This window comes from Tamandua tetradactyla, chromosome 11 (assembly GCF_023851605.1).
Source record: "Tamandua tetradactyla isolate mTamTet1 chromosome 11, mTamTet1.pri, whole genome shotgun sequence".
Taxonomy (NCBI): domain Eukaryota; kingdom Metazoa; phylum Chordata; class Mammalia; order Pilosa; family Myrmecophagidae; genus Tamandua; species Tamandua tetradactyla.
In genome coordinates, this window is record NC_135337.1 from 40436082 (window position 1) to 40678870 (window position 242789).

Here is a 242789-nt window from a genome sequence, read left to right on the forward strand (position 1 = left end):
AGCTGGTTGAATCCCCATGTTGAAAAGAAGAATTCCTTGAGAATTACTTTAAATTCTAAGGTGTGAAAGGACCAGTAAAATAGCCAGATTCATTGCTATTTTGATGTCTGTTCTAGTTTGCTAGCTGCCGGAATGCAACGCCCAAGAAACGGAATGACTTTTTAAAAAGGGGAAATTAATAAGTTGCTAGTTTACAGTTCTAAGGCCAAAAGAAAAAATGTCCCAAATAAAGCATGTCTATAAAAACGTCCAAATTAAGGCACCAACAAGAGATTGCCTTCACTCAAGAAAGACCAATGAAGTGTGGGGTTTCTCTCTCAGCTGGAAAGGCACATGGTGAACATGGCGATGTCTGCTAGCTTTCTCTCCAGACTTTTTATTTCACAAAGCTCTCCTGGGGACGTATTCCTTCTTCATTTCCAGAGGTCTCTGGTTGTGTGGGCTCTGTGATTCTCTTGATTCTCGAGGCTCTCAAGTGGCTCTAAAAAGGGACTTTCTCCAAAACAGTAAACTAATCAAGACTCATCTGGGATGGGTGGAGTCACAACTCCATGATGGAAGCTATCTAAAAAGTTACTGGTAGCAAGGGTGGCTCAGTGGCTGAATTCTTGCCAGCCATGCCCGAGACCTGGGTTTGATTCCCAGCCTGCCCATGCCAAAAAAAAAAAAAAAAAAAAAGTAAAAGTAAAGGACATGACTTTTCTGAGGTCCACCACAGATTCAAACTGGTACAATGTCCTCATAAATCTGCTAGCTGCCTACTTTCCGAACTGTGTCACTTTTGTTTTGCTATACATTCCAACTCAAAAATGAACCCTAGTTATCCCTAATATTCCCATAATGTAATGGTTTCCATGATTTAAAAAAAAAAAAAAAAATTCCCTTTCTAGGTGTTTGCAACCTGGCAGTATGACTGTGCTGCAGACTGATTAGATCATAGTTCTATCGTGTGCATCAGCTTGTTGAAAGACCTGATAATCTTAATTGTTGTAATCAGTATGTAAATCTGAAATATTTTGTTTTTATATGACATATCCATTTTTAATTTTCAAAGCTTAAAAATGACAAAACTTGAGATAAAAATTTTTCTGCTCTTTTATTTGTGCAATTTATGATGATGTGAAACTTCATAGAAGAATCAGTGATACCAGAAAATGATTATTAAAATTTAACATAACAAATGAGTTTTCCTATAGAAACAGTATGTTAAATGATTAGATTCACAGGACAGTCTACAGCAAATTATTTACCTCATGGTATAATCGAAATACTATTATTATTCAGAAAGTTCTATATTATTCCTTTTTCCTATGGAAGCTACTATATAATATTTTGTTTTGCTAAGGTTGTTTTAGTTTTGTCTTTGTTCAAAAATCAAAATATTGTCCTGCAAAGCAGTATAGTGTTTTCTCCCCACAGGAGTGTTTATTATTACCTAAATAGAAAAAGCACTTACAAAGACTGGTGCCATGTAAGTACAGTGAAATAGGTTATTTTTAGTCTTTTTTATTTTAAGTGTTTCTTACAAACCTAACCTTCCCTTAATTTAAGTTTCAAAATGTTCAAATGGTCGCTTTACATACTAAAATATCTTATAATTACAGCATAGGGAACATGTTTTCTCTTGATTCTTTAAATAACCCTTGAAAATATTCACCTTCCTTGTTTTAAAGCCTTAACTGTTAAGTGAGGAGGTTCAATTCTTAGCCCATTAGCTGCACCCTATAATCTTACTCACCAAAAGTTTTGATCCTTTAGTCTATGTTCAAGGCTCACCTTTGTTTTTATGAACGGTTGCCATGGCATTCCTATTTGGGTTGGACCTCTACCTTTTCAAGAGTAGGACATTAAGAACAAATGATACTTTACAGACCCTCTGTCCTATTCCCACCTAGACAACCTGCTTTTTCTCTGTGCCTGTACTGCTCTACCCTTTGGTTCGCTCCTGGCAACAGTGTGTGAGCCATCCCTATGACTATAGTCACTGGACTATAAGATTAATTAAGATTATCAGGTCTTTCAACAACATTTGAACATTTTGAAAACAGAAGCTCTGTTTTCCGAAGATCCAGTCACATTTTTGCAAATACTTCGTTATGAAAATTTTAAAGTAACATGTACGTGTATTTTTAAAACCATTAGAACAAAGGAGATAAACTACAGGTTTTTTGTTTCCCTGCTGCATCTGCATTCAGATATCTAATATTCTTGTTTCCTGTCTGTCCAGACAGTTTCATTCTTGATTACAGGGTTCTGTTAAAGCAAACCATGCCCCAGCCCAGCGGACCAATTAGATAAAAGTAAACTCTTGTGTATTCCCTAAAATGCTTAGATTGATGTTCTAGAAGCTGCCCTCCCATCCTTAGGATCCAGTTTCTCTTAAACCTAAAGTGAGGTGGCTGCTTGTTCATCACAGCTAGGTATGGGTCAGACTGCTGGTTCTTAGCCCTGACAACTGCTCTGCAAATAGTCCCCTGTTGGTTAACCTAAGAATAGTGAATTATGTTGGAATTAAAATATTTACCTTGAAATTTTTTCTTCTCCAATTCTCAGCCTAGAACTGCCTCTTCAGAATAACCGTTTGTAGTTCTAATGTTTGATTAGTAAAGAGATTCAATTAGATGCAGTTCTCAAATAGTCCCAGGAGTGTAATACATATGTGGAAGAATATCTAATTTTTAACCAATATAGTAACCTCTTTTAGCCTCTTCTTCAACAATTCCTTTTATCTTGAAAAGTAATTAATTGTTAAATTTGTGTGTGCATGATCTTATTCCTTCTGAGCAAAGAAACATTAAATAATATTGAAAATCTCTGTGAACTATTTCATCTCAGTGAAATCCAATTTTTTTCAGTTTTTCCGATTCTAGGTTTAATGCTCCCAAAGAAAAGTAGAAATCCAGCAACAACCAGCCACACAAAACCTTGACACATAACTTACTTCTAAAATAAATTTTTGATCTTAAAGAAACCGTGGAAATTTTTAACTGGAATTTAAAAGTTCAGCTTGGATCCTTATGTTGAGACAGGACTGTTCATCAGGAAACTACTAATAGTAGTTAAAGAAACAAAATGACTATGGTTAATCTCAGAGGAAAAGCCTGGTCTCTGCAGTGAGGGCCAAAAAGGGATGTGTATCCCAAGTCATGACTTCAATTGCAAGGAATGTGGAAGTATGCATTCCTGTTTCTCTGGACTTTGCAAAGTTTTGTTTTGCAGACCCCCAAACACTCCATCACTGAGATTCGGTAATTGCAGCGTGGATGACTGTTGTCCAAATTTGGAAGCTTGCAAAAGTGAAAAGAGGGTCTATACATTATTAGGCCAGTACCCACAGGTGTAAACTGACAAATGGTTATCCTATGTATGGCCACAGGCCTTCTCCAAGTAAGCAGAACTCTGACTTGAATTTTGATTTGTTTAATTCAAAATCACTCCAAAATTTGATTCCCGGTGCCTGCCCATGCAAAAAAAAAAATCACTTCAAACTACTTCCTTCAGTATATGCCTCAGATACAGTTTCTGAAAGATGGAATCAAATTGTGGTCAATCTGAACAGTTCTGCTATAATGCTTGTTTTAAAAACAATGTAAAAATAAATCCACAAATTTGGTCTGATGCAGTTATACATTACGAAACAATTCGAGCACAGTGCAAACCGCCTCCTACCACTTCACATGAACTCACAAACCAAGTCTTCCATGCCCATTCCTACGGTGGAACTTCAGGTTTTCAAGGTGAAGTGCCATATTTTTTTAAATGTTAATGCCTTACCAACTTGTATAAAACTATGCTACCATTTTTATTAGGTTCCCATCATTTTTTTATATATGAGTGATTGCTGACAAAGTTGTTGAATGTTGTGCCCCTAACTCCATTTTCCCCATAAACGCTTCCATTTTATTGTGAAATTTTACATAATGTAATTTTTAGAAATGCATACATCACATAGCAAAACATGAAAAAGAGCAGCCTTTTATTTCCTTATAATATTCTGACTGCTGGGTGGTCTCTTGAAATTGTATGCCAACTTTCTTCAATATTCATATCACAAACTGTTAAGAGGGGCAGAAACTTCAAATAGCTATCTAAAATGCATTGAGTCTTTGCTTTGTCTAGGCACTATTCTAAGTTTAAGAAGCTTTTTTTTTTTTTAATTTCTCCCAACTTCACCATTGGAAGTAGCTATTGTTAAGCTCACTCTACAAATGAAGAAACTGAAGCAAAGAAAGGTAAAGTAGCTTAAAGTCACACAGCAGCATGTGGTAGAGCTGGCATTTGAGCCCAGGCATTCTGACTCTAGAGCCTCTTCAAAAAACCTTCCCTGCTAAACATACTGCTATCTGATAGGACAACTCATTGGGGTGAGGGGTGACTTTTGACACTTTCCATAGGAGAGCCATTGAAATGCAATTTTGGGCAAAAAAAACAGTGATCCAAGGAATTGTTAAAAATTATTTTACATAGTACATTCTCCTCTTTAACATGATGAGCTTCTATTTTCCTCTAATATCAATTTTAATGTTCTTAAGGCTGTTACTGGACAAAGGCAGTGTATTTTTTTTCCCGATGCGCTCCAATGACTAATTAATTCCTGAGCTACTGGCGTTTCAAAAAGGGAAAGAGTTTATTGAAACTATGCACGAAATAGAAGAATAGATGACCTATAGTCCAAAATCTGGCTCCAAATTGCCATAATTCTGATAGTTTTATAGTATCGAAAGACGGACAGGTCTTAAGGTAATGAGCCCAAATAGCTCCAGATGAAGTGATCTAATTATTGAGTATGTACAGACTGAAAATGTGCTTAGTCACAGAATGTATGAAAGAAAATGAGAGTCTTAACATAATGTGTGTTATTTTTAGTATTATAATGAGGTATAGATGACTTACTGCATACATCAGGTAGACTCATTTTGGTTAGATCCATCTTTGGTTATCAAGAGAACTTTGGACTTGGGGTAGTTTACTCGTGGGGTGATCCAAGACTCTTCAGCGATTACAAGACTAATTCGAAAAATTGGATAAATGGGTAAAAGTGAAGGTTGGTCACAAGGTTTTACAATCACATGGGCACAAGATAAAGGCTATACAATTATCAGAGATGAAGGCAGCTGGAATACAGTTAAGAGATTTCAGGTATTTGCCTCTGCTAATATACCAGAAAGTAAAAAGGAATATCTAATGATTCAGTAATTATAATCATCTCTTAAATCTTAGCTTCTCAATTACAACTCCCTCCTATTTGATAAGTTTTTCTCAATCTCGAGAGATATCTGGGAAATGACTCATCTAACTTCATGCTGAAAAAGGGGCATCGACATTATGGGGCAATGGGATGAAATGGTGGTGATTCTTGAAGAAATCAGTATGTCTGGGTTTCAGAGTTTATCTGGCATTGGAATAATCTGGAGGGTTTAAATCTGAAAAACTGCGTAAGTAAAACTTTTATAGAGCCCAGAGTATCCTTTAGGATTTCCAGGAACTCTGTTGGTTGGGACTTGCCATACTGTGGCCGTTTGCAATATCTGGCTGAAACTGGCGTAAGAGTAACCTCTGGAATGACCTCTCAAATCAATTTGAGTTCTCTTAGCCAATGAAACTCTTATTTCTTTTCTTTCTCCATTTTTGGACGAAACCAATGTCATGATGCCAGGGCCAGGCTTATCCCTGAGAGTCATGTCCTTTGTTTCCAGGGAGACTTAGATTCCTGGAAGCCTAGGGGCCACAGGACGGAGGTTAGAGTTTGGCATAGAGACCACATCTGAATGACTAAGGAGGTTCTCTGGGGATGACTCTTAGACATTAATGATAAGTAGGCTCAGATTTGCCATTACAGAAATGAGTTGCATAAGGGCAAACCTTAAAGTGGCGGGCTTGGCTTCTTAGATTGGGAGTCCTTATTGCTTGAGAGTATCAGGAATTCTCTAGGTGGAGTTGTTTACTAGTTACACTTTATCTCCAGTCCCTCAAGGGACTTTGCAAATATTTTCATTTTTTGCCTAAAATATTTTGAAATGTATCGGATAGAGCATTAGCTTGTACGGAAGATCAAGATTTTATTCCTCACTCTAGGTTGCATGTCAAATAAATTAGGCTGAATTAGATTGTTTAAATAAAGTGGTTAGGTTAAATTAGCATGCTACAGAGAATTTAACTTTGGACTAAATGTCTCTTCTTTTGGTCTCACACAAAAGATAAAGCTCTAAAACACAGACAATATTATCTTTTACCCTATGTTCTGATTTACCTTAGTCTTAACCAGATCAGCTTCAGTCATATCTTTGATCTGAGTCTGGTCTCTTTCAGTTTCTTTAACAATTGCTGTTTGGAGTAATGCTGACTTTCAAAGATAGAGAACTAACTCTGAGTCTCAGGCGTCACACCAATAAAATTTCCAGGGAACTACCAGGTTATTCAAAGAGCAGAGAATTTCTAAGAATTTAGAAATAACAGTTAAATCTCTACTAAATATGAATGCTGAAAGAACTTACAATCTAAGGCCTAATTTTCTTTTAAGCATTTTTAAATGAAGCTACTTTCAGAAATAAAACCTTTGACAGTTGGTTTATACTGAAAACCACAGCAGAGGTTTTGTCTTATTTCACCTTACATATTTACTAGAGTTGTACTAATTAACCAATGAAATATTTATATATTTGTCTGGCCTGTCTTTGAAAGTCTGTCCTTGTAGATGAAGCTCTGACTTATAGTTGACCACATTTATTTTTAGAGAAGCATTAGAGCAAAACAGTGCATCAAGTAAATTTGACTGTTTTCATCACCATTCTTATTTTGCTAAGAATAACTAAAACCGTGACTAACAGCATCATACCGCTGTCTAACATCATCCAGCTACAGTGAGAACACTGTCAAGTCTTTAGGAATTTTTATACAATCTCCAAATATATGAGTAACACTTTACCCATACAAATTTAGGTGACATAGGGATAGAAAATCCCTTTCAATTATTGTAATACTTCCCAGACACCTCCAATATGATATATTAAACTACTTTAGCACCTCACTTTCACAAGGTGAAAAGAACAAATCCTTGGAACAGTTTCTTTTAAGAGTGAGATTTGTCTTCTGAAATAAAGGATAAGGACAACATAAACCTGAACAATGATATTCTGATGTAAAATTTTTGTCTTCTAGACAGAGTATTTGGCTAAGAAAAATAATCACTTCTCACTAAGAGCAGACTAAATTTACATTATTTTAACAGAGAGCAAATGAAACTGGTTTTGCATGAATGTGGGGTTTGACACAAAAGCTCTTTTTTTTTTTAAAAAAGATTACAAACAGGCTTATCACTTTCTGGTCAGCATTAACTGGCAGACAATTCTTATTTTTGTTTAGTAAGGTTTTTTTCTTTTATCATTGAGATTTTATTGGCTGTTCCAAGATCAACACACAGATAGAATGAATAATTTGTACACAATTCTTAATATATGACCTGAAAATCCAAAAAGCTGTGTAGTAATTTTTTTTCTAAAGTTATTCCAGTGACTTTCCAGCTTAAAATTTGGAGGCAAGTTTTCCCTACAAGGATCTCAAATATCACCATCTTCAAATGTTGATAAATCCCACTAATTCACAATTTAATATCATGCAGACTATTTACTCACACTGCCAACATAACATAGCATATAACAAAGTTACTAGGGAAACTGGGCGACCCCAACCAGGGATGTCGCAGAGCACACACAGTTCTTACGGGGAAAGCTGGGATCAGAGAGCAGTTTTAAGAAACAATTCTACTAAAAAACATGGGAATCGAAGTAATTTAAAAGTTTAACATATTAAATGCATGACTGGGACTCCAAATCATCTATTATGATTGTATTATAGGGTATAAAAACTGCCACTCCTCATCCTATGGAATGTTAAGTTGACATCCAAATCCTGAAAGCTTCCCATAAGTCAATATCCCACTATTTTCTGGTTGTACCAAAAAATAGCCAGCAAATTATTTCCCCTCTTAAAAAAAAGATACTTACGTTTAAAAAATGGGACGAGGTGGGATTTCAATCTCCTTAAAAATATTTCTTCTAGAGCTACTAAAGAATTTGCATTTACAAAATAGTTGATAAAACTATGCCTCTGGATCGCACAAGAACGGAGAAACAGGGACTGCTGATAGGACATGGTATATACCATATTAATCAGACTTGCTATGAAACATAGCCACATAGAAACACAAACATTCTTACCATGTGATCATTCCATTCTTGTTATATAATCAGTAGCTCACAATATCATCACATAGTTGTATATTCATCATCATGATCACTTCTTACATTTGCATCAATTCAGAAAAAGAAAAAAAATAAAAAATAAAAAACCAGAAAAAAAATCATACATACCATACCCCTTACCCCTCCCTTTCATTGATCACTAGCATTTCGAGCTACTAAATTTATTTTAACATTTGTTCCCCCTATTATTTATTTATTTTTAATCCATATGTTCTACTCATCTCTTGATAAGGTAGATAAAAGGAGCATCAGACACAAGGTTTTCACAATCACAGTTACATTGTGAAAGCTATATCAGTATACATTCATCTTCAAGAAACATGGTTACTGGAGCATAGCTGTGCATTTTCAGGCAGTTCCCTCCAGCCTCTCCATTACACTTTAACTAAACAGGTGATATTTATATAATGTGTAACAATAACCTCCAGGATAATCTCTCAGCCATTGACACTTTAGTTTGTCTCATTTTGTTCTTCCCCTCTTTTGGTGGAGAAAGTTTTCTCAATCCCTTAGAGCTGGCTGAGTCCCAGCTCATTCTAGGATTTCTGTCCCACGTTGCCAGGAAGGTCCACCCCATGTCCCACATAGACAGGGGGAGGGCAGTGAGTTTGCTTTTTGTGTTGGCTGGAGAGAGAGGCCACATCTGAGCAACAGAAGAGGTTCTCTTCGGGGTGACTCTTAAGCTGAATTTTAAGTAGGCTTAGCCTGTCCTTTGCAGGGTTAAGTTTATTATGAACAAGCTGCAAGATTGGGGGCTCTGCCTATTGCTTTGGTTGTCCCCACTGCTTGTGAGAATATCAAGAATTCTCCACTTGGGGAAGTTGAATTTTTCCCCTTTCTCACCATTCCCCCAAGGCGACTTTGCAGATACTTTTTTATTCACTGTTTAAATCACTCTGGGATTTATCGGGGCATCCCTCTGGACAAATCTACAAAATCTCACGCCCTACTCAAGGTTCCAAGTATTATGGTGTTCAATTAAGCTGTTCACATAAGTTACATTAGGAAATGCACTAGTGAAAATATAAATTTTGTACCAAATATACTTTTTTGCTTTAGTCTCACACATAAGTTAAAGTTTTAAAATATAAATTACCGCCTATTTTCAACACTCTGTAGTATTGACATTCTTTGTTATTCCTCATGCAAAAACATTTTTTAATTTGTACATTTAGTCACTATCATTTTTTTTTTCTTTTTTTTTTTTTTGCATGGGCAGGCACGGGGAAACGAATCCTGGTCTCCAGCATGGCAGGCAAGAACTCTGCCACTGAGCCACCATGGCCCGCCTGCTGTTTCATTTTCAATTTCTCCATTTTCTGCAGGTGAATCTTTAGTCTCTTGGTGAACCACTTCAGCTTGTTTTCCCTTTGCTCCCCTTTTCCCTTAGGTTGCACTTTTTTGTCTAATGACTTATCCTTTCCTGCTGCTTTTTTCCCACTTTTATGGGAACAGGTTTATCTGACAGCCTCGCCAACCTCCTCTTGAGCTTCTCCTTCCAGCTCCTTCGGTGGAGCTGACCTTGCTCCTGGGCATCTTTGCGGCACAGTGGGCCGCGTGCCGGGTGCGCGTGCGGGGCTCCCAGAGCCACCGAGAAGCTGGGGTGCTGGCCACTGCCCTCCTCCCGCCACCCGAGCTGCTGGGAGTTCCATGAGGCTTGACGGTTGTTTTGGCCACGGCCCAAAGCACCATACAATTCCACACCCTCCCCCCTCCCCGAAAATTCCCACTTACCCCTTTCCAGTAGGTTCCCCTATTTCCACTCTGCAGGCACCTTGCTTTCTGATTCCCCATCAAGGTTTAATTTTGCCTGCACTTGGATTTCACTTAAGTGGAGCCGACATTTCCATGCAGTTTTGTTTTGTTTTGTAAAATAAGGCAACTTTGTGACTGACTAAGACAACTTGTTTCTTTTGCCTTAACAACAGGTCTTGGCCACCTGTGTCTGTACACACGAATTTTCTGCATTATTTTCATGTTGAGATGAGCCTTCACTTGTTCTCCAACCCTCCCCCCCCCAGGGAGGGACATACATTCTGATGCTGGTACAGCTCATAGTCCTGTAATACCTTTCCTTGTCCATAAAACATTGCCGTTTCATGAGAGGAAGTCTTCAGAGAAATGGCTAGGAATGGAATTGGTGGGTTGACAAGAACTTAATGTTTTTAAAGCTAAAGAAATTAAAGGTTTAAATCCCCAGTGTGATGGACAGCGAGTGACGGGCACTCAGCAATCCTGCTAGTGCAGTGTTTTGGGCGGGCACATTGGCAGTTCCTAGAATATTTGACCCAACCATACCACTTCTAAATTCGTGCTAGGAATTTAACATACAGATATGCTTTTAGAAATAGGCAAATATGCACAATTAACAGTACAATGTATAAATGCTGATATTGAAAGATATTTCAAATATAGATCTCCTAATTTAAAAGGGTAAGTTGCAGAAAGATATGGAAAGTAGTTTCCCATTTTATTGTTGTGTTTTTGACAGTGTGTACAGATGCCTGATAATGAATAACAAAAGAAGAACGTGCAAGAAATGGAAACAGTGGCTGTGGCTAAGTTCGTGGAATGAGTGATGAGTGAAAGAGGATTTTCTTATCATTCATTCCATCCTTTATTCTTTTGAATTTTTAAAAAAGCCATGCACATGCATTACTTTCCTATCATTTAAAAAATTAGTCTAAATATAAAAAAGTAATAGGTTAAGCTCTACAGAATACCAAATTTATGTACTATAAGGGAAAGAAGAAAAGGATATATGTTTAGAAATGTTCACAGATAGGGCCAAGTCACACAAATAATTAACAGTACAATCTGTAAATGCTGATGTTGAAAGATTTCCCAAATATAGACCCCCAATTTAAAGGGTAAGTTGCAGAAAGATATAGAAAATATTTTCCTGTTTCTTCAAAGCAGCTACACTGATAAACTCCTACTAATGATGTATAAGCATTTTGAATAGATTTAAAATGTCTATCTTTAGAAATTTGGGGTATGTTTACTTCTAAACAGCACAGAAATGTCATTCAAAGATTGTAATAGTTAGCATTTGGCTGCCAGTAAAAGAAAACCTGATTGACAGTATGTCTTAAAATATGAGTTTATTTTTATCACCGGCCAGGAAATTTACAGGTAGATGGTTGCTGTCATTGGTTCAGCCACTCAACATTGTTATCAAGGAACCAAGCTCTTACTGTCCTAAGCTGCTTCTGTCTGTTGCCTTATGATTGCCAAATGTCTGCCATGGCTCCAGGCGTCACATTCCCATTCCAGGCAGGAAGAGAGGGGAAGGGCCAGCATCAGCAACTTCTCCTCTCTCGTTTGTCTTTGATTTTTTTATTGTGAAAAATAACATATATACAAAAAAGCAATAAATTTCAAAGCGCACTGCAACAATTAGTTATAGAACAGATTTCAGAGTTTGGTATGGGTTACAGTTCTACAATTTCAGGTTTTTCCTTATAGCTTCTCTAAGACACCGGAGACTAAAATTATCAATATAATGATTCAGCAGTCATACTCATTTGCTGAACCCTATCTTTGTTATAACTCCACCTTCTCTTCTGATCTTTCTCCCAATCTTTAGGGGTATTTGGGCTATGCCCATTCTAACTTTTTCATTTCAGAAAGGGCTGTCGATAATATGGTGTAAGGAGATGGAACTAGTTAATATTCTGGAGAGTCTAGCTCCTCTGGATTTCAGCACTTACTTGGCTTAGGAAACCATCTGGAGGTTGTAGATTTCTGGGAAGAAATCATAGTGCATGGAACCTTTGCAGAATCTCAGATAGAGCCCTAGGTGTTCTTTAGAGTTGGCAGAAATGGTTTGGTTGGGATTTAGCAAACTATGATAGGTAGCAATATCTAACAGAAGCTTGCATTAGAGCCTCTCGAGTCTATTTGAATTCTCTCACCACTGATACCCTGTTTTGTCACAATTCTTTCCCCGTTTTTGGTCAGGAAAGCATTGTCAATCCCATGGTGCCAGGGCCAGCTAGGCTCATCCCTGGGAGTCATGTTCCATGTTGCCAGGGAGACTTTCACCCCTGGATGTCATGTCCCACGTAGTGGGGGGAAGGGGGGTATGATTTTACTTGCAGAGTTGGGCTTAGAGAGAGAGGCCACATCTGAGCAACAAAAGAGGTCCTCCAGGGGTGACTCTTAGGCATAACTAAAAGTAAGCTTAGCTTCTCTGCTATATAAATAAGCTTCACAATAGCAAGCCTCAAGATCAAGAGCTTCGCCTATTGACTTAGGAGTTCTTAACGTTTGAAAGAGTATCTGGGGTTTTCCTTGTGGTCAAGTTTGATAATTCCATATGTTTTTTCCTAAACCTCAAGGGATTTTGCCAATACTGTTTTTTTGTCAATACTTTTTGGTTATCTACTCAACATACTCTGGGATGTATCTGGACATTACATTAAGCTATACAGAATTCCAAGCCCTCATTCCCATTCTGAATTCCATGTGTGTGGGTTCCTTAAATGATCTATCCAGACACATTGAATTAGATTATGTACTACAGAAAATTTAGGTTTGGGACAAGATAAACCTTTCTTCCTTTAGTCTCATAAAGTAGTTAAACTTCGAAAATACAGATAATGTCCTCCTTACCCTTGTATTCTGATGCACCTTAGTCCCAACTTGATCGGCTCTGTTCTTACCTCTAACTGAAACCTGATCTCTTTTTCAATTTCTGTAACATTTGCGTGTGGCAATGCTGACTTTCAGAACTGCAAAACTCCTACTCTAAGTCAAAGGTGTCACACAGGTACCCAAAGTTCAGGGAAATACCAGATTATACATATATAGCACAGCCTCTCAAAATCTAGAAATAACAATTACTAGCTCTAGACTAAATGTGACTGCTATAAGAGCTTACGATCTAGTCCCCGATTCTCATTTAAGTATTTTTTTTAATGCGATCATACAATATTTGCTCTTTTCTTTCTGGATTATTTCACATCACATAATGTCCCCCAGGTTCATTCCCATTGTTGCATGCCTCACAACTTTGCTGCTTTCTGCAACAGCACAATATTCGATCATATATATACACCAGTTTGCTATTCTACTTCTCAATGTATGCTTCAGCCACCTCCATCCACTGAGCATCACATATAATGTCCAAAGTCAACAATCCACGTCTCGTATTAGCCCTCACTTAGTGGTATAATCCTCAACACTCTCAATTTTACAGAGTTTTCATTGCTCCCAAGAGAAAAATTACCGATAAACACACCCTCACCAAACAAAAAATCCATACGTCCGCTTAACTCTAGTCCTCTCCCCCTCCCATTATTTAACCCTGGCATTGCTGTGGTGCTGTTGCTGTCTTCTTGCTAAACATAAACCATAGCATGCAATAGTGGTTTTTCCCCTGTATCCCAATATTATTTATCCTTTGTAATGGATTCATACCTTTGACGTAGTTCATGTAAAAACTTGTTTATATTTGTAGTGTTAATCGGAGGGACACATGAGTCTATACAACCCCTTCCAATCATGTTCACTTTCAATATGGCAATATTACTTATAAACCCACTAATGAACTGCCTTCACTTCTATTCATTTCCTTACATTTAAATCCAACCTCATTAGCTAACTGTTCAGCCATCTCTAGCTTTTGTGTGTCTCTAGGTCATATATTCTATATTGTAAGCATCTGAGTTTACCTTTACCAAGGTCATAAAAACTTGATCATACAGGAGCTATCCTTTTGTGTCTGGCTTATTTCATTCAGCATAATGTCCTCAAGGTTCATCTATGTTGTCATATGCTTTAGGACATCATTTCATCTTACTGCTGCCTACTATTCCATAGTATGTAAATATTACATTTTGTTTATCCACTCATCTGTTGATAGACACTTAGGTTGCTTCTAATATACTTTTGGCAACTGTGAATAGTGCTCCTATGAACATTGGTGTGTAAATGTCTGTTTGTGTCACTGCTTTTGGCTCTGCTGGATATATACCAAGTAGTGGTATTGCCAGGTCATGGGGCAACTTGATATTTAGTTTTCTAAGAAACTGCCAAACTGTCTTCCATAGAGACCGTACCATTGTGCATTCCAACCAGCAGTGCATAAGTGTCCCAGTTTCTCCACATCCTTTCCAAATTTGTATTTCCTGTTTGTTTAATAGCAGCCATTCTTATGGGTGTGAGGTGGTATTTCATTGTAGTCTTGGTCTGCATTTCCCTTATAGCTAATGAAAATGAGCATCTCTTCATGTGCTTTTGAGCCATCTGTATTTGCTCTTCAGAAAAAAGCCTATTCGTATCTTAAGCCCATTTTATAATTGGGTTGTTTGTTCTTTTGTTATTGAGTTGTATGATTTCTTTATATTACAGCATATCAAACCTTTATACAATATGTGATTTCCAAATATTTTCTCCAATTCACTTGGCTGCCTTTTCACCTTTCTGACAAAATCTTTTGAGGTGCAGAAGCATTTGATTTTGAGCAATTCCCATTTATTTTTTCTTATGTAGCTTGTGCTTTGAGTGTAAAGTTTAGGAAGCTACCTCCTATTACTGGGTCTTGAAGATGTTTCCCTATATTTTCTTCTAGGAGTTTTATGGTACTGATTCTTAGATTTAGGTCTTTGATCCACTTTGAGTTAATTTTTGTATAGGGTTTAAAGTAAGGGTCCTCTTTCATTCTTTTGGCTATTGATATCCAGTTCTCCCATGCCCATTTATTGAAGACTCCTTTATCCCAGTTCAGTGGATTTGAGGGCCTTGTCGAAGATCAGTTGACCATAGATTTGGTGGTCTATTGCAGCACTCTCAATATGATTTCATTGGTCAATCCTTCTGTCTTTGTGCCAGTACCATGCTGTTTTTGACCACTGTGGCTTTTTAATAAGCTTTAAAATCAGGAAGTGTCAATCCCCCTATTTCATTTTTCTTTTTTAGGATATTTTAGCCATTCAAGGTCTCTTTCTCATCCAAATAAATTTGCTAACTAGTTTTTCTGCCTTCAAAGTAGGTGGTTGGAATTTTGATTGGTATTGTGTTGAATCTATAGATCAATTTGGGTATAATTGACATCTTAACTACATTTAACCTTCTTATCTATGAGCAGGGAATGTCTTTCCACCTATTTAGACTTCTTTGATTTCTTTTAGCAATGTTATATACTTTTCTGTTTCCTGGTATTTTACATCCCTGGTTAAGTTTATTCCTAGTTTTTGATTATTTTTGTTGCTGTTTTGAGTGTAATTTTTTTCCTTAATTGTCTCTTCAGTTTGGTCATTGCTTGTGTATCGAAACATTACTGATTTTTGCACATTAATCTTATATCCTGCCACTTAATTGAATTTATTAGCTCAAAAAGCTTTGTCATAAATTTCTCAGGATTTTCCAAGTATAGTATCATGTCATCTGCAAATAATGAAAGTTTTACTTCTTCCTTTCTGATTTGGATCCTTTTATATCTTTCTCCTGCTGGATCGCTCCTAGATAGAACTTCTAGTACAATGTTGAATAATAGTGGTGACAGAGGGCATCCTTGTTTCATTCCAATCTTAGGGGGATGGTTTCAGCCTCTCACCTTTGAGTATGATGCTGGCTATAGGTTTTTCATATATGCTCTTTATCATATTGAGGAAATTTCCATTGAATCCTACTTTTCGAAGTGTTTTTATCAGAAAAAGATGTTGAATTTTGTCAAATATATTTTCAGCATCAATTGAGATCATCATATGATTTTTCTCTCTCGATTTGTTAATGTACTAAATTTAATTGATTGATTTCCTTATGTTGAACCACCCTTGCATTCCTGGTATAAACCCCATTTGGTCATGGTTTATTATTCTTTTAACGTGTCCTTGGATTTGATTTGCTAGTATTTTGTTAAAAATTTTTGCATCTACATTCGTTAGAGAGATCAGCCTATAGTTTTCCTTTCTTATAGCATCTTTACCTGGTTTTTGTATTAGTGTGATGATAGCTTCATAAAATGAGTTAGGTACTGTTCTTTTGTACTCAATTTTTTGGAAGAGTTTGAATAGGATTGGTGTTGTTTTTGGAATGTTTTACAAAATTCCTCTGTGAAGCCATCTGGCCCTGGGCTTTTCTTTATAGGAAGATTTTTTTTTGTGACTGATTGAATCTCTTTATTTGTGATTGGTTTGTTGAGATCTTCCACTTCTTCTTGAGTCAGTGTTGCTGGTTCATGTACTCTATAAATTTGTTCATTTCATCTAAGTTGTCTAGTCTGTTGGCATATAGTTCTTCATAGTATTCTTTCATTTTTTTTTTTTAAACTTCTTCAGGGTTTCTAGTGACTATTCCCTATCTTTTCTTATTTTGTTTGTTTGCATCCTCTGTCCTTTTCTCTTTGTCAGGTTAGCTAGGGGTCCATTAATTTAATTGATTTTCTCAAAGAGTCATCTTTTGGTTTTATTGATTTTTTTCTATTATTCTCCCATTCATTTAACTCTGATCTAATCTTTGTTATTTCTCTTCTTCTATGTGCTTTGGGGTTTGTTTGCCATTCTTTCTCTAGTTCCTCCAGGTGAGCAGTTAAGTCCTCAATTTTGCTATTTCTTGTTATTTTTTTGGCATGGGCAGGCATTGGGAATTGAACCCAGGTCTCTGGCATAGCAGGTGAGAACTCTGCCTGCTGAGCCACTGTGGCCTGCCCTCTTTTTTAATATAGGCATTTAGGGCAATAAATTTCCCTCTCAGCACTGTCTTTGCCACATTCTGTAAGTTATGATATGTCATATTCTCATTTTCATTTGTCTCCAGATATTTGCCAATTTCTTTAGCAATTTCTACTTTGACCCACAAGTTATTTAAGAGTGTGTTATTTGATCTCCATGTATTTGTGAAAGTTCTGGTTCTTTGGTGGTTATTGATTTCCAACTTCATTCCACTGTGATCAGGGAAAGTGCTTTGAATAATTTCAATCTTTTTCAATTTATAAAGACCTATTTTGTGCCCCAACATATGATCTATCTTGGAGAACATTCCATGAGCACTAGAGAAGAATATATATGTATTTTAGGGTATAACAATCTGTATATGTCTGTTAGGTCTAATTCATTTATCAAATTGTTTAAGTTTTCTATTTCCTTGTTGATCTGTCTGGTTGCTCTATCTATAGAGGAAGTGGTGTATTGAATTCTTCGCTATTATTATTGAAATGTCTACTGTTCCCTTCAGTTTTGCCAATGTCTGTCTCATGTACTTTGGAACTCCTTGATGGGGAGCTCATAAACATTTCTGATTGTTATTTCTTCTTGGTGAATTGTCCCTTTCATTAATATGCAGTGTTCTTTTTTGTCTCTTATGATTTCTTTATATTTAAAGTCTATTTTGTCTGATATTATATAGCTACTCCTGCTTTCTTTTGATTACAGCTTGCATGGAACATCCTTTTCTATCCTTTCACTTTCAATCTATTTGTATCCTTGTGTCTGAGATGAGTCTCTTGTAAGCAGCATATAGCTGGGTTATATTTCTTAATCCATTCTGTCAATCTGTATCTTTTAATTGGTGAGTTTAATCCATTAATATTCAAAGTTATTACTGTAAAGCCATTTCTTGAATCACCATCTTATCTTTTGGATTTTATTTGTCATATATTCTATATATTCTTTTTCCTCTTTCTCTTCTTATTCTTTAAATTATCCTTACTGGTACTCTTCAAAACTGTGCCTCCTCCAGACATCCCTCTCCAGTCTTTTTTTTTCCAGCAGACAGAACTCCCTTTCGTATTTCTTGTAGGGCCAGTCTCTTGTTGACAAATTCTCTCAGCCTTTTTCTGTCTGTGAACATTTTACTCTCTCCCTCACTTTTTAAAAAACTGCATTTTTATTGAGATATCTTCACACACATACAGTCCATACATATTACAATCAGTGACTCATAATATCATCATATAGTTGTGTATTCATCACCATAATCATTTTTAGAACATTTGTATCATTCCAGAAAACAAATAAAAAGATAAAAGAAAAAACTCAAACATCCCATGCCCCTTACCTTTTCCTCTCATTGATCATTAGTGTTTCAATCTACCCACATTTTTACCCTTTATCCCTTTTTATTATTTATTTGTTTTTATCCTTATTGTTTTACCCATCTGTCTACACACTAGACAAAAGGAGCATCAGACATATGGTTTCCACCCTCACATGGTCACACTGCAAAAGACTTATAGTTACACAATCATCTCCAAGAATCAAGGCTGCTAGAATACAGCTCAACAGTTTCAGGTACTTCCCCCCCCAGCCACTCCAATACACCATAAACCAAAAAAGGGATATCTACTTAATGCATTAGAATCACTTCCAGGATAACCTTTCAAGTCTGTTTGAAATCTCTCAGTCAATGAGTCTTTATTCTGTCTCATTTCTCTCTTCCCCCTTTTAGTCAAGAAGGCTTCCCCAATCTTATGATGCGAGCTTCTGACCCATCCCCGGAGTCTTGTCCCACATTGGCAAGGAGATTCACAGCCCTGGAAGTCATGTGTCATGCAGTGGGGAGGGCGGTGAGTTCACCTGCTGAACTGGCCCAGAAAGAGAGGCCACATCTGAGAGACAAAAGAGGCTCTCTGGGGGTGACTCTTAGGCACAACCACAAACAGGCTTAGCTTCTCCCTCACAAGAATAAGTTTCGCGGGGGCAAAACCCAAGACTGAGAGTTAGTCTATTGAATAGGTTGTCTCCACTGCTTGCAAGAATATCAGGAACTCTCCAGATGGGAAAGCTGAATATTTCCTCCTTTCTCCCTAGTCCTCCAAGGGGACTCTGCAAACACTTTTCTATTCTTTGCCCAAATCAGTCTGGGATACATTGCAGCATCACACCAACCTGTGCAAACCAATAAGATCTCATGCCCCATTCAAAATTCCATGTAATTATGGTGTTCAAATAAACCAATCATACAAGTCAAATTAGACAATGCATTACCCAAAATATAAATTTTGCACCGAATAAACGTCCCTTCCCTTGGTCTCATACAGAAGTCAAAGCACCAAAATATGGACCATATCATCTTTTTCCCTGTATTCTGACTTATGCCAGACTTATCCAAATCAGCTTCATTCATCTCTCTGGTTATAGTCCAATCATTTTTTCAACTTTTTTTTAACAGCTGCTGTATGTCTTCCTCACTTTTGAAGGACAATTTGCCTGGGTACAGAATTCTTGGCTGGAAGTCTTTCTCTTTCAGTATCTTAAATGTATCATACCACTGCCTTCTCATCTCCATGGTGCCTATTAAGTATCTGAACTCAGTCTTATGTGGTTTCCTTTGTATGCATATCACTTTTCTCTTGCCACTTTCAAGATTTTCTGCTTCTTTTCAAGATTTGATGGATTGATTAGTGTGTGTATCTTGGAGTGGGCCTATTTGGATGATTTCTATTTGGGTTCATAGGGCTTCTTTTATTTGCATATTTATGTCTTTTATAAGGGTTGGGAAGTTGTACCCCATTGTCTCCTCAACTAATCTTGCTAGCCCTTTACTCTTCTATTCTCCTGAGACATTGATGAGTCTTATATTTGTGCACCTTGTGTCCATTATTTCCCTGAGATCCAATTCGCATTTTTTCCCATTTGTTCTCTTGTGTTCAAAGTCAATTTTCCTGTCCTCTAGTTCACTTATTGTTCCTTCTGTCTCTTCAAATCTGCTGTTGTGTGTCTCTAGTATATTTTTTCTTTGATCTGTAGTATCTTTCATCTATGTGTGATAGCTGCTGTTTTCCTATTTATTCTTTCAAATTCTTCATGCTTTTCTAGTGTCTCCTTGATCTCCTTTATGTCATTAGCCAGCCCACTGGATTTATTTAGTAGTGTTGTATGAGTATCTTTGATTAGTTGTTCCAAAATCTGGGCCTCTTCCAGTGTTTTAACTTGGTATTTAGTCTGGGCTATATCTGTCTGATCTTCATATACTTTGTGATTTTCTGTTGCCTTCAATGCCTTTATCTTGGTAGGGTTACTTTGGAAGTTGATTTCCCTGAGTAGTCTAAGATTTTGTATTTGTGGGATGGGTGTGCGGTGGGGCGCAGTAAGTGGGGCAGGCCACAGGGTTATGTGTGGAGCAGGGTGCTGTGCTTGTGCCTGGCAGCATGGGGTGTGGGGTTGTGGGGGTCAGCACAGGGGCCATGGGTGCAGTGTGCAGCTCGGGTAGGCCTTGAAGCACAGGGACAGGACATAGCATGGGACAGGGAGGCAGGGTGCAGCAGGAGGTGGATTGCAGGGGCTGTCTGGGTGTGCAGGACACAGGTGGGTGGGGTATGGGGAGTGAAAAGGCTGGGCATGAATGCATGGGTATGGGGTGCATGGGCAGGGCACAGGTGCATGCTAGGAGTGTACAGGTTGTGGGGATCATGGTTTGGGGTTTGGGGTTCAGGGGAACAGAGCACAGCAGAATGTGTGCCTGGGGGTCGGGGGTCAGGGTGCACTGGTCAGGATGTCAAGGAGCAGGTGTCTGGGTCAGGAGAGGGGACTTAGGGTGGGGTGGGGTCATGGGGGCAGGCAGGATGCAGGTGTGTGCACGTGCGTGAGGGGTGGTGGGGTGTGGATGCTTGGGGTGCTGGGGGCTGGGGCTCAGGTGTGTGGGGTGGCACGCGGGGGTGTGACACATTCAAGGAGTGTGGCTTGGCTTACTTCCTTGTCCCCATCTCCCTGTCCGTGCACTCCTGAGGGCTCGAGGTTCTGTTTGGAAAGGAGCACGTTAGGCTGTTTGCACTAGCTGGACGGTCTCCAGTTCTCTGTATCTCAGTTCCTCAGCTTTTGCAATCAGACCCTCCCTATGTAGCATAGCAGACTCCCAGGTCACTTACACCCTGGAATCAATGTCCCTGTCATTTTCCTATCACTTCTCTAGCTGTGCCTTAGAGTAGGGGTGAACTCGACCTACCCTATTCTGTCTTCTTCCCGGAAGTCCTCCCAGGCTTCCCCTTAAAGGGAAGAATCCACTCATCCCCTGGCTGCTGTAGTGACTGGTAATCTTTAGAGTCCCTTGATTTAGGGCAGATTTCCTAACTTTTTATTCGCATACACACATATACACACACATATTTATGTGTGTACGGATGTGTGTGTATTTGAACATTTGAAAGTTTCTTGAACTGGAATATGTTTTACTTTCAATGTGTACATTAAATGAAATCAGTTTGTTTCCCTAAAAAGCTGTAATTAAATTCATTATGCATCTGAAATTGATTATATCTTAAAATTAAGAAAATATGGAAAGTCAACCTTAGTTTCAATGACAGTGTTTAGGTCACAATTGTAGACCTCCTAAAAGATTGTTACAATAAGCTTATTATTTGCTTAAATTTCTCAATGAAGCATTCCAGCAAATTTATTCTTAATGTGTAGTTTCACTTATTACTTATTCCAGAACAAAGCCGATTCAATAAGTATTTATGGAGTGTCATAATAGACACATATAGTAATGTTAGGTACTATTCTAGGCACTTAGATTTTAGACTAGGGCTGGGTTGGCAAACTTCTTCTGTAAAGGGCCAGATTGTAAATATTTTAGGTTTTGCAGGCCAGGAGGTAAAATTGAAGATATTACATAGGTGCTTCTATGTGTAATAAGAGTAAAAATATATTTCCACAATTTTTATTGATGAAATCCATGATAAAGTAGTGATAATCAAGTACAATTTTTTTTTGACAGGACTACTAGCAAGAAAATTGGAATTTTTTGCTTAATTGGATTTTAAAATTAGTTCTCTCTATCATCAAAATTAATTGCAAATATCCACCAGTTAATGCCGATCTTACGAGATTTTATGTATTTTTTCTTTCAAAATGTCCTTCCACACAGATAGGTACTGCCAAATACCAACATCAATCCATGAAAATATGATTTTATTTAAGTATATTCATAGCTTGGAAGGCATTTATGGAACTATATTTTTGTCTTGATTTTTGCCTTTTAGCATGTCATTACATTGTAGATGAATCACTTTCAATTGAAAATTAAGTGGAAACCTTCAATTGTACAGTTAATGGACTTTGAAATATGGAAATTTCCATTCCGCTTGCAAAAGGGTCTGCAAAGTACTGCTGGAAATATAATTGAAACTCAGAAAAAAATATCTGCTACAACTTTGTTTTAAATTTTGACAGCATGAGAAATGCATAAAGCAGCTTGACAATTTGCGATTCATTTAGTTGTCGAAATGACTTTACAACAGAATAATTTTCACCTGTAAACGCTGTCTTGCTTTGTAATTTTAGGTTGAATTCATTAAGAAACATCATTAGGTCTGTAGCAAAAACTAATTTCCAAAGCCAGTCAGTGTTTGATAATAATGGATGAGGGTGATTCTTCCTGCTCAGAAAAATGTCAGTCTTGGCCCTGAGCTCAAAATATTGCAATAAAACTTTATCACTGCTAAGATATCAGTTGGTTTTTCTTGCTTGACTAACAAATGAAACCACTTGGAAATTTAATTTGGTAGCAACCTCAATTTCATTTTTTATTTTGTGAAGAGTTTGCCATGATCAGATATTCCATTTTAAATTTGCAATTTATCTTACTATTGCTTTCCTGTGAGACAGCAATTCTGTGATGAGTGCTTTGTCTGATAATGTCTATGTAGATTGCATTCTTTCAGCACAATTACAGTGCCATTGCATAATGACACAATGCTTTGATAACAAAATAATCCACATTCCACTGTGCCTTAAAATTGCAACATTCAAAGGCTATTTTTCTCTTCTGTTTTTGCTTTGTCATGATGGGTATTTTAGTTCATAAAAGCTACCAGAATGCAATATACCAGAAATGGAATGGCTTTTAAAAGAAGAACTAATTAAGTTGCAAGTTTACAGTTCTAAGGCCATGAAAATGTCCAAACTAAGGCATCCACGGAAAGATATCTTGATTCAAGAAAGGCTAATGGGTCCAGAACACCTCTGTCACCTGGAAGGACACATGGCCACGTGTGCTAGCTTTCTCTCCTGGCTTCTCGTTTCATAAGACCCCCCGGGGGTGTTCTCCTTCTGCACCTCTAAAGATCTCTGGCTATGTGGTCTCTTGGCTCTGGTGGCTCTTGAGCTTTTTCCAAAATGGTACCCTCTTACAGGGCTCCAGTGAACAACCCCACCTTGAATGGATGGAGACACATCTCCATGGAAACCACCTAATCAAAAGTTACCACCCACAATTGGGTGGGTCACATCTCCAAGGAAACAATAAAAAAGATTCCACTCAGCAATATTGAATGCGGATTAAAGGACATGGCTTTTCTAGGGGCATATAACAGCCTAAGCAGCACAATGGGTATGTTCAGGTTATATAATATCATTGTATGGTGAAGGGCATGACACTTGAAAATGCCCTGTTATAACTGCAATTTGTAGAGCACAGTTATAATTGAGTAGCAGCACAAAGCAATGTGAGTGCCACATATATTCCCTGTTCCAGCTACCCAACTTCGCTGTCTTAGCACAAGAGCGGTCATAGTATGAAAATGAAGGAGAATGTTATCATCACTGAAATTGAATTTCATGTAATTTTCATATTTCACAAACCATTCTTTTGAGGGAGATGGTAGTGTTTGAACCTGCATGGAATCACCATCCAGCTGCCAGGTTGGTCCTCAAGGGTCATGACTAGCTGTCCCACTCCCACCATAGCAAATTCAGGTTTGATCCCATGTATAAGTGGTGGAAACTCAATTAGGAAAAGGAGAATTTGTCAACTTTTGTGATCAAACCATAGAAAAAGCATTAGTAATGTGCCCCAGTGGAATGGGACATCAAACTGTAGCTGAAGATACAAGACAAAGGTCCATCTGGCTAGAAGAGGTAGTTGATCAGGACCCCAGGCCTGTGGGCAGATTCCAGTTCCCACAGCATCTTAACCAAAACCCACTCCTATGGACCAGGCCAGTGTTTTCACCCACTATGTGGCAAGACAAGGGTTATAATAAACGCTCAACATTTGTTGAATGAATTCCATTCTAAATGTAGTTTAGCACAAATGCAAGCTTATCCCTAGTGTCATTGCACACGTTCATTTCATTAGCTTTCTTAAGAGAAAGACATGTATCCTTTGTGCTAGTGTGCAGGGCAGATGCTGCAGATATGAATGTCACCAGGTGATACCTGGTGGAAAAAGCACTAGACTGGGAAACGAGGTTGCCATCAAGAGAAAGCCCAGTGTGTATTCCTGTAGGATCCCAGAGCTTGCCATCCCAGAGCTTGTGGTGAGAGCAGTGGTCTATGGCTACCACGAGGCTGCTGTGTTGGTCAGGTTGTCTCTAGAACTGTCTGGCTCTCAATTTATAGATTGAAGTTTATGGCTTCTGCCTCAAAGTCACAAAATATTCTTTCGATTGAGCTTTGGAAAGAGTTGCCTAAAGCTCTTTCTTGGCCTGCATTCTCCCCTGGAGTTCCTGCACAAAATGGTCTGCCTGACCCATCGCTACCTGAACCCAAAAAGGAAAAGATGGTCCAAAGTGAGAGCCCCAAAGCCAAGATACTGGAGTTGCATTGAACTTTCTAGAAGTCGCCTGGGCATATTGCCCTCCTGGGCAGAATCTTTCCTAACATACTAAGGAATAAAGTGAGAAGGATGCAGGCAGAATGGCTGATGGCAGCAAGCACAGGAGGATCCCTGGCAATTAATGCCTTTAAACCCTACTCCTAACTACATGTCAAAGGGAGAGGAGGGCTCACTCCTCAAACAATTACCTGGGTAGAAATCATATCTCCAGCTTCCTGAGGCTGAATTTTCAGATGACGAGATATTGAATTACATAATTGGTTCAATTTAATATCTGGGGAGCTAGAGGGAGCTAACACTGATTTCATTTGGTGGGATTTGACCTGGTAGCCTCATATTTTTTCACGTCTTTCCCCAGGGGCATGGTAATTCTACATAAGGTCTTTGTGCCCTACAGTGTTCTCTTCCCCAACTGTCACCAGCAGTGGCTGGGGAGGAAGCTTGGAAGAGGAGGTTCTCTGAGAAGCCTGCACCTGAAAGGCTACCCCAGGGCTCCTGTGGGTGACTTCAGCTCCATTCCTGGTGGCTGAATATCCGAACTGGTCCTTGACATGAGCACAGCTTCGAGGACTCATTTCTGAACACAATGGAGCACTTAGCAGGGGGGAGCGTGGAAGCTGTTTACCACTCTTTGCACCTGGGTACTTATTTATATTTTCTCTCTCAAAGAGGAACAGCAACCCTAACGCGAAAAAATTCCCACATTAGGTGAGATTGATATACATAAGCCAAATATAAACCCTGGCAGGACTCCAAAAGAAGACATATCTAAAGTCTATTTTTACTCCCAGGGCATTGCATGTTCACCATGTCCTTTTCCCCAAAGGCCATGTCTAAATGTTTCTGGTTCTTGTTTTCAAGTTTGGCAGTCCTATTGCCCCCTGCCCACATGCACCCCACAAGAAACTTGGGCATGGGGGGGCCAGAGGTCAGGTGCCCTGGCAGTCTAGTTAATAGAAAGGGGACTGGGGGGAGCAAGTGCCTTTTCAGGCTAATTAAGTCAAATTATACTAACAAGTAGGATGCACAGTTTTTATGTTTGAGTGTCCACAATAGGAACAGCCAACATGCCAACATGTGCTCAAAGAAGCATGTTACAAGACAAACTATGTTATCATGGGAAAATGTCTACTGGTTGCTCAGCCAGCTCAGAGCTACGTGACCATCTTCTGTGGGTTCAAGTGTAAATATCCAATTCTTACAGACCCTGTCTGTGTCCTATCCCGGCTCAGGGCTTACTTAGTCTCTGAAACGGATAAGGAAAGCTGAAAGGTCTGTAGACCAGAAAGCGCTGAGCGTCACACTGGTTAATAAATAATGGCAAAGGCTCAGGTCAGAGTGTCTCTACTAACTGTCCTGGAGAGAGAAGATTATCCCACCAGTTCTGAGAAATACAGAGAGAATTTTAATTTCAAGTAACTCATTTAATAGAGGAGCAATCTGTTAAGCTGTCTATTTTGAAATTCCAGCCTATAAAAATTTCAAAAGGCTTCTAAATTCATGTTCAACTCTGTTATGGCATGTGAGAAGCATTACTAAAAAGAAAAGTATTCTAAATGCATAATGAATAATGGGCTCATCCTCCCACAACTGAACATTTAGAACACAGTCTGAGATCCTCCCACGCCTTTCAGGGATGGTCCTTATTAGAATTCCCTGGGACCCTCAAACCCGGCCCCTCCATGATGTAGCTAGCTCTTAACATATGTCTCCACACAGCAGTTACAAACCGCATTCCTGCAATAACCCTTTGACCCAGCATCCACCCTCTGGCAACTGCATTCCTGTGATAATTCCCTTGCTCAATACCCGCCAAAACTACAGCAGCATTTGAAGTTTAAACCCCACCAGTGAAGAGTTGCTAATTCCCCAGCTTCCTGTGCCCACCAAAACCAAGCATCACACCGGAATTCCTTTACCCTCCCGTCCAGCCCCACACCTTATACTTCCAATACTCAGGTCCCTCATCATATATCTATGTACACACACACATATATAAAAGAGTCAGGAATGTTAGAGGTTCCCTTCACAAAGTTGGCAATGATTAACAAGCTCTGACTTATCTCCCCATGAAAATAACCCCCATTCATGACCTACGCGACTGGTTGAGCAAACCACAGCCTACGTACCTGAATGCAACCCACCAACTCCTCCCGAGGTTGAACAATGAAACCTAGGTTCCCTATTAGCCCTTAAACCTCCAACCATAACCAAGTCCCACTACCTAAAATGCCACTTTCTCCTTACTCTAATTCCCCACCGATCATAATAGAACCCATCAGCTATACTAGCCCCTTCCTGCCCCATGTAATGTGGTATATATAATGCTGTACAACCCCCCTGGAGATGGGCTGAAGTCTATTCTTCAGACCCCCTCTGCTGAGAGAACTTCTCAGTAAACTTCCTGCCCTCAATGATCAGTCTCCACGTCCCGGTGTGCGCCACTTATCCTAACGGTGATGTGCTGAGAAGATCCCAAGGAAAACACTCCTTTCCCATCTCTATTGGAGATGTTGGAAGGACAGTGTGGCTAAAAGCCTAATCGGCTGGGTTCTAATCCTGACTCTGTCATGGTCAACCTGTGTGCCTTTGAGCAAGTTGTTTCAACTTCTCTGGGTCTTATTTTTTTTAATGTAATGAAGACAAATCCAGCTCAAGGTCTTTGGTTGATGTATGTGAGACACTGCCACCACGTGATGGAGAAATCCTCTCGCTCAATCCTGAGTCATGGCCCTTCCTTTAAGCTGCCCACACCGTCAGAGTCTTCAGTGTTAAAGCAGGAGAATCAAACCTAACAAGCGTGCAGTGCTTTCAAGGTTTGCAAGCACTTGCACAAACATTCTCATCGGAGTCCCACAACAATCACGGAAGCATACCTGCAGGTAATGTTATTATTCCCGTATAGTGATGAACACATTGAGTTAGGAGAGGTCAGGTAATTTACACATAAGCACGTAACCAATAAGTAGCATCAGGAGAACCTGGGCCTTTTAACTCGGAGTACTGCAGACTTCTTGCCTCCTCTGCTGACTCTACCAAAAAGGCAAACAGTATAATGGAGAAATCAGGATTTAAGGGATGATTTTGATAGCTGAATCATTATATAGATAGTCTTTTCTGCTTTCTGGTATAACGGGGTAGACAGGGAAATACCTGAAGTCTCTAAATTGTAATCCAGCTGCCTTGATCTGATAATGATTGGATAGCCTTATCTTCTACAAGACTGTAAAAACTTTGTGACTAACCTTCATCTGTACCCAGTTATTCAGCTTTTCAACCTTAGAGTCTTGTAATCACGAATGACAGCCCTTAATGAAGGGTCTTCGGTCAGCCCAGAACTACCCACCCAAAGTCCCAAGTAATCTTGATAACCGAGACTGGATCTAACCAAAGTGGGCCCACCTGACATGCGCAGTAGCTTAGACTATAACCTACAGGTCACCTAGCCCTCATTCCGTCATTTTCTTACACACGGTTCTGTGACTAAGCGTGCAATCAATCTGTGCACGTTCAAAAATTAGATCACCTCTAATGACATCATCTGGAGCCACTGTGCTCATTATCCTAAATTCTGCCCTTATTCTCACCAAAGCAGAACTTTGAAAAGGAATTCAGCCCTCCCTCATGTCTCTACAGAGGAAAACTACTCTAGTAGGCATGGCTGAACACTGTAGCTCTTGCTAGAGATATCATCTCATGGAAGAGATGAAAGCGCCAGTACTCCGTCCTCCCATTCATTCCCAACATCTTCACCGCAGTGGCTGGGTCTTCTGCAGTCTCCTGTCTGCAGGGCTGTGGGGACCAGAGAAGAGAGGGAGGGAGGGAGGAAAGCCCAGGATGCTACCTGTTAATTAGAAAGTAGATACTCCACTCCCAAACCTATGACTGTACCCCAGAATCTAACCACACCCAGATACGGGCAACCTCAGAATCTCCATACTGGAGGGTCTTGCTTGGGGTCCTCAATCTAGTTGGAAGGAGAGGGAAAGCATTGTCCGGAAGCTGCATTCGCAAAGCAAGTGCACTGTTTTCATCCAGCATCTGCACTTATCTGGGGTGAAAAAGGCAAACTAGCAGCGATTATATGAAAAAGCGTTTGTGTGGAGGAAGACGACAGAAAGTGTAACCAGAGACTTGAGCATCCTGCTGGGTGCAAAGGAAAGGTGCAAAAGGCTCCGAAGCATATTCCTGCTGTACAGAGCTCACCTAGAGAGGGAAGCAAGAGCCCCACAAGGATGAGACAAACAGCAGTGGGGGAAGGGGGGTGGGGGAGGGGGAGTGGAGGGGGCCAGGTGCCGGGGGAGGGGCTGGTGCCACACCACGAGGCAAAATACTCTCAGAACCTTCTAGTTGTTGCAAGTTAACATTGAGAGGACTAGCCTTTGCTCCCCTGCCATACTTATCCCTGACACCTACTTGTCCCCAGCAAAGGGAAAACGGCAGTTTATGTGACCTCCCCACCCCTCACTGAGGAGAAATCCAGAACAACTAGTTTATCCGGCCAAGTGGCAGCCAAGCCCCCATTTGAGCCAAGCTGGAGAAAGGCCTAGAGCCCGCTGGATACGAGGTGTGCAGGACCGGAAGGCCTTGCACTCTGCAATGTGGATTTTCCTTGTTTGCTTCAATGGGGTTGGCTCAGCACCAGGCCTGGCTCCTCAGAGAGCACTGCCTGCTTTGTTTAAATACACTTACCCTTACATAGGACAATGTTTATATAGAGAACAAAGGAAAACACCAGGAGAGAAGAAAGACTTCAAACATGTGCTTATCTCCGGATAATGGGGTGATAAAGTGTTTTATTTATTTTCTTCTTTATAGTTTTCTGTTTTCAGAGTTTTGTTGTTTGTTTTACAATAATGCATTACTTTCGATAACAGAAAAAACATAAAGGTGTCGCTAAAATACAGTCACACACACACGCACCCACAAAATAACCACCAAGAGGGGAAGAAATACGGATGGAGAGCAGGGAGGAGAGAAACGGAAACCAAAAACAAAACAGCTAATCTTAGAAAACCAGATGATTTGAACAATGTCGTTCCTTGTTTCTGACGGCGTGGTGAATCCGCTAGGGTCCCGGCAGGGGGCGCGCTGGGGCCGGCCGAGGTGGGCGCTGGGCGCTGGGCGCTGGGCGCTGGGCGCTGGGCGCTGGGCGCTGGGCGCTGGGCGCTGGGCGCTGGGCGCTGGGCGCTGGGCGCTGGGCGCTGGCGGCCCGCGCCGCGCGTTCTGGCTCCGGGGACGCCGTGCCGGGGGCGGCGCTCCTAGGAAGAGGGATGGAGGAGCACGTCCCGTGGCCGCGGGGGAAGCAAGGCCAAAGCCCAGTGAGCGCAGGGGAGTCAGGAGCGAAGCTGTTTCCGCAGTCGTCAGGAGCAGAAGCGCGCCCACGCCTCGCCCCGGGCTGTAGGGAGTACGTGTGGTCACGCCCGCAGAGGGTCGGCCTCGCCGGGACAGGGTGGGACCCGGGCCGAGGGCGACGGATTCTCCGTCCCTGGCGCTCCACCCTCGGCCCCGGGTCCCTCACCCAGTTCCCGCAAGGGTGGTTCTGTTATTTGGTAATTTTAAAAATAGAGAAGTAGTACAACAATAGTAATACATAGTTGTGGGAAATGCAAATAATGTGTCAATGAGTGTGTGTGTGTGTGTGTGTGTGTGTGTGTGTGTGTAACACCCTCACCAGCGCTTTAGGCTACCAAAATGCAATATACCAGAAATGGGCTGGCTTTTAACAACGGGATCTATTAGTTTACAAGCTTACAGTCCTGAGGCCTGAAAATGTGCAAATCAAGGCATCATCAGGTGCTGCTTTTCCCCACAGAGCAGCTGCCAGCCATCCTGGACTCCTCTGTCACAGGGCAAGGCACGTGGTAGTGTCTGCGGGTCTCTTCCTTCTCTTCCCTTTTCTTGCTTTCAGTCTCTGGCTTCTGTGGCTTTCTGTGTCTGTGGCTTTCTCTCTTTTTCTCTGAATTTGATCCTCTTATAAAGGACTCCAGTTAAAGGATTAAGACTGACCTGGGACATGCCTCAACCCAAATAACCTAATCACAACGTCCCACCCACAGTATGTCTACACCCACAGAAATGGGTTAACTTTAAGAACATAATCTTCTGCGGTCCATAAAACCCCCAAATTATCACAACCACCATCTCACCAACTCTCCTCTCCATAATAATAAGTTCTGAGATGCATTTGTAAATATACACTTACAAGTAGTCGACTATTTATGGGTATTTGTGTAATTCCCATCCATTCCTCTGTCCATCCGGCTACCCATCCATGTCTGGAAGAATAAGCAGTGGTGATTTCTAGGTGGTAGAATTATCATTGATTCTTAATTTCCTCAATATTCTACATAGATATGCATGTGGGGGAAGATAGCTGTTACTGTTTTTAAATCCCAGATACTATAAAAGTGGTCCTATTCCATCTAGACTAAAACTCTGGGAGGTAGCGCTGATTTCTGGCTTGCATGGAGAGTCTTTTATTATCTGGCTTTGCAGAGAAGCATTTTGGCTTCCCTGGTAACAGAATTGGTGGTTTGTAACTCCATGATTAATGACAACCATGAATTTGGCCACTGCCTGTATCTTTACCCGTTTCCTGGTTTAAAAAAAAAAAAAATCTGTTCCCTGCTGTTTTCTGAGAAACAGCAATAAAATCCGGATGATGTGTGACTGGGACTGTGTGGCTTGATTAAGAAGCTGTATCAAGTGGTATTTTTCTTTTGGATTTTTGAAAAAGAATTTTGAAATTTTCCTTTGGTTTTGGAGGCCAGACAACTCCAAATTCCTATTCAAAAGCTTTTTCCGACCAACCTCGAACCTGTATTTTCTTTGGGAGTTATGTAGAGATAACAAGTTTCTGAAAAGCAGAAAAGGGTTTGGTGCTCAGTACTGAGCTCACAGAACCAAAACTGAGGTCTCTGGGGTATATTTGTGAGGGTCTCCCTGGCAATACTGTCATGCTGGGGTAGCCTGGTTGACTTTTGTATATGTAACCGATTATTAAAATGCATGTTTAAACCTCAACAGATTTTGATGGCTTATTCTTTGGCATAAAGTCTTTTCCAAATATAATCATTGATTTCAAGAAAGCAATGCTTTGAGGTGAGTTATGTTAACCAGCAGCTTAAAATTACAAGGAGGAGAAAGGGACAGAGAAGGGAAGAAGGGAGGAGGAAAAGGGACAGAGAAGAAAGATAAGGGATAAGGAGAATAAAAATCAGTTGAAAGGGTTACTATATTAAAAAAAGTGTATTTTTTGTTTTTGTTTTTACCTTTTCTGGAATTGAAACAGATACTAAGACCAACAATCAACTTCCCATTTCTTGAAAGCAAACATAAGGACATTGAATCACCCAGAAATTGAAAACAGTTTGTGGAACTAGCCTCCCTGATCTGTCAGGGCCTGCAATGCACAACTCAGCCTGCTGAGATTGTGCAACCTGCCGGACAGGCAGAAAAATTACAAGACCATTCCCTGGGCAATGAGAGCGGCAGGAGTTTTTCTGGGCGTGGGCTCAACTGTATTACTGAGCAAAAATGGAAGCCTCAAACTCAAATACTACTTTTTTTTTCCCCAAAATTAGTTGGCATTAACACACATCCAGGGGGTAGGGAAAGGACTTTTAGCAGCTTCATCTGGTCGAGAGATTTGATCTGGGTGTTGGATGTCTGGGAAAGGCATGTGTTTTTTGGCATTGGATCTGTTCCCCATAAAAGGCGTGTTCAGGGCCCAACCTCTGGTCCTGTGGGTTTGAACCTATGTGAAAATAAGACCTTTGAAGATGCTATTAGTTAAGGTGTGCCCAAACTGAATGAAAGAGGGTGGGCTTGACCCAGTATGGGTTACATCCTTATAAGCAAAAGAACAAAGGGAGGGAAGCCACAGGGAGCATCCAGAAGGTGGAAGTCAACAGAGCCTGGAGGAGAAGAGAAGATGCCGCCATATACATTGCCATTTAATGAAAAAGCCGAGGACCAGGGTTCACTGACAGTCAGCCACAGAACATCAAAGTCCTCTGGGAGAATCACTTTGCTTACCCCTTCATGTGGGGCTTCTCTTAGCCTCAAAACTATGAGCCGATAAATTCCCATTGTTTAAGCAACCAGTTACATGGTATATCTCTGCGAAACTAATGCACATTTGCAGTTTCAAACTTTTTAAGCAGCAATTCCCAAAGACCCTTCTATCAGAATGGACTGTGCAGCAGACAGACACAGAATTGGTGCTTACCCAGGCTTCACCCCCTGACTGTTCCCTCATTCTTTTCTGATTAAGACATCCTAAACTTGTGGCTGTGGATATACCATGTCTACTCACACAACTGCTAAATTGGTACTTCCAGCCCTGACTTCTCTCCAGAGCTCTAGGCATATATATATATTTTTTTTTTTTTGCATGGGCAGGCACCGAGAATTGAACCTGGGTTTTCGGCGTGGCAGGCAAGAACTCTGCCTGCTGAGCCTCCATGGCCCACCCTCCAGACATATATTTTTATCTGCTTGTGAGTATCTCCAACCCAACCGGTGCCTTAAACCCAACATACCCCAAATCAAACGAATGACACTCTCCCCATCGTTAGTAGCTTCGTTTTCTCTGTATTCCGTTCTTTATTTTGGTTAGTGGCGGTGTCCTTCACCAAATTGCTCAAGCCAAAAATTATGGTATTATCTTAAACTCCACCCTCCTCTTTCACCCCAGTTCCTGATAAGTCCCTAACACCTGAGCTGTCTACACTCACATGCCTCATTCTTTCTGTCTCTTTTCTCCATCCCACTGCCTAGTTCAGGCCCTCCTTGACTCTTAGGTGGACAGGGGCCACTGCCTTCTAACTGATCTCTGGGTCAGGGTATCTTCCTACTGGAACCCATCCCCACAGCTGTCAAGGAGATGGCTATAGAACATAGTTCAGTTGATATCTCTCTCATGTTAATCCTATCTTATGGTTACTCTTTGCCAATAAAGTCCAAACTTCTTGAAGTACCACAGCAAGTCCTTTATCACCTGGCTCCCCTCCATCCCCAGTTTCGTCCTTTGATACTCTCCACAATACGTCCTCTGGGCAAGACGACAGATTGCTCCCAATTCATCCTCTCCTTCTTCTTGACTCAGATAATAACAATTGTTAATTAATTATCCACTCTTTCCTGCAGTTAGATGTGGCCAGGAGATGAAGTTCTGGATGGTAGAATGTCGTGGAAGTATTATATAAGAGTTTTCAAGGTCTTCTTAAAGAGAGAGCCAGCCCTTTTCTTTTGCTCCCTCCTTCCATCCAACTTTGGAATGCAGAGGTGACAGTTACCATCCTGGACCATGAAGATGTGGGCACCACCCAAGGAAAGGAAGAGCAGTAAGCTGCTGGTGTCACCGAGTGGAGCTTCCACAGCCCTGGACTATAGTCATCTCTGGAGTTTTCTGCAAGAAATATGCTTCTAACTTCCTTAAGCCACTATTATTTTGGTTCGCTGTCCAAACATTTGTACTCGATATGGGTCCGTTTGTACTCATATGGGATGCTGTAGATAATCCTGAGCTTCTTTTTTTCTTTCTTTAAGCTCCATTGGAATTCAAGAAGCCAGCCAACCCAACCATCTTTGAATTCTTCACTTTTGCCATAAAGGATTACCACCATAGCTTCTTAGCCTTCCAAAGTTTCAATTTCCATGGAAATTTCTTTTCCAGGTGATAATGTAAATACCTGTTCTGCCACTGCATACTACAGACTGGTAGCGCATCCTGCAAGGTCTTGCGAAGTGCATCTGATTGGCAGAATCGCATCCAGAATCATAACATTGAAGCATTTGGGAAATGTGGCTTTTAGCTTGCCAGCTCTGCAGGACAGGAGTACACACTTGGAGGCATTTGGAACTGATGTGGAATAAGTCGATTGAGAGTGTCTGACATGTATTCCTTGCTCCATTCTCCCAGGACAGCTCTTCCTTCTGCAGACCTGCCAAGATGTACCTGCCTCTTTCATATTATCCTGCATTTCCTTCTGTCCTGAATCTTGTCTCCCCCCCAACCCATATCTCTGTATGTGAGTTTATGCTCACCTTTCAAAATCCAAATTGTTATTAGTTAGAGTTCTCCAAAGAAACAGAACTGACAGGATATATATTAAAATATTTATTATAGAAATTGGCTTACACAGCTGTGGGGATTTTTTAAATCCAAATTTTATAGGGTAGGCCACAAGTTGGAAACTCCATGAAGGTGAAGTTAGATTTTCCAGGAGAAGCTAGCTGGCTGAAGTAGACATAGAAATTCTTTGACTTCTGAAATCCTCGGTTCTGGATTTTAAGACTTCCACCTGATTGGATGAGGAGACTTCCCACATTGTTGAAGGCAACCTCCTTTGTTAATTGTAGATGTAGTCAGGCAAAGATGCTATCAACAGCTGTAGATGCAAATCCAGCTACAAAACAACTGGACATCATGCTTGCTTGACCAAACATCTGGACACCATAACTTAGCCAAGTTGACACATACAATTAAGTGACACACAAATCAAATATCACCCCTGGCAGAATAAATCCATCCTGCCTGAGGCTGGATATAAGTAGCACTTTGTAAATCCCTCCAATACTGGCCTTACATGAACCATATTTATTGGTCTACAGATCACTCTTCACTGCTGAAATGTGAACCCCTCAAGGGCAAGATTATAAGGGAATAACCTTGAATTTGTGTCTTCCTCTGCATTCCTCCTTGTATTTTTAGTCTGGCACAGAGCAGGTACTGAAGTAATGTTTGTTTAACTAGTGAATATTGATAACTCCATACAAAGCTACCTCTTCGCTGAGACCATGGCGGCTGAGACAACAGGCGCTGGGATATAATTTCCTGTGAAGAAATCTCAGCTCTACCATGCTTCAGCTGTGGGGCATCTCGGGCACAATATGTAACTTCTCCATGCCTTGCTTTCCATCTCCGCTATATGAGATTAATAACACTTTTGGGGTCATTGTGAAGATTAAATGACACAGTTCCTGTGAAGCAATTAGCGCAGTATCCAGACCATAGATTGAACTCAATACTTATCACCTATTATAATGGTGGCTGCCATTGATCTTGTCTTGCAGGCTCTTCCCTTCTCCTCTTTTTCTCTCTTCTCTCTTTTCTCTGTTTTTCAATAACATTTCAATTCAACAAACATTTTCTGAGCCCAGCACTGCCAGGATAAACACCACCTCTCCCTGGGGGAGCTCAGTGCCTTTTGGTGAAGCAGGCACGTAAACCATGGGCTACAATGAAGTACAGCACATGGAAGAGAGAAGTTAGCATCAGTTGCTATGGAAGCACAGGGCAGAGAGGCAGTCAACTTGGACAAGAGGGAGAAGGATGGTCTGGAACTGCTTCCCAGAAGGGAGATCTTTGAGCTGATTCTGAAAAGAGGAGTGGGAGGGAGAAGGGATTTCTAGGCAGAGAGAATAGCATGTGCGAAGGCATGGCAGTGTCCAACACAGTGTGTCCTGGGGAACTGTCAGTGATTCTAAAAGATTAGACCAAATATTCTCAAACTTGTATGAGCATCAGAATTCCCTGGAGGGCTTATTAAAATGCAGATTTCTGGGCTCCACCTCCAGAGTTTATGATTCACTATATCTGGGCTGGGGCCTCAGCTTTTGCATTTCAAACAAGTTCCCAGGTAATACTTGTGTTGCTGGTCCAAGGACTAACCTCTGAGATTAGTGGGTCAGGGCATAGAGGGTGGGAGTAGGAACCAGACACTTGTGGGCAATAGACCCGGGCTTCATAAGTTAGTTTAGGAGTTTAGATCTTGTCCTGAGGATAATAAAAGAAAAATGTTGAAGGGTTCTAAGGAGAAGCATATGTGAGCAAATATATGTGGCATGAGTGGATTTAAGGGGTATTGACTGCAAAAGGAAATACCCGTGAGGAGGAGATTTTGGGTGGCCTGTGTTTCATCAGACACGAAGCCCTGACTTGTGCCACGTCCTCAGCCTCCAAGATCAAGCCTTCTCCTCAGGCCACTCCTTTCTCCTGAACCCAAAGGAAGAGGTGCAGCTCTCATTCTCAGAGTTAAAGCCTCCACCTGTGAACTCCATCCCATCACCCCATCTCCTCTCGTCCTGTCTTCTTCCAAACATCTTCAGCCTTTCTTTCCCCCCTCATGCTTCCTGCTGGGCATAGTTTAAGTTAAACCTTCAAGCACAGACAGAGTCACTCACTGAATCACGCCACCAGCTGCCCCATTTTGGCTGCTATTATTGCTAAATTTTAACCCACAACTTCACAAATGAATGGTTATCACCTGCCCCATTTCCTCACACCCGGTTTTAACCCCTGTCTCCATTCTGTGCCTGCCTCTTTAGTGAAAAAAGCAGCTTGCTTTTCTCATTTGGTTGGATTGCATCATCTTTATTGCCACTAAGTGTCCTAAGCGGACCCCACCTGAGGAGCTCCAGTAAGGTAGTTAATAAATGTTGAAGAGTCCATGACAAAATTGAATTTCTAAATCTCCAAACCCTTATTATTTATTATTTCCAAACAGCTTACGGGAAACCCATATATGATTGAAATATATTATCATTCCTAACTTAGCCAACATAATCCAATTTGTCTAAACTGGTTGAAATTAAACGAAATTTAGACTGGAGTAAATTCAATAGAGATATATGCCTCATATGCTCTTGGTCTGTGGCTCTGCTCCTTGGCAACAGGATTTATCCAGCTTTGTACTAATTACTGCACTGATGTCTCCATGAATTGTCCATTGCATGTCTATACATTTTACAATTTTTAGAGGCTTGTGATAAAAATAGTGCTTGCTGGGCATTGGAAGCATAATCAAAGCTTGCTATTAAAGTTTGTTCATTCAAATGTTGTGAACGAACATAGGACATCTTTTGAGATTCAGTTCAGGTCAGGCTCTTGAACACACAACAAGGATAGGCTTATCTCCTGAATAGGGAATTTTCTGAGTCTTGACTCTTGCCAGAAATCCCACATTTGTGTTTTGTGCTATTTCCTTTCTTCTGGACCATTTATCCTGCTGCTATAAATCCCTGATGCCAGACAGTCTTTTCACAAGCACCTTCCAAACTGAAGGTGCTGAAACATCTCCAAAATAAACATCCAACCTAGGTAAGGTGCTTTTTATAATGTCTATGAGTCAGAACAGCTAAGAAGTTACAGAAACCAGACAGAAGGAAAAAGTCTTATCAATAAGATTGCTCCTTTTAAATATTTCCTCCCCTTTCTTCCTGCTGAGACTGCAAAAATCCATAGTTTTCTTGACTATTCATATTCTGCCCTGGAAGCAAAAGTAATGATCTTATTTTTCTAACCAATGAGAATACCAGAAATTCTTCCATCATTAACAGCCTTCTGGAGTTAAAGGCTCCTCTCTCTGTTTAAGCTAAGCAAATTCCTTTCCTAAATATAGTTGTGAGCACATTTACTTTTTTTGGTTATGGGGTGCAGAGCAGAAGGACTATGTGTTAGTCTCTGTCAGTTGTCTTGTAATTCAAATATTTTCAATCTTAGGTTGACTTTGTTGAATATTTCTTCAAAATTGTGCAAATTTTCCTATTAAAACTTCTTTCAAGTTCGCCTCCTAAACTGGCTAGCATCATCATATATAGCTTACCTGCATTGACTTGATTTCATAGAAAGAGGGAATATTTTATTTCCTGCTACAGGCTTCCATTTCTTGGCACATTTTTTTCTCAGTAAAAATTTTTGTTGATAGCTTTAATTTCTTTTGTGTTACCTGTTTCCAGCTTTCACTAGATTATGCTGCATTACAAATGACCCCTGCTTTAGTTTCCCAGGCTGCTTAAAGCAAATACCATGGAATGGTTCAGCTTCAGCAATAAGAATTTGTTTGCTTACAACTAGAATCCAGGAAAATGTCCAAATCAAGCATCATCAGGGTGATGCTTTCTTCCTGAAGACTGGCTGCCATGAGCCTTGGCTCCTCTGCCAAGTAAATGGTAGCATCTACTTACAGTAGTTTACACCCACAAGATTATATTTAAGAACATGTTTTTCTGGAGTACATACAGCTTCAAACCACTGCAACCCCTAATCTCAGTGATTTACAATGGGAAATATCTGAGATATTTCACTCTCAAATCTGGTAACTGTAAGTTTGAACTGGTTGATTTATGGCATGCTCATTCTCATGGCAAAGGAGAAGAGCGAGATAACAGGTGACAGGTGAAATCTGCTGATGTTTCTCTTGTGCTTCTGCCTTTGCCATGAGAAAAGTATGTCCCAAATAGGGGCTGCTTCTTTAGCCTGATCCCAGAATGAGGCCACACATGGAGTAGACCCACTGGCAACCCACACCCCGAAGCAGAGATGCAGAGATGCAAACCCCATGTAATGTGAGATTGAAATAAATGCTTGTGGTTATAAGCCATTGAAATATGGGGTTTGTTTGCTATTCAAGAAAATAGCACATAGCATTCCTCTCGAAAATCCCTTTAGATGGGCTTTTCCTCCCAAATCTGTCTTAATAGCTTTGCAGTCACTGGGTCTCCTTTTCTTTTTGACTTTTAAAAAGGGAATTTATTAAGTCACAAGGTTTCAGTTCTAAGGGCATGAAAATGTCCAAATTAAGGCACCAACAAGAGGTTACAGTCACTCAAGAAGGGCTGATGCCATCAGGAACACCTCTGTCAGTTGGGAAGACGTGACTGGTGTCTGCTGGTCCTTGTTCCCTGTTTCATTTATTCCAGCTTCTGATGCCAGTAGTTTCCTCTGTAATGGTCTGTGGGTCTTCACCTAGCTCCTCCAGGACAACAACTCTGGGTTTTGGTTTGCTTAGCATCTCGTAGGAAGGCACATGGTGATGTCTGCTGGGCACTGACCACGTCTAGGCATCTACTCTCTCTGTCAGGACGCTAAACATCTCCATACATCTTTGTCTCTGTCAATTCTAAAGCAGCTGTTCTCCAAGTGTCTGCATGTGCTCTGAGCTTTCTCCAAAATATTTCCTCTTTTAAAGGACTCCAGTAAACCAAAGAAGACCCACCTTGAATGGGCAGAGTCAAGTCTCCATCTAACCAAAAGGCCATACCCACAATTGGGCATGCCATGTCCTCCTGGAGATAATCTCATCAAAAGGTCACTCCACAATTTGGGAGTGTCACATCTCCATGGAAATAATCTAACCAAAATGTTTCTACCTTACAATAGTGAATCAGGATTAAAGGACATGGCTCTTCCTGGGTACACACACTTTCAAACCAGCACAGATATGAACAGATATTTTTCCGAAGAGCAAATTCAAATGGCTTTTGTGTTAGTTTGCATGCTGCTGAAATGTGATATACCAGAACTGGAACAGCTTTTTAAAAGGGGAATTTAATAAATTACAAGTTTACAGTTCTAAGGAAGTAAAAGTGTCTAAATTAAGGCACAATCAAGAGGTTACCTCACTCAAGAAAGGCTGATGGGTCTGGAACAGCTCTGTCAGCTTAGAAGTCACGTGACTGGCAACTGCTGATCCCTGGCTCCTGGGCTCTTTGCTTTCAGCCTCTGTTCCTGTGGGGGCTCCTCACTTTGCTTCTCTGGGGCTGGCTTTCATCTCTTGGCTCCCTTTGGTTGTCTCCAGATTCTGGCTTGCTTAACATATCATGGAGACATTTGCTGGACTCCAAGCACCTTCAAACATCTGTGTCTCTATTTTCCAAGTGGCAGCATCTCTGTCAGCTCTGTTCTGACGTTTCTGTCCGCTCTGTTTCTGAGGCTTCTGTTGTTTCTGTCATTTACAACTCTCTCCAGAATGTTTCCTCTTTTAAAAGATTCCAGTAAACTAATGAAGACCCACCTGGAATGGGTAGAGTCACATCTCCATCTAGTCAAAATGGTTAGAAAGTAACCATTGTTAACAACTCCATCTAGTCAAAAGGTCACACCCACAATTGGGTGTGTCACATCTCTGTGGAGATAATCTAAAATTTCCAATATATATTATTGAATCAGGATTAAAAGAAATGGCTGCCTCTACAGGATTGAATCAAGATTAAAACATGGCTTTTCTGGGGTACATAATAGAGTCAAACCAGCACAGCTTTAAGAGGCACATGGAGAGATGTGCATCCTCAGTAGCTTCTCTGAAGACAGGCTGCTTGCATCCGGACACCACTGCCACATGGGAAAACACATGGCTGGCATCTGCTGGGTCTTTTCTCTCAGGTTTCCTTGCCTTCAGGTTCTGGCTTCAATGGCTCTTTCTTTCAGCTCCCGTGGGTCCTTCTTGGTTCTCTTGGCATTTCTCTTTCTGTCTCATTTTTTTATCATGCCTCAAGCAGACTCCAAATCTCCAAAACCTCTGTCTTTATCTCTGGGTCTCCTTTCCCATGCCACCTTTCAACTTCTCCTCATTATTTATGCAGAACCACTTAGCTCTTCCTAGTATTCCAAAGATCCACACCCAATCCTGATCTTGATAAGCAAAAATGCAACACAGCACAAAACAAAAAACAACCCAATCTAGTAACAAGGATCAACCCTTCCAGAAGGTGGGGGTAGGAAGTAGAATGGTGTATGAGAAATAACAAATACTTCTTCCTTATTTTGTTAACCATCATTATTCTCACATCCATGTCCTCCTGATTATCCCTGCCTCAACATCCCTGCAAACTTTCTCTGCTCTCTTTGGCCCTCCACAGGGAGCAAACTGCCCTGCCAGTGAACTCAGATGCCAACCAACAGTATCTTCAGAGCCATCAAACTAAAGATTTTCAAATTCATGTCTGGGCTACTTTAACTTTTTTGACTACTTGGTTGCCCCAGAATGATTAAATTCCTCTTGTCTTGAGAAATAAAGGTGGGTGGGGGTGAGGAAGCTATTTGTAAAAAGTTAACAATCAGCAGCAAGCTGATTAAAGCCTAGTTAGCATTCAGAGCATTAAAACAGCTTCCATTTATTATCATGATCATAACTTAGGGTTGATAAAGTGTCTCTTGCGCTGTCTTCATGACAGTGGTGAGAGTTGGGTGGGGCAAAAGTTTTATCCCCATTTTACAGATGAGGAAAATTAGGCCTAAGGTCATTTGGTAAGCTAGTGCAGAGCTGAGACTCAAGTCAGACTTCTGATTTCATAACTAGCCCTCTTTCCACTGTGCCACATGGACTTAGTAAGGCCATTTCTAAACAAAAGAAAAAACAAAAAAGGCTTCCAGGCATTATGCATTTCAAAATATTTTTTTCCTAAATTTAAAAGCAATACAAAGACATGGTAAAAAAATTCAAACTATACAGGAAAACAGATAAAAATATCAATAAAAGTCTCCCATTGTCTCTCTAATACCGGTACATATTCTTTCAAACCTTTTTTATACACATACAATTCCTCTCTATTTATTATTGCAATAATCAATATTTTACAAAATGAGATCAAACTCTATCATTTTATAGTATACTTTTTCACTTTATTGCTATTATAGATTTAGTCTGATCTTTGTCTTTTAAAAACATTTTTATTGGACAGTTGCTTAGGAAAATTTGGAATAAACTTCAAACATCCAAATCCACCACTACATTTTTTTTTAAATTTACCTAATTTTTAAATTTAAATTAATTCATTTTATTCACAGGTTTTTTTCACCACTACATTTTATATATGAGATATGTGTATGAAATTAGAAGTAGAAGCTTCCCCTTCTCTTCTTATTTACTCCCAGACCTGACTTAGAAAGTAACCATTGTTAACAACTTTGTGTTCATTCCCAATTTTTTCCCTTAAATTTATCCCCCACTCCCACACACAGCTCTATACAAACACATATACTTTTTCAAAAACTGGAATTTTGATCTGTAAGTTTTTCAATTCTATCCAGTTGTATTTTAAGTTGGATTATTTTGTTATTTCCCGTGCCCGTTTTTGGGAGCATTCTTTCCCCTTTGAATGGTCTCTTATGAAAGGTATCCCCTGAATGATTCCCACAGTGCCCTGGGGCGCAGGCAGGGGCTGTTAGGAGGGACCGCAAGGAGATGACATTAATTCCCTTAGGAGCTCGTCAGAGAGTCAGAGAGCATATTCTATCACCGTTCATCTATTTATTCTTTCAACAAATGTTTACTGAACACCCTCTCTGCCAGATTCGTATAAGCAGTGAGGGTGTCATGGGGAATGAAACACTCCTCCACTGTGGGAGGGAGGCAGCACCCACAGAAATCACACTCTCCCGACTGGTAGGGGCCATGAAGAAATACGGTGCAGGGTGAGGGGAGAGCAAACGATGGGGCTCCTCCTTTGGATAAGGTTGTTAGAGAATGTCTCTTTGAGGATTTACATTTGAGAACAGGCTTGTGTGAAGTAATTTAGAACCCCTATTATTTTGGGGGACCATTTTTAGAAAGTCCTTATCTGATATGTGTTCCAGGTCGGGCCCTCGTTGATGAGTTTTTAACACTTTATCCCACTCATTTGCATAGGTCATCATTTTCTGTTTCTACGTATGTTTTATCTTTGTTGAAACAAGGTGTTCTAGCTTGCTAGCTCCTGGAATGTAATACACCAGAAATGCAATGGCTTTTAAAAGGGAAACTTAATAAGTTGCAAGTTTACAGCTCTAAGGTTGAGATAATGTCCCAATTACAAGTCTATAGAAATGTCCAATCAAAGGTATCCAGGTAAAGATACCTTGGTTCAAGTAGGGCGATGAAGTTCAGGGTTTCTCTCTCATCCGAGAAGGCACATGGCGAACATAGTCACAGTTTCTCTCTTGGCTGGAAGGGCACATGGCGAGCATGGCATCATCTGCTAGCTTTTTCTCCTGGAGAAAGCTGCTCCTGAAACTCCCTGGGAGGCATTTTCCTTCTTCATCTCCAAAGGTCACTGGCTTGTGGGCTCTTGTGGCTATATCATTCTTCTCTGGCTCTCTCTGAATCGCTCTCATTCTCCAAAATGTTTCCTCTTTTATAGGAATTCAGAAACTTTTCAAGACCACACAAATGGGTGGAGACATATAGTCATCCAATCCAGTTTAACAACCACTCTTGATTAAATCACATCTCTAGGGAGACAATCTGATTACAGTTTCAAATATGCAGTATTGAGTAGGGATTATTCTACCTTTATGAAATGGCATTTTGATTAAAACATGGCTTTTCTAAGGTTCATACATCCTTTCAAACCAGCACACAAGGCATTTTGATATTTTACTATGTTATCTCTGGTATTTAGATGCTGGCTGGGAAAGGGGTGTCTCTTCCTTAAGCATGTATCCAGCTAGTGTTATCACAGATTTTCTTGAACATCAGGAGCTTACCAAAAAAGAGAGAGAAAAGAAAACACCCTTTCCTGTCTTTGCAGATTGGACTGTGCAAGTGCCCTCCTTCAGAGCTTATTTACACAGAGTTTAGAGAACATCTTGAGGCAAAAGTGTAGGAACTCAGTTTTTTCTGTGTACGTGTCCTGTCCCTGGCAACTGCATGTGAGGCATGTGGCCCTATGCATTCCCCTGTTTATACGCATCCGCATGTCCCCTTTTCCTCAGGAAACAGAGCTTTCTCATGGATACAAGTACCACATTGTACACCCCACAGCCAGCACTGTTTTGGTGAGGCATGTGGCCCTATGCATTCCCCTGTTTATACGCATCCGCATGTCCCCTTTTCCTCAGGAAACAGAGCTTTCTCATGGATACAAGTACCACATTGTACGCCCCACAGCCAGCACTGTTTTGCCCAGGTAGCTGTGATTTGACTGCTCTCCCCCAGTGTTCTGTAGGGAAGCTCTGTGAACCGCCTTCTACACACAAGGCAAGTTCTGGGACAGCAAGTCCATGATGAGTGACCCCCAGGCTGCCACCAGAGAGAAAAGAACAGAAATACATGCTCCCAATACATGCATGAGAGTTAACTCTGCTCCTTCAGGAACCAGGACCAGGGACCTGCATTTGTGGCTGGCTCTGCACCAAGCTGGTGAGGGGATGGGGAGGAGGCAGCAAAAGCATGTAAGGGTGTTTTCCTATTGTTTTTATACTGCCTTTTCCTTGATTCTGTGCTTTCCCTGTTACTGCAACCCTTCATCTGTTTTCCAGAGTTTTGAGAATGATGTTTCTGCCCACTGCAGAACGAACACTGCTATTAAGCATGCGATCAATTACCTGATCTCCTGCTTTGCGCCTAGCAATAAATTCTTTCTTTTTGAAACCCCAGTGTCTCCAGAGTTGGTCATTTGAATCTGGCAAAGAATCCACCACCTTTGTCTGGTATAATCCTGACTATTATAAGCAGGCATGTTACACAAACTGTCGCCTGATATCTATGTACATAACTTCCCTGGATATCTATGTCTCCCGATATCTATGTACATAACTTCCCTGGATCTTTATAGCTTTCCAGGGCACTTTTGTTGCCAGGTGGAGCTTGCAGGAGAGACTGGAGTTTGTCTGTTCAGCAAAGAGTTTGGGGCAGAATAGTGATGTTGGGTTTTACAAACGATATTTGAGGTAATCCTCATAAAAGACCCTATGAGATAGAAAGGTCAGTTCTCATCTCAATTTTAGAAGTTGAGAAAACGGGTTCATAGAGTTAAATAATTATTACAGCCATGTGGGGAAGAGGTGAGGCTCTGATTCTAGAACCAGTGCCTGTTCTGAGGCATCAGTGGCTGCAGGCTGCTCTATGCAATGGCATTGGCACCCATCTCCCATTTCTCTGACAGACTCCTTAGGGAGAGCAATTTCCCATCTCACTGTTGGAGAAGCCTTCTGCAATTAATCAAGATGGCCTCGGTTTTATTATTTTTTTTTCAAGTTGTTGTCCATGATGTTCACTTTTTCTGGAAAGCTCCCAGAAAGGGACACCTAAAGAGAAAATCGATCTAAGAATGATTTTCTTCCAGCAGCCTCCGAAAAGGGGCAGGGGGTTCCCTGTCCCAACTCAGGCAGCCCCAGCTACAGACTTTTCACTGCAGGCTTCCTTAAAACCTGCAGCAGGGATCTTGACCTTGCTACTGACCCCAGCTACCGCCATCACTGCCCCTGGGACTGGGACAGTGGCCAGGCCCAGACCCTGTTACCGGACCAATGCTGTGGATTCTTCTGCCTGACGTGCCCAATAACCAGTTCCTGAGACACCGGGGTTTCAAAGACAGAAAGAGTTTATTACAAGGTGCGTAGTAGGAAAGCAGAGGGCCCAACAACCCAAAATCTGTCCCATGAACTGCAATAATTTGAGTATTTTATTAAAGAAAAGATGGGCAGGGTTTAGGATAATGTTCACCTTGGCCCCAGATGATGTAATTATTGGTGATTTGATTATTGAGCATGCGCAGACTGATTACATGCTTAGTCACCAAATGTATGAATGAAATGGCAGAACGGGGTATAGGTGACTTGTAGATTACAGTCTAACCTACAACACATGTCAGGTGGGCCCTTAGGTTAAATCTGTTTTGTTCATCAAGATAACTTGGGACTTGGAGTTAGTTCTGGGCAGACCCAAGATCCTTAATGAACAGCAATTAAGGGCTATCTTTAGTGATTATAAGACTCTAAAGTTGAAAAACTGGAGAACTAGATACAGATGAAGGTAAGTCATAAGGCTTTTACAATCACAGGAACACAAGATAAGGGATATACAGCCATTATCAGAGATCAAGGCAGTTGGAGGACAATTCAGAGATTTCAGGAATTTCCCTCTGTCTACTTCAATATGCTAGAAAACAAAAAGGAATACTTATATAATGATTCAGGAATCAAAATCATCCCTTAAATTCTGATTACTCAGTTACAACCCTGGGACGAGGGGTAGGGGAGTGCGGCAGCCGCTGGCCTGGCCGTGGGGAGGGCACCTGAGCGTCCCATGCCTTTGTGGTCTCCGTGGTCAGCCACCATCCCCTGCCTGAGGTTCTGAAGCCGGTTTCTCCTCTACAGAAAGAGCGCTGAGGGGTCGTCAGGGGCGCAGCGAGCAGGTCCTGCACCCCAGCCCCTGGCCCAGTGACCTTGTTCGAGTGACAACTGCAAGCCTCCAAGTTCTGTCATTCAAAATTTAAATGGAAGTCAAAGCATCAATTTCCTGGTAGCAGTATAGGAGGTTGGTGGTGCCAAGGCCTCCAGTTAGCTCTCACATGCCATTGTTATTATTTCCATCATTTCCTCTATTATCTCCTCTCTCCCTCCTACACATCCCCTGGCAAAACTGGTAAAGAAAATAAAAAGCTGGGGATGGCAGTGGATCTGAATGAGGAAGAAGCACAAATAAAGGCTAAAATGTTGAACTGAATTTTTTGCTATGTACTATTTTTATTTTTTTATTTTTGATTATCAATAGCTATAACTTTCTACAGTAAGGATTTAAAGTGTTTGTGAAGATGAAAAAAGAGCAAAATCATTTAAAAAATAGTATAAGTCTGGCTTCCCCTACAGATAGACTCTTCAGATTAAATTTTAGTCCTGGATTGGTGATGAAAGCAATGTTTTTTTACTTCTAGATCTCCAAGTTGGATTGTAGTTGACCCCTTTGGGGTGACTATGCCATGTGGTGATCTGACCCTTGGTCATTTCCCTCATTCATTGCCATGTCCACCCCAACTGGGACACAGGAGAAGTCAGAAGAAATATCAAGGTTGAGTCTGTTTGGTTCGTCCTATGTGATGTTTTGAAAGGATGTATGTCCCCTCGAAAAGCCAAGCTTTAATCAAAATCCCATTTTGTAAAATGGCAGAATGATACCTATTCAATACTGTATGTTTGAATCTGTAATTAGATCATCTCCCTAGAGATGTATTTACCCAATCAAGAGTGGTTGTTAAGCTGGATTAGGTGACAACATGCCTCCACCCATTTGGGTGGGTCTTGATAAGTTTCTGGAGTCCTATAAAAGAGGAAACATTTTGGAGAATGAAGCGATTCAGAGAGAGCAGAGCAGAACGACATAGCCATGAGAAGCAGAGTCCACCAGCCAGCAACCTTTGGAGATGAAGAAGAAAAATGCCTCCCGGGGAGCTTCATGAAACAGAAAGCCAGGAGAAGAAGCTAGCAGATGATGCCATGCTCGCCATGTGCCCTTCCAGATGAGAGAGGAACCCTGACTGTGTTCACCATGTGCCTTTCCAGATGAGAGAGGAACCCTGACTGTGTTTGCCATGTGCCCACTTGAGAGAGAAACCCCGAACTTCATCAGCCTTCTTGAACCAAGGTATCTTTCCCTGGATGCCTTAGATTGGACATTTCTATAGACTTGTTTAATTGGTACATTTTCTTGGCCTTAGAACTGTAAACTAGCAACTTATTAAATTCTCCTTTTAAAAGCCGTTCCGTTTCTGGTATATTGCATTCTGGCAGCTAGCAAACTAGAACAGCCTACATGTCAGGAAGGCTGATATAAAACTGGTGAGGAGGGATATGGAAAATAGCACAGGTGCTGTGAGTGTTCCAATAATTAGTCATGGTCATCATTATTAAAAAACAGAATGATGACAGCTGCTGATCTGGCTCCCCTCCAGTTCTCAGACGACAGTTCAACAGTCAAGCCCTGAGAACCCCTCACCATGGTAAAGGAAGGTGGAAGAGAGAAGAAGCAGGTGAGGGGAGACCTGTGTACCAAGAGCTGAAGATGCTTCCTGATCTACAGACCTATAGGCAGAGACCAGTGTTGGGAGTCCTGAGGGCTGATGAGGGCAGTTGAAAGACTTGAAATAGCTTTGGGCACCAACTGATTTTCTCCCAGGGACTAAAAGCCCATCCTTTTATCAGTGGCCAGTAAGTATCTGAAATCCTGCTTCCAGGAGGTCCTATGCTGGAAGAGAGATGATATGGTTGCTCTCTAAGGTTCTTCCATCTCTTAGCTTTGTTTTTAGTTTTGCTTTTTTTTTTTGAGGATCTAGTTTTATGAATATAGATAATCATTTTTATATTAGGAGAAAATTACATGGGTCCGTATCACGAAATTAAACATCTTTCCATTAAAAATCACACAATTTCCATCATCATTATGCCCAAATACATCTTAACAAATAATGTGGTGTTTCTATCGATAATGAACAATAACAAAGTCCAGAAATTGTGACTAGGAGATAGCTGAAGAACTGAATGTTGGGTAGTAATCTGTGGGTATAACAAGAGCTTGGGCTTGGGATTCCTCCTCCATGGCCCAGACTTCCCCACATACAGTCAGATGGGTCAGGCTCCTGCAGACCTTCAAATCTCTATTCACGTCCCCCTTGCAAGAGGTGAATTTCCAAGAAGTGAGGGAAGCAGCAGCCACTCGGCATCAAATACTTGACTCCTACTTCAATATGATATAATAGCGATCACTGGCTTCCACTTTCATTGTGTCCAGAATAAAACAAACTTCTTCCTAAAAGTTTTGTATCATCTTATCACTGATGAGCACATGGATTCCTGTTGGCCCCTGTTTGTAGATCTGGCTGATCTGCCAAGGGAAAATGCTGAAACGCTGAGTAAGTTCAACAGTCAGTTCAACAGCCGTTGATTCTTCCAGATAAAGGGAATGATACACGAAGAAAGTACCATTTGAGTCTCCATCTTCACGCTTTTGCTGCTGCTGCTGCTATTGCTTGCTGCTCTCTCAACTGCAAGGATTCCTGACAAACATAAATGGTCAAACTTGACGCACCATCCGGCCTTTTAATGCATTAAAAAGTCTGATTCCATCTGCAGGGCCACAGATTGGCCACAGATCACATCATCTCTAGTTAGTTTCAGTAAGTTTGCTTCTGAGAAGTTTGTGAAAAGCCTTGTGAATGTAGAAAACTAGTTTCGATGCAACCATTGCTGAGCTTCCTGAGGTGTAGTTGTTGGTAAGAGGTTATCTGTGACTGGAGGAGGCGGTTCTGGTCAGTGGTTTGGTGAACCATTCCCTTCTCCAAGAGAAAAACTGCTATGGGAACTGTTGAAGCCAGGTGATAGGGAATTATTGACATAATGTGATCTCAGGCCATGGAGAACACTCTGTGAGTATTGTTGTCTCATAGGAAGGCTGATATTTCTCCTTTTCATGAGGTGTTCATTTTTCCATTTTTTCCCTATCTGTTTTTTGCTTTCTATCTGCACCTCTGGGCTTGAAGAATTTGATCTGGCAGCTGGCTGAGCGTAAGTGCTCAGCATATTCCCCATTCTCATTCTCCTTGAAGGTATCCATTTGAACTCAGAATGGCACACCCTTTTCTCCACCACGTTTCCTCATAGTAAACTCTGTGCTAATACAGCTAATACACAATAAACACAGATATTCTCTTCGCAGGATCCCATAGGAACTCTGCTGTATTTAATTGAGTTGGATTAGCCCTAGGATCGATTATACCCACAGACATTGGGATATTTATGTCAAGAATTCTATCTCCAGGTTGGTTCCACCTCCAGCCCTCCAGCTGCTGCTGTTCAGTGTATTGTAGCCCTCTGTCATGGACTACTACACGGAATATACTCTTCACCAACTTGCCATTAAATTTCTGAAATTTCTCCTAGTTTCTTACTGTCTAGCATTTGGATTTCATAATACTGTCCTTGATTGGGATATGTCAACATTTCATCATGGAGTTTCACTGCTGGGAGGTAGCAGCACAAAGCACATATTGAAAAGGCAGGATTTTAGTCTCATTATCAGGAGGAAAATTTGACTCTTCCTGCTTGAAAATCGGCAATGCAAGGACATCACTCATGTTATAGGCACCAGCACCCAGTTCCTGGGACATCCTGGACAGATGAGTTCAAAGTCCTCCACCAGCCTGGATTCAATCACTTCATGGGCCAGAGGCAGCTTCAGAGCCCAGGCCATCCTTTCCCCCAGGAGACAGCGTTTCTTGTACAAATGCGCGGGAAGTGAATCTACCCAACAGCGAGAAGACTGAAGAAAACTCCAAACCAAGATCTTCCACGCAGTGCCCACCAGCTTCCCCCACATCAGACCAGCACTGTCCACACACTAACCTCCAGCGCCTTCAGCTCCCTGCCTTTAAGCTACCCTGGCTTCCTGCCCTGCTCTCCGGAGTGCGAGGTCCTCTTTGCTCAGCTATTCCAGACTTCCCAGAGGTAGCAGCCCTGGTGTCCCACTCTCCCACCCTTTGAGGCTCTCTTGAGCTCGTGGTGGTCACTAGCTGCTTTCCACAGACAGACCAGCAGCAGTGTCTTGCAACCTGGCAGATGATCCCTCGCCACTTTCGCACCTTATCCTCCGCACCCTTCTGCTGGCGGCCCCCTCCCTCCCAGGACTTGCTCTCCCTTTCCCTTCCAGGCCTTGCTTCTGGTTAGTCCCAAGATCACTTCCTGTCACACTTTTTCAACCCTACGGCCCTTAGAACCATATCCAGGTTTCCGCAGAGCCAGCTCCCCTCACCCTGCAGCCCCCCTCGACCTCGAAATGTAGAAAGGGAAAGTCCAGCACTGGCTTGACACCAAGACCTGCTAGGGCCCTCCACCACCCGCCGACCCAGCGCCAACCAATCATGACCATCTCTTAGTTTTGTGGTTCTGCAGGTCAGAGTTAATATATAACTCTTTGATCCTCTTTTCTTGCCAAGTAATCACTGGATCTGATGGAAATAAACAATGGGCTGATCACATCTGAATTCAAAATGCAAAAATGTGGAGGTATACCTTCTAAAGGACTTGGACAGGTGCCCACGCAACTAATAAAAATGAAAACCATTGACATACAGGTATGGACTACATAAGTTAGTAAATATTTGGCTGATTACATTATAATGGAAATCAATATGTGATGCCACAAATTTTGAATTGCTTTTCTCTCTCTCTTTCTCTCTTTTTTTGGCACGGGCAGGCTCCGGGAACCAAACCCAGGTCTCCTGCATGGCAGGTGAGAATTCTGCCACTAAACCACCATTGCACTGCCCTCTTTTTTTTTTTAATAGATGGTGGAAAGCTTACGTTTAGTCTAGAATAACCAGCATGAAATCCACTATCACGTGGTGTAAAAATACCTTTAAGTTGTCCTTCTCACTTTCAGATCCACCATTGAGGACAGAGATAATATTTGGAAGCAGTTTGAAGATAAGACTCCATATAGATTAAGATCATACTACTTGCTCAGGGATTCTTATAATGGACCATGATAAGTTAAATAAATAGAATTTAACACTTATGTGCAAGTGAATACTATGCTTATGGTAGAAATCTGGAACATACAAAGTTCTGAAAGTTAAGTTTCTGTGGTGATGAGCTGAGCTACATCTTGTAACTCTTGTTTCAAATTTGTACTACTTGTTTCAAATTTGTTCTTCTTCATCACCTACATTTTGTGAAGGCCAATGATCAACTTCTACAAATTTTCACAATGAGTTTGCGGGTGCCCCATTAGGCACCTCTTCTTTTTATTTTTTTCATTAGAGGGTGCCAGGGCAACCACCATTTCTTTCAGTTTTAAAATGAGAGTTCAAGTTCAAGTAGATAAATACTTTCTGACTAACACTTTAAAATCATACCCTATACCAAAGGACAGCACATTTTTTAACCAGATAAGTTATACTATGCTTTGCATTTTGGAGGTCTTGAGGTTACAGTGTTGGGGGAAGGTTATTATTTGAAAATTCTTTGAGATGAAGTAGAGAAGAAGTACAGCTATAGAGCTGTGTTGCCCAAACATTTGCTTTCTCATTGACAAGTTCTACACACATCTTTCCTAATTGTCCCTGTGAATAAAAGACTCTCGTCAGGTGCCTTTGAGAGTTAGATATATTATGTCCATTTTATCATCCTGCTCTAGCAACCCTATCAGAAATGGAAATGAGGAAGATGGTGAAATAGGATAGGTCGAGTTCACCCTTGCTCCAAGGAACAGCCAGAGAAGGGATGGGAAGGCAACTAAGATGGGAATTCCAGGGTGTGAGTGACCCAGGAGGGTCTTCTACACCACATAGGGAGGCCCTGGTTAGAAAAGCTGGAGAACTGAGAAGCAGAGAACCAGAGACTATCCAGCTGGTGCAAACAGCCTAAAAGTCCACTTTCCAAATGGAAGCCTGGAGCCCTCAGGAGTACACAAATGGGGAGACTGGAACTAGGGATGTTCTACCTCTGTGTCCCCAATGCCACACCCTGCTCTTATACTCCAAGGTCTGCATGAGCTGCACCCCATATCCACACCTCTACTATCCCATGACCCACACCCCATGTCCAAAGACACCGGCATAGCACCCCCAACCTGTGCCTATACCTGTGCTGCAATGCATCACTGTGCTGTTGTGCCCCACCCCACACCCCACACCCCACATCCTGCTCCATATCCATCCCACAAATGCAAAGCTTTAGACTACTGAAGGAAATCAACTTACAAAGTAGATCAATGAAGATATTTACATACATGAAGACAACAGAAGATCTCAAGCATATCAAGATGCAGACAGATATACCCCAGTCTAATGACCAAATTAGAACACCAGTGGAGACTCAGACTTTGGAACAACTAATCAAAGATATTCATACAACTCTACCAAATAAAATAAATGGGGTGGCTAATGACATAAAGGGGATCAAGAAGACACTGGAAGAATATAAAGAGGAATTTGAAAGAATAAATAGAAAAATAGCAGATATCACAGAGATTAAAGATTCTGTTGATCAAATAAAAAGTATACTAGAGACACACAACAGCAGATGGGAAGAGGCAGAAGAAAGAATAAATGAACTAGAGGATAAGACAACTGACTTTGAACACTCAAAACGGCAAATGGCAAAATAGATGGAAAATTTTGAATTAGCTCTCAGGGAAATGGTGGACAAAACAAAATGCACAAATATAAGAATCATTGGTGTCCCAAAAGAAGAAGAGAAGAGTAAAGGGCTAAGAAGATTAGTTGAAGATATAATGGGTGAGAACTTCCCAACCCTTATAAAGGATATAAATTTGCAAATCAAAGAAAGCCAATGAACACCAAATAGAATAAATCCAAATAGGCTTTCCCCAAGACACATGCTAATCAGTTAGTCAAATGTTGAAGAGAAACAGAAAATCCTGAAAGCAGCAAGAGAAAAACAATCTACTACATACAAAAGTAACCACATAAGACTGAGTTCAGAGTACTCAACTGGCACTATGGAGGTGAGAAAGCAGTGGTATGATATATTTAAGACCCTGAAAGAGAAAGACTTCCAGCCAAGAATTCTGTACCCAGCCAAATTGCCCCTCAAAATTGAGGAAGATATTAAGATTTTCACTGACTAACAAACCATGAAATAATTTGTCAACAAGAGACTGGCCCTACAAGAAATACTAAAGGGAATTCTTTCAGTTGAAAAAAAAAAGAAGGAGGAGATCTGGAGGAGGGCACAGAATTGAAAAGTACCAGTAAGGGTAATTTAAAGGCTCAAAAGAGAGAGAGGGAAAAGAATATACAGATCTGACAAACAAAATCCGAAAGCTAAGATGGTAGATTCAAGAAACACCTTTTCAGTATTAACTTTGAATGTCAACTGACTAAACTTACCAATTAAAAGATACAGATTGGCAGAGTGGATTAAAATATATAATCCAGATATATGCTGCTTACAAGAGACTCATCTTAGATATATCTAAGGATATAAATAAATGGAAAGTGAAAGAATGGAAAAAGATGTTCCAAGCAAGTTGCAACCAAAAGAAAGCAGGAGTAGCTATACTAATATCAGACAAAATAGACTTTAAATATAAAGACATCATAAGAAACAAAGAAGTCCTTTTTTCTATATATATTAATACATTATTTCTGTATATATGAATATATTAATATATTATTTCTGTATATATTAATAAAAGGGACAGTTCACCAAGAAGAAATAATGATCATATATGTATATGTTCCCAATCAAGCAGCTCCAAATTACATGAGACAGATATTGACAAAACTGAAGGGAGCAATAGATGTTTCAACAATAATTGTAGGAGACTTCAATATACCACTCCCCTCTATAGATAGAACAACCAAACAGAGGATCAACAAGGAAATGGAGAAGTTAAACAATTTGATAAATGAATTCGATCTAGCAGACATATAGGTCATTATTCCACAAAACACCAGGATATACATTCTTCTCTAGTGCTCATCAAACATTCTCCAGTATAGATCATATGCTGGGGCAAAAAAACATGTCTTTATAAATGTAAAGACATCGAAATTATTCAAAGTACCTTCTCTGATCACAACAGAATGACTGGAATAACCACCAAAGAATGAGAATTTTCACAAATATATGGAGATTAAATAACACACTCTTAAACAACCAGTGGATCAAAGAAGAAATTGCTAGAGAAATCAGTAGCTATCTGGAGATGAATGAAAATGAGAATACAACATATCAGAACTTAAGGGATGCAGCAAATGCTGTGCTGAGAGGGAAATTTATTGCCCTAAATGCCTATATTAAAAAAGAAGATGGGTGCATGGATGGTTCAGTGGTAGAATGCTCACCTTGCATGCGGGAAACCTGGGTTTGATTCCTGGACAACTCACCCCCCCCCCCCCGCCAATAAGAAAGAGCAAAAATTGAGGACTTAATTGCTCACCTCATGGAACTAGAGAAAGAACAGAAATCTAACCCCAAAGCAAATAGGAGAAGAGAAATAACAAAGATTAAAGCAGAGTTAAATGAATGGGAGAACAAAGGAACAATAGAAAGAAAGAATAAAACCGAAAGTTGGTTCTTGGAAAAAATCAATAAAATCAATTGGCCACTAGCAAGGATGACAAAGAAAAAAGAGGGAAGATGCAAATAAACAAAATCAGAATGAGAGGGAGGTCATTACTACAGACCCTGAAGAAATATAGCAAATCATAAGACAAGACTATGAACAATTATATGCCAACAAACTAGACAGCTTAGATGAAATGGACCAATTCCTGGCAACTTACAAACAAGCTACACTGACTCAGGGAGAAATAGAAGATCTCAACAAGATCAAAAATCTTCCTACAAAGAAAAGCCCAGGGCAAGATGATTTCACAGGGGAATTTTATCAAACATTCCAAAAAGAACTGACATCAATCCTGCTCAGACCTTTCCAAAAAATTGAAGACAAAGGAACACTACCTAACTCACTTTATGAAGCTAACATCACTTTAATATCAAAACTGGGTAAAGATACTACAAGAAAGGAAAAGTACAGGCCAATCTCCCTAATGAACATACATGCCAAAATTCTCAACAAAATGCTAGCAAATTGAATCCAACAATACATGAAACGAATTATACAACATGACCAAGGGGGAGGTTTATACCAGGAATGCAAGGATGGTTCAACGCAAGAAAATCAATTACTGTAACATAGCATGTTAACGAATGAAAGGGAAAAAATCACATGATCATCTCGATTGATGCTGAAAAAGTATTTAACAAAATTCAACATCCTTTTCTGATAAAAACACTTCAAAAGATAAGAATCAAAGGTAACTTCCTCAATATGATAAGGGGCATATGTGAAAAACCCATAGCCAGCATTGTACTCAATGTAGAGAGGCTGAAAGCTTTCCCCCTAAGATCAGGACTGAAACAAGGATGCCCTCTGTCACCATTATTATTCAGCATTGTACTGGAAGTTCTAGCTAGAGCAATTAGGCAAGACAAAGAAATAAAAGGCATACAAATTGGAAAGGAAGAATTAAACTTTCATTATTTGCAGGTGACATGATACTATATTTGGAAAAGCCTGAGAAATCTACAACAATGTTACTTGAGCTAATAAAAAAATTCAGCAAGGAGGAGGGATATAAAATTAATGTGCAAAAATTAATAACATTTCTATACACAAGCAATGACCTAACTGAGTACTCAGTTAAGGAAAAAATTCCATTCAAAATAACAATTAAAAGAATCAAGTACTTATGAATGAATTTAATAGGTTCACAAAGGACCAGTACACAGAAAACTACATAACATTGCTAAAAGAAAGAAAAGAAGATCTAAATAGGTGAAAAGGCATTCCTTACTCATGGATAGGTAAGTTACATATAGTTAAGATGTCAATTCTACCCAAATTTATCTACAGATTCAAAGCAGTACAATCAAAATCCCAACAACCTGTTTTGAAGACTTGGAAAAGCTAGTTACCAAATTCATCTGGAAGGAAAAGAGATCCTGAATAGCTTAAAGCATCCTAAAAAAGAAGAGTGAAGTGGGAGGATTAATACTTCCTGATTTTAAAACTTATTATAAAGTCACAGTGGTCAAAACAGCATGGTAATGGCACAAAGATAGAAGTATTGACCAATGTAATCAAATTGAGAGTGCAGAAATAGACCACCAAATCTTTGGTCAAGTGATTTTTGACAAGGCCCCCAAATCCACTTAACTGGGTCAAAATAGTCTTTTTAGTAAATGGCCATGGGAGAACTGGGTATCAATAGCCAGAAGAATGAAAGAGGATCCTTACCTCACTCCCTATACAAAAATTAACTCAAAGTGGATCAAACATCTAAATAAAAGAACTAGTGCTATAAAGCTTCTATAAGAAAATGTAGAGAAACATCTTCAAGACCTAACAATTGGCAGTAACTTCTTACAACAAAAGAAAGAATAGATAAATGGGAACTCCTCAAAATTGAATTCGTCCACACCACGAAAGACTTTGTCAAAAAGGTGAAGAGGCAGCCAACTTAATGGGAGAAAATATTTGGAAATTACACATTGAACAAAGGTTTGATATCCTGTATACACAAAGAAATATACCACTTAACAACAAACAACTCAATTATAAAATGGGCTAGAGATATGAATAGGCATTTTTCTGAAGAGCAAATACAGATGGCTCAAAAGCACATGAAAAAATGCTCATTTCCATGAGTTATAAGGGAAATGAAGATCAAGACTACAATGAGATACCACTTCACACCTATAAGAATGGCTGCCATTAAACAAACAGGAAACTATAAATGCTGGAGAGGATATGGAGAAATTGGGACACTTACGCACTGCTGATGGGAATGTATAATGGTATATCCACTATGGAAGACTGTTTGGCGGTTCCTTAGGAAACTAAAAATCAAGTTGCCCTATGACCTGGCAATAGCACTCCTCAGTATATACCCAGAAGAACTGAAAGCAGTGATACAAACAGACATTTGTACACCAATGTTCATAGCATTATTATTCACAATCACCAAAAGATGGAAACAATCCAAGTGCCCATCAACAGATGAGTGGATTAACAAAATGTGGTATATACATAAGATGAAATACTATGCAGCAGTAAGACAAAATGACATCCTAAAGCATGTAACAAGATGGGTGAGTCTTGAGGACACGATGCTGAGTGAGATAAGCCAGACACAAAATGATAGATACTGTATGACTCTACTTTTATGACCATGGTAAAGGGATTAACCCAAAGCACATCCAACATCCAGTTCCAACTCTAGGATCTCTGGGAAGAATGCATTTCACTTGATTTGAAGGTGGCTGCTCATGATATTGAAATTTATGAACTAAAAATGAATTTAACAACTCCTTAATACATCGAAGACATAATGTTGAGAAAGAAAAAAAAAAAAAGAAATAGAAATGAGCGACCTCTTGAGAATTGTAGCCAGTGAATCCTTGCTGGTTTTGAGTTATCATCTTTTCTGAAGTGCTCTGAAACCATCAGTTTCAAATTCTATTTCACAATTTTGTTTATGGGTGGGTGTTCTGCAAACTCTTCCAGACTTTCTTTACCTTTTATAATTTTTTAATGTGACATCATTTGCTATATCTGGCATATCTTCTGCTCCCCATGATTAATAATAATAGCGTGGTGTGTATTGAGTTCCTAGGATGAGTCAAGCACCATTCCAAAGCTTAATACACTAACGTATAACCTTCAGAGCACAGTACTAGTATTGTCCTCATTTCCTAGGTGAAGAAACTGAGTGTGTTGGTTTGACAGGATGTATGTCCCCTAGAAAAGCCATGTTTTAATCTAAATCCCATTTCATAGAGGCAGAATAATCCTACTCAATACTGTATGTTTGAATCTGTAATTAGATCATCTCCCTGGAGATGTAACCCAATCAAGAGTGGTTGTTAAACTTGATTGGGGGAAATGTGTCTCCACCCATTTGGGTGGATCTTGATTAGTTTACTGGAATCCTATAAAAGAGAACAACAAGAGAGAAAGCTAGGAGATTCTCAGAGAGCAGAATGATATAGCCTTGCGAAGCAGAGCGCCCACTAGCCAGCAACCTTTGGAAATGAAGAAGGAAAACACCTCCCAGGGAGCCTCATGAAACAGAAAGCCAGGAGAGAAAAATAGCAGATGATGCCATGTTTGCCATGTTCCCTTCCAGCCGAGAGAGAAACCCTGACTGTGTTCGTCGTGTGCCTTCTCACTTGAGAGAGAAACCCTGAACTTCATCGACCTTCTTGAACCAAGGTATCTTTCCCTGGATGCCTTGAGTGGACATTTCTACAGACTTGCTTTAATTGGGACATTTTCTTGGCCTTAGAACTGTAAACTAGCAACTCATTAAATTCCCCTTTTTGAAAGCCATTCCCTTTCTGGTATATTGCATTCCGGCAGCTAGCAAACTAGAACACTGAGGCAAGGATGTACGAAGTTTACCCAAGGGCACACAGCTAATAAATAGAGCAAGGGTTTGAACTCAGGCCATCTGATGCCAGATCCTAAAAATTTAGCTTTTATACTACACTGCCTCTGCTAAATATATAAAGCTGGTCAGTAATCTGGGGTAATTGTTGGGCCCTTGACTTTCTCTCACACCCACCTTCTCCACAGCCTCTGCTTGTACTGTTTTATTTCCCTCCACCTCAGATTCAGTAAACTAATCAAGATCCACCCAAATGGGTGGAGACACATTTCCCCCAATCTAGTTTAACAACCACTCTTGATTGAGTTACATCTCCAGGGAGATGATCTAATTACAGATTCAAACATACAGTATTGAGTAGGATTATTCTGCCTCTATGAAATGGGATTTAGATTAAAACACGGCTTTTCTAGGGGACATACATCCTTTCAAACCAGCACACTCAGTTTCTTCACCTATGAAATGAGGACAATACTAGTACTGTGCTCTGAAGGTTATACATTAGTGTATTAACTAACGTCATGCTCTCCTGAGTGATGTGTCAGTGTGTTTCCTAAGAAACATGTTCATCCGAATAGCATCTTCTTCTGGCCTCTGAAACCACAAGCCAATAAATTCCGATTGCTAAGCCAAAAATCAAAAATAAAAAGAATAAACAAGCAAAACAAAACAAAACAAACACAACACAAATATCATCTCCTATCCTCTTCCTTGCACCTGTAATCCGTGGTATCGTTCATCAACTGAGTCATCTTCAATCCATTGAGCCTTTCTGGTTCTGATTAAATGATGTTAACAACCACCAGAAACTCAACAAAATATCAATTCATAGGCATCATTGTAAATATTGCCCAGAAAAGTTAGTGTTTATGTTAAATTATCTGCATTAACATGGTCTTCTTTTAAATTCTTCTGCTTCTTCTTTGCCAATAAGTGGTGACCACACCAGGAATTCAGACAGACTGCACATTTTACATGCTGGTTATTCTGGGATATGCATCCTTTGTCTGAAGTATTGTAAGGTGTCTTTTTCCCATGCCGATAGTGTTCTCCAGGCTAGTGTTTACCTGCTTTATGTATCTTAAAGCAGTATAAGTCTTTGGAAAAGGAATAATCCAGTGTGGAGTCCAAACTTGCTTCATCTCCACAGGTTTTGCTCAGCCTTTGCCAAGAATGTTCTCTCTGGCCTCAGTGTAGTCAAGTCTGAGTGCCACACTTTTGACTATTCTGGAATCCTACTTTAGCTCTCCATGCCAAGAAGATCAAAGAAAGCATGGGTTAGACCAAGATACACGTATTCAAAGACTCTCTTGTCTAAAAAAAATACAAATTTCTGGGAAAATCAAACAAAAAGGCAAGGGATTTGAAGGTTTTTTCTTTAATTTACATTGCTATTGAGATATCTTAATGTACCATGCAGCCCATGAAAGTATACATGCAATCAGTGGTTCATACTGTCATCACATAGTAGTGTATTCATCGTTACGATCATTTTTAGAACATTTGTATTACTTCAGGATTTGAAGTTTTAAGGTCCCTAACTGAATCTAATTGCTTACCTGTACTTCTCTGGGCCAACAATTTGTCCCATGGCTGTTCTAAATGTTTTGCAATGTTCCAAATTACATTTTTTTTCTTGTGTGCTGCCCAGAGACTTGGAGTTGGTCCCAGGATAAGGCACCCCTTGGCATCTGCCTCACACCTTGTTATTTTCCAGATACTCTTTTTATTCTTTTCCTCTCCAAGAATCCAATCAAGCTCCATCAGAGACCAACCAAGCTCCATCAGAGACCTAAAGACACCTGCTGGCAGATGCTAATACCACCTAAATACTACCCAAGACCAAATGGCCCTTTGGACACTCCCAGTTAAGCCACTGAAGAGCTCTGGAATGGGGGCTTGCGTTTGGCATATGTTCTACTTAGATTATGGCTGGGGAGCCAAAATAAAACACTGTGATATGAGAGGGATTCCCAAAGCTAACCATTCTATCAATTTAGTACCAAGACACTGGCTTGGTCTTCTCCCACTGGAATTAACCTTCTACTAGTTGTGTTATCAGCAAAGTCAAAGCCATGTTAATGGAATGGTGATTGGTTCTAGCAGGAAACATATGGTGCTGATTTTGAATAAACTCCGCCTTAAATATTATCTATGAGTATTTTTTGTATCTTTTTAGAGTGTTCAAATAGGGGATAGTATTAGCATCTACCTCAAATGACTTTTTACTGTTGCTGTGTATATTTTTGGGTTTGGTGATTAAATGAATAGTGCCTGGCACAAAGCTGCTATTATTTTATATTATATTTGCATACTTGATCATGACAATGGGGCTTTGTTCTAGTTTGCTAGCTGCCGGAATCCAATATACTAGAAACAGAATGGCTTCTAAAAGGGGGAATTTAATGAGTTGCTAGTTTACAGTTCTAAGGCCAAGAAAATGTCCCAATTAAAACAAGTCTGTAGAAATGTCCAATCTAAGGCATCCATCCAGGGAAAGATACCTTGGTTCAAGAAGGCCGATGAAGTTCAGAGTTTTTCTCTCAAATGAGAAGACGTAGCAGACAGTCAGGGCTTCTCTCTCAACTGGAAAGGCACGTGGCAAACACAGCGTCATCTGCTAGCTTTACTCCTGGCTTCCGGTTTCATGAAGCAACGCAGGAGGCGTTTTCCTTCTTCATCTCCAAAGGTCCCTGGCTGGTGAACTCTGTGCTTCGTGGTGCTGCAGCATTCTCTGCTCTCTCTGAATCTCCTATTCTCCAAAACGTTTTCTCTTTTCTAGGACTCCAATAAACCAATCGAGACCCACCCAAATAGGTGGAGACATGTCCCCCCAATCCAGTTTAACAACCACTCTTGACTAAATCACATCATCCAGGGAGATGATCTGATTACAGTTTCAAACATACAGTATTGAGTAGGGATTATTCTACCTTTATGACACCAGATTTCCCAAGCACTGTTCACATGGCCTTCCATTAGCTGTATCTTATTTTTCTACTCTTGTTTTCCTTTCTATTCATTTTCCTGTTTTTATTTTTGTACTGTTTTCTGAATGTTTAAAGTTTTCCATAAACCATTTAAAACCTTTTTTTTGCAATGACTGAATAAATACATGAACACGTAAGTAATCTAGTCCATATCTCCTTACAGACACTAATGGAACCAATGGAAAAGTAAACAATGGTAATAGGAGGGATCTCTCTTCTGTCTAAGGACCGCTCTTTGTTCTGGACACAGGCATTATTTTTTTAATTTGTTTTATTTTTTTCAGCTTTTAAAAAGGGGAATTTATTAATTTGCTAGTTTACAGTTCCAAAGCCGTGAAAATGTCCAAATTAAAGCAAGGCTATAAAAATGGTCAACTTAAAGTATCCAGGGAATGATACCTTAGTTCAAGAAGGCCAATGATGTTTAGGGATTCTCTCTTAGCTGGAAAGGCACATGGCGAGATCTGCTAGCTTTCTCTTCAATGGCTTCCCCAGGGCTCTGTCTGTTCTGTTGGCTCTGTTGGTTCTGGTGGTTCTCGTGGCTCTCAAGCTTTTGCCAAAATGGTTCCCTTAAAGGGCTCCAGCAAGCAACCCTACCTTGAATGGGTAGAGACACATCTTCATGGAAACCATCTAATCAAAAGTTACCACTCACAACTGGATGGGCCACATCTCCATGGAAACAATAAAAAAGTTCCCAGGCAGCAATATTGAATGAGGATTAAAGGGCATGGCTTTTGTGGAGTACACATAGATTGAACATAGGAATTCTTTCTTTTAATTTTAACATTTGTCCCCCTATTATTTATTTATTTTTAATCCATATTTTTTACTCATCTGTCAATATCATAGATAAAAGGAGCATCAGACACAAAGTTCTCATAGTCACATATTCACAGTGAGAAAGCTATATCGTTATACATTCATTTTCAATAACCATGGCTACTGGAACACAGCTCTACAGTTTCAGGCACTTCCCTCGAGCCTCTCTAATACACCTTAAACTGAAAAGGGGATATCTATAAAATGCATGAGAATAACCTCCTCAACTTCTCAACTCTGTTTGAAATCTCTCAGCCACTGACAGTTTATTTTGTCTCATTTCTTTCTTCCCCCTTTCAGTCGAGAAGGTTTTCTCAATCCCTTGATGCTGGGTCCCAGCTCATTCTCAGATTTCTGTTCCACATTGCCAGGGAGGTTTATACCCCTGGGAGTCATGCCCCACATAGGAAGGGGGAGGGTGGTGAGTTAACTTGTTGCGTTGGCTGAGAGAGAGATAGGCCACATCTGATCAACAAAAGAGGTTCTCTGGGGGTGACTCTGAGGCCTAATTTTAAGTAGGCTTAGCCTATCCACAGGCATTCTTAATGCTATAAAAGGACCATAATATTCCTACCAGCTTATAATTTTCCATGCATCAAAGCCTGCACTCTTCCGTTGTATTCCAGGTCCTAGCAAAGGGTGAGTGCTCATACATGAGAAACACAGCATTTCTTTGCTACTGAGTAACTTTGTTACCACTTTTAGACAGTTCCTGCCCCCTCCTATTTCCTCAGTTGAATGTAAAACATCACCCTCGGTGAGTGGAAAGTTCTGGCCCTCAGACCTGCTTGATTCTCCTATGGAAATGCATTTTAATATTACTTCGAGGTGAGGAGATCTCTTTGTCCTGAATGATTTCCCAAGAGGTTTAAGAGTATTGTGTTTTATTCATAGACTCTATATCTAATATGGATATACAGCTTGCTATTCTTTATGATTATGACAAGAGTGGCTTTACAACTCAAGAGGACTAAATTACTAAAATGGAGGAAGTTATGAATATTTGCAGATTCAATGTAGGGATCCAGCTGTTCAGTTTAAATTGGGTAAAAGTTCCTGCGAAACTTTCAATTATTTTCATGTGATGTTTTAATATGCCATTTTTTTCTCCTCAAATTTACATTGGCACCCCATTTAAACCTTGTCTAGCAACAGGCTTTTCTTCCCAAATGGCTTTAAACGCATTTAACAAAAAACAAACAAACAAAAGTGCAAGCAACTTTGCCAATGGATTTTGAAGATAGACATGCAAACAAAGAAATTCAAGGTGGACATGTTCCCAGTTTAAGATATGAGGTGTTTTGTAGTCATGCTCCTGCCTTGTTTGGTCTCCATGAGATGAGAATCAAATCAGTAGGAAACAACCACAGAGAATATTGTCCCTCAGCTCTGTTGAGGCCTCCAACAGAATGGTTGCAATGATCAAGTTCACGTGTCAGCTTGGCTAGGTCATAGTGTCCAGTGTCTGGTCAAGCAAGCACTAGCCTAATTGTTATTATGAAGGTATTTCATAAACTTAAATCATCAGTCAGTTAGTTGATTGCGTCTATGGCTGATTACATCTGCAATTAATAAGGAGATTGCCTTCAGCAATGAGAGAAGTCTCATGAATCAATCAAAGGCCTTACAGGGAGAATTGATGAGTTCATCAGCCAGAAAGAACTTCTATCTCTCCTTCAGCCAGCCAGCTTCTCCTGGGGAATTCATTGAAATCCTCATTGGACTTCTTAATTTGTGGCCTGCCCTACAGAATCTGGCCTTGCCAATTCCTATAATAAATGTTATAATATTTACACACACACACACACACACACACATGTCCTACCAGACCTATTTCCCTGGAGAACCTCAACTAGTACAATGGTTAATAACTTTCATATTCTTTATCAACATATTATTTTTTCAAGATCAGAAACATGCTGGTAAACTGGCTCTCAAAAAAGAAAAAAAAAAAACACTTTTATTGGTTTGTACCATTTATCAACTTCCACAATGTAAACACTACTGTGGCTAATTTTGATCTACCAACAGTTACTAGCTTGCAAAATTCCTGAATATTTCACAACCAGCCCATGTGAGCTGGCATGGCTGCCTCAAGTGCACTGCTGTGTCAATTTCCTCCTCTTTTCCATGCTCTCTCTTACTGCTGGGTCTCTGTATGTGCTGTCGCTTCTGCCTGGGAAGCTCCAGTGACATTTCTTCTCACTTTGCAAACTGGTTCTTCAGTTAGCACTTCTGGAACCTCTAAACGAGTTAATATATATAAAGCACTTAGAATAGTGTCTGATACATAGTGGATGCTGTCTAAGGGATGTTTATGAATATTCTTTTTCTTCATCGGCTACTGAAGACTGAACTAAGTATTCCTCTGTGTGTGCTGAAAGCCTGCTGTACTTGTCCTATTGTAGCACTAATCAGCCTGCATTGTAATGGATCACTGCATTGTCTTAGGCCCTCATAGGATAAATTCCATAATGGAAGGACTTGCCCTGTTCACTATTACATCCCTGCCTAGATTAGTGCCTGGCAATTAGAAGACACTCAATATGATTTCTTAAATAATTGAATCTGTTTTTCACCACTAACTTTAATTATAAATGAAGAGGTTTTAGTGGGTTAGTGTGGACTGATGTCAAGAAATGGTTATGAGAAATAGGTGGAGAGGAAGGTATGGTGATAGTTAAAGTATATTTTCAGAGGGGTGAACACAAAATGAGTTCTTTGGTTAGTCTAATCAGGGTGGAAAAAGACTCAGTTTGGGATCTTCTGATGTTACCATAAACAATTCAGTTTTCACATGGGTGTGGAGACCCCCAATCTGAGCCTAATGCTGGTGGATTTCCTAGCATTAGAAGAACTTCTGCGATCTCAGGAGCGTTCTGTTTTTGTTTTGTTTTGTTTTTCCAAGATGTTTATATTAAACGTGGTCTCCATAGTAGCTATAATGAAACCTTGCAAGCTGTCCAGCCAAGGCTTTAGAGGACTCATTACCGCATTGCTAAGATATTTCCATTCATGATTTGTTCTAGTGAGTCGTAGGATACATGCGATATGAATGGACAAGGCTTTTATTTTTCTCTGATCACCTAGATGTGTTGTTTATGCTGTCATGAGGAAAATAGAAAAATTGGAATTAGAGAAGAAAATTCCTATTGTTCATGACAGCATTCAAAATATTGTTGTGGATGATCATTTTAAATCTGCAGAATTAATTTCTATGGAAAGAGGTTTGACGGTATTGTTCTCATGGACGACATTGCTGCTGTTTATTTAAAAATCACACTTGCTGTCTCTCAAGATTCTTATAAAGTTATCATCTCCAAAGTATTTTTAATTCAGCAATGTATTTCTGCCATAATGATGCCTAAGAAATATTCTGATGCTGGCAAAGAGGTTCTTCATCATTCTGCCCTTAGGAAGTCATTTATATGGGTCTTTTGTTTCAGAATATTTTATTTTTGCTTGTGAAGTCTGCATCATCATCATATATAATCTTAGTATTTCATTTCTTAAACATCTACTTTTCTACAACATTATTGAAACTCATTCTCCCACTGTCTGTGCTGGTTTGAAATGATGTATGTACTCTAGAAAAGCCATTTGTTCTAATCCCTATTCAGCATTGTATGTTTGAAACTGTAATAGATCATCTCCCTGGAGATGTGAATTAATCAAGAGTGGTTCTTAAGCTAGATAAGGTGGAGGCATGTCTCTACCCATTTGGGTGGGTCTTGATTAGTTTACTGGAATCCTATAGAAGAGAATGACAAGTGGGAAAAGCCAGGAGATTTGGAGGGAGCAGGAAAAACGACAGCCACGAGAAGCAGAGAGTCCATTGACCAGTGACTTTTGGAGATGAAAAAGGAAAATGCCTTCCAGGGAGCTTCATGAAACAGGAAGCCAGGAGAGAAAGCTAGCAGATGACGCTGTGCTCGCCATGTGCCCTTCCTGCTGAGAGAGAGAGAGAAGCCCTGACTATGTTCGTCATGTACCTTCTCACTTGAGAGAGAAACCTGAACTTCATCAGTCTCCTTGAACCAAGGTATCTTTCCCTGGATGCCTTAGATTGGACATTTCTATAGACTTGCTTTAATTGGGACATTATCTAGGCCTTAGAACTATAAACTACCAACTTCTTAAATTCCCCTTTTTAAAAGCCATTCTGTTTCTGGTATATTGTATTCCGGCAGCCTAGGACACTGTCCTTGTGAAACAAAGTAAGAGATTGAGAATAGAAGTTTTTCAGCTTAATTATATGCCTATAAATAGTTGATTATCTGAAGAACATTTTTCATCCTGGTTGACCTCTTTCTGCCTTCACAAATGGTTTGAAGATAGAATCAGGCAACAAAGGGATGTTATAGCAGGAAGAGATATTCGAAAACCTGTACCCAACCCCTCAGTCTAGAAATAAGATCACTTGCTTACCACTTCTTGGTTGTTTCTGGGGAGTAGAAATCTATTAAACTACTCACATGGGGAACAAAAAATTAGAAAAGAAAATCAGCTTTTAAAATGGCCTATAAAGTTACAGTTCTTTTGTTACCCTCCTCTGCACTGCTCCATTCTCTATGCAGAAACCTGACAAAATTTAGAGAGACTAATGATTTGCTAAAGCTTACATCTGGTGTGCTTACAGATTATAAAGTCGAAAAGATTAAATTCCATATAAAATTGGGGCCTCGGGCTGCTTCAAGACTTATTCATTCATCTACTTGAAATAGTGAGACCAATGAACACAAGAGTGACAATGAGGATTCCCCAAGTAGGATGAGCCAAATGAAACTACAAAAGATTCCAAGACTCGAGGAAGCGTTTCGAGTACTGCCTCATAAAAATGGCAGATTCCCTTAAAATTGTACCTCTGTCTCTAACAGTGGTCTGTCTGCCTGTCTGGGAAGCTTTTTCCTGCTACTAATTACGTAATCCTGGGCAAATGAACTCTCCTCTCTATTCTCCTGCCCTTACCAACTTCACAGAAATACCATTTTAGAGAAGATGATCAGGATATGACTGAAACAAGTGATGGAAAAGTCATGAGAAGCTTGAGGAAGACTGTTCCAAGCAGAGAGAACAGCAATGTCAAAGGCCCTCAGGCAAGGGCAAGGTTGCTGGTGCTAAAGCATGGCCAGAACGCCATGTGGTTTAGAAAGCAGAGAGGGAGGGGTCAGTGTTTTGGAGGAAGAGGTGGGAGTGATGGGCAGGAGCCAGGCATCACAGGCCATGGTGAGGACTCTGGAGTTAATCTGGAATGTGCTGGAAAATGGTACGATTTGATTAATGGTTTTGATCGATAATTTTGTCTGCTTTAGGTGGTATAAGAGAAAAAGGAAGTAGGAGTTCATTTAGGGGGCTATTAGGGTGGACCTGGAGAGAGATGGTAGTGATTTGGATTAAGGATGAACATTCTTGGAAGAAAAAGCAAGAATAAAGTCCCAACAAAGAAATGGTTTTGGGGAAAATGAGCAGTCAGCGTCAGGAGCAGCAGTATCAGCCAAGAGGGCAAAAGTAAGCTCACGGGCAGTTTGGGAAGCAAAATGAGCAAAAGCAGCCTTACCAGTGCCAACAGCAGTGGCAGCAGCAGTGAGAACAAGGAAGAAAAAGACAATTCATTGGCATCTTTGCAAAGACAAGGGACTACTGTGGCTGATTATCATGCTGCCAGATTCAAGGATTCGTCTTCAAGAATCTATTTGGAATATCCTAAACAGATACTAAGATCTGAGTCCATGATCAATTGCAGGATATATTTTAATGAGATAATATACATTAAAGCACTTCGTAAATAGCAACAAGGTAATTAAAAACAATATGTAGATTCTTGCCATTAATGATATGATAATGATCATAAATAACATTATATTAGCAGTGAAAAATGCATTTTTTATTCATATCCAAAGAGGCCTTTGGTCACTTGGCTATTATTAGATTTAAATGGATTCTATTTCAGGTCTTTTTAATTCTATGAATAATTGCCACCATTGTAAGGTACTTACCTTGCAAGGATCAGTAAATTGGACTTTATAAAATACATCTGGGTTATATGAGGCTACTTATTCTCTATATTCCATTACTTATTTTGTCCAGTTCCTGTGCATTCCAAAATGAGTCTGTTGCCTTCAGAGTTCTCCAAATGTTTCCAATTGCTGCCCATTTTAGTTTATTAGATGGCATTTACAGAGGTTTCATTATTTGAGCATTGAGTGGACACTTTTTTTTTTTATTTACTTTATCTATAATGTCTTGGGCCCTGTTTCTCCAGTTGAAGTTACAATGTATGGTATTTTTTCATCAAAAGGTGTTCTACTTCTTATTTATTTCTTTTTGTTCAAAGGTCCTTCTAAGATCTACCAATCATAATACAAATCAGCCTTCAGATATGAAGTAGGTCTCATTTCTCAGGTGAATTCTAGTTCTGCACAAGGAACACATCTTTCATTGATGAAGAAAGAAAGCTTTAGCCAGGATCACTTAGGCAACAGAGATATGATTTAAAGAGTGTACATTTAGAATAATTTTTGTTTCGTTCATATTCACACCAAAAGGACCAGTGGTGCTTTTTTCTTTCACTGGGAAAGAATATGAGAAAAAAACAGGTATGAGTCAGAATTGGATAGTTTGTTATTTTATTCAGAATTTCCAATACAAAAAATAAGAACTTCCTGATTGACTTTGAGACAAAAACAGCATGACATAACACTGTAAAATATTTTTATTGCACAGTAAATGCAGACCATAAATCATAAATAAACTGCTTACTGAAGGTTTAATCTCATATCAGGTAAAGGCCAAATTATTTTAGTGGAGTATGCCTTCATTTAAAATGAGAGATTAGACTCTCTATGCTTTAAAAACAGACACCCTATCCATATATGCTCACACTATGCCAAGAAGTATTTACAGACCTTTGAACACACTTTCGTATATTCTGTGAAAAGATTTTATGTCATATAATCTTCTTTTTTCTTTTTTGTATGCTGTGCAGTGGGGGTCACATTTCATTCCTTTTCCATGTGAATATCCTTTTCATATAATCTTGAAAATTATTTTGGTTGTTGTATTAGTCAGGGTTCCCTAGAGAAACAGAAATGACAGGACAGGTATGATGGATGATATGATAAAGACAGATAGAGAGACAGATAGTTAGATAGATAGATAGAAATTTATTATAGAAATTGACTCATGCAGTGGTTTGGCTGCTAACTACAAATTCTGTTGGACTGACTGCAAAAGTGAAGTTTGAATTCCCCAGGGGAAGAAGTTGCCTTGCTAAAGTAGAGAAATTCTTCTCTCTGACTTCTGATATCCTTATTGGGATAGGCTGAAAATTACTAAATCATCAGTTGCTTGTCTCTTTTTTACTTAATGGTTTAGACTTCAGTTTATCCCTTTCCACTCACATTTTGCTATAAAACAGCAAGGAGAAACCAAGTCACACTATCCATCCTTAGCTTGTCAATCTCTTTAGGTAAATGCCAAGTTCATTACTGTTCTAGTTTGGCAGCTGCCAGAATGCAATATACCAGAAACGGAATGGCTTTTAAAAAGCGGGAATTTAACAAATTGCAAGTTAACAGTTTTTAGGCCGTGGAAATGTCCCAATTAAAGCAAGTCTATAGAAATGCCCAATCTAAGGCGTGCAAGGAAAGATACCTTGATTCAAGAAGGCCGATGATGTTCAGAATTTCTTACTCATCTGGAAGGGCACATGGCGAACACGGTGTCATCTGCTAGCTTTCTCTCCAGCTCCCTGGGAGGCATTTTCCTTCTTCATCTCCAAAAGTCGCTGGCTGGTGGACTCTCTGCTTTATGGTGCTGTGGTGTTCTCTGCTCTCTCAGGATCTCGTGGCTTTCTCTCTTGTAGCTCTCTAGCTTTTTCCAAAGTGCTTCTTCTTTTAAATGATTCCAGTATAACCAATCAAGACTTACCTGGAATAGGTGCAGACATGTTTCCACCTAACCCAATTTAACACCCACTCTTGAGTGAGTCACATCTCCATGGAGATAATCTAATCAAGTTTCCAACATACAGGGCTAAATAGGGGTTAAGAGAAACAGCTGCCTTTACAAAATGGGATTAGGATTAAAACATGGCTTTTCTAGGTGACATACATTCTTTCAAACAGGCACAATTACTTACAAGCTTTGCCTTCCATCCAACATCAGAACACAATTTTACCAAGTTCTCTGCCACTTTATAACAGGGATTGCCTTTCCTTCAGTTTCCAATAACACATTCATCATTTCTTTCTTAGGCCTCACAGGAAGAAGTTTAACATCCACATTTCTGCCAGTATCCTATTCAGATAAATCTGTATGTATATTCTAAGATGGTAGAAACCTTCGCTACAGCTCTTACTTATTTCTGAGCCATCACCAGAAACACCTTTAATATTCATATCTCTACAGACAATCTCTTCAAAGTAATTAAGGCTTTTTCTATCAAGTGCCTCAAAGTTCTCCCAGCCTCGACCCATTACATAATTCCAAAGGCACTTCCACATCTTCTGATATTTGTCATAGCAACTCCCCAATCTCCAGTAACAAAAACTGCCTTAAGTTTTCCAGCCTGCTGTGACAAATAGCACATATCGATTAGCTTAAACAACATTTTATTGTTTCATGGTTTCAGAGGCTTAAGTCCAAATCAGGATTCAGGAAGGCCATACTGTCTCCCCAAAGTCTGTAGCATCCTGGTGTTGGTTTGTCACAACCTTTAGGGCTTCTTGGCTTGCAACTCTGCCTCCAGTCACATGGCAATCTCTCTCTCTTATCTGCTCTTCCAGTTTCCATTCCTTTTGCTGAGTCTGAATTTCTTGTTTTAAAAAAGCCTCTAGTTATATGGATTATGGTCCACCTTCACTGGTTTGGCCACACCTAAATAGGATCTTAGAAGATCCTATCCATTTGTGCGTCCACACTTTAAATACTACATCTTCAAAGGGTCCTACTTACAAATGAGTTCACACCCACAGGGATGTGGATTAAGATTAAGACGTGCCTTTCTTGGGGTATGTAATTCAATCTACCATAGTTGTTTTAGGTTTCAAAAATGAAAGGTATGTAAAGTAAGGAGTGTGACACTATCAGTAGCTAGCTGCAGCAAAAGCAGCCGCATCTTGAGCTCTGGTTCTGGCTGCAGCCACCACACCCCATCAGCAGCCACCACTGCCTTGGGCATAAGCACCACTGCAGTGGCAGCCATGGATCATACCCTTGTCCAACAAATAAATGCTGGCAGGTAGAAGTGGAGCAAAAGACCACTTAACAAAGCCAAGAGATAAAAGATGGTTTGTCGTGATTGAGAGGGTGTCCAATTGCCCGGTGATCCTCAAAGTTTCTTTTTTAAACAGTGAAAGCACTTTTCAAATGACATCTGACAAGGAACTCCAGTCCATAAAGCTGACCAGCATTGTGTTGTTTTTTTTTTTGGAGGGGGGTCATGATGCATGGTCTGGGAATCAAACCCGGGTCTCCTGCATGGAAGGTGAGCATTTTACCATTGAAACACCCGTGCATCCCCAGCATTTTGTTTTATCAGTATAAATCTACTTTATAGCTTTGCACTTACCATATTATTATAAGAGCAACTGAGAACAATAAAAAAAAATTAAGATTATAATACAGGGTTGAGACCAGGAGTTACACATGTCAGTTATACTTTTATCTCAGCCTCGGTGTTCTACTTGTCTTATTTTTGGTTTAACATTTCTCAAGAGGATCTGAAATCATCAGGCGAGTACTTGCAAAATGAGATTGCAACCTCAAAATTCTCTTCAATGTAAACTTACCGAGAAATTTGAAAAACGAATACAGAGCAAAACAAAACGGAGCAGCCTGAAGCTGGAAGTCAATGGAGCCTGGAAGAGAAAGGAGAAGATACTGCCATGTGCATTTCCATTTGACATAAAATCCAAGGAACCCTAAAGATTGCCGGCCAGCCAGAAAATACCAACCCTGGGAGGATGCAAGCCTTCCAGCCCCTGAAACTGTGAGCCAATAAACTCCTGTCATTAAGCTCCTGTCATTAACCCAATGCATAGTATTTGTTTTAGCAGCCAGTAAACTAAAACAACTATATAGTTTTATTATTATACTATCATGAAAGTAAGCCCCTAAGAGAAGGCCTGAGCCTTTCCTGAACTTTGATAGGGTATTATATTTGCTTATTCAGTTTTACATGAGTAGCTGCCCACAGACCTCAACTAAAAAAGAGATTATAACACACTTTATAGAATTTCAAATATTTGCCCAGAGATGGGGGGTAAAAACCTCCATAGGGGTAATTGCAGGTTTAGTTCAAACAGTCCACAAGTGCAGGTAAGATTTTTTCGTCTGTTCCATTCACTGCTATGTTTCCCAAGCCTAGAGCAGTACCTGCCCCATAGTAAGTGTTCCATAAATATTTGTTGTTATTGCCATTTCCAAGTCTGCACCAAAATGAGTTAGCCTGAAAACCCAGATTGATGCTCTGGGGCATCTCACAAATTTGAGTGTGTGTAGTTTTAAAAATTACTAGGAGGGTGGACCACGGTGGCTCAGCAGGCAGAGTTCTCACCTGTCATGCAGTAGACCTGGGTTTGATTCCTGGTGCCTGCCCATGCAAAAAAATAAAATTAAATTAAAATTAAAAAATCACTAAGAGATATATGGAAATGAAATTCAGATCCAACATTTGCAGATCCCTTTTCTCCAAACCCAGTACTTTTATATCAGGCTCATGGTTATGAGAAACACAGGTCCCCAGGGGTTGGGAGACTGGATTTTCTATGCCATCTCTAAAACCTGGTTTCATAAGTTTTCAAATCTAGATTCCAAACTGCTTCCTTGTGGTCTATCTAGGGATCTGAATGCAGTGCCTGATACACAGTTATGTGCTGGTTTAATTGCACTAAACAGCAATAGCCAATACATTATGCACTGTGGTAGTTTGGAGGCTGTATGAATGTCAGAAAGGATCATATTTAAAAAATCTGTTCCTGTGGGTATAAACCTGTTGCAGTTGCGATTTTTCATAAGGTTATTTCAATCGAGATGTGATCCACCTCCTTCAAATTGGGTCTTACTCCTCTTACTGGGGTCCTTTTTAAGAGAATAGAAGACAGAAAAAGCACAAAAAGGTTTAGAGGGAAAAGTCCCCAAAGGAGCTGAGAGAGAACACACAGGAAACAGACAGGAAGCCAGTGAAGCCAAAGACTGAAAGCAACAAAAACTGGGAGAGAAAGACCAGAGACATTGCCATGTGCCTGGCCATGTGACAGAAGAGTCCCAGATCTCTAGCAGCCATTCTTCAGAGAAGCCATCATCCTGTTGAGGCCTTAATTTGGACACTTTCACTACCTTAGAATTGTAAACTTGTAAACTAATAAATCTCCATTGTTAAAAGCCAGCCCATTTCTCCTATATTGCATTTCAACAAGTACTTACTAAGTGCCAGGCTTATGCTAAATGCTTTCCATGTATTATCGCCTTTACCCCCCCAATGACCCTATTGTTATCTCCATCTTAGTGTTGGGAAACTAAAGCCCAGAGGAGTTAAGGATTAAACCCACGGAATGGTTGCTCACACTTTTGCTCTTTACCACCAAACTGCCTCTTCCCAAGGAATAAGGGAGACTTTAAACTTTGTTTTTATGCTTGTTTTAATCAAATTTTAATTACAACTATACGTTTTATAAAATATTTTCTGATTACTACTTTGCACTTTCTGGAACAGCCTTTCCTACATTTTAAAATCACCTATTTTTTTTTAAGTGTGCTATTTCTAAGCACATGAGGAATATGAAAATAATCTGAACAGATAGATTAGTATTTGTAATATAACAATGTTTTTGCATTTTTCGACATCCCCCAACTCTTCCAACTTCATCAGCAATTATGCACATTCCTGCACGCAGTCTCTTGGCTTTGTGCCTTCTTTGTCTATGCCCATTATAAAACCTTGCTTCCCCTCTGATCAGCACTGAGCTCTGAATCAACTCTTCTTCAGAGCAGCTTGACTTTGAGTTGACTTCTTATGCTTCTCTAAGTAAATCCCTATGATAAGGGATCATGTCTTAGTCCATGCCTGGTCTTTTCTTTGATCTCTCAGCTGGACAAGCCCCTTTGGGCTGGAACAGTATTGAGGCAAGCTAGAACAGGGAGAGAGGGGAGAGGTGATACTGTGAAAAAGTCCTTGAGCAAAGACTGTTAATCAAGGGGCAGAGGGCCTGTCCCCATAGACACCCTGCCAGGGGGCTACTCACTTATGGGAAGGGAAACACCCGGTGGCAGCTGACCCTAGAGTCGAAGGACCCTCACCTGAGTGAGTCATTTATGGAGAAGAGTGGAGCCACCCAACCCACCCAAATGCAGGACCTCCAGGCACCACCCTAGAGAGAGGGAGGCTAGGAGGAAGAACTCTTAACAAGGAAGGGGGAGGGAGTGTAAGTAAAGTGATGCAATAAAAGCAGATGATTTCAATGTTGGGGACTGTTTGCATCTATATCTTGGGAGAGTGCCCCCATGCTCCCTGCATGTGTACTCAATAAATTTTCTACCTGCTCACTCTATGTGTGCTGTGTCCTTGAATTCTTTCTCACAGCACTATCAAGAACCTGGAAGCCAAAAACACTATCTTTAAGAATACCACTTTTTTTCATTTAAAAAATATTTAAATGTATCCCATCAATTACCACTACAAATATAAGTAAGTCTTTGCATGAACTACTTCAAAAGTATGAATCGTGTACAAATAGTCAATAATTTGGGGGTATAGGGGGAAAATTACTACTTGCATGCTGTGGTCTATATTTAATAGGAAGACATCAACAGTACCACAGCAATGCTAGGGTAAACAATTGGGATGGGGGAGCACAAGAGTTAAGGGGAGCTTTGGGCTGTCTGTTTAGTGAGGTTATGCTTCTTGGTTATTTTTCTCTTCAGAACAATGAAAATTGTCTAAAAACGAGAGCATTGATGATTGTACAACTAAGTGAGGATAATGTGAGACACAGATTATTGACTTTGGACATTATATGTGATGCCTAATAGATGGAGGTGGCTGAAGAATACATTGACTGAGAAGTAGAATGGGAAACTGTGGTGCACACATATGATGGAATATTGTGTGGCTACAGAAAGGAATAAAATCATGTGACATGCAATAAGGTGAATGAACCTTGGAGACATTATGTGGTACAAAATAAATCAAAAGCAAAGAAAAAAAATATTTCATGGTCACTTTTAGAAAAAACCTACTAGAAAATTGGGGCCTATATTATAAACTCTTATAGCAGTCACATTTAGTCCAGAGCTGTTAATGTTATTTCTAGATTTTGAGATGTGGTGTTTTATATAAATATGTATATTGGAATTTCCCTAGAACTTGGACTACCAGTGTAACACCTGAGACTCAGAGTTGGAGTTCTGCAGGTCTGAAAGTTAGCATTGCCACACACAACAATCATTAAAGAAACCAAAAAACACATCAGGCTTCAATTAGAGATAAGAACAAAACCAATTGGATTAGACTAAGGTGAATCAGAATACAGGATGACATTGTCTGAATTTTAGAACTTCACCTACTGTATAAGACCAAAACCTAAATTTTCTGTAGCACATATTCTAACTCAATCTGTCTAGATAGCTCTTTTAAACAACCCAAACACATGGATCCAAGAATGGGAATGAGGGCTTGTAATTCTGTATAGCTTATGGTAGTACATGGATACATCACAGACTATGTTGGGCAATTAATTAAAAAGTATTGGCAAAGTCCCTTGAGAGATGGGAGAAAAAATATGGAACTATTAAGCTTTACCATCAGGGAAACCCCTGATACTGTCTCGAATATTAAGCCAACTCCCTGATCTTGAGGCTTGTTTTTGTGAAATTTATTCTATTGTGGAGAAGCTAAGCCTACCTATAGTTATGCCTAACAGTTACTTCCAGAGGAACTCTTTTGTTGCTCAGATGTGGCCTCTCTCTCTCTAAGTCCAACTTTGCAAGTAAAATCATTACCCTCCCCACTACATACATGATGTTCAGGGGTGAAAGTCTCCCTGGCAGTGTGAGACATGACTCCTGGGGATGAGCCTGACCCTGGTACCATGAGATTGACAACACCTTTTGACCAAAAAAGACCAAAAAAAAAAGTAACAAAATAAGGTATCAGTGGTCAAGAGAGTCCAAATAGAGTCGAGAGACTATTCTGGAGGCTACTTTGACACAAATTTTAGCTAGATATTGCTGATTACCATGGCTTGCCAAACCCAACCAAAATCATTCCTGTTAACCTTAAAGGGCACCTAGGCTTTATCTGAGATTCTACAAAAGTTTCACATACAAATATTACTTTCCAGAAACCTACAACCTCCAGATGGGTTCACAGGTCAGTTAAGTCCTGAAACACAGAGGGGCCAGCCTCTCCAGGAACATCCACCAGTCCCATTCCCCTAGCCCATATTATTGATAGCCCTTTCCAACATGAAAAAGTTAGAAAGGGCAGAGCCCAAATATCCCTAAAGAATGGAAGAAGAATCAAAGGAAAAGGAGGAGTTATGACAGAGGAGATAGGATTTAGTAAATGAGTATGACTGCTGAATCATTATATTGATAATCTTTTAGACTTGTGTTTTGGAGCAACTAGAAGGAGAAAACTAAAATTGTGTAACAGCAACCCATAACAAACTCTGATATATGTTCTGTAACTACTTGTTAACAACGTATTTTGAAACTTATTGCATTGTGTTTAAATGTTATATTTCATATTAAAATGCTTTAAAAAATTTAAGCTTCAACTTAAGGAATCTGATCTGATGGTTATTTTGTAAACTCCCTCTGTATTGGTTTTGTGCACATCCAAGCTTGGAAGATTTTTCTATCATTTAGTTTTATTTTTTAATTTTCCCATCATTTTACATATGTATATAGGTATATATGCTTGAGGAAATATTTGCTTACCAATTTCTGTGAAAATACACTTAGTCCTGTTCTTGAGGTTGCTGCTTAACTTTCATGTGTATTATCTTGTGTCATAAGTTTCTGGGATACAGTATGTTCTAGTTGCTAACTGCCCCAATGTAATTGTGGTAGTTAGATTCAGTTGTCAACTTGACCAGGTGAAGGCACCTAATTTTGTTGCTGTGGACATGAGCCAATAGTACGTGAACCTCATCTGTTGCTCATTACATCTGCAGTCAGCTAGGAGGTGTGCCTGCTGCAATGAATGGTGTTTGACTTAATTGGCTGGTGCTTAAATGAGAGACTCAATGTAGCACAGCCCAAGCAGCTCAGCATACCTCATCTCAGCACTAGCAGCTCAGCCCAGGCCTTTTGAGATGCAGAAAGGAATCACCCCAGGGAAAGTTGTTGGAGCCCAGAGGCCTGGAGAGGCGGCCAGCAGAGATCATCCTGTGCCTTCCCACATAAGAAAGAACCTCAGTGGAAAATTAGCTGCCTTTCCTCTGAAGAACTAACAAAATAATCCCTTTTTATTAAAAGCCAATCCATCTCTGGTGTGTTGCATTCTGGTAGCTCCAAACTAGAACAGCGATATACCAGAAACAGAATGGTTTTAAAAAGGGGGACTTTAGTAAGCTGCTAGTTTACAGTTCTAAGGCTGAGAAGATGTCCCAATTAAAGCAAGTCTATAAAAATGTCCAAGTTAAGGCACCAACAAGAGGTTACCTTCACTCAAGAAAGGCCATTGAAGTTCAGGGTTTCTCTCTCAACTGGAAAGGCACATGGGGCTTCCTCTCCAGGGTTCTGGCTTCATGAAGCTCCCCCAGGGGCGTTCTCCTTCATCAAGGGTCTCTGGCTGGTGGATTCTGTAGTTCCTCTGTCTCTGCTGCTCTCGTCATTCTCCAGCTTTCTCCAAGATGCTTCCTCTTTTAAAGGATTCCAGTAAACTAATCAAGACCCATCTGGAATGGGGGGAGTCACATCTCCCTCTATTCAAAAGTTAATAAGCACAACTCCATGGAGATAACGCAATCAAGTTTCCAACCTATAGTACTGATTAGGGATTAGAAGAAACGATTGCTCCCCAAGACTGATTAGGATCAAAACATGGCTTTTCTAGGGTACATAAATTCTTTCAAACTGGCATAGGGTATATCTATGATTTTGGTTGCCTTTTTTTTCAAGCTGTACCAAGTGACAAATGGCAGGCTGACTACAAAGTTGAAATGGCCACTGATTCACATGGGCCATGAATTGGGTGACCAAATCAGCAATGCAAATATTTGTCAACTCCATATCAGACTCCAGCAGATGGAAAATGTGCTTTGAGGCAGAACCCGAGAGTAATAGCAAAACAAAGGTAAGGTCAGACTCCAATAAGCCACTTGAGGAGATGGTGAATGTTTCTGATGACTTCACTAATGATCCTACTACTTTTCTTTTCCCAGACTTCTCTGAAGTGGGGTGGGAACAGCAATGACTAAGATGGTCATGAAGTCAAGTGATTGGTCCTTTGGGGATCGCCCTGCTGTGTAGATGAAGTTCAAGTGTTTTAAAGTCGTCTCAAGTTAAGTCAATGAGCTTCCACTGGTGCCCTGAGAATCAAAGGCCCATGAATGCTAGAGAGACCCCTCGGTTTACAGAGGTAGAAACTGACATTCAGAGAGATTAAATAATTCACCCAGCACAGACCATTTGGACCCAGAATCAGAAGGGAGGGCTGCCTTAAAGTGCCCATACTTTATTCTAGAAAAATAATTTCCAGGCCCCTCACTTATGGCAGTGAGTTTTGTCCATGTTTCCCCTCTCTTTTTGGTCTCCTGTATTCACCCCCATTCTCACTGCTTCACCTCTCTTCCTACCTAATTTACCCAAGTCATAGCAATGTTGAATTACCAGCTTCCCAAACACACCATGCGTTCACTTATCTCCCTGACTTAGACTGTGCTGTTTCTACTCTTTAAAATGCTCTCCCTGCCCACCCACCCCCTACTCTTGCCTTTCGGATTCTGCTATAGTTCCTCCTTCTTAGCAAAACCTTCCTAGACCCCAAGTCAGAGCCAGTGGTTCTTCTTTGGTGCACCCACCATACCTCATCCATCTCTCTCCAGCTGTACTTACTGCTCTGGATTATAATGAAATGTTTTTTAATTGTAAGATACTTGAAGACAGGGACTGTGTTTTGTATTTTTTGCAACCCCACTGCCCAGGGCAGTGTCAGAATCATCATAAATAGGGGAGGTTTCAAATGGGTGAGTGATTGATTGAATTATTTTGGATCTATTCAAATGATTTCCATCTCAAAATATTTCTTAATGTGCAATATGGAATGAAAAGCCATTGCAGAAAGCTTATATTTTATTATATATTAAAAGAATTTAAATTAGCATCTTCTCCAGAAGACCAATAAAGCACTGTATTCTTTACTTAAGGATTTATAAGGAATATGATGCAGTTCTTGAAAAGGAAGTGGACAAAAACCCTCAAGAGGTCTTTCTTGTAGTGGGTGTACATTCTCCAGGAACCATCCATGTGGTAGCTGAAAGAGAGAAGCTGGAGTGCAAAGGTGCACCCCAGTGGGCATACACCCTCCAGGCCCAGGCCTCCATCGAGTGTGCAGATTGAGGTAGACCCAGGACATGTTGGAGAAAAGGAAGCAGAGCCAGGGAAGGGTCTATCTTTGCTGTGCTGTAGGAACGCATGGCACCCCAGAGCAAGGAGACAAGTGGGTAACTGTTAGAAATGTGGTTGACTGCGAAAAAAGACATCAGCTGTAAAACACTACAGAACTTCATCTGTTTCTGTGACTGTATATGTATTGCTCAACTTTGATCTGGCTGAAAATCAGAAGTAAGAATAAACTCCGAAAGCTTTCTTGGTGTGTGTCCCCCACTTCTCCCTCTCCTGTTCCCAAGGTGGTTTTTTTAATTTTTATTTTGTTTTGGTTTTTTGTTTTTTGTTTAATGTCATCTCCATGTTGATAAAGATAGAAGAGACCGGCACGGGTATGCCTTTTGCAGCCTCCATTAGAGCTCTGATCAGATGCCATGCGGGAAGAGAATGCTTCCTGCCGTCAGCACACTGGGGCCATGCAGTTGGAGTTCATTCTGGGTCTTCACAGTTCATGTACATGTTGCAGTGTCTGCTACGAATGGGGAAATAAAGAGAAAAACTAACCAAGTTATTTTGGCCATTGTTCCACTTGTCTTCTGTGGGCACTTTTACCATAGTTTCTGACAAGGAATATGGTTGACACCTTTTGGTGTCCTCTGCTTTCACCCTCTTGCTCACCCAATCTGAAGTCTAGGAAGTCGGGGACATCAAAACAGGTGTCCTGACTACCTCTCCGCCTGTGATAGTGTTAGGCATGTAACAGCAACCGATCAACTCATTCATTAGTCATCAAGGAAATGAGCAAGAACTAGCTCACCTAAGGACGTAGTGATCCTTAAACTAGGTAAGGAGCTCCTAAGTAATAACACCTTATTACAGAACCCAAACGTATACCTCGACTGCATTCTCTGTTATGATTTCACTTGGCTCTTTTAACTATTTTAAGCAATGCACCTGTCTTTGTTTTCTCTTGCTGGGTGGCCAAAAATGACAGCTTCTGCTGTCTAAACAAACACCTGGACTTCGTTTTTTGAAACTTCTATTCCTTTCTTTGACAAGCTCAAAAATAAGATAATTAGCCACGCATTTAATCAGTCCTCTGGAATTGAATCCAAATGCTTAATCTGTTCTTGGAAACCTGCAATTAAACTGTGTCCTTCACAGGTGTGCTTGTCAGTACCCACCCATTTAAACAAGTTGCTGCCTAAAATTCACATTTGAAGGGCTAATAAGACACCAAAGGACTTAAAAGATAACCTACCCTAAAAATATTAAATCCCATCTCTGATTTCGGATTTGTGGTCTTTGAGTAAATACTAATTATAGTGGAGTTGTTTATGCTCTATTAATTGGAATCAATTTCTAGTAATAAGATGTTCTTTTTTTTTTTAAAGATGCTCTCTTACTAAACGAAAGTTTAATATTTTTGGATAGCAGTTGACTCACTTCATGGCTCATCAAAGCCTCTATGGGGACTTGAAAGATCTCTTACTCTCCAAGCACATTCAAAACTTCTTATTTTTGCTTTACCCTGCTGAAGGTGACATTGTCACAATATTTAATGGGATTAAATATAAATATCAGATGTTTGCTAACTGCTACCATGTCTTAGGCCAGATGACAGCCAAAACCTGAGGTTGCTGTTGATTTTTAAGAAAGCCAGAGTCAGTTGACTAAAAAGCAATTAATGTGAAACTTGGCAATAAGACTGAAAATTTGTGGTTAATTGGTTTTCTCTAATGACTTTGAGGTCAGAGAAACAAATGACGTGAGAAATCACAAGCACATAAAACTACTTTCATTTTATTTTTATTTTTTAACCTTTAAGGTGTCAATCTAAATTCAGTTCAGGTCAATGGTTGAATAAGAAAGCCAGATAACTGTGATGGAGTGTTTCCGCTTTGCAAAATTCATAACACCTGTAAATGTGGCATTTCCTTGCAATTAGACAGGGATGAGATTGAGCAGTCAGCAAGTGAAAGGAAGTGATGGGATGGGCAGCTAGGATTGTGTCAAAGTGTAGCAACTTCTTTATTGAAGCTTTTCAAAGTCTTTGTTCTCAGATTTGCAGTTTAGAATTGGGATTTCAGAGTCTTCTCTGGTTTGGGCGGGATCTACCCACATTAACCAGACTCAAGAAATTGTCAAATAAGGCAGAATGCAATTAATATTAAGAAGTAAATAGCCCGAGAAACAAAACTGCCAAAAGCGTGTTTGCCTCTGTTGTTCAGCAGATTCTCTCTATATAGAAAATTTTACCCCGAAAGCAAATATATAATCAAAAGACTCTTTAAGAATTCAGGATCACAATAAAGGGAATTGGTTGGATGACATTTAATGCCTGACAGCATCGCGATTTGGTACTTGCAAAGGATGCGGACTCTCCCTTTTAGGAGTGCCAAGGACACTGGGGCCAAGTTTTGCTTTCCGATCCTGATTGTTTCTCTGCTTCTTGCTCCCAAGCACAGATTCACAGTCATGGAATTGCCAGCTGGAGGCACACAATTTCAGACATGTTTACCAAACACTATGTTGAGGCTACTTTCACAATTGCAGTATTTCTGAAACTCTTCAGCCATCCATTTACAGATTAATGCTCATTACATATTGAATGGATCCTCCCCATTACATATTGGTTTCATTCACAGAGGGTAAAATTATTGTCAAGTATTGGTGGTGCCTGGCTAACTCCTCCCTTATATTTAAATTTGATGCAAGTTATGTATGGATTCAGAAGTAGTTATTGAATAGTTTATGCTTTCCAAAAATTTGCTTCACCTTGACTTTGTTCTAGAATAGATGTAAGTGGTTCTTGAGAGAATAGATTTTAGACCATTCCATTTTATATACTCATTCATTCCTCTTTTCTGTCTTATAGGCTCTCATGATATATATACTAAAGGAAATTGTCTTAGATGAAGATGAATGGTTTGGAGAATCACTGGAAACACTTTCTTAAGTACTTGGAAATCTAGATATGCTAAGTGTTGGGACTCAGACGGCATTCTCTCACTTAAGTAACCGCTCCTTGGTGGGTAATTGAACTGCCAGCCACAGCACTGCCTGAGCCTGGACATTGGATCACATGGGAAATTATCAAGAGCTTTTTACCCTCAGACTAACACTGGGCTCTGAGCACCATCAGTTTATGTCACAGTGAGCAGGCTTAATTTTGCTCCTTGGATACTTTTAAAAAAGGAGAATATTCCAAGCAACAGGTTTATTATAAAGCAGTTTTACATTTTAAAATTTATTTAAGCACTGGAACAACGGTAATTTTATTAACATGAAAACTTGAAGGGAAAAGGCACTGTAGAGTATATTTAAGGAGATAAGCCAAACGATGGTCTCTATCACACTGGGGTCTTGAACTGTGTGTCTAAAAATAGAGAATGACTCCATAAGCAACATACCCAAGAAAGTGTATATGGGGGTAAGTACACCTAGTTTTAGTAAGTTCTTACATAAATCTATTATCTGTTTAAATAGGAAGCATATGAAGCTAAATCCATAATTTTTAAAATTTAAATAGATGATAAAAAGTAAGGATCAGTCCTGCATGACTGATCCTTACTTTTTATCATCTATTTAAATTGGTTCAGAACCTACTAATCATTTGACTTCAGTGAATCACTTATTCTCTCTGTCCAGCTTTTAATTTTTTTTCGTTTGTAAAATGAGAATGTTAGCATCTGACCCACTTGCCTCTCCTAGATATCTCAGGGATCAACTGAAATCCAGAAGTACTTGGAAATTATAATGTGTCATAAAACATATTTTTTTCTGCATAAAATTATGTCTAAGATTTATTTTTAGCATAACACGACTTAATAGAGAATATTAGAACCCAAGTTTTCTACTTGAACTTTTTTCTTCATTATAAAGTCCACTGTGCAGGTTGAGCATGAGAAAAATGGCCTTGTACTAACAGCCACTGCAACAGCACTGATGAACTTTTTAATGATGGAAAATGTGTGAGGCATTCCACTTTTAACCTCTCTGTTTCCAGGCTGATACCTGCATTAAGATGCTTATTTCAACCACCCCTCCAAAGGATTTTCATACATGGAAATGCCACCTAAATTCAAGCCTGAGATATCATTCCTTAAAGTTGTAATCAACCCTTGAAAAAGAAAGTGGAGTTCGGATGGAAAACCACATGCATTACGCAGGTCCAATGGAAAATACGTGCAGAAGCAAGCACCATACAAGGCTCTGTAGCTGTGGTTCCCGGAAACAAAAACGTGGTCCCTGAACAGTGTCAGTATCACTGGGAACCTTTTAAACATGACCCCACCCTGGACCAACTAAAGGGGATCTAAGGGTGGGTGCAGGAGTCTGTGTTTTAACAAGTCCTCCAGGTGATTCTGATGCGTGATTAAGAGAGTTCCTAATTTGGGGTGAAGCCTGAGGATGCGCATTTAAACAAGTTTCCAGGCGATGCTGATACTGCAGGTTGGGGAACACTCTTTGAGAACCACCGTTCCATAGACCGTCAGCCTCTTCTGGGAGAGCTAAGACAGACACCCATGAAACAGCTGGTCACCTGAGTCTGCTAAATCGTGCATTGCCTGAGCGCAGCAGGGGAAAAGAGAAATCCGAGATGACAGGAGTGGGAGCAGGAGCTTAAAGGAAAGGGAGCCTCATTAAGCAGAAAGAGGCACAAAGGCAGGATAGACGGCGGCCACCTGGCTGCAAGGAAAGGCAAACAGTTTGGGAGGAAAAGATTGAGTAGTCTGGATTTGTTCAGACTAGGGGGAAATTTGAAAGTTAGAGGAACTTGAGTTTCTGTTGGCTCTGGAGCAGGAAAACGTGGTTGCAGGATTAGTGTGGGTGGGTTTAAGGGAACGAGACTGGAATTGAAAGTCAGGAGGCAGCCTGGTGCGGCTGCAAGAGCATTCGCAGTGGAGCGTGGAGGCTCCACTTCACCACCTACGATAACGTGCATCTTAGGCAAGTCAACCTTCCAGCTTCAGCTTTGTAATGTGTAAAAGAGGGATGAGACTCATTCTGGCCTTATATGGCCATTTCTATGACCTCAGAGCAGAGATCTGAATTAGCATGGCAGCAGGTGATAGAGAAGAAAAAGATAGAAAACAACAATAACAAAACCGCTGCCAACAAACACAAACCTCTCAAAGTTTTGAGCTGGGAGAATGAAAGAATAATCCTGGTACAGAAAACTACTAAGGGGACCTCAAGATGAGGAGGGGGAAACCTGGTTTCCTCTCTGAAACAATATTTCAATTTAAGCTTTCCAAAGCTATTATAAGTAGTTTGTTTCTAGTTAGCTGAAGTATTGTCTTCTCTAGAGAGAAGTGCAGTAAGATGTTTGAGTTCATAATATTTTGGTCTGGGAGGGCAATTTACCCAGTTTAAAATTTTATTGGAGTTTAGAGGGTTTAAAATGAATTTAAACTCGTGCTATAATTAATATTTTAATCGTTAGTATTTTATGAGGTCTGTGATCAATTTCCTTTATAACCCCTGCAGAGAATATTTATTGCTACTGATGTTTAAACACAAGAATCCCTAAAGACACAAGACAACTTTCAAAAGGTTCTTTGCTTCCTTCCAGGCCCCCTGTGACAATGAGCAGAGTAATTTAGATCAGGGGTGTGTACTGAGACGGCTGCTGCTCCTGCGATGTAGCTACCAGCCCCAAGGCCGGATCATTGGATCGCTGTCTTTAAATTGAGCTTCATTTTGTTAATGGGAAATCATAAAACAGATTTAACTGGATATTTGGTAAGATGAAAATAACATCGTCCCTTCAAATTTATGGTTTTCTAGCATCCTTTCTGAAACTTGGAAAACAGTGTCAAACTCTATTAAAAATTTGAACTGTAAAGAAAACGTGGGTCTTTTGAATTTTACAAACAGTTAAGGACTTATTAAGCTTAATAAGCACCTATTATAGGCCAAACACTGAACTGGGCTTGGCCAATACAAAGCAAGTGGTTATAAATCACTGTCAGGTCTCCTGGGATAAGAAGTTAATTGATAAGGTAGTTCTCCTCACTCCCTGACCCTGAACCCAGGCAGCTTCCTTCACTCTCTTTTTTCTTTTCTTTTGTTCAGTTCTGTCCCAGAACCAGTCCTCACCCAAAGCAGGAGGCATGAGAAGATCTGGATGTCATTAGCCTTTAGGCACAGAGTTCAGCCTGGGCTGCTACTTTATTACCCAGGATCCAGTATCAGCTTCAATAGTTTTATCACTTTGACCTGCTTTCCTTGTGTTCTTTCCCGCTCCTTGGGCCATTCTTCCTAAAATTAATTTTCTGACTTGTTCCTCAGGAGTCGGACTGCCTGACCCTGTACCGGACTCTCCCAGGGCTGAATCTCTCACCCCTGTTGGTTGAGGGCCTAGCCCTTTTCATCCTTAAGCAATCCTCAGTAAAAGGCTACTTTCTGCCCCCTCCTACCCAGATGATCATAAGGGATTAATTGTCATTTGTCTTTTCTTATCTTACAGTGCTCCCCTTGGACCTTGCCGACTCCCCTCTGGACCCATGTCCTCATGTATCGATTCCATCCAGCAGAAATGTTGTGCTCCTCTTCATTGCAGGGCGAATGGGAGGTGCTGGGGATAAGACCGCTCCAGAGTCTTAAAGACTCTGAAAGAGAGCGTGGACCAGTGGAGAAGACAGCTTACACAGGTGTTGGTCATCCTTGCCTCTTCTTCTTTCCTTCCACTCCCACATCTACTTCATCAGCAAGCGTTTCCAGTTGTAACTGCAAAATATATCCTCTATCAGCCTATGTCTCCACATTCTCACAGCAGCCCCCCTACTTTGAGCCACCATGATGAGCTCTCACTAGGATAGCAGGAAATAATCAAAATATTTAACAACTGATAGCGCATTATGGGCATCAACCAATTAGGAACTGCATCCGATCAACACATGCTGGCCATAAAGCACCCAGACAGCAGGACCTGCACATGCCAACTATCAGTCTTGTACCTGGATTTCAGTGACACATCTGGTCTCTCTTGCAAGCCCCTTTACAAACCATTTTCCATATACCAGTCAAGCTAATCTTTTAAAAACATAAATCATTTCAAGCTACTTGGCTGCTAAAAACATTTCAAAGGTGTGGTATATTGAATCATGTACCCCAAAAAGTCATGGTCTTAATTTTAATCTTAATCGGATTACTGTAAGTAGGACCCTTTGAATGGCCCTGCATGAACTGACCCTACTCTCCTCTTCTAAACTTTATCTCTTGCTCAATTTGCTTCAGTCACATGCTTTTGGTATAAGCCAATGTACTTGTGCAATTCCTATTTCAGAGCCTTTGTGTTCCCTGTTCTCATGCCTCTTTGCATGACTAGCTTCTCATTATTTAGGTTTCAGTTTAAATGCTAATCATCTTTTCTAAAACAGCCACCTCTCCTTCAAAACCCATGACTTTAATAATCACTATCGTTAATAATCACTATACCGTATTTCTGTATTTGCTTATAGACTGTAAATTCCAAGCGGACAGACTCCTCGGCTGACTAGTTTATTCCCAGTACTTAGGAAAATATTTGTTACTATTAACAAATTAAGCTTGTCCTTAAAAATTCTTGACTAATTAATCAATCACAACATAGTATCGTAAGTACTATAATAAGGTTAAGTACAAAGGGATGAGAGGAAAAGATAAATCTATCTAATTCTATCTAATTCATGAGAACTGGCCATGTCTCAGAGCAAGGAATCAGAGTTAAGTGATGAATAATCATCATCATCATCATCACCACCAATAATTAAGTGCTTGTTGATATGCCAGTATTGCTATTAAGCACTATTTTTTTAAATGATCATCATAATACCTCCATAAGGAAATATCATTTGGGCAGAGAGAATTTTCTGTAAACCTGAGTGTTGGTGAAGGGGTAGGGAATCCTTTCTAGCATAGTAGTAGAGCTTTCCGCTGTGCTTTATCCTACTATCAGAATACGTTATTCCAATTTTGAAGTAATCTGAGATCTGAAAGTATTAGTGTTGTCAGTAATTCCAGAGCCCACACACCAAATGGACTAAGAGTAGGTAAAGCAAAGGAAGTGGGGAAAGGCATGGCAGGTAGAGGATATAACATATGAAGGCTCATAGGCATGAAAGAGCCATGCACGTTTGGGAATTGCAAATAATTCCAGAAGAAGCTGTTTGTCATTGCACCCTGTGATGAAGCCTGATCTTTGGTTTGATTCTTTGGGACTTGTGAGATTCTCAATCTTTCTGTTCCCAAATCTGGCCCTCTGCTTATGAGAGAATTTTAAAATTTATATTCATGCAGTATAATAAGATTGTTTGAAACTACTTATTAGAAACAACAATTCCCCATCCCCTCTTGTCTTCCTGTGCTCACTGGAATGACATGGACTCTGATAAATAGGAGAAAGCACAGTGGAAAACTCTACACATGCCAGAGAGGCTTCCCTACCCCTACACCAGCACTTGGTTTACAGAAAATTCTCTCTGTCCAAGAAAATTACAAAGGATTTTGGGAGCCCTGTCTGTCTTCTCCAGCTGGGGGAGAAAACAGCCACATCTCTCTTTTTCGTATTCAAAATATATGAACTTTTTAATACATGTAGAAGAAAATATGTGGATAAGTTATGAAGGACAAAGTAGGGCAAATGCCATACATGAAACACTCAACTTAATAAAAAAAAATGAATATTACCAACAACTTTAAGTTCTCTTATGTGCTTTCTCTTCTGCCTGATGCTATCACTCCACCTCGAGAAACCACTAACATGAATTTTGTGTCTAGTATCCCTTGCTTTTCTATATGGTGCTACCCATATCTATGCATCTCTTAATTAAACATAGTTTTGGAAATTTTAACTTTATGTAATTGGTATCATACTATTTGCAGTCTTCCAAAACTTTTTTCAGTTAATATTAAGGTTCTGATATTGATTCATACCAATGCCTATGACTGTGGTTTATTTCTTTTTTGTTGTTGTTGCTCTACAGGATTCCATTGTGTGAATATATCACAGTTTATTTATGTTATGAATATTTGGGTGGCTTATTTTTTTTTTATTTTTTGGTATTACAAACAATGGTGCTGCATGCAAAATGATGCACACCTCTGTGGAGTGATATGGTACGTCAAGGAACACAGGCTGGGGCACAACAGAAACGTTCAACACATAGTGATTTTATTACTTACACCACACAAAGGGTACAAAAGAGCAAGAGACAAGATCCCATCGTGGTCAGTCTCCCTGAGAGGACAGCTGCTCAGGTTGGGTCAATGAACGACAGCTCTGCACACCCCACTTCACGAGGGAGAGAAAAGATCCTGTGACATTTAAGTGTTGAGCATTTATACACCCCCAGGTGGAGGGAGGCCATGGCTGCTGGCTTGGGGTATCTAAGTTTAAGGTATGGCCAGGCCTTTTCATTAGACCTAACGTCTCTCCCAGGCTGTGGAATGGAAACTTATTGAAACTTCTGCACACCGTGGAAAAGGAGGTTGAATAGGCAAGGGCTGGGAGATGGCTGCTAGGTGTGCCTGTGACTTCCTCAGCAACCCTAGTACAAATTGTGCAGGTATAAAACAGGATTTACTAGGGAAGAAGTTGCAATTAGAGATTTAGTGGTGCACACACATTCCCCTAAACTCTCATTAAATGACACTTAGGGTAGAACATAGATGTCTGCATGAACTATGGCCAATGCTCTAGTATAGAAGAAACTCCCACCCCTCATGCTGTATATATTTAGGAACAGAGAGCCAGAGTATTATGCAGCTGTGTAAATATGGAAGCTCCCTGGTCCCAAAAGGGTTTTGTTAGAAAGGGGAACCTCTGAAGCTCAGCATCTGGTATCAGTTAGGTCAGACCTCATGAATCAGTTCTCTGCCAAGCTAATCAAAGGGGAGGAAATGAACCTGCTGGGCCATCCAGATCTCTCCTCAATAAAAATGAGTAAATTGCACATGCCTTCCAAGATAACCATGCAAGAGGTTCTCCAGTCTAGAAGTGACATGCTGAGTCCAGAGTGTATGAATTTTCAAATTTACAAGATAATGTCAACTTGTTTTCCAAAGTGGTTGTTTCAATTTACAGCAATGTTTGAATTCTGATTGTTGTGCATCCTTGCCCAAATCTGGTATCACCAACCTTTTTTAATGTTGGCCCTTCTGGGGGTTTTATTTCATATGTTCCATGTAAACTTAGAAAATGTTAAGTTCATTGAAAAGACCTGTTGGGATTTTGATTTGAATTACTTTAGATCTATAGATCAATTTCGAAAAACTGACATCTTTAGGAGCTTTAGGAACACGACATATTTTTCCAAGAATGTAGGTCTTCTTTGATGTCTTTTAATAATTTTTAGGATTTTCTCCATATAGTTCTTGCATAGATAGAACTATATTTTTGCCATTTGTTCCTAAATTCCATATTTATTTAGTTGCTATTGTAAAAAATCTTTTCAAAATTAATTTCATTTGTTTGTAGTGTAACTGATTACTTTAAATTAACTTTATGTCCAGCAACATTGCTAAACTAATATTATTTCTAATAATTTATTAGAGATCCTTCTAGGGTTTTCTGTGTAGATATTCTTATTATTTGCAAATAATGACTGTTTTGTTTCCTTTTTTTCAATTTTTATACCTTTTTCTTCTTTCACCTGTATTAGTTTCGGGGACAGGGCCACCAGTGCACTACTGAATAGAAGCAGTGACAATGAGAACCCTTTCCTGTCTTTGATATTAAAGGGAATGCTTAGTAACATATTCTCATTGAGTATGTTTGATTTAGGACTTATTTTTCTCTTAGACATCTGTATTAGTTAGGGTTCTCTAGAGAAACAGAATCAACAGGGAACAGTCTCAAATATAAAATTTATAAAAGTGTCTCACGTGACCATGGGAATGCAGAGTCCAAAATCTGCAGACTAGGCTGTGAAGCCGACGATTCTGATGGAGGGTCTGGACGAACTCCACAGGAGTGGCTCACCAGCCAAAACAGGAAGAGCCTGTCTCTTTCGAATCCTCCTTATAAGGCTTTCAGTGATTAGATTAAGCATCACTAATTGCAGAAGACACACCCCTTTGTCTGATTACAAACGGAATCAGCTGTGGATGCAGCTGACATGCTCATGATTTAATTCTATGAAATGTCCTCATTGCAAAAGACAAGCCAGCACTTGCCCAAACACCACTTGGCCAGGTTGACACATGAACCTGACCATGACAACATCCTTTATCAGGTTAATAAAATTCCCTTCTATTTCTAATTTGCTAAGAGTTTTTATGATTTCTGAATAATAAATTTTATCTGATGCTTTTCTGCATCTACGGAATCGTGTGTTTCTATGTGTGGCATACACATTCATTTATTTCTGTTGGGAGTAGGCTGTAGGGGATGTGTATTTTGAACTTTAGTAGATAATGCCAAACTGCTTTTCAAAGTAATCATGCCATTTTATAAAAGAGTAAATCTAAGTAATTGAGAAACATGAAAAATGTTCAATGTACTTGGTAATTAGGGAAATGTGAACTGACACCACAATAAAGCACTACATTTTCACTAAAATGACTAGAATTTAAAATACTGATACCAAGTATTGCAAGGATGCAATGCAATAGAAAATTGCAATACCAGGTGTTGCAAGGATGCAAAGAAATAGAAAATGCCTATACTGGTTTGAATCGTTACATACCCCAGAAAAGCTGCGTTCTTTAATCCTAATCCAATTTTGTGGGGGTAGACCTATTGTTTAGGGTATTTTGCTTGGGTTGTTTCCGTGGAGATATGACATACCCAATTGTGGGTATGACCTTTTGATTAGATGGAGATGTGACTCCACCCATTCATGTGACTCCACTCCAATCAAGGTGGAGTCCTTGACTGATAGTTTACTGGAGTCCTTAAAAGAGCCAAAACATTTTGGAGACAGCTCAGATGCAGACACTTGGAGATACTTGGAGTGCCACTAGAAACCAGAGGCCAGCAGACGTTGCCATGTGCCTTCCCATGAGGTGCTAAGCAAGCCAGAACCCAGAGTTTTGCCCCAGAGAAGATAAATGAGGGACCACAGATGCTTAGAGAGTAAGCCACTAGAATTAGAAGCTGGAAGCAAAGGAATGCCATGTGCCTTTCCATGTGACAGACATGGGCCTTTCTTCAGAGTCAAGTTATTGTTTCCCGGATGCCTTAGTTTGGACATTTTTTTTTATGTACCTCAATAAATCCCCTTTATAAAAGCCATTTCATTTCTGGTAGCATTAGCAAACTAAACAGTGCCTATTCTGGCTTCCTGTCAATTTTTCTTTATGTTGTGTACCTTTTTCTTTGAATTTTTAAGTATTCATAGTATATTCTTCATACCAGTCTTTTGTTGATTATATGCTTTACAAATATCTTTTCCTACATTGTGGCTTACTTTTTTACTCTCTTAATAGTGTTTTTGGATAAACAAATTCTTAAATAATAAGTAGTGTTGATTTTTTTTCCTTTATGAATAATGCTTTTTGTGCTCTGCTTAAGGAACCATTTTCTCTCCAGTGGTCACGAAAATATTCTCCTATATCATCTGTTAACAATTTTGTTTTGCCTCTCACATTTAGGTCTATAAACTGCCTGGAGTTGATGCCTCTATATGGTGTGAGATAGAGGCCAAGTTTCATTTTTTTCCATATGTACATCAAATTGTCACAGCATTATGTCCTTTCTCTGTCACCCTACAGTGCTTTCTTTGTCATAGATCAAGTGTCTATAGATGCATAGATCTGTTTCTGGTTCTCTATTCTGTTCCATTGTTCTATTAGTCTATCCTTGCACTACCAATAGGCAAAACTAATTACTTACTCTTTACAAATCTTTTCCACCTGTTTCCAACTGCTCTTTCCCAACTGTTCCTGAGAAGTGCTTTTGCTACTCCTGCATTTCCCTACAAATTTTAGAACCTGCTTATAATGCTCCATAAAAACAAAGCAACAAAAAGGGAAAAGAAAACAAAGAACTCTTACAATTTTTATTTACTCAGATCCTTTAAATTTGCCTTATTGTTTTATATTTTTCCATGTAGATGTCTTGTAGTCTTGCACATTTCATTAAATGATTCATTCCTAAATATTTGATATTTATGTTGCCACTGTAAAAATGTTTTTTTTTCTTTATGGCATTTTACTATGGATCAATGGATCAACTAGATGGGCATGCAATGCTAGAATTGCGAGCGGTTTTATTTTAATAAAAACATTTAGGTTTATGTGATTGTTAAATTTATGTGTCAAGTTGGCCAGGTTTTAGTGTTCAGTTTGGTCAAGCAAAGCACTGGCCTGAGTGTTACCATGAGTACATTCTGGACTTAAATCATCAGTAAGTTGATTGCATCTATGGCTGATTATAGGTACATTCAACTGAGGAGACTGCATTCAACACTGACAGAAATCGTATCAAATCAGTGGAAGTCTTTAAATGGCAGAAGTGATGATTTCAGCGGTCAGGAGAGACTTCCCATCTTTACTTCAGCCAGCCAGCTTCCAGGGGGAAGTTTTTTTTAAAACTCTGATAGACTTTAAATATTTTGTATCCGTATTAAAATTTTAATATCAAATGTTGACTATTTTAGAATAAAAATAACTTTTGGAAAAAGTTACTTTTTATTTGACAATTAAGTGACATTTTTGATAAAATATATTCAGGTTGTGTGTTGTGAATACAACTACATTTATTTTTTCTTCTTAAAATGTGCATTTTCAGAATATTAATGCTTACATTTTTAAACAGTTTTAAAACAATGATTTTATAGTCTAACAATATATTACACAATAATGTGAAAAGTGATTTTCATAATATAACCATAAAAACAGAAATAATACGTGCAGTTTTAGAGTCATCAACCTGCTACCTTTACCAGTCACAGAATCCCAGCAAATCCTGTTAATGATGCTTTCACAAGTCTGATGTGTATGAAGGCTACGTTTAGAGAAAGGAGCATCTTCACGAGAAGTAAAATTTTTAAAATTATGTAGGATTTATTTTAGGAACTCACAACCCCAGGTAAAACATTTAAATCAGCATACCTTGTTCCCTTAAAAAAGCAGTATTGTTTTGCATTTTATATACACACCTGGAGTGTTCCTTTAATTTTACTTTATATTCCATCTTAGTTTAAACACTAGAGAAAAGTGGAAGAGAAGCCTGTATTCATTTTCTCTACCAACTCTTTATAGGATAAGGATGTGTAGCCTTGTGACTAAGATGCTAAAATAGGAACCTGACCCACTTGGACTCTGCTGACCCGGGAGCTGCAGGTAGAAGTCCTTTTCAGGTTAAATACAACAATTCCCACATTAGAAGTAGAAGAGTCATCATTTTTCCAATCATAGGAAATTCATGAAATACCTACATACATTCGTGAAATTCACAAAGATTATAACTTGTTTTCTTCTTGAACTGCCAGTGGCTCTGCCACCGTTCCCAACAAGACCTCGCTTTTCCCCACATCCCAGAACAGCGCCCCTGAACCAGAACTGTGCGCAATGCCTGAGAGAAGTCCTTCCGATAACTCCTTGAACACAACTGGGATTATTTGCAAAAATGTCCACACGCTTCTAAGAAGGCAGGAAAGCAGCTCTTCCTAAGAAATGCCTTCAGGAGTGGCCCGAGAGGACGGGGCTCACGTGTTGAAACTAGCAGTGGCCAGGGGCCAACACGATCGCGTGCAGGACACACGCCAGGGAGGTGGTGACAGGGACGCGCAGGCTGCTGTGCGCCTCGGTGGCCCCTGCGCTTCGCCCTCCCCCACAACTATCCCATCGCGCAGTACCACGCAAGCCCCCTGCAGCCCCAGCTGCACGTGGAGCCGCTTGCTCACAGCCTGTTGGCTGGCATTCCCCAGAGGATCCAGTTCACCGTCTCTACTGGCCATTGCACACATGAAAAATGGGGACAGCCTCCAGCTCAGCCGTGCGGAAGCCGTGCTCGCCCCGTCTCACGCCGAGAACAGGGCCGTGGAGAGGGCAATTCTCTTCTCTACCCTGAGAGAAAAGTCTTCCTCCGCGTCCCTGCAGATCCAGTCCTCTGAGAAGGTCACGGGTACCAGCCCCCCGTAGCGCCTGCGTACCACGCGGCGGCGCCTGAGCTGGAGGTTCTGTCCCCGCCGTCCGTGCTGGCAGCCAGAGTGGAGAGGGACAAGCTGGGGGCCAACGAGTCTCATGGGAAATAGAAGGGGAAGCAGCAGGCTGCCGACAACACGGTCACCCCACCACCCAGACTTTCCATTGACTGCCCGTGGCCCATCTCGTCCACCGTCATCGCCCTGATGTTCAGTGTCCGGTTGAAGGCTACACACGCCTTGCTGTGGTCTGGGACGCAGATATATATCCAACTCTGTGTCCAGAATTTGTCACAACTTGACTTTCAGCTCTCAGACAGTCATCTCGTCGACACAGGTGGCGTGCAGCTTATGCCGTTGAACACGCAGAGCGGGCAGTCGGTGTTCTTCACCTGGGGATTGAAGTGCACTCAAGAGCCTCCCACTCCCCTGCACTCTAGTTCTGTCTTGGACTTTCCCCAGTTTCTGAAGAGCAGCAGTCTATTTCCTAAAAGCCATTTACTTAGGAATTTCAAGTCAATTTTTTTTTTTTACATTATGCATTGTGAAAGCTGAAAATATCCCTCCTTGGGGCATGGACTACTGCGAGACTGGAGCGCTCTGCTCCTTGGAGGTGTCCACCCCGCGGCTCGCTGGCCTCCTGGAGGTGGACAAGGATGAAGCCCTAACGCAATGGGAGGACTATTTCACAACAGTGGTGACGCTTGGAGTCGTGGACAACAGTAGGAGGTGGGCCATGTGCGGGAAAACCCCGGCGTCATCTCGGCGCAGGTGGCCGCCTGGCCACGCACAGGGTCCACGTGGAGGAGATGCCTCTGCTTGCGGGCTACCTCCCTGACGTCAGGCTGTTCAAATACCTCCCCCATCGCTCTGCGCGCTCCCACAGCTGGACGGGAGAGGACAGCCTGTCGGTGGGGAAGCACGTGGACGACCAGGTGGACGAGCCGCTGGGCGACGGCGGCGGGAGAGCAGAGGCAGCTCGCGTCCCTCCAGCGGCGCTGCGTCCAAAGACCTGCCCATGCCTCGGCTGCAGGCTTTCCCCTCCGGCCAGGTCTTCAACTCAAGCACTAGCCTGCAGATCTTCGTCATTCCCAGCAAAAGACATCTTGTGCTAAAAGTCAGCTTCACGTGAAAGCGCCTCGGGCTCACCGGCAGCCCTGGCAGCCTGGAAGCAAATGAGTGCACTTTTAAGGGTCCTCCCTTGACTCTTCTCCATAGTGCCTCTCTCCATAATGCCTGGCTACGGAATCATCACAGAAATTCAGTGGACAGTGCAGCAAGTGCCAGATGGGTTATATTCTTACTTTCAAGTTACATAGTAGAATTGTCATTTCGTCATCCCTTGTCCCTGAGATACTGGCCTACAGTGTCTCCCTAGAACCCCAACTTAAATTAGTCACTTGCTGCCCATAAAAGATACCTCAAACTGTCTCTCAATTGAGTGACCTAACTGCTTGCTGCCTCTATCACGGAAATTGTTTGTTCTTCAGATGGACACACTGCAGCCCTGTGGTCCAGGAATGATGGGCAGGGGCCTTTTGACCCAAAGTCTCCTAAGGGGTAAAACACAAACCTCTGCCCCATGCCATCTGGTTGTGTTTTTCCAGAATAACCTCGTTAGGGCTGGTGGGTGGGAATGGGGTTGAGGGTGGGAGGGGACAAAACCCCTTCTGTGTCTTGGGATAGCAGAGTTGGGAGAGCCTTGGGGTCCAGTTGCTGTCCCAAGAGGGCTTGGGAGCCATGTTCCAGGTACTTTAAAGACCCGGCCAGGGCATAAGGAGCCACTTGGCTATGAAATAGTTTAGGAATAGGTGTTTCTGAAGCCCTCTTTTCCCTCATAATGTCGATTGCCTGTCATATGCACTTGGAACTGAATATATATTTAATTATCATTATATACGTGGGGGTTAATGTGTTGTTTTCCTTTCACGTTTAAACTTAAAGCCTTTACATGTAGTTGTAACTATATAACTGTTATTTTTCCATTGCACCTTAAATTTGAGAAATTAAGATGTTTCTTTTAATGTGAAAATTGAAGGAGGTCCTCTCAGTGTTTCTAGTCTGGTTATAGGCAAAGCCTAAAGTCCTGGAATCTTAACCTCTGTTGGTCCGGTAAATTGCAGTCATTCCATACCAACCGATTCATTTGCTTTTGATTGTAAATTTAATTGTACATATGGTTGATTTTTTATTTTTAAAAATACAAACTAACTGATATAGTGTTTATGTATAAGTTGTACCAAAAATCAAGGACAAAATAAATGTGTTTGTTTTTAATGGTGGTGAAAGTCATAGCTTGTAAATAGTATTGTGTGTTTTAAACCTTTTCCAGCTCTCCAAAGTGATGCATTTTTATACATATGAAATAGAGTACTCTTAAATTCACTGGCAAAGTTTGGTTTAAAGCAGATAGCCATAGCCAGACCCTGCAGAGGGTAGGCCCAGCCTTTCTAAGAGCAGAGCAGCTCTCCATGGCTGCAGCAGTGAGGGTGCACCGTTGAGAATAAGTATCTACAGATAACCCTCTTTCAGTATTCCGTATGTTGTCTGGTAACTCCTTCAACAAATTAAAGTGGTGTGATTTTTTTCCTCAAGACTTCTTCATCTGTATAGATTGGAAGAGTATGTAAAGAAGAGAAATATTTGTCTTTCATTGAACTTTTCAGAAATTTACCTTGCTTATGTGCAGTTAAAAAGTAACAAATGTGATCAACTTGTTAGGCAAATTAGACTTTCAGAATCATATAATAGTTTGGAATTTCTAAAATAATGTTTTTTATCATAAAAGTGGCAATGGCCCTACAACTCTGCTGAGAGCTGCTGAGACATTGTTATGGGAGAAGAGTCTGAGCCAGGAGACCACCTGCCCCCTTGCTCAGCCCCATAGGGCCTCCCTCCACCTCTCCATCTGAGGAAGGGCTGCTTTTACATGGAAAGGAGTAAAATCTAGGAATTTTTAGAAAAACAAGATGCTTTAGTTTCCTTAGCTGCTCATGAAAATACCATGCAATGGGTTGCCTTAAACAACGAGGATTTATTAGCTCATGGTTTTAAGGCTAGGAAAAAGCTCAAATCAAGGTGTCATCAGGGTGATGCTTTCTTCCCGAAAACTGGCATTCTAGGGCTGGCTGCTGGTGTCCTTGGTCCTTGGCTCCTCTATCACATAGTGTTGCACATTGCAGTCTCTCTGGCCTCTCCTCTTCTGGGTTCCACTGACATTCACCTTACTCTCTCTGTCTGAAATTCACTCTGCTTTCAAAGCACTCCAGTAACAGGATTAAGACCCATCCTGGTTGAGTTGGGCTCTTAACTGCAGTAACCTTACCAAAAGTTCCTAATTATAATGGGTTCATAACCACAGGAATAGATTAAAATTTTTTTCATACTTTTTTTTTCGTATGGGCTGGCACAGGGAATCAAACCCGGGTCTCCAGCATGGCAGGCAAGAACTCTGCCTGCTGAGCCACCATGGCCCATCCTTTAACACATTTTTAATTGTGAATATATTATATATACAAAAAAGCAATAAATTTCAAAGTACATTGTAACAAGTGGTTCTAGAATACATTTCAGAGTTTGGTACGGGTTACAGTTCCACAATTTCAGGTTTTTCCTTCTAGCTGCTCCAAGACAATGGAGACCAAAATAAATATCAATATAATGACTCAGCAATCATTCTCATTTGTCATATCCCATCTTCTTTTACAGCTCCTCCTTCTCCTTTGATCCTTCTCCCAAACTTTAGGGGTACTTGGGCTATGCCCATTCTTACGTTTTCATGTTGGAAAGGGGTGTTGACAATATGGGATAGGGGGATGGAACCAGTTGATGTTCTTGGAGAGGCTGGCCCCTCTGGGTTTCAGTATTTATCTAATAAGCCTAGGAACTATCTGGAGGTTGTAGGTTTCTGGAAAGTAATCATAGTATGTAAAACTTTTATAGAATCTCAGATAGAGCCCTAGGTGTTCATTAGGGTTAGCAGGAATGGTTTTGGTTGGGGGTTGGCAAACCATGGTAATTAGCAATATCTAGCTAAAGCCTGTGTAAGAGTAGCCTCCAGAATAAAGAATGGATTAAATTTAAGAACATATTTTTCTGGGATACATAGCTCCAAACTAGCACACCAGCCATAAGTGAAACTTCGGCAGAAAAGAAATATTTATGAATGCCACTTGAAGGATGTGCATATAAATAATCATTTCTTAGTCTTATAACTAAGATCAAGTACCCTAGCAGTCCATAGATAGATTTCAGAACTATTCACAAAATTTTGTAATATGTATATGCATGTCTCAGAAAGAGAGTCCATAGCTCTTAGTGTATCTTCAAAAAGAGACTGAGCTCCAAAATGTTTAAGAAAGCATTAATAAATGGGGAAAAGTTTTTGGAAAGATGGTGAGATGATAAAAACTGTACTTTAGAAAGATTATGAATGTATAAATTATGGTAGTGTTTCTAAAATTATAAACCACAACTCATATGTATCAGTCATGTTGGACTCAAATTCATATCCTGGGCACCATTTGGAGCCAGAGAATCAGAATCTCTGGGGGTTGGGCCTATGACTAGTTTGGAGAAGCATTCTGAGTGATTCTCATGAAGCCTAAAGTTTGGAAATTATAGAATTATTGGATGGATTGTGTTACCAAACAAAGGCAGTGGATTTTTTGCCCGATGTGCTCAATGACCAATTCCTGAGACACTGGGGTCTTTAAGAGAGAAAGAGTTTATTGCTAGGTGTGAAGCAGAGGATCAGATAATTGATTGACTACATGCCTAGTCACAGAATGTATGTAAGAAAATGGCAGCCTTAATATGATGGATGGTGTGATTTTTAATATCATATGAAGCTTAGGTCACTTATAGCTAAAAGTCTAAGGTTCTGCACATGTCAGGCAGGCCCATTTTGGTTAGATCCAGCCTCAGTTATCAAGAAAACTTTGGATTTGGGGTGGGTTAGCTCTTCATTAATAAATATTAGGGGCTGTCTTTAGTAATCACAATACTCCAAAGTTGAAAAACCAGATAAAATGGGTACGAGTGAAGAAGGTTAGTCACAAGTGTTTTAGAATCACAAGGCCACAAGATAACGACTATACAATCATTATCAAAGATCAAGCTAGCTGGATTACAGTTCAGAGATTTCAGGTATTTTCCTTTGTTTAATACACCAGAAAGCAAAAAGGAGTATCTACATGATTCAGCAATCATAATCATCCCTTAAATCCTAATTTCTCAGTTACAATTGGAGGAGGGAAAGATTGGGTTTAGGAAACCAGAAGTGACTGTAAAAGACCAGATTAAAAATTTGAGTGAATTAGTGACATTCTCATGATCTGAATGAAATTCTTATGTGACTCTTTTAGGGGGGGTGAGGGTGGGGGTGGGGGATGGGGGGTGTATTGGCCCAACTGGAACCCAGGGTCTCCTGCATGTGGGGCAAGCATTCTACCACTGAACCACAATTTTAATGTAATTCTTGATAATCAGAAAGCTATTTTCAGGTTTCAAGGTGATTTCATTGGAAGTATTCAAGTGTTTTTTATCATTATATAATTAAAAAATCATTGAAAATGCTGCTTGGGGCTTCGCACTTCTCTAGCTTCAAGTTCCAGACAGAACTGTATATATGCCTTGAGAGGAGTTTTAAGGCAAGTTCAGGGTAAGAAACAGTTCAGGGCAAATCAGAATATTTTGTTCTGCTCTTATCTAGAGGAGAGGCAACAAAAGTCTTAGTAGCTAAGGGACATGGAGCTAGACAAAGATCTAGAGATACCCTTCAAGCAGCTTTCACCTAATCCCCCTTATTTTTGATGCCCCCTTCCCCATCCTCTCCTTTAATTCTTATGAATTTTATAGTTTAAATCGGATTGTTTCTCAGATTCCTCACTACCGGCGGCTTGGGGAAGTTACCTCACTGTTTTTCAGCTTTAAAAATGTTTTTGCTGTCGTCTTCTTATCCTTGTAGACTTACATTTTTACTGGAGTTTAAGCATGGGAGGAAGCAACATTAGTTACTTGTATTTAAACTGCCATCTTTTCAGACACCCGCAATCTTAAAAATGATTTGGCCGTTTCAACCATGTTATTCAGCTATCTCTTCCAGACAACCAAACTCCCCGTTTTGGAGGCTTCCTCTACCTTCAGGCTCCACAAGGAATACCCAAACCGCCAGAAAGGGACAAAGTGTATTGGCGAGCTGTGGCGGGGGGATTACAGGTTAGGTAGAGATGACTTGCATTTGATTTCATTCAGCCACCGGGTCCGCCCCGCCCGGAAGCGCAGATTTGCCACCCGCAGACGTTCAGGGAGGGCCTTTCTCCCTCGCCCTGCATCCCCGCCCCCAACCGCGGCGTCCGTCCAGCCCCTCCCACGCCCGCCGGCCGCGCCCCGCAGAGCGCCGCCGCCCCACCCCACGGTACCGCGAGCCCAGCCTCTGCCCGCGGAGTCACTCGTCCCGGCCGCCGGGTGCCCAGCGGCATGTCCTGGCCGCAGCTCCGACACCGGCGCCTCCTCGCCCGCCCGCCGCCCTGCGCCCCCGGCCTAGCTCTGCTGCTGGTCCTGGCGCTGTCCCTCGGGGTGGGCTCCGGCTGCCCGTGTCAGGACCAAGCTCTGTGCCGCCCGATCAGCCACCGCCCCGACTTCGAGGTCAGCTCCTCTGCCCTGCTCCTCCGGGTTTGGTTCCCGAGGCCCAAAGAAAATTTAGAGTACAACCGAGTCCTGAAAAGAGTTGGTATGGGCACCCAAACCAACTTTGACCCTACGCTGAGGGGTCGTCCAGTTTACTGGTTGCCCCCGTTTTACAGATGGGTAACTGGCTTGGAGATTGACTAATTCTTCCCAGGTCTCTCAGTCCATAAGTTCCGGAAAAACGCAGACACGTGTTCAAACCCAGATCTGACCCCAAATGTAAGCTCCTTTCATTAGCTTGGCCTGCCTCTTCGGGGAGGGGGCTTGGGGGTGAGAGTTCTGGGTGTAAAAGCAAGGAAGATTTGGTGATTGTTTCCTAACTAGCAAGACCCACTTCCTGGTTTATTATCAGCAGCCTAACAATCCTTTAGAAGGCAGAATGATTTGCTTACCTTTACTATACCTACCAGCCCTTTCCTGTACAGCACCTCAAAACCGACCAACAGGGGTGCTAAAAATAGATCTTTCAGACCGGCCCTTACACTTCCCAGGCAAACGAAGAAACCAACCAACCAACCAACCATCCAACAAAAAATTAAACAAATGGTGCTGCAATAACGGGATACTCACATGGGAAAAGACTCAAATGTGACCCTGCTATACAGCATACAAAAAAAAAAAAAAAAAAAGATCTTTCAATAATTTTCCCTTCTACTCACCTAACAATTTATAAGGCCTTTGGTAACTTCATCAAACATTTTGAAGGCAGTATTAAAAGGATCTGACTGCCTGGAGTTTGATGACTATAGCAGGAATTGGACGTTAGGGAGGTCAGAAGGCATAGTCCAAAGAACAGTTCTTTTGTAGCAATAGGAATAATTCCTAGTTCTTAATCTAGCAGAAGCTGGGGAATTTAAATGCCGATTAAAAAATATATATATATATTGCTTGGAAGAAAGAGTAAGTGGTGAAAGTCTGCTTATGAGAGTCTGCCTAGTGTGGAAACTTCACTGGTTATCTGAAAGGCATGTTGAGGCATCCAGTGTACTTCTTAGTGCTAAAGTTTGGCAGTATTTGTGGGCATTTTGAAAACCAACTATACAAAGGGGCAACATTATGCACATCTGTTTGTTCATGGTAAATTGATCTTTTTCTCTCTCAGTCTTTTCTGTATTTTTCCAACACAAAGATTTAACTACATTGTTTTTCCCCTTATGCTTTTAATCGGTTCATTCAACTGTTTTTTTAGAATTTCTTGTATATCACAGGCGCTCAGTATCTTTTTTTTTTTTTTTTTTTACAAATTCAACCTTAATTATCAAAATTAAAATAAGAGATAAGGTTTGTGATGGAAATAAGTCTAAAAACTGGCTGTTCATTTCACACTCTATAGCCTTTATTTCATTGGGCAACTGCTTGGCAGAAAAATGAGTTAACATCATTTATAGTTAATTCTGAAAAGAAAAAACATGGAGTTTGAAAAAGTTAAAAAATATCTGTTTTACACTTTTATACCTAACATACCCTCCCACCCCCCAGTCCACTCTCCTCTCAATGGCCCAGTGATCCTTTTTTAAAAAATGTAAATCTTACCATGCTTACTATTGTTTAAAACCCTTTTCATGGTTTCCCATTGATCTCATAATATGGCACAAAATCCTCAGTGGTCTGCAAAACCCCAGTTGATCTTGCTACTACCTGTCTTTATCAGTTTTATCTGATTCCACATAATTTCAGGATTTCTATGCTGTAGCCACACTGGCCTTCTTTCAGTTACAGAAACAATTCTCCTGAGATATCAGAAGTGTGCACTTTCTATTCAACTCTGCTGAGACCATTCTCCTTTGTCCAAAAGTAGCTTCCACTTTCCCCCTTATGTGTGTAGGTCCCTTTTATATGCTGTCAGGACCTCTGCATTCCTTTGCAGCCCTAACACTATTGTAATGAAATAATTAACTCCTTAATCAACTTGGTCTCTCCTGTTCTATGTCCCTGTTACCCTCCCTATACATATTTGGAATTCAACAAATATTTGCTGAATCAGTGAATTGTACTTCACTTAGAATAAATTAAAAATCATCAGTGAGGCTTCTATGCTTCTAGACTTACCTGCGAATAAAAAGTACTGGCTAAACATAACATCAGGTGCCTTAGAATGTGAAATTCTAAGCCTACATGCAATATCCAGAAACTTGAGTATCATCAAACTCCTCCCCTCTCTCTTACTTAACTCAGTCAGTCACAAAGTCATGTTAATTCTGCATCCTTAGGATCTCCTAGATATGTTCACTTATCTTCATCTCCACTGCTTCTTCTTCACTTGAGACCACCTCATCTCTTGCCTGGATTCCTCCAACAGCTTCCCTTAATATTCTGCCTCCAGTTTTGGCCCCTCTTCAATTCATTTCCCACTTCAGCTGGAGGGATTTTTCTAAAATGTACACATTTTCTAAAATGTAAAATGTACACCTAAACATGTGATTCATCTTCTTAAAAACTTTCTATTCTCCCCATACCCTCAGGATGAAGTACTGACTTCCCAACATGGCTTACAAGGCCCTTCATGATTCCACACCTGTCTGCTACTTTCTCTGGTTCTTCACCATTGTCTTCCATCCAAATTCTAGGCTTCAGCTATACTGAACATTCACTTTATACAACTATTAACTCTCTCTGCCTCCAGGCCTTGGTGGTTGCCACTATTACTTCCTAGTCTCCCTTCTTCACTTTCTAGGTCTGGCTATTTCCTCCTGCTACCAGTGATATTGGGACCTCTGTGTCTTATACAGTATTGTACCACAGTGTCACCATAGTGTCTGGCCTGTTGTGGGCTGTGTTTATTTACTTCATGTTATTTTGGATGGGCGCCATGATAAATAATGATGTTATCCTTGTTGTTCGGCAGGTCTTTGTGTTTGATGTTGGACAAAAATCGTGGAAATCTTATGATTGGTCACAGATTACAACTGTGGCAACTTTTGGAAAATATGATTCAGAACTTATGTGCTATGCTCATTTAAAAGGAGCCAGAGTCGTACTAAAAGGTAAGTTACAGTTTTTACCAGATGTGTATGTCCAGCCAACTGGTAAATTGCCATAGTCCTGACTTTCCAAAAAACTCCCTCTTTATGTTTATCTGGTATTTTTTTTTAGCACCCTAAAAATCTTAGATACTGTTTAATTAATTTCACAATACAAATATTTTTAAAGAGTTAAATAAACTACTGTATCATTTTTAGCAAAATGAATGATTAATTATCATGATAATCTGTAGTCATTGTCCACAGTTTCTGCTTCTAATTTGAGAATGATTTGAATAATTAATAACTAATGGTTACTTTGGAGATTAATGGGTAATGCCTTTCTGTTATTTTGGAATATTATTTCTCCATTTGGAAAACTTAAATTGGGGACTTAGTATTTCAAAACAATGAGATGTTTTAAAAAGACATTTTCGTCTCTTGGGAATGAGTTAGTGAAGTAAATGTCATTAAACTATGGAAAGCATATTTGCACAAAAGATATGTATTTCTTCCATAGGAGATGTCTCCTTAAAGGATATCATTGATCCTACTTTCAGAGCTTCCTGGATAGGTCAAAAAATTAATTTGGCCAAAGCACAATTCATGGATGGAATTAATATAGACATAGAACAGGAAGTCAGTTGTTCATCGCCTGAATATGATGCATTAACTGCTTTAGTTAAAGAAACCACAGACACTTTTCATCGTGAAATTGAGGGATCTCAGGTAAAAATTTTCATATTTTTGAAACTCTATTTTCCTATCAAAATGTATTTATGAAGGTGTGGCTAATAGAATCTCAGTTTTATAGTAATGGAGTAGAAAAGAATTTCAGCACATAATACCCCCCCAAAATTTCTGGAACTTTTGAAGTTCTTATTAGAGGTACTTTAAGGAATTTTCAGGTTCTTTACTCCCATCAAAGTACAACATTGAAATTGACCAATCTACTTGACTTGCAGCAGGGTTAGTGATATAAAAAAGGCAGTTGGGGCAATAAAAATTAGGGAAGGCCTACGTGTCTAGGCCCTGGCTTTCTCCAGTGTAGTACAGAAATAGCTCTTGCCTAAGAGTAGTTCTGGGGAGTGTCTTCCTTGCTCTGTCGACTTAACTACCTGCAGAGCACCCCAGGCCAAAAAGAGTTCAAAGAACCAACTGGTCATATCTATGACAAAAGGCATTCTACTACCCATTGCAATAAAGAGTATGATTAATGCTGAAGATCATAGCAGGAAGCATCTTGCTAGGAAATGTGTGGGTAACAAAGGCTCCAGATCAGTTATTCTCAAACCTGCTTACCTATTAACATAACTATGTGTTTTAAAAAATAATTAATGTGCGCACACACATTCATATACACTGGGGACACACTCCCAGTGATTATTATTTGAAAGGTTTTGGGTGAGCCCAATTCTGGTTAAGAACTACTAGACTAGACAGTGAAGACAGGGAACAGCTCCTTGAGGTCTAACACAATGTTCAAAAAGTGTTTATTGAGTGAATGAATGATCTCTGCTTTTTTAAAAAATTAAATCTTAAGTAGGACATATATATTAAAAGATTATAATATAAGATGCAGCATTATGAGTGTTATAAACCAGTAATTCCTAAACCTGTCTCAGAATCACCTGGGAGTGGTTATTAAAAATATTCCCAGAAACTAATTAAGTAGATCCAAGATGGAGCCTAAAGTAATTCTGCTATGGGTAGTCATCATGAATTTATAAAATATTAAGAAGGCTGATATCATTATGACTTTATGCAAGTTAGGGAAGGTTTATCAGTATGGAATTATGAGTGAAAGAATGAGACCAGCTTTTAAAAACTTTTATAGATGAGGACAGTTTTAATCAACAATAGCAAATACCTGGTATGCAGGCCACCACACACCTTTTCTCACAAATTTTGGTCTCAGAATCTTTTCCTTCATTCTATAATTAGTTGTCACTAAGATTGGAGTTGGCATGTGGGAAAGTACCCACAACCAACTTGCCAGTCCTGATTAAGCTATAGCAAAAAGGCAAAGAGAATGAGAGTGAGCAAAGATCTTCTGGTTGGAATATCTATTTCCAAGTTTGTAGGGTGGATAGAACAATTTGGGGTACTGTGTCACGTTCATATTAGGTGAATTAGTGGGAGGTACAGTTACAGAGGTAGGTCAGATTGTAGAAGATCCAGGATGTCAGATTGAGGAATATGCGTTCTATTCTGTATTTTATGGTTTACGTGTATAGAATAGTGTTTTGGAAAGATTTTTCTACAGTAGTGTGTAAAATAGTCTATAGGAGAAAGAGACACCAGTAAGGACTAATCCAATAATCTGATAGCTAGGAATTTATGGGTTGGATTGGGATGAGGTATAACCTTAACACTCAACAGTATTCAATAAATATTTCTTGAATGAATTAATGGAAAGGAAAGGGAAGAACAACTGTAAGAGACCACCCAAAGGAAAATGTGAAGCCTGATTTAGGTTCTTAAACAAGTGACCAAAAAAAAAAAAAAGATGAAATAGAGGGTCTGGAGGGGAAATGAGTTTTGGGGAAAAAAGATGATGATTTATAACATTCACAGAATTATGGTTATAGAATTAAAGAGCAAAAAATGCCCTTAAAGAACTTTCTACACCCTCATTTTTATAGATGGGAAAATACATTTACATACTTTACCTGACTTGATCAGGGGCAGAGACCTACTATTATACGAGAACCTAGATTGGAACCCGAGTTTTTTAATTTCTTGTGTATATATGAATATTAGTTTTTGAAAGTGAGATTAATCATGACATGAAACCCAGGTGAAATGTTTAGGAAAGAGAGAAGGACTTACAAATGATTCACCTGCTTAAAGTTAATAATTGATTTCCTCTGGCTATTAATATAATTTATCTTTTTGTAATTGGAGGCAGTAATAAAAAAGGGTGTAGTATGTAAAAATTTCACTTCGTGACCAGTTGTGCTGGAAAGCTATTGAGGAAAGCTTGTACTTGGAAAGCAGAGCTTTCTTTATTGCCTTTTGATACTCAGAATTATTGGAGAGAATTTTGAGTAAGTCCTAAAAAGAGTTATGTAGAATAAATTGGCCATAGAATGAAAATTTTACCTAAACTAGCTCAATTTTTTGGTAATAATTGGTCAGTAGGTGTTTACTGAGTACAAGAAAACATATAATCAACAAAACATCTGACATAACAGGCATATTTGATCATGTTATATGAATTAGTATATATTTTTCCACAGGTAACCTTTGATGTAGCTTGGTCTCCAAAGGGCATAGACAGAAGGTGCTATAATTATACTGGAATTGCAGATGCTTGTGACTTTCTTTTTGTGATGTCTTACGATGAACAGAGTCAGGTCTGGTCAGAATGTATTGCAGCAGCCAATGCTCCCTATAATCAGACATTAATTGGTAAGAATATTAAAAAATGATCATTTATTAGTAATGTTAATTCTAGAACCTCAAACACTAAGATATCATTAAGTTTTTCTAAGTTATCTGTATACATTTCCATTTTTAAGCCTTCTTGAAACGTTATGTAAAAACCACTTAATTTGGAGTGCTTTAAAGTTTATAGGATGTACTACAGAGAACAAAAAGGAAATTTCTTGACCCCAGCTGTAATTCATACTTGTATTTATAAAACATGAAATACTACTGTTTTTTATAAGAATTCTGAGACTATCACTGCCAGAAAGTTTTCAGACTTACAGAACTTTCTTGAAATTTTTGAATCTAGAATATCACATATATAACGTAACAGTTAATAGACAGAATTAGCAGGCTTTCCTGAAATGTCATTCATTCTAGAATTAAATTTTATGAATTGCTTCAATTTGATCACAACTGTTTTGAATATTTTCTGTTATCCAAAAAGGAACAATTTAGAAAACAAGATACAGAATTTATAGTTCTTAAGGGATGACTTCTATAATATATTAGAGAAACACTATTTAGTATTTTGCAAGCTTAGATTATGAGTTGTTGCATAGTATATATGTATAACTTATCATGCACAAGAAGAGGAAAATTATGATTTTTCTGTCTCTATTGAATTAGGATATGATGACTACATTAAGATGGGCATTAACCCTAAGAAACTGGTAATGGGTATCCCCTGGTATGGTTATGATTATACTTGTCTGAATCTATCTGAGGTAAGAACACATCCATTGTTAAATAGTTTTTTCTATTTGATTTTTTATAGCCAGTTTTGTTTCATTAGAAATATGTGAACTCTATTTCGAATTTTGAAATATAGCTTGAGACTAAAAGTAAAGAGTTAATTTTTTTTATGCTGTATGGTGGGGTTCACATTTCATTCTTTTTCCATGTGAGTATCCTATTATTGCAGCACCATCTGTTGAATTTTTTTTGCGGGGGGAAGGGCTGGAAATTGAACCCGGATCTCCCACATGGCAGGTGAGAATTCTAGCACTGAACTACACTTGCATCCCATTAATTTTAATTATTTAATCCCATGAAGTCTTCTAAATATTATGCATTTTTATTTAATGATAAAATTTAATTTTTTATTCTGTGTAGTCAGGTTATCTATTTATAGCATATATTTTATTTCTAACAAATAGTTTTTTATTATACTTTATGATTGGGCTCTTAAGACATGCTTAACTGATAATCTATAAAAATGAACATTTTTGTATTTTTAGGATCATGTTTGTACCATTGCAAAAGTCCCTTTCCGAGGGGCTCCTTGTAGTGATGCTGCAGGACGTCAGGTACCCTATAAAGTGATCATGAAGCAAGTAAATAGTTCTATTTCTGGAAGCCAGTGGAATAAAGATCAGCAGTCTCCTTATTTTAACTACAAAGTAAGAGTTTTCATGAGTTATGGACATTTATTCTATTAGCTTTCATAATTGATATTTTCATAATTAAGTATTTGATATTAAGAATTTCTATCAGTTTTCTTTTTTCTTTTTTTTAACATGGGAAGGCACCGGGAATCAAACCTAGGTCCCAGGCATGGCAGGTGAGAATTCTACCACTGAGCCACCATCGCACTACCCTCTGTCAGTTTTCTTTTGAGGCACCAAATACAGATTGCTCTTCATATGAGTAAATTTACTGAGTTTCTGTAAACAGGCACTTTAGATCCCTGGGGAGCAATTCAGGGTATCCTAATGGTGGAACTGCTCAGTTAGGGCTGCTTGTCATTTAAAAACATATATCACAAACAGGATTTCCTTAATACTAGACAATTATGTTATGATGACTGTTGCCTTCTGAAAGGGCTTTGGGCCAAAATCAGTTACCAGCTCTGAATGTCTCCGTTTTAAAGTAGCCTAAAAATTCTGATAAGGCTTTTACATGGGGAGGAATTAGGCAGAAAACAGGAGATACCTCATCATAGATACTGCAGTGGAAAACTGGCATCATTTCACATTTTATTTCATCATCCAGTTAAACTATGTGATAATAAAAAGACAAGCCATAAATAATGGTAAAATTAGAGATAGAAAAATATTACAAAAAGGAAACCTGAAAAAAATCCAGTGAATGAATAGCAATCCTGTCAGGTGGTATTTGATTAATAGGAATTGCTATACCAGTGAGGCCAAGAAAAGTTAGATTTTCATAATTTAACTTTAGCATAATAAAAATTTTCTCACACCTCAAAAATCTAAATATAATCCTTGAATTTATTTAAGATGATGCTACTTTAAAAGGAGCCCTAAAAAGATATGATAAAAGTTAATTCTAGCAAGAGTTCATATTCCTGACTAAGTGTCTGATACCTATTTATAAAAAAATGACTGCGCTCAGCAGGCAGACTTCTCACTGCCATGCCCAAGACCTGGGTTCGATTCCTGGTGTCTGTCCATGCGAAAAAAAAAAAAAAAAAAGACAGCAAAATGATTTAAATCATATTTAATAAATTATAAGTGATATATTTAAGTCTGTGTATCAGTTATTTAGAAAGCTTTAGCATAGAGTTTTCTAAATTTTAGACTGTAACCTATGAGTTAAACTAGAATATACTGTAATCTTGTTTTTGCCAAACAGTATGTCACAGAAGTCTATTCTGGGGACTGTTAATATTACACACATAAATGTATTCCACGGCTGAATATATTTGGAAAATACACTGTATGTCTCTCTTGAGATTTATAATGTACAATAGTACATTAAAGATGTTAGATGCTGCAGTACATAAAACTGTTTAATATAGAACCTTACTTCACAGCACTCTAGAATCCTGCTTCACAGTACTCTTAGAAACACATATGGGGAACAGTGTTTTATGGATATTAGTTTGGTAAAAGCTATGGTAACCAATTACATGTAATTTTTAAGTATATAATATAGAATTGTAGTATACTCTGTGCTGGTTTTGTAATCGTTGACTTATTTTTTCCTTAATGAGTGAGAAGATACAGTAACATATTCTTTAATGGCTCAGAATTCAGGAAATATTTTGATGAGTCTGAAGGTCATTTAATAGCACTTTAGAAAAACAATCTAGTTATAATGATCTTGCTTCCCTTTTGATTTATTATAAAATTCTGTAGCAACTAAAATCAAGTTTCTTCTTGTGTTTTAAGAGAATATTTCTATCTTATGCTGTTTCTGCAACAGCATCTTCATCTGTCATCACTATTCTGAAAGGCATATTTATACTATAACCACCCATAAATCAATCTTACATATACTCAGTTTTTCATCCTTTGGTCCTTCACTATTTTGAGGCATTTGAAATGTCTTAGTGTCAAAAAAGGCTCAAAGTACTAGCTAGAGTGATGGCAAATTCAAAGATGTATGTCTTTGGGTTTGTCCCTGAAACTTCAAAATTAAATCTTTTCTATTCAGGTCCAGAGTCTCCAAGTTGCCTTTAATAGTGAATTGCAGCTGTTACTAGAGCATTTGTGGCTTTGTCTAATTCTGAAGATTTTGATTGTATGTAATGAGTCTACTATATTTAAATCTGCCACATCTTATTCATTTACCAAGTGACCGTTTTCCTTCAAAGTAGGCACCTTAAAAGACTATTCTAATTCCAGTGGGGCTACCATAAATAAAAATATTACTGGTATTCATTCAGCATGACCTTTAACAACGATTTTCCAGATGTATATAAAAATCAGTAAATTATTTTTAGTCACAGATCAGTCTGTTTTTACCGCCTATCTTTTCTCTCTTCCTTTACCCTTTTGCTTAGTCTGCTCCTTCCTCTTTCCTTTATCCTTTATACCTTATCCAATAGCTCATGTGTCTCCTGAGAGACACTGTGCTGGTGCTAGGTAAAGGCAGATGATGCTAGAGAGAATAATTTGACAGAGGAGAAAGTGAGCATAACACCAGAGTCTAATTTATGGTTCTTAAACAGTCACCCATGGAGTCCAGACCGGTAGGCTCTTAGAACCAACTCTGTAAGACCTAAAGAAGGAGGTGCTTTCCTTTCCCACTTGAGTTACCTTTATGATTTGGCTGATTCATCATCAGTTCATCTGTTGAGCTTCTAACTAGGTACACTTCCAGGAACTGTAGGGAATACAAAAGAATATATAAGCTGGTTTTAGAGGGCCATGGCAGTGATCCTTAACCTTGGCTGCATGTCAGAATTACCTAATGGAACAGCAGCAAGAAACAAATATATGTCCTCGCACCAGCCCAGAAAAACTTTGATTCATTAGGTGTCGTGTGGTATAGGGCCTGTGAATCTTTATTTCTAAAAGCTCCATAAGTGATTCAGATGCGCATCTTGGTGGACAATCACTGGATCAGACCAAGCAAAGAGTTCCAGGGAGAGATCTAAAGTGCAGTATATTAGGAGGCTCATTTGTGTAATCTCTGGTGTGAAGTACCATAAACAACAATGCCTAGAAGGTATTATAAATAAAACCATAGAATAATAGAGCTGGAAAGTACTGTGCCCGAAGACTTTTGTTTCATTAAATAAAAAATTTTAGAGCAGTTGTAGGTTTACAGAAAAATTAATTATAGTCCCTGGTTTACATTAGGGTTCACTTTTTGGGCTGTACAGTTCAATTGTTTTTAAAAAATTTTTATTCTGGTAACATACACACAACTTAAAATTTCCCATTTTATCCATTTTCAAGTATACAATTTGATGTGTTTACATTCACAGTGTTGTGCTATCATCACCATACATTAGCAGAATTCCATTGTATCCTTTTTGAATCATTGGATTTCAGAAAAAATTTTCCCTCTTATTGTACTGAATATTTCAAATTTCCAATTTAATTTATTTGTATAGGATCCTGCTGGCCATTTCCATCAAGTGTGGTATGACAACCCTAAGAGCATTTCTTTAAAGGCAGCATATATACAAAACCATGGCTTACATGGCATTGGCATGTGGAATGGAAACTGTCTTGACTACTCTGGAGATGCTGTAGCCAAACAGCAAACTGAAGAAATGTGGGAAGTTTTAAAACCAAGGTTCTGACAGAGATGAACATCTTTGTCAAACTATTAAGATTTAGAAAAATGATCTTTGTAAATTTATCTAGTTTCTTGAGAAGATACATATTAACATATGTTTACATTTTTATCATATTGCTATACGCTTTAGTTAAGATTCTCAAAAAACAAAAATAAATGTTTTCTTTCAATTTGAAAAATACATATGTAGTAATATATTCAGTGGTCTATAAATACAAAGGTAAGAAATAAGTCAATTTACTATTTTAAATATTCCTTTGCAAGATGTTTTAACACTGCAATTTAATTAGAAACAACTGCTTTCAGAATTTCAAGATGCTAAAATGTTCCTTTGATGTTAAAATATATGCTTATAAATCAGTGCTAATTTTTAAAATATGTATATTTTGAAGTGGAAATTGTTTGCTTAGAATAAATTTTTTTAAAAACCTTGTCTTTGAGAAGTAGTTTCCTCTGTCCATTCTTTCCAAAGCATTTTAAATTTAAAAACCTACAATTTAGTGTGTCCTCTTTAAGGTCGTAGAACTGATAATTTTTCTGCTTCCTTACTCCACATAGCACATCATTTTCTTTATGGCACTTGAACTAAACTACTTAAAACTTCCAGATAGGCCGGTGCAATGGTGGCACAGTGGCAGAATTAATATTTTTCAACTAAATTATATTTTTATGAGGTTATATCTGAAATTTTAAAATAGGAATAACATGTTGAATCTGATTTTATCCACTGTCATTTACACTTCCAGTTATTCATATTCCTTCATTTTTGGATATTTCTAATTTATTTCTTGATTAGTTGTCCTTTCACTATCAAATTTTTCTTTTTCTACAGCTACATTTTACTTTTAATTAAAGACACGAATTGTTTTCTTAATAAATGTTCCTCTTTCTAAAAAAGAAATTTTGGGCAAAGAACTTTTCTAAACATATAGAAATCTCTGTTCTGTTTCTCAAGGAAATTAAGAACAACATTTTGTTGTACTTATATTACTTTCTGTAAATACTGAGATTAAAAATTTGCATCCTTTTACTCTGGATTTACATAAATCCTGTCTGCTCTGTACATTTCCTCCCCTTTAAGTTGGAATATAAGAGAATATCTTATTTCCTATTCCCAAGAAATTGGGAAAGGAACATAACAGCCGAAAAGACCGAATGTATGCACGAAGTTATTAAGGTAGCTGTGGTTATAGAATAGGGTGCGTGGTGCGCAGCAGAGGGAGAAAGATAAGCAGTAACCAGTTAGTGAGGGCCTTGACGGTTACATGATGATGAAGCAATAATGCCTACTTCTCACCAAGAAGGGATGGTTACTGGTATTACACAGGAAGCATCATGGCAACGAGGCATCCGTGCAATGGAGGATTTATTTTCAGAGCCCAAAGAGGAAGTAATCCTTCACATCAAAAGACATTTAATCCATTTTTCCTATATCCTCCCCCATTACAGCTTCAAAAAAAGTAAAATCAACCATTTTCCATAGTATATTCTGCATCACTACTATCTTTATATTTCTAAAATAAATTAATTAAAAATTAAGTTCTTAGATACTAATCTCTATCATATCTCTGGATGCTTTAAATAGCAGGTTCAATATCCTTATTCATTTAGATTTCCAGATTGCTTTAAATTAAAATATAATGAAAAAGTCTATTTACATGCAAATATATTCTTATTTATGAAAATATGATATAAATTGTCATAATTAAATTTAAATCATTAACTATTAAATTTTTTATTATTTTTTAATTTTAAGATCATTTAAAAATGAAAATTATAAAATATAGTACTGTAAAATTTAAAAGACTTGAAATCTTCTAAAACAATCACCATTTTGCTTTGTTACATATTTTCAGAAACACTTTACACATATGAAAAGTGAAGAAACATAAACCTTAAGATTTATATAAAAGTATTGCCAAGGAGAACAGTAGTTAAATAAATCTGTTCAAATAAATATTAATTTTTTGACAAATAAAAGTTAACATACCTAATTGAGATTGCAAAGATGTATTAATTTTCTTCTGTGCCAGTTCAGCTTTCAATATTCGTAAATCTGAAACTGCTTGTTTTCTCATCTATAGAAAGAATTGACTTTCAAAATGAACTTCATCTTACTCTACTAATCATCACATCATACATCATAATTATCATATAAATAAGTTTTGGTAACTGCTTTAACTGCCTTCTCTCTTTTGCCCTCGGTGTCCTTTTTTCTTTGCTTTGTTTGTTTGCTATATGGTGGTGTCACATTTCATTATTTTTCTATGTGAGTATCCTGTTACTGCAGTACCATTTGTTGAATTTTTGTTTGTTTGTTTATTTGTTTTGCTTGTTTGTTTTTTGGGAAGTGCATGGACTAGAAATCGAACCCAGGTCTCCCTCATGGCAAGCGAGAATTCTACCACTGAACCACCCGTGCCCTCAGTGTCTTTATACCACTGACACACTACAGAGAATGTATACTTCATATATCTTGTTTAATAAGTAAGCTTATTTATTGCTAGTTATGCTAGATTGTTTCTTTTATTAACCTGTGGGTATGATAAAATTAAACTGTACTAAGAACTATAGTGAGAACAAATTTTATTTTTGTACAAGCTTAAAAATCTGTTCTTAATGTGTAAAGAAAATAGAAAAAAAAAGGAAAGAAAGAAAGGGAGAGAAAGAAAGGGGAGATGGAAAAGAGGGAAAGAGACAGAAGAGAGAGAAAACCAAAGGAGGAAAGTTTTAATTTGTAGTCTTTAGAAACTGAAAAAGTACTCTCCTAAGTGTATTAACCCCTTTGATTCTCTCAAAAACTTTATTGAGGCAGATAGTGGTATTATCTCCAGTTTACTGTTAAGGAAACAGAGACCTATAGAGGTTAAGTTACTTCTTGCCCAAGCTATTAAAACTATTAAGTGGCAAGCTAGGATTGAAATTCAACAGATCTGATACCAGAGCCCTTTCTAGTCCATGGATTTCTGTGGACAAACAGTATTGGTATCTCCTGGGAGCTTGTTAGGAATGAATCTTAGACTTCATCCCAGACCTACTGAGTAAGAGCATGCATTTTAATAAGATTTCTCAGGTGATACTACATTAACAGTTGTGAAGCACAGCTTATGCTACACCATCTTGAATAAAAATGGTGACAAACTCAAGCTAGGTGTTCTGCCTTAGTTCTGAATCTTACTGGTAGAGCTGTTTGGGGTAGATCATGCAGAATCAGTAAATACTTACTTTAATGTCTACTATGTGCCGAACACTATACTTAAATGCCATATTTTTCGCCAGTATAACCTAAGAATGTAGTTCTCTTTTTCTTCTTATTTTATCTTTACTATTTTGTACTAATAATTCTGATTTGGGTTCAGATTATAAGTGATATTTATAAAATTAAAATATACAAAAATGGTAAGATCTAATGTGTATGCTTTCTAAAGGAAAAGTGCATGAGAGAGGCATAACTGAAAACACTGGGGGCATTTTTATTACTGGTCTTTCCACCCACCCTACTATCTTTAAGTGTACCCAATATTCCTTTTCTACGCTGACTTTGTCTCCATTTCTTAAATACACTGAGTTTTCATTCATTAAACAAATTATTTTTTGAGTGCTGTGGCAGATTGAGTTATGTACCCCAGAAAAAAAACATGTTCTTAATCTTATTCCAAGTCCTATACGTATGAACCCATTGTAAATAGGACCATTTGAAGATATTTTTTGTTAAGGTAAAGCCAATTGAATCAGGATGGGTCTTTTTTAAAAATGTATTTTTATTGCGAAATCTTCACACACATACAGTCCATACCTTCCCGTCATGGCCTGTGACGGGAAAGCCAAGGAACCTAAGGACTGTGGGCCAGTCAGAATGTTTCTGACCTCAGAAAGAATCAAGTCTTCTAACCTCTGAAACCTTGGGCCAATAAATTCCTGTTGTTAAGTCAACCCATGTGTGATATTTGTCTTAGCAGCCCAGAAACTAAGACAAGTGCATACTGAGTAAAAATGTTAAATCACTCATATATTTATTTTCTAAAAACTATGCCATTTTCCTCTTCTGTAGTTTAAGTTTTAAGCATCTCTGTGCTGAGCCAGGGCTTAGCTTGGAGAATGCAGCCTGTCAAAATAATCTATAACTGCATTGTCCAGTATGGTAGCTACTTGTCCATCATCGCTGAAAATCCTATATAGTGCTTATTCTAGCAAGATAAGGAAAAATTATCTCTTCCTCTAAAAGAAGCAGTTATTATACTATCATAAAGTTAGTTCTGTTAAAGAGGTGAACTAAGAGTATTCATCAAAGTATTCTCTGTGGCTACTTGTGTGAAAATGTACAGTTCTACAGTTCTTTTCTTTTTTCTGTTGAACAAAGAGAACCCTTTAAGAGATCTACACTTCAGAGGTTATTCCTATGAAGTAATAATTATAATAATTCTTATCAAACAAGTAAAATATGCCTAGTACTCTCTACTAAACATCTACTATACAAAAGGTCCTATGGAAGAAACAGTTAACTAAGTCACAGTCTCTGCCCAGAGGGAAGCTTAACATCTAGTAGAAGACCTATCACTCATATTAATATATATTATATATATAAGAATATATATATTATAAATAACTAGAGGGAAGGAATGTGATAATGATCCAAGAGAAGGGAAAAAATTAAATGGGAGTACAGAGGAGAGAGCATTGGTTTGTTAGCCTTGTTTATGAATGACTGACAGGAAAACAGTATTTTGTTGAGACTCTATACTGATTCACAGGGTCCTTTTCCTTTAATTCTTCTTAGTAAAATTTCACTAAGTTCTACTTTGGTTTTGTTACACTGTAGATCTTTACAGGGCTTAGCTAGTCCTGCTTTTTTTTTTTTTTTTTTTTGCTCATGTTCTTTGCTGTTAAATTTTACCACAGTCAATCCTCAATACCTTTAAATTATATACACCCAAAGTTAAAATACAAAATGTTATTTTAAGATAAATTTATAATCTGATTAAAATAAATAGAAATTACCTTAATTTCTATTATGAGTTTCATTTTGTCAGTATCCAATTTTCTCTTAAGTTGGTCAATTGCATGCTGTACTTCAGTGATCTGAATTATAAGGTAATTCTGCATGAGATAGATAAAGATGTCTTTATTTAGTATATCTATACATTTTTACTTTTAACTGCCTTGCAGATATACACTGGAGTGATAAAAAATATTGAAAGAGAAAAATCATGAAAATAACCTATTGCATAAATTAATTGCTTTGGAGTAAATTATTTACCTATTGAATTCTTGGCATGTAGGTTTACATTTTAGGAACTACTTTTTCTTCTGTTCTGCTACCATCCCTCATTATTATGAAAAAAAATAGATATTTATAGAAGTCCATTAAGTGAGTACCATAAAAATCAACTATTACTATGAACGGAATATGCTAGGTTTAAGATATTAGCAAGATTTCAGAAACTAGCAAAATGCTTTATTAGTTAAATCAGATTAGAATTATTTTATTTAATGATACTATATTTTACATAAGAAAACTATTTAATATAACACCATATTTTTGGTTACTTTTGTCCAGAGAAATTTTTGAGGTTTATTGGTCCTACCAAGGAAGTTATTGGAGAATAAAATAAAAAGTATCAGCAAATATGGACAAATCATTATTTGACCTATTTGGATTTTATATTAAAGTCTATACAAACTGGTAATATTTTAATGTTTTATCACATCTATAACTGAATCTTTACTTCTAATCATAATTAAATTTTAAAATCTCTTTTAGATAAATTCAACAAAAATCAAACTGTTAAATGGCCTCTGGAATTTTTTTTGGCTGTTGTTTGTTATATGGTAGAAGTATTCAATAATAGAACAAACTTTATGTCCCTGATCTGTCAGAATTCAAGACTATCTCAAGAGAATACGAACTGATGAAAATGTAATATAATTTCATTATTTCTTTAGAATATCAATATCTTTAGATTTTACCTTTAGTATGTATTAGTTAGGGTTCTCTAGAGAAACAGAATCAACAGGGAACACTTGCAAATATAAAATTTATGAAAGTGTCTCACGTGACCGTAGGAATGCAGAGTCCAAAATCCACAGGGCAGGCTGCGAAGCCGATGACTCCAATGGATGGCCTGGATGAACTCCACAGGAGAGGCTCACCAGCCAAAGCAGGAATGCAACCTGTCTCCTCTGAGTCCTCCTTAAAAGGCTTCCCATGATTGGATTTAGCATCACTAATTGCAGAAGACACTCCCCTTTGGCTGATTACAAATGGAATCAGCTGTGGATGTAGCTGACGTGATCATGACCTAATCCTATGAAATGTCCTCATTGCCACAGACAGGCCAGCACTTGCCCAATCAGATGAACAGGTACCACAATTTGGCCAAGTTGACACCTGTCCCTAACCATGACAGTCCACCCCTTGTCAACTTGGCATATATCTATCTATCTATCTATCTATCTATCTATATATATATCACCTTAGACCATACTTAATTTCCAAATGAAAACAAATAAGCACACATTTTTTCTTTTACCTGACAATACTCAACTGTCCTGCATATAACTGGAAACACATTAAATCTCTCCAGAATAGCATGCAAATCCTTGGGCAACATTCATTCTTAAACTTGATATCTTACAACTTAAATAGTATAACACAAACAAAGCAGCATTACAGTCCTCGTTTCTGTAACTGATCACGTGGTCGAAGTTCATATTTATCACTACCTTCTTCCACTACCCATTCCATGTTCCCTTTCCCCTCAGCAAGCACTTCAGCTGGCCGTGGTTCTTTGCCTGGTGGGGTGACCCAAACCTTCATTCCTGAAGTCTCAGAGCCATTAGTGGTCCTGCCTGGATTGTGTTGTTGCAGTTTTCCATTGATTTTAATCACAGGGCATGGTAGTACTAATAGACGCCCCAGGGGATCTCCTATATTCCAAGAAAACTCTTCTTTACCTCCATTATGTAGTTGCAGTCCTACTTCCTTCTGATAGTCAGGGTCAGTTACCCCAGACAATAATGTAATTCCCTTCTTGGTGTGTTGATCCAGAGGCATAAGTAGCCCAAAGTGGCCAGGTGGCAATCTTAACTTCCAGTTCAGTGGTATCACTGTTGTTTCTCCTGGAGAAAGCACACCCCGTTTTGGAACTAAAACCTGTAGACCAGCAGAACTCAGGGTAGCAGGGACAGGAAGCAAAAATTTTCCTAGTGGATCACTAGGAGTAATAGTGAGTGGCACCACACCCATTTCCACCCCTTGGTTCCTGGACCCATGGATCCTGGCTATGGGAGAAACGGCACCATACAGTGGACGCTGATTCAGAGCATACACAGCTTCCTGGAGAACATTACCCCAGCCTTTCAAGTTTTTGCCACCTAATTGGCACCGTAATTGAGTTTTCAAAAGGCCATTCCACCGTTCTATCAATCCAGCAGCTTCTGGATGATGGGGAACATGGTAAGACCAGAGAATTACATGAGCATGTGCCCATTCTCGCACTTCATTTGCTGTGAAGTGTGTTCCTTGATCTGAAGCAATGCTATGTGGAATACCATGACGATGGATAAGGCATTCTGTAAGCCCACGGATAGTAGTTTTGGCAGAAGCATTGCGTGCAGGGAAAGCAAACCCATATCCAGAGTATGTGTCTATTCCAGTTAGAACAAATCGCTGCCCCTTCCATGAAGGGAGTGGTCCAATGTAATCAACCTGCCACCATGTAGCTGGCTGGTCACCTCGGGGAATGGTGCCATATCGGGGGCTGAGTGTGGGTCTCTGCTGCTGGCAGATTGGGCACTCAGCAGTGGCTGTAGCCAGGTCAGCCTTGGTGAGTGGAAGTCCATGTTGCTGAGCCCATGCATAACCTCCATCCCTACCACCATGACCACTTTGTTCATGAGCCCATTGGGCAATCACAGGAGTTGCTGGGGAAAGAGGCTGACTGGTATCCATAGAACGGGTCATCTTATCCACTTGATTATTAAAATCTTCCTCTGCTGAAGTCACCCTCTGGTGTGCATTCACATGGGACACAAATATCTTCATGTTTTTAGCCCACTCAGAAAGGTCTATCCACATACTTCTTCCCCAGACCTCTTTGTCACCAATTTTCCAATTATGGTCTTTCCAAGTCCCTGACCATCCAGCCAAACCATTAGCAACAGCCCATGAGTCAGTATACAAACGCACCTCTGGCCAGTTTTCCTTCCAAGCAAAATGAACAACCAGGTGCACTGCTCGAAGTTCTGCCCACTGGGAGGATTTCCCCTCAACACTGTCCTTCAAGGACACCCCAGAAAGGGGTTGTAATGCTGCAGCTGTCCACTTTCGGGTGGTACCTGCATATCGTGCTGAACCATCTGTAAACCAGGCCCGAGTTTTCTCTTCCTCAGTCAATTCACTGTAAGGAACTCCCCAAGAGGCCATAGCTCTGGTCTGGGAAAGAGAAGGTAATGTGGCAGCAGGAGTGGAAACCATGGGCATTTGTGCCACTTCTTCATGTAACTTACTTGTGCTTCAGGACCTGCTCTGGCTCTATCTCGTATATACCATTTCCACTTTACAATAGAGTGCTGCTGTGCATGCCCAACTTTATGGCTTGGTGGGTCAGACAATACCCAACTCATGATAGGCAACTCAGGTCTCATGGTAACTTGGTGGCCCATGGTTAAGCGTTCAGTCTCTACTAAGGCCCAGTAGCAGGCCAAAAGCTGTTTCTCAAAAGGAGAGTAGTTATCTGCAGCAGATGGTAAGGCTTTGCTCCAAAATCCTAAGGGTCTGCGTTGTGATTCTCCTATAGGGGCCTGCCAAAGGCTCCAGACAGTATCTCTATTTGCCACTGACACTTCCAGCACCATTGGATCTGCTGGATCATATGGCCCAAGTGGCAGAGCAGCTTGCACAGCAGCCTGGACCTGTCGCAGAGCCTCCTCTTGTTCAGGTCCCCACTCAAAATTAGCAGCTTTTCTGGTCACTCGATAAATGGGCCGGAGTAGCACACCCAAATGAGGAATATGTTGTCGCCAAAATCCAAAAAGACCCACTAGGCGTTGTGCCTCTGTTTTGGTTGTGGGAGGGGCCAGATGCAGCAATTTATCCTTCACCTTAGAAGGGATATCTCGACATGCCCCACACCACTGGACACCTAGAAATTTTACTGAGGTGGAAGGCCCCTGTATTTTTGTTGGATTTATCTCCCATCCTCTGACACGCAAATGCCTTACCAGTAAATCTAGAGTAGTTGCTACTTCTTGCTCACTAGGTCCAATCAACATGATATCATCAATATAATGGACCAGTGTGATGTCTTGTGGGAGGGAGAAACGATCAAGGTCTCTGCGAACAAGATTATGACATAGGGCTGGAGAGTTGATATACCCCTGAGGTAGGACAGTGAAAGTATATTGCTGACCTTGCCAGCTGAAAGCAAACTGTTTCTGGTGGTCCTTACTAATAGCTATTGAGAAAAAAGCATTTGCCAGATCAATAGCTGCATACCAGGCACCAGGGGATGTATTGATTTGCTCAAGCAATGATACTACATCTGGAACAGCAGCTGCAATTGGAGTTACCACCTGGTTGAGTTTACGATAATCCACTGTCATTCTCCAAGACCCATCTGTTTTCTGCACAGGCCAAATAGGAGAGTTGAATGGGGATGTGGTGGGAATCACCACCCCTGCATCTTTCAAGTCCTTAAGAGTGGCAGTAATCTCTGCAATCCCTCCAGGAATACGGTATTGCTTCTGATTTACTATTTTGCTTGGTAGGGGCAGTTCTAGTGGCTTCCACTTGGCCTTTCCCACCATAATAGCCCTCACTGCACGAGTTAGAGAACCAACGTGGGGATTCTGCCAGTTACTCAGTATGTCTATGCCAATTATACATTCCGGAACTGGGGAAATAACTACAGGATGGGTCCGGGGGCCCACTGGACCCACTGTGAGACGGACCTGAGCTAAAACTCCATTGATCACCTGGCCTCCATAAGCCCCCACTCTGACTGGTGGTCCAGAGTGACGTTTTGGGTCCCCTGGAATTAATGTCACTTCTGAACCAGTGTCTAATAATCCCCGAAATATCTGATCATTTCCTTTTCCCCAATGCACAGTTACCCTGGTAAAAGGCCGTCGGTCTCCTTGGGGAAGACTTAGAGGAAGGTTAACAGTATAAATTTGTGGCAGTGTAACAGGTTTCTCCCCCATAGGGACCTGGCCTCCCCTTCATTCAAGGGGCTCAGGGTCTGTAAACTGTTTCAAGTCTGGAAATTGGTTAAGGGGCCGTGACTCTGTGTTTTTGTAATTCAGGTTAGACTTCTGTTCCCTTGACCTAGAACTCTTTTGTTTATACAGCTCCAACAAGAATTTAGTAGACTGCCCTTCTATTGTACTTCTAGGCACCCCATGATTTACTAGCCAATGCCACAAATCTCTGCGTGTCATATAATTTTGATGCCTCCTTTGAGTTTGTTTTCTATTATAATACCCACGTCTACCCTGTCTTTGGTGATTAAGTGCTGCCACCTGGCTTCTGCCAATTCGGGATCCTGTCATCCCCATTGTGTTTAAGGATTCCAGCTCAGTGACAGCAGTTCCTACAGTAATATCTGACCTACAGAGAAGTGCAACCAACAAGAGCTCTTGAGGGATGATGGTGCTAGTCTCACAAATTTATTTCTCACTGTTCTGGTAAAAGGTGCATCCTCTGGGCATTCCTGGGGTGTAAGAGCAGGCTTTGCATGATAAATCCACTCTAACATCCCAATCTCTCTAAGCCTCTGGATCCCCTCATCTACATTATACCAGGGCAGTTCTGGCATTTCAACCTCAGGTAATGTTGGCCACCTTTTGATCCATGTTTCAACCAACCACCCAAACAAGCTGTTAACACCTTTTCTAACTGCTCTAGCTATAACATTGAATGCAGAATCTCTGCTTAGTGGGCCCATATGAATAAATTCAGCCTGATCCAGCCTTATATTCCTCCCACCATTATCCCACACTCTTAAGATCCATTGCCACACATATTCCCCTGATTTCTGTCTATATAAATTGGAAAACTCACACAGTTCTTTTGGAGTATAACGTACCTCCTCATGTGTGATACTTTGTACCTCACCTTTAGGGGCCTGTTGGGACTTTAGTCTAGTTATAGGTCTAGAAGAAATGAGGGGTGGTGGGGGTGGGTCATGAAAAAAATTAGAAATATCTTCCAAACCATTTGCTTCAGGGCTTTCATTTGCAGTTTCATCTGGTGAAACAGGATTAATAACTCTAGGGCTAATCCCTTCAGGAGGAGGTTGGGTGGCCAATTCCTCAAGGCAGGCTGGAGGTGGGGCAGCTATGTCCTCAGGGCAGACTATTACAGGGTTATCTAAAGAAGGCTCAGCATGGTCTAGGGTTTCAACCTCACCCCCAACATCATTATCAATCCATATGTCACCATCCCATTTTTCAGGGTCCCACTCCTTTCCAATCAATGCCCTCACTTTAACGGCAGACACCATGCAAGACTGAGATTTCAGTTTACGTTGTAAAGTTGCTACTCTAACAATAAGATTCTGAGTCTGATTTTCAGAGATCTCAAGTCTACGGCTACAGGAAATAAAATTTTCCTTCAGGATACTCATAGAAACCTCTACATCTTTCAGACGGCACTTAAGCTTCTTGTATGAAGCCTTAAGCCCATCCCTTTCACTCTTTAATGTAGACAGTGTATCTAACAACAACCAACCAACATCTCTATAACTCTTATTTCTACAAAACTCTGTAAAGGTGTCAAAAACATTATCCCCCAGAGTCTGGCTTCGTACAAGCGAAGCATTAGGAGAATCAAATGATGATATTTTGACTATCTTCGTTGCCAACTCAGTCCATGGATTGGGAGTGTCATTCTGATTACGGGAATCAGAGTCCTTAGTGTCTCTGAGCCCAGTCAGAGTAGAAAACCATTCATAAAAACCCATTATTAAGATTCTGTTTCTTAAGAACCACTCCTGGTACCAAGATGTATTAGTTAGGGTTCTCTAGAGAAACAGAATCAACAGGGAACACTTGCAAATATAAAATTTATGAAAGTGTCTCATGTGACCGTAGGAATGCAGAGTCCAAAACCCACAGGGCAGGCTGCGAAGCCGATGACTCCAATGGATGGCCTGGATGAACTCCACAGGAGAGGCTCACCAGCCAAAGCAGGAATGGAACCTGTCTCCTCTGAGTCCTCCTTAAAAGGCTTCCCATGATTGGATTTAGCATCACTAATTGCAGAAGACACTCCCCTTTGGCTGATTACAAATGGAATCAACTGTGGATGTAGCTGACGTGATCATGACCTAATCCTATGAAATGTCCTCATTGCCACAGACAGGCCAGCACTTGCCCAATCAGATGAACAGGTACCACAATTTGGCCAAGTTGACACCTGTCCCTAACCATGACAAGTAATAAACATTTAAAAAAAACTCCACAAGCACCACAGTGGCCATTGTTCGTCCCTTGCCCCACTCCATTACGTATTCATCTCTTTCCCTTATGACTGGGGAAGGAAATGCCAAACCCAGGGGTACAGAGGGAGATCCGAGTCTATGCCAGTCAGCACATTATGTTCCCTGGTAACTGTTAATGACATGGGGGTGGGCCTGGTTGATCCTCCACAAGGCTAAAGGGAAAGATTTATATATTCCGTGCTTTAGGGAGAAGTTTCTACTTTTGGGGGGCATTTAGCTCTAATTGCCTTTGGTAACTCTCTTGATAACATGAGGAAATCAGCATTAGAATGAAGCTAACATCAAAAATAGCAGGGAAGAGTACTCCATACAGGAACTGTTTAAAAAGTGATCAGGCGTCGAGTAGAGTTATGAATAAAGCTGATCTGGTTAGAGTTAAGGTTAATCAGAAGACTGGCTAAAGGATGATAGGGTCCACATTTTTATTTTATTCTTTTTAATTTTTTTTTATCATCCACATTTTAAAACTTCAACTTCTGTGTGAGACTAAAGGCAGAAATGTTTATTTGATGCAAAATTTATATTTTGGGTAGTGCATTTCCTAATTTAATTTACATGATCAGTTTAGTTGAATAGCATAAGTACATAAAATCTTGAATAGGGTGTGAGATTTTGTCAGTTTGTCCAGGTTAGTGTGATGCTCCAATAAATTCCAGAGTGATCTGGGCAGTGAATAAAGAAGTATTTGCAAAGCCCCCTTGGGAGAATGGGGAGAAAGGAGGAAATATTCAACTTCCCTATTTGGGGAATTTCTGAAATTTTCGCAAGCATTGGGGACAACCAAATCAATAGGCTGAGCCCTCGATCTTGGGGTTCATCCCTATGAAACTTATTCCTGGCAAAGAAGCTAAGCCTACTTAAAATTAGGCCTAAGAGTCACCCCCAGAGAACCTCTTTTTTGTTGCTCAGATGTGGCCTAAGTCAACTCAGCAGGTGAACTCACTGCCCTCCCTCCTCTGTGGGATATTTACACCACAGGTGTAAATCTCCATGGCACTGTGGGGTAGAAATCCTGGTATAAGCTTGGGCCCAGCATCAAGAGATTGAGAAAGACTTCTTGACCAAAAGTGGGAGAGAAATGAGACAAAATAAAGTTTCAGTGGCTGAGTGATTTCAGACAGAGTCAACAGGTTATCCTGGAGGTATTCTTATGCATTATTTAGATATCTCTTTTTAGTTTATGGTATATTGGAGTGGCTAGAGGGAAATACCTGAAACTGTTGAGCTGTGGCCCAGTAGCCTAGTCTTGAAGACGACTGTATAAAGATATAATGTTCGTGATGTGACTGTGTGATTGTGAAAACCTCATGTCTGATGCTCCTTATGTCCAGAGTATGGAAAGATGAGTAAAAAATATGGATAAAAAATAAATAAATAATAAGGGGGACAAAAGGTAAAATAAATTGGGTAGATGGAAGCAGTGGTCAATGAAAGGGAGGGGTAAGGTGTATGGTATGTATGAGTTTTTTCTTTTTATTTCTTTTTCTGGAGTGATGCAAATGTTCTAAAAAAATGATCATGGCAAGGAATAACAACTATGTGATGATATTGTGAGCCATCAATTGTACAACATGTATAGAATGTATGTGTGGGAAGATTTCTCAATTAAAAAAATAATAATAAGGAAGAAATATTAAAAGCACCAAGGGCTTTGAAGACATATTAAACCGTTGAATGTATCTCCCTAGCAACCTTCCCATGAATTTTCTTATTTTTTGAAGTTATGAATTTTCTCATTTTTAAAAGCCAGTTTAAGGTTTTGTTATTTGTAGCCCAAAGCATCCTAAATATGATAATATTAACAATTATAAATATTGTATTTTGAATAGAACTTTTCTAATATAAAGGGAAGCACATTTAGCAGTACCTTAGAATCTGTTATATTTGCCAGATTCTTTGGCCTCATCCTGATCTCCCTGGCTTCAAGTTGCATGAGCAATTTTTTATAGTAAAGTTCCAAATCTTCTCGAAGTTTTGTTAAAACCTCCTCCAATGATGCTGTAACTTTCTTTGTTTCAAAGTATTTTTTCTTCCAACCATCACAGGCTACAAAAAAAGCAAAGGCTGTGTTAGAGCCTGATTAAAGGATTAAACTTTTCCACCTGGCAAGGAACCCTAACGTTAACATTAATTTACACCCTTTCCCTCCTCCTTTCCTCTCCTCATTTGCTGAGAAATTTTTGTTGGATAACAAACTTTTGTTTGTTGCCTAGATATTTAGTAAAATAATGATAAATCCAAGAACCACAGCCAAGTTCTCCTTTTAAGCATGTAATTGTTATTACTTCTGAACATCTTCATTAAGAACATACAACAGACAGCAAAATGTGTTTTTATTTATTTCATTTTTAATTTTTTTTATTGTATAGTATAACATATATATAAAGCAAAGAAATAAAAAAGCAATAGTTTTCAAAGCACTCTTCAACAAGTGGTTACAGGACAGATCCCAGAGTTTGTCATGGGCTACCACACGATCCTCTCATATTTTTCCTTCTAGCTGCTCCAGAATATAGGAGGCTAGAGAGCTTAAATACTTTTTTTATCATCACAATCGACTTTTTTTCCTTCTTTTTTTGTGAAAAATAACATATATACAAAAAAAGCTATAAATTTCAAAGCACAACACCACAATTAGTTGTAGAACCTATTTCAGACTTTGACATGGGTTACAATGCCATAATTTTAGGTTTTCACTTATCTCTAAGATACTGGAGACTAAAAGAGATATCAATTTAATGATTCAGCATTCATATTCATTTGTGGACTCCTATCTTCTCTGTATAATTCCACCATCACCTTTGATCTTTCCATCCTTCTCATTAGGGGTGGTTGGGCTACGGCAATTTGAAATTTTTCATATTGGAAGGGTCTGTCACTAATATGTGGTAGGGAGATGGCACTATCTGCTGTTCTGGAGAGTTTCAGGATTTATCTGGACCAGAAACCCATTTGGAGGTTGTAGGTTTCTGGAAAGTTACTCTAGCGCATGGAAGCCTTGTAGATCTTACATATTGCCCTAGGTGTTCTTTCCAATTGGCTGGAATGGTCCTGGTTAGGGGTTGGCAGGTTATGATAGGTAGCAATGTCTAACTGAAGCTTGGGTAAGAGCAACCTCCAGAGTAGCCTGTCGACTATTTGAACTCTCTCTGCCACTGATACTGTATTAATTACACTTCTTTCCCCCTTTTGGTCAGGATGGAATTGTTGATCCCACGGTGCCAGGTCTGGATTCACCCCTGGGAGTCATCTCCCATGTCGGCAGGGAGACATTCACTGCTGGATGTCATATCCCACTTAGGGGAAAGGGCAATGATTTCACTCGCAGAGTTGGGCTTAGAGAGAGGCCACATCTGAGCAACAAAAGAGGTCCTCCAAAAGTAAATCTTGAGCATGCCTATAGGTAGTCTAAGCTTCTCTGCTACCTACATAAGCTTCACAAGAGTAAGCCTCATGATCAAGGCCTATTGATTTGGGTGTCCCTAAAGTTGACACAGTATTAGGGGATTCCCTGATGGTAAGGTCTAATAGTTCCATATTCTTTCTCCTATTCCTCAGGGGACTTTGCCAATACGTTTTGATTACCTGTTTAATATACTCTAGGATGTTTCCAGGCATTAAAATAATCTATACAGGATTAAAGGACCTCTTTCTTAAATGAGCTATACACATAGGTTGAATTAGATTATGTACTTCAGAAAATTTCAGTTCCAGATCAAATAAATCTTTCTTCCATTGGTCTCCAAGAGTCTGTGTGGTTCTAAAATATAGACACTATCTTCCTTATTCCTGTGTTCTGAATTACTTTAGAACAAACCTGTTTGGCTTCGTTCTTATCTCTTAATATAAAACAGCCTCTCAAAATTCTGAAATAATCATCACCACTCCAGACTTAACGCGTCTGCTCTAAAAGCTTACAATCTAGGCCCCCGTTTTCTTATAAGCATTTTCTAATGCTTATAGACCATACCATTGTTGTGTTTTTATTTCTGGCTTATTTTGTCTCAACAAATGTCCCCCATGTTCATTCACATTGTTGCATGTTCCTTTTTGTAGCAGCACAACCTTCATTCATAAGTATACACCATTGTTTGCCAATCTACTTCTCCATCAGTGCATCCTTCAGCCACCTGCATCCGTCAGGCATCATGTAGAGAGGGCCCAAAGTCCACAGTCCACCAACATCTCAATTTTAGATAATTTTCCCAACAGATAGAAAACCGATAAACACACCCTTGCCAAATAGGAAATCTAAACCTCCTCTTAACTCTTGTCCTTCACCCCATTATTTACCTCTGCTGTTGCTGTGGTAATGCTGATGGTTTCCTTTTGAACTTAGGTCATAGCATGCAATAGCAGTTTTCCCCCATACCCTGGACTTAAACACTCTTCATACAAGAATAATATCTTTGAAGTAATTCTTATGAGAACTTATTCATATTTCTAGTGTGAATCAGTGAAACATGTAGGTCTAGACAACCCCTTTCAATCTTGTTCATCTTCAATATGGTAATATTACCTCTAGACCCACTAGAGAGTCACCTTTGCTCCTATCTATTCCCTTACATTGGAGTTCAACCTCATTAGCTAATGGTTCACCCATCTTTAGATTCTATGTATCTCTAAGTCCCCTATCTTTGGTATTGTAAGCCTCTGATTATATCTTTATGCTGGTCATAAGAGTGGACTCATACAGTATCTATACTTTTCTGTCTGGCTAACTTCACTCAGTATTATGTCCTCAAGGTTCATCCATCTTGTCATGTGCTTCAGGACATCATTTTTGTCTTACTGCTGCATATATTCCATCATATTTATATGCCACAGGTGTTGATCCACTTGTCTATTGATGGGCATTTGGTTTGTTTCTGCCTTTTGGTGATTGTGAATAATGCTGCTATGAACATTGGTGTGCAAATGTCTGTTTGTGTCATTGCTTTCAGCTCTTCTGGGTATATACCAAGTAGTGCTATTGCTGGGTCATAAGGTAACTCAATATTTAGTTTCCTAAGGAACTGCTAGTCTTCCATAGTGGCTGCACCATTATACATTCCCACCAGCAGTGCATAAGTGTCCCAGTTTCTCCACATCCTTTCCAACATTTATAGTTTCCTGTTTGTTTAATGGTAGCCATTCCCATAGGTATGAGGTGGTATCTCATTGTAGTCTTAACCTGTATTTCCCTTATAGCAAGTTAAAATGAGCATCTCTTCATGTGCTTTTGAGTCATCTGTATTTGCTCTTCCAAAAAATGCCTATTCATATCTTTAGCCCACTTTATAATTGGATTGTTTGTTCTTCTGTTGTTGAGTTGTATGATATCTTTGTATATACAGGAAATCAAACCTTTGTCTGATATGTGATTTCCAAATATTTTCTCTCATTGAGTTGGCTTTTTGAAGTCTCAAAGTCTCAAAGTCTTTTGAGGTGCAGAAGCATTTGATTTTGAGGAGTTCCCATTCATCTATTTTTTTTCTTTTGTTGTTTGTGCTTTGGGTGTAAAGTTTAGGAAGCTACCACCTATTACTAGGTCTTGAAGATGTTTCCCTACATTTTCTTCTAGAAGCTTTATGGTGCCAATTCTTATATTCAGGTGTTTGATCCACTTTGAGTTAATTTTTGTGTATGGTGTAAGATAGGTGTCCTCTTTCATTTTCTTGGCTATTGATATCCAGTTCTTCCAAGCCCAATTACTATAAAAGACTATTTTGTCCCAGTTCAGGGGTTTTGGGGATGTTGCCAAAAATCAGTTGACCATAGATTTGGTGGTCTATTTCTGTACTCTTGATTCAATTCCATTGGTCAATGCTTCTGTCTTTGTGCCAGTACCACGCTGTTTTGACTACTGTGGCTTTATAATAAGTTTCAAAATCAGGGAGTGTTAATTCTCCCACTTTATTCTTCTTTTTTAGGATGCTTTCAACTATTCGGGGTCTCTTTCTCTCCCAGATGAATTTGGTAGTTAGCTTTTCCAAATCTTCAAAGTAGGTTACTGGAATTTTGATTGGTACCGTGTTGAATCTGTAGATCAATCTGGGGAGAATTGACATTGCCTTCTTATCCATGAGCAGGGAATGTCTTTCCATTTATTTAGATCTCCTTTGATTTCTTTTAGCAATGTGATGTAGTTTTCTGTGCACAAATCCTTTATGTCCCTAGTTAAGTTCATTCCTTATTCTTTTAGTTGATATTTTGAATGGAATTTTTTCCTTAACTGACTCCTCAGCTAGGTCATTGCTTGTGTATAGAAATGTTACTGACTTTTGCAAGTTAATTTTATATCCTGCCCCCTTGCTGAATTTGTTTATTAGCTCAAGTAACTTTTTTTTTTTTTAAACATGGGCAGGCACCGGGCATTGAACCCGGGTCTCTGGCATGGCAGGTGAGAACTCTGCCACTGAGCCACCCTTACCCTCCCTAGCTCAAGTAACTGCTGTAGATTTCTCAGGATCTTCCAAGTATAGTACCACATCATCTGCATTCCAGCAGCTAGCAAACTAGAACAGTAGAGTTCTTTTTCCCTTAATTTTCTGGAAATGTTTGAGCAGGATTGGAGTTAGCTCTTTCTAGAATGTTTGATAAAATTCCCCTGTGAAGGCATCTGGCCCTGGGCTTTTCTTTGTAGGAAGATTTTTGATGACTGACTGAATCTCTTTACTTGTGATTGGTTTGTTGAGATTTTCTAATTCTTCCTGAGTCAGTGTACCTTGTTTGTATGTCTCCAGGAATTGGTCCATTTCATCTAAGTTGTCTAGTTTATTGGTGTATAGTTGTTCATAGTATCCTCTTATGATTTCTTCTATTTTTTTAGGGTCTGAGGTAATGCACCCCTTCTCATTTCTGATTTTGTTTATTTGCATCCTCTCTCTTTTTTTCTTTGTCAGTCTTGCTAGTGACCCATCAATTTTATTGATTTTCTCAAAGAACCAACTTTTGTTTTTCTTGATTCTTTCTATTGTTCTTTTGTTCTCCCATTCATTTATCTCTGCTTTAATCTTTGTTATTTCTCTTCTCCTATTTGCTTTGGGGTTAGTTTATGGTTCTTTCTCAAGTTCCTCCAGGTTTGGTGCTAAGTCCTCAATTTTTGCTCTTTCTTGTTTTTTAATATAGGCATTTAGGGCAATAAATTTCCCTCTCAGCACAGCCTTTCCCACATCCCATAAGTTCTGATAAGTTGTATTCTCATTTTCATTAATCTCCAAATAGCTACTGATTTTGCTAGCAATTTCTTCTTTGACCCACTGGTTGTTTAAGAGTGAATTATTTAATCTCAGTACATTTGTGAATGTTCTCATTCTTTGGTGGATATTGAGATCCAGCTTCATCCCATTGTGATCAGAAAAAGGGATTTGAATAATTTCAATATTTTTAAATTTATAAAGACCTGTTTTGTGCTCCAGCATATGATCTATCCTGGAGAATGTTCCATGAGCACTAGAGAAGAATGTATAACCTTGTGCTTTGGGGTGCAATAACCTATATATGCCTGTTAGGTATAATTCATTTATAAAGTTATTTAACTTCTCTATTTCCTTGTTGATCTTCTGTCTGGTTGTTCTATCTATAGAGGAGAGTGGAGTGTTGAAGTTTCCTACTATTATTGTTGAAACATCTATCACTCCCTTCAGTTTTGCCAATGTCGTCTCATGTACGTTGGAGCTCCTTGATTGGGAGCATAAACATTTATGATTGTTATATCTTCTCGGTGAACTGACCCTTTAATTAGTATATAGTGTCCTTCTTTGTCTCTTATGATGTCTTTACATTTAAAGTCTATTTTGTCTGATATTAGTATAGTTACTCCTGCTTTCTTTTGGTTACAACTTGTGTAGAAAATCTTTTTCCATCCTTTCACTTTTAGTTTATTTGTATCCTTGTGTCTAAGATGAGTCTCTTGTAAGCAGCATATAGCTGGATTATGTTTCTTAATCCATTCTGCCAATCTGTATCTTTTAATTGGTAAATTTATTCCATTAACATTCAAAGTTATTACTGAAAAGGTGTTTCTGATTCCACCATCTTATCTTTTTTATTTTATTTGTCAGACCTATATATTCTTTTCCCTCTTTCTCTTTGTATTCTTTAATTTTCCCTTGGTGGTACTCTTCAATTCTGTGCCCTCTTCCAGCCCTCCCTCTCTTGTCTCTTTATTTCAGCCCGCAGAACTCCTTTTAGTATTTCTTGTAGGGCCAGTCTCTTGTTGACAGATTCTTCCAGGACTTCTTTGTCTGTAAAAACTTTAATCTCTCCCTCAATTTTGAAGGACAGTTCAGCTGGGTACAGAATTCTTGACTGGAAGTCTTTCTCTTTCAAGATCTTGAATATATCATACCACTGCCTTCTCACCTCCAGGGTGCTAGTTGAGTAGTCTGAACTCAGTCTTCTTTGATTTCCCTTGTATGTAGTAGATAGTTTTTCTCTTGCTGCTTTCAGGATTTTCTGTTTCTTTTCAACATTTGACAGACTCATTAGTATGTGCCTTGGGGAAGGCCTATTTGGATTTAATCTGGTTGGAGTTCTTTGGGCTTCTTTGACTTGTATATTTATGTCCTTTATGAGGGTTGGGAAGCTTTCCCCCATTATATCCTCAGCTACTCTTCCTAGCCCTTTACTCTTCTCTTCTCCTTCTCAGACACCAGTGATTCTTATATTTGTTCACTTTGTTTTGTCTGTCATTTCTCCAAGTTCCCATTCAAGTTTTTCCATCTTTTTTGCCATTTGCTGTTTTGAGTCTTCAAAGTCAATTATCCTGTCCTTTGTATCACTTATTCTTTCTTCTGTTCTTTCAGATCTGGTGTTGTATGCCTCTAGTATGCTTTTTATTTGGTCAACAGAGTCTTTAATCTCTGTTTTTTTCTATTTATTCTTTCAAATTCCTCTTTGTGCTCTTCTACTGTCTTCTTTATCTCTTTTACAGCATTTTCTATCCCACTTGTTTTATTAAATAGAGTTGTATGTACATCTTTGATTAGTTGTTCCAATGTCTGTGTCTCCTCTGGTAGTTTAATTTGGTCATTAGGCAGGGCTGTATTGTGATATGTTTAGTGATCTTCTGCTGTCTTCACAGCATGTAAATATCTTGATTGATTTACTTTGGGTGTTGATTTCTTTCAGTAGTTTAAGGCCTCGTGTTTGTGGGATGGTTGTACAGCAAGGAGCAGGGCACAGAGTGGAGTACTCAGTACAGTGATTTGTTTCAGGGCAGATATGGGCAGATGTTGGGGACGTTATGCTGATGCTTGTGAATGTGAGTGCCCAGTGGCCAGGAAGGATGTAGCTGTGTGGGTGCACTGGTCTGGTGGGGCACAACCCTGGTGTGCACTGGTCTAAGGCATGAGGCCCTTTGTGTGCATGTGTAGAGCTGTGGCAGGAGGTCGGCATTATGCCTTCATGAATTGGGGGCAGATGTGACCCAGCTGCGCAGGTCAGCACTTTCTCAGAGCTGGGAAGTGAGGCTGAGAGCTGTGTGCATGCGCGGTTCTAGGACTGCTAAAGTGCAGTTCCCAGAGCTGAATGATGTTACTGGGGGCCCGTGTCTGGGCTTGGGAGTGCCATAAACAGATGTGCTGAGCTTGGGTCGGGAGGGCACAGGCTGTGCGACACTATGGTCGGGGGACAGGGGTAGCCTGGGTATGGAGGTTAGTGCCCGCAGCCTTTATGCACTGGCAACAGCCTACAGTTAACAGAGAGGGCGAGGCAGTGCTCCGGAGGGGTGCAGGAGAGGTGGGTTGGGCTGCACTTGGGGTGGGGGTGTGGGACAGGTACATGCACTGGGGGCTGGTAGGGTGGGGGTGCCTGGAGTGCGGGGAATGGGAGTGGGTGACAGGGTTTGGGTGCATGGGGTGTGGGGTGAGTTGCCAGTCATGGGGCTGCCCTAGTGAGGGCAGCGCGCCCCAGGAACATGGCCTGGCTTACTTCCCCATCCCATGCTCCTGTCCGTGCACTTCTGCGAGCTCCGAGGCTCAGTACCTCCACGCCAGGCTCCAGCTTTCTGCCTCTCAGTTCCTCGGCCTCTGCAACCAGGGCTGCCACATGTGTGGTGCAGAAGGCTCTCCCAGGTCAGCCGCACTCCTAAATTGCCTCATCAGTCGCCCTCCTGTCCCTTCTCTAACTTTTTTGTGGAGCAGGGCTAATCTCGAGCTGCCCTAGTTGACCATCTTCCTGGAAGCTCTCATATGTTTTTATTTTGATTACTTTTTTTTCATAATCTGGTTTGAATTCATTGTTTACATAATTAAAACTATGAAAGAAAAAGGCATTTTTTTTTCAGATTTTTCCATATTGTTTCCATCCCCCAGAATGACATGTTTTGTGTTGTGATTCATCATTTATTAAAATTATATCAAATTCTGTGAGGTAAAATGTCTCAAACTTGGACCTCTGAGAAAATTAGTAATTAAACATTTCCAGTCTAGGTAATCACTTTCACAGTAATGCGATTCTAAAAACAAATATTTCTCAACAGGAATAAAAGTTGCATGTTAGGAGACCAAAATATGCTTATGCTATTTTTCTTTGAGATAATCATAGAAATGAAAATTCCAAATATAAATATCTGTTAACAAACTTATGGATTTCAGAGTGGAACTGTGAACTCCAGTTTGAGAAAAACTGTTTACATTTTTTCATTCTGTTTTTCATTGACACAACCACGGCAAAAAAAGGATGCGGATGTTTTCAATATGGCATATATGGGCATACCTCAGAAATATTGCAAGTTCAGTTCCAAAACACCATAATAAAGTATATACTGCAATAAAGTGAGTCACATGAATTTTTTGGTTACCCACTACATATAAAAGTTATGTTTATATTATAGTGTGGTCCTTTAATTGTGCAATAGCATTATGTCTAAATAACAATTCACATGCCTTAATTAAAAATACATTATTGCTAAAAAATGCTAACTATCATTTGAGCTTTTAGCAAGTTGTAATTTCGTTGCTAGTGAGTGTCTTGCCTCCATGTTGATGGCTGCTGAATGATCAGAGTGCTGGTTGCTGAAGGTTGAGGTGGCAGTGGAAATTTCCTAAAATAGGAACAATGATGTTTGCCACAATGATTATTCCTTTCATGAACAATTTCTCTGTAGCATCTGATGCTGTTTGATAGCATTTTACTCACAGAACTTCATTCAAAATTGGTATCAGTCCTCTCAAACCCTGTACTGTTTTATCAACTAAGTTTATGTAATATTCTAAATTCTTTGTTATTTCCACAGTGTTCTTAGCATTTTCGCCAAGAGTAAATTCCATCTCAAGAAACCACTTTTTTTGTTTATCCATAGGAAGCAACTCCTCATCTGTTAAAGATTTATCATGAGATTACAGTAATTCAGTCACATCTTCAGGCTCCCTTCTAATTCTAATTCTCTTGCTATATCTACCACATCAGCATTTACTTCTTCCACTGAAGTCTTAAACCCCTCAAAGTCATCCATGAGGATTGAGATTAACTTCTCCCAAATTCCTGTTAATGTTGATATTTCAACCTTCTCCCACTAATCACCAATGTGCTTAATGGCTCTTGAATGGTGAATCCTTTCTGAAGGTTTTCAAATGACTTTGCTCAGATCCATCAGAAGTTCATTACAACCATGTAAACAGATATACTGTCATCCAGTCTTTGTTGTTCCATTTATAGAGCACAAGCAGAATAGACTGAGCATAAATCTCAAGGATTCTAGGATTTTTGGAAAGGCAAATAAATAAGCACTGGCTTCAACCTAAAGTCACCAGGTGTATTAGCCTATAATAAGAGTCAGCCTGCTCTTTGAAGCTTTGAAGCCAGGCACTGACTTCTCTGTAGTCATGAAAGTCCTGAATGACATCTTCTTCCAATAGAAGGCTGTTTAATCTATATTGAAAATCTGTTGTTTAGTGTAGCCACCTTCCTCAATGATCTTAAATAAACCTTCTGGAGAACTTGCTGTAGCTTTGATATCAACATTTGCTGCTTCATCTTGTAGTCTTATGTTATAAAGATAGCTTCTTTCCTTAAACCTCTTGAACCAAGCTCTTATATCTTCAAATTTTTCTTCTGCAACTTCTTACTTCTCTTAGTCTTTATAGAATTTAAGAGAATTAGGGCCTAGCTTTGATTAGGCTTTGGATTAATGGAATGTTATGACTGGTTTGATCTTCTGTCCAGACCACTAAAACTTTCTCCATTTCAGCAATAAGGCTGTTTCACTTTCTTATCATTCATGTGTTCACTGGAGTAGCTCTTTTTTTTTTAGCATGGGCAGGCTCTGGGAAATGAACCCGGGTCTCTGGCATGGCAGACAAGAACTCTGCCCAGGTCTCTGGCATGGCAGACAAGAACTCTGCCACTGAGCTACTGTTGCCCGCCCTGCAGTAGCATTTTTAATTTCCTTTAGGATCTTTTCCTTTGCAGTTGCAACTTGGTTAACTGTTTGGTATAAGAGGCCTAGCTTTTGGCCTATCTTGACTTTCAACATGACTTCCTTACCAGGCTTAATCATTTCTAGGTTTTGATTTAAAGTAAGAGATGTATACTCATTTTTTTTTTTTTACTTTAATACTTAGAATCCATTGTATGATTATTAATTGGTCTAATTTCAATATTGCTGCGTCTCATGGAATAGGGAGACTTGGAGAAGGAGAGAGAGACAGGGAACAGCTGGTGGGTGGAGCAGTCAGAACACATACAATATTTATCAATTAAGTTCATTGTCTTATACTGGCATGGTTCATGACACCCCAAAACAATTATAATTGTTACATCAAAGATCACTGATCACAGATCACCATAGAAGATATAATATTAATAAAGAAGTCTGAAATATTGTGAGAACTACAAAATGTGACAGACACCTGGAGGGCACAAACTGTTGGAAAGATGGCATTAATAAACTTGACACACGGGTGGACCACAGCGGTTCAGCAGGTAAGAATGCTTGTCTGCCATGCCTGAGGACCCGGGTTCAATCCCCGGTGCCTGCCCATGTTAAAAAAAAACAAAAAAAAAAAAAACAACAACAAAAAACGACACAACTTGGTCACAAACCTTCAATTTGTAAAAAAAATGCAAATCTGTGAAGTGCAAGAATGCTCAACAAAATAAAATGAGGTATACCTATGTTGCTTTCTTAATTTTTCTCTCTAAAACATTAGCATTTAGGTTATAGTCCATATTCTAATACATTTTTGAAAAATCATTCTGATTCAGTTTTTGGAAGAATTATGTAGTCGCTTAATTGTTGTGCAATAAAAATGGTGCATGGGAGTGTACGGGTGAGTCAGTGGTAGAATGCTCGCCTTCCATGCAGGAGACTGGGATTTGATTCCCGGATCATGCATCTCCCCTCAAAATATGGGATATGTACACAAGTATATTGGGGATCCCCAAAACAACCCCCAGGTTCAGTGATTTATGAGGAAGACTCGCAGGACTCAGTATACAGTTAAACTCGTGGGTAAGATTTATTATAGTGAAAGGCTAGAAAGCAAAGTCAGCAAAGGGAAAATGCACATGGGGAGAAGTCTGGAGGAAACCATGGACAAACTTCCAAGACTGTTCTTCCCATACAGTCTACAAGATGTGCTGAATTCCTTCAGCATGGAATTGTGACAACACATGCTAGTGCTGTCTAGCATAAAAGCTCATGGAGATTCAGTGTCCAAAGTTTTTACTGGGATCTGGTCACATATGCACCCTCTGCCTAGTGTTTACCAATATTCCAGACTCCCAGAAGGAAAGGTGTTCAGTATAAATTATATTGTTAGCACAGTTTAATCATAACAAATCACCCTTATTAGTTAGGAATTGTGAGAACAATCTCCAAATCGACGTATCCTGATGCCAGCCAAGGGCTAATTTGCAAGTAGGCCTTTCTAATGATAGCAGTCTCAGGCCTCCTATTAACTCCTTTTCTGTTCAAAAGCATAATCAAATAATAACACTTAGACTTTTAAAGTAATGAATTTAATACCTTTTCTCTAAAGGTTGACATCTTAAATTTATAATTTCAATGATCATTTTAGCTATCACTAACGTAGAGAAAGTTAGCTTATAAAGTCATTTGATCAAAGTTATATAACTAACTTATATAACTAACTTTATATAACTAAACTTGAAGTTTAGCTCAAGAGTTTACTTATTTTATCCCTTCATGCCCTATATCTAATCCCTCAGCAAGTTTTACTGGTACTACTGCCAAAATTCTTGAAGCATCTGGCATATTACACCTTTCTTCATTGCTACATCCTTAGTCAATCCACTGTCATCTTTTATCTAGAAAGCAGGATTGATTAGTTTTCTATCTGGTATCTTGGCTATCATTCTTGCCCCTTTACAAGCTATTCTTTTTATTAAAATATTTTTATTGAGAAATATCTACACACATACAGTCCAACCATATTATATGATATCATCCATATTATATAACTCATAGTATCATTGCATTGTTGTGTATTCTTCACCATGATCATTTTTAGAACCTATACATCATTCCAGAAAAAAGAAATAAAAAGAAAAAAAGGAACTCATATATCCCATACCCCTAACCGTCCCCCCCTCCATTGACCCACAGTATTTCAATCTACCCAACTTTTACAGTTTATTTTCCTCTATTATTTATTTGTTTATCTTCCATAGCCAGGCACCGGGAATCGAACCCGGGTCTCTGGCACAGCAGGCGAGAACTCTGCCACTGCGCCACCATCGCCCACCCCTATTTATTTTTTGTCCCTATTATTATTATTTATTACTCATCTGTCCATACCCTGGATAAAAGGCACATCATCCACAAGGTTTTCACACAGTCACATCGAAAAGCTACAAAGTCATACAGTTTTCTGCAAGAATCAAGGCTACTGGAACACAGTTGAACAGCTTCAGGTACTTCCCTCTTGCCACTCCAATACACTATAAACTAAAAAGGGATATTAATATAATGTGTAAGAATAACTTCCAGGATAACCCCTTGACTCTGTTTGAAGTCTATCAACCACTGGGACTTTATTTTGTCTCATTTTTTTCTGCCCTTTTGATCAAGAAAGCTTTCTCATTCCCATGATGCCAGGTCCCAGCTCATCCCTTAGAGTCAGGTCCTACATTGTCAGGGAGATTTATACCCCTCGGGGTCATGTCCTATGCATGGGGGAGGGCAATGAATTCACCTGCCAAATTGGCTTCGAGAGAGAGGCCACATCTGAGCAACAAAAGAGGTTTTCTGGGGATGACTATTAGGCATAATTATTAGTAGGCTTAGTGTCTTCTTTGCAGGAATAAGCTTCACAGGGGTGAGCCCCAATACTGAGGGTGCAGTCTATTTAATAGGTTGTCCCCACTGCTTGAGAGAATATCACGAATTCCCCAGATAGGGAAATTGAATATTTCCTCCTTTCTCCAAGTCCCCCAAGGGGACTTTGCAAATAATTTTTTTATTCTCTGCCCAAATTACTCTGGGATATATCAGAGCATCACACTAACCTTTACTAACTGACAAGAACCCCTACCTTAATCAAGATTTCATGTAATTATGGTGTTCAAGTAAACTGACCACACAAGTTAAATTAGATAATGTGCTATCCAAAATATGAATTTTGCACCAAATAAACATTTCTTCCTTTGGTCTTGCACAGAGGCTGAAGTGTGAAAACATGGGCCATATGCATCATCCTTTACCCAGTATTCTGGTTTACTTTAGTCCTATCCAGGTCAGCTTCATTCATATCTTTAGACAAAGTCTAATCACTTTTCCAGCTCTTTTTAACAGTTGCTGAATGGGGTAATGCTGACTTTCATAGCTTCAAAACTCTAACTCTCAGTCTCAGGTGTCACACAAATACCTGAAGTTTCAGAGAATGACCAGGTTATATACAAATAGCTCAGTACCTCAGAATTTAGAAATGTATTCCTTGAACACCCTAGCTAAAGCATCTCTCCCATGCCCCCATTACTCTTTACTACATTCTTCTAAATTGACTTCTCAGCTCTAATCAATACCTGATGTTGTCTTACGTATTTACTGTCTGTCTCCTTCCATTAGAAAGCAAATTCCTTAAGCAGGGCTATGTTTATCTTGTTCACTGCTATATCCTTAGCATTTAAAACAATCCCTGGCACTAAATAGACTCTATAAATATTTGATGACTGATATATACCTTTTATCTGGAAACATTTCTATTGAAAAAGACAGGTACAGATTATTCCCATTTTATAAACAAAGAGTAAAGCACAAAGAGGAGAAATAACTTGCCAAAATAAAAGATTAGCCTGGTGTTAGAATCCCGGTCCTGTGATTTTTAATCCATTGTTCAAATTTGTATGGTAAAATCACTCTTTTAACACTGCCATGGGGCAAAGTCCTTGCAACTATTTCCAGGATAATGCTTTAATGTTATGAGGTGTAACCTTCAGAAATATCGCCTGACATTGTCTATGACTTTCAGACAACTCTAGCACCGAAAGAACAATTTTGCTGTAAAATGAGATTCCTAAAACTAGTTAATTCCACATAAACTTTTTATCCTTATAAGTATTAAACACAACTAAAAATTCAGGTCTCTCAAATCATTTAACATCTCTCAAAACTATTATCCTCTACTTTCTCTACCCTGACTCATCTTTTCATTTCCAAACAACACAATTTCTAATTATATTGCAAGAAAATTACTCACATTTCCTATTAACTTCCCTCATTCATTCATTTGTTCATTCATTCAATTTAACAAGGCAGACAGAAAAACATCCCCCCAAAATTAAACACCTAAGGGAATCCAAGAAGTCTTCTGGTGTACGTGATATCTTAGCTGTGCTTGAATGATGAATCAGAATAGCCAGGTGAAAAGGAAAGATGGAGATAGGAAAAAAGGGAAAGTACATGGCAGGGGGAAAAGCAAGCCTGAAGACCTGGAGCCAAGAGGAAGCATAATTTAGATCAGAGCATATCTAGTGGTTTTTTCCTGGAAGTCTTTCTTGATCTCTTCCATCTAACAGAGATGTTCTTCCCATGTACTCCTATCAACAGAATTCTATAATTCCTTTATCATAACATTCATCAGGATGTATCATTACTGCTTAACTTAACTGTTATTTCCTCACTGGAGTAAGCTCTATGAAGGCAGGGGTAAGACTGTGCCTACCAATCAGTGTCTCCTCAGCCCCTAGAGGAGACTGGATTTAGTAGGATACTTAATAAATACCAATTTAATAAGTAAATGGAAGAAGGAATGAACAAATAAATGAATTTCAGATGTGGAAAATATTTGAATTTTAATTAAAAAACACCTGTTTAAAGATTAAGTTTATTGAACAATGACTTCATGTTTTTTGTTGAACTTATCTCACTTGTGTATTGCTTACAACAAAATAGTAAACATTAATTATATCTTCATTATTTATTCCAAAAGCATTACTTCTGTGAAGCTTAATTTTCTTCATTGTAACTACAATAGTTTGGAGCTGTGTATTCCAGAGAAACATGTTCTTCAATTTAATCTAATCTAGTTCCTGTGGGGGTGTGAACCCTTGTAAATAGGACCTTTTGATGATAAGTTGTGGCCCAGGATAAGTCTTAATCCTATTACTGAAGCCCTCACAGGGAAGGTCACAGAGAAAGGAAAAACTACAGGGTAAACACCAGAAGCTGAAAGTCAGTGGTCCCCAGAAAAGAAGGGAGAGCTCATCCTGTACACTGACATGTGACAGAGGAGCCAAGGACCAAGGATCACTGGCAGCCAGTCCTAGAATGCCAATTTTCAGGAAGAAAGCACTATCTTGATGACATCTTGATGTAGACTTTCTCTGGCCTCAAAACCATGAGCCAAAAATTCCCACTGTTTAAGCCAACCCACTGCAAGGTATTTGCTTGAGCAATGAAGGAAATTAAAACAGTGATAAAGAAAATATATGATAGACTTTACCATGATATCGCTTCAATTTGTTTTGCTCAAATAGCCTTTCAACTTTTTTTATTAGTTCTTCTCTAATTTTCTCCAGGTATCTTCTTTCTTCCTTAACTTGTTTCATTTGTTCAATAATCTTCTCTCCTAAAGAGATTATAGCCCATACTCATCAATGTCTGGAAGTTAAAAGATGGTTAATTGCTCAAAAAGTGGACTGTAAAACCTAAAAGTGCTTAAAGCAGCAAGAATAGATTAAAAGCTATTTTTCATGCAGCAATATAGAATATACCATTATGGGAAATGCTAAGGAGTCATTTCAGTTTCCAAGAGTGGTATATAAGGTGATTTATAAAATACGTAAGTTAAGGAAACATTCTCGTGTGTACCTTCTACATTTACATATATATTTATATGTATAAATATATATATATACACACACACACACACATATGACTAGAAACTAGGTAAGGCTCAAGTAGTTATGCCTATATATTTTTGTTTAACTATTTTGATAAATTTATATTGGGCCCAAAATTATTGTCCTTAAATCTGAAATGGGAATTTTATATTTTAGAATATAGCATTTAAACAAAATAAATTACTGACTAAACACACATAGTGATCAATATAAAATTTTTACAATTTAACATTATATAGTTTCACTCCACAGAATAACGTGTATGTATTACAGTGCCAACACACTTACTCTCAATCTGTAATAAAGAGACATCAGTTATTCTTGGAGAAAGAACAGGTGGACAAGGAAGTGAAGGAAAATCAATAAGATCGGGTAAGGTGGCACACTCTTTTTCATCTGTCTGTAAATAAATAAATAAAATTCAATAAGTTCTGATAGAATGACACATTCTTTTTCACCTGTCTGTAAGTATTTGATAATGCACACCAGCAGTACATTTTTTACCTACATGGCGATATAACTCCCAAATATGTATCTATACGTAAAGACACTTTCTTGTGCTTCAGTGTCACCACTCTACTGTTATTGGATGTTATACACAGGTACTTCAAACTTGAATTTTTCAAAAAACAATCCATTATTTTACTTTTCAAACATGAATTCCAATCTCAATTATTTATGACAACTTTTTAACTTTGTAAGATGGCTATTGAACTAGTTATTTATATATATATATATATACATACATATATATATATATATATAAGTCCATTTTGACAATTTATATTTACTTAGAAAATTGTAATTCCACCTCATTTTCAAAATTTTAATGCAGAGTTATGAATTTTATTCTCATAGGTCTCTTTCTCTGGATGCCTTAGGATGTCTTAGAACTGTAAATTTGTGGCTTATTAAATTCCTTTTTAAAAGCCGTTCCATTTCTGGTATATTGCATTCTGGGAGCTTAACAAACTAATACATCATGTGTCTGATAAGGGTTTGATATCCAGTATATATAAAGAAATCCTCCAACTCGATAATAAAAGAACAAGCAACTCAATTTAAAAATGGGTTAAAGATATGAATAGGCATTTTTCCGAAGAGGAAATACAAATGGCTACAAAGCACATGAAAAGATGTTCGTCTTCATTAGGGAAATGCAAATCAAAACCACAATAAGCTATCATCTCACATCTATAAGAATGTCTGTATTAAACAAACAGGAAACTACAAAAGTTGGAGAGGATGTAGCGAAATTGGAACACCTGTCCATTGCTGGTGGGAATGTATATGGTATGGCCATTGTGGAAAGACAGTCTGGAGGTTCCTCAGAAAATGAAATATCGAGTTACCCCATGACTCTGCAATTCCACTACTTGGTATATACCCAGAAGATCTGAAAGCAGAAACACAAACAGACATTTGCACACTGCCCCCCATGTTCATAGCAGCATTATTCAAAATTGTTAGGTGGAAACACAGACAAATAGCCAACACCAGGGATTAAATGAGTTAATATGTGTAAGATACTTGGAACAGTGACTGATAGTTGGTCAACTATTCAGCAAGTATTGAAACTAGTATCATCTCAAGAATGTTTTAAATTCATCCTGCAAATATCTGCAAAATTCTACCAGTCTCTTCAATATTACTTGAGAATAAACTGATGTTAAGAATAGTATTCATTAATTTTTTAAAACAATTACTATGTAAATTAGTTAACACATCTAACTTTACACAGTGTTTTACTTTGCTAAGGCTTCTGCAATGCAACACACCAGAGATGGATGCGCTTTTAACAAGGGGATTTATTTAGTTACAAATTTACCATTCCTCAGAGGAAAGGCAGCTAGCTTTCCTTTGAGTTTCTCTGTCACATGGGAAAGTACACGGCCACAACTCCTGGCCTTTTTTCCTGGCTTCTGGGTTCCAATGACTTGTCCTTTTTCATCTCCAAATATCTATGTTTGAGCTCCTGGGCTCGCTTCTGGCCGCTCTCTTTTAAGCCTCCAGCTAATTAAATTAAATGTCATTCATTGAGGAAAGCACTCCCCTTGGCCTACCATATATGTAATAAGCCATACAGGAATTTCACATGCTGATGATTTAAATCCACAGCAAGAGAACAATTGGGTAACATCACCTGGTCAAGTTGACACCTGAAACCAACTACGAAAGACAGCTCAACTAATAACTCATAATAAACAATTAATCATTACGATAATCACTACTAAGCAGCTTCTCATTACACAATAGAAATCTGTTCTAAAGAGTCTGAGTTAATGAAGTACAGGCATCATAATGTTAAATTATAAACTAGTCATTAAAGCTAAAGTACAAGTTAGTGTCCCTTAAAACTGGCAACACAATTTGAAAAGATAATTCAAAAAGATATCAGTGGAAAACTTTTTTTTCTTTATATGGCAATTGGTTTGCTCACTCACAAAAGCAGAAACAAAAACTGAACTACTATTGACAATACTGATATTAGAGATCCATTACCAGAAAACACAGACATTTTAACCTGCAAATTCATTTCAATTTCAGTATAAATATTATGTTGCAATATCACACTTAAAGAAAATCTTAAAATCATACCTGATTTTCCTCTCTTTTACTGATATTAGATATATCATCTTCATTTTTCCAAAGACTTAAAAGGAATAACAGATTTTTCATGATTCATGAATTATTAGCTTTTCATATATATTTTACATAAAATTTATATATTTTATTTGATATTATATAAACAGATATATAACAATAATTGTTTTAAAAGTTGGCCTGAAACCAAAGTATTATCTTTTTTTATTGGCAAGGGCAGCTCCGGGAATCAAACCCGGGTCTCTGGCATAGCTGGCAAGAATTCTGCCACTGAGCCACCATCCTACCACCCCAAAGTATTACCTTTAAAAGTCATTAATGAAAAACATAAACTACATTTAGTATGAGTAATGAAATCATATTTCATCATATCATGACTAAATTTAAGTCAGTCCAACATCTATAGCAAGGTAAAATATTGAGAAATGTATAAATGTGGTTTGTTTATAGTTCTTTTGTGAAACATAATTATTTGTAAAATGTCCCTGTCTTAATTTCAAAAGACTACATGCAAAGCAGTTGTCTAAGTACTATAAATTTTGAAACTAAGTATACTGATAAATTCTACCCATAACCAAGAATCTGGAAGGCAGAAAATTAGTTCAAACAAAGGTAAACAAAGATAAACTTTCCTGTCATCAAATTGCCCCTGAAGATTAAAGGATTAAAACAAAAATAAATTTAAAAACTAAATTATCACTCATAATATTCAATAGTGTTAATAAATATCTATAAAGACCAGAATCAAGGTAATTAAGATACAACTAGTTTCACTCGTATCTTTGTTCTAATTAGAAGACCTTATAGCAGTATCCTGGATATCTCATGCTTTCTTTTATAATAAGTGTAATCAATGTCTATGCTAATTACCTTTTTTTGTTGATAAAATAATCAGTACTTGAATCTTCTAATGATCCTTGCAATTCAGAATTTCTGATTTTATCTTTTCCATTCTGGCTTTCTTTTGGAGTGGATTTTCCCCCGTCCGATGCTGATGTTCATTCATGGCAAATAAAGTTCAGAATATTAGGAAATGTGAAGATAAAATTTTGTTTACAAACACTCACACATACACACACACACACACTATAATCTTGTCACACATTTCAGAATTTCCATGAATTTTATTGTATGTGGTATAAGGCAACAATTTCCAAACTGAGTTTTAGAAACATTAGTTGTTTTTTTTAACTGAAGCAGTAGTATTTATTTCCTAAGATTAACAAACAGGTCCCTTCCCTGTTTCTCCATTGATTGGATCCTCCAGAGGTTACAGCCTAGTTGGATAGTCTAACTAATTCAAATTTCCCTCCTGAGTTTACTGCTTTTGATCACACTTTACATTTCAGTGACCCTGGCAGTTACTTATTTAAACTTGTTTCTACCTATCTGGCACCAATTCAAGGCTTGTGTCAGAGGCTCTCTCCTTTCCCTATCTGCAAGATTGGTTTGAGCTGTCCTGCAGCCATTAGAAACATTAGTTTAAGTGAAAAGAGGATTCCTTGGTCAATTTAGTTTGGAAAACATCGGATTAAGCAACACTAAACACAAAGTGACCCTCTAAAGTCCCTCTCCCACCCTCTTTCACACACTACACTCCTATTGCAGTATTTCTTTGTCTTTATGTATATTGTGAATCTGCAAAAGGGGGTAAGTTAGGTTTTACTCAAACTTAATTTCTTAAGAATCTTTTGCCAAAGCATCTATTGAAATAATATTCTGAGGGAACTTCTCTGGAAAATGCTCATGCAAACACAGAGAATTTAATGATTTCTCCATATACAAAACTGCACAATCTGTCTTTAAAACATTAACACTAGTGTTCTATATGATTAACCAAAGCAAAAGATCCATTAACATGGCAGCATTAATGCATTTTTTTTCTTTGAGGAAATTGGTATTTTTTTAATTTAGAAAAAAATAAATGACCCCAATTAATTTTTTTGTTCCGTTTAATATTTGAAATGTCAAATATTACAAGGGTTGCCACATTATTTTACTACTAGAGCTCAAATATTAGCCTGAAGCCAACATTGGTTCAATTTTAATTTGACAGCTCCCATTTATTTCTTAGCTGGCATTGGAATAGTCATTTAAGGACAACAAACATTGATTTTCTAAAAGATATAATCAATGTAAAGCAAAGAAGAAACGGACATAATAGCTGTTTAAAAGCTAACAATAACTCCACAATAAAAGACAATCCAATTTAAAAATTGGTAAAGGACTTGAATAGATACTCCTTCAGAGAAGATATACAAATGGCCAATAAGCACATGAAAAGACGCACAATGTCATTAGCCATTAGGTAAATACAAATCAAAACCACAATGAGATATCACTTCACACCCAGTTGGATGGCTATTATTTTAAAAACTGAAAACAATCATTGCTGTAGATGATGTGAAAAAGTTGGAACTCTAGTGCATTGCTGGTAGAAATCTAAAATGTGCTGCCACTGTGGAAAACAGTTTGTTATTTCCTCAAAAAAGTTAAACATGATCTGACGATTCTACTTGTAGGTATATAAACCAAAGAACTGAAAGCAGGGAATCAAGACACATGGGTATACAAATACTTAGAACATTATTCAAAATAGCCAAATTGTAGAAACAACTCAAGTATCCATCAGCAGATGAATGGATAAACAAGATGTATATATCCATACAATGGAATACTATTCAGTCATAAAAAGAATGAAGTTCTGATGCATGCTACAATATGGATGCACTTTTAAGTATTAAGCTAACGAAATAAGTCTGAGAGAAAAGGACACATATATGATTGCACTAACATGAAATATCTATAATAAACAAATTCAAAGAGACAAAGTAGATTAGAGGTTACCAAGGGCTAGGGGAAATAGGACTGGGGAGTTAATATTTTAAGGGTAAAAAGCTTCTGCTTTGGGTGATGAAAAAAATTTTACTAATGGAAGGTGGTGATAGTAGCACAACACTACAGAAGTAATTATTGCCACCAAATCGTGCACTTAAAAGTGGTTGAAACAGAAAATTCATTATATACATATTACCATAATTTTGTTAAAAAGCTAGTTAACATACTATTCCAACCTATCCAAAAAAGAAAACAACAATGTAAATCTCACTAAATTCTGATAAGGATATAGGGCATGAGTGTTATTCCTAGTAACAGCTTACAGCATGACATACTGCACCATTTAATACTTATAGGATTTAATAACAAAAAGAAAACAGGAATATTTATTTCTGAAAAACCATTATACAATATATTGAGAGCTATAGTAGGTATGTATGTAAAATGTTATAAATTCACAGAAAAGGGAATAATAACTATGAAACTGAGTTTTGAACTGAAATGTTTGCTAAGCAAAAAAGAGAGTAAGGTGAATTTAAGCAAAGAAAATGACATGCAAGGCACAGAGTACTAGTAAGTGTAGCATTATGGCAAATAAAGTACAGCATGAGTCTAGCACAGTGTTATAAAGCATGGGTTTCGGTCAAGCATGGGAGAGTTCAAGTGCTAGCATTGTCACAGTAGTTACAACCCTAGGTAAGCTATTTCTCAATTTCCTTAGTTATAACCCAAGGTAAGTTATTTCTCAATTTCCTTCTCTAAAATGGCATGGTACATGTAAAGTATCTAGCATAGTGCCCTCTTTCAGAAATTTCTTGACTTCCACTTGTGATTTTTATCCCACCCTCGCTTTCCTAATTCAGATCCTTTATTGACTCAGTTCATTCTCCCATACCACCACTTTCCATCAGTGGCCCTTGGGTATGAATCCCAACCACCTCTTGGCACAGTTCTCTCATACAAAACAAAAACCTTTAAGCCAATTCCTTTAAGCCAGGAAACCCTGCCACCACAGGACCCCTTTCCCAGAAATGAGTCTTACACTGTGTAACAAACAAATCCTACCACTAGCAAATGGATAAGAAATACTCTATGCCAGTTTGAATGGATTATGTACCCTAGAAAAACCTTGTTTAATCCTGATCGATTTTGTGGAGGCAGCCATATCTTTTAATCCTTATTCAATTCTGCAGGTTGGAAACTTGATTTGATTATCTCCACAGAGATGTGACATACCTAATTGTGGGTATTAAGCTTTGATTAGAGGGAGATGTGACTCCACCCATTCCACACGGGTCTTGATTAGTTTATTGGTATCCTTTAAAAGAGGAAGCATTTTGGAAAAAGTTTTAGAGCCAGAACCACGATAGCCCACATAGCCAGAGACCCTTGGAAATGAAGGAAAACACCCCTGGGGGAGCCTCATGAAATAAGAAGGCTGGAGGAAAAGCTAGCAGGTGTTGCCATGTTCACCATGTGCCTTTCCAGTTGAGAGAGAAACCCTGAATGTCATCAGCCTTCTTGAACCAAGGTATCTTCCTCTGGATGCCTGAGATTAGACATTTCTATAGCCTTGCTTTAATTTGGACATTTTCATAGTCTTAGAACAGTAAACTAGCAACTTAATAAATTCCCCTTTTTAAAAGCTATTCCATTTCTGGTATATTGCATTTTGACAGCTTGTAAAGTAGAACACCCTCCCTCCACCAATCTTAGGCAAAGGCTGAGCAAAGAGGAGGAAAAAAGCTGTCTGCCCTGGGGACAGTAGAGGAGATCCTCTTAGGTCCAGGATAATGCACTGATACAAATCACAGGTCTACTACCACTCAGTGAGGAGAAAGGGACTATATCCTACTTTGCTATTCCAGGGCAAGGAGCAAGAATGCTAAGAAAGCTCTATCCCCAAAGCCCCAGAACAGAAAGCCTATCAAAAAGGAGGCTGGGCCAGAAAAATCAAGAACTCCCCCTATCTTGACTATGAGCTTTAATACAAAAAAATGTAACAACAATCTACTCTTGAGGGAAGGGCTTGAGTTTGCAAAGATCCTCCTCTTCAGTACAAGTGATAACTGAGGGTGAAGCAGGAACAGTGAGAAAAGTCCTCTGACAAGTCAGGGCCCCAGACTAAACACAGGTGGAAGCAGCCCACTACTGGAGAAATTTGAAGTCTGTGCTGCAATGAAGATAACTATAGCAATCACAAAACCCAAACCCAGCTCAAATACTTACTAAATTGACTCAGTCCAGTCCCTCTTCCTCCACACGCTAACAGCCTGATAAAAGAAGAGGAATGCCTATTTCCAGGCACAAATACTATTTACCTTAGTTTCTGTTTCACACAGGATACATGTAATTCAGTAAAAAATTACAAGGCACACCAGGCAAAACTACAACTCACTGTCAAGTGATAAAGCAGTTAAGAAAATCTGATCCGGAAATGGCCCAATAATCACACATGGATTTGAAAGTAACTACATATTATGTTAAAGATCTAGTGTAAATGAGACTATACCTGCAAGAATAAGAGCTCAGCAGAGCGGTAGAAAGTTAAAGAAGAATCAAATGGAAATGCCATGGATTAAAAAAAAACATGATATCAGAAATGACAATTAATTTGATAGGCTTATCAGCAGACTATATATAACAGAAATCAATGAACTTCAAGATAGGTCAACAGCAATGAACCAAACTGAAATACAAAAAGAAAAATAAATGTGGGGGTGGGAAATAAGAGTGTCCAAGAGCTTGGGACAATAAAAAATGGTTTAACACATAATTGGAGTTCTAGAATAAAAAAGAGAGGAGGCAAAGGAAGTATTTTAAAATATAATAGTCAACATACTTTGAAATTTGTTCTATAACTACTTGTTAAAATGTGCTTTGAAATTTATCACTTTTTTGCATATCTTATATTTCACAATAAAAAATGTTAAAAAAAAATATATATATATGGGGCAATGGTGGCTCAGTGGCAGAGTTCTCGCCTGCTGTGTTTGAGACCTGGATTCATTTCCCAGTGCCTGCCCATGTAAAAAAAAAGAATAATAATGGTCAAGAACTTTCCAAAATTCATGAGACAACAAAACAGAGAGCCAAGAGCTCAGAGAACTTCAAAGAGAAATTAAATAAATTTTTAAATATAATATTTTTTTAGTATAATCATACTCATTCTTTTGAAAACTGAAGGTAAAATCTTAAACAAAGCAGAGAAAAAAGAAACAAAATTAAGAAATATAACAGACTTCTCCACAGACATTATGCAATCCAGAAGACAATAGATGTATTTAAACACCAAAGAAATAGAAATAGCAAACAAAACCTGTCAATCCAAGAATACAAACCACAAATCAAATCTAGACTATATATATATATATATATATATATATATATACATACATACATATATATATGTATGTATGAGTGTATATGTATACACTTATGAATCATTATTTTTTAAAGAAATAGCAGAAAATGGGTAAAAGACATAAATAGGTATTCCATGGAGACAAAGCGAAATCCAACTGACCATTAAACACACTTTAAAATGCACATATATATATTCGAAAGTGGTTAAAAGGAGAAATTTTAGGTTGTATATGTGTTACTAGAAAAAAAATTTTAAAAAAACCAAAGCCACAGGATATACCTGTACAACATAAACAGAAAACCCTTAAGTAAACTATGGACTATATTAATAGTACAATAAAATATTCTTTCATCAACTGGAACAAATGTATCACACTAATGCAAGGTGTTAATAACGAAGAAGTGTAAAAGGAAACTGTATTTTCCACATAACTTTTCTGTAAACCTCCAACTTCTATAATGAAAAAAAAAAGTTAAAATATGTTCAACAAAAGAGAACTTTTAGGAAAGAAAAATATTTGTAATTAATAATTTAGTGTAAGGATGTAATAGCAGATTAGACACAACTAATAGAGACCTTGAACTAAGAGATAGTTCAAGAAGACAGATCGAGGAAATTATTCAGACTGTAGAGCAGAGAAATAAGGAGAAAAGAAACGTCCAATACAATGGCAAGGATATGGTTCAATAAGAACTTTCATACATATCTTCTGAGTATGACCACTTTGTAAACTAAATGGACATTTTTAGCAGAGTTGAACATGTGCATATATTGCCACTCTTGGTTATACTATCTAGAAATACTCTTGCACATGTACATTTAAGAGGCAAGCAAAAAATGCCCATAACAACATTATCTGTAATAACCCCAAAATGGAAGCAAATCAAATGTGCACCAACAGTAGAACATGCAAATAAAGTATATTCATACAATGGAAGAGTATACAACAATTAAATTAATTTCATAATAACAGTATTGAGTACAAGACGTTAGTCAAAGGAAAATACTTTGGTAGGATTCTACCTAAATAAAATTCCAAAGAGGCAAAGCTGAACTGTATTGCTTAGGGATACATATGAGTTATAAAACTATAAAGAAAAGCTAGAAAATAAATTATCACGAAAATCATAGTAGTAGCTATTGGGGGTAGGAAGAGAATGTGACAAAAGAGAGGTATACAAGGTCAGAAAGTCTTCTAAGAAGAAGAAGATACGAACAAAACTATATTATCTTGGAACCAACAAGTAAACTCCTAAGATAAAAAAAAGGGGGGGGGGGGGCGGTAATCTGGTGTCTGCCCATGCAAATGGAAAAAGGACAAATATATGAAAATGTGCTTAGAAAAAAATTCAGTATGGCACTACTCATGACAGCAAAAACTTTAATGCTGGGTTGGATAAACTATGAGACAGGGAATTTTATAATGATGTAGAGCTATATTTATTGATATGAAATATCTATGTCATATTCTAAAAGAGGCTTTAAAGTCGTTCATGTGTTCTCATTTTTGAAATATAAAACACTTATATACCAAAACTAGGGGAAAAAACCCCTGGAAGGATATATACCAAAGTACTAACAGAAGCTATCCCTGGGGGTGGGATTATGGTTAATCTTTATTTTCTCCTTTATATTTATCAATGTTTCTAGGACTGCTTAAAACAAGCACACTCTGACTTCTCATTTAAAGTAGAATTTTTTTTTGGAGTAAAACACTCAAAAATTATTAACACTTAAAAACTGCACTTGGACAAGTTAATAGAATTAAACCCCCCCACCAAAGGTTTTTAGAGTTTTGTGCAGGTAGTACAGTTCTGATATTTGGCTAGTAGCCCAGGGTAGGAAGGACAACACCACTTAATAGCTCAATGGAGGGCAATTACCCACTCTATTGGCCACTTGAACTGTACTATTCAGGAATACTGGAATCCCTCTCTGTGAAATTGTGTTTTTTCCTTTAAGTGATATCATGACTGAAAAAGCAATATTTAATATTGCAGAGACACTCCTAAATAAAGAAGGAGGTAAAGATTCTCTCTGATGGGCATCAGTAATGAAATAGAGTAATCTCATCCATATGTCTTGCTTTGGTGAAAGCACATTAGAACAGTTAAGTATTAAATATAACTAAGATTAAAGAAAGTGCAAAGTTGGAACATTATTGGGTATAACATAGACTTAGAATACAAGGATTGCTATCACTGAAGAAGGAGAAAAATGAAACTGGTAAAGAATTAGTGTATTGTGCAGCTATAACAGATGTCATTAGTTTGAGGGGAGTTTATTTATGTTTAGTAGGTCCACTTTTCTCTTGCAACAGGTTATTTCCTATGTGCAATATGGTAAAAAAAGGTTTTAATCTATCTCAGAATTTAGTACCAGTTTTATTTATATATTTACAAATTTAATTTTGATTTATACATTTTTAAATTTCCTTCTACTTTTCAGGAATCTAATCATCTACTGATAGACTTTTACTATTATTTTACTATTGACTTTAATATTTAATAGTAAATATTAAAATAGTAAAATATTACTATTTTAATATTTACTACTGACGGGTATACACAGATAAAAATAAATATTCTTTGAAATGCAAATACACCCTAGGGAGGTAACAATAAGGTTATTTTTGCCTTTCTCTGACATTGTTTTCTGGATAAAATCCTTCTGGATTCTGAATAATACCAAAATCTTGCGTATTAATTGCTTCCTTTCTCTTCCCCTTTAGCCTCAGTTTTTTCCTAAGTATCTGAAACTATTTTATTTCAAAAGAAGTAGAGGTGGTAATTTATGTAAATGCTATAACTATTTTATTATATTTTTTAAAATTTTAGCATCGTACTTAAATTAGTGTTTTTCCCACCTGGTGAAAACCTAGACAAAATCCCTAAATTGAATTGTGGCTTTCTTTTTATACTAACCATATTGGTAAGGCTGGGTTTGCCCAGAATTTGCTCACAGACCTGACTGGTGAAATGAACCACAGACTTCTTTGTTTTTCCCATTCCAGTTAAAATCACCTTCTTCCTGATTCTTGTTAAGAAGCTCTTTCAAAGTGTTTTCTAACAAACTGGGATCTATTCCAGGTTCTTCCTTTGACATGCTTATACTAACTGGTCTGTGAATTGTTCCATCAGTCTCTTCAATACCATTATTAGTACGCTGTCCAAATAAAGTAACTGTTGATGATGCCGAATAAATATTTCCTAAATGGTCCATTATGGGAAGCAAATATAATTCTGGTTGAAGAGCCTAAAACATTTAAGAAATTTTAAAAAATTTGATTGTAATTAAAAAACAGTATGTTTAAAAATTAACATCAGTTAAAAATGTCACATTACACACATATGGAGGAGCAAATGATTTGAGTTTCAGTTCTGATTCTTGCTTTGCCTTCACCTAAGAAAAATAAATAAAAATATTAAAGGTTTTGTAAACTTTTTCAATTATTTTTACCTCCATTTTTTTGCAGAAAACATATCCCTATTATAAATGAAATTTAAAAGCTAATAACTAAGACTAGATTCTAGAAAATGTATAATATAATCTTATTTCTAAACACTATATCAAATATAATAGAAAGCTGATGTCCGTTAATAATAATGACCATTATTTGCATAGATGCCAGACACTATTCTAAGTGCTCCATATATATTATTTCATTTAATCTTTACCACTTCATGCAATAGGCACTATTATCATCCCTAATTTGCAGGCAAGGAGATTGTGGCACAGAGAAGTTAAATAAGTTGCCCAAGATTTTAAAACTAGTAAGTTTCCAAGTTAGGATTCAATATAAGGTATTCTGGGCTCCAGAGTCCAACCTGTAAACTTTATCTCCTATACATTCAACATAGAGATCATTTGTTATTTATTTATGCATTCAACAAATATTGAGAGCATATATGCCAGGCAGTGTACATTATGATGAGGATACAGTGAGTGTAAAACAGACAAAGTTTCTGCTCTCCTGGAGCTTACGTTCTACTTTGGAGAGAACATGTGTTATACAATAAAAAACATGTTTTAGGATTATAAGTGTTTTATGAAAATAAAACATACTGATACAACAGAGAGTGATTTGGAAAAAGAATATCTAGCAATGAGACGGTCAGGGAAGTGCTTTATAAAAAGATAATACTTGAGCTGAGGCCTGAATTATAAAACAGAAGACAGCAGAGAGCCTAGAATAAGAATGAGGGCTTTAATCCTGTATAGCTTAATGTAATGCTTGGATACATCCACGAATATATTAAGCACATAATCAAAAAGTATTGGCAATGCCCCTTCAGGGATGGGAGAAAAAATAGGGAACTATTAAACTTTACCATCAGGGAATCCCCTGATACTGTGTCAAATATTAGGGACACCAAAATCAATAGGCCAAGTCCCTGATCTTGAGGCTTACTGTTGTGAAGTTTATGTAGGTAGTGGAGAACCTTAGCCTCCCTATAGGTATGCCTAAGAGTTACTTCTGGAGGACTTCTTTTGTTGCTCAGATGCGGCCTCACTCTGTCTAAGCCCAAATTTGAAAGTGAAATCATTGCCTTCCCCCCTACACGGGACATGACATCCAGAGGTGAAAGTCTCCCTGGCAGCATGAGAGATGACTCCCAGGGATGAGTTCAGCCCTGTCACTGTGGGATCAACAATTCCATCCTGACCTAAACGGGGAAAAGAAGTGTAACTAATAAAGTATCAGTGGCTGAGAGAGTTCAAATAGAGTCGAGTGGCTACTCTGGAGGTCACTCTTATACAAGCTTCAGTTAGACATTGCTATCTATCATAACTTGCCAACCCCCAACCAAAACCATTCCAGCCAATCCTAAAGAACACCTAGGGTAATATATAAGATTCTGCAAAAGTTCCATGCACTAGGGTAGCTTTCCAGAAAACTACAATTCCAGATGGGTCCCTGGACCAGATAAGTTCTGAGACCTAGAGGGGCCAGCCTCTCCATAACATCAGGTAGTTCCATCTCCCTACCCCATATTATTGACAGCCCCTTCCAACATGAAAAAGTTAGAATGGCCATAGTCCAAATACCTCTAAAGAGTGGGATAGAAAGATCAAAGGTGATGGTGAAGTTACACAGAGAAGGTAGGGTTTAACAAATGAGTATGATGGCTGAATCATTTTACTGATATTTCTTTCAGTCGTCAGTATCTTAGAGCAGCTAGAAGTAAAACCCTAAAATTGTGGAATTGTAATCCATACCAAACTGTGAAATCTTTTCTACAACTAATTATGTTGTGCTTTGAAATTTATTGCTTTTTTGTATATATGTAATTTTTCACAAAAAAAGGGGAAAAAAAGTTGATTGTGATGATAAAACAATATTCCTTCTAGCCTCCTATATTCTGGAGCAGCTAGAAGGAAAAATCTGAGATGATGGTATGATAGCCTATGACAAATTCTGGGATCTGTCCTGTAACTACCTGTTGAATAGTGCTTTGAAAACTTGCTTTTTTTCTTTCTTTGCTTTGTATATAGGTTATATCATACAATAATAAAAAAAGAAGCCAGCCATCTGAAAAGCTAAGGAAAGTGATTTCCAGGTAAATGCAAAGACCATAAATCAGAAATGAGTTTGCCAGAGTCTTTTCCCACTGACATCTGATGGTTTGTTGGATTGGGAAATTCAGCTAAGAATAACCTCTATTTAGAAAATCCTGTTACTAAATCACAGAGCTACAAATAGGAGAGTTCAATACATAATAGCCGGCAACAAAAAATATGTTGGAGCCATATCATTTTCACACCAAAGAAGGCTAATTTCGGCCCAAGCAATGAGAACCCATCCTACCCCAGAACATAAGACACAAGTACTTCTTTAAAAAGTTTTAAAACACTATCATTTAAATAAAAAAAAATTATTATAAGATCTGATTTTAAATTTATCTTCCTTTTCTTTCCAAAGAAATTCACATATACACGTAAAAAAAAATCCACATCATTTTAGCATCTCATAATATTCCAATCAGGCCCACTTTTTCTTGATATCTATGTGCCTACTGATCTTTCCATGTCATTAACCATGACTGAGATTACCCATCCCATAGTATGTTAAGGAGCTGTGTTGACAAACATTTTAGAAACATTATTTGTTAAGGCATGCTTTTTATATTCAGAAGGAAAAATATTAAGAAAACTTACCACAGCTAGATTATTTCCTATGCATTTCAGAAATAAAAATTTTTCTGCAACAGCATCTTCACCAAGGAACTCACCAAGACGTTCCCTCAGGGCTTGTAAAGTAAGTTGAGGAGATACTCTGGAAATATCATGACATTCACTTATAATATAAAAAGATTTTGGCTATCCTAATAATCCAATAACTTCAGTCATATCACAAATACTGATTTAATATATCAAGTGGATAGTATATCATGTTTCTATAATGCCCAGCATTTTGTGGGTACTCACTAAATGCTTTTTAAATGAATGAATGAACACTGCCTTTCATTATGCAAATGAAAATTGTTTATAAAAGTGTTTTTGTATTGGAAAGGAAAATGCTTGTCTACTTTACTCATCCACTTCGAAGTTTTACTGTTAAAATAAAACTTTGTTATGGGATTTACACATTTTTATATGTATATTAAGGAATGATTTGGCCACAAACATTTAATTTGCAAGTTTAGCTGAATAAGCTAGTTCTTAAAAATTTCTTCAATCAAATGTTGTAGACTCCATATTTTTACTCACCAAAGATGCTTCATTCCTCAATGTCTAAAATTTAAAGCTACCACTTATGCTATTTTCTGTTCTTGTTTGTCTAAGGTCTTATGAGAAATGTAATATAATTAATTCATTCAATCAAAAAATATTTATTAAGTACCTACAATGTGCTGGGCATTGTTTCAATGATAGGAATACGACAACGAACAAAAGACGCAAAAATCTCTGTTCTCCTGGACCTTACAGTGCAGTGGTGGGAGAAAAAAAGTAACAAAATAAGTAAGAAAAATTATAATTCATAAGACTGTGCTCAGTAATATAGAGGTAAAGCAGGGAAGGGAGAAAAGCATTGCAATTTAAAATACAGTGGTCAAAGGAGGACTAAATAAAAAAGCAATATTTAAAAACAAAGGCCTGAAAGAGGTGAGAAAACATGGGAAGGGAAGAAACAGCATTCTAGAAAAAAGCAACACGTATAAGAGCCCTCATGTGGACAAGAACAGAAAAGAGACTAATGTGGTTAAAGCCCATGATGGGGAAGATTAAGAAGAGCTCCAAAGAGATAACAAAAGGCAATCAGATTACATAGTGTCATGTGTTTTATGGTATGTTAATGTGTAAATACACACATATATACATATAAATATGCATATTTATACAAAAATATTCTATGTTTATATTTTTTAAACAGTTCAGCAAAAAGTGCACTGGGAATATACTGCTTTAACCAATATTCATAGATCTTCACAACTTTCTAAATTCAAATAAGTTCTCTCTTAATTCTCTTAATTAGTTAATTACTGTAATTCTTTCTGTGTATAGCTATAGTAATATACAGGTTATATACTGTTTTCTGCATGGTAGTACAATGGCTAAGTGATATTTGCTCCTTTAGCACTGCTTATTTTAGTCTTCATTAAGTTAGGAATTGGATTCATGACATGGACAAGATATTTTTTCACTTATAATCTCATTTATAGGTTCATTTTTCAGGCAGATTGTCAAAATACTTACCTTATAAATCCAGCTGAAATGAATTTGTTAACAACTTCTATTGAAATGGTATTTAACTTATAGTTCCATGATCCTTCAGGGACATAAAAAACATGAAGTTCCACCAACTGAATAAATTGAGAATATTAGTTAAAATATTTTTAAGTGAATAAAAAAACTGGTGTCTTCTAGAATTTTACATTTAATAAACATAACTGAAATAAACACAGAATGCATTCATCCATCTGAATAAAAAAAAAAAAAAATGAAGGTCTAAAAATTTGTTTTTAAGTTGACTACTTGGCACTTGGAGCACATTTTCTCCAGGAAACAAAGTCATAGATGAGACTCCTATATTACGCTCACAACACCAAAACTTTGACCTATAGTACTCTTTCAGTGGCCTGTAATAAGAATATTGGAGCACCAAGATCAGTTTTCTTACCACCAACTCTCACTACCACCCCCCATCTACTTGTCCCATTGGAGTGAACTTATAGTATCCTTATCCTTTATATTTTGTCTTCCTACCACATTGTGATGATAGCTAGCTTTTAGCACCTGAAAAAAGCATGAATACTATGGTTTGAGGGAATACATTCAAGTCACAGAATTCCAGGAAGAAACTATTTCTGGCCAGGGGTAGAGAAAGAAATAGTTGTTTTCACATAAGTTTATGTCTGTAAGTTTGTCTGTGCTTACTTGTACTATATTTCTTTTCTATTAATGTTTTGTTGTATACCTCAATTAGAATCCTCCTAGAGGAACATTTAGATTACTGTAACAGAAACAGAACGATTACAACAAATATATGTCATCTTTTAAATGAATGATATTTGCTGCATATTAAAAGTTAAAGCATTTAAATAATCATACTCTAATTACAGTATTAAATATCTGAAAAACCTTTAAAAGTTTGAAGTAAAGATGAACTACTCTTTATACATTCTTGATATGATAGAAGATAAAAATGTTTCTTGAACTAATATTTTGCTCAAGTTGTTTTTATAAACTAAGCAAATTATTTCTATAGTTTTAATGATGGAATATTAACTAAATATTTAAAATGTCTGTATAGATCTGAGAGTGGTTTGTTATATGCTGCATTTTCAGCACCAGAGAAATTAAAAGATTATTCTCTGGCTATACTATTAAATACCTGTATGACCTTATTTTTATATAAATATATTATTACTTTACTGGATAAAAATTATTTCTTAAACTAAACCTTTTCTTCTGTTTTTAAAAACCAAGTAAATTACTTCAATATTTTTGATAACACATCATGAACCACAATTCAAGAAGCATTTTACAGACTTAATCCCATAACTGAATGATTAGGCACAACCGAGAAAATGTAGTTCATAAAATATTTCTTGGTTTTTGAAACATTTTGTGATATAAATTAATTATAGTCAATTTGTATTTATACATTCAGTCAAAATATATTTACAGTGCCTACTGTGTACCAGCACTGTTCAAGCCAGTAGGGATATACCACTGAATAAAAGAGATGAAGATCCTAGTCTGCAGGTAGCTAACATTTAAATGGGATATCAGGGCTGAAGCAAGCGCGCAGCATGTGAGGCATCTACCTCTGGTGCAAAATTTAAGGGGGAAACCAAAAACTCAGTAATAAATAGTATTTTTAAAACTCAACACACACAAAAAAAATCCATGATGAACAGAACACCAACATTTTAAATAAAGATACCATAAGGGAATGCCACTGAAAAGCAAAGGAAAAATATGCATCCATGTACATGCCAGTTGTTTTTATATGAGTATGTCTTTAAGTTTGAAAATGGGGATAAGGTATTAGCAGTTTGAGAAGATATGAAATATTTGTCTAGAAGAGTGTTCTAGTTTGCCACCTGCAGGAATGTAATATACCAGAAACAGAACGGCTTTTAAAAAGGGGAATTTAATAAGTTGCTAGTTTACAGTTCTAAGGTGGAGAAAATGTTCCAACTAAAACGACTCTATAGAAATGTCCAATCAAAGGCATCCAGGGAAAGATATCTTGGTTCAAGAAGGCTGATGAAGTTCAGGGTTTCTCTCTCAAATGAGAAGGCACATAGCGAACACAGTCATGGTTTCTCCCTCAGCTGGAAGGGCACATGGTGAACACAGCGTCATCTACTGGCTTTCTCTCTTGGCTTCCTGTTTCATGAAGCTCCCCGGGAGGCATTTTCCTTCTTCATCTCCAAAGTGCTGGCTAGGGGACTCTCTGCTTCATGGTGCTGCAGCATTCTCTGCTCTCTCTCAATCTCCTTATTTTCCAAAATGTTTCCTCTTTTATAGGACTCCAGAAACTTATCAAGACCCACCCAAATGGGTGGAGACATGTTGTCACCTAATCCAGTTTAACAACCACTCTTGATTAAATCACATCTCCAGGGAGATGATCTGATTACAGTTTCAAACATACGGTATTGAATAGAGATTATTCTGCCTTTATGAAATGGGATTTAGATTAAAACATGGCTTTTTTAGGGGGCATACATCTTTTTAAACCAGCACAAAGAGTGTGAGAGTAAATGAATGAGTGATATATGATTGTCTAGCAGCAAAAAATTCCACTTGAGATTTATGGTCATGAATTTAAAGTAAGACAAATTCTTAGGTTGGTATATTTCTCTCCAGCCATTACTAACTACTCAGGTGTAGGTGCAGAGTAGTTTGAGAGTTGGATTAACGAGGGTTGCAGTTTTTCCAAGGAGTACAATGAAGCAAGAGACAGCAAGGAGTCAAAAGTATGTGCAAGGGAATGATCAAGACTGCCATATGAAATTTAAGCCAGGTACAGAGAACATCATAAGGTGAGGAATAGTAAAAAAGGTGATAGAATCAATGTTACTGGAGATGCCAAGACAAGTGGGGTAGAGGAAGTGAGCTGGAGAAGAGGGGACTATAATCAGATAATGGGATACATGGCATTGAGATCATGGGGGAGTCAATATCTAACACTACGTAAGTCATATTTTTATTTTACAAAAATATCAAAAACAATAAGCATGATTTTCTTATATTCTATTATAAAAAAATTATCTTACCTCTGATGAGGAAGGTCGACTTGAACTGAGTGGCATACTCACCAATGACTGAATGGGGTAATTATCTGTTGTAGTTTGGGGTTTTCTTTTATCTTTTTTCATTTAAGCAGTATTTGATGATAAAGGTTATAACATATTTTTTGGCTTAAGGTAACATTTAACTAATTTCTGGTTTCTGAAAAACACAAAGTGGGAAGAAAAACAGAAAAGCTTTAAAATAGATTCAAAATGAAAATTTATAAATGTATATGATCTCACAATTATTCTAATTCAAAAAGACATAGTACTAATATCACTAGCAAGTATCACTAGCAAGTGATTACCTTTTTAGGACTGGTAATTATTATGAAATGAACAGACATCCTATACAACTCTTACTAAATAAACTGTTACTTATATTATAATAGACATGTAACCAAGACATGTTTTACTATTCTAAACAATAACCTTCTCGTGGTTAAAAATTAAGTTTAAATATATAATATTTTACATAAAAGTAGAAATTTTTTTCTACTTGCAAGTATCACTAGCAAGTTGTTGTCTGTACTAGAAAGTATTTTGTGGCGGCTTCAGTTGATCGTGGGTTTGTTTTTGTTAGTAAGATGGGAATTATAGCGAATATATTCAGTTCCAGGCCTATTCAGATCAGAAGTCAGTGGGAACTAAGTATTGTAATTATAGTGCCCGATAGCAGGGTTGCGATAATTATTGTTAGGACCAAGGGGTTAATTTAGTATGGGAAGGGTATAAACCAACATTTTTGGGGTATGGGCCCGATAGCTTAATTAGCTGACCTTACTGGTAGAATGTGGTGTAAGAATGGAAGCACGGAGAAGTTTGATTTCTCAGGAATAGGTTCGACCCCTATATTTCTAGAAATAAGAGGGTTGTAGCCTCTATGTTTTACTCTATCAAAGTAACTCTTTTGTCAGACATATTTCTTATGTTTGTGGGGGGATACTTGCTAGTGATATGGGTGATTAGTACTAGACATAGTACTAATATGTCTTTTTAGGACTGGTAATTATTATGAAATGAACAGACATCCTATACAACTCTTACTAAATAAACTGTTACTTATATTATAATAGACATGTAACCAAGACATGTTTTACTATTCTAAACAATAACCTTCTCGTGGTTAAAAATTAAGTTTAAATATATAATATTTTACATAAAAGTAGAAATAAATTTTTGGAAGTGGTAAACTGAATTTATATAAATGGCTATAGAATGATAAAATCTATTTTACTATTTGCACTTCTTCTGAGGCTTAGATACCTCAATAATAACAAAAGTGAATGATCATTCCAGAGGAAAATCTCAGTCTTTAATATCAGGCTCTTTTTGAGTATTATTTCCTGTGTTTTTCCTCAGAGGATTTATGGCAGTTTACAAACATAGACATGATAAAATAAAAAAGAAAATGTATAATTAAACAGAAATTCAGGTAACTGAATTATTACTCTAAAATGGAGTCATCAAAGTAGGACAATCCTTAATCATCTGAGAATCAGAACAGAAGCTTTTTCTTAATTTTAAAGTTTTCCTCAACCTGGACTTATATTGAAATAGTGATTTAAACTCAACAAAGCTTATTATTCCTCTAACCTGGTACTGGCTAGAGTTCTATGAAATCTTTCTAGAGAACACTGTTTTGATGGTACCAAAAAAAAAAAAAAGATTCTTCCTGGGATAGAAATCTTCTAAATCTTCACGTATTACTACCCATATAAAGTTCTTACTAAAACTTTAAAAAAAAAGTGACATCATATACTGTCTAAAACAATATTTAAATACATTTAGTTTAATTTCTGTATCTATCCAAAGGCTCTTACTGCCATTGAACTAATATTAGTTCTATTACGAAGCTAAACAAAGCATGATTCAAATACATATGATTACTCCCATATTTGCTAAGAATGAGTGGTAATAATCTGTTATAATTTCAGTCTATAGGCATTCATTAATTGACTGGTATGCAAATTAGGAGACCAGAATTTTTTATTTTTGTGAATGCATTAAAAACCTGATAATCTAATTTCAAACAAATTTTTAATTAAGTGAACTCAAGACAGGTCAATCAAGACCTGGTTTAGCACTGTCCTAAGGAAAACTACCTTACTATACTGTCCCTTCTAAAGGAATAGCAAGAAGCATGCTTTGGACTAGAGGAAAATACCTGAAATGTTGAACTGTTATCCAGTAGCCTTGATTCTTGAAGAGGATTGAATAACTATAGAGCTTTTAAGATGTGTTTGTGTTCCTGTGAAAACCTTGCGACTGACACTCCCTTCATCCAGTGTATGAACAGATGAATAAGAAAAAAAAGACAAAAAATAAACAATGGGGGTATAGGAGTATGGGATGTTTTAAGTGTACTTTTTTACTTTTATTTTTAGAGTAATGAAAATGTTCAAATTCTATTGTGATGATGAATGCACAGCTTTTTGATACTGTGAACCACTGACTGTACACTTTGGATGATTATATGGTACGTGACTCGATATCTCAAAAAAAAGAAATAAAACAAAACAAAAAACCTCCCTTTTTAATTTTGATTGGCTCAATGATGGAGCTCAAATCCTGGGCTAGACAGAGACAAATAAAATAGACTGACGTTAAAAGATGAGTTAGGAATTAGAAATGGGGAAAAATTAAAAACTCAAGTATGTAGATAGTAGACACCGAAGTTAAAAGATGTAGAAAGGCATGAAATAATATCACAGCTACCAGCAAACCAATGTTAAGAGAAAACGTTGACTATTTATGAACTGAGAGACAGATAGCAGGAATGTCTAAGTGAACTGGTAGTGAGAGACAAACTGTGCACCAGAATATAGCTGATTCATGTAGAGAGCCAAGCACTAGAGAGAAGAGTCAAGAGTTTTTGCAGCTGTGGTCCTAAACCTTGGCTGTACTTTCAGTTTAGCCTTCCAGTACAAGAGTTTCTGATTTTGAATTTCCATGGGATATCTGTCTCCACTACTGCTCCATGTAGATTTTTTACAGTAATCTCCCCATTACATGAGGCAACTTGAGTGAATCTTTGCTACTGCAACTGCAAGAGGAGTATTAAAACATCAGGCATGCTTAGAATTTGTAGTGATCTTAACCAAATCACGTTTAACATACTAAATCTCAACATATTTAGGATTTTCAAATTCTTGACCTATTACCAAATACCTAATGAACAAAATAATGTGAAAATTCAAACAAAAAGGAGATTGATAGATCAATAACCAAACTGACTACACAGTTCTAGTCTAACCTCTCATTTACTGCATAATTTTGTTGTGTAACTTACCAGGAATGGAAAATTCACATTAACTAATTGGCTGTCTGAAAGTGAGTTATTGAGAAAGATCCCAAGTCCACATCTGGCCTCAGTAAGATTTCAGAAATGGATTATTATAGTCAACTATGTGTTTGGGAAGGGAAATTATTGATAGAAATATCACTTGTTTGCCATGTCTGACCTAGTTTCCACATTAAAAATACTAGTTATCATACCTTCTCTGCACTTCTCCAAAATGATTTTGGATACTCTATCATTGCGTACAAAGAAAACTTCTGATTATTTTTATTTGTCAGGTTTGATAACACAGCAAACAAAGAGATGCTTAGAGAACTGTAGAAAATCCTAAATAAATACTAAAATTGGAGATCTGAAGTGTGCTTTATTGAAACAAAATATAGTAGAATCTTACTCAAAATAATCACATGAACCATTATATGTATATAATGTTAACATACATGTAAACCTGTGTAATATATAAAACCATTAATTTATACTAAGTCTCAGTTTCTTAATCAGATTGATAGAGGATTGAAATTTGTTTTCCGTACATGTGCTGGGATTTGCTTGCTGGTTTATTTGTCTTAAGTTTGACATCTTTTCAGGTTTTGTAGGAGCGCTGGGCAGTGAGGTGGTGGTGACAGGGATAGAGGTGATAGAGGGGGCTCCCAGAGAATAACAGAATGATACAGAATTAGAATGTGCTAGAAAAGGAATTACAAAACATGATTTCTTTTCATATAACTGTTGTGAAGACTTTTGAGCAAGAGTATTTTCATAATCATAAAACATCAGCAGGACATTTTAAACAAATTTCCATTCACCCCATTAATTATTTCTTGTCAAGTTTTTAAATGGATACAGATATCTTCTTGCCCAGCTTAAAGTTTGATTTAAAATATACAATTCTCTTGAAATGGTATTTCAATACCTGGTTTCACAGAATCTCAAAATTTATACTCCAAAACTGAAAAAGTTCAAGATTGAAATGATTTACTTCAAATATATTTAACAGTTGAACATAGAAAACTAAATATCTTATTCTTCCAGATTAAGTACAAGTCAATATTGGCATTATTAACACACATGGATTTATAGAGGTAAAAAGAATACTTTTTTTCCCCATAGCTCCTTATCTCTATAAAGGAATGTGATTTGTGAACCACGCATATGTTCACTCATGAAAGAAAGACTGTTCTTCCACTTTTCCATGTGTCTTTTGGGGAACTGTTCAAAAGGGAACAATGCACAGAGATAAAACAGTCTCTATCATTTTTGTGGACCAGAATTATTACTACTAAGATATAGGGTAATACAAGGCAATAAAGAAAAATGTTAAGTTTAAAAAGTACTTAAAGGTAACTTAGACACTGAAAATAGGTCATAATGTCTATAGATGTTAAACTGAAAAAAAAACAATCTTACGACCATAATACTGGGTATCTTAATAAGGTCTTTTTGCTATTATAATCAAATTTCCTTGGGCATGGTTTCATATCCAATTATTATTTCTCTAATACGAGTAGTTATATGGAAAGAAATGTATTACTTACCTGTAATGGGATAAAAAATAGAAGTTCTAGTCTTTTTCTCTGTCTCAAACTAGCTTTTTACCAAGGGCAAGTCACCCGCCTTCTTCAAAGCTCAATTTCCTTAGCCATGTAAAATAGGATAAAATAAGCTCATTCAGAATTACAAGTTTCTTCTTAAAGAAACTTGGCTTTAAGTTAAATTACAAAGCAAGATACATGAATCTAAAGTATTTTATTTATTCAAATACTAAATTTAGACCTAGTGAATTAAAGATCTTAGGGTACTAATCAAATAAGGTGAAGATCCCAGGTAAAATTAAAATTGACTATGTTCTGCTGGCAAACAAAACAACTGATTTCTTTTGCTGTGTTTTTTACATCATTCATTGCTACGGTTCTCTTGGTGTCAAACTGTCTTTATTGCTGCTTACATCTATATGGTTGGTAGGGTCTGTGAAATGTTTTAGTTGATTGTGGAAGGCCAAAGCACATGATTTGTTTAGGAGATATCGATAGTTTATAAACTGTGTTACTGCTTATTATGTCAGGTGCAATGAAACTTAAAATGAACTCAGTTTTCATTCTCTTTTCATACCCTAAACAAAATCTTTTATTAGACACACACTACAAAAAAAAGAAAATATCTGATTTTTGAGACAGCAGTCCTCTCTGTTGACTCACTTTGCAGTGGTTAAAACCATTTTTTGCTTCTGAGGATGTTTAAACCTAAAACACCATAGGAATTTTGCTTATTCCTCAACACTGTTCCTCACAGAAGAGGGGATTGGGCCATATATTAACTAAAATCCCTTTCAGCACTAACATTTTACAGTTCTTACCTTAAGAGTTTAGAGCTATATTTTTCATCTACTATAAAGTGGAACATTCTCTGAGTAAAGATATTTATGTTTAATCTTACAAATCTGTAAAGTATGAATGAGATATTAGCTCTACATTGTCACCAAAGCAGCGACGCTGAAACAGTTTAAAATGCTACTGTGTAAGAGGGAGAAAGGGAGACTTATTGGTTGGGATATAGGTGTCATACTCTTTACATATATAATTTCATTTCATTCTCAAAAACAACTATGGGGAGTAAGCTCAATTACTTCATTTTGAAATGAGGAAACAGAGGCTCAAAGAAGTTACTTTGGGATACCAAGTGGTAGAGCCAGAATTCAAACCTGGTCTATGACCCCAGTCATTATATTTATTACATGAATTAAGTAGAATACTCAATTTACACTACATTCTTGTTAACTGACCGAAATTGTTTAGTAAATAAATTAAGTTTTGTTGGCCCAGAGAAATCAAATTATAACTGGATTTTCTCTGCAAAAAATTTGAAATGCATTAATGATGAAATTATTCATGTATGGGTAACCGACGCGTATTCGAATATGAACTATTTCAAGAGGATATGAGACATCTGTCCTTAGTGCTGTCACGTAGCAGACCCGTTGCCACGGGTGGAAGCACTGGTTATTTTGTTTGGTTAGATCCTAATGTCTTTGTCTTCGGGTAATTCCTTTAAGGGTCCATTTGAAGCAGGAGGTAATAAAGCACAACTAAAATACAAAAGAGCAGACATTTCCGAAACACAAGGTGTTTTATTTTAAAAGGTACAGTAAGGGTTAAACCCCCCAAATGAAATGGATAACACAAGAGCCGGGAGTAATCTTCAGCCAGCACGTTGGCTTCCGGGCAATTTCTTCTAGGAAACCGATTTAAGAGGTAAAGGGAGACAGACAGAAGCCAAACTTTAAGATCTTTTCTCCAGTGGGTCAGCGCCGCCGGTCGGCCCGGCCGGCTCCCCGCGTCGGTTGCCGCGCCCCGCCCCCGCCCCCGCCGCCTCGGGTGTTCTGACCGCCGGGAACCCGGCTGTGGAGAAACCCCGGGAACAAAACGCTTCTGCAAGGGAGTGATGCGGCGACTCGGGCCGGGGGCTTCTACCTCCTAATCTCCGGTGGGCTCGATCCTTCCCTTACCTCAACTCCTGCCGCAAACTGTCAGGAAGGGACCTCTCCTCACCCTGCCACCAGGCCTTTTATAAACTCCCAAATCACCTGCTTTCTTTCACTGGTCCTCTTCAGAGCTCCCCTCGGATCTCAGCAGCTAATAACAACCCTTTAGCCTACCTCTCCCAGATCAACCTCTCGGGAGACGGAAGGTAGGTGAAACTGGGCGACCGGCAGCGTTCTGGTCCTGCACCCGCCGGGCCCACCGTCCGCCCCGCCCCTTCCCGCCACCGCGCTCGCCTCTCCTTCCCCTCCCCTAGTCTAGCTCTCGCGCTCTCAGGGGTTGAGCAGCTGGAACGGCGAGCTCGCTGGGTGCGCATGCGCACCGAGGGTGGAGCCGCTATGCAAAGAACCGGAAACTTAGAGACGAAGTTCGCAGCCCCTCCCCCTGCCGCGCGCTCCTGGCTGTCTGGCCTCACGGACTAACCGACCGACGGTCCGTTTCGTTTCTCTGTTCTTTTGCGCGCCATGTCTGGTTCCTCCAGCGTTGCCGCTATGAAGAAAGTGGTTCAGCAGCTCCGGCTGGAGGCCGGGCTCAACCGCGTGAAGGTGAGTGGGGGCGGGCGAGCGGCGGCGGCGGGTGGGATCCGGCGGCGAAGCTCGCTGGGGCGGGCAGGACACGCATCCGGCTCTCGCTTCCCCCTTGGGGAGGACGCGCGCTCGGCGGCGATGATCCGGGAGCGGCCAGCTTTGGACCAGTCGGCGCTATGGTTCAGGGGGCCGATTAGCCCGCCCTTCCGCCCCAGGACTTTCCGAGTTGAGCTGCCCCCTGGGCAGAATAGAGGCTTCCCGCATTCCGGTCCTCCTCGCTCCCTCTCGGCAGTGTCATCTCGACTGTGACTCCTCGGCTGGCCAGGCCAACAGCTGCTCCTCTGCGCGGCCGGACGCACCATTCCCTTCTCTTCCCTAGACAGCTTCCACCGTTTCTCGCCATCTGACGGGGTGTTTTCCGACTTTTGATTCAGAACAGGCTTATTTTTTTCTTTTCATGTCAGATCTTTTGCAAACCTATTCCCTTAAGTAGTATATTTTTATATCTACACTCTTCTCAACCAGTAAACATATACCCTTGAAAACGAAATCTTGCATAACAAACTATGGATTAAAAAAGCATATTTGCTTTCGAAACGTTCCTAATGTCTAGGGTACCACTGGCGCCCTGTACAACCTCGAACAGAGCCTGCATTCCGTACTCGTTCGGCGGTTTGTACAACTCGGACCTTGAGGCTTTCTACTGGTCCGCCTGGTCGACAAAATGTTCAGTATGGGCCAATGCTGACTTTATTTTGCTGTGTGGTTAGTACTGGTCTTGGGTGGGGGTCTTCCTTGAGGGGCAGGGAGAGCTATTCTGTTTGTGTTGATAGGACAGCCTGACATTCAAGTGCTATGCCGTCTATGTCCTTATTTTTAAAATCCCAAGATTGGCCTCTTTCTGGTGCAGGAGGTCACCTTACGTATTTTAAACATTTCTTGTTATTAAATAATCAACATAGTAAATAATATTATTAATCATGTACCCTGTTAAAAGAAGCAGCCAGTTTCCAAGATAATTTGATTTTATACTCATCAGGCTAGTCATTTACTTCTCTGAAATGTTTTGTGTAGTAAGATGGTCTCCTATTTATTCTACTCACTGTGGTAGAAATGTCAGGGACCTCGCTTACTCAGTTACAGTCACTTCAGGAGGGAAGTTCTTGTGGGATTCCCCTTCTCCCTCTTGTCCCTTAAGTAGCTCCATTGCTGTTTGGAATCCATTTCTATAATCCCCACGTTATCACCTCACCCTAGTGTTGTTTTATGGTCAGCCTTGGATTTAACTTTGAAATTATGTATGTCTTAAAACCAACCATTATCGTAAGGCCATCAAAAATGAGGGGTGTGTGCGTGTGTGTGAAGTGTCAAAACACATTGAAAGTGACGGTAAATAGGGGTACTTAAAGCAGTGTCTACAGAAAACGAGAGGAAGTGTTCAGATTAAAGTACTCAGAGGGCTTTACCTTTTACTTTGTAAACCCTAGCATCCAGGAACTTTACAGCCTGGTGCTTGTCCTTTATACCTAATTCTTTTAGGTATGGTCCTGGTCATTAAAGCCACAAATGATTTGGTTTTAGAGAGCTCAATTTTTGCTTGGTGCTAGGGCTGCAGCAAGGAGGGGAGGGCAGCCCGTGTTATAACTTAAAATGAGCTTTTCTTTTCTTTAAACATTTTGCTAAATGTGGTTACGTTTGATTTCATAATTAATTGTACACTTGTTTTATCCACATTCTGCTTGATGCTTTTTTTAGTGTGCCAGTGTACTTCTAAACTAGTACAAGATTACAATGTTTAAATCTTCATGCTTGGGTACAGCTGAGGAAATTTTATCACAAGTGCTCGACAAACTCTAGTAAGTAAGGTGACCATACACTTACTATCCAAACCAGGAAACTTTTGAGAAGGACAGGGAACACTAATAATTAGGATAGGGTAACAGAGCTTCAGCTTCCAGTGGTCATACTACTTTTTAAGGAATTATTGCAGTTCCTTGGGGACTAACTTGTTGCAGCTTTAGACCCTTTGACTCTGCTCTCCCCACTGCTTGGAATACTGTTTCTCACACATGACTACTTGGCTGGATCTTGTCATTGGGGCCTTAGCTTAAATGTCACCTCCTCACAGAGGCCTGCCTTTAGATGACCATCCATCCAGTCACCATCTTAAATCACTTTTCTCTACAGAGGCCTTGTACCTCTCCCTTGGACTCTCCCCTAACAGCAGGACCTGGCTTATATATAATTTATGTATTCTCAGTGCCTAGAAATGTAGCTGTGCTTGAAAAGTTTTTGAAAGGAATATAGTTATGTTGGCGCCTACCTAACTTTAGACAGAAATTAAATTTATTTTGCCCTCTATACTTACTGCTGCTTAGTGTGAGCACAGTCAGATTTTATCGCACATTCCTTAGCTAGCTATTCCTTTTTAAAAATAGAATTCATTACCCTGGAACGCTGTATAGGCCAAACACATTGATTCAAGAAGAGTTTGTATGTTTTAACATGTAGTTACAGAACAGATTTCAAAGTTTGGTATGGGTTACCATTCCACCTTTTCAGGTTTTTCCCTCTAGCTGCTCCAAAACACTAGAAGCTAAAAGAAACATTACAGACCATTCAGTAGTTACACCCATTTGTTAAATTCTATCTTCTCTGTTAGAACTCCTCTTCCTCCTTTGAAACTACTCCCAATCTACAGGGGTCTTAGGGCTATGATTCTTCACTAACTTTTTCATGTTGAAAAAGAGTGTCAATAGTGTAGTACAGGGGGACAGAATTAGTTTATATTCTTGGACAGGCTGGCTCCTCTGGGTTTTATGTCTGGGGTACAGCTGTAGTCTGCAGAGGATCTTGCTATATATAAAGGGTATTTGTGATGCTGTTAACTCTCTTTCAAAGGCCAGATACTCAGCTGGACTGGACTCCTGTTCTCACCATCTTTGATGATAGTTAAGATTTTGAGAATAAAATAAATGGCTATTTTACTTTTTCCCATCTTCTTAAACCTCAATTCAAGACTTAGGATATTGACTGTCTTTGGGACATCCTTTAGTCACTCATACCCTATATCTGAACCATTCCTTTTTTTGATCTGGTAGTAGTGTACCATCAACTGTTTAATGTTAAGAAGACAGTGACCACTTTCCATTTGCTGTCATGTAACTAAAGGCTGACAGCAAACACCAACAACTTTACTCAGCAGCATTTCTTTAAAGAGCCATATTTTAGCTTTAAATGTGATTTAACAATTTTGATACATGTATGGGTTGCCATCCCAAAAGGACTTAAGGAACTAATATGGTATCTCCATCACCTTAATAAGATATACAAATAATTATTAGGTATTTGAATGAATAAATGCACGCCTCTTTTAATTTAGTCTAAATGCAGGGATTGATTATATGACTGTATGTATAAATGTGAAGAATAAATGTATTGTCTCATGTTTTGTTTTCTAAACTATATACTAGTTACCCCATAATGTTCATTCACAATAACACTGTAATGCTTTTTTTTTTTTTTTTTTTAAAGGAAAGACAGAGAGAAGGAAGGAAGGAAGGAAGAAAGGGAAACATCTTTAAACATTTTCTTGTTTTATTGTATTCTGTTTCTCCGTTTTTGTTACATGGGCTGGGGCCGGGAATCGAACCGAGGTCCTCCGGCATAGCAGGCAAGCACTTTGCCCGCTGAGCCACCGCGGCCCGCCCCTGTAATGCTTTTTTAAAGCCTCTAATTTAACCTCTATTATGATGTACTACTTTTAATAAAAAAAGTTCAGTACCTTCAAGCTTGCAATTGAACATCCTACTCAGCAAACAAGATATGCTATGCTTTACAGATAAATCGAATTTTGTACTTATAATTTGATACCTCTAATAAGCAAAAGGAAATGTACTAAAGCTAGTCTTATTTACAAGCAGTGTTTTAAGTATAAGATCTCAGTATATGCCTATTAGCCTTTAGTTAGTATGTAGTATCTTCCTTGAGGTAAGAGAAGTTATTTATTTCAAGTGTTTGAGAAACACTTCAAGATATAAGAAAACCTTTAAAAAATTCTTACCACCTCCTACATTTCCTCTCCTCTTCCTTATGTGTAGGTTTCCCAGGCAGCTGCAGACTTGAAACAATTCTGTCTGCAGAATGCTCAACATGATCCCCTGCTGACTGGAGTATCTTCAAGTACAAATCCTTTCAGACCCCAGAAAGTCTGTTCCTTTTTGTAGTAAATTGAATCTTTCAAAGGTAAGTTTCCTTAGATTAAAAAACAGTAGAAATCCACATAGGAGGATTTCTTGTAGCTCTTAAAAGCTAAGATCATTCCATTAATTTTTATTTGTTTCAGTCTTTTTTTGTACAGAAAGTGAAGATTGATAAAACTTGATCATTTTTGTAAGGCGTGAAGACCTAATTGTTTCTATTTAACTACAAAAAGGGATAAATAACCATAAAGAGTTACTTGAAAATTTCACTGCTATGAAAAGACTTATTTTTTTATAACACTAGCCTAGTGGTGTATTTTGGACTCCCCCACATATTAGTTTAGCTTTATTTCTACATATAAGCAAGTATTTAGACAGTTAAATTCTACAATGTGTATGAGGATGATATTTAAAGAACTAATAATGATTTGGATCAATTCTGATGTTACTGTTCTAATAGGGCAGTAAAAGAAAGAATTGGGAGTGGTAAATCCAAGAAAAAATTAGGAGGTACTTGAATAAAATGACATGGTATAGGCATTTGGGGCAGGGGTTAATCATAGGTTTTACCTTTTATTCTTATTTATTAGGCAGAGTATAACAGAGAAATGAGGCCTATGAGTTCATGTTGGCAGACATTTCAATGGATTGAAATTAAGAGGATTAAGAAACTAAAGGGACATGCTGGTTTAAAGTGTGATTCTGTATGTTAATCTGTACCTTCCAGATCAAATGTAATGTGTGCAAAAGCTTATAATATTAGTCCAAAGTAGATATGGCCAGAAAAGTGCTTTGGATAATTTAAAATATAATCCCTTCTTATAGTACTTAGACAAGGCATGTACTGACAAGTTTCACTAGTATGAGAAGCAATCTTAAATTAATGCTTAAAAAAAAAAAAAGACTCAGTATTTGGCACACATCCTTTACTAACATTCTAACTTCTCAAAGTCCAGGAAGCTGCTTCTTAAAATACCATGCTACATAGTTGTGCCCTCCCTAATTAAACTTTGTATAGACTTGGGAGTGTGCAGGAAATCTGTGTATAAGTATAGCATGTTTCCAGTAGACACAATGATTGGTTAAGATTTTTGAAACGCCATAAAAAAACACCTTTGAGTAATAGCTTCTCCAGAAGGAAGTAATTCGTTTTAATAGTTTAGTATCTTCATATTTAACACTTTAATATTTCCTTGCTTCGGGCAGTAGTCATCTAATTTTTCCTGGCAGTTTTGGGAAATTTTGTATTTTTAAGGTTTATTAAAGAATCTTTTTTTCACCTCTTCCTATTGTAGTCACTTTAAAAACGTGATTTATTTCCATTTCACATAAAATACTGTTAAGAAGCCTGCGCAGCTGTTCACTTCACTGGAGTCTGGTGCTAAGTGTTTTAAATGACTTGCTCAAGTTATAAATATGGCTGAGATAGGAACCTAGATTTCATGTAAAATAATGGGAACTAATTTGACAGTATAATAAAACAGCTAAGCCTTATGGATAGATATATTATGATTTGAAACTATTCGGGCTAGGGAAAAAATATTTGGATGTAAAAACAATGCTTTTCAAACCTGAATACCTGAAAATGCAAATTTTAATTCAGTAGGTTCTAGGGTGAGGCCCTTGAATCTGCATTTCTTACAGAAGTAAAATTAGTCAATAAGGAATGTATTTTAAAATTTTAATAACATAACTGTTGCTAAGACTATACTGTGCTCTTCCATCTGTTATCATAAGTGCCCTTTGTTAAGCCCTTGTCAGATAACCTTAGAGTATTTGCTAAATCTTGTAAAATTGTACTGGTTAAAATATGCTAAATGAGGTAAACATTTTTCACGTCGTTTCACCAAAGTATTCATTCTCTTCATGCCTCATGAACATTTTTGTTATGAAATATCTTAGATTAAGCATGAAGATAAACCATATATCCACCATCCTAAATTAAATGTTTTCCTTGTTACTTTTTAAAAGAAATGTGCTACCCTTTCTACTTTTCCATATAGACAACTTAACCTGAAGCTGGCTTGCCCAAGGTTTTACTTTCTACCCCATAAGTTTATTGTATTTTTATGGTTATAACCCATAACTACTGCTTTTTTAAGGCCTATTATTATGAATTATTTTCAAGATTTGTTGATGCATGTAAATCATTTAGTTATTTTAACTGCTGTGTAACATGCCATCAAATGTATAAACCTTAGTTTATTTATCCATCCCCCCACTGAGTTATATTTAAGCTGTTTACAATTCTTTGCTGTTAAAACACCACTGTGGGGTGGCTATGGTGGTTCGGCAGGCAGAATTCTTGCCTGCCATGCCGAGGACCCGGGTTTGATTCCAGTGCCTGCCCAAGCAAAAAACAAAAACAAAACAAACGAACCACTGTGATCAATATCCTTATACATGGTTTCTCTTTGAGTACAGGTTTATATATTTTAATGAAAGTGTAATTGCATCTTCTCCTTTCTTAGATATTGCTGAACTGCTCTCCTAAATATTCTTGCTCATTTTTCTAGGTATGTTCAGATTTTTCTTAAGAGATATTTAGAGTGTATTTCAACATTAATCCTGCAAAGTTAATCTCTAAATCTTTTTTTCATATATAAAACAGGGATGATACATAAGTGATTGTAAAAATTAAGAGAAAGTTATATTTGACTGCCTACTATGTGTTAGGCATTTTCCATGCTATTTCTCATTTTTCCTGTGATACATGTTTTTAGGTTTGTTTTTTCCTTAAAACTGACCTTCAATATGAATTCCCTTATAGTAGGCAAAGGACATGAGCAATTTATAAGGTAGAGATCAAAAACAAGGATTAACTGATTAATCATGAGAAATTTAAAAAACGGTTGTTCTTTGATACTTTGGCCTAATTACTTTTTTTTTTTTCCATTTCAGGTTTTCTAAACCACTTTTCATGAACCAGTGAATATTCAAAGGAGGGCTAAATTTGAAGCCTGTACAAAAGCTTGTAACAGTAGCCTGTAACACATGTGCCATACTATACAAATTTCTACTTTTGTCAGTCTTTAACATCTACCTCTCTGAATTTTCATGAGTTTCTATTTCACATGGGTAATTATTTTGTATACACTGGCAACAGCATACAATAAAATACTTAGTATAAGAATTGTTTTTTGCTTATTTATTGGTATTAAATACTTGTGCATATACCTTTTTGAACAGCTATGATAAATGGCAGTTTTCCCACTGTCATTAAGGCGGTAAGTTTTTAGTGTGGATGCTCCTAAAACTCTTTGTCATATAACTTTATGTCATAGATATGCAAGAGTGCTAGGGAACTGAGGTCACAAACCTACAGTATTTTTATTCAAGGTCAGAAGGCTGCTAAGTTCTAGTTTCTATCCATGAGTTATTTACTGGATTAGCTCTGTTTTATAACTTTTTATATAAACTCTTGTTACGATTATTATCATAATATTATAATATCTTAAAGTTTGTTATTTCATTATAGCTGACTCTTGACAAAGATAGCATTAGAGAGAAAAGACTGGATATAAGAATTCCTCTAGAAGGTGTAAACAAACCTTCAGAACTTGAGACAATGCCTGAATAGAGTAGTGCGTAGAGTGGTACAAGGTGACAAGAAAAAGTCTAGCTTCAAAAATTGCAAGTTCAAGAACTTGGTAAAACATGTAGCTTTCAAGTTTTTGCCCATCTGAAAAGCTTAAGATATTTAAAAACCTTCAAAAGCTTAGCCTCCAATATTCATTTATTCAAGAAACACTGAGTAGAAACTATGTGCCCATTAGGCTCCAAGATCAGTCTGGTATAGCACTGGTGGGTCACACAGTTATCTATACCAAGTGTTTTAATACTCTGCAGTCCACATGCTCCATGAAAATGTGCAACGGAAGTTGGTTTGACTTTTAATTCCAACTTATTCACTCTTAGCCCAAAATAGAGAATTAAGTATTAAGAAACCTAAATTGCAACTTAAAAAATCTTGCCAAAATGACTTTAATTGTATTTGCTATCAATAAACAGTGGCAATTCATGGCACTTTATAATTTGTCCAGACAGGGTTTATGAAAGCAGTATATACTATTTTAAAAAGGGTCTTCTATCAGAAATAATTTACCAAATTCAAGATAGTCCTTTTAGCAAAATCCAATACTACTTCCTCAGTACTTTTATAAATGGAATTTTCTTCTACTTGTATCCATTTCCCGGGGCTGGAAAACAAAAATGCATAGAAAACAACAATTAGGGCAAAAAAATATAGTAAAAATGAACTTCTTTAGATTTTAAATCTACAGCTAACACTAAATATTAAAAAACTGGGTTTGTCTCTATGGTTCTGTATTAGTATATTTATCAGTCTTAGGTTTATTTAAAAAGGTTTTGGAAGTTACTGTCCCATGTATCTGTATAACTTTAAAAATGCCACTTAAGTAATAGACTATTCGCTACATAGAAAAAGTGTTTTGAGATATTTATGATTTAAGATGATCTTCAAACTTCTGTGTAACCTCTGTAACAAGTGGCTTTCTAACTAGTGTGCAGCAAAATCACATAACACAGACTTATGATTAGTGAGATTAGGGAGACTTACCCCAGAGATGCAGATCATTGTCGGCCCAAGAATTCACATAGCTAAATAGGTTCCCACAATATACTAGTAGTTCCACTTTGAAAACCACTGATTTTTAGGACACTTCAAAGGCTTAAAACACGTTTACCTTTTCATTCAATATTTTTAAGAGGACCTAAATGACTTTTCAAACCATATGCACTACATACCTTATGAACCCATTCATATTCTCCATATTTAGAATCAAAGGTTCCTTTCTGAAGAGATCTTAATTTTAAGGTAAAACGAGGTCCAAGCTCCTGAATTCCTACTTTCTTTTCACTCTTGAATATGTACCTTCAAAGATAAAGAATATGTAAGAGTTAAGGAAATTAATCTGAATGAGCCCCAACTCTTATTCCTTTATGATATTGTTTAAAAGAATCATTTTCTCTTCTACAATACTTGTCATAATACATGAGAAAACAGGTCTGTGTTTAAACTGTATTTCACAAGTCAAAGTCTAAGGAATTAAGACTCCTTTCTCACCTATGAAATCTGAAGAAAATATAATCCCGCTGATTGTGGAATGTGGCAACCTGCCTTCCAATAAACTGAGGATTATGTGGAAATAGAGAGGCAAACATACGTCCAACAGAATGACCCAGTCGTGTTGTAAAATTATTCAGAATTATTTCAGGAACATGTTCTGTGGGATCCTTGCCTCTTCTCTAGAACAATGAAGTACAAAAGTGAATTAAGGGAATCTGGAAAAGAAAAATCTCATTCCTATTTCAAATACCAGTTTATAGAAAACATTTTTAAAAATTTAAAGTTTTATTCTTAACTACCAAGCTGGCTTATCAAACCTATGAAATAAGATGTACATATGATAAATGTTTTACTATGCAGTGTATGCACCAAAAAGAAACCTGCTACTAGGAATTATCAGCATGTTTCAAACTAATAAGGGATACTGCCTGTTCACTATAACTTAGTCATGATCTCACCAAAAAAAACCAGGAAAAATGAGTAGATAACAGCACTTTCATCAGGAGAGGGCAAATGCCATTATTCAAAAAACTAGACAGGGCATATGTGTAAGATACAGCACTAAGGGTGTGATTTTTCCATTGAACAATAAAGTAAAAAACCTTTCTCCCTTTCAAAAATAGTTTTTACTCAAGTGAGGGAGTAAGAGAACAATCAAATACTGTGAGGAGATCAATGCCACAAAGAATATAAAAAATTTACCTTAATTTCTTTACGCAGACGAACACTACTCATTTTAAAATGAGCTGTTGGACCATGTGGCAAGTGACTCAAAATAAGTCCATCTGTTCATAAAGTTAAGAACATATTGAACCCTGTAATCTACATCTTAAATTACCAATAACAAGCCATCTATATGCCCTAAAATCTATAGCTAGGTGAATGGATAGGTCCATGTATTCCTCTAAGTTAAATAAAATTTTCCTGCCACATCAAAAACTCAAAGGTACATGAGTCAACCCAAATCTTTGAGAAAAAAAGATTAATGCTACTAGCCCTATTGTTTCTCTTTTAACAAAATGGCTCATTGCTTGTTACTGCCTTCCCAGAGGGTATTATAGGAAATTCAATTAAAATAGGAGAAAAGAACTATAAATGTTGCCCACTACTCCAGCATTAAGTGATAAGACAGGACGGAGTTCTAGAATATTTCTAACACTGCAGTAAAATATAAGTTTACTTCCAGGTTCAGAAGAGTTATCACCCTAAAGATGTACACTTTTTTATATTATATATGGTCAGGATATGCTGTCAGCTTTGAGTATTACCCCATAAGACAAGAGTTACAATCTAGGCTCTCTCTTGAAATCAAGGTTACTAGTGTTTCTCAAGGGAATTCTGCACCACAAGCTAAAATCGACTAAACAATTAGTAACTCTTTATTCATTGTCTACCTTGAATAGAGAATAATGCTAGGCATTCTTAAATTACAGAAGAAATATAAGACACCTATCTAAAATCAGCAGCATTTGCAGACCATGGGCTCTAAAAGATGGCTGCAACACATTAAAACTACCACCTGTACAACATTTCTCAAGTCTCTGAAGCACAAGCTGATGTTAACCTCCAATACCTTTATTTTTCAATGAATAAATTTTGGTTATTGTTTAATACCACTACAATCAGGCAGAAATGACAATGAACAAGATTTTCCATTTATATAATGATTTTTTGCGTTTACAAAATATCTTCAAATGCACATTATTTCATCTGGTCCTTTTAAGAACTGAACCTTAAAAGCGGGTCAAAATCAGACTGTTTCAGGACAGGTAATGTTGGTGCAGTGGCAGAGTTCTCATCTGCCACACCAGTGACCAGGGTCCAATATCTGGTACCTGCCCATGCAAAAAAAAAAAAAAAAAAAAATCAGACTGTTTCAAGTCTATCTGCATATAATCTGAGTTTTTCAGAACTGATGTTGCCATCTTTTTATAAAAACATCAATACTCTCCCATTCTTCCATGGTAGAAGCTAGAGTTAACATTAATTTCCCCCTCTACCACCAAATCCTGTTGATTTTACATTCATAAGCCTCCTCACTTCTACAGCCTTTCCTGACCCCTCATTGTTACTGTCTTAGTGGAGGTCCTTGAGATTTTTCACCTAGACTATTAAAAACAGTATCCTGGCTGGACGGACCTCCTCTCTCTCACCACTTCAAGTCCATGTTCTAATAGAGACTGTAAATCAAGTTTATATATAGGACTTGGCAGTGCCATTTTATCTGTATAATGGTTTCTCATATGCTAAATGACAAACTAGATACCTTCAGAGTTCTGACAGCAGTAGCAAATTTCATATGACACTCATCACAGACTCATCTACAGAATAAAGATGTCTGTTATGGCACTCATAATATGACTCCAAAATATCTTTCTAGTTTTACTTCCCTTAAGCCTCCTGAACAGTTTCCTAAGCACTGGGAGATACACACACAATCCCTTTCACATCATATACTTAACCATATCATGTATATTTTGATCACGCGATTTCAAACACCTGCAGTATTGTACTCATCCATCAAGCCTTACTTTAAATGCCATCTCTTTACAAGGTCAGAACTAAACTCTCAGCTATTATTTACCATAACCCTTGCCACTTAAGGGAGTTATAGACATGTAAATGCCTTTCTCTCAAACTAATCTGTTAACTCTTAGAATATCTGTTTCTCTCAAACATTGGTGTTATGACATAATGACTTATCAGCAAACATTTGAATTTTTTTCTTCTTTTTAAAGATTAACAGCAGATTCAATTTCATGAAGCACACTCAAGAATAATTCTATTAACATCTAAACACTGAGGATGTCATAGAACCTTAGGGGGGAAGGATATCTTAAAGTCATTTCTTCCAAGCCAAACTAAAGCTTTAATCCTTTCTAGAACATGTTCACTAAGTAGTGACTTGTGTCAAGAGCAAATTACAAAATCCAAACTCATGAGTTCCTAAATAATTTCCTTTTCTGAGTACTTGTATTATACAAGAAGCTTTACTTTATTATTGCTAATCCTTAACACAAATACCTCAGTTAAAACAAGAATAGAATGTTTATTGAACCAATGAATGCCTGATTTAGCAAAGAATTACTAGCAGCCTTGAATGATGACTGTATTAACTGCTGAAAAGTTAGGAAAACAAAAACAAAAAAGGCTTGCTACTTATTCTGAGTGCAGCTAAAAAAAGGCATAAACAACCTTAAAAACAGATCTTTTCTGGAATAATTAATTATCCAAAAGATTTTAGTTGCTTTGGTGCCATTAACCCACAATCCAAACCAAATTATAATATGGCCTACAAAACATCGTATCACAAAGCTGGTTTTAGTCTATTTTAGTTTCTGGAAAGCAACTAGCACTTGTGGTTAAGTAATGTCTTGAAGTTACACTGATAATAATCAAGGTAAGCCATAAAAGTTATTTAATCTTTTAAAAAATAGCTTTTTAACCCATTAACTTAAAAAGAGCAGTGTTCACTGATTTAAAAGAGAAAAAATCTATTCTGGTAGCAGGAAGAAAGTCCTGTTCTTATTTTTGTAAATCCTTAGTAATTTTATTTTAATAATCTTGACCAAATCAACTGACCTTCTTTAAAGTTACTGAATTCATAGAAACTTCACTATTTAATTAATAAATAAAACAACAACAAAAATAAATCTAGACATGTTCTTCATTATCTCTTAACTCAAAATAGGGAGAAATCCCTTGGGATCAGGTGACCCATTCACTTCAGATCTGAGACTCACAGAAAAAGTTTTAGGTTGTCCTTGACATTCCAAAACATTAACAAAATATGTAATATGGTTTTGACTACCTACTTCAAAAGCTTAACTCTGTGATAAAACCTCTGGTAAAATAAAATCTAGCCATACCCCTAAATGTGTCAACTCTTTCACACCTCTATCTATCCAAATGATCTTTCTGTACTGAACAGTTTTCCTCTGCTTTGTTCACCCCATTCACTCTATCCACCAAGACCCAGCTAAAGCATCTCTTTTTCAGTCAAGTCCTTCCTCCCAATAATCCCCAGGGCAGACTTTCCAAGTCACTGGGCTTCCAATGTACCCTGTATTTCTCTTTAATTGTATTACTCACACTGCATTTTTTTTGGGGGGGGGTGCATAGTCTGGGAATCGAATTCAGGTCTCCCACATGAAAGGCGAGCATTCTACCACTGAACCACCTGTGCACCCTCACACTACATTTTAGTTGTTAGTTTATATGTCTATTTTCTCCTACTTTCTGAAGGTTAGACTACCTCTTGTTTATCTCTGCACCTTTTACTGGGGATTAAAACAATGCCTTGACCACAGCATAATCCCTATAAATGTTTGCTACATGACAGAAATATAACTTCATGCAATCTTAGAGAGACATAATTTTCTAGTTAAAAAAAATTACCTTCTGAAAGTTATGGAGAACAATCCCTTCCTTTCAAATATATTTTAAAAAGGGGATGAGAGAGGGGACAGGAAAACTTTTCTATAAAACAAAGGATACTTGGTGTTTTACGATCTTCATTAATAACAATCAGATCTGTGAAGTCTCTAGAGATGCACTGTGGAATAATTTTTTTCAGGGCCAGTCCTCTTCTGTAATAAACATGTGAGTTTGGTATAACTGTAGAGAGCTGTTCACAGAGTCGTACTGTTCTCTGTGAAAGAAAATAACAAAAATCTTCAAAAGTGAAAAAAGAATAAAAATCTTATGTGGTATATATTAATAAGTAAAGGCATAATGATTATTTTATCTAACAGTGTTATTGGCAGAAAGCAAGGCTGGGGTAAAAATGAAGTGTAAGTAGCATTCCATCTTTATAAATGCTGATCACCCTAAAGCAGTGGCTCTCAACTGGGGGTGATTTTGCCCCCCAGGGGACATTTGGCAATGTCAAGACATTTTTGGTTTCCTGACTGGTGGTGAGCAAGTGAAAGGGATGGGATGGGAGTGGGGCAGGTTGCTACTGGCTGGAGGACATCTACCTGGCAGAGACCAGGGATACTGCCAAGTATCATATAATGCACAGGACAACTTCCCATAACAAAGAATTATCCAGTCCAAATGTCAATAGCGTCTTGGTTGAGAAAGTCTATAATTAAGAATCATGTTTAGTAAAACTATGTCACATTACCAGTACTACATTTTATTTAGATTATTCATGGGTATTATCTAAGGAAAACTAATAATTTAACTCTACTGAACAGACTTCTCTTAAGAATTCAAGAACTATACTAATTGATGGATTTACCCCATGAGGTCTGTCTGATGTTGTGATGAGAATCTTGGGAGAAGTTTTTCTGTTGAAGTAAGAAGCAAATTCATCTGTGGCTTCATCATAAGCAACCTGAGAAAAAAGACAAGACATAATTTTACACAAATAAATAAATGCTTTACTGGGTCAGTGCAGTGGGTTGAATTGTGTTCTCCAAAAAGAAATGTTCATATTTTAAACTGTGGTGCCTGTGACTGTGACTATCGGAAACAGGGTCTTTGCAGATGGAATCAAGATAAGATTAGGTCATATTGGATTAAAATGGGCCCTAAATCCAATGACTTATGTCTTTATAAGAGAAAAGAAAGGGGAATTTGAATACAGAGACTCAGGAGACATACAAGGAAGAAGTCATGTGATGACAGAGACAGAGCATGGATTGATGTGGCTATAAACCAAGGAATGTCAAAGATTGTCAACAAACTACCAGAAGCTAGGAGAGAGACATGGAACAAATTCTTCCTCAGAATTGTTTTTAAAGCTTTTATATGTGTTGCAATCCCAAAAGTGTTGGTGAGAAAAAAATAAAGAGTTTTTCATTCATTTACTCATTGAGTGATTTCTTCATTCCATGAACTTTTGAGTTCTGGTGAGTAATTCTACTTACTGAAAAAAATGACTACTAGAAATAACTCCATCCAAAAGCATCTGTTACATGCATAGCACTAAAAAATACAAGAGAAAGTCTGAGGAGGAAGAAGATGTAATTAATCTCTTATTCACTGATTGCACTGATGGGGATTTATTAAGCATTATGTATCTAATACTATACTGATACAAGAAGTACAACTGCTGTAATGTTAATAAGAGGAGGGAGAAGAGGAATGCTCCTTGTATCTCTGGAGTTGACACAGTTGATGAGTCACTCCTTAGCCTCCAGAAGACACCAACCCTGCTGACTTTCTGAGTTGGAACTTTTAGCCTCCGGAACTGTGCAAGAGTAATTTATATTGCTTGAAGCCACCCAGTTTGTGGTAATCTGTTATAGCAGCCCTAGAAAACTAACATAGCGAGGGCTTTAAAAGTGGTTCCAGGAAAACTATCTCTCTAGCAGAGGATTTACAGAAGGCCAAGAGGGACTTACTTCCATTAATGGCAATAAGAAAAGACTGTGTGATTTTCCTCCTGCAGAAAACAAGTGTACATGTGGACAAAAATTGTCAAGAACTATTTCAGGGCACAAACTGAAACATGTTTATTCTTGAAAAATAAGAACAGCTGTGGGGAAGAATGTTAGGAATCTTGCCAAGAGCCTCTCCCATTTCCCCATATCCTAACCTCCCAAACTGAGAAGGGAAAGTAGAGTTTTGAATGCTTACATTCAAAAGAAAATTCTAAAATCAATAATCTATTGATTGCTGTGCTTTCCATCTTAAGAAGCCAGAAAAAAAAGCATAGGAAACCCAAAGTATATAGAAGAAAGGAAGTAATAAGGATCAGGGAAGAAATGAATGAAATGAAAAAATCCATCAAGCAAAACACTGATGAAATTATTATACGAAATCTTCCATTCAAGGGGATACTTACTGAACAATAATGAAATTAATATTTAAAAATGTGTGGGAAAAACGTGTGGAATGTACCAAAAGTGATTCTTAGAGAGCATTTCATGGCCTCAAACGCAAATATTAGAAAGGAAGATAAAAAATGAGCTAATCAATCAATGAATAAAAGCAAAAATGAAGGAAATAAAAAAGAGAAGATTTAAATGGTTTAGGAAGCAAAAATTCAATGGAAATGATTAAAGAAAATCTTTAAATGGCATTTACCACATTAATGCAACAAAGGAGGACAACCACATAATCTTGTTATTTGTAGAAAAAGGATCTGATAATATCCTACACCCATTTCAAAGACAGCAAAAAACAAAAACAAACAAAAAAATCAAACAGCAAAATGTGAATAAAATTAATTTCCTTAACACATTTTGCAGGGAAACTACCACTAATGATGCAACTATTAATGACAAAGAAAACAGAAAATTACTTTTTCAATTTACTCAACATATACTAGAGCACAAAAGTTGGAGAAAAAGAAACTGCTAATGATTAAAAGCAAGAAACTAAACTGTCATTTATAGAAATACTAAACTGAAAGTGAAAATAATATTCAAATTATTAGAAATAAGAGTTTACTTTACTGGTTATAATATCATTATCTTATAACCAAGTGCAATTTTATAAATCAGCAAACAAAACAATTTACACTAAAAAGAGAAGAAATTTACACTAATAAGAAAAAACATTAGATACCTAGGAATATATCTAAGGTTTATGAATAAAACTTCTAAGAAAGAAATTATAAAATTCGTTTTGCATTAAAGACCTAAGTAAAGTAATATAGACAAGTCCCTAACTTGAACTGATTTAGTGTAATTCCAATAAAAATTCCGGCAAAGTTTGTTGAAGAATCTGATGAGATGATTTTATAACCTTATATGAAAAAAAGCAAAGGCTCAGGAAAAACCAAACTACTTCTGAAAAGAGGAATTCTTGTGGGGAGGTCTTTCCCTAAATATCAAGACTTATGAAGCTAAGCATTAAAGAAAGAAAAGAATTGGCGTAGCCACCAAACAAACTGACCAAGCAAATAGAGAACCCAGAAAAAGACCAAGTATATAATGGATACTTTGTTATATATATCATACATCACTTCAGTTCACTGTGAAAAGAAAGGCTGCACTACTTCAAAAATGGTACTGGGGAAACTGGTTTTATATGCAGGGGCAGTGGGGGTGAGGTGGGGGGTGGGCAGGGAGGTGGGAGGAGAAAGAAATCTATTCCTTTTCTTATACTTACAAAAAAATCCATTCCTGACAATTAAGTACATAAATGTGAAAAAGTAAAAGAAAAAAAATTCCATATAAATAAAGTTAGGAATGAAAAGAAGACACTACTACGGTTTCACTCATGAACATGTATATATACTGGACGAAATATTAACAAACTTAATGTATAAAAAAGATAAAACATCATAACCAAGAATGCAAAAAAGGCTTTTCCTCTCATACGCAATTTACTGGGGAAATCTTTTGGTTCTAATTTCAAAATATACCCAGGGGAAAAAAATACTATTAAGAAAAAATTTCCACACTTCATTGCAACCATTCTGGTCCAGGTCGTTGCCATCATCATCATCATCCTCTCCTTCCCGGGGTTACTTCAGTAGCTTTCTAAATAGTCTGCTTACCTCTGACCTCTTGCCCCACTACTTAAAATCTCAGAACAGCAGTAAATTACTCTTAAAAGTCTGATTCACATCATTCTTCTGTTCAAAACCATTTAATGGCTCCTCCATTCACCAAGCTTAAAAGTCCAAGTCCTCAACAAATGGTCAACATGTTCACTATTTGGCCTCTTCCCACCCTTCACCTTCCTGGCACCTCTAATAATCCCAACTTGCTAATTTGATTCCAGCCACACTGACCTCCTTGTTGTTCCTCGAAAATATAGGAATACTCTGCCTTAGAACTTGTGCACTGGCTGTTCCCTCATCCTGGATCACCCAAAGATGGCTGATTTCCTTAATAAAAAATCTTTGCTGAAAAGTCATCTTCTCAATGAAGTTTAACCTGACCACCCTACATAAAATCACAACTTCAGGATGGGCAATGGTGGCGCAGTGGCAGAGTTCTTGCCTGCCATGCCGGAGACCCAGGTTCTATTCCTGATGCTTGCCCATGTAAAAAAAATAAATAAAATAAAATAAAATCACAACTTCACACAACAAAAAAAGAAGTAAAAAGACACGAATAATTGATAAAAGAAAATAAACAGATAAAATTTATCAATTATCAGAATGGCAAAAATTATATTATTATACACTTCCAACTGGCAAGACTCTGGAGAAAAAGAACATACACTGGTGGTGGGAAGCACACTGATAGAACACGGAGGTGGGGGGGGAATTTGGCAATTACTTCACAGAACTACACATGCATTGTCTTTTGGCCATCAATTTTACCTCCTGATCCAATAATCCTTCTGGGAATTTTTCCTGAAGACATAGCTCCAATAATACCAAAATACTCTGCATAAGATTACTCACCACAGCATGGTAAACACAAAATACTGAGTAAAAGTTTGAGAAGTAACAGGACATTATACAGTCTCAAAGTGATTCTCCAAAGGATACTTATTAATTACAAAGGGAAAAATAATAACTTTACACTGAAGAAACCAGGTTTGATAGCTAATTTTATGTGTCAACTCAGCCAGGTTATGATGTCTAGTTGTTTGGAAAAGTACTGGCCTGCTTGTGACTATGCAGGTATTTCAATGATGGGAGCTGCACCTACAATTACTTGATGGCAGCTACAAGTTTCTTTTTTAATCAACAAAGGAATATACCCTCAGCAATGTGGGTAGTCTCCTTATCTAATGAGTTAGAGGTCTTAAAAGCCAGAACTGAGAATTTCAGAGGCCAGAAAAGGAGTTCAGACTCAACTTCAGCACTGGTTCTGAATTTCCAGTCAGTCAGCATCTCCAGGGCAATTTGGACTGAGGAGTTTGGGTCCCACTTCTATGGGAATTTTTAGCATGTGGCCCATTTTATAGGATTCAGACTTGGCAGACTTCAGGGTCAGGTGAGACAATTCCCCATAAAAAATTTATATATATATTTTGTATGTATGTATACAAGGTTTAATCCTGATCCATTTTGTACAGGCAGCCATTTCTTTCAATCCCTATATAGCACCGTAGGTTGGAAATTTGATTAGGTTAGCTTCACAGAGATACGGTGTGCCCATTTGTAGGTATTAACATTTGATCGGAGGGAGATGTGACTCCACTCATTCCAGGTGGGTCTTGATTAATTTACTGGAATCCTTTAAAAGGGGAAACATTTTAGAAAGAGCCATGAGAACCAGGAGAGTCTACACAGCCAGACACCTTTGGAGATTAAGAAGGAAGACACCCTCAGGGGAGCGTCATGAAACAAGAAGCCTGGACAGAAGGCTAGTAGATGTCTCCTTCTTTGCCACATGCCTTTCCAGTTGAGAGAAACCCTAACATTGTTGGCCTTCTTGAAGCAAGGTATCTTTCCCTGGATGACTTAGATTGGACATTTCTATAGCCTTGCTTAATGTGGATATTAAGCACTGCAACCCACATCCCACCCCAGATATTCCTCAATCTTCTTTACTTTGTGTACTTTCTTCCTCTAATAACTTATGACCTGCTAACATAACTTATTATAATATGCTTATTGCATGTTTCCCTTCCTAGAATGTAAGCTCCATGTAGGTAGGATATTTATGTGTGTCTGTGTCAATTTTGTTCCGCAAGTCCCTCAAACACTCCATAAGCACTTGCTGGAAAACTGACTAAGTAAATGAATAAATGAATGATATGTGGAGAACGTTGAAAGGAGCACTGCTAAAAGAAAAAAAAAAGAGTGAGAGAGAGAAAGAAATAAGAAACCCCAAACTAGAAGCCATCCAATTCTTCAATTAGAGAATGGATAAATAAATTGTGATATATTTATTATAAAACAATACTAGAGACTTCCTGGAAGATGGCGGCTTAGTAAGACGCGCGGATCTTAGTTTCTTCTCCAGGACACCTACTAGGGGAGTAGAAACGATACAGAAAGCGCCCAAAGCCACAACAGAGATAAAAAAGACAGCGTACCCCATCCTGGAACGGCTGGCTGGCTGAGAGAAGCAGCTCGGGTGAGATCGCCGAGGCGCGCGGGCCTTACCGGGCGGGGTGGCAAGCGGCCGGAGTTACTCCCTTCCCCCTTCCCGGGCCGGCTGGGAGAATTGGAGAGGTGGTCCCCTGAAACCAAGGCGACTGGCGCCCACACCACGCGCAGCCCCCGGACCAACTGAGAGAATTGGATCGGAAACCCCCAGGCCGCGGAGAACGGTGACCCCGTGACTCCCGGGGAACGTGCACTCTCTCGGGTGGGCCGCTGCCGCTGGCGCCCTCCCGCCACGCTTGTTGCCCAGGGCCGACTAGGAAATTCGGACGGGCTCTTTCCCTGGCTGCGGCGACCAGCAACCCTCCCTGCGTTCGGACCCCGGGCCGGCTCAAGCCGCTTCGGCTAGCGAACCCCCAGGACGGCGAGAGTTTTCCAAAGTTTAAGGTCCCACAGCACCTTTTACTGGTGGGACCCGCAGACAAACGTGTGCCACGAGCGCCACCTACTGGGCAGGATAAGAAAAACAGAACCCAGAGATTTCACAGAAAAATATTACAACCTTGCTGGGTCCAACACCAAGAGAAATCTGAATAAATGCCCAGACGCCAGCAGCAGAAGATAACTGTCCACGCTCAAAAGATTGAGAATATGGCTCAGTCAAAGGAACAAACCAACAGCTCAAATGAGACACAAGAGCTGAGACAACTAATGCTGAATATACGAACAGAAATGGAAAACCTCTTCAAAAATGAAATCGATAAATTGAGGGAGGACATGAAGAGGACATGGGCTGAACATAAAGAAGAAATAGAAAAACTGAAAAAACAAATCGCAGAACTTATGGAAGTGAAGGATAAAGTAGCAAACATAGAAAAAATAATGGATAGCTACAATGATAGATTTAAAGAGACAGAAGATAGAATTAGTGATTTGGAGGATGGAACATCTGAATTCCAAAAAGAAACAGAAACTATAGGGAAAAGAATGGAAAAATTTGAACAGGGTATCAGGGAACTCAAGGACAATATGAACCGCACAAATATACGTGTTGTGGGTGTCCCAGAAGGAGAAGAGAAGGGAAAAGGAGGAGAAAAACTAATGGAAGAAATTATCACTGAAAATTTCCCAACTCTTATGAAAGACCTAAAATTACAGATCCAAGAAGTGCAGCGCACCCCAAAGAGATTAGACCCAAATAGGCGATCTCCAAGACACTTACTAGTTAGAATGTCAGAGGTCAAAGAGAAAGAGAATATCTTGAAAGCAGCAAGAGAAAAACAATCCATTACATACAAGGGAAACCCAATAAGACTTTGTGTAGATTTCTCAGCAGAAACCATGGAAGCTAGAAGACAGTGGGATGATATATTTAAAATACTAAAAGAGAAAAACTGCCAACCAAGACTCCTATATCCAGCAAAATTATCCTTCAAAAATGAGGGAGAACTTAAAACATTCTCAGACAAAAAGTCACTGAAAGAATTTGTGACCAAGAGACCAGCTCTGCAAGAAATACTAAAGGGAGCACTAGAGTCAGATACAAAAAGACAGAAGAGAGAGATATGGAAAAGAGTGTAGAAAGAAGGAAAATCAGATATGATATATATAATACAAAAGGCAAAATGTTAGAGGAAAATATTATCCAAACAGTAATAACACTAAATGTTAATGGACTGAATTCCCCAATCAAAAGACATAGATTGGCAGAATGGATTAAAAAACAGGATCCTTCTATATGCTGTCTACAGGAAACACATCTTAGACCCAAAGATAAACATAGGTTGAAAGTGAAAGGTTGGGAAAAGATATTTCATGCAAATAACAACCAGAAAAGAGCAGGAGTGGCTATACTAATATCCAACAAATTAGACTTCAAATGTAAAACAGTTAAAAGAGACAAAGAAGGACACTATATACTAATAAAAGGAACAATTAAACAAGAAGACATAACAATCATAAATATTTACGCACCGAATCAGAATGCCCCAAAATACGTGAAGAATATACTGCAAACACTGAAAAGGGAAATAGACTCATATACCATAATAGTTGGAGACTTCAACTCACCACTCTCATCAAGGGACAGAACATCTAGACAGAGGATCAACAAAGAAATAGAGAATCTGAATATTACTATAAATGAACTAGACTTAATAGACATTTATAGGACATTACATCCCACAACAGCAGGATACACCTTTTTCTCAAGTGCTCATGGATCATTCTCAAAGATAGACCATATGCTGGGTCACAAAGCAAGTCTTAACAAATTTAAAAAGATTGAAATCTTACACAACACTTTCTCGGACCATAAAGGAATGATGTTGGAAATCAATAATAGGCAGAGTGCCAGAAAATTCACAAATACGTGGAGGCTCAACAACACACTCCTAAACAACGACTGGGTCAAAAAAGAAATTGCAAGAGAAATTAGCAAATACCTCGAGGCGAATGAAAATGAAAACACAACATATCAAAACTTATGGGACGCAGCAAAGGCAGTGCTAAGAGGGAAATTTATTGCTCTAAATGCCTATATCAGAAAAGAAGAAAAGGCAAAAATTCAGGAATTAACTATCCATTTGGAAGAACTGGAGAAAGAACAGCAAGCTAACCCCAAAGCAAGCAAAAGGAAAGAAATAACAAAGATTAGAGCACAAATAAATGAAATTGAAAACATGAAAACAATAGAGAAAATCAATAAGGCCAGAAGTTGGTTCTATGAGAAAATCAATAAGATTGATGGGCCCTTAGCAAGATTGACAAAAAGAAGAAGAGAGAGGATGCAAATAAATAAGATCAGAAATGGAAGAGGAGACATAACTACTGACCTCACAGAAATAAAGGAGGTAATAACAGGATACTATGAACAACTTTACGCTAATAAATACAACAATTTAGAGGAAATGGACGGGTTCCTGGAAAGACATGAACAACCAACTTTGACTCAAGAAGACATAGATGACCTCAACAAACCAATCACAAGTAAAGAAATTGAATTAGTCATTCAAAAGCTTCCTAAAAAGAAAAGTCCAGGACCAGATGGCTTCACATGTGAATTCTACCAAACGTTCCAGAAAGAATTAGTACCAATTCTCTTCAAACTCTTCAAAAAAATCGAAGTGGAGGGAAAACTACCTAATTCATTCTATGAAGCCAACATCACCCTCATACCAAAACCAGGCAAGGATATTACAAAAAAAGAAAACTACAGACCAATCTCTCTAATGAATACAGATGCAAAAATCCTCAATAAAATTCTAGCAAATCGTATCCAACAACACATTAAAAGAATTATACATCATGACCAAGTAGGATTCATCCCAGGTATGCAAGGATGGTTCAACATAAGAAAATCAATTCATGTAATACACCATATCAACAAATCAAGGCAGAAAAATCACATGATCATCTCAATTGATGCAGAGAAGGCATTCGACAAGATTCAACATCCTTTCCTGTTGAAAACACTTCAAAAGATAGGAATACAAGGGAACTTCCTTAAAATGATAGAGGGAATATATGAAAAACCCACAGCTAATATCATCCTCAATGGGGAAAAATTGAAAACTTTCCCCCTAAGATCAGGAACAAGACAAGGATGTTCACTATCACCACTATTATTCAACATTGTGTTGGAGGTTCTAGCCAGAGCAATTAGACAAGAAAAAGAAATACAAGGCATCAAAATTGGAAAGGAAGAAGTAAAACTATCACTGTTTGCAGACGATATGATACTATATGTCGAAAACCCGGAAAAATCCACAACAAAACTACTAGAGCTAATAAATGAGTACAGCAAAGTAGCAGGTTACAAGATCAACATTCAAAAATCTGTAGCATTTCTATACACTAGCAATGAACAAGCGGAGGGGGAAATCAAGAAACGAATCCCATTTACAATTGCAACTAAAAGAATAAAATACCTAGGAATAAATTTAACTAAAGAGACAAAAAACCTACATAAAGAAAACTACAAAAAACTGCTAAAAGAAATCACAGAAGACCTAAATAGATGGAAGGGCATACCGTGTTCATGGATTGGAAGACTAAATATAGTTAAGATGTCAATCCTACCTAAATTGATTTACAGATTCAATGCAATACCAATCAAAATCCCAACAACTTATTTTTCAGAAATAGAAAAACCAATAAGCAAATTTATCTGGAAGGGCAGGGTGCCCCGAATTGCTAAAAACATCTTGAGGAAAAAAAACGAAGCTGGAGGTCTCGCGCTGCCTGACTTTAAGGCATATTATGAAGCCACAGTGGTCAAAACAGCATGGTATTGGCATAAAGATAGATATATCGACCAATGGAATCGAATAGAGTGCTCAGATATAGACCCTCTCATCTATGGACATTTGATCTTTGATAAGGCAGTCAAGCCAACTCACCTGGGACAGAGCAGTCTCTTCAATAAATGGTGCCTAGAGAACTGGATATCCATATGCAAAAGAATGAAAGAAGACCCATCTCTCACACCCTATACAAAAGTTAACTCAAAATGGATCAAAGATCTAAACATTAGGTCTAAGACCATAAAACAGTTAGAGGAAAATGTTGGGAGATATCTTATGGATCTTACAACTGGAGGCAGTTTTATGGACCTTAAACCTAAAGCAAGAGCACTGAAGAAGGAAATAAATAAATGGGAACTCCTCAAAATTAAACACTTTTGTGCATCAAAGAACTTCATCAAGAAAGTAGAAAGACAGCCTTCACAATGGGAGACAATATTTGGAAATGATATATCAGATAAAGGTCTAGTATCCAGAATTTATAAAGAGATTGTTCATCTCAACAACAAAAAGACAGCCAATCCAATTACAAAATGGGAAAAAGACTTGAACAGACACCTCTCAGAAGAGGAAATAACGGATGGCCAAGCGGCACATGAAGAGATGCTCAATGTCCCTGGCCATTAGAGAAATGCAAATCAAAACCACAATGAGATATCATCTCACACCCACCAGAATGGCCATTATCAACAAAACAGAAAATGACAAGTGCTGGAGAGGATGCGGAGAAAGAGGCACACTTATCCACTGTTGGTGGGAATGTCAAAGGGTGCAACCACTGTGGAAGGCAGTTTGGCGGCTCCTCAAAAAGCTGAATATAGAATTGCCATACGACCCAGCAATACCATTGCTAGGTATCTACTCAAAGGACTTAAGGGCAAAGACACAAACAGACATTTGCACACCAATGTTTATAGCAGCATTATTTACAATTGCAAAGAGATGGAAACAGCCAAAATCTCCATCAACAGAAGAGTGGCTAAACAAACTGTGGTATATACATACGATGGAATATTATGCAGCTTTAAGACAAGATAAACTTATGAACCATGTAATAACATGGATGGACCTAGAGAATATTATGCTGAGTGAATCCAGCCAAAAACTAAAGGACAAATACTGTATGGTCCCACTGATGTGAATGGACATTCGAGAATAAACTTGAAATATGTCATTGGTAACAGAGTTCAGCAGGAGTTAGAAACAGGGTAAGACAATGGGTAATTGAAGCTGAAGGGATACAGACTGTGCAACAGGACTAGATACAAAAACTCAAAAATGGACAGCACAATAATACCTAATTGTAAAGTAATCATGTTAAAACACTGAATGAAGCTGCATCTGAGCTATAGGTTTTTGTTTTGTTTTGTTTTGTTTTGTTTTGATTTTACTATTATTACTTTTATTTTTTTCTCTATATTAACATTCTATATCTTTTTCGGTTATGTTGCTAGTTCTTCTAAACCAATGCAAATGTACTAAGAAATGATGATCATGCATCTATGTGATGATGTTAAGAATTAATGATTGCATGTGTAGAATGGTATGATCTCTAAATGTTGGGTTAATTTCTTTTTTTTCCGTTAATTAAAAAAAAAAAAAAAAAAGAGAAGGGATAATTGGAGATGAAGGGATACAGACTGTACAACGGGACTGGATATAAAAACTCAGAAATGGACAGCACAATACTACTCAATTGTAATGCAATTATGTTAAAACACTGAATGAAGCTGCATGTGAGGTATAGGTTTTTGTTTTTGTTTTTTTTGTTTTTTTTTCTTTCTATTATTGTTTTAATTCTTATTCTGTTGTCTTTTTATTTCTTTTTCTAAATCGATGCAAATGTACTAAGAAATGATGAATATGCAACTATGTGATGTTATTAAGAATTACTGATTGTACATGTAGATTGGAATGATTTCTAATTGTTTTGTTAATTCTTTTTTTAATTAATAAAAAAAAATAATCAAAAGAAAAAAAAAATACTATAAAACCAAGTTACCTCTATAAAAATCTTAAAAATACATGAAGTTTTAAAACCTTGATTCTTTCTCTCACTGACATATACTATTTAAAGGAAAGCTGTGCAAAGAGAAAAATTATCTTGAAACCAAGAATTTTATGGCAACACACAAAAAATACAATCAATTTTGTTATCCTTAAGAATCAAAATGTCTAACAAATACTATAAAAATCTATAGTATGAAAAAAGTTTTTCAAATGACATGTAAAACATTAAAGTACTATTTGAAGATGAACTAAATATAAAAGTGAACCTATGCATAAAACACAATAAATTTCGAGAAAACAAATACTTACTGCAATTTTCTATAGCATTACTTTAGAAATTCAATTATGAAATACTGAGATATAATATGCCAACATTATAGCCGAATCAGTCCACTATGTAACTCTACCACCAAGTTAAATAACACATGAATAGACAGTTTATCAAGGTGGTGACCCAAATTTATTTAAGGCTTCTAACATTACCTCTTCATCATTAGGGTCTACTATGGTTTCATCATGTACTCTCTGGTTGTCAATGGTCTTGGGTATAGGCTTTGGTGGAGCCTAAATAAAAGAAAAAGGATTAAATTTTAGGAACATTTTACATTAATACTTTTATATTACTGTTGGAGAAGAATAACAGAAACTTACAAAAATCCAAAAACTTACTGTTTCTTATTTCACCCTACTGTTACATCGATCTTAATATCAATATTGAATAAGAGGCTTTATAAATCTCTGAGCTCAGACAAACCTGGCTAGGACTATTTTTAACATTTAATGAAATGGGGGCTTAAAACCAGGCAGATGTAGTGAAGAAAAGAGATGAGAATCAAAATAATTTTACATGAAGGAGAAAAATATCAAAGCATAAAAAATTAGGAGAGGAAAAAAGTACAAATGTATGTGATTTTGTTTCCATAATGTCAAAAACCTACTTGTAAATGTCTAACAAAAGTTAGAAATCTGTTTCAATCTTTTGATCTAGTAATTCTCCTTCGAGAGAGTTAATGTAAGGAATGAAAAGGAGGAGGGGAGTAACATATAAAGAAATACGGAGTATCACTATTCATAATGGAAATAAACAGCAAATAGCACAAACGTCCATCAACTGGGTAATGAGTTAGCATATTATGACACCTTAACATGGTAAAAATACTATTAGAATTAGTAACTGTGTATACTCAGCGTATATCAAGAAATAACGTGTGGTAGTTTGATTCAGTTGTCAACTTGGCCAGGTGAACGTACCTAGTTTTGTTGCTGCAGACATGAGCCAATGGTACGTGAACCTCATCTGTTGCTAATTACATCTGCAGTCAGCTAGGAGGTGTGCCTGCTGCAATGAATGACATTTGACTTAATTGGCTGGTGCTTAAATGAAAGAGCACGTAGCACAGCCTAAGCAGCTTGGCATTCCTCATCTCAGCACTGGCAGCTCAGCCCAGGCCTTTGGAGATGCAGAAAGGGGGCAGTTGTTGGAATCCAAAGGCCTGGAGAGAAGGCCAGCAGAGATCATCCTGTGCCTTCCACGTAAGAAAGAACCTCAGTGGAAAGTTAGCTGCCTTTCCTCTGAAGAACTAACAAAATAAATCCCCTTTTATTAAAAGCCAATTCGTCTCTGGCGTGTTGCATTCCGGCAGCTAGCAAACTAGAACATAGTGCAAATGAAATGTTAAGTTAAAGAGTAGGACCACAGAATGATGGGCATACACTAAGTAAATATAAATATACAAACACAGATATGAAGAAAATGTGAACTGTTGAACTATTTAAGATTTTATTTTTTATCATTCTATGACATAGAAACTAATTTTTAAATCATTATATAAAGAAGGCAGTTCTAGTAAGTCATCTTTCAGCCTCTCAAAATGAGGCTGTTTTCAAATAGTGATTAGCATATAAACTTGCTGTAAGTGATGCTGTAAGTGACTGATAATTGAGAGTTAAAGAGACTAATACTATTTGTTGTATTAGGAACTTGAAGATCAAAACAGTCTAACACTGTCAACTTCATATGGTTTAATGTAAATACTATTAAGAGAATGCATTAGAAAGTAGAGTGTTTAGTTTGTATACAGTCTTTATATTTTTCCTGAATTAAATATGTACATCCTTACACGGTACCTCTTAAGAGATGGAAGGGGGAGGATTATTGTAGGTTTTTAAAAACTTTCAGATATAAATCATAACCTAGGAGTATCTGTAAATAAAATGAAACTAAATGAAAAAAATAAACTAAATAAAAATTAACTCAGCTGTGCAATAATGTGGGAGTATTAAAAATTTTCCATAGAAGGATTTCACTTCTTACCAATACCATGATAATAGCCAAATTCCTTCTTGCTACATATCTTTCCTCTCTTCCTTGCCAAAGTAAATCCAGGTACTTCACCCTCTTCCCACTCCCAAGTCTCACTCTGTACAGGTTCAGGGTCATTGTATCAGCTGCATCATTCTTTTCCACACCCACACCACTCTATACGGGGCTCTGTCCTGCCTTCCTGACAAAAAGACTTTGCCCCAAGTCATAAAAGCTCTAGTCACAGGCCTAAAAAAAGGGGACTTGCCCATTCCCCAAATCAGAAAATCTATAACTCTCAAACACATAAAGGTAAGCAAAATAATCAAGTTACAGAAGTATATACACCCTTCAGCTGAAAATTTCCAAATGTGAAACAAACACCATTGTGTTTATTACTTAGGGATATAAACATAAAAAGTAAAGGTGTGAAGAAATGCATGGGAACAAGAAAAGCCAAATTCATCAGAGTGGTTCTGTTAGAGGGAATGCAATGAGGAACAAGCACAAAGGAGACCAATGCATTATTATTTGTTAAGAAAGAAAGAGTTTATGTGTGTGTATACATAACTGACATATTTCATAATAAATTTGAAAAGAAAGTGACTCAACATGAATATCAGGGAATATTCCTGAATTATAAGACAAAAAGCAGATAGCTAAAAATTTTACCTACCTTATCACCAAGAGCCTCTCTCTCCTTTTTAAGTTTTTTCTTAGCTGCCAACTTCTCCTAAAGAGTTGGAAAAAAAATATCGAGAAACCACTGGTTATGTCACAAATATACACTGATACTAAAAATTACTGATGCTCTGAATATTTAAACTGGGCGATCTTTGTAATTTATGAAAATAAACATCCTGAAAGATTTTTTATGCCTAAGTCATTATAAACCAAAAGATCTGGCCAATCAATAAGAATTCTTTAACAAAGATCTTGCTCCTCATAAAAGTTCAAATTGGCAAGTCTGAATATTTAAAATTTCACTAGTCTACCTTTTCCTACAAAGCTCACATCAAATTAAGTAAAACATAAACTTCTATATCTAAACATTAACTGCTTTTTGTTTGCTTTTTTGCATTTCTAACTGCATTTTAAAGTAGACCTCTGCTCTACTGGATGCCTCTCTTGGAAAGCACTAAAAATAAAGGTGAAAGGGAGATGAGTTTTCAAGTTGGTCTCAAATAAAGTCATCAGTAGTCATCCACATACTTACTATCAAAATATGCTTATAAATTAGTAAGAATTTGCAATGTTGGTTACGATGGTTTTTAGTATGAATCTGTATCTTCTTTTGGAGATTTCTGGAAGGAATGCTTGCATACAACAGAAAGTACATTATTTTTTCCAGTGCTTACAGACTCTCAATCCATTAAGTAATATATTAGAAATTATAGTCCAAATCTTCTAGGACATCTCTCTCCCATACTCACCACCAGAATGGGTTAGATGGCCCGTCTATATACTCCCATTGCACACCTTGACACTTTTGATAAATAAGACACAGTTCAGGACCTCAAAAAGCCCAGTAAGGAGAGGTGATCAAATAAAAATAAAATTATAAACGTGTGAACTTCTAGCACGTACAAGAATAAACAAATACTTGGTTGAAATCGCAATGTAATCACAATCACCTGAGCGAGTCACTTAAAGCTCTTTCAAGTCTATCTAAGTCCCAGAACAGTACGAGGATAACGCTGTAAACTAGAAACTCTTCTACAGCACAGTAATTTCGGCAAGAGTTGCTGCGAGAACCAGAGGAGGGATGTTCTAGATTCGTGAACTGTCTGTAAAAGATTCTAAGAATTAACCAACATTGTGCGGACGAGTGAGGCGGCGGGATTGAGAATTTTGCCTTCTACGGCAGGAAGGACTAAATTCTACTGCAAGTTTAGGATGTCCTGCTTTCATTCAGAGAAGTGGATCCTACGAAGAAGCTGGCAAATAAGAGAACCCTTCACTGTGACGCCGAAAGAGCTGAACTAACGCGACGCCAGCAGAACCAACCGCTAGAGCCACAACGTCACTCCTCTGGTTTAAACAGCGGCGGCACGTCGCGCCCGCTGGGGACCCCAAGCAGGGGCAACCACGCATGTGCGAGGTACACCCTACCCGCGGCGAGGGAAACGACGCATGCGTCCGGAAGCGTCTGCCCCTTGCGTACCTTCCGCTGCTGTTGTTTCCACCGCGTGAACATTAAGTGTCGTCGCTGCTTATTCTTAATCTCCGAAATGCTGAAGCCTGGGGGAAAGGAAGCCGCTTTCGGGGGGTGAACCCCGCTTTCCGCCGCCCCATCCCCAGCGACTTCAGTCTCATGAGGTTCTTCGGAAGCGGCTTTCCGTTTCAAGCCTTTCTTCCCGCAGCCTTCGCTCTTATCCCCTGCTTTCGCCATGGTGTTTGCTCCTTTGCGTCTCTACGGAAACGGAAATAGCTTTTTTCTCTCTGACCCCTTCCTTAAGTTTTTACTTCCGGGGACATAAAGTTCTTAACATTATAGGATTCTTTCTGAGATTAATCAGTTTAAAAGTACACAAACTAAGGCTTGAGGAAAATTTAGGTGACTTGTTCAGTTTGTATAAACTGTGAAATGATAGGTGCGTTGAAATAATTTATTGAGTGCCTCTATGTGCCGAGCCCTCAAAATATTGGGAAAAAGACAATCCTGCCGTATGATGTTTGCATTCTTCTAGACTGAGTCCTAAAACGAATGAATAAATAAAGAAATTTTTTTTTTTTTTTTTTTTGGTGCACTACAAAGTGATGTACGGTATGGAAAAAAGAGAACAGAACAAAAGGAGATAAGGAGAGGGTAGAGTATGTTGCAATGGAGATTCTCAGGATAAGCTTCTTAGAAGAGGTTACTTTGAATAAAGATCTGAAAGGTGGTAGGGGTAAACTATGCAGTTATGTGGAGAAAGAGCTGCTCATCTGGAGAAACTAGTTATCTAAGAGAAAAGCTGTCAGATAGTTAAACAGCCAGTTTCGAGTCTTCAATTAAGTTCCAAACCTAAAATATTCAAGGAATCAGATAAGCAAGGAGGAGAGTAAGAGGAGTAGGGTATAGGAAGTGGTTCTATAGGGGTTTGTAAAGACTGGCTTTTATTATATGTGAACTTAGCCCCCTTGGAAGATTCTAAGAAAAGGAATAACATAATTTGAATTACATTTTTAAAGCATTATTCAGACTCTGCTTTTGAGAATAGACTATAGGGGAGGAAAGGTGGAAGAAAGGAGGAAATGATGATGGTTTGAACCAGAGTGAGTCAGATGGAGCTGCTGAAAAGTGATCCGATTGTTTTTGAAAGGTAGAGTTCCTGATGATTGAATGAAGAGAATGAGAGAAAGAGAAGAGACAAGGAAGACTCAGAGGTTTTTGACCTGAGCAACTGAAAGGATGGTTTTCATCAAATAAGATGGGGAAGACTGGAAGTGGAGCAAATTTGAGACCTAAGGTGAAGCTTTTATTCTTGAATATTTTCAATATGAGACACTGTGCAGGTTTGAAAGGAAGTATGCCCTCTAGAAAATCCATGTTTTAATCAAAATCCCATTTCATAAAGGTAGAATAATCCCTATTCAATACTGTATGTTTGAAACTGTAATCAGATCATCTCTCTGGATGATGTGATTTAGTCAAGAGTGGTTGTTAAACTGGATTAGGTGATGACATGTCTCCACCCATTTGGGTGGGTCTTGATTGGTTTACTGGAGTCGATAAAAGAGGAAGTATTTTGGAGAATGAGAGATTTGGAGAGAGCAGAGAATGCTGCAGCACCATGAGGCAGAGAGTCCACGAGCCAGTGGCCTTTGAGGATGAGGAAGGAAAGCACCTCCCGGGTAGCTTCGTGAAACCGGAAGTCAGGAGAGAAGAAGCTAGCAGATGACGCCGTGTTCACCATGTGCCCTTCCAGATGAGAGAGAAACTGATTGTGCTTGCCATATGCTGTTCCAGTTCAGAGAGAAACCCTGAACTTCATTGGCCTTCTTGAACCAAGGTATCTTTCCCTGGATGCCTTTGATTGGACATTTCTATTGACTTGTTTTAATGGGGACATTTTCTTGGCCTTAGAACTGTAAACTAGCAACTTATTAAATTCCCCTTTTTAAAAGCCATTCCATTTCTGGTATGTTGCATTCTGGCAGCTAGGAAACTAGAACAGACACTTATTAGTCATCCAATTGGTGTGGTCAAGAAGGCAGTTGGATGTATGATAATGCAGCAAGAGAAACACGTGTGAGCTGGAGATCAAAATTTAGATGTCATCAGCATATAGGAAATATTTCAGACTATTAGGGTGAGTATAGATAGAGAAGCGAAAAAGAAAAGATGATCAAGGACTGAACCCTGGAACACTCCAGCGTGAAGAGCTGGAGAGAAGAGGAGGACCCAACAAAAGAGAATGAGAAGCGAAAATCAAGAATAGAGTAAAATATGTCATGGAACCAGTCATGAAAGTCACATGAAGAAATTTTTTCCTCAATGGTTAAAATTCCCAGATTTTACATTTTAATTCTTTGAAAATGCCTTCCAAACAGAGAGAAAGAATCTCTTTGGTCTACTATTAGGTGTCAAGTTTCAAGAAATTACCTTAATTTCAAATTTTATGTCCCGATATCAACATTGAATGTCTTGATAATCGAATGTTTTGGTATCCATACTGAATTTTGTATCCCTTCAGATTATTTTTTAACAAGGTAAGGATATTAAAAACATCAAAACTACATCTTCCAGACTATAATAAGTCCCACAAAAATCTGTCATCATGCTTCAAGTCCAAAATTGTGATTAAAAAACTAAAATCATCACGTTTAGATCCAGAATTGGAACTGTACTACACAATAAAACAAAGAAAAATGGTTTTGAGCTTAAAAAATTAGTGAAATGCTGATTTGGCTGTAGCAAATCATAAAATTTTATGTGCGATTTATTTAAAGAGTGATAGATTTTTTTAAAAAGGCAGGAAAGGAAGAGACAAACCTTAATTTGGAAAGTTTGCACTGAAAAAACTTTTTGGAAGTTTCTTACAGCCTTAACATTTTATTTCCCTAGATTTAGTATATGCCTTCCTTATAAAAATACAGAATGATCCTGAAACAGGTAACTATCTTGAATTTATTCAGTGGTGCCACACAAATAAGGCCATTAACTGTGTAACACAGACTTCTGTGCCAGTTCGAAAGAATGTATGTACCCTAGAAAAGCCATGTTTTAATCCTAATCCATTTTATAAGAACAGCCATTTCTTCTAATCCCTATTCAGTACTGCATGTTTGAAACTTTAATTAGATCATCTCCCTGGAGATGTGACTCAATTAAGAGTGGTTGTTAAACTGGATTAGGTGGAGACATGCCTCCACCCATTTCAGGTGGGTCTTGATTAGTTTACTGGAATCCTGTAAAAGAGAACAGGAGAGAAGGCCATGAGATTCAGAGGGAGCAGAGCAGAACAACACAGCCACGAGAAGCAGAGTCCACCAGCCAGCGACCTTTGGAGATAAAGAAGGAAAATGCCTCCCGGGGGACTTCGTGAAACAGGAAGCCAGGAGAGAAAGCTAGGAGATGATGGCGTGTTCATCAGGTGCCTTTTCAGATGAGAGAGAAACCCTGACGGTGTTTGCCATGTGCCTTCTCACTTGAGAGGAAACCCTGAACTTCATTGGCCTTCTTGAACCAAGGTATCTTTCCCTGGATGCCTTATATTGGACATTCTCTTGGCCTTAGAACTATAAACTAGCAACTTATTAAATTCCCCTTTTTAAAAGCCGTTCCATTTCTGGTATCTTGCATTCTGACAGCTAGCAAACTAGAAAACTTCCTTTTTTACCTTCCTGCATTATTTGTAGTAACAGATGTGTGAGATTAATGATAGGATTTCTATGATCAGAATAAAATCTCAGTTCTGAAGAAGCCACAAAAACATGGATCAGGTGAGCAGATGTATATTTAATGCTACTCACTAAATGAATAGAGACTGTGATAAGTGGAAAGAGTGGGCTCTGGGGTCAGACCTATGTTCAGATCTTGACTCAGTCACTTACCTATAAAATCTCGGGTAAATTATATAATCACTGTGAACCTCAATTTCTTCATCTGTAAACTGTGAATAATTATCTGATGAAATCAGTTTCTGAACAGAGTAGAGATAATGTACATTAAAGAACCAGAAGTGCATGATGCAACTGCTAAATGCTAACTAGCATTTTTATTATTTATTGCTGTAACCTGAGGACCATTTCAGCCATTACTCATAAATTACTTCTTTGTCCATTATCTAGGATCAATTCCCAATAGAACATACATTATTTTAAAATAGAACATTTATTTTTCATATAATACTTTCTGTGTGTATTTGTTTTGATTCTTACATTTGGGGGACCCCAGAACACAACTCATGGCAAATCAGATGAGTTCAGTGATTTGAACATATGTATATCCAAGAGTTTCTTCGGCAAATTTGATCTATTATTTTACCATACAACTTGAGCTATTTATCTCACAGAAACCATTCCAAAAGCACAAAAGATGAATTCATTGTGTGAGAATAAGGAATAACCAGTTTAGGGGTTGGCAGATTTTTAAATGTACTATGTGGTATAACCCTTTGATAAACACAAAGTAAATGAATGCTTCCTGAGCTTGAGTTATACCACACAATTTATTGATAAGAACAGAACTGCTACAGAACTAGGCTTTCATCTGTAGATGTTTCAGTAGCCTAAAAGTTGTTTCTGGCACATAAACTACTTATTGCAAGGAATTTTGAGAGTTTTATTTTTGTTTATTCTGTAGCTTAGGCTATCTTCAGGATTAATGGGGTTATCTTAGGGACTTATAGGGTTTGTCTCTGAAGCTTTACTGACCAGGCAAGTATGTTGAAATGTTTTTACAGGGATTCAGTGTCAATAGAACTCTCGCAACGTCAGCTCTCCTTTAAACGAAGTTTCAGTCAACAGGAGTAGACTTTGTAAGGAGACACTACTACACCCCTTCCGCCTGAAACTGAATCAAATACAAAGACTTTCTGTTTGAAAACCTGGGGAATAATTGTATGGTGAATACTGTCATCTCTAGGCACGCAACACCATGAAATAGACATAATACACGTGCTGGCCTTTTGAGAAACCAAAAATGTGTTATGAAACCACCAGTTTTCTTACAGAATTAGGTCTTTCCATTGTCTTTGGAAATCATTTCCTTTGGCCATTTAACATTTTTCAGCATACTTTAAGCTTGGCCATGATGGTACGAGATGCAGGACTAGTCCTCAGTATATTTTCCCAGTAATTTCACCCCTAGCAATAAGGGCTGAGCTGTTTGGATAAACAGCAATTTTTCTACCTGTTAATGTTTCAGAAAATTAACAGAGATCAACATGTGTCTTCTCAGGTGATCCAGATTTTCTGATCCTTACCTGACCAGGAAAGGAGCACAGCAATCAAATTGCAATTTCACTTCTGGTTGTATCAGTTAATCAAAGGAAATTTTATTAAATTTTATTCATTTCTTTGGAGTGCATACTGTGCTTCTGGCTGGTGTTTCTGACTATGGAGCAACCACAAACATCATTTAAATATCAGTCAGGAATGGCTTTCTTGTGTCTAAGTATATGTTCTTTTATTCATTCAACAAATATTTATTAAGTACATACTTTGAGCTAGGTCTTCTGCATATAGCAGTAAAAAAGAAACCACTCCTACCCCCAAGGAACTCCAATGCGAAAGTTTCAACAAGTATCCAAGAAATTGCAAGAACAGAGTGAGAGGTGCTATATTTGCTACCTTCTTAAATTTAAACTGAGACTTCTAGTATCTCCTTCAAAGAGCCATCATAGTATATTCCTAAATCCCTTGTTGGTAGCTCAGAATATATTTTATGTAGAAATTAATCTGTGAGTAATGGTTAGATCACCCAGGCCAGAGAAACAAATATTTAAAATATAATATACTGAAATATGTGTCTTGGCTTAGCAGTTCTTATACTTTTTGTATCAGAACCTCTGTACATAGTTAAAAATTATTGAGAACCCTGAAGAACTTTAGTTTATGTGGGCTATATCAAAATTAAAACTGAGAAAAATATAAGTATTTATTTATTTTAAAATAACAAGCCTATTATGTGATAACATAATTAATATATCAAAAATGACTATATCCATAACAAAAAATTAGAGAAATAACATTATTTTACATTTTTGCATATATTGTTTATGCCTGGCTTAATAGAAAATATCTGAACTTACATCTGCATTCAATCTGTTTGAATATGAAGAAAATCTGGTCTCGTACAAGATTGTGGTTGGAAATTGGAAAATTATTTGATAGCATTTTCAGATGATTATGGATATTTTTCTTTTATACTACACCAAAATTTGAGAAATGGTCAGTTTCTCAAAGGTTAGTTACAGTGTGGAATCTGAAATCATATTGTTGGGATGCAGTCATATTCCTCACAAAAGACATGTTCAAATTCCAACCCCCAATCCTGTGGGTGTGAATACACTTGAAAATAGAACCTTTGAAGATGCAATTATTAGTTATGATCTATACTCATTTGTGAACAGGATTTTTGAAGATCCTGTTTAGATGAGGCCAGATTGAATCAGGGTGGGCCTTAATCCATAAAACTTTAGTCCTTGTAAGCAAAAGAATTCAGATCCAATCAGTAGAAGCCAGAAGTCATCAGAAATCAAAGGAACAGACCCCAGGGTGAGAGAGAGCAATCACAATGATGGCAGATGCAAGACCAGGAACCCCAAGGATTGCGGCAGGCCAGCACCAGAGTGCTATAGACACCAGGACAAAGTAAGGTCTGCCAAAGCCTTGATATTGAACTTCTAGTCTCCAAAACAGTGGACAGTAAATTCTTACTCTTTAAGCCAACCCATTATGTGATATTTGTCATAGCTGCCCTGGCAACTAAAATACATGTCAATGAACTTTTAGTATTCTATTAAACTAAAATCTATTGCTCTATCTTGCATTTTGAATGGATGTTTTACCCATATTACTCATATTTTTCTTTAATGTCATGCATTCTTTGGTCATTTGGATAATACTGGTTCACTGAGTGTGCCAGTTTGAAGCTATTATGTACACCAGAAAAGCCATGTCCTTTAATTCTCATTCAATATTGCTGGATGGGATCTTTTTTATTGTTTCCATGGAGATGTGACCTACCCAATTGTGGGTGGTAACTTTTGATTAGATCCATGGAGATGTGTCTCCACCCATTCAAGGTGTGGTTGCTTGTTGGAGCACTTTAAGAGGGAATCATTTAGGAAAAAGCTTTAGAGCCAACAAAGGTCACACAGTCAGAGACCGATGGAGATGAAGAAAGAAAATGCCACCAGAGAAACTGTTGAAGAAGACTGGAGAGAAAGCGAGTGGATGTTGCCATGTGCTTTCTAGCTAGAAGAGAAACCATGAACATCGTTGGCCTTTTTGAACCAAGGTATCTTTTTCTGGATGCCTTAATTTGGACATTTTTGTGGCCTTGCCTTGATTTGGACATTTTCATGGCCTTAGAACTACAAACTTGCAACTTAATAGATTCCCCTTTTTAAAAGCTGTTCCATTTTTGGTATATCATATTCTGGTAATGTACAAACTAGAGCACTGAGTTATGCAGATCTTCCAAAAGTTGACATAGTTCATTATGGTATATCAAAAACAAATCAAATTTGTTAACATCACTACCAATTTCATCAAGAAATCTCATCTGGAAAGTCTTCAAGTACTGGTTATGTCAAGCTGGCACATTCAGTTTTCCAAAATTCTAATTTTCACTATCATGGGGTTTCTTTAGCTGCAGGTAACCCATGGCGGTGTCCACAATACACTGAAGAGTGTGGAGGACAGGATTGGGGCATATAAGGAGTTGTGGGTTTTGTGGGCCTCTTTTTTTTTTTTTTTTTTGTAAACATCTCAAAGCTATTTCTCAGGCTAGGTGATGTCCCTGTTATGTCCTTTTATCTATAGACCCCTGAAGATTGGCTTACCTTTCCATTGTGACCATTATTTAATAAGAGCAACCTTATTGTAAAACCTTAATATATTCTGGGTGTCTGCTTATGGAGGGAAGCAAAGGAGTACTTTGTGGGGGTCCTTGTACCTACTCTTTTCAGTTGTGCAGGATGCAATTCATCATACCACCGTATGCTGGGTCTCATGGCACCATCTTAGGATAGCCAAATTTATACTATTTGTTGCTTTTGACCACGGTTTTATCTCTTTCCTGACCAATAATAGAAAAGAATGCATTCTCAAAGCTTTTCCTCTTCTTGAGGCAATTAACAAGCCTTTCCAATATTAAATTTTTTTTCTATAGCAAGCATGAAATAGATATGTGAGTCCTCATTATCCTTTATCCTTTACACATTTTAATAGGGATGATAAAGTTACATTTACTTGTAATATGTTGATCTTTGACTCCAGAACGAATTCAATGAAACTGTTTCATTTGGGGAAAACAATGAAAGTCAATAGCTTCCCTGGAATTTCCATCACAAGAACCAGAAGGGCCTTGTTGGGAGAGAAAGAGAAAAGAAAATGGAAGAACAAGGGATGAGGAGGTGTTTAGGACAACCTAAATAGAAGGGTTATAGATAGAGGCTACAGAATTGTATTGCATTCAGTGATAGATTGAATTGTGTACTCCAGTTTGAACATGTTTTTGGTCACAAGGGATGAGGAGGTGTTTAGGACAACCTAAATAGTAGGGTTATAGATGGAGGCTACAGAATTGCATTGCATTCAGTGATAGATTGAATTGTGTACTCCAGTTTGAACATGTTTTTGGTCATGGCCCTCATTCTGGTGAGTGTGAACCCATTTTAAATAGTGTCTCTTGAAGATGTAACTTCAGTTAAGGTATGACCCAATTGAATCAGATTCATCTTTAATCCGGATGACTGGAGTCTTTTATTATAAGCAGAATGAATGAAATGCAAACATAGGAGGAAAAAGCCCTGCAAAGAAGCCAGAAGTCAACAAAACCTGGAGGAGACAGGAGAAGACATAGTCATTTGAATTACAATGTGACACAAAAACCAAGGACCAAGGGTCAATGGCAGCCAAACCCAGAATGCCACAATCTTCAGAGAGAAAGCATTGCCTTGCTTATGCCTCAGTTTTGGACTTTTTCTTAACCTCAAAACCATGAGCCAATACATTTCCATTGTTTAATCAACCCTTTGATGGAATTTGTTTTAAGAGTCAGGAAACAAAGACATATCTTATCCTCCTCCCTCATTTTTCCTTTTGTCACTGCTACTTACTAGGCTGATCCTAGGGTGAAGATGTAGGGATTATGGATAAAGGACCTCACAGTAAATGATGAGTTCCATCATGTTTCAGGGAGATATGGTTGATTCAATTTCCCTATAACTCTCCCTTCTTTATTCTAAAGCCTAGATTTTAGAATGGAGACCTGTGTATTTAAACCTGTCTTAGTCAAAGGTGCTATTGCTATGACTAAAACAGATGCTAGGAAATTCCAATGGCCTTCAGAGATCACTAAATGCTAGGACATATGTACTTGCCAACATCTTGCAAAAGCCTTCATATGTGCAATAGAGCTGCTCAAAATATGATCCATGGACCAGCAGCAATGGCATCATCTGGAATTTTGTTAAAAAGGCAGAATCTTAAGGCCCACACCCAGACCAACTGAAATTTCTCAGATGGTGTGCTGATTTGAAAGTATTATGCACCCCAGAAAAGCCATGTTTTAATCCTGATTCAATCTTGTGGGAGCAGGTTTTCTTTTAATCCTCATTCAATATTGTAGGTTGGAAACTTTTGATGAGGTTATATCCATGGAGATGTGACACACCCAATTGTAGATGTGATCTTTTGATTAGATGGAAATGTGACTCTATGCATTCCAGGTGGGTCTTGATTAGTTTACTGGAATCCTTTAAAAGAGGAAATATTTTGCAGAGAGTCAGAAATGACAGAGCCAACAGCAAATTCAGAGCAGAGTTGGCGTAGATACCAGAACTTGGAGAACAGAGACACGGATGTAACATGGAGAACAGAGACATGGATGTTTGGAGATGCTTGGAGCCCAGCAGACATCACCATGAGATGTTAAGCAAGCCAGAACCTGGAGAGACCCAAGGGAAAGAGATGAAGGCCAACCCCAAAGAAGCAACATGAGGAATCCACATAGGAAGAGGGGCTGAAAGCAATGGACCCCAGGAGAAAGGGACTAGTAGATGCCAGCCATGTGAATACCCAGCTAACAGAGGTGTTCCTGAACCATCAGTCTTCCTTGATTGAAGGTATCTTTTCCTGGACACATTAGTTAGGACATTTTTTAGGCTTAGAACTGTAAACTTGTAATTTACTAAATTCCCCTATTTAAAAGCCCTTCCAATTCTGATATATTGCATTCCAACAGCTTGCAAACTAACACAAATGGTTCATGAACATGTAAAAGTTTGAGAAGCACTGCTAAAGAAGGTCTGTGATATCTCCCTAATCCCCACTGGTTTCTGATCACTCAGAGGCTTTATTTCAGGTAAAATATTTATGACTGGTTTGTTATGTTATGATAGTTTATTTTATTATTGTTAAAAACAATAATTTTGTGACAAGAACTAATTAAAGGTGGGGGGATGGACGGGTATAGGATCACAGTTTGTGCTAATGAAGTTGCTATCACATCAAATGAGATAGTTATAGACTTAAGATAGTAACTTTAAGTCCTATGATAACCACAAAGAAAATATTGGAGTATATGCCAACTCATAGAGACAGAAAGTAGTTACTAGGGGTGGGTGGCAGAGGAAATGGCGAGTTAATATTAATGGGTGTATGGTTTCTGTATGGGGTGATGGGAAAGTTCTAGTGATAGACGGTTACTGTAATTGTGAATGTAATTAATCCCCCGAGTGGTATGCTTGGGAATGGTTGAGAAGATGTGTTGGTTTGAAATGATGTATTGGCCCTAGAAAAACCATGTTTTAATCCTGATCCCATTTTGTAAAGGCAGGCATTTCTTCTAATCCCTATTCAGTATTGTATGTTTGAAACCGAATTAGATCATCTTCCTGGAGATGTGATTTAATCAAGAGTGGTTGTTAAACTGGATTAGGTAGAGGCATATCTCCACCCATTTGGGTGGGTCTTGATTAGTTTCTGAAGTCCTATAAAAGAGGAAACATTCTGGAGAATGAAAGAGATTCAGAGAGAGCAGAGAATGCTGCAGCACCATGAAGCAGAGAGTCCACTAGCCAGTGCTTTGGAGATGAAGGAGAATGCCTCCCGGGGAGCTTCATGAAACAGGAAGCCAGGAGAGAAAGCTAGCACACGTGCCTTCTCACTTGAGAGAGAAACCCTGAACTTCATCAGCTTTCTTGAACCAAAGCATCTTTCCCTGGATGCCTTAGATTGGACATTTCTAGAGATTTGTTTTAACTGGGACATTTTCTCAGCCTTAGAACTGTAAACAAGCAACTTATTAAATTCCCCTTTTTAAAAGCCATTCTGTTTCTGGTATATTGCATTCCAGCAGCTAGCAAACTAGAACGGAAGGGAAAGTTTATTTTTTGTGTTTACAAAATAAGAAAGAGAGGGAGGGAAGGAAGGGAGGAATGGAGGAAGGGCAAGCAACTAAAGAGGCAATGGCAGTTAAATGCAATTTGTGATCCTGAACAGGATCTAATATTGGAGGAGAAAAGGCTCAGATAGACAGTATTGGTACATATGAAAAAAAAATGATATATAAACTGTAAGCTTTTTGTCAACATTAAATTTCTTTACCTTGATAACTGCACTTAAGATAGTTACATAAGTGAATATCCTTGTTCTAAGGAAATGTACATGGAAGTATTAAGTGTTCAGGGAGCATGATATATACAGCTTACCCTCAGATGTTCAGAAAATAGGTAGATGATAGAGATGGATGGATGGATGGATGGCGTGATAGAGCAAATGTGGCAAAATGCTAAAGTTGGTGGATTTGGTTATCTGAGGGATGGGCAGGAATAAGAGCATGTTGGAATTCTCTGCCTGGAGTTCATACTATTTTTTTATGTGGGCAGGCACCGGGAATCGAACCTGGGTCCTCGGGCATGGCAGGCAAGCATTCTTACCTGCTGAGCCACCGTGGCCTGCCCTGTTCATATTATTTTTGCAACTCTCCTGTAAGCTTGAAATTATTTATAAAAAGTTTAAAGAACAACAATATTTTATTATTTTTAAAATGATTGCACTGTCTGAAGGGAAGACAGACTAATTAGAACTATTATAGAAATTTAACGTATTTGTCAACTTGATTTAGTCCTTGCACAGACTTGGAAAGAGATTTAATAGATCTCTTCTCTGAACGTCAGGCAACATATCAATCCGGAGATCGATATTACACCTTGTCAAAACAAACTGGCTTTGTTTTTTTTTCCAATAAATTATCCATGAAGGTGAATGAGGGAGGATTGAAGACAGTAATCTTCAAAGTGCAGTATCTGGACCAGCAGCATTTGCCTCGCTTGTTAAAAGTGCAAACACTTGGGCCCTACCCAGACCTACTGAGTGAGAGGCTCTGGGGATGGGATCCAGTAATCTGTGTTTTAACAAGCCCTCCAGGTGATTTTGATGCACACCAAAGATTGATGACCACCGGTCTTTATCCATTATCATCTTTGATAACCAAAAGAACTTTGTTTGTTTCTCTCGTGTCTGTGGGAAACCTCCCTAACTGGCAGATTTAGTATTCAAATCAGCCTCTCTCTGTGACTGTATCTAGGAAAATGTAGGAATCCATACTAGGTAATATAAAAAGAATTATTTTAATGAGATATTTTCACAGGATATACAATTTAAAAATACTCTGACAATGTATTTTAGCACCTTTAGGAACATAAAAAAAGGTTTTATGACTGACTACAAGATTGTGTTTACTTTGCCCTAGAATTATGAAAAATCGGATACTATGGTGTGCTTAGGTGGCTCTTGGGCACTAAATTCATTTTTATAATTGCTCACATTGACATTTTGATGTTGATCAGCTGTATTGCCTAGAAATTGCTGATTTTTGATTCTCAGCAGTAGAACATTAGAAGTTTTTTCCTGCTAAATTCAATGTGATACCCTGAACTGAATCCTGGAACAGAAAAATGACATTCATGGAAAAACTTATCAGAGTGTGTGGTTCGTACTATTGTACCAATGTAAGTTTTTTAATTTTGACAAATGTACTATGGCAATGTGAGATGTTAGCCTTAGAGAAAACTGGGTGAGGGGTATAATGTAGCTCTGTATTATTTTGCAATTTTTCTTTAAATATGAAATCATTCTAAAATAAGAAGTTTGTTTAAAGAATGATTCTTCTTGGAGTGCATCAAGAGCTGGCCCTTCATCTACCAAGGGCCTTGAAGTATTGTCAGCAAAAAGAAATAAAGAACTGCTCTACAGGCTGTTCATTTGTAGTTAGACCAACAGTGGTTTAATTTGTTTTGTTGAGATGCCAGCAGAACTACTAACAGGTCACAATATACATATGTGTAGTTACTCTCCATTCTTTGAACTTTTATGTATAGAGTTTCCACTTGAGTATCAAGTACTTTGCACTTGGTGATATGTTGTTTTAATAATAATCCTCAAATCATTTCATGGGTGACTGTTCTCATCCACCCCCACCCTCCTCCAGAGCACTTAATACAGGGAACTGCAGGAAGCAGGCATTCACAGAGCTCACTTCTTTCTGACTAACTGACTGACTCAATGTGCTACCTGTAATTATAATCAGAGCAAATTTTAATCAGAGCAGTTCTAGGAACTCAAGGGAATAAAGTCAAAGTCAACTATTCAAGTAAGGTTTGCAAAAATTGTCTACAGTGAATAGACTTCATCAAAATGTGTCAAAATGCAGAATTTGTCAGTAGAAACCAGAATGTAAAAAATTTAAATCATCCACATGAAATACACTCAAGACCAAAGGTGAATAGTTCGTGGTGAAGTTAGCATTTCTAAAATAAATTTTGGGCTGAACACAAAGTTATCAGACCTAGTTTTTTTCAATCTTTTAAATTTTATTTTGTTTTTTCAAGATAACCAAGAATCACAAATATTATCTTTCTCTAGCTATTGATGTGCCTAAAGAAATTCTGAAAAAGACCTGATAAAAGGAACTTTTTATCTCTCTGATTTTCTTCTGCAATTTCTATGTGACCTAAAGCCAAAGCTGCTTAAAAAATACCAAGAATTATGATACATATAACGTTAGGAATTCTCAAAATATATCCAGTATATTATCTCAATCCTTTAAAATCCCTTTAACATAAATGCAAGGCAGGAATTATCACCATTTTTCAGGTGAGAAGATTAAACTAGAAATTGTAATCTTAGGCCACAGTTCTTTGAGCTAATTGTGTAGTGTGTCCTTAGAAGAGTATTCTTACTGTGAATTACAAAATGAACAAAATCCCATACCTCTGCATGTAATGCATTTTCTTTTCTTGACATTTTAGAATAAGTTTGGAAACAAAGCACCTCATGAAGTGTGATATGGGTCCTTAAAAGTGGCAGATACATGAAATTTGGGGCAGTGAACATAAGAATGATATTTATTTCTCATTTAACTATTGTAATTCATTTTCTATTGCAAGGGTGGTAGAGCTTGATATATTTTTGGAAAAATAAGCTTAAGCATATATATATATATATATTATATGTTAAGCATATATATATATTATTTGTGTATATATATATGACACAAATTTTGGTTGCCAAATTTTTCATTAGAGGCCAAGAGAATTATTGATTTGTCTTCCATGCTTCTTTCTCATGTTTTCAAATATCTGAGTATGATTTTACATTCAAACCATTCACAGACTTAATATTTGAGCTGATAAGACATTTAACATCTGAGCTGCTAAAAATAACAAACAAACCTGTGCCTTCTAGCCTTATATGAAATGAGGATGTGCCTAATATACTTGTCATATCTGATCAAAGATACTATCTAGTTCTTATTTTATCTCAAATAGAACAAAAATATTTCTACACTTGTGAAACAAACATCTAACAGAGTGGTCATATGATCTAGAAAAGGAAATGAAGTGTTATCTTTTCCAGAGACACATTGCATTATAGTGTCACATAATAAAATAGGAGCCATGTGTATTGATCCTCGGTATTGGTCCATAGGCCTCTTCTTAGAAATGGAAGTTACCCTAAGCGTGGAATTGTGTTTAATGAATATAGAACATTTAATCCATATAAACTATTAAGTAAGATTATTCCGTTTTTTTCATGTGTTCATTCATTCCACAGATATTTCCAAGCACTCACAACGAGGCATGATGTAAGGAAGTGAAAGAAGCACAGCACAATATAAGTCCTCTCTCTGCAGGAAACTTAAAATCTAATGACAAATCAAAACACAAACACGAAATCTTAGATCTCAATCCAGGCAATAAAAAGCAAAATTGGAAAAGAACAGAATCAGAGAAGTGAGCAGAGAGACTCTACCAGTAAGAGACAGGTTTAACTGCTCTAACATTAACTAGAGAAAATAGTGTCTCATAAATCACAGTGTATCACACAATGTCATAGCAGTTAAAGAACAGGTTTTTGAGGCAGTCAGATGGTGGGTTCCAGTCCCAGTTTACCCACATAAGCAGTGTAATTTTAGGCAAGTTCCTTGACTTCTCTAGGACACAGATTGAGAATAGGTAGGTAGATAGATAGCTAGATAGCTAGAATGATATAGAATGTGGCAAAATGTTAAAATTGGTGGATCTTTCTATTGTAAAATAGAAAGTAGCTAAGAAAAGCACCTAGCACATGGGCTGTTGTGATGATTAGATGAAATTGATAATGCAGGAAATAACTCAGCACAATCTGCCTGGCAGCATGCTCTTACTAAGCACCTTCTATTACTAGTAGTTTATTATTATAATCAGAGAAGATTTCTCAGAGAAGACAAGAACTAAGGTGGACCTGCTGAGTGTTTAAGTTGAGCACAAGCCCTATTTCCTCTTCCAGATTGCCCCTGGGCACTCAGTTTACATTTGTTGAGGATAAAGGAAGGTCATGGATACCTTGGTTGGATATATAGTTAATGACTCTGGATAAACTCTTGGAAATTCATTCATTTATTCATTTGTGTATTCATCAAATATTTCTTGTGTGCCTTCTCATTGCTGGCTGCTGTGGTAGCTGCCAAGAATATAAAGTTTAGTAAAAAGACTGAGACCCTTCTTTCAAACTAATGGAGAAGACATCGAATGAATGGTTATATAAATATATGTACTTATTGTAATAAGTGTTATGCACTGTTCTGAGAGTGTGTAACTAGGGACCTGCTTAATTCAGGGACAGCTTTCCTGAGGAAGGTATTCATGAGCCGAAATCTAAGGGAGTGGGAAGAGGGAAAGGGAGGACAGGGGTTGGGAAGGGTATTTGGGGCAGGGGAACAGCATGTATGAAGGTTGAACTTTGTGTGCCTGAGACTCTGTAGGACCAGTGGGGATGGAAAGCAGAAAGAGGGGGAGAGGGTCAGCTACACTGGAGAGGCTGGCAGGGCTTTGGAGGTGGTGGTGGTAAGGATGTAGCTCTTTATCCTAGGTATAATTAATAGTAAACCATTAACAGGTTTAAGCAGAGGCATAACGTGATCAGATCTGTGTTTTGAAAGAACACTCTGGTTGCAGTGTGAAGAACTGGGAAGGAAGATCAGTGACTAGAATCAGGTGTTGGAAGGGAATAAACTCATTGCGAGCACAATCATGAAAAGATTTTAAATTTGTTGTCTTCAAATTTCTGTGCAAGGGAGGACAGAAATGGGGGGCTGTGAGTAGAGGAAGTGGGGGCGAGGAAGGATGTCTGAGAGGTGGAAGAGACTGAGCATGTTTGGAGGCTGACGGGAAGGATCTGGTGCAGAGGCGGTGTTGGGAGTAGAACACACAAGGCAAAAAAAGCAGTTGGTGTGGGATGCAGAGCACAGAAAGAAGAACTGGCCTTGGACAACAGAAAGGAAAGTCAGAAAGCTTTGGTGCAATTTTATGTAGATGGGTAGGTTTCAGTTGGGGGAAACACTGACCCCTTCCTGTTGTAGAGATAAGATCAACTGTTGGGGCAGGATACATGGGGAAAGTATTTATCATTACTGCTTGTGCTGGTTTGAAAGGAAGTATGCCCCCTAGAAAATCCATGTTTTAACAAAAATCCCATTTCATAAAGGTAGAGTGGTCTCTGTTCAATATGTATGCTTGAAACTGTGATCGGATCATCTCCCTGGATGATGTAATTTAGTCAAGAGTGGTTGTTAAACTGGATTAAGGGATGACATGTCTCCACCCATTTGGGTCGGTCTTGATTGGTTTATTGGAGTCCTATAAAAGAGGAAACATTTTGGCGAAAGAGATTCAGAGAGAGCAGAATGATGTAGCCATGAGATGCAGAGAGTCCACGAGCCAGCAACCTTCGGAGATGAAGAAGGAAAACGCCTCCCGGGGAGCTTCATGAAACCAGAAGCCAGGAGAGAAAACCAACAGATGATGACGCCATGTTCGCCATGTGCCCTTCCAGCTGAGAGAGAAGCCCTGACTGTGTTCGCCACATGCCTTCTCACTTGAGAAAGAAACCCTGAACTTCATTGGCCTTCTTGAACCAAGGTATCTTTCCCCGGATGCCTTAAATTGGACATTTCTATAGACTTGATTTGATTGGGACATTTTCTCGGCCTTAGAACTATAAACTAGCAACTCATTAAATTCCCCTTGTTAAAAGCTGTTCTGTTTCTGGTATATTGCATTCTGGCAGCTAGCAAACTAGAACACTGCTTTACCATCATCTGTAGAAACCTTTAGATTCTAAATTCCATTTGACATAAGACATTTTCCAAGGTAGCGCATCTCTCTCTTACTCTCCAAGTCATCCCCAATTATTGCTGTAAACATAGTGAAATGGCACAGTTATTTTTTAGTAGCCAATAATCTGTTTATTCATTAGTACAGATCCCAACAAATGCTAAATCATAAAACAATTAGGAAGGAGGGTAAAATATTTCAGTGTTTTTAGTAGTCTCTAGGCTGATTCTCCCTTAAATCCCTCAGCTTTGCCTTTGGGCTTTAGGACCAGAGCTTATTTTACATGACTACCATGAAATACCATCCAATATCCTTTGTTAACTTATAATAAACAAAAACTGAAAAAAAAGTTTGGATTTCCAACCATATTCTCATATAGAGTGACAATTTGAAAACTCTTGAACAAGCTTAGAACTTATCTCATTATATGACATTGACTGGATGACCAGCAGGCTTAGGAAACCAGTTTTCTATGGCAGCAACTTAACTGGATATTGGGGCTTAAATGAGAGGAAATATTGTTTAAATGTCCTTAAACAAAAAATCAGTCTCAAAGTAAATGAATTGGAACTCTCTAATACATGAGTGATTAGTAAACCTTGTAGTTTTGATCCCAGGAAATAAGGCTGACTCAAAAAGTAAATATTGAGTCTTGAATGAACTGAATTTGTTAATTAGTTCTAATACCCCAAGCTTATGGGGCAGATTGTTTTTCATAAAGTTCAAGATTTTTAACTGCTCCCTTCCTCCCAAATTGAAAGGCAGTCCCCTTCCTTCCTCTTTGGCCTCCTCAAATTAGGTAACCCCTTTTGACTCATATTTAGTTACTTCCCAGTTATTAAGCTCTTGTGTGAAAAAGTGTGTTCAGATATTGCTGGGTGGATTTGGATTTGTGTTTTTCTTATTTTCCCCTCCCATTTATGAATTCCTTAAGTGTTGCTTTCTGTTGCAGTGATTTTGAATTGTGCCTTTTTTTCCTGATAACTACTTCACCAAAGATCCTATATCCTATCAAGAAGGAAACAAATAAACTCATATATACATACATTCTGTTGTTATGCTTCTCATTTACTGTATGATTTTAATGACCAAAACAGTATAGTAATATGATAGAGAGAACATGTTATTGCAATAATAATGCAGCTGACATTTATTTAGCACTTCTTCCCTGCCAAGCAATGTTTTAAATGCTTTATCTATGACTCATTTAATCCTCTCAACAACCCACCGTGTTGGGTACCATCATGGGCCTCGCTTTTACAGATTAGATATCTGAGGAACAGAGGGGCAGATATCTTGCCAAAAGACAACCTACCAGAGCCTGGCAGTCTGGCTCCTAAGCCTACATTCCTAGGGTCTGTGCTATGAAATGATTTATGATGTAAAACCAAGTGTTTCATTAGTAACTCGAAATATGATAATATTATTTAGTATGAATTTTACCACTAAAGAACCGAAATGAAGATAGATAAAATTTTGCAAATGTAATATTGGCAGACAAAGTAAGCAGAAAATAGTGCATTTTGCTTGCATGTGGATGTGGGGATTAAGGGAAGGTAAATATTTGGAGATTCTAATGAAAACTTCGAATCCTATCTATACCACTTTTTCCTCCCTGATGATGATTTGCATAGAGACCTACTGCTTTACTAAATTCTGTTAGCACCTTACTGTGCTTGCTGTATGTGATTCCAAGTAGAGTGGACCCTCAGTGAATATTGGCATCTGATTCAAAAGCTCATTAGTTCATTCATTCATTCAACAGGTATTTATTCAGAACCTACTCTCTAAAATCTCACAGATCAATAAGGGAGACAAATGTATAAACAAGTAATTACAGCATGGTAAAGTAAATTTAAAAATAGCAATATGTGCAAGATATTCAGTGGGGACACCAAGATAAGATAAGGATGGTGATGGGAGAATGAGTGTGAGAGGGAAGAGGGCATCTGGGATTTTCCCTAAAGAGGAGGTGTCTGAATCGACTTGGTGAGTTATTTAGGTAGACAAGAAATAGGGAAGGGTGTTCCAAGCAGAGGGAGTGGCGGGTATGACTCATTGATATGAAATAGGAAAACATGATGAAGGAACTGTATTCCCTAGATATTATGGAAACATAATTTGTAGAGAGGGAAAGAAACTGAAGATGAAACTGGAGGAGTAAAAAGGGACTAGAATAATATCAAGGAATTTGGAAATTTTTGGACAGAATAGGGAGCTAATGAATAGATATAAGCAGGGGGTGATGTCATGAAGTTACTGCTCTGACAAAATTGAGATCCAACTTCTTTCAAGTGTGTATTCAACATGAGCAACGTGAGAAGTCTTAGTAAAATCACTGATTTAAAAAATTACACACATATGGTATTTTAAATGTATGCCATCTGTAGGGGCATCTTCTTTTTTTGTTTTTTAATAGCACTTTGATTTTTCTTTAGGGAATGACTCCTCCCCCAATGCCCACTGTCTCCTACAATGATCTGACAAATTGTTTTACTCTCCTTAGTTAAGGGTTGCAAGGGATCTGAGCAAGGCACCACTGACTTTCCAAGGAATTTAATGTTTGTGAGGAGTGGCTCAGTGATGGGAATGTTGGACCTGATCTACCTGGTGTCAGCACCCTGGAGGGATGGTCTGTGCTTCCTCTTACCCCAGGTCACCAGAGTTACCCTAATCCTGCCCTTTCTGAAGCAAGGTGTTCTCAGATTTCCTTTCATTCTCTAAACTTCCCCATAACCTTCCAGTGCACTCCATCTTTTGCTTGAGGTAATTTTTTTTTCTCTTAACCCAGGCACGGTTTGCTTTGAAACTAAAACTTTAATAGATACTTCACCTGTTGGTCTGATCTGCTTATCCTTACCTTACCTGAAATCAGTTGGACATTTTGCACTAAGGTCGTTGGGCAACTTTAGTTGCACAGCCCTTTTTTCTCTGGGTCTTTCTGTCGTGCCAATATGCTGCAAGAGCAGGCTCAGATTTATTTTACCCTGAGAAACTTCAGTACTCTTCACTCTCCTTCTCCTCTCCCTTCAGCCACAAACCTGGGACGGGGGGAATCTCTAGCTGTGAAAGTCTTTTTATCTTAATATTTCTGTTGAAGACACTTTTTCTATGTCTAGCATCTCTTTCCTTTCATCCCCTTCACAAAACCCAGTATATTCTCCTACTGCCTTGGAAGATTAATGAAAAAAGATTTTTCGGTCTATTCTGCTTCCCACCTTGCCCCAAAGCTACTTTGAGGCAATAAACACATCATTTTCTATGTTCTTGAACTGAGAAGCAGGTTGAAGATGGAACAAAATGACAAGACACAAGGGAGAAAAGAAAAACAAGTTAACATTTCAAAATGTCCCAGTATCCTAAAAATAAAAATGATGCCCTTTAACATGCCTTTAATATCATTTTTAAAAACTATATATTTTTATTTGTAGGTTTGTTTTATCTTGTGGTTTTTTTAATTCATTAAAAGAGGGGATAAATTTGTTAGATTTATCGGGTTTTTTCCTATCAACATTGTCTCTTTTTAGTCTCCATAATGTCTGTGCCCTAATAATAAATGTACCTGTGTCCCAAAGGCAAACAATCCTCATATATTTTCCAAAGCACGGACAGACTTCCCATCAGGATGTTTGGGACAGAGACAATCTGTCTTAATCATTGGCTTTTGAGTCACTGGGAAGGTGTTGGCATTAGTCATCTTCATACACACCTCGTATCTGCAACGTGCAGTTTCCTGTAGTGCATGCACAGTGTTGGACTCAGATGGTGGAATGCATCGGAGTGCAATAAATGACTGTGGGTGTTTTAATAGGTTTCCTGTCTGGAATTTACAATGGTAGACTTTTTTCCCTAAGTCTCCATCTCTGCCACATTCTGCAATAATTTTCACAGATATATATATATATTCTAACAGAACCAGGTCTCAAAGGAGACAAAAACCGATCACACTCTCGTTCTACCTTTTCACATCATTTCTTTCTTTGACTCAGAAACTTGGAGGCAAAGAGGAAGAGAGAAGGCACTGGATGGGGAAAAAGCCTGCAAAGGAAACTGGAGGAAAGAATGAAATATTTGAATGAGAAGGAGAAAACAATACTCCTAAAATATTTTGACAGTATTCAAAAGCAAAAGATTATAATTAGTCCGCAAAAACACCAAAAAGTGTCACTTATGCCTTTCCTTCCCCTCTTACCTTTACGTCCCCTACCCCCCAAGTCCCTGTCATCCATCTGCTTCTCTTGCCCAAGTCTTTCTGTTACAGCAGATTCCAGCTGCATGTGTTATCTTAAGAGACCATTTTACAAAAGTCAAAAATGTGTTGAACATGTTCTTTCAATATACATCTTAGAGCTTCTGGTCATCAGTACGTTGTTTCTTCTAATCGAAAAGAGAGCTGCTTCTAACTGCTTTACGATTCTTAGTAGTGAAGTTATTCTTCTTCTAAGGAATTGGAAGATCCTAGAATAGAGTTAGGAGTTGAGCCCACCTCTTACTACTGTCCTTAAGATGGTGGTGGCTTATTCTGGAACTTGTAGAGCCACTTGACAACCCTAATGGCTATTTATTGCTATTCATGCTTACATCTTATTTTCTGTGACTTCTTTTCACTTGCATGTCCTTGGTATTATCTGAAACTTTTGTTTGGCTTCAGGTGTTTTCGTCGGATACATATTTATATTACAAAAGTAATATAAATGATAGTTTGCTGAAAAACGATGGCAAAGGAAGCCTGGTACATTCCTTTTATTTTAGGTTCGCCTTCTAAGTGGAGGTTATACTGAGATGAAGGTAGCCTTATTTATGTTAGCAAATGTTATGTGCTTATGGTGTTCTTGTTCACTTTTTTTTTTTTTGGACTTCCTCATATAATAAATCTTTTTCTTTTTTTCATCCAGTTGGCTTAGATGGGGAGGGTGAAAAGTAGCTCTGTCCAATGATGGCATTTCTTTCTTTGAAAATTTGTTTTAATAGTTACCTGGACTTGGATGTCCATGTTTCCATATTTGCTGCCATTCCTTGATGCTTTGGTGATTTTCTCTCATAACCTTTTATCCTTATGACTTTACTACCCAGAGGTGAGAGGACACACTCTGACCTGACTGCATTACGAAACACCTTGGGTTTGTCTGACCCACCCCTACACTCGCTGCACCACCCAGGGCGCTATGAAAATGAAGTTGCCACTGACTGCAGACCAGCAGTACTGTGCTGGGCTCAGCTGAACCTAAGCAGCATGGAACCCCGGAGGTCAGGCTGTAGAGGTTCATCTCCAAATCTTCTGGAAGTAAGTTTTCAGCCAGATTATTTTGGTGTTGGTTTATGTGTTGGTTTATTTGTTGGTTTTTAAGATGCCACTTCATTGGGCTTTTAAAAAATTATTACTAGGCAACGTTGCGAATGTAATTAATAGCATTGGGTTATATATGTGACTGTGGTTAAAAGGGGAAATTTTAGGTTGTACATATGTTATTAGAGTAAATTTTTATTTTAAAAATTGATGCTTGGGATAAAAGCAGAAGATTTCTAAATTTAGGACTTTACTAAATAAGAGTGATTATTAGCAGGATTTCCCTTCTTTTCTCTTTGTCAGAACCTGTTTCTCCTTTGTTGATACTTTATACAACAAAGGAGAAGCACTTCCTAGAAATTATCTCTATTTTTGTTTTATAGCCAGCTGGCCAAGAAAAAGAAAAATGGGAGGTGAAGGGGAATGGAGATGAAATTCAGAAATTAATTGATAAAATTTATAAACTTTAGTTTAGGTTTTTTATGGTTCACAATCCGTTTTTATAAAATAATCTGATTCCCAAGACTATCCAAGGAATTATTTGTCATTCATTAATTCATCATACATTTTTTAAATTGACACTTTAAAAATGAAGAGGCACGTTGAAAAATTCTTACATAATATTAAGTTCTATGAGCACCAGATTTTCTTGTATTTTACCCACTACGTTATCCCTGGCAATCAGAACAGTGCTTGGTCTATGACAGGCACTCAATAAATATCTGTTGACGAATGAATAAATGAATGGGTAAGTATTAGTGTGATTAAAAAAAAGAAATTCATTTTAGAGTAGGAGGTGTGTTAGGTACATCAGACTTGAAAGTGTGACTATCATAAAGCCTATCATTCAGAATAGAGCCCTGAGGAAGACTTGAAGCACCCAAGGGTAGGAGAAGGTATGTGCCTTGATGGGCAGAGTGGGCAGCTATTTTATGGGCCATGTTTTTTGCCTCAGAGGAGGCATGAGAATAATTTCATCCTTTCTTTTTCACTCTTATTGAGAAAGTAAGAAGACTGATTGATACACAGAATGAATTAGAATGGTCTTTCCTGTGCTCATTTAGTGCCTCTCTCTGAGGAATTCCAAGGCACTGACCGGGCATGCGTACTGAACCTCACAGCTCAGCATGCACGTTCTGAACAGAGCCAGCCCTTGGGCAGGCAATGTCTCTTTGCCAAGAGCTCCTTTGGTGGTGCCAAGTTGACTCTCACTAGAGTTTCTGTGTTAGAATTTTTTATCTACTGTTCTTCTATTTCTGTATCCTTCTTGGATAAAAGAGGAGGGATTGAAGTTGGGAATCGGATATTGGTGGAGGACCGTGTTGGCACCCTCTGTCACCCACTTTATTTCCTGTCTACCTAACTCAGCATCTTCTTCCTCCTTTGTTTCTCCAGCAGCAAAGTCAAAGTGGGGACCATGTACAGATGTGGCCGAGGGCCCTCCCCAGGAAGAAAGGGCACCATCATTTCCGTGTTGTAGTCTCAGGAAACATGAGTTCAAAGTGACTTTTCTGAGGTTATGCAGTGTCTGCAGCTGCGAGACCAGAAGTTCTGTTTGAGGCTATAGCCATTATACTTCCCTATAAAAAGCATGTAAAGCAGTCTAACACTTTTATGTCGCAGTTGAAGTGTCATGGAATTTCATTTTATAAGAACTTAAATCCAACACATAAATCTCTCTCAGGTCAGTGATGGGTGTGTGTGTGTGTGTGTGTGTGTATGTTTTGCTTGTAACTCACTCTGGGGTCATCTAAGGCAAACATTTCTACACTAGCTGATTAGAAAAGACCCTGGTGTGATGGGAAAAGTACAAGATTATGAATCAGGATCTCAGTTCTGGATTGGACTTTGTTGCTAGCTATCTCTTTGACTCAGAATGAGTCAAGATCCCGTACCTCACTTTCTTGGTTTCCAAATTATAGGAATTGTATGACATGAACTCTAATGAAACTTTTAGCTCTAATGTTCTATTTTAAAATTTTTATTGTGAAAATTAAAAAATTTATTTTAGTTTAATTTTATTGTGAAATTTTATTTTTATTTATTGTGAAATTTTATTTTATTTTTATTTATTGTGAAATTTTATGTATTTTTATTTTATTTCATTGTGAAATTTTATTTTAATTTAATTTTATTGTGAAAATAAAACATTAAAATATATGCAAAAAAGCAATACATTTCAAAGCATACCGCAACAGCTCTAATGTTCTATTAATGCTCAAGAAGTCTTGTCCCTCCTTTGTACCTTTTCAAATAATAGAAGATGAAGAGTTGGAAAGGACCCTCTACTGATTGGTTCAGTAAATATTACTTAAGTCTGAGCAAATTAAATCTAGCCAGCTCAGTTTATAGAGAAGGGAACTAAATGAGCACAAAAAAGTATAATTTGTTGATTAGATCATACAACAAATGAATGACAGGAAACTAACATTTTATTATTATTATTATTTTTTACATGGGCAGGCACTGGGAATTGAACCCTGGTCTCCGGCATGGCATGCAAGATCTCTGCCTGCTGAGCCACCGTGGCCTGCCTGAAACTGACATTTTTACCATCCATCAAGGAATTTTTTCTTGGAGAAATTCCCCTCGTTATCTCTCGGTGGTCATGGTGGTGTTGGTGGTGGTGGCGGTGGGTATAGAGGAAACAGAAATTTTCACAAAAAGGTATAATTCCTATATCTGCAAAGATAGCATTTCCTATTTTGACATTCCTTGAATAGTGCCTGCCAAGACATTGGTGTCCAGAAGCTTGTGTCCGTTGCTTTAGGATTTGACACAGACTAGAAACTCCTAGAGAAAAAAAGGCCACCCTGTTTTTAATAAACTAACACCTTTATTCAATTTTCCCTTTTAACTTTGCTTTTAAAATTATGCTTCTTGTTCAAATAGTAAAGGAGGTAAGAAAAAATCTGTTTAGAGAAGCAAGAACTAGACGTTCAGGTTCAGCCTTTGCATGGCTCTTTGAAAAATCTGATAAGACAACTGTCATGGTCAAACGTGAACCTGATAAGTCTCTGCTCCATACACGATTTTCCTGCTTAGGTATGAGTGTAGTCTATGTATGAACTCATCTTCCTCTCCAAGGCTGGGCTCCTCCTGACTTCCCTATTTCTTTGAACAGTGTCACTATTCCCTGAGTGACTCACCCTTTCAACCTTAGTCTTTGACTTCTTCCTTTTCTTCTTGAGACATTGGAGTAGTTGCTTAGCGGCATAGAGTCGTCCTTTGCAATATGTCTTGTATCAGTTTTACTTATTCATTCCTACTATTTTTCACATAGAATAAAATCATATTTTGTAGAGTGCCTAGCATGTACTAAATGTTCAACAAATAATAGCAATATTACTGCCCTCTCCATGCCCCTACCTAGTCCATCCTACTTCCTGCCAGCAGCTTAACCCTCCTAAAGCCCAGCTCTGACATTTTCTCTTGCTTTACTCTCAAAGAGAGGGATCATCACAGGGTGGTAAAAACCTGGCCTTTGCAGCAAGTCTCTCTGGTTTTATTTATTAGCTGTGTGATCTTTAGCAAAATTTTCAGTTTTCTCATCTGTAAAATAGGGATACTAATATCTACTCACAAGGGTTGCTGTAAAATTTTTATTATTCAGTATTAATAGTTAATATTTTAAAGCATTTAGAAAAATGCCTGGCACACAATAAGTCAATATAATATTTGATAAATAAATAAAAACCTACACAGGCTTCTTATATTTGCTGTTTCATAAACAAACCTGGTTTCTCTTCATTCATTTCTTTGGTTTTATTGTTCCTTCCATCTAGAATGAAGGGTGGTTTCTTGGAAAGAGTACTTCTAGCCCAGAAATAATAGCTGGTATTTACTAATACCAGCTTTGATTTGTTAATAGTAGCTACTTGGAGATCTGTGTTACAAAAAGTTCTGTGGCTTTGTATAGTTTCAGTAGGAAAAAGGATTAAGATCAACTAGTGGACCATCCTATGGGCCCTGGGAGAAGTGGGTTCCTATTCTTGTATTTTAACACAATAAGAAGAAATCAGAGGCACTTATAAGACTGACTGTTTTCATAAAAATACACAGTTGTTCAGAAACAGCATTCTCTGCTATAGGTATCATTATTGCCATCCCCTTTTTGCAGCTGAGATGCTAAGGCACAAAGAGATTAAACAACTTGCATAAGATCACATAATTAATAAATGGCAAAATGAAATTTGAAAGCTGGGCAGTGTAACTGCAAAATCTACAATATTGGCCACTCTACTAACATGACTCTAGGTAGGACAAGTCCTTCGGTTACTTTTTAAGTAAATTAATACATAGGATGGAATATTATTCAGCCATAAAAAGAAATGAAGTTCTGATACGTGTGATAACATGGATGAACCTTGAAGGCATCATGTTGAGTAAAATAAGTCAGACACAAAAAGACAAATATTGTATGTGGTCATTGATATGAAATAATTAGAAATAGCAAATTCATAGAGTCAGAAACTAGAGTACAGATTACTGGGGTGGGGAAAGGGAATAGGAAGTCAATGTTTAATCGGCATAGAATTTCTGTTTGAGGTGATAAAAACGTTTTGGTAATGGATGGTGATGATAGTAGCACAACGTTGTGAATATAATTAACAGCATTGAATTATATATATATTTGAATGTAATTAAAAGAGGAAATTTTTGGTTGTTACTAGAACAAAAATTTGTAAAAATGCCATAGGTCTGTACAACATAAACAGTGAACCCTAATGTAAGCTATGGAATATAATTAATAGTATAATTATAACAATATTCTTTCATCAGTTGTAACCAAGACACCACGCTAATGCAAGGTGTTAATAATGGGTGGAGGTGTGTTTATGTAAACTCTGTATTTTTTGCATGATTTAAAAATATATACCTCAACGTAACTTAAGTAAACTTAATTCAATGGTTTCAGAAAATTAATTCTAAAAGGGCCCAAATCACAGATCTAGAGAAACCAGTATATGTGGGGGACAGTTCTTATTAAATATTATTTAAGGTCAGTGAGCTGCCAATGCCAGTGTGAATTTGGCAGCATAGTATGTAAAATTATACGTTTGGTGCAAACCTGGAGTACAAATAATGTTGCAGTATGATCATTTAAATATTCATTGACATGGTGTAGAGGGCAAAAACAGAGGTGCCTAGCCTGTACTCAATGGCTCATTCCTTGACTTTTAGAGATTAATACGGTGAAATAAAAGTCTTAGGTCTCCTTGTAAAACCTAGTTTTTTTTGTCTTTGTTGTTAGTCAAGAGCACATAGTTAAGCTCTCTAACTCATTCAAAATAGGCGAAAATATTATCTCTGGCCTCTGGATTTTTGAAGTATCTTGAGTTTTCAATTTTTTTAATTCCTGCTTTTTAATAATAAAGAATGCTCAAGTTATCTTGAGATCTGAAAAGTTTCCTATATTCTGCTTTTCTTTAAATTCAAAATCATGTCAATCTTGAGTTGATGTAGAAGGGAGATCTAAAAAAGGGACGGATAAGTAACAATTGGAAGAGTGTGCCTGGCATTTACTTCTAGGAACCCAGGGAAGGCTGTATACATACCAAGTTCTTCTCTTGTCCCAATTTCTGAAAATGCAGATTATTGGATCACCCGGAGTCCTGAATTAGGCCTTTAGGAGTATGCCTAAAAAAATATTATGTCTTCAAAAAAGGTACAGCTCCATAAGCAACACGTGTTTGGTGTTATTGGAAGCAGGACTAGTGTTAATTATTCAAAACTTTGAGTGAGTAATCCCTGAAAGTTGCTTGTTTGGCCTTGAAATGCATTGTGTTATCATCCTCTTTCCTTAGATTTTCCCTCCTAATTAGGATTTGCTTTAAGTGGGTGGCATTTAAAATGACTTTATTATTTGGAATACCCACCCATCAGAGGAGGATAGACTAAGTGGGTTTGGGAGAATGCTGATAGCAGGAGAAATCCAGCTTGGTATGAACAATTCACGTGGAAAATCTACCAAATAGTAATCCACAAAGGGAATAATTGAGAGTTGATTTTACAAGTAAAACCCATTACTTACTCTAATGGATTTACGACATTGTTGAGTTGTAACTCTAATCTCCATGGCATACCTCATTAACATCTTTATTTCTAGGAATGGATTAATAAGAAATTCATAAAGCACAAGAAGGGAAATCTTGTGCCCTGGACCCTTGCAGACTCATTTAAATGAAGTAAAGACTTGAATTCCTGCTAAAATAAGTTTAACGTTTTTAAAATTTGTAGTATTTAAAATGTGATAGGAAAACTGCTGTTTTCATTTCAAGTTAACTTTCAATAGCTTTCTTGAAAGAAAATGTCATAGAAAATCCTCTGGAAGGCAAAATCCCAATCTGAAACAAGGTTGTATTTCAGTGACTACAGCCCACCTTCCAATGAGGTTTTATAATGACTATCATTTATGATGGCTTCCTTGCAACATCAACTTCTTTTCAGAAGGTAATGAGCTTTGGAGATGTTGGACCAATAGTTATGTGAAAAAATTATCCTGGTTCTCTCTGCAGTGATTTTGCGTATACTATGATGACTCAACCATCACTTAGCTAAGGAAGTAAGATCTCTAGTTTTCTGAGCAACACTGCCTCCTTGTGTAATGAGAATTATCTTCTAGTCCATTAATTTTTTTAATCTCATCTATTTTTAGGTTATTTACCTGACTTAGTTGGCTTAAACAAACCAAACCAGATAGAGTTCCTGATTGAAGAAAGTCCCTTTGTGTCCACATTTGATAATTTTCACTGATAAGAACAATTGTTTTTTTTTTATTTGCCCTTATCTCTTCTTTTTGCTCCTATTCCTGATCCTTTTTGTGCCTTTAGAATGGGTCCAAAGGAACAGAGAAAGTGAATGAAATGCAAAGCAGTATTTTTACTACTTGCCAGCATCTTCTGTGGCAGGTTTTTTTGTGGGAGAGAAGCTAAAGATAGAAACATTTGGATTAAAAAAATCCACTAATCAGAAGATTCAATTTATTTAGGTGTTCTAACTTTATCAAAACCAGCTAAAAGAGTAAAACCTGATGAATTTAAACTATGTTTTTTCTTACATTTTCCCTGTTTATTCTTGATTCTGAAGATTGGGGTTATTTGGCTTCATTCAATATATTCAACAAATATCTATGTTCATCTGTTAGCTCCTCCGTACTCTTTCAGATGCTAGAGATGCTACAGAAAGCAAAACAAAACATCCCTGCCCTTATGGAACTTATATTTTAGTGAGGGGACAGATAATACAGGTACTAAAGTAGAACGTAATAAATTAGAGGGAGAGAAATGCTATGGAGAAAAATAAAACAGAGAAAAGGGGTAGGGAATGTCCAGAGTAGAGAGTAATATTACCAAATTAGAGAGGGGGAGGGTGGGCGTAAGGGGTGGAAGGGGGCAGGGAAGGCCTTAATGAGGAGGTGATATTTGATTGACGTTGTAGAGGAGAACACCCAGGAGAAGAATGTTCCAAGCACAAGTAACAGCATGTGCAAAGGTCCTGAGCAGGGAACTTGTGCACGGCCAAAATGGTGGGGGCAGGGTGAGCAAGGGGTAGAATCATTGGAGATGAGGCCAGGTAGGATCTTGGACTCTCAGGTTTGGGGTTTTAGGTCATTGTGGGGTTTTGAGCAGAGAAGTGAAATATTCTGACTTCTTTTTTAATAGGATTACTGGCTGGGTTGTTGAGAATAGAATGCAAGAGGGTCAGGGTGAAAACAGGGTGAATAGCCAGAAGGCTAGATCTTGATTTTATTATCACCCTGTAATTTTTCTGGACTGTGCATGCCCTCATGAGCCCAGAATTTGTTATGAATATCCAGGAATACTTGTTTTTATTTATTTATTTTTAAATATGGAACACGTCACAAATTTGCATGTCATCCTTGTGTGGGGGCCATGCTAATCTTCTCTATATCATTCCAATTTTAGTATATGTGCTGCCGAAGGAGTATTTTCTTATGATTAAGGTTTTATTGTATTATTAATATTAAGTTACCATGTGATTAAAAAGTTGAAGACTAAGTAGGGAATAATTTTTTTAGAACATTTAACAGTTATTCCAATAATAATCATCAAAGAGATTTTTGTTTAAACAAGTACATGATTAAATTTGGGAAGAAATGCTAACATGAGCTTATTTAATATTTTGTCTTTGTAGAAATTTATCCCATTTAACAAAGTTAGAATTATGTAGAAAGAAATTCATAATTAATTTAGCAATAGCTTATCTTCTAGGAGAGCAGTTCCTGACTGCCTTAATCTAAGCTCACAAGATTTCAACTAGGAGGACTGTTTGACAAGAAACAATTTAAAAAACGTGCTTTCTTTTCATTTATATATAGAAACTAAGCCTTCAGTACCAATCCTACTTTCCACAAGTCTTTACTTTTGTTGTAATGGTATGTGTTTTCCTCAAATTACATTCAGTGTACTGGATTGTCATTATACTTAACTGATTTTAGTTTTTAACTAATGTTTGGAAAACTTGGACATTATTACCCCCAAAGCTACTCCATGAAAGCAGGTTGTGATCTCTATAGACACTGCAGGTAAGGGGCTTAGCACACGGTTTGATTTGCAGAGATCCCTTACTGTCCCTTTCCACAGAGGTACCATTAATTTGAGTATTAAAAACTCTTTAATAGTTTTGAAGACGCTCAGTTACTGACACAGAACTCTCAATGATCCACTCGTTCAGAGGTCTCTATTAGCTGTCTGGGTAGGAAAAGCCTTCAATGATCCCATGGCTTAATACTCCCCCAAATATTGCCTTGTATGCTCATTTGATGAGTACTGGTTGTACACCTACTACAAGTTGCTGCGGAAAGATACAGATATTCAAGAATCCGAAAGAAATTGCTTAGTAGATGTATGAACGATCTTCAATTCATGCTTAACTACTAACAATATTCCCCGTGTTCTTAGGTATTACTGGTCATAAACTACAAATCAGTCTTAGCCACATTAAATATAATAAATATCGAACGTCACCTTTTCTATATTGAGTCTGGACCTAAGTATCACTCTCTTCTCTCCTGTCCTCTTCAGGCTTGGAATAGACAAGGATCTACTCTCGCTTGTCCTTCTACTTCGCATCCATGCACAAAGGTCTTAGAGTTTATTTCATCTTGCCTGATTATAGGTGATGAGCCCCTCTGATTAACCAAGCTTGTGTGTTTGACCCAAACCCAGTTTCGAGCCTTCGAGGAATTTCTCTGTCCAATTTTAGAAAGGATTAATCACCAGTGTCCTCTTAATTATGTTTTCTCGGATACCAGAAATAATTCAAGCCTTTGACCTAAGCCAGCCTTAGGGCCAGTTTTGGTTAAAGGGTGGAATTTTCCTAAGCACTCCACTGCCCTGTCAGAGCCTCTTCCCCCTTACAGGCGCCAAGGCCCCCGTGTTGCCCTGTGGCTCCTCAGGGCCCCTCAGGAACGCTTGACAGGCCCCCTTCCTCGCAGAGTCCTCTGGACATCACCTAGCCAGCCACCTTTCCTCCTTCAATTCTCCATCTAGAGAACTGTAGGGTAGATTTTCGAACAAACAGAGCCTTATGGGTCTCCTCAAATAGCAAATCACAGCTTTCCACTTTTGGTGTAACTGCTACGTAGAATAAGAACTTTGGAACTCATTTGTTTTTGTTTGTTTGTATTTTAATCAGTATAATCTTTGCTTAAGAGAAACCTTATTTAGAAACCCAGCGTATTATAAGTTTCCTAGGGCTGCCGTAACAAACGGCCACAAACCAGGTGGCTTAAAACAGCAGAAACTGATTCTCTCACAATCCAGGAGGCCAGAAGTCTGAAATTAAGGTACTGGCAGGGCCGTTCTGCCTCTGAAGGTTCTAGGGAAGAATCTTTCCCTGCCTGTTCCTACCTTCTGGTGTCTTCAGCAACCTTTGGCGTTCCTTGGCTTGTAGTTGGATAACTCCAATCTCTGCTTTCATTACGTGGCCATCTTCCCTGTGTCTCTGTTTCTCTGTGCCCAAATTTCCCTCCCCTTTCTCTTATAAAGACATGGGCCATTGCATTTAGGACCCACCTTAATTCAATATGACCTCATCTTAACTTGATTACATTTACAAAGACCCTATTTCCAAACAAGCCACATTCACAGGTACCGGGGCTGTGTCACGTCTTTATGAGGGACACAGATCAATGCATTATACCCAATATTTAAAACACATAAGATGGAAGCTACCCCAGATGGAAGGGTAAGAGGTCCCCACAGCCCCCCAACTTCTCCCCCTGGAGCATCGTGAGATGCCATTGAAACACTGTTCCATAGACGAACTTTTGAAAACTGACTTATTTGCTAGGTGAGGGTTGTCAAAGAGTTTCATTTTGTACCTCCTCCTGCCCCTTAGAGGTCTGATCTCCGTGCTCTGGGAATTTAAAATTGTCAGCTACCTGTCTCCAACCTACTTAGGGGATGAGGTGCCAGCCTTTGGCATCACTGGCTTAACAGAGCTTTGCAGGAGTGAGGTCATGAGGCCAGACTTGATTGATGAGGATCCTTGAAAATATTCCAAGGGCCTATATGCAAGTGCTAAGTTTTCTCTTATTACAACATTACACTCTTAAAATTATCTAGCAAAAATAGAGACTTGTGAAAACATTCTCCTTTACAGTGACTGTGGTATGAAATCACTTCCCTATAAGTTTGCAAAGACACAAAAGCTTTCTCATTCTCACTTCAGCTTTTAACCAGCAAGATCTAGCTGAATTTACCCTCATATCAATTGTGTTTGCCCTCAGAGGAATCTAAACCTATTTCATTACTTTAATGGAAGTGGAAGGAGGATTGACATGAAGCTGAGCTGATGTTTGTGATAGTTTTTGGAAAGATCCAGGTTAGAGAAGAACAAATTGTTTTATTTATGTGGCCCACGTGACAATTTAGGACAGATAGATGATAACCAGGAAGGCTTAATGTAGGAAACTTAATTTGGCATATCCTGTGATTCAAAAATAAAACACCATGTTTAATGGTGGGGGGTGAGGGCAGAAGAGGGAAACAATTTGGAGGGCTCCTTTGTGCTTTACTGCTGGTGATTAGATTTTGCCATCCTGTTAGACTACATTCTTTTTGGTGGGTAACAGGGTTTAGAGGAAGAAAGAACATTGGTTTTCAAGTCCTTCCTTTCTTCATTCTTTTTGTCATTAATCTATGCTTTCCTTTCTCCTTCCTCCTCTTTCTTTCTTTTGGATTTTTTTTTTTTAGGCTCCTAAAATGTGCTTGGTATTGTTAGACAGTATTTACTAGCTTAGCAATCTTGGTCAAATCACTTAATTTCTCTGAGCTTCAGTTTCATCCTCTGTAGAATGAGATAAATAATGACTCCTTTCATGGTAGCAATAATTAAATGAGGTCATGTGCAAACTGCCCCAATGAGTGCCTAGCATGGAGTAGGGGGTTAAGAAATAGGTGCCCGTTATAGATTCCCAACTTTCAGTCATTATAACCTGAGCTTTAGGATCATCTTCCCATACTCCATGAGAGTTTGGCATCCGGTTCTTAGTTTTACTCTGCTTCCGAGAGTTTCACGTACGCTCCCTTTCAGCAGCCCATAGACCTTATCATTGGCAAGAATTGCTCTATTCCAGAGATCCTCAAAATTTTCAAAACCCATTCTGTACTCCTGTTTCTGTTCTTCAACCTCCATCTCTGAGTTCACGCTCCCACTGGATCTGCTTTTCAGTCAGTTTGGCTTCTATAGTATCTTGATCCCTTCTTAGTTCTCCAAACTGTCAGCCCCACCCCTCAACCCTCTCCTTCAACCTTTCTGTCCATGCCTGCTTCATTCCCTTTCATGTTCCTCCTGCACACCAAAGCCAATCATTCACAGCCACAATCTCCCCAGGACATTTAACTCTCTAGACTGCTCTTTTATTCATTCCATTGGCCATAGCAATTTATATATAACTCTGAATCAACCCAGTTGCCATTTTTCTTCTCATGTCTTTGGTTTACCTGCTGCTACTGGAGAAAGCCATTCAACCATGCCAAAGATTTTTATTTCCAGTCTTATTGCCCCTTCAATACTGCCCAGAGAGTATTTTATAAATCTTTAGTTTATTTGATTTTCCTTTTCTCCTGCAATAATTGCTCTAGCTTGAAACCCTTGACCAGCCTCTTTAAGTCCTCATCTCAGTGCTCTCTTATTCACCTCCCATGGCCTTTCTTCCGTTCCAAGAAATTTGTCTCATTTCTGACTTCATTAGGCAAAAATTTAACCCCTTAGCCTGAAGTCCATAAATCACCTCCACCATTCAAAAGTCATTTTGCTATCTTTTCCTAGTATCCACCTGTCCCAGAAGAAAATGTACTCTTACTCTTTTGCAAGACTCAGCCTATACTCTTGGTCCTTTCTTCTTTCAGCTTCTCTAGAACCTGTCTGAACCAATAATTTCTTCTCTTATGTGTCTCTCCCTCTTCATAGGCTCCTCCTCATCAGCCCTTTAAATGTGTTCAGGTCAGCCAATTTTAGGAAAATTTTTCCTGACTCAGTATTCCTTCTCGACATCACCCCTTTTCACTCTTCTTCACTGTCAAATTTCTAGGCACTGTTGTCTATTCTCATTACTTTTACTCTTCATTTGCCATTTAAACTGTCACTCACTAAAATTGGTATTTCATCCCACCACTATACTGAAATTCTCTTGGGGTCACCCAGGACCTCTTAAATAGCAAGGCCAGTGGTTTCTTTTTCTCACCCTTTTGACTTCTCTTTCCTTTTTGACACTGTTGACTTCTTTCTTCTTGAAATTCTCTTCTCCTTTGGCTTCAATGCACTAATAGTTTCTGGTAGTTTTCCTCCAGAACCTATGAGCATTCTGTCTCAATTTCTTTTGATGGTTCCCTTGTGTAGGTTCCATGCTTCAAATATTAATGTTGTTCCCATGCCTTCTTTTCTTCATTTTCTATATTCTCTCTTTGGGTGATTTTGCTCTTGCTCATGATTTCAACTCTGACCTATAAGTTGATGATGACTTTTAAAAGTATAACTCCATTACCTAACCCCAAGCCTGAACTCTCCTCCTTTATTTATATTCTTTACCAGACATAAATAACTGGATAGGTTGCAGGCATCTCAAATCTGGTGGATCTTACCTGCTACTCCATAATCGGACCACTTCACCCTTACCACTTCTCAGCTTTAATGCTAGCTGCTTTCAATAATTCCCATGATGAAAGAAACTAAGACCTCAGTGGAAATCTCTCTCTTTCTCTCTTTCCTTCATACAAGTGACTTGTGATGAACAAAAATCACTGGTTAACATTATAAGCAATTTCTTGCTTCCTGCCTTTTCATAAATTCAAATGGTACCCCAAACGCTTCAGTTATCAATGTGAGGGAGGTCTTAATCTCCAGGTTTACCCTGGGTTAAAAGAAGAAACAAAGAAATAGCCTTAAGCAGCAAGAAACCTGGCACCTGCTCAGAGTTTGCTTTATATCTTATCATCTGAAGCAAGGTATTATCTTCTAGAAAGAAAATTTCCAGTATCGTTTTAAAAAGGTTTCTTATATCTTTGAAATACAGTTTTGCAGGTGAGGTCCAAAGCCATTTGCTGAACACATGATTGTCTTATTTGTTTTGTTTTAAACTGAAAACAAAACAACAAAAAACCCTAAAACCAAAAATCCTGGTCTTAGTCAGCAGGGGGAGCACTACCACTTTGCTCTGGGGAGATTTTCACCAAGGCAACAACTTATCTTTTAATTTAGATTACATCCTAGCAACAAGGAGTCAGAACGACACGATCAATTTTTGTGTGTCCCTCGTGGTTGCAATTTTTAAAAATAGCTTTTTTTTTTCTCCCATCTTTGTAATTGAATACTATTTGCTTAGGAAGGGTCATCAACTGTCTTTTCATTTTTTTCTGTTCTGCCTTTCAGTCGCATTCTAATTAGAGAAAGAGGTATTTAATCCAGCAGATTTGGTTTAAAATGGGAGGCTAGTATTACAGCACCTGGTCGGTATTTAGGTGTGTCTGTGTGACACAGAAGCAAAACACTGATTTACTCTTTTTATTTAAACTGGTCAATATAATGAGAAAAATCAGTCAAACTGGATTTCTGTCTAAAATGACCTTTTGTTTGAGTGAATTGATTCAAGGAGATGGAAGTGTCAAGGAGATGGTGTCCTTCCCGGACATAGCTGGACCAAAGCCTATCAAGTTGGTTGGCAGCACCATGGAAAGGAAAAATCAGGGGACCAGGTACTCATCTGGTTGTGTTATTATGGGCAAAGCATTTAACTTAATTCTGCAAAACATTTAACTTAATTTTGCACTGAGATCTCTTCTCTTATAAACATTAGGCATGTTTGTGAGAGGAAATGATAAAATGGATCTGAAAATACCTTGTAAGATCTGAAGATATCTATATAATAATTTACACAAAAGACCTAGTATATACCTGTACATATATGTGCTATAAAGGCATATGTAGTACATATATACCCTATGTATATATATGTACATACATACATACATATATTTGTATATACCTGTGTAGAGCTAAATATATATGTAGAGAGGGCGGTGTGATGGTGGCTGAGTGGTAAATTCTCACCTGCCATGCCGGAGACCCAGGTTTGATTCCCAGAGCCTGCCCATGCAAAAAAAAAAAAAAAGAAAATAAATATGTATGTAAAGTAACATATACACACATATAGGCAGTAAACAGATGAAGACAATTCTTTCTGAAAGAATTAAACATTTTAGAGTATAATAATTTCCCCACACACCACTGAGAATAATAACTTACAGGGAGAAAAAATAAAGAATTCAGGACTCTTAATGATAATTTTTTTTACTTCCTTAAATTCCTGTTTGGTGAGGAAAAGTTTTTTATCTCTTATTTCTCAGGCACATTTTATAAAGAAAGAGAGTTGATGCTTTAACTGAGGCTTATAATTACTCATTTTGATCCAATAATATATCTGAAGAAACACTTTGCTAAAGTTCATTTTTATCTTGTCTCATTTGTATCCTGAATGGAGGTATGGCATCAAAATATTTTTGTAAGTATTTTAAGAGAAATAAATGATGGGAGGAAAAACACCAAGTAAACAAGGCACCGAAGAAAGGAAAATCTAATTTGAAAGTGTCATTTAATTTCACTTGGTTTCTAAAGTGTCTTATTTCTTTTTAATTAATTTTTCTCTTTTAATGACAACAAATAATTTAACATGTCACATTAGGGCTTTTTAAAAAATAATGAATTTTAAAGAAGCAAATGGCATAGCTTTTATTTTTTCCAATGTATTCTTCCATTATAAAATACAATCTGATCCATGTCGTTATCTGTGGTTGATTAATTCAGAAGTTCAAAGTGAGGTGCTAATGAAGTCGAAGTAATAAGTTTAATCCCTGTGAGGTTCAGGTTTGCTCATTACTCTGACCACAGATGCATCCCTAATCCTAACTAACCATTCAACTTACAAATTATTATTGCTTTCCAGAACTGACACCAGGTAATGAAATGTAATTTAAATCAGGCAAAACTATCTCCACCACTGAGGCAACTAACCCAAGGTCCTCACCCTACTTCGAAATGTTTTCAGTATCATCTTTGGATAGCTCATTGTATAATTGTGCTTTCTATTTAAGTAGTGTTTTAGTATAGTTACAGGTTGGAGAATTCCAGGTATTTTAGTTAAACTTTTTCAGTAAAACTCATACAGTAATAGATGAAAAGCTGAAGTGCAGTGATAAATAACCTGGTTTGGGAATTAAACATATTGTGTTTGAATCCTAAGGCTTCCATTTACCAACTTTAGTACTTTGACAAGGGACTTAACCTCCTCTAGTTTCAATTTTATTATGAAAGTGGAGAGAGAAATACCTGCTTCCCATCTTATTTTAGGGATTAATTGAGGTAATGTGTGTAAAGTTCTTAGCATGGTGCTTGATACAGAGTAAGTACTCAAGAAATAGTAGCTATCTTTATCGTCCTCCTCATTATTATAACTCCTATTTAAGAGGTATAGTAAGAATTAAATGAATAATGAATATAGACCACATACTTCTTTCAATTGAAAATACCATTTATAATATTAAGGATGAAGCAAATGTAAAATATTACTACATCACCAGGAGGAAATGATGCTAAGGAGAGTGAAATGACTTTCTTATTCCTTAATTCAAATGCACATGGCAAGATATTGTGTGTTATGCACATAATCCTGAGATAGATATCATGAGAAATTTTTTTTTTCAATTCTTACGTTCTGAGAGACTTCCACTTCTGGGTAGGATGTAGTAGACCACGGCAGACCAATGCTCTCATTGCGACAACTAAGATAACCAGGCTAAATGACAAAGGTCTTATTTTAAAGACACCAGATTACTGTGGAAGCAATGAGGATAAGATGAACTGAAACTCCAGAGAGGGTAGACTCTTGCTAAAGTAAACTGACACTGTCTGACTTTCTTCCCCAGATCACTTGCTTTTTCTGAGTGTGGGCTGAGGGGTTCGCCTAGGCAGAGAACCTCTGCTGGGGTAAAGAAAAACCAGAAAACTTCTTAGCAGTTACAAGGAGATGATATGACAAATAGGAATCTTGAGGAGATTTAAATGGAGATTTTCCCCCATGAGACATTTTCTGAATTCTGGTGCTACATACGAGGCTAGGAAACTAGGACAAAACTTCCAAAAGGTGGAGTGGCATCTATCTCCCAGTCTTTCAATGCTTATAAATCAAAGGCCTTTGGGGGAAGAGCTTACCTTAAACACACCTCTAGTTTCTCTTCAAGACGTTTGCCAGGTATTGAAGTAAGACAGTAGACCAAGGGGCTGGATTGGAACTTCTTAGGGCAGAGCTGGATCTCCTGGAGTATTTCAGGGCTGAGGAGATGAAGACTCCCAGTCTTACAATCATAAGCACAGGAAGGCCATATCTTAGGAACAGAGCCAGAGATCAGAGGTAGAGCAAGTCTTACAAAAACAGCAATCCAGAGCGACCCACTTCAATTACTTGAGTAATTGAAGTTTTAGACCCCCTCATACTCTTTCCCTCACAGAGGAAATGGGAATCCTCTCTGGTGGAATATAACATCATTTGGAATCTTTATGATAATGCTTATGCCAATGTCTGGTATATAATACAAAATGAGTAGATATGTGAAGAGGTAATAAAATGTGGGCATCATTCAAGAGAAAAGGCAGATATTAGTAGACCCATAGATGATCTAGATATTAAAGTCATCAGAAAAGAATTTAAAAATACCTCTGATCATAATGTGGAGGCCAAAAAAAAGGAACCAAAAATTCCAAAATACAGAATAATAATTACTTATGATAGAGCTCTGGTTTGTGGGGGGAGTGTGCTCAGTAGAGAGAAATTGTCATGTTTCTGTCCTTAGCAAGGGCAAGGAAGAGTGGTCTTTGGACTATA

The 242789-nt window shown here is 38.1% G+C and overlaps 4 protein-coding genes, 1 non-coding gene and 2 pseudogenes across 15 annotated transcripts; 3 read left to right on the forward strand and 4 right to left on the reverse strand.

Moving 5' to 3' along the window:
* Positions 1-48979: 48979 nt before the first annotated feature.
* LOC143649487 (alpha-globin transcription factor CP2 pseudogene) lies at positions 48980-50491 on the reverse strand (annotated as a pseudogene).
* Positions 50492-68495: 18004 nt separating this feature from the next.
* Positions 68496-96799, forward strand: LOC143649115 (trafficking protein particle complex subunit 10 pseudogene; annotated as a pseudogene).
* A 5311-nt stretch (positions 96800-102110) lies between these two features.
* CTBS (chitobiase) lies at positions 102111-114180 on the forward strand. The gene is made up of 7 exons (XM_077120458.1): positions 102111-102315; positions 105203-105341; positions 105838-106046; positions 108560-108731; positions 109380-109477; positions 109991-110152; positions 113560-114180. The coding sequence occupies exons 1-7, from the start codon at positions 102148-102150 to the stop codon at positions 113749-113751; spliced, it is 1140 nt and encodes a 379-aa protein (XP_076976573.1). The 5' UTR covers positions 102111-102147; the 3' UTR covers positions 113752-114180.
* Positions 107840-171192, reverse strand: SPATA1 (spermatogenesis associated 1). 10 transcript variants are annotated; one of them, XM_077120455.1, is made up of 17 exons: positions 170980-171190; positions 168935-169033; positions 166266-166376; positions 164126-164258; positions 161049-161155; positions 159510-159627; positions 156699-156752; positions 156374-156605; positions 148016-148136; positions 147140-147194; positions 144830-144941; positions 144142-144267; positions 128118-128296; positions 118746-118844; positions 115738-115825; positions 112757-112823; positions 107844-108711 (listed from the first exon to the last, which is right to left on the reverse strand). In XM_077120455.1, exons 4-16 carry the CDS (start codon positions 164183-164185, stop codon positions 112801-112803), a joined length of 1374 nt encoding a protein of 457 aa, XP_076976570.1. In that variant the 5' UTR covers positions 164186-164258; positions 166266-166376; positions 168935-169033; positions 170980-171190; the 3' UTR covers positions 107844-108711; positions 112757-112800. The 10 variants fall into 10 exon arrangements, with proteins under 10 accessions (XP_076976572.1, XP_076976571.1, XP_076976570.1 ...); XM_077120447.1 differs by having other exon boundaries at positions 107845-108711; positions 164084-164258; XM_077120448.1 differs by having other exon boundaries at positions 107845-108711; positions 164084-164258; positions 170902-171190.
* A 58-nt stretch (positions 171193-171250) lies between these two features.
* Positions 171251-178797, forward strand: GNG5 (G protein subunit gamma 5). 2 transcript variants are annotated; one of them, XR_013159367.1, is made up of 4 exons: positions 171251-171480; positions 175563-175707; positions 178136-178180; positions 178566-178797. XR_013159367.1 is itself a non-coding variant. In XM_077120460.1 (3 exons), the coding sequence occupies exons 1-2, from the start codon at positions 171400-171402 to the stop codon at positions 175686-175688; spliced, it is 207 nt and encodes a 68-aa protein (XP_076976575.1). In that variant the 5' UTR covers positions 171259-171399; the 3' UTR covers positions 175689-175707; positions 178566-178797. The 2 variants fall into 2 exon arrangements, 1 of the variants encoding a protein (XP_076976575.1); XM_077120460.1 differs by lacking the exon at positions 178136-178180 and having other exon boundaries at positions 171259-171480.
* Positions 178564-202709, reverse strand: RPF1 (ribosome production factor 1 homolog). The gene is made up of 9 exons (XM_077120459.1): positions 202446-202709; positions 200958-201014; positions 198463-198543; positions 185999-186094; positions 185251-185404; positions 181456-181538; positions 180751-180932; positions 180432-180558; positions 178564-179863 (listed from the first exon to the last, which is right to left on the reverse strand). Exons 1-9 carry the CDS (start codon positions 202671-202673, stop codon positions 179822-179824), a joined length of 1050 nt encoding a protein of 349 aa, XP_076976574.1. The 5' UTR covers positions 202674-202709; the 3' UTR covers positions 178564-179821.
* Positions 202710-233230: 30521 nt separating this feature from the next.
* LOC143651042 (U6 spliceosomal RNA) lies at positions 233231-233336 on the reverse strand. The gene has a single exon (XR_013159788.1). It is a non-coding gene; the product is annotated as a U6 spliceosomal RNA (small nuclear RNA).
* Between the last annotated feature and the right edge of the window lie 9453 nt (positions 233337-242789).

Coding starts and splice junctions, on each gene's coding strand:
- CTBS (XM_077120458.1), top strand. CDS start 102,148: ATGTCCTGGCCGCAGCTCCGACACCGGCGCCTCCTCGCCCGCCCGCCG. Junction 102,316..105,202: donor GCCACCGCCCCGACTTCGAG/GTCAGCTCCTCT, acceptor GTTGTTCGGCAG/GTCTTTGTGTTTGATGTTGG. Junction 106,047..108,559: donor GTGAAATTGAGGGATCTCAG/GTAAAAATTTTC, acceptor ATTTTTCCACAG/GTAACCTTTGATGTAGCTTG.
- SPATA1 (XM_077120449.1), bottom strand. CDS start 164,185: ATGAAAAAAGATAAAAGAAAACCCCAAACTACAACAGATAATTACCCC. Junction 156,606..156,698: donor AATCATTTGCTCCTCCATAT/GTGTGTAATGTG, acceptor TAAATGTTTTAG/GCTCTTCAACCAGAATTATA. Junction 148,137..156,373: donor TAACAAGAATCAGGAAGAAG/GTGATTTTAACT, acceptor AATGAACATCAG/CATCGGACGGGGGAAAATCC.
- GNG5 (XM_077120460.1), top strand. CDS start 171,400: ATGTCTGGTTCCTCCAGCGTTGCCGCTATGAAGAAAGTGGTTCAGCAG. Junction 171,481..175,562: donor CCGGGCTCAACCGCGTGAAG/GTGAGTGGGGGC, acceptor CCTTATGTGTAG/GTTTCCCAGGCAGCTGCAGA.
- RPF1 (XM_077120459.1), bottom strand. CDS start 202,673: ATGGCGAAAGCAGGGGATAAGAGCGAAGGCTGCGGGAAGAAAGGCTTG. Junction 201,015..202,445: donor GGAAACAACAGCAGCGGAAG/GTACGCAAGGGG, acceptor CCAACTCTTTAG/GAGAAGTTGGCAGCTAAGAA. Junction 180,933..181,455: donor GTCTGCGTAAAGAAATTAAG/GTAAATTTTTTA, acceptor TCATTGTTCTAG/AGAAGAGGCAAGGATCCCAC.